Source organism: Haemaphysalis longicornis, unplaced genomic scaffold (assembly GCF_048455015.1).
Source record: "Haemaphysalis longicornis isolate Haplotype H1 unplaced genomic scaffold, Haemaphysalis longicornis Haplotype H1 scaffold_1, whole genome shotgun sequence".
NCBI lineage: Eukaryota > Metazoa > Arthropoda > Arachnida > Ixodida > Ixodidae > Haemaphysalis > Haemaphysalis longicornis.
This window is the reverse complement of record NW_027526203.1, coordinates 167230537-167518894: the sequence shown is the minus strand read 5'-3', so window position 1 is coordinate 167518894 and position 288358 is coordinate 167230537. Positions and strand designations below refer to the sequence as shown.

The following is a 288358-nucleotide window of genomic DNA, read 5'->3' as shown; positions in this document are numbered from 1 at the left end:
TTCATCGGCGGTGAATTTAACGCGCTTCACGAGTCGGGGGTTAAAATCGAGAACTGAACGGAGCCGAGATGTTTCGGCCAACGCTCTCACGGCCCGGCTCGTGCTTACGAAAAAGCCCCATTAAAGAACGCGCTGGGCCCATAGACAGCAACAAGACTGCTACACTACCAGGTGTAACATGGTGCTCACCCTGTCTGCCTTATATACACATGGGAAGTCATCTATTCGAGACGGAGGAGAGACCATGTCCCGCTTCCATGTCATTGAGAATTTTTTTGATGGCCCCGTTCGCATCGTGAAAATGATCATGAAAGTGCCAACTAATGAAAGTGAAGAATACTAAAAGTGCACGCTGCTTGGGAAGCAGTAGGGCGTGTCACCAGAATGAGGGCTAAAACATTGTCGCCATCCCGCCCTGCGAACGTGGATGTCCAGCAAAGCTGTTGTAAACCGCTACAAATGGTGATGGAGGAATGTATGAAATGTTTCTCGTCGTGTCGGCGGGCTTCCGGTCGCGCTCGGCTAGTGTCACTATATGACGGCACAGAGTTTCGGCAGTCCTTTCTCCTATTGTTCCGTGCCGCCGGCATGATCATTGGTCAGTTCTCATTACGCCGTGACCTTTGTTGACACTGCGACGTTTCATGGGCGCCGCCATTTTGTTGTTTACGCGTTTTTTAGTCGGCCAACTCTGGTAGGCTCAACTTGTCCTCTCTGCTCTGCAGCTGCGTGGGACTGACGTCGCTCGGAATGCGAATCAGAGAGAAGGCCGGGTTTAGGCTGTTGCCGCAGTTGTCGTAATAACTTTAAAGAATGACGTCATTTCACGTCTCACCCAACCGAACTGCGTGACATGCTGTTTTTTTTTTTTTTTTTTACGTCCATAGATCACGATATGGCTTTTGCGTCGGTAGTCTGAACATAACCTAATGCGTGTAACACCATTTCAGCAGCAAAAGTGCGCCCAAAGAGGCGGCAAATGCTAGGTCCTGCCTATCCTGACGCATGCGCTCGGCGTCTTGGTCAAGTACTGCTCTATTTAGTGACACTAGTCCTGCCTAGCTTTCAAAGATAATCTGCAGACATAATCGTTGCTAGGAACACATACGCTAAATAGCAAACTTCCGCAATAAAAAAAAATAAGGGGGGGGGGGGGGGGGGGAAGGTCCTTTTATTTACAGGCGCCTTATTATCCATAATACGGCTTCGATGCTTGTTTTGTGGTTTTCTTAAACGAATTCTGAGTTCTATGCTGTATGCATGATTTGCCTGACGCATGCGTGTTAGGCCTTGGCGCATTGGCGTTGTTGCCCACGGAGATCGTTTTTGCCCACGACGGTGAAACCGTTGTGGGGTAGAGGTATGCAGATTTGCTGCAAAAAGCCCCTCACTGCAGTCTGCCTTTTGACCTCAAAGGCGAAGGTTACGACTTGTTTGCTCTAATTAGTGAATGTATACCGGAAAGCCTCCCTTCGCCTTCTTCAAAACTAAATAATAGAGACGGGCGGCATTCCATCCTGTCAGGACTTCTGAGCGGAGGGCCGCACTGGTGTTTCGTCGCCCTACTCGTCGTCTGTGCCAGCGACAAATTCTGCGCTCCTGACCCGAGAGATGATGCGCTCATCTGTCAGCAAACCACGCACCACTGCGCTCGCGTTCACACTGACGTTGTCCGCAAAGAATACATCTTCCAAAACGTACGCCATGGGAGTTTCAGATCGGTTTTACCCAATACAGTGAAAGCTCGTTAATTCGAACTCGAAGGGGACCATAAATTTGTTCGAAGTAAGCGGAGTTCGAATTAGCGGGCGGGTGCTAGTACCATACTGCGCGGGCAGAACACAAATAAGCCACCTCTGGACTCATTGTCGCAAATTATGTGCTACCTACTACACGTTTGTGGCAGGTGATTTTGTAAATAATGTTCATGGGGCTCGAACAGCGAAGGAAATTAATTGATCAGCCAGTTGTTTTTCTGTTTCATTGTTTTGCATCTCTATTAAATTTGGTTTGGTTTGGATTTGCAACGCATTGTAATCATTCTGGGCCGGTTTCTTCGGCGAGGAGCGATGGAAACCAGGGGATCCCAGTTCGAATTAACCATTCTGGATATCGACGCGTTCGATTTATCGGAAATTTTCTCCCATTGAAATATACAGGGCTGTGCCAGGACCAGGGCCTCAGTTCGAATTAACTGTAAGTTCGAATTAACCTAGTTCGAATTAACGATCTTTTACTGTATTACCTTCTCTATCCGTTCTGGTGGCGACGCAGCATCGTGTGTGGGCACCGGGGGCGTTTCCGTGGCCGTTTGTCAGGCGCCAAGCTGCCGGCGCGATGGCGCGTAGTTCGAATAATCCGCGGTGGAACCTACTAGCGTTCGAATGAGCGGGCTTTTCAAAGCGAAGCTTTCTACCTCGACCAGCCATAGGTCCTGTCGCGACCCTTGGCGTCAACAGAAAACTCGCGGGAACAAATAAAAGAAACTACTGGCACCGCCAGGAATCGAACCTGGAATGAATAGATAAGCGGAGCCCGTTGTCTTAGTAATTGAGCTACGAGCGCACGCGGAGACGGGGGAGACAGACGGTGTACTCACCGACCACAGCTATGGCTTTACCCCCTGCGTTCTCACTGAATGCCACGTAATAGGGTTGCGCGACCTCTCACGGCGCTCTTTGTAGAGCCAGGTGTGTGAATTCAAGTGACGTCGCATGGGTAGTCGTTGTGGGTTTCGTTTACAGCTTCGCTTTCCAACCACGTTCACAGGGTTGATTGGCGGGCATTTTTTGATACATAGAATTCTACGGAGAGTGGCCGACCAAGTCACATAGTTCGAATTATCCATAAATTCGTAATATTGAAGTTTGAATTAATGTGCTTTCATTGTATTTCATTGCCTAGACTGAAAGGAACGCTTTCTGCATCTCCATGCAACATCACTGTCGGCTTATATATTTATATTTATGTTTTGCCATACGGCAAACTTTTAGTGCGGTTTCTGAACCATTCTTGGCAGGTCCTTCCCCGTATCACCGAACAACACCTGTACACATACAGGTATATACGTAGGTAGAAACATATCGCGATACTTTTCACCCCTGTGACGACTATATAAGCGTGCCATGCTTCATGCTTTGGTGATTATTAAAGCAGAGCTTTTTTCGTCCCACTGATGGTGGTGTCGTCACCCCATCCGTGTCCTAACCAACACGCACTGCAGGAGACAATTCATACTGGAAGCTACTCGAACTTCTAAATAACTGTAATTCAAGCGAATCAATTGCAAACGCCGACTTACTTATATTCGCGCAAAGAAAGCTTTGCGTTTCAACCATCTTTATCCTTAAATGAGGGGCTTTGTTTTTTTAATAAGGTCACCGTAAGGTTATAAAAATGCTCGAGAATCCTATAATTAGCGCACTGTCAAATACATGCATGATCCCTTACCCGGAAAGCATTGTTCCGTAAAATAGCCGTAGCTCGCGGTATTGTTTTTCCAGTCTAAAAGAAATGACAACATGTTGTCTTGTTGCGAAGCCCGTGTTTCTCTCCTCTAAATAGGTAAAGAACAAAAGGAGTTTTAAAGCAATTGGTAAGACGCCGCATACTCCGTGGCCGTTAAAGGTAATGCTAACATTCTAGAGCTAACGAGTCGTAATACTAGCATTCTTCAAGAAACCACACCATGTTTGCCCGCTAAGGTAAGTATAGTAGTTACCTGTATACAAAATTTCAGTACCCTGGAGCTCAGACGTATATATGCGAAACAACAATTTTGTTCGCGCGCACGTTTGGCTCCTGTCAAGACTCGCAGCGGCGGTCCGCAACAGTTAAATCGGTCCACGCTGTCTGGGTTGCTAAACGTCTCGCCCAGTTCTCCCAATGGGCCGCGCAAATCGCTTTCTTCGATCCTCTATGGACAAAGAGCCCATGGAGCTTGATGTGGCCGCACTCGGGTACAACTTAAGAACGAAAACGGGAGTGGGCCTTGCGTCTCATCATCGCAGCCGGCTGTCCCTCTGCGAGGCGCAAACAGTAAGTTACTGCGAGTACTTTCGACATGACGCAAGTCGTTTCCGTGATTTTTGCGGGCTTAATCTGCTTATAATTTACTGCAGCGACGACAAACAAACGAGGCGAGAAAAGTACGATGCCACGCATTAAGCGCAGCCTTCTTTCAGAACGCGAGCGCGCGCGTTGACGTCACGGGTTCGTCGCTTCTACGGAGTGGTACACTACATGAGCTATGGCCGTTCTTAATTTGTGCCCCATTGTTCTGGCTGTGTTTGAGGACGGACGATATTACGTGAGCGCACCGCGCTGCTGGACGTTGGGCGTGGCCGGGTGCGAACGATTTTAGGTGCAACGCCCATCGTGTTTGAGCCACTTGATGCACGAGCGCGTGTGGCTCGCGTATACACGGCGCTAGCGGTATATTATTTAAGTAAGGCTTGGGTTTGGGCTAGTTGGCTATGCATCGTTTGAAGGAACAGCGCAAGGACGCGGACGACAGAACGTAAAAAAGACAGTACAAGCACTGAACAGCGCAAGGACGCGGACGACAGAACGTAAAAAAGACAGTACAAGCGCTGCTTGTACTGTCTTTTTTACGTCCTACCATCCGCGTCCTTGCGATGTTCCTTGAAACGATGTATATTATTTGTCTGTTGAGTTGCTCGCTTCGGCAGACATGTTCTACGTCGCGTTGCTCGAAGCAAGCGATCTCGAATGCCCTGGCTAACAACAGCCATTGTCACCCATTCTATCCTGTTTACGCCGTCGGGACACGTTCGCTGCTGCGATGACATAATCGGGAATGCCACTCCGATGTCGCGCTTATTTACATTTCGTACGACCCCTTGATCGGCCGGGCTGCCGTGCGTGCTTTAACTGCTCGAACATCTCCACTTATCCGCTGCCGCTCGATCCCCCTCGACACCGCTGACGCGATTATTCTCGAGTGGCTGGTTGGTTTCTGGCCTGTCGCCCCCGTCCCATGCCTCGCTGTCTGCCGGTCTTGAATCTGTCCAATTCTCTCTTCTTTTCCCTTCCCACATGCAGCGCATATACTTGGGAGGTCTTTGTTGCCACAAACGCGACCGTTCCCGCCTTACCTTTGTGTTCGCACTCTCTGGGTTTCGTTCACTCTTTGTTGCCGGGCTGGCGCTACTGTAGCAAGGATCCTGGCCCTTCCAAAGAAACCGATCAAAGAGAGCTGAGCTTGCTCGATGTCTCCTTTTATCCGTATCGCTGTCTCTAGTCCGAACGTCATTTCTGTTACTATTCTCCCCGCCATGGCTTGTGAATGTTTGTGAACGTGTATAAGCACAGTTGCGATAGCTTAAGTTTAGGACATCTTTCTCTATCTTATCTTAATCTTCAACTTCTCCTGCTCGAAGGGAAACAAAATGCCACTCCTACACCGATAGAGGTATAACCCCCCCAACGTCTCGCCACGAACTTAGTAAATTCAATCACCCGCAGGGTGGCTGAGTGGCGAAGGCGTTGTGAAGCTTACTAGGAGGACGCGGGTTCGATCCAGGCCCTGGCGGCCGCTTTCTGATGGAGGCTACGAACACAAACACCAGTGTGTCGCCATTTCGGCGCACGTTAACAACACCCAGATGGTCTAAATTAAGCAATAGGCTTCCGTAACCGCGCGCCTCATATCCCAGGTGTATATCTCCAGCACGTGAAACCCCCCAAAACAACGAAAAAACAGTCAATTTTATCAGCTTGTGAGCACAGCGAACATAAGGCAGCCCAGTAAATGTAAACCTTAAAATGGGATCTGCATGCCCATCACACACTGGCGGCCCACTCAACTTCGTTTCAGTCAAGATGCAATGACGAGGTTGTCACACCTGACGTTTGCGAAAACCACGAGTTAAATAGCGGTGATTAGGCTTTCGCATCGTAGTTAACGTTTGAATCCGCGTCACGACTGTGCTGTGTTTGTTTGGTAGATTGCTTCTGAAAGCAGCATATCTAGCCGATACGTTCGCGTGCGAGGATGTTAATATATGTCTACATTGTCGACACATTCTCACTACAATGTATGTATGTATGTATGTATGTATGTATGTATGTATGTATGTATGTATGTATGTATGTATGTATGTATGTATGTATGTATGTATGTATGTATGTATGTATGTATGTATGTATGTATGTATGTATGTATGTATGTATGTATGTATGTATGTATGCATGTATGTATGTATGTATGTATGTATGTATGTATGTATGTATGTATGTATGTATGTATGTATGTATGTATGTTATGTCCAGGTTCGATGTATGTATGTATGTTATCGACCAGATTTAGGGGAAATCCTCAAGGTGGAGTAAGTTTCTCCGAAGGAAAGTTTGACATCCACCTAAATGCAGCCATACGATTAAAAAGGAATGCTATACAGCTTTCTCCGGAACTTCGCAGTTGAAGAAAAATTCGTCCTGGTCCAGGATTCGAGCCCGGCACCACCGCTTAACAGGTGCTACTTAGCGCCTGTCTTGCCTACTGTGTATTAACCGTCCGAGTTTTTTCGTTGCACTTCAAATCATGGCAACTATTCACCAACTATCCCAGCAAGAAGTTCTCAGCAACGGTTTCTGTTTTTAAAACTGTGGTTGTTGTGTGTGTGTGTGTGGGGGGGGGGGGGGGGGGCGCTATTTCCTATTGCTAGCCTATTCTAGTTTTATCTCTCTGGCCGTACAGGGCAGGTTAGGGGAGATCCCAAGCTTGTTTCGTCTTATTTGTTTGCGTACGTATTTCTGAGGCGACAACATAGACGAGATAGACGTATAGATGTTTATACCTCCCCTATTAACGTTACTGGATCGAGTAACATCGGTGAGTTCCGAGGGTATGTTTAAGGATAAAAAAAACAAGAAAGAAGCAGGTCAGCCAAAGAAGAGCAGAAAAAAAGAAAGAATCGGGCGCCAAAGCACCCAGGGAAAGGATGTCTGTCTCAGGAAGTCAATGAGCGGACTAAGCAGATTGTCCCCGGGCTGGTCCTCCCGGCCGCTCGCCTCCGCACAAAGCCCAGCGAGCTCCCTTGTGGCGCCTTTTCTTCCCCGCGTGATCTCTCCATAGCAGCCTTCCCCTTTTCACCCGACTTCCCGCATCCGCGTCCTAGCGGTGTGGTCCGCACCGCACACTCGGTCAGCTATAGGAGCGGCTAATCCTAATCCCCGTGCCGCCGTTGTCGCCCCAAGTGGGGATTAGCGCCCGCAGCGCTGAAGCCAAGTGGATTTTCAATGCGTGCCGTTTGTGCGCGTGTGTGCGAGCGAGCGAGTCTGGCTGGGCATATTGTTCGTCCGTACGCCCGGCCGCGTGCGCGGCGCTTTATACTTGATGCGTGACCCTCGGCGGCGGCGCCGCCACCTGGGACGTTTTTCGGCGTGGCGACCGGTCCAGTTTCTTCCCCTTCTTCGCCCGCTTTACAGTCGATGCGCGGAGGAGCGGGTGGCGAAGAGAGACATGAATGGCGGAGCAATTGGGCGTACCCGCGCAGTTTTCGACCTTGTCGATTACAGTCGTTTCGTTCGTTAATGCCGAACCTCTTTTATCCGCGCTAAGCTCGAATGACTGCGTCTGCTAAATGAAGCACGCTCGCACGCCCAGATGCCAGATACCGTGCTTCTCGCCTTCGCCGGAGTTGGAGCGAACGAGCCCTTTCCTCGCTTTACGAGCCAACGGTGTCGCAACTAAAGGTGACAGTTAATTTTGCGCACGCCCAGTCGCATCAACCGGAAAAGGAAGCTAGCTGGTTACGACCTTGCCAAAACAGTCACAGCGCAGAAAATGAGGTTGCAAGCACGAAAACGACGCGCATGGAGCTCCAGTATGTCAGCGCCATGTGCTTCCTCTTCGGGCGTGGTTCCGCGTCTTTAGAGCGCAAATGTTTTATCGGGAATTTATCTTGGACGGTTTGTCTTTGAGACCTGAAGGCGGTCTTCGTGGCAAGATCTTCCGCGTGTTCCTGCCCGTTATGCGGGGTCCGTGCGCATACACGCTGTTCCCTGCGATCAAAATGAATGAATGAATGAATGAATTTATTGACAAGAAAAAAGGAAAGGTAAGTGTACCAGCAGGCGTAATTTGTCACACCTAGGGGTGGACACCAGAACACCTGCTGGTGTGGGGAGTGGGGGAAGGGCGGCAAAAAGAGAGATAGACTATACTCGGTTACAACTCAAGAACGGCACCACCTCATGTAGTGTATCACTCCGCCAAAGCGCCGGACCCGTGACGTCAGTGCGCGCGCGTTTTGAAAGGGGTTTGCTATGAATGCGTGATATCGTCTGCCTTGTCTCACGCAGTTTGTTTGTCGTCACTGGAGTCGTTTATAAGCATATTAAGTCCAAAAAATCACGGGAACGCCTCACGCCATGTTCAAAATATTCCCAGTAGGGCCCTACTTGCGCCGCGCGGAGAAACATCCGGCTACGGTGATAAGGCTCAGCGGCAACTACCGGTGCCGTTCTTAAGTTGTCACCGAGTATACAAGATAAGAATAATGGTAACACACACACACACACACACACACACACACACACACACACACACACACACACACACACACACACACACACACACACACACACACACACACACACACACACACACACACGCACACGCACGCACGCACGCACACACACACACACACACGCGCACGCACGCACGCACACACGCGCATGCACGCACACGCGCACGTACACACGCACGCACACACGCACACCAAGAGAGTTAAAAAGAAGAAGAAAAGAAAAGTCACTGTGGCTCCGCCCACAGTCCTTGGTGCCTTATCAAAATATCAAATTGGCATTTTTATCATTATGAAAATGGCTAGTCTGTCGCACGCGTCTTGCGCCGCGTACCGCATGCAAAACGAGCTGACATTCACCCCTGCAGGGAGACTACAGCAAATTAAGGGAGGGAATAATACTGCCTTTATTGCTCAGAGGTTTACAGGCATAAATACAGCAGTCTTCTGCGTGGATGAGAGAGATATCCCTTTATGGAGCCTTGAGCGGATTTTGGAAAGTGGTTGGACCGTCCGTTTGAGCTATGTGGGCCTCTTCAATCAAGATTCTGAGTGGCTGGGACCTGTCCAATCAACTATTTCCAGTAGACCAAATTGGAAGGCGACATCACGAGTGCAGAGCAGCTGCGGGGAGCAGCGAGCTGGCGCGTCTGCACGGAAGCGCGTCCAACCCTGCTGGCGCAGTGAGCGTTTACGCTGCGCCTTCGGAGCAAGTCCAGCCGTTTACGAGACGTCCACACGCAGAAACTGCATTCGCTGCGCTTCTATCGCAGCCACGTAACCTCGGCTCCTGTGGGGCATGAAGCGCCAAGGTGCGAAGGCAAAACTTAGGCCACCGAAAAAACGTTTTGTAGCCGCGTGCGGTTAAAACGCCCCCTATATATTTTCTGTCTTACGTCTTTTCTGTTCAACTGCGCAGTTCTATCTGTCGTTGATCAGAACAAAAAAGTGTTTCGTAAACGTCCAAACTAAAATAAAGAGGACGTATGTGTCCAACTACATCTGCGGAGTTCACTTCTTTTCAAGTAATCAAGTTGAAATTTTGGAGGGTATGTCTATTAATAACTTACTGACCGTGTGCGAAATTTCATACAGATATATTTATTGGTTTTTAAAATAAGATTCTAAAGTTTTTTAGCTTTTTTTCTTCGGTTAAGGAACATTTTCTTAAATGTTTTTACATACACAGGTCTGAAACGCTCTCCATACGTGTTAAATGCCTAAGGCTTCCTTCTGGACCAAAGTAGTAATGGTGCCGAAAACCGTTAATTTTATAAAAATATTTACATACCACACACTCAACTTTTAATCATTTTCGACAGAAAAAAGTGTGAATAAAAAACACATTTTGGTGAGAACGTACTCGTTATGCTTCGGAATGAGCATATAGCATTGATAAACAACTCACAAAAATATGATTTTGTAAACGTAAATAGTTGAAAAAAAACGTACCTTTTTTCAGCGGAAATGGTGTTTTAAGAAATCCCACTTCAAAGTTTTTGTTTCTTTTCTTCGAATTGTCGCTTCTTGCGTAGATTCTGAGAAAAGCGAGGCAATGCTGCTAGCGCAGGGCACTTCAGTCATGAAAAATCCTCCTAATCTGTTAAAAAAAATACAATTATTTTCGAGCAAACGGAATGATAGACGACGTAATTGACATAAATAAGCGTTTGGCAATGCATGCGTAGTGCAGTTTCAACTAACGCAGCGCCCTTGCGGCACGCACTGAACTACAGAAAAATTCAAGTAAGTATGCGCTATTTTTGTAAGTAATGATAAAAATAAACGTTATTACGCATTTTAAAAGAACATTAACAATCTAAATACTACTTTGCGTCGCACGACACTTGCAGTGACTCGGCAGGGCCACATGTGGGCGCCTTTGGCGCTATTTTTAAGTGACTTCTCGTGCCCATCTGAGGTTGCCACTTCGTGGGGACCCTCTCGAGGGATGTTAGCACATTTCACCCCTACAATGAAAAAAATCAATCTTTAGACAGTTTTTCCCTCCACCTCCCCCTTAATTAAATACGGAACAGCAGGACGGGATGATCGGACAATTCGCTCAGTCCTGCTGTCCCTCACTGCGTGACCGGTCCAATAACGCCACCTCTACGTACCTCCGACACAAAGGCGTCCTTTTGAATATGTTGCCGTTATTCGGCGCAGCAATGACCCAAACACTCGGGAAGAGTTTTGTGCGAAATCACTGTCGCATCAAAACTACACCAACGCTGCTTCGGGTGTATTAGCTTCGTCACAAAGTATCAATTTCGTGAGCGAGTCATTCACTACGGCCGACCTGTCAGCTGCTTAGCGAGGCTTCGTCTGCAGACCTCAAAGGCATTACTTGTATTTGTCAGCCTTGATAGCCCTTTTAGCCGACCTTGTGGGTGCCGCCATTCAGAGCCAGGCGTTGTTGTGTCTTTTCTCGAACACGACAACGTGCCCACGAGGGAACGTTGAGCGTGCCAACGCCTTTTAAGCGAGACGTTATTCGTTTACACTTGTTAGAGAAAAACTTTCTAGAAATTTGTTGTTTGTCATTTGTATTGATAACATTTCGGCGCTAAAACAACGTACACACCAGAATTATTCAGGAACTTGTGAAAACATTTTCACCCTTTCGGTCTAGTTGGTGGGGAAATTTCGAAACATAATGAATTTTTCTTAGGCAGGTCTATAGGTATATTCCTCAGACGCAATCATCAATGCGAGAAATTTGCAGGCTTAAAAGATACTAATAATTTTGTGACAACGTTCACGCTTTCTTTTTTTTAATACTAATCTTTTCTCCAGATAGGAGTGAAATTCCTAAAATTCGGTAACCACAAGGCCTATCTAGCATTTCCAACCTCACGTGCTTACACCCTATTTTGCAAGAACTAAGATTTAAAAGCTTTTTTTTACTTACCATAATAGAGCAGGATAATGTAACCCACCAGTGGCGCGGATTGGTCGATTAAAATATTCGCATACATGCATATATCGTTGTTTGTCGTGTGTGATTGTGATACACATCCAGAATCCACAATAAATAAACAAACAAATAAATAAATAAATAAATAAATAAATAAATAAATAAATAAATAAATAAATAAATAAATAAATAAATAAATAAACATCGATTTTAGAGATTTTAAAGCTTAATTTTTTAGAGCAAGGGAGGGAGGCGGATGAACAAACTCGATTGACCAAACGGTCTGCGGGTTGCAGCCGTTTCTCCGCTGAATGGAGTACCTCAGTTTAGCTGCCCGTGGGACCTGGCCGCCGTTTGGGCCCGAGAGACCTGTGGCCAGTGCGCACTCCCACTGCTCAGTGGAGGGGGAAATGTTAGGGCGAAGGAATGGGGTGTTTACATGTGCATTCCCATGTTATCTTGGTCAGGGCGGCTGGTGTAGGAAAGCAGGCACAAGTTGAGTAATACTGTGTTGGGAACACAATGATAGGTGTGTTCTGCGGGGAAAAGTGTACCGTGTGTCGGGTCTTCTGTGGTATTCAGTGTAGAGGGCACTGGCTTGGATGGCATTGACGTGAAGCTCCGGGAATGTAGATAGGTCAGTGTGGTGTCGATGATTTCTTGAAGCGCGTCTTGTTGGTTTCTGGGGAGTCCGATAGCAGGAGAAGATCAGGTCACCAGCGTATAGCGCATGATGTAAGGTAGTGTAGTATCGGGGTTTCCGATGTGAGTATTTTTGGGATATTCTCTATCGGGAGCCTCCTGCCGAGGCTATGTCGATGGTGGCCGGTGGAACAAAAGGCAGTCTGTGGTGGTTATCGACTCGAGCGTGCCGTGGCGTCCCTTTCTCGTCGGGCCCTTGGGGGCCGTCGCAGCCGTCATTACAAGTATATGTATAGGTATCATACCTATGGGTATGATGGCATGTTGAGGAGATATGTATATGCTGCGGAGTGATGTTGAAAACAAGAGGTAAGATGAGTGAGCCTTGAGGTGTTTCGCGGTGTGGAATGGGAAATCTGTCGGTGCGGAGAGAGAGAGAGTAAAAAAAAAACATTTTAATCGAGCCAAATCTGAGAGTGGAACCCTAGTCCGGGAATCCATGGATTGAAGCATTGTCCTAGCCGCCTTGGCCCGTGTCACCAGGAGAGCGTGGTCCTCCGGTTGACAGCTGATCAACATTGTTTTCCACAGCTCAAGAAAGGAACGGGTGGAGATGTGTGGTAGTTCTGGGTTGTGCGCGCATTCCAGAATTATATGCTGGAGGGTACCTAGCTGTGGACGAAATTTGCATAGAGCGGTGTACTGTGTGGGAAACAATAAATTCATTCGAACCGGGTGTACGGACGTTCTTGCATGTAATTGTCGGAGTGTTATTTCCTGAGTTTTGCTGAGGGATGTTTGAGGGCTCAAGAATTTTTGTATGGTGGCCACGTAAAATTGAGCAATGTACTGATTCGTGAGGAGTGGCGTCGGAGCTGCGGTGACCTCGGGGGCTCGGTGGGCCAGTTCGCGAGCCTGTTGGTGGGTGAATTTGTTGTCCGTTGCAGAGGCATGGACAGGTGCTTAAACGATCGCCACTCGGTGAGATGGACGGTAATGCTGAACTACCCGTAGGGTCATTGGTGCTACTTTCCCTGAATAGAAACTGCGGCAGGCTGCTAGAGAGTCAGTGATGATGACTCTACTGGAGCATTGGGTAAGGGCTAAGACAATGGCGAGTTCTTCAGCGTCTCGAGGGGAGGTCGTCCGGATGGATGCGCATGTAATTAAATGGTTTTTGGATGTTGATTTGACTGATTGATTGCAGGGTTTAACGCGCCGACGCAGCGCAGGCGATGAGGCGCGCCGGGCTCCGGAATAATTTTGACCACCTGGGGATCTTCAACGACCGCCGAAATCTCGAACACTGGCGTTTTTTATTTTCGCCCCAATCAGAAAAGCGGCCGCCGCGGCCGGGAATCGAACCCGCGTCCTCGTGCTCAGCAGCGCAACGCCTTAGCCACTGAGCCACCGTGGCGGGGGTTTTTGGATGTTGTCACTGCAGCCATGGTTTTGTTGTCAGCGTAGCTCGCCGCATCGGTGTAGGACACGTCAGAGCGATAGCCTAATAAGCGTTCGGGGGCTTGGCTGCGGACGGTCCTGCGCGCAGGATGGAGGTCGGGGTTCATATTCTTTGGTAAGGGTCGTACCGAAATATGTTTACGCCATTCGTCTGACAAAGGGGCCTGGTGGGTTTGTTCTGCACTGGACCAGTTGATGCATTGCAGAACAAAGCGACCTGCTTGAGTGTGTGTCAGACGGAAGCGCTGGCTTGCGAGATGACCTTCAATGAGTTCCTTGATGGTACTGTGAAGACCCATTTGAAGAAGCTTGGTTTTCTATGTACTCATGGGGAGCCCGAGAGCTTGTTTAAATGCTTTCCTAATGATCCTGTAAAATGTTTCAATGTCAAATTGGGTTAGAGCCATGTATGGGGCGACATAGGTTAGGCGAACTATACAAAAGCTTGAATTAGTCTCATTGTGCCCTTTTCTTTCGTTCCTCGATGCCGGTTAGTGACCCGCCTAATCATATGCATGACTTGATCAGACATATTACGTAGTTTTGAGGAGGCAAAGTCGTTTAGGGTATTGGCTTGTGTAGTAAGGCCTAATATCTTGAGTGACTGGCTAGGTTTTATCGAGTGACCGTCAAGATATATTTCGATGGGCTTGACATGATCTCGTGGGTGGTGTTTCCGGATGATGACAAATTCTGATTTCTGTGGTGAACAATGTAAGGTACAAGCCTGGGCGTAATTATTGACTTCCGCTGCAAGCTGCAGTATGTCCTGCTGCCCCCCGAGAAAGTATGTGTCAGTGCAGAGGGTGATGTCGCGTGCATACAGTGCGTGGTGAAGATTCGATATCTGCTCTAGCTGTCCTGGTAGACCCAGAAAAGCGATATTGAAGAGGAGCGGAGACAGTACCGAGCCTTGCGGTGTAACGCGACTGCCAAGAGAGATTGGTATGAATTTTATATCTCCAATTTTAAGTACAGCCTATCGGCCTGTGAGGAAGTCCGAAATGTAGGAATAAATGCGGTTGCCACAGCCAGTATTATTAAGGCGGGATAGAATCGCTGCGTGCCCCACGTTGCCGAAGGCCCCTTTTAGGTCGAGGCTCGAAGGAAGTGGCGAGTGGCAGGTGCCATTACCTCTTCTTTGAGTCGCAACATAATATCCTGGGTGCTTAAGTGTTGTCGAAAGCCGAACATTGTTTTGGGCATTTGGATGGTGTCTTCAAGTTATGGCTGCAGCCTATTGAGTATAATGCGTTCCAGTAGCTTCCCTACGCCGATGCGGTAGCTGGCGGTGCGGTTAATGAGTAAAGCTGGAATGTAGGTGTATGTTGCTTGGCCACAGTTGATAGTCTGGAGTCCTTGAACAATGACTGCATGAGTTACTAGGTGGAATGCTTCCTTTACAGGAATTATTTTCTTAGGTTGTGGTTACACAATTTTGCGGGAGTAAAGGCATTGAAGTCAACGTGCTCAACGTGCTTGTAGTCACTGTGAGTGAAATTTCAAAAAAAAATCCTTATTTTACGCATGCGCATGAGCACATGAGCATCTGCGGGAAGTTATATTTATACGATAACTTCCTGCAAACGCCAAGACACAATTACGTAAACGTGTTGTTCTGTTTACTGCGCTTGACGCGTTGCCTTTGGTAGTTAATTTCGGCTGCTGAAGAATAAACCATGTTCCCTGCAAGTCTCATGTTTGCTTGTTGAGGCGCGAGCAAACCAACACACTGCGCTCATTACAGGCCCTGGTACCATGTGAAAGCACCATGAAAACTCGAATGTTTTAAATGGAAAGCTTCCTTAGCGGGACCGATGGAGTCCTGTCAAAAAAACTATGCATTTCCACGTAGACCGATTGGTCGACCGGAAAGCTCTGATAAGATGTCTGGACACATGGCGCGCGCCTGAAACAGGGCTTCCACTGTGTCAAAACGGTACTTAAGAATCGCGAAAAAGGAATGGTTCTAGATTAAACTATACACGCATAGATCATGAAGGAGTACAATCGTACACCTTCACCTCATACACTGCGTATTGGTATACATTTAGATCATTCGTAGATGCGTGTACTTAGTGCGTAAAAAAGCGCCGCTTGGGTTCGTTCCTCATTTGCGATTTGGGTCTTTGCAGGTTTCACGATCGACTGGACAAACTTTCAGCGAATGTTTTGACGCACTTATGCTGGAGTTTTAAATGCAGAGCAGTTCAGTAACTCACGATGTCACCCGCGTTGACGTCCGTAGTCCGCACCGTCGTTGTCCCTACTATATAAAAAAAAATACTATCCGGCGCCCGGTTTCGATCCCTCGACCCTGCGGGCGGAACGCAATGTAGATGGTGCACTACCCACAGCGCCACAAAGCCGACACAGACTGGGAGCTACGAACGCGCCTTATATCGTTGACTCATTCAAATTACTGCTGACGAGCGCTCTCTCGTCAGCAGTTGCCACAAGTGCAACAACATTAACGTAACGCAAACTACTTAACGTCGTGCGCCCCCGGAAATGCTCTGCATTTGATCGTGCCCCTCGCGAGGGGGATGTTTCACTGCGTCTTCTCTCGGTTGCGGGACCCGTGGCGCCATCTGGCGGAGGCGCGGCGCAACTCGTAGCACTTTGAAAAGATGCGACGCCAGCCAGCTGTGTGAGTGCGTGCCGCACTTGTACAAATGGCGAGTGCACTGGCTGTCCACAGAGCAAAGCATTCGTGCAAGTAAGCCGTTGCAGTCAGTCAGTAAGTCAGTCAGTCAGTTAGTTAGTTAGTTAGTTAGTTAACAACTCCGCAAGCATTTGCGTTTCTTGCTTTGCAAATAAAGCGAAACACGCAAGAATGACGAAATTTCCTTGACTCATTCAAACTACGTCAAGAAGCTGCTGATACAACGCATTCACTACCACCAACTCCCCAAACACTAAACGTTAACGCAATACACCCACCCCTTATGCGACGCATTTCTCGCTGCGTTTTAGTATGAAACTCTATGGAAATATAGGTGGTATACTATTTTTTATGCAGAAATGCATTATAATCGGGGGTTGTCGTGCGTCCCTTGGCCGGCGTGCGCAGCGCGTCTGATGATGATTGTGGCATGATGCCCCTAGGGATTGGCCAACCAAACAATCCATCACGAGATAGCTTCGCGTTCAACCACCATCGTCATCTTCCCGTAGGGGAACCGCTGAAGAAGAACAAGGAGAAGAAGACAAAGCTGCGAAGAGGAGGGCTGCGTGAGTTTTGGCTACCGTTATCCTCCTCGGCCGGCGCATCTTCCCGATCTGAACCCGGTCGAAGAGCGGCTCATCGCGCCTCGACTCCCCTTCATGAGCATCAGGCGGCTGACTCGAGGCCACGGGCAGTTTGGAATCAAGGGACAGGCGGTGAAGGTGCCCATCGACGTATCGAAGGTTGTGCGGTGCCTTCCTCGCATGGTACCCGAGGACGTTGCGTTCGACGTTCGCATTTCTGCATCCTCACAATCCCCCTCGGGGAGGTGCGGGGGAATTTTTTAACAGCAGATATGTTTAGACCGAGCTGTGCCCATCCGTCTGCACAGGCTTCCCGTAAGTGGAGAGGCCCCGGGATATTTTGTACGGCGTGCAAGACCGGCTCATTAAAACAGTAACTACATTGAAATGCTGATTTCGGGATTGAGTTTTGCGGGCCCCAATTATGCATACCAATCATCATCATGTAGGGCCCCGACAGACGTTGACTTCGACTTTTGCGAGAACGTTGATACGTCTTGCACTTTACAAAAAACTTGTACCAAATTATAAACTTTTGTAGTCAGAAAAAAATGCTTTTAAAACAAAGTTTTATTAAAATACCAAAACTATTTTGTGCATTTTAATTTTAGAAGTAAAAAACGCTAAACGGACACATTTATGTTATTTTATATTTTTAAACCACACGTGCTTTGTTTTTATGTTTCAAAATAATAAGAAAAATAATATATTTGTTATTAATAAAAGTTTCGAACGATCCTCGGAGAACGCTGCACGCTTATTTGATTCAAAAACAGTGGAAAGCAACGGTGCAGAGAAATTCCTGGGGTGCCAATGCTGTGCAGAGGCACGGTTTTGTGGTTTTGCGCACTATGACTGCACCCATAAAGTTCCATACTAATAAATACTAAGGGCAGTTTGGCGCAGCATTCGCGGGCCGCCGTGAGCGGCGCCATTGCAGCTAGCGACATTCCTCGCCTACTTGGATAGAACGCGAGGTGTGAAGACCGGCCTTCAAAGGCTGGCGCCAAAACGCGTTCCTCCCGCAAGTCTGCGCTGCGGGCAGCGGCACCGTCGTTTCTTGCGGCGTTTGCATAGCTCCGCGCGGGCAAATAATCTGTCGCGCTTAGTTTTTCCCCTTGAATACGCTTTCGATGATGACGAGTATATGAATTTTTAACAACAGAGCTGTTTAGGCCGAGCTGTGTCCGTCCCTCGCACGAAAATACCTCCAAGCCTCAAGAACAAAAATGTGGTTAGGCAGGTCCGGTAATCAAACCTGGGACCTTTACTCCGTGAAATCAAACCATTAGCCACCCCAAAGGCCCTGTTGCATTTTTATGTGAGAAAGCTTGCGCACTTCTCTCAACTTTCTTTAGGAAGGGATGGTACTTTCTTAGGGCGACTCGAACATATCTCGAAGTTTTTTTTATCAGTTCATTAAGGTATCGTGTCGGCCTCGTTGGTTTTCTGGTTCTAGTAGTAGCGGTATAGCGCGCCTATGACAAATGTAGAGAGAAAAAAGATCGGACATGCACCGTTTTTGGCTTAATGCGTTTTGAAACAATCCGAAAGCTGCTTAATTCATAAAGCGTCGTGCCCTCAAAGGCAATCTCACAGTTCAGCTTCACTGCGACACACTCAGTTTACCAATCCATGAAGCCAACAACAATATTTCGCCGAATGTGGATGTCATGCGTATACAACTGGCGCCCTATTCTCGACTGCAAAAATTCCCATGGAAAACGTGAATTTGCCGGAAGATTTTTTTCTGATTGGCTTTCAGTTTTAGTGACATGCTTTCGGTTGACAAAGCGGTTGTGTGTGCCTTCGTCATTTTGACGTTTTACGACGTTTACGGGCACCAGTTGTAAAGTTTGCCTTGTTTCTCTTTACTGAAAGCGCATAATTCTTGGCCGGCAATGAAAAACCAGACTAAATGCATCGGACATGACAACGCAGGCCTCTGTTTGCTATTCAACAACAATACTGCTTGTAATACACGGCCTCTCTGAGATTGGCTGAGAAGGCGTGACGTAATTTAAACAGTTGGCGGGAACAAACACGTCACACATTGGCAACTTCAGCCTGCGTAAAAGTGACGTAATCTTACGTAACAGCTTGAAAATGGCGGCTGCTTTTGCAGCGAAATAGAGAAAAAAATTTCACCAACCTTCGGCGCCGCGAAATGTCCTTGAATTCGCAGCCGGTGCAGTTTCGCATGACGCGCGGTTTAAGGCATGTTTTCTACCGAAACAAATAATAGTTTCCACTGTTTACAAGTCAGCAATCACGAAGCATACAAATAACGTGCAGTATTTTGCTTTTATGTTTGGCAATAACATAAAATTATTTGTTTGGTGTAACCGCAACATAAGAGGGCAGTACAAGGCTCTCCATGACAAAGAGAACCCAATGCATGACATTTGTCCACACTCCTCCTTGTAAGCTGCTGGGTCGCATGATCGAACTCAAGAGAAAAATAACAAAGAAAAGTGAGTCTTTTGTTCCTTAAAGCGCTCACTGAAGTTCACCTTGACGAATGAGTGAATCAGCGACATCGGTACGCTCTACGGATATCAGGCGTGGCGCTTCGCCGCTCTTTTGTGTCACACAATCGATGGTTGCAGCCGTCTTTTTATGTGATCATGCCATAAACGTAACATGGCAGCAGACGATAACGTGGCGGCGGTGGCGGCGGTGGCGGCCGGGAAGGTGATAACGCAACAAAGCTTGCACTGAAGCAGAGGGCTCAATTATGGTACTAAAAGCGATTTAAATAAATAAATAGACACCATAAAAAAAGATTGTGTGATGTTCTTTAGCTCAACATCCCCCTTTAGCTCGCTTTTGGATCAACGTTACTCGATCGCCCTGTGGTGTTGACGTCAATTTTGACTTGCAGAAAGTTGTTTCTCTTGCCAATTTCAGCTACCATCTAAATTTTTATAATACATGCCAAGGGTTTTTATATCGTTTAGGGGCAAGATTTGATACCTTGGTTGTGTTCTTTATAAGTGAAGCGTCAAATTACACTGCATGCCGTCAGAGCTATAAGTGCAACACGTCACTGACTGCTTACGCTTTGCTTATAAAAAAACATGGCGGATTGCCTGGGAATTTGTGCAGTCGAGACTAGGGTCCCTGAACTCAAAATTTCGGTACACCCTGTGGCATCCCGAAATGCAAGCGTGATGTTCTACATTGCGCAGTGCCACAGCGCAGATGACCATTTTTAAGCCAATTGGCATGTACAGTGCGCAACACACTTGCCTAAAACAGCGAGTTCAATTTCAACTAGTCACATCTGAAAACTGCCAAAACAAACTTGTCACAAAAATGTTGGAGGTAATTGGGGCAGGCTTACGCACCAGTAGTTTTGTTCAAATTCCGCTCGGTAAAGGGAGGATAAGGCTGAAAATACGAAAGCTGTGTTGTCAGCAGTATCAAGCCTGGACCATGTCTGAGCATTGCCCGTATCACTTAACTATTGTGGGTTTCAGTCTGTCATTTTTGTGTGCATGTGCCTGTGCGTGTTCATTATACCGTTCACCCGTTGTCATCTTTATCCCCCATGACGAATTTTGGTTCACAAAAATGGTATATTGTGTAATCTTGAATAGTGTACTGCCGCAGCTTTCCTACATCGCTCTTATTTTTCATGCTTTACGTTTCCTTCTTCAAATACATTATTGTAAACGCGAAGTGTGCTTTGAATTTCTTTCTGTTATGTACCATGTCACTGTTCTGTTTTAAACGCCAAGTGTGCTACGAAAGTTTAATTGACGTGTGCTATGTCATTGCTCTGAATGTATCGCCCAATTCCTGCAAAAGCCTCCACTAAGAGGCTAGCAGTATGTTATGAATAAATAAAATAGACAAGTATCTTGCCCTCTGTAAGTTTCATGGGCGCCGGCAGGGGGGTGTAAAAGGCGCACTTGCCCCCCCCCCCCCCCCCCACAAGACTCCCCAGCACAATTGCCCCCTTCCCCCTCTTCTCCTCCACCACAATAGAATAGGTTACCACCCCCCTAACGACAAAATACTGCCGACATTCATGGCTTTGTTGGCGGTTGGATCGGTCACTCGAGTGCATCGTGGTAAAACTGGGCGTTGGGATTGCCTTACCGTACGGGTCTGTGAACGTTGTATTTGGCCAGGAACTAAATTATTTTGCGTGTATATAGAGTAACTGTGAGATAATTTAGCTCCTTGTCTGCGCAAAAGATGAAAGTTCGGACGGAGTTGCTTAAAGGGGCCATGCAGACAAAATACAAGTTAGTTTTATTCGAAATATTTCGTGTTTTATAGTGCTCCCAGCGCTTGTCCGGCAGAAACTGATGCCGTATTCACTGAGAAATTAATCAATTTAGGTTAAAATTTTGATTCTCCTGACAAATCCTGTGCTGTCGCGACGTCAGCAATGAAGTCTTAAGTGCGCGTATTCAAACGAACTTCCACTGCATCTTTCGGCTCTGAAGCCTTGCTTGCGGCCAGTCCTCCCAGATGGCTCTACCATGCGCAGCCACGTAAGGCCCCTAACAGCCACGGACCGTTGTCCGGCGTTGCTTTGTTTTTGACCGTATTGCATATTTGCACCTCGCTTGTTTTTGTTACTGTAGAAAGTAATCGTTTCGTGAAACATGGGTTATCCTCGACAAACAGAGTCACGTAAGACAACGTCGCTTAGGCCAGTCGGCCAGTGTCACGTAAGACCACTCCAAAGCGGCGGACTGCTGTGCAGCTAAAACAAGCATTGTGGCCCAGTACCAACAGCAGTGCGCATCGGTACTTGATGCTTACGTGTATTTTTGTATATTTCGTAGCTTTAATTGTTTACCGCCCCATTCTTACTCCTGTAAAATGAATATGCATTACATTTAAGCGCAAATAGCTCGTTCGGCAAGGTTATAAGCCATGTCTAATTTGCGTTTGCTTTTCGGCCTCAGCCAATCGCTCAGCTGGGCATATATGACATCATAGGTTATGTTGAGGGAAATGAGCTAGTAGGTTGCAAGGCCATTCCCTTTTTTCCTAATTATATAGCTTATTTGAGCTAAGTGTGCGTTAAAAGTGGTGTCAGTATGATTCTAATGAGGCAATCTTTCGTATGAACCAAACTTGAGTTTTGACTTCATGGCCCCTTTAAGTTTCACGCATACATGCATGAGGATAAAGTTATGTGAGGATGCCATAGTTACTCGAACCACCCTCATTAGTTTAGTAGATACAGAAATTTCGTTTCACCCTTTTTGGGCAAACCGAAATGTTATGGAAAGTAGCGTAGAAGAGGAAGACGCAGCTCCTGGCACCTACGGCATGGGTATCATCATCATTGTAACTGAGTCATCGCCATTAAAGAGACGTTAGATCAGGGGTCCCACGGCTTCGTTCCCTGGTAGCTAGACCGCAACGAGGTGGTCGATCCGCAACATTTGGTGCCGAACCCCAAGGGAAAACAAGCGGCTCCCGACGACGTGGACAACGAGCAACGGCGACGACGAGTTTCTTCTGGAAACGGTCGCCAAAGCAACTTCGTCCTCCTCGGAACCGCGCCCAGGGAGACAACGCGCGGACCTGACTGCCTGCCGAGCGAGTAAGCCGCAAATTTTCATTCAACTATGGACCGGCTGAAAGCGAACCGCGCTGCCAGGCGAGCCCAAGCGACAAAGATTTTTACCGAGGCGACAGCACTCATCCAGAGCGGCTGCTCCGACAGAACATCGATTAGGCAAGTGATGGACAAGCTCGTAGCAACCCGCGAGGAGCTTCGCAAGATCGACGCCCAGGTCGAGGACGCGATTCCTGTCGAAGATCGGGAAAGGGAATACGGGTCGGCCGCGCAGTACGACGACCAGACGCTCGAGGCTCTGACTCGAGCTCTGAAAGGGAAGTGCCGTCTCGAGGAACTCGGCGTCAGCAGCATGGCACAGCCTGCCCCCTTGGCGGCGATTAATACGCCACATGCCCCAACGACGGTTCCATCCGCTTACCATCAAGCCTTTTTATGGGGACGTGTGTCAATGGACGTCGTTCTGGGAGAAATTCAGCGGCGCAGTCCGCACCAACCAGGCTCTAACCACCACGGACAAGTTTCACTACCTCCGAAACTACCTGGAAGGTGAAGCAGCAGCTGCCATCGCCGTACTGCCAACAACGGAGGGGTGCTATGAGAGTGCCATCCAGCAGCTCCAAGACAGGTTCGGGGACAAGCGCCGGATCGTACAGCGGCATTTTAGAAACCTCCGCGAGCTACAACACGTGACGTCTTTCTCGGAGTAGAGGGAGCTGCGCAGACTTTGACTGCATCCAGCTGAATGTCCGCTGCCTCAACGTTATGGACGTTCCAACGAGCAGCTTCGCCGCGATGTTGTACGACATTTTGCTCGAGGTCTTGCCGGAAGACATCGGGGTTGCATTTCATCGGCACGTCCGCCTCCAGGAAAAAGCACCGTGCACGGCATCAGCCTCTGGGGAAGAAAACGTAACGGCTTGCCGGCAACTGGAGCAACTCTTGCGGTACACGAAAATCGAGATCGAGGCAAGACAGTACTGTACTCCAGTGGGGACTTCTACCGTATCGAGTGACCCCCTCCAGCGTAACGGCCAGTCAACGTCGGTTCTGCACTCCTCGCAAGCATGGATGCCTGAACGTAATGAGTGCTAGTTTTGCAAATCGGCAAAGCACATTACCGAGGCATCCCACGCTTGTCTGAGCATCCCAGAAAAGAAGAAGCGGCTGGAAAAAGCTATGCGGTGCTACCGATGTACGAGTAGGGGCCACCGATCGAAGGAGTGCCGAAGAAATGTAACATGCACAACATGCCAGGGAAGGCATGCAACTGTCATGTGCGACCCATACTATGCATGCAAAGTGAAGACAGATGAGGCGCACACTGACCCCGCCTGCAGAGTCCCGGTGCAGATTCAGGACGTCAATCAGGACGGAATCCACCGCCCCCACGAGCTGCCAGCTGGGCAAAGACGTTCACCTCTAGACCTTCCGGTCGGGGATCATCGGTTCCAAAGGGGCATGTTACATACGAGGCATTTTGGACGGTGGCAGCCAGCGGACATTTCTCAAGGAAGACCTCGTGGAGAAGCTGGGACTAAAAGTTGGGGGGGGGGGGAGAGAGAGAAAAGCTTAGCTGTAAGCTCATTTGCGTCGGCTGTCTCTTCGAAAGAAAGACGGCACAAAATAGTGGAGCTGAGACTACGCAGCCAGTTCGACGACGCCGAGCATGTCGTCCGTGCAATTTTGCCCGAACGTACCAAATACAGAAATGAACAGTGATTTCGTCAAGCATTTACGGAAGTTGGGCTATAGACTTGCGGACGAACGAACCGTTGCCCAAGATTGTAAGGATCAAGGTATCGACCAGGATCCGACCAACTGTGGAGGATAGCGACCGGGGACACGATTCGGTGGAACCAGGTTAACGGTTTAGTGGCCCTAAACACTACGCTTGGATGGACGCTGCAAGGTCCAGCCCAGAAACGGACCATGACACCTTGGCCCCAGCAAGCAAAGTGCGGCGTTCTTCAGGCGCTAGTAGTTCAGAGAGCGGACGGGAACGCTCATATTCACAACGCCTACCTAACGAAGAACAACATCGACACGACCCACAACGAAACCCTGGGTGGACATTTGGAACCACCGTCTACGCGGCCCGATCATGACTGTTGTGGCAACAAAGCAAGAAACAGATCAAGCGAACCGTCACATAACCTTCGACGGACGTCAGACGACTTCGCATCGATGGAGCGGGACGATCACATACCTCGACGGTCCTGGACAAGGAAACCAGCTGTCAAGCTGCATGAACTATGTAAAGATGATGATCGAGGTTGCACGACCAAAAAAGGAAGAAACCTGCAGGAGGGTCGAAAAGACAATGTGCTCAGAACCGCCCTCTATGTTGTGTGTTTGACTAGAACTACGGTGCTATGTTTAGGCCAGGAGCCGCTTGCTACATGTAGACGTTGTTTCACTCTTTCGTGGCCGGGAGAATGTTGGGAATTGCGAAGAAGAGGAAGAAAATGTGGCTCCTGGCTCAAGGGCACGAGTAGCATCATCATTGTAACGGAGTCATCGCCATTAAAGAGACGTTAGATCAGGGTTCCCATGGCTTCGTTCCTTGGTAGCTAGACCGCAACGAGGTAATCGATCCGAAACAAGTAACGCTGCAGATGCAGACAATTCGGTCTGCTCGTACCGACGTGTTACTTTTATGTAATAGTACTTTGAGGGATATTTGGCAAAATTGTGTTGTTTGGAATTGTACTTGTAAGCCTTTTCTTACTTGCTTCGGCAATGCATTTAATTTCAGCATGCAGGGTGTTTCCGAAATCTGAATTCTTTAGATATTCAGATTCGAACGAAGTTATCATTTATTAAAGTGCTCCCGCCACGGTGCACGTGGTTCAGCCGTTTTGTTTCCCGCCGTGAGGTCGTCGCTTCCTACTCACGAAGGCTGTATTTTTGGTGGTGGTGAAATACGAAACACCTGTGTGTGCGACATTGGCGCATGTTTAAGGTTTCCAGTACCGGCCTACTAAGTTACTGATGTAGCCGCGACACGTTCAACGTTATGTTGAACTGTTTTCGATTGACAAGGGGGATGGAGGAAGAATGTTAGCGCCGGTTGCGCTGAGACTAGTCAGTGCGACGCGTGTGGCTCCTTTCTACTTTGCAGGACAGGGTTCCCCATTTCCTTCTGACTTCATACGATAGTGAACCAGTATCTCCATACCAACGATAATGAGTGTGCGGGGCGTTTACATTCTTTTCAATTTCTCAGGATGGCGACAAGATACTCATGGTGAATGCTAATGTGACCATAAAGTTAATATTGTGATGTGGCAACGAAGAAGGTGTATTCAGAAATAGTATTTACAATAATAAACGGGTAGTGACGGGTAGTGACGGGTAAGGCAGCTGCGATGTCTCAGGATCAGCACGCACACCAACATCAGCGAGCGCCTTCGTCTTCTTCCTCCAGCCTATGGGTCGGCTTATCACAGAGGCGCGTACCCGTAAAGAGTGGTTGGACACCGCTTCAGTTTATAATTAAAGTAGGAAGGAGCCAAGGGAACGGGCTCGTGACAATATTCTGCGCCGCTGAACGAAAGCATCGTAACCGTGCTTTGCACAATGTTCACTATTACACAACCCTACCAAGGTTGCCCGCTGCGTTTATTTTATACTGAAAACAGCGAATGTGATTGGTATTAAGAGAGCACCATGCGGCTTCTGTGTGTTCGTATGCGGCTGGCAAAGCATGATCGCGGATGAATGGGAAGCTGGCAGCGCGCTGGGCAGCCGTATTTTGTGTTGGCAGTGTCGACTTCGTGTAGTTTATTTCCCGTGGGTAAGCAACAAACTTGTGTTTCGTTTAGCGCTCATTACTTCTACGTAATTACAGCGTTTCAGCCAGGCGTGGCAGCGACCTCACAACATTTGTGTGCGACCGCGAGTGTGACTGGCTGCATGTTGTATAGGGCGGCCAGGAATAAGCTGATCCAAAAATTAATTTCTATGCAGATTTGCGCCCTGCCACTTTTAGATTTTTTTAGTCATTGCCAATCTGTATCGTTTCCTGAGACGCTTAACTCTTGTCGGACGAGGTAGAGGGTACTGAGGTTTCTAGCTGAATGCGTTCACTAGAGAAAAAAAAACAATGCGGGTAGCTATACTGCAGTCGTTTGGCCAACGCAAGAGGACTTAGAACTGGAGGGGACAGGACACCTACTCCGCTTCATTCGAGTCTTCTTGACCGACCGCTTCATGCAGGTGCGGATAGAAAATGTTTTTAGTTCAAAAAGAACTGTAGTACGAGGCGTACCCCAGGGCAGTGTTCTGTCGCCCATTCTCTTCAATGTAGCCATGGCTGCCCTGCCTTCTACGCTGAAGAATCATCGATCAAAAGCTCGTATGTCAATATATGCGGATGACATCTGCATCTGGCTCACCGGACACCAGACAAAGCGATTGCGTGTAATAGCACAACATGCTGTTTCGTCTGTTCAAGCGTATCTTTCAATAGTAGGGCTGACACTATCAGAGGATAAATCGTGTTTTGTTCTATTTCCTGGTGTAAGACGCAGGTCTGCGCGTCTCAGGGTAGAACTGAATGGCATCCCCATCCGCCAAGCTACTCATGTACGATTTCTAGGAATTGTTCTCGACCATAGGTTGAATTGGCGAGAGGCCATCGACTCTATGGTTTTGATCCTCTGTGGCGCCCAGACTTAATGTACTGCGGAGAATTGCAGGTGTGACGTGGGGGAAATCATCCAGCCTCGGTGGTCAAGTTGCACGAAGCGTTGATCTTGAACCGCATGCTCTATCAGCTGCCTCTCATATCGCCTTCAGAGACACAATACGAGTGGTTGGAATCCTTACACAGGAAAGGGCTTAGGCTGTCTCTTGGCGTTCTTCAAGCAGCTGGAAACAACAAGATCCTCCATGAGGCGCAGTCAACACCTATTGGTCTTCTGGCGTCTCAACGTTTGCTTATGCAAGTGTTGTGCATCGGAGAAACAAGTGCTGGATTAGCATTACTGCGGCATCTACGATTACGGGTAGAGTCTCGGGCTCATGCAACCCTAAATACTCTTGGAGTGCTGTGTCCCGAATGGCCTGGGAAAAGGGCTACATTGGACCCGCCTTGGTCCCACGAGAGTGTGGATTGACCATCCCTCATATGCCCTCGAAGCGTTGTACACCTATTGCTGAAGCACGATCACTGGTGATGGAGCATTTAGAACGGGAATACGGGGACTCTCTGCACATGTACACTGATGGATCGGTGGACGCAAAAAGTGGGGTGTGCGCGGCGGCTTTTTTCATACCCAGTGTGAATATTTCGTGGGCTGCCAGGGTGATGCCTTTGGTTTCATCTACAGGGAATGATTGTGTTGACATAGAAGCTGCGTTGCGCCAACTGTCATCGTTTGAAAGGCAAAAAGTCGCAATATTCAGCGATTCGAAGTCAGCCCTTCACCTGTTGCAGCGGGGTATACCTGTTGAAAAGACCTGTCAGCGATCCCTAGTTCTACTAAAGCGGCTCAAGCATGAAGGCTTCACAGTGCAATTCCAGTGGATCCCGTCGCACGTCGGTATAGCGGGAAACGAACATGCTGACAGCTTAGCCAAGCACGCCTTATCATCTACAAGGACGGTGCAAACGCGGTGCGATTTCCAACGCATACAGAAAACGACCGTTCGCGAGCACTTTAGGCAGTTGTGGCGACCAGTACATCAACCAGTCGTGACGAAAGGCCTGAAGAGAGTCGAAGCCTGCCTGCTCCGACGAGTAAGAACCGAATCAGCCTGTATAGCAGCTTGGCTACATAAAATCAAGATTGTTTCCTCCCCTTTGTGCCCCTCGTGCAGTGTGACTGGTGACATTGATCACTTCATTATGAACTGCTCCAAAACCAACCCTGAGCGGACGAACTTTTTTCGTGATCTCCAGAAGTTTGGAGTGTCCCATGCTCCATCGGAGGACATTATTGGGACCACTGGATTGTGCGAAGAGAGGTGTCTAATCTCCTATTCGGATTCTTGCAGTCCACAGGACTAAGTGAGGTGTGGTGACATTGTGTGTATGTTATTTTAGGACTAAGGGAGGTGTGATGACTTTGAGAGTCTCTGATATTATATTGGGGACGATTAGGCGGAGAAATTGCCGGCAGCTATGCAAAGCTAAGACCGCCTCATCCAGCAATCATCCAACCTCATCCGCCTCATCCAACCTACTACTATATTATAATTTAGCCAATTTAGTAAACATTGCCCTCGCCATAAAATACGGCCAAATCATACCCGTTCCCTCTCAAACTCCGGGCGGAGGTAGGTTTGGTTCAGGCGCGACTAACAGACGTTTAGTACAGTAGTTACCTGATTGTATCGGGGAAATTATACGTCCTCCTTGAAAGAGCAACCGGTAAGATCTCTGGACGAGCTCTCCGCAGACAGCCCTGTGTTTCTTTTATGCCCAAGTGTAGCAAGAATTATTGCGAATCTGGCATCGGTAGAACACAAATGCGACATCTGTTGATAATTTCAGCGGGAATAAATGAGCGTTTTGACCATTCATTGGCCACTCGTGTTTTAATTTGAGACTCCATGCTTTCATTTTTTTTTTGCTGCGAAGCAGTATATGTCTCAACCCTCCAGTTTTCATTCCATTTTGCCATTTCCATTTTTCCGTCAAAAAATAAATTGGCTCATCTTGCACAGGTGGGCAAGGCTGGTGAAACAGCGGAGCTGGGGTTCAACCCAGCTTCTTCCGGTTTTGCTAAGTTTTGCTAGGTATTGCTAAGTTTTATTCGGTTTTCGATGTTCCTTCAGGGGTGAGGCCAAGTCTAGCCATATTTTACACGAACGTTCCGGTCGGTCCCCCACACTGACAGCGGACCCCAAGGGGGGAAAAGTTAGGTCTCTCCAGCTTTGCACCACAACTGCAAGCTGCGCCAATTTTTTAAGCGCATGGTTGCTCCCCGGCTGAGCCCCGCTATCTCTCTTGTTGCGCCAGTCGACCTTCCGCTCGTTTGCCGTGTAGAGCTGAGCCCGGCTGCGAGGCTAGCACTCGACGCTTCTGGAAGGTGGGCCCGACTAGGGTTGAGCCCTGCTGGGAGGCTAGGCCGGGACACTAGTCCGTGCCCTCCGCTCTTTGCTGACGCTCGCTGGTTTCGCGCTATCCCTCCTCTTCAGGGGGCACCGCGTGCGCCTTTTTTCTTGTTTTTTTTTTTTTTCGCTGACGCCACCGGACCAAACTCAAGCTTAAACAGCACCGCTGTTAAAACGCGGACTGAGTGCAGTGTCTGCCCCAGGTACATGGGGCCGCCAGCTGCGGGCTAGGGGGGTCTCCGGGCGCCGAGGAGGGTTTTGGCGCACGACGACAGCAGCAACACCGACTGCCACACAAGTCAGTCAATACAAGCTTCGCTTGAAAATGCGCATTGCTTCCGGAAAACCGCTCAAAACACTCGCGACTACAACGCACCGCTAGAAACGTGCTTCCGCTAACTTCAATGGGTACATCGCGCCATCTGCGTATGCGTTATTACACCAGAAGCCCCGGGAAAAAGCGCGGGAAAAGGAATGAGCTTCCTACATGGTTCCTGCACGGACGAAAAAAATATCTATGTCGTCTCTGGGAGCGATACGCGAAGGAGGAGCGGGGCCTATCAAATCCTCCACACCCTAGTTCCGTCTACCCCCGGCGGACAGTTTCAAAAATCGCGCGGATCATGCCTAATTCCCTTAATCAGACCACCCGTAAGGCTGACGAACTTACCATCTGGCAATGGAACTGTCGAGGGTTTCTGCGCAAGCGAGCAAACCTCGAACATCACTTCAAACTTAACCACTCGGACGCCTTTCCTGGTGTAATTTGCCTCCAAGAAACTTGCACTTTTGACGCAGAGTCGGCAGCTCCCGTTCTCGTAGAGTTAATTCCAATCCGAAAAAAGGACAGCGTTAGCATGAATGTCCTGAAAGTATACAACCACCCGAAGAATAATTCTAAAGTCACCAAACTCCTAAGGAAAACTATCAAAATCTCCTGTGGTTACGCTCTACTCATCGTAGGCGACTTAATGCCCACCATACCGAGTGGGAATACAAACGAGACACCGTGAAAGGTCGTAATCTTTGGCTAAACGCCCAACAAGACGGTCTCCGCCTTGTAACAGACCCATTGTACCCAACCCGTTTCGGGAATAGTGTGAGTGGAGACACGACGCCTCACCTATGTTTCACAAAAACTCGCGGAAAGAGACCATGTGGCTGAACATGCAGGAAAATCTTGGCAGTGACCACTATGTCGTAGCCATCACACCCATTTCCGGTGACGTTACGCGAAAATCTGTAAAACAGCTTCGACCGGGCGACTGGGATGCGTTCCGAGAAATTTCTGCAGCAGAACGGGCTTTTCACTCGACCCGCGAGTGGCAGAGATAGTCGACATTGAGAGATGGGCTGAGCGACTACGTCGAGATGCTGACACAGGCAAAAAATGTGTAACCGCATGGGCAGACCTGTATCAAGGAGATGCACGGCTTCTTCACATGTGGGAGGTAGAGATTAGTTTACCACAGTTACTCGGTAAATGTGAACTAAATCGCAACTGGCGTCATTGGCTTGCCAAGCTTGACAGGGAAATCGAAGACTACACTCAGCATCACTTGCACGCGGTTTGTGATCGCAAGGAAAGAAAGATCCGTATGGCTAAGACATGGCGGATTATGCCTTGTCTAATAGACCCTAACAAAAGTAAGACCACGCAACGACACAATCTAAACGTTGTCCTTCACAAATTTATTGGAACAACAAACAACTTCAGGCCCTTCAGGATCGCCCCATGGCCCCTTCGACTACCGAAATGCTCTCTACTTACTCGGGCAGTGATAAGACATCCCTTCAACAGCCCCATCACCTTAAGCGAGGTACGGGACGCTGTTGCGGCCCTCCGGATTTGCTTAATGCCGGGACCGGACGGCATAACAGGACTGGACGGCATTTCTTCGATGCGAGTGAATTTGTGGTACGGTAGGATCTGCAATAACCGGTTCATTATCACTGCCTGAATTAGTCTTACCGTTTCTTCTTCTTTCTTTCCTGCTCTTCTCTTGGTTAGGCGTTTTATATTCTAGGAAAGCGGTTGCAGATGTTTTTTTTTTTGGCGATTGTAAGTTCGGCTCTGGCTCTGGACTCTAGAGCCACGCCGAGAATTCTTACGTTACTGTTCTCTGGGAGGACATCTGTAACCATTTTAGGGTGATTTTTAACTTGGCCGCGTGACGCCCTCCGTCTTTTGCCAAACGGATCTTGCAGTGAAGACAGAACCACGGGAATATTGAAAAGTAGTTTGAAAATTCATGTGATTAGATCATATAGACCACGTTTCATTTTAGTTTCTTTCAGAACGTAACCAATGCCTTCCTTAATTTCTGATAGACTGGCGTTAATACTTTTCCCCCTGTTTTAGCTAGGTGACCCAATGTTGCTGCCGGTATCAGTTCCTGTGCAAAACACGCAGGGGTGGCTTAGTAGTTAAGGCGCTGCTGAGCTGAAGGACGCGGGTTGGATTTCTGGCCAAGGCGGCTTTCCTGACGCAAGTAGAAGAAAAAACGCCCGTGTGTGGGAATTTCTGTACATGTTAAAGATCCCCAGGTGGTCTAAATTATTCCGGAGCGTTCCACTATGGCGCCCTCGTAGTCCAGAGGCGGTATTCTCGTAACTGTCCCCTTTGAAAACGTTCCTTTTGCGTCCCTTTCATCGTGACGTACTTCCGGTTAAGCAGTGGGCCTTGGCAGTAGGTTTGCCGCACTTGCGTTACGTCACTTCCTGTTGTTTACTTTTAGCCAATCAGGGCTCGCCAAAAGGGACACTTCTGAAAGGGACGCAAAAAGGACAAAACTCGAGAATACCGCCCCAGGTGTAGCTTCGGCAAGGGAATTACCGGAAATTTATATCTTTTCACCTTCCCGTTGAACGACGCTTTGGTGTGACGGCGTCAGTTGCGGGCACGGCTGGCGGTCGTGAATATCGAGTATGCTACCACCGACTGGGAGTTGGAGGAACTTCACTGCGCAAACGACGCACCTGCACAAAATGTGTGTTCTTTCTTTCGTCTTCGTCGTTGTATCATTCTCCTCCTTTCCACACTTCAGTTGCCCCTGAACCATATTCCCGATTCAGGCCTAGCGCCCTATTCTCGACTGCACAAATTGCCGGCAATTCGCCATGTTTTTTTGCGTAAGCACGACGTAAGCAATCATGACGTGCTGCACCTATAGCTATGATGACATGCAGTGTAATTTGACGATTCACTCATAAAGATCGCAACCAAGGTATCCGAAATATTGTGCAAGAAAGATATAAAAACACTTGGCATGTACTATAAAAATTAAGACGGTAGCTGAGGCTGACAAGAAAAACACATTTCTGGAAGTCAAAATTGGCGTCAACACCACAAGGCGATCGAGTAACGTTGATCCAAAAGCGAACGAAAGGCGGATGTCGAGCTGAAGAACATCACACATTTTTTTTACCGTATCTATTTATTTCTTTCAATCGCTTTTAGTAACATAGCTGGGCTCTCTGCTTCAATGCAAGCTTTGTTGCGTTATCACCTTCCCTGCCGCCACGGCCTCCACGCCATCGTCTGCTGCTATGTTACAAGTTTATGGCGTGATCACAGAAAAAGACGGCCGCGACCATCGCTTCTATGACACATAAGAGCAGCGAAGCGCTCTTATGTGTCATAGCGAAACGCAGAGAGCCCCGATGTCGCCGATTCACTCATTCGTCAATCTCGACTTCAATCAGCGCTGTAATGAACTAAAGAGTCACTTTTCTTTGTTATTTTTCTCTTGAGTTCGATCATGTGACCCAAGTCACCCAACAGCTTGGTAGGACGAGCGTGGACAAATGCCATGCATTGGGTTTTCTTTGTCGTGGAGAGGCTTGTACTGCCTGCTTATGTTGCGGTTACGGCAAACAAATAATTTTTATTTTATTTCCAAATATAAAAGCAAAATAATACACGTTATTTGTATGCTCCATGATCGCTGACTTGGAAGCAGTTGAAACATAATTTGTTTGGGTAGGAAACATGCTTTAAACAGCGTGCATGCGGAACTGCGCCTCCTGCAAATTGACGCAAATTTCGCGGCGCCGAAAGCCGGGGAAATTTGTGCCCTATTTTGCTTGTATTTTGCGACAAAAAGAGCCGTCATTTTCAAGCTGTTACGTAGCATACGTCACTTTTACGCAGGCTGAAGTTGCCAATGCATGACGTAATCTTTCCCGCCAACTGTTTAAATTACGTCATGGCTTCTCAGCCAATCACAGAGAGGGCGTGTATTACAGGCATTATTGTTTTTGAATAGCAACGACAGACCTACGTGGTCATGTCTAGTGCTTTTAGTCTGGTTTTTCATTGCCGGCCAAGAATTATGCGCTTTCAGTAAAGAGAAATAAGGCAAACTTTAGAACTGGTGCCCGTAAACGTCATAAAACGTCAAAATGACGACAACACACACAACCGCTTTGTCAACAGGAAGCACGCGACCAAAACTGAAAGCCAATCAGAAAAGACTTCCGGCAAATGGCCGGCAAACATGGCGAATTGCCGGCAATTTGTGCAGTCGAGAATAGGGCCTCTGCCCTCGAATCGTGCTGTCTCACTGCAGTCGTAGCTTCCGGGTGACAGTGATGACGTATTTCCGCGGACGCTTGATGAGAACCATAGAGTTTCATACTAATATGTACTAGAGGGAAATCTGGCGCTGCATTCCCGGGCCGCCGTGGGCGGCGCCATTGCAGCTAGCGATGTTCCTCGCCTACTTGGCTTGGTTAGGTGCATGGCTTCTTTTTTTGTCTCGAAGCCAAAATCAACAAAAACGGGTAAGATATTGTTTTCATGTTCATCTTGCGTGAAGCTTCTAAATAATTCCTGGCAAATAAATCTTTCTGGGGCTTTCATTTTATGATAACAAAAAAATTGATTAATCGTCTGCAGTAATATTGAATTTTTGTAGCCAGAGGCAACTTTCCATCCTGTTCGTGAGCCATGCCAAGGACAAGTGGAACGTGCCTGCCACAGAGTTTTACTAAGAAACTCTATGGTGCTGCCCGGTACATGAGGGAACGCTCGCTTAAGCGCGGCTCCTCTAGACAGTGGCGCCAGATTTCCCTCTAGTGTACATTAGTATGAAACTCTATGATGAGCACGGCTGATAGCGGACGGCTAGCAGCCATGTGGAAACCGAAAAGTGAGTCTAATAACGACATCGCGTTAGAAAAGCAGATTTCCCTCTAGTGTACATTAGTATGAAACTCTATGATGAGCACGGCTGATAGCGGACGGCTAGCAGCCATGTGGAAACCGAAAAGTGAGTCTAATAACGACATCGCGTTAGAAAAGCAGATTTCCCTCTAGTGTACATTAGTATGAAACTCTATGATGAGCACGGCTGATAGCGGACGGCTAGCAGCCATGTGGAAACCGAAAAGTGAGTCTAATAACGACATCGCGTTAGAAAAGCAGATTTCCCTCTAGTGTACATTAGTATGAAACTCTATGATGAGCACGGCTGATAGCGGACGGTTAGCAGCCATGCGGAAACCGAAAAGCGAGTCTAATAACGACATCGCGTTAGAAAAGCAGATTTCCCTCTAGTGTACATTAGTATGAAACTCTATGATGAGCACGGCTGATAGCGGACGGTTAGCAGCCATGCGGAAACCGAAAAGTGAGTCTAATAACGACATCGCGTTAGAAAAGCAGATTTCCCTCTAGTGTACATTAGTATGAAACTCTATGATGAGCACGGCTGATAGCGGACGGTTAGCAGCCATGCGGAAACCGAAAAGTGAGTCTAATAACGACATCGCGTTAGAAAAGCAGATTTCCCTCTAGTGTACATTAGTATGAAACTCTATGATGAGCACGGCTGATAGCGGACGGTTAGCAGCCATGCGGAAACCGAAAAGCGAGTCTAATAACGGCATCGCGTTAGAAAAGCAGATTTCCGTACATTAGTATAAAACTCTATGATGAGCACGGCTGATAGCGGACGGCTAGCAGCCATGTGGAAACCGAAAAGCGAGTCTAATAACGACATCGCGTTAGAAAAGCAGATTTCCCTCTAGTGTACATTAGTATGAAACTCTATGATGAGCACGGCTGATAGCGGACGGTTAGCAGCCATGCGGAAACCGAAAAGCGAGTCTAATAACGACATCGCGTTAGAAAAGCAGATTTCCCTCTAGTGTACATTAGTATGAAACTCTATGATGAGCACGGCTGATAGCGGACGGCTAGCAGCCATGTGGAAACCGAAAAGCGAGTCTAATAACGGCATCGCGTTAGAAAAGCAGATTTCCCTCTAGTGTACATTAGTATGAAACTCTATGATGAGCACGGCTGATAGCGGACGGTTAGCAGCCATGCGGAAACCGAAAAGTGAGTCTAATAACGACATCGCGTTAGAAAAGCAGATTTCCCTCTAGTGTACATTAGTATGAAACTCTATGATGAGCACGGCTGATAGCGGACGGTTAGCAGCCATGCGGAAACCGAAAAGCGAGTCTAATAACGGCATCGCGTTAGAAAAGCAGATTTCCGTACATTAGTATAAAACTCTATGATGAGCACGGCTGATAGCGGACGGCTAGCAGCCATGTGGAAACCGAAAAGCGAGTCTAATAACGACATCGCGTTAGAAAAGCAGATTTCCCTCTAGTGTACATTAGTATGAAACTCTATGATGAGCACGGCTGATAGCGGACGGCTAGCAGCCATGTGGAAACCGAAAAGTGAGTCTAATAACGACATCGCGTTAGAAAAGCAGATTTCCCTCTAGTGTACATTAGTATGAAACTCTATGATGAGCACGGCTGATAGCGGACGGCTAGCAGCCATGTGGAAACCGAAAAGCGAGTCTAATAACGGCATCGCGTTAGAAAAGCAGATTTCCGTACATTAGTATAAAACTCTATGATGAGCATGGCTGATAGCGGACGGCTAGCAGCCATGTGGAAACCGAAAAGTGAGTCTAATAACGACATCGCGTTAGAAAAGCAGATTTCCCTCTAGTGTACATTAGTATGAAACTCTATGATGAGCACGGCTGATAGCGGACGGCTAGCAGCCATGTGGAAACCGAAAAGTGAGTCTAATAACGACATCGCGTTAGAAAAGCAGATTTCCCTCTAGTGTACATTAGTATGAAACTCTATGATGAGCACGGCTGATAGCGGACGGCTAGCAGCCATGTGGAAACCGAAAAGTGAGTCTAATAACGACATCGCGTTAGAAAAGCAGATTTCCCTCTAGTGTACATTAGTATGAAACTCTATGATGAGCACGGCTGATAGCGGACGGCTAGCAGCCATGTGGAAACCGAAAAGTGAGTCTAATAACGACATCGCGTTAGAAAAGCAGATTTCCCTCTAGTGTACATTAGTATGAAACTCTATGATGAGCACGGCTGATAGCGGACGGCTAGCAGCCATGTGGAAACCGAAAAGTGAGTCTAATAACGACATCGCGTTACAAAAGCAGATTTCCCTCTAGTGTACATTAGTATGAAACTCTATGATGAGCACGGCTGATAGCGGACGGCTAGCAGCCATGTGGAAACCGAAAAGCGAGTCTAATAACGACATCGCGTTAGAAAAGCAGATTTCCGTACATTAGTATAAAACTCTATGATGAGCATGGCTGATAGCGGACGGCTAGCAGCCATGTGGAAACCGAAAAGTGAGTCTAATAACGACATCGCGTTAGAAAAGCAGATTTCCCTCTAGTGTACATTAGTATGAAACTCTATGATGAGCACGGCTGATAGCGGACGGTTAGCAGCCATGCGGAAACCGAAAAGCGAGTCTAATAACGACATCGCGTTAGAAAAGCAGATTTCCCTCTAGTGTACATTAGTATGAAACTCTATGATGAGCACGGCTGATAGCGGACGGTTAGCAGCCATGCGGAAACCGAAAAGTGAGTCTAATAACGACATCGCGTTAGAAAAGCAGATTTCCCTCTAGTGTACATTAGTATGAAACTCTATGATGAGCACGGCTGATAGCGGACGGTTAGCAGCCATGCGGAAACCGAAAAGTGAGTCTAATAACGACATCGCGTTAGAAAAGCAGATTTCCCTCTAGTGTACATTAGTATGAAACTCTATGATGAGCACGGCTGATAGCGGACGGTTAGCAGCCATGCGGAAACCGAAAAGTGAGTCTAATAACGACATCGCGTTAGAAAAGCAGATTTCCCTCTAGTGTACATTAGTATGAAACTCTATGATGAGCACGGCTGATAGCGGACGGTTAGCAGCCATGCGGAAACCGAAAAGCGAGTCTAATAACGACATCGCGTTAGAAAAGCAGATTTCCCTCTAGTGTACATTAGTATGAAACTCTATGATGAGCACGGCTGATAGCGGACGGTTAGCAGCCATGCGGAAACCGAAAAGTGAGTCTAATAACGACATCGCGTTAGAAAAGCAGATTTCCCTCTAGTGTACATTAGTATGAAACTCTATGATGAGCACGGCTGATAGCGGACGGCTAGCAGCCATGTGGAAACCGAAAAGTGAGTCTAATAACGACATCGCGTTAGAAAAGCAGATTTCCCTCTAGTGTACATTAGTATGAAACTCTATGATGAGCACGGCTGATAGCGGACGGTTAGCAGCCATGCGGAAACCGAAAAGCGAGTCTAATAACGACATCGCGTTAGAAAAGCAGATTTCCCTCTAGTGTACATTAGTATGAAACTCTATGATGAGCACGGCTGATAGCGGACGGTTAGCAGCCATGCGGAAACCGAAAAGTGAGTCTAATAACGACATCGCGTTAGAAAAGCAGATTTCCCTCTAGTGTACATTAGTATGAAACTCTATGATGAGCACGGCTGATAGCGGACGGTTAGCAGCCATGCGGAAACCGAAAAGTGAGTCTAATAACGACATCGCGTTAGAAAAGCAGATTTCCCTCTAGTGTACATTAGTATGAAACTCTATGATGAGCACGGCTGATAGCGGACGGTTAGCAGCCATGCGGAAACCGAAAAGCGAGTCTAATAACGACATCGCGTTAGAAAAGCAGATTTCCCTCTAGTGTACATTAGTATGAAACTCTATGATGAGCACGGCTGATAGCGGACGGTTAGCAGCCATGCGGAAACCGAAAAGTGAGTCTAATAACGACATCGCGTTAGAAAAGCAGATTTCCCTCTAGTGTACATTAGTATGAAACTCTATGATGAGCACGGCTGATAGCGGACGGTTAGCAGCCATGCGGAAACCGAAAAGCGAGTCTAATAACGACATCGCGTTAGAAAAGCAGATTTCCCTCTAGTGTACATTAGTATGAAACTCTATGATGAGCACGGCTGATAGCGGACGGTTAGCAGCCATGCGGAAACCGAAAAGTGAGTCTAATAACGACATCGCGTTAGAAAAGCAGATTTCCCTCTAGTGTACATTAGTATGAAACTCTATGATGAGCACGGCTGATAGCGGACGGTTAGCAGCCATGCGGAAACCGAAAAGTGAGTCTAATAACGACATCGCGTTAGAAAAGCAGATTTCCCTCTAGTGTACATTAGTATGAAACTCTATGATGAGCACGGCTGATAGCGGACGGTTAGCAGCCATGCGGAAACCGAAAAGTGAGTCTAATAACGACATCGCGTTAGAAAAGCAGATTTCCCTCTAGTGTACATTAGTATGAAACTCTATGATGAGCACGGCTGATAGCGGACGGTTAGCAGCCATGCGGAAACCGAAAAGCGAGTCTAATAACCGCATCGCGTTAGAAAAGCAGATTTCCGTACATTAGTATAAAACTCTATGATGAGCACGGCTGATAGCGGACGGCTAGCAGCCATGTGGAAACCGAAAAGTGAGTCTAATAACGACATCGCGTTAGAAAAGCAGATTTCCCTCTAGTGTACATTAGTATGAAACTCTATGATGAGCACGGCTGATAGCGGACGGTTAGCAGCCATGCGGAAACCGAAAAGTGAGTCTAATAACGACATCGCGTTAGAAAAGCAGATTTCCCTCTAGTGTACATTAGTATGAAACTCTATGATGAGCACGGCTGATAGCGGACGGTTAGCAGCCATGCGGAAACCGAAAAGCGAGTCTAATAACGACATCGCGTTAGAAAAGCAGATTTCCCTCTAGTGTACATTAGTATGAAACTCTATGATGAGCACGGCTGATAGCGGACGGTTAGCAGCCATGCGGAAACCGAAAAGCGAGTCTAATAACGACATCGCGTTAGAAAAGCAGATTTCCCTCTAGTGTACATTAGTATGAAACTCTATGATGAGCACGGCTGATAGCGGACGGTTAGCAGCCATGCGGAAACCGAAAAGTGAGTCTAATAACGACATCGCGTTAGAAAAGCAGATTTCCCTCTAGTGTACATTAGTATGAAACTCTATGATGAGCACGGCTGATAGCGGACGGTTAGCAGCCATGCGGAAACCGAAAAGCGAGTCTAATAACGACATCGCGTTAGAAAAGCAGATTTCCCTCTAGTGTACATTAGTATGAAACTCTATGATGAGCACGGCTGATAGCGGACGGTTAGCAGCCATGCGGAAACCGAAAAGTGAGTCTAATAACGACATCGCGTTAGAAAAGCAGATTTCCCTCTAGTGTACATTAGTATGAAACTCTATGATGAGCACGGCTGATAGCGGACGGTTAGCAGCCATGCGGAAACCGAAAAGTGAGTCTAATAACGACATCGCGTTAGAAAAGCAGATTTCCCTCTAGTGTACATTAGTATGAAACTCTATGATGAGCACGGCTGATAGCGGACGGTTAGCAGCCATGCGGAAACCGAAAAGTGAGTCTAATAACGACATCGCGTTAGAAAAGCAGATTTCCCTCTAGTGTACATTAGTATGAAACTCTATGATGAGCACGGCTGATAGCGGACGGTTAGCAGCCATGCGGAAACCGAAAAGCGAGTCTAATAACGACATCGCGTTAGAAAAGCAGATTTCCCTCTAGTGTACATTAGTATGAAACTCTATGATGAGCACGGCTGATAGCGGACGGTTAGCAGCCATGCGGAAACCGAAAAGCGAGTCTAATAACGACATCGCGTTAGAAAAGCAGATTTCCCTCTAGTGTACATTAGTATGAAACTCTATGATGAGCACGGCTGATAGCGGACGGTTAGCAGCCATGCGGAAACCGAAAAGTGAGTCTAATAACGACATCGCGTTAGAAAAGCAGATTTCCCTCTAGTGTACATTAGTATGAAACTCTATGATGAGCACGGCTGATAGCGGACGGTTAGCAGCCATGCGGAAACCGAAAAGCGAGTCTAATAACGACATCGCGTTAGAAAAGCAGATTTCCCTCTAGTGTACATTAGTATGAAACTCTATGATGAGCACGGCTGATAGCGGACGGTTAGCAGCCATGCGGAAACCGAAAAGTGAGTCTAATAACGACATCGCGTTAGAAAAGCAGATTTCCCTCTAGTGTACATTAGTATGAAACTCTATGATGAGCACGGCTGATAGCGGACGGTTAGCAGCCATGCGGAAACCGAAAAGTGAGTCTAATAACGACATCGCGTTAGAAAAGCAGATTTCCCTCTAGTGTACATTAGTATGAAACTCTATGATGAGCACGGCTGATAGCGGACGGTTAGCAGCCATGCGGAAACCGAAAAGCGAGTCTAATAACGACATCGCGTTAGAAAAGCAGATTTCCCTCTAGTGTACATTAGTATGAAACTCTATGATGAGCACGGCTGATAGCGGACGGTTAGCAGCCATGCGGAAACCGAAAAGTGAGTCTAATAACGACATCGCGTTAGAAAAGCAGATTTCCCTCTAGTGTACATTAGTATGAAACTCTATGATGAGCACGGCTGATAGCGGACGGTTAGCAGCCATGCGGAAACCGAAAAGCGAGTCTAATAACGACATCGCGTTAGAAAAGCAGATTTCCCTCTAGTGTACATTAGTATGAAACTCTATGATGAGCACGGCTGATAGCGGACGGTTAGCAGCCATGCGGAAACCGAAAAGTGAGTCTAATAACGACATCGCGTTAGAAAAGCAGATTTCCCTCTAGTGTACATTAGTATGAAACTCTATGATGAGCACGGCTGATAGCGGACGGTTAGCAGCCATGCGGAAACCGAAAAGTGAGTCTAATAACGACATCGCGTTAGAAAAGCAGATTTCCCTCTAGTGTACATTAGTATGAAACTCTATGATGAGCACGGCTGATAGCGGACGGTTAGCAGCCATGCGGAAACCGAAAAGTGAGTCTAATAACGACATCGCGTTAGAAAAGCAGATTTCCCTCTAGTGTACATTAGTATGAAACTCTATGATGAGCACGGCTGATAGCGGACGGTTAGCAGCCATGCGGAAACCGAAAAGTGAGTCTAATAACGACATCGCGTTAGAAAAGCAGATTTCCCTCTAGTGTACATTAGTATGAAACTCTATGATGAGCACGGCTGATAGCGGACGGTTAGCAGCCATGCGGAAACCGAAAAGTGAGTCTAATAACGACATCGCGTTAGAAAAGCAGATTTCCCTCTAGTGTACATTAGTATGAAACTCTATGATGAGCACGGCTGATAGCGGACGGTTAGCAGCCATGCGGAAACCGAAAAGCGAGTCTAATAACGGCATCGCGTTAGAAAAGCAGATTTCCGTACATTAGTATAAAACTCTATGATGAGCACGGCTGATAGCGGACGGCTAGCAGCCATGTGGAAACCGAAAAGCGAGTCTAATAACGACATCGCGTTAGAAAAGCAGATTTCCCTCTAGTGTACATTAGTATGAAACTCTATGATGAGCACGGCTGATAGCGGACGGCTAGCAGCCATGTGGAAACCGAAAAGCGAGTCTAATAACCGCATCGCGTTAGAAAAGCAGATTTCCGTACATTAGTATAAAACTCTATGATGAGCACGGCTGATAGCGGACGGCTAGCAGCCATGTGGAAACCGAAAAGTGAGTCTAATAACGACATCGCGTTAGAAAAGCAGATTTCCCTCTAGTGTACATTAGTATGAAACTCTATGATGAGCACGGCTGATAGCGGACGGTTAGCAGCCATGCGGAAACCGAAAAGTGAGTCTAATAACGACATCGCGTTAGAAAAGCAGATTTCCCTCTAGTGTACATTAGTATGAAACTCTATGATGAGCACGGCTGATAGCGGAAGGTTAGCAGCCATGCGGAAACCGAAAAGTGAGTCTAATAACGACATCGCGTTAGAAAAGCAGATTTCCCTCTAGTGTACATTAGTATGAAACTCTATGATGAGCACGGCTGATAGCGGACGGTTAGCAGCCATGCGGAAACCGAAAAGTGAGTCTAATAACGACATCGCGTTAGAAAAGCAGATTTCCCTCTAGTGTACATTAGTATGAAACTCTATGATGAGCACGGCTGATAGCGGACGGTTAGCAGCCATGCGGAAACCGAAAAGCGAGTCTAATAACGGCATCGCGTTAGAAAAGCAGATTTCCGTACATTAGTATAAAACTCTATGATGAGCACGGCTGATAGCGGACGGCTAGCAGCCATGTGGAAACCGAAAAGCGAGTCTAATAACGACATCGCGTTAGAAAAGCAGATTTCCCTCTAGTGTACATTAGTATGAAACTCTATGATGAGCACGGCTGATAGCGGACGGCTAGCAGCCATGTGGAAACCGAAAAGCGAGTCTAATAACGGCATCGCGTTAGAAAAGCAGATTTCCGTACATTAGTATAAAACTCTATGATGAGCATGGCTGATAGCGGACGGCTAGCAGCCATGTGGAAACCGAAAAGTGAGTCTAATAACGACATCGCGTTAGAAAAGCAGATTTCCCTCTAGTGTACATTAGTATGAAACTCTATGATGAGCACGGCTGATAGCGGACGGTTAGCAGCCATGCGGAAACCGAAAAGCGAGTCTAATAACGACATCGCGTTAGAAAAGCAGATTTCCCTCTAGTGTACATTAGTATGAAACTCTATGATGAGCACGGCTGATAGCGGACGGTTAGCAGCCATGCGGAAACCGAAAAGTGAGTCTAATAACGACATCGCGTTAGAAAAGCAGATTTCCCTCTAGTGTACATTAGTATGAAACTCTATGATGAGCACGGCTGATAGCGGACGGTTAGCAGCCATGCGGAAACCGAAAAGTGAGTCTAATAACGACATCGCGTTAGAAAAGCAGATTTCCCTCTAGTGTACATTAGTATGAAACTCTATGATGAGCACGGCTGATAGCGGACGGTTAGCAGCCATGCGGAAACCGAAAAGCGAGTCTAATAACGGCATCGCGTTAGAAAAGCAGATTTCCGTACATTAGTATAAAACTCTATGATGAGCACGGCTGATAGCGGACGGCTAGCAGCCATGTGGAAACCGAAAAGCGAGTCTAATAACGACATCGCGTTAGAAAAGCAGATTTCCCTCTAGTGTACATTAGTATGAAACTCTATGATGAGCACGGCTGATAGCGGACGGCTAGCAGCCATGTGGAAACCGAAAAGCGAGTCTAATAACCGCATCGCGTTAGAAAAGCAGATTTCCATACATTAGTATAAAACTCTATGATGAGCACGGCTGATAGCGGACGGCTAGCAGCCATGTGGAAACCGAAAAGTGAGTCTAATAACGACATCGCGTTAGAAAAGCAGATTTCCCTCTAGTGTACATTAGTATGAAACTCTATGATGAGCACGGCTGATAGCGGACGGTTAGCAGCCATGCGGAAACCGAAAAGTGAGTCTAATAACGACATCGCGTTAGAAAAGCAGATTTCCCTCTAGTGTACATTAGTATGAAACTCTATGATGAGCACGGCTGATAGCGGACGGTTAGCAGCCATGCGGAAACCGAAAAGTGAGTCTAATAACGACATCGCGTTAGAAAAGCAGATTTCCCTCTAGTGTACATTAGTATGAAACTCTATGATGAGCACGGCTGATAGCGGACGGTTAGCAGCCATGCGGAAACCGAAAAGTGAGTCTAATAACGACATCGCGTTAGAAAAGCAGATTTCCCTCTAGTGTACATTAGTATGAAACTCTATGATGAGCACGGCTGATAGCGGACGGTTAGCAGCCATGCGGAAACCGAAAAGCGAGTCTAATAACGGCATCGCGTTAGAAAAGCAGATTTCCGTACATTAGTATAAAACTCTATGATGAGCACGGCTGATAGCGGACGGCTAGCAGCCATGTGGAAACCGAAAAGCGAGTCTAATAACGACATCGCGTTAGAAAAGCAGATTTCCCTCTAGTGTACATTAGTATGAAACTCTATGATGAGCACGGCTGATAGCGGACGGCTAGCAGCCATGTGGAAACCGAAAAGCGAGTCTAATAACGGCATCGCGTTAGAAAAGCAGATTTCCGTACATTAGTATAAAACTCTATGATGAGCATGGCTGATTGCGGACGGCTAGCAGCCATGTGGAAACCGAAAAGTGAGTCTAATAACGACATCGCGTTAGAAAAGCAGATTTCCCTCTAGTGTACATTAGTATGAAACTCTATGATGAGCACGGCTGATAGCGGACGGCTAGCAGCCATGTGGAAACCGAAAAGTCAGTCTAATAACGACATCGCGTTACAAAAGCAGATTTCCCTCTAGTGTACATTAGTATGAAACTCTATGATGAGCACGGCTGATAGCGGACGGCTAGCAGCCATGTGGAAACCGAAAAGTGAGTCTAATAACGACATCGCGTTAGAAAAGCAGATTTCCCTCTAGTGTACATTAGTATGAAACTCTATGATGAGCACGGCTGATAGCGGACGGCTAGCAGCCATGTGGAAATCGAAAAGTGAGTCTAATAACGACATCGCGTTAGAAAAGCAGATTTCCCTCTAGTGTACATTAGTATGAAACTCTATGATGAGCACGGCTGATAGCGGACGGCTAGCAGCCATGTGGAAACCGAAAAGTGAGTCTAATAACGACATCGCGTTAGAAAAGCAGATTTCCCTCTAGTGTACATTAGTATGAAACTCTATGATGAGCACGGCTGATAGCGGACGGCTAGCAGCCATGTGGAAACCGAAAAGTGAGTCTAATAACGACATCGCGTTAGAAAAGCAGATTTCCCTCTAGTGTACATTAGTATGAAACTCTATGATGAGCACGGCTGATAGCGGACGGCTAGCAGCCATGTGGAAATCGAAAAGTGAGTCTAATAACGACATCGCGTTAGAAAAGCAGATTTCCCTCTAGTGTACATTAGTATGAAACTCTATGATGAGCACGGCTGATAGCGGACGGCTAGCAGCCATGTGGAAACCGAAAAGTGAGTCTAATAACGACATCGCGTTAGAAAAGCAGATTTCCCTCTAGTGTACATTAGTATGAAACTCTATGATGAGCACGGCTGATAGCGGACGGCTAGCAGCCATGTGGAAACCGAAAAGTGAGTCTAATAACGACATCGCGTTAGAAAAGCAGGTTTCCCTCTAGTGTACATTAGTATGAAACTCTATGATGAGCACGGCTGATAGCGGACGGCTAGCAGCCATGTGGAAACCGAAAAGTGAGTCTAATAACGACATCGCGTTAGAAAAGCAGATTTCCCTCTAGTGTACATTAGTATGAAACTCTATGATGAGCACGGCTGATAGCGGACGGCTAGCAGCCATGTGGAAACCGAAAAGTGAGTCTAATAACGACATCGCGTTAGAAAAGCAGATTTCCCTCTAGTGTACATTAGTATGAAACTCTATGATGAGCACGGCTGATAGCGGACGGCTAGCAGCCATGTGGAAATCGAAAAGTGAGTCTAATAACGACATCGCGTTAGAAAAGCAGATTTCCCTCTAGTGTACATTAGTATGAAACTCTATGATGAGCACGGCTGATAGCGGACGGCTAGCAGCCATGTGGAAACCGAAAAGTGAGTCTAATAACGACATCGCGTTAGAAAAGCAGATTTCCTTCTAGTGTACATTAGTATGAAACTCTATGATGAGCACGGCTGATAGCGGACGGCTAGCAGCCATGTGGAAACCGAAAAGTGAGTCTAATAACGACATCGCGTTAGAAAAGCAGATTTCCCTCTAGTGTACATTAGTATGAAACTCTATGATGAGCACGGCTGATAGCGGACGGCTAGCAGCCATGTGGAAACCGAAAAGTGAGTCTAATAACGACATCGCGTTAGAAAAGCAGATTTCCCTCTAGTGTACATTAGTATGAAACTCTATGATGAGCACGGCTGATAGCGGACGGCTAGCAGCCATGTGGAAATCGAAAAGTGAGTCTAATAACGACATCGCGTTAGAAAAGCAGATTTCCCTCTAGTGTACATTAGTATGAAACTCTATGATGAGCACGGCTGATAGCGGACGGCTAGCAGCCATGTGGAAACCGAAAAGTGAGTCTAATAACGACATCGCGTTAGAAAAGCAGATTTCCCTCTAGTGTACATTAGTATGAAACTCTATGATGAGCACGGCTGATAGCGGACGGCTAGCAGCCATGTGGAAACCGAAAAGTGAGTCTAATAACGACATCGCGTTAGAAAAGCAGATTTCCCTCTAGTGTACATTAGTATGAAACTCTATGATGAGCACGGCTGATAGCGGACGGCTAGCAGCCATGTGGAAATCGAAAAGTGAGTCTAATAACGACATCGCGTTAGAAAAGCAGATTTCCCTCTAGTGTACATTAGTATGAAACTCTATGATGAGCACGGCTGATAGCGGACGGCTAGCAGCCATGTGGAAACCGAAAAGTGAGTCTAATAACGACATCGCGTTAGAAAAGCAGATTTCCCTCTAGTGTACATTAGTATGAAACTCTATGATGAGCACGGCTGATAGCGGACGGCTAGCAGCCATGTGGAAACCGAAAAGTGAGTCTAATAACGACATCGCGTTAGAAAAGCAGATTTCCCTCTAGTGTACATTAGTATGAAACTCTATGATGAGCACGGCTGATAGCGGACGGCTAGCAGCCATGTGGAAACCGAAAAGTGAGTCTAATAACGACATCGCGTTAGAAAAGCAGATTTCCCTCTAGTGTACATTAGTATGAAACTCTATGATGAGCACGGCTGATAGCGGACGGCTAGCAGCCATGTGGAAACCGAAAAGTGAGTCTAATAACGACATCGCGTTAGAAAAGAAGATTTCCCTCTAGTGTACATTAGTATGAAACTCTATGATGAGCACGGCTGATAGCGGACGGCTAGCAGCCATGTGGAAATCGAAAAGTGAGTCTAATAACGACATCGCGTTAGAAAAGCAGATTTCCCTCTAGTGTACATTAGTATGAAACTCTATGATGAGCACGGCTGATAGCGGACGGCTAGCAGCCATGTGGAAACCGAAAAGTGAGTCTAATAACGACATCGCGTTAGAAAAGCAGATTTCCCTCTAGTGTACATTAGTATGAAACTCTATGATGAGCACGGCTGATAGCGGACGGCTAGCAGCCATGTGGAAACCGAAAAGTGAGTCTAATAACGACATCGCGTTAGAAAAGCAGATTTCCCTCTAGTGTACATTAGTATGAAACTCTATGATGAGCACGGCTGATAGCGGACGGCTAGCAGCCATGTGGAAACCGAAAAGTGAGTCTAATAACGACATCGCGTTAGGAAAGCAGATTTCCCTCTAGTGTACATTAGTATGAAACTCTATGATGAGCACGGCTGATAGCGGACGGCTAGCAGCCATGTGGAAACCGAAAAGTGAGTCTAATAACGACATCGCGTTAGCAAAGCAGATTTCCCTCTAGTGTACATTAGTATGAAACTCTATGATGAGCACGGCTGATAGCGGACGGCTAGCAGCCATGTGGAAATCGAAAAGTGAGTCTAATAACGACATCGCGTTAGAAAAGCAGATTTCCCTCTAGTGTACATTAGTATGAAACTCTATGATGAGCACGGCTGATAGCGGACGGCTAGCAGCCATGTGGAAACCGAAAAGTGAGTCTAATAACGACATCGCGTTAGAAAAGCAGATTTCCCTCTAGTGTACATTAGTATGAAACTCTATGATGAGCACGGCTGATAGCGGACGGCTAGCAGCCATGTGGAAACCGAAAAGTGAGTCTAATAACGACATCGCGTTAGAAAAGCAGATTTCCCTCTAGTGTACATTAGTATGAAACTCTATGATGAGCACGGCTGATAGCGGACGGCTAGCAGCCATGTGGAAACCGAAAAGTGAGTCTAATAACGACATCGCGTTAGAAAAGCAGATTTCCCTCTAGTGTACATTAGTATGAAAGTCTATGATGAGCACGGCTGATAGCGGACGGCTAGCAGCCATGTGGAAACCGAAAAGTGAGTCTAATAACGACATCGCGTTAGAAAAGCAGATTTCCCTCTAGTGTACATTAGTATGAAACTCTATGATGAGCACGGCTGATAGCGGACGGCTAGCAGCCATGTGGAAACCGAAAAGCGAGTCTAATAACGACATCGCGTTAGAAAAGCAGATTTCCCTCTAGTGTACATTAGTATGAAACTCTATGATGAGCACGGCTGATAGCGGACGGTTAGCAGCCATGCGGAAACCGAAAAGTGAGTCTAATAACGACATCGCGTTAGAAAAGCAGATTTCCCTCTAGTGTACATTAGTATGAAACTCTATGATGAGCACGGCTGATAGCGGACGGTTAGCAGCCATGCGGAAACCGAAAAGTGAGTCTAATAACGACATCGCGTTAGAAAAGCAGATTTCCCTCTAGTGTACATTAGTATGAAACTCTATGATGAGCACGGCTGATAGCGGACGGTTAGCAGCCATGCGGAAACCGAAAAGCGAGTCTAATAACGGCATCGCGTTAGAAAAGCAGATTTCCGTACATTAGTATAAAACTCTATGATGAGCACGGCTGATAGCGGACGGCTAGCAGCCATGTGGAAACCGAAAAGCGAGTCTAATAACGACATCGCGTTAGAAAAGCAGATTTCCCTCTAGTGTACATTAGTATGAAACTCTATGATGAGCACGGCTGATAGCGGACGGCTAGCAGCCATGTGGAAACCGAAAAGCGAGTCTAATAACGGCATCGCGTTAGAAAAGCAGATTTCCGTACATTAGTATAAAACTCTATGATGAGCACGGCTGATAGCGGACGGCTAGCAGCCATGTGGAAACCGAAAAGTGAGTCTAATAACGACATCGCGTTAGAAAAGCAGATTTCCCTCTAGTGTACATTAGTATGAAACTCTATGATGAGCACGGCTGATAGCGGACGGCTAGCAGCCATGTGGAAACCGAAAAGTGAGTCTAATAACGACATCGCGTTAGAAAAGCAGATTTCCCTCTAGTGTACATTAGTATGAAACTCTATGATGAGCACGGCTGATAGCGGACGGCTAGCAGCCATGTGGAAACCGAAAAGTGAGTCTAATAACGACATCGCGTTAGAAAAGCAGATTTCCCTCTAGTGTACATTAGTATGAAACTCTATGATGAGCACGGGTGATAGCGGACGGCTAGCAGCCATGTGGAAATCGAAAAGTGAGTCTAATAACGACATCGCGTTAGAAAAGCAGATTTCCCTCTAGTGTACATTAGTATGAAACTCTATGATGAGCACGGCTGATAGCGGACGGTTAGCAGCCATGCGGAAACCGAAAAGTGAGTCTAATAACGACATCGCGTTAGAAAAGCAGATTTCCCTCTAGTGTACATTAGTATGAAACTCTATGATGAGCACGGCTGATAGCGGACGGCTAGCAGCCATGTGGAAATCGAAAAGTGAGTCTAATAACGACATCGCGTTAGAAAAGCAGATTTCCCTCTAGTGTACATTAGTATGAAACTCTATGATGAGCACGGCTGATAGCGGACGGCTAGCAGCCATGTGGAAATCGAAAAGTGAGTCTAATAACGACATCGCGTTAGAAAAGCAGATTTCCCTCTAGTGTACATTAGTATGAAACTCTATGATGAGCACGGCTGATAGCGGACGGCTAGCAGCCATGTGGCAACCGAAAAGCGAGTCTAATAACGGCATCGCGTTAGAAAAGCAGATTTCCGTACATTAGTATAAAACTCTATGATGAGCACGGCTGATAGCGGACGGCTAGCAGCCATGTGGAAACCGAAAAGCGAGTCTAATAACGACATCGCGTTAGAAAAGCAGATTTCCCTCTAGTGTACATTAGTATGAAACTCTATGATGAGCACGGCTGATAGCGGACGGCTAGCAGCCATGTGGAAACCGAAAAGCGAGTCTAATAACGACATCGCGTTAGGAAAGCAGATTTCTCTCTAGTGTACATTAGTATGAAACTCTATGATGAGCACGGCTGATAGCGGACGGCTAGCAGCCATGTGGAAACCGAAAAGTGAGTCTAATAACGACATCGCGTTAGAAAAGCAGATTTCCCTCTAGTGTACATTAGTATGAAAGTCTATGATGAGCACGGCTGATAGCGGACGGATAGCAGCCATGTGGAAACCGAAAAGTGAGTCTAATAACGACATCGCGTTAGAAAAGCAGATTTCCCTCTAGTGTACATTAGTATGAAACTCTATGATGAGCACGGCTGATAGCGGACGGCTAGCAGCCATGTGGAAACCGAAAAGTGAGTCTAATAACGACATCGCGTTAGAAAAGCAGATTTCCCTCTAGTGTACATTAGTATGAAACTCTATGATGAGCACGGCTGATAGCGGACGGATAGCAGCCATGTGGAAACCGAAAAGCGAGTCTAATAACGACATCGCGTTAGAAAAGCAGATTTCCCTCTAGTGTACATTAGTATGAAACTCTATGATGAGCACGGCTGATAGCGGACGGCTAGCAGCCATGTGGAAATCGAAAAGTGAGTCTAATAACGACATCGCGTTAGAAAAGCAGATTTCCCTCTAGTGTACATTAGTATGAAACTCTATGATGAGCACGGCTGATAGCGGACGGCTAGCAGCCATGTGGAAATCGAAAAGTGAGTCTAATAACGACATCGCGTTAGAAAAGCAGATTTCCCTCTAGTGTACATTAGTATGAAACTCTATGATGAGCACGGCTGATAGCGGACGGCTAGCAGCCATGTGGAAATCGAAAAGTGAGTCTAATAACGACATCGCGTTAGAAAAGCAGATTTTCCTCTAGTGTACATTAGTATGAAACTCTATGATGAGCACGGCTGATAGCGGACGGCTAGCAGCCATGCGTAAACCGAAAAGTGAGTCTAATAACGACATCGCGTTAGAAAAGCAGATTTCCCTCTAGTGTACATTAGTATGAAACTCTATGATGAGCACGGCTGATAGCGGACGGCTAACAGCCATGTGGAAATCGAAAAGTGAGTCTAATAACGACATCGCGTTAGAAAAGCAGATTTCCCTCTAGTGTACATTAGTATGAAACTCTATGATGAGCACGGCTGATAGCGGACGGCTAGCAGCCATGCGTAAACCGAAAAGTGAGTCTAATAACGACATCGCGTTAGAAAAGCAGATTTCCCTCTAGTGTACATTAGTATGAAACTCTATGATGAGCACGGCTGATAGCGGACGGCTAGCAGCCATGTGGAAATCGAAAAGTGAGTCTAATAACGACATCGCGTTAGAAAAGCAGATTTCCCTCTAGTGTACATTAGTATGAAACTCTATGATGAGCACGGCTGATAGCGGACGGCTAGCAGCCATGTGGCAACCGAAAAGCGAGTCTAATAACGGCATCGCGTTAGAAAAGCAGATTTCCGTACATTAGTATAAAACTCTATGATGAGCACGGCTGATAGCGGACGGCTAGCAGCCATGTGGAAACCGAAAAGCGAGTCTAATAACGACATCGCGTTAGAAAAGCAGATTTCCCTCTAGTGTACATTAGTATGAAACTCTATGATGAGCACAGCTGATAGCGGACGGCTAGCAGCCATGTGGAAACCGAAAAGCGAGTCTAATAACGACATCGCGTTAGAAAAGCAGATTTCTCTCTAGTGTACATTAGTATGAAACTCTATGATGAGCACGGCTGATAGCGGACGGCTAGCAGCCATGTGGAAACCGAAAAGTGAGTCTAATAACGACATCGCGTTAGAAAAGCAGATTTCCCTCTAGTGTACATTAGTATGAAAGTCTATGATGAGCACGGCTGATAGCGGACGGCTAGCAGCCATGTGGAAACCGAAAAGTGAGTCTAATAACGACATCGCGTTAGAAAAGCAGATTTCCCTCTAGTGTACATTAGTATGAAACTCTATGATGAGCACGGCTGATAGCGGACGGATAGCAGCCATGTGGAAACCGAAAAGCGAGTCTAATAACGACATCGCGTTAGAAAAGCAGATTTCCCTCTAGTGTACATTAGTATGAAAGTCTATGATGAGCACGGCTGATAGCGGACGGCTAGCAGCCATGTGGAAACCGAAAAGTGAGTCTAATAACGACATCGCGTTAGAAAAGCAGATTTCCCTCTAGTGTACATTAGTATGAAACTCTATGATGAGCACGGCTGATAGCGGACGGCTAGCAGCCATGTGGAAACCGAAAAGTGAGTCTAATAACGACATCGCGTTAGAAAAGCAGATTTCCCTCTAGTGTACATTAGTATGAAAGTCTATGATGAGCACGGCTGATAGCGGACGGCTAGCAGCCATGTGGAAACCGAAAAGTGAGTCTAATAACGACATCGCGTTAGAAAAGCAGATTTCCCTCTAGTGTACATTAGTATGAAAGTCTATGATGAGCACGGCTGATAGCGGACGGCTAGCAGCCATGTGGAAACCGAAAAGTGAGTCTAATAACGACATCGCGTTAGTAAAGCAGATTTCCCTCTAGTGTACATTAGTATGAAAGTCTATGATGAGCACGGCTGATAGCGGACGGCTAGCAGCCATGTGGAAACCGAAAAGTGAGTCTAATAACGACATCGCGTTAGAAAAGCAGATTTCCCTCTAGTGTACATTAGTATGAAAGTCTATGATGAGCACGGCTGATAGCGGACGGCTAGCAGCCATGTGGAAACCGAAAAGTGAGTCTAATAACGACATCGCGTTAGAAAAGCAGATTTCCCTCTAGTGTACATTAGTATGAAACTCTATGATGAGCACGGCTGATAGCGGACGGCTAGCAGCCATGTGGAAACCGAAAAGTGAGTCTAATAACGACATCGCGTTAGAAAAGCAGATTTCCCTCTAGTGTACATTAGTATGAAACTCTATGATGAGCACGGCTGATAGCGGACGGATAGCAGCCATGCGGAAACCGAAAAGTGAGTCTAATAACGACATCGCGTTAGAAAAGCAGATTTCCCTCTAGTGTACATTAGTATGAAACTCTATGATGAGCACGGCTGATAGCGGACGGCTAGCAGCCATGCGGAAACCGAAAAGTGAGTCTAATAACGACATCGCGTTAGAAAAGCAGATTTCCCTCTAGTGTACATTAGTATGAAAGTCTATGATGAGCACGGCTGATAGCGGACGGCTAGCAGCCATGTGGAAACCGAAAAGTGAGTCTAATAACGACATCGCGTTAGAAAAGCAGATTTCCCTCTAGTGTACATTAGTATGAAACTCTATGATGAGCACGGCTGATAGCGGACGGATAGCAGCCATGTGGAAACCGAAAAGCGAGTCTAATAACGACATCGCGTTAGAAAAGCAGATTTCCCTCTAGTGTACATTAGTATGAAACTCTATGATGAGCACGGCTGATAGCGGACGGATAGCAGCCATGTGGAAACCGAAAAGCGAGTCTAATAACGACATCGCGTTAGAAAAGCAGATTTCCCTCTAGTGTACATTAGTATGAAACTCTATGATGAGCACGGCTGATAGCGGACGGCTAGCAGCCATGTGGAAACCGAAAAGTGAGTCTAATAACGACATCGCGTTAGAAAAGCAGATTTCCCTCTAGTGTACATTAGTATGAAACTCTATGATGAGCACGGCTGATAGCGGACGGCTAGCAGCCATGTGGAAACCGAAAAGCGAGTCTAATAACGACATCGCGTTAGAAAAGCAGATTTCCCTCTAGTGTACATTAGTATGAAACTCTATGATGAGCACGGCTGATAGCGGACGGCTAGCAGCCATGTGGAAACCGAAAAGCGAGTCTAATAACGACATCGCGTTAGAAAAGCAGATTTCCCTCTAGTGTACATTAGTATGAAACTCTATGATGAGCACGGCTGATAGCGGACGGCTAGCAGCCATGTGGAAACCGAAAAGTGAGTCTAATAACGACATCGCGTTAGAAAAGCAGATTTCCCTCTAGTGTACATTAGTATGAAACTCTATGATGAGCACGGCTGATAGCGGACGGCTAGCAGCCATGCGGAAACCGAAAAGTGAGTCTAATAACGACATCGCGTTAAAAAAGCAGATTTCCCTCTAGTGTACATTAGTATGAAACTCTATGATGAGCACGGCTGATAGCGGACGGCTAGCAGCCATGCGGAAACCGAAAAGTGAGTCTAATAACGACATCGCGTTAGAAAAGCAGATTTCCCTCTAGTGTACATTAGTATGAAACTCTATGGTGAGCACGGCTGATAGCGGACGGCTAGCAGCCATGTGGAAATCGAAAAGTGAGTCTAATAACGACATCGCGTTAGAAAAGCAGATTTCCCTCTAGTGTACATTAGTATGAAACTCTATGATGAGCACGGCTGATAGCGGACGGCTAGCAGCCATGTGGCAACCGAAAAGCGAGTCTAATAACGGCATCGCGTTAGAAAAGCAGATTTCCGTACATTAGTATAAAACTCTATGATGAGCACGGCTGATAGCGGACGGCTAGCAGCCATGTGGAAACCGAAAAGCGAGTCTAATAACGACATCGCGTTAGAAAAGCAGATTTCCCTCTAGTGTACATTAGTATGAAACTCTATGATGAGCACGGCTGATAGCGGACGGCTAGCAGCCATGTGGAAACCGAAAAGCGAGTCTAATAACGACATCGCGTTAGAAAAGCAGATTTCTCTCTAGTGTACATTAGTATGAAACTCTATGATGAGCACGGCTGATAGCGGACGGCTAGCAGCCATGTGGAAACCGAAAAGTGAGTCTAATAACGACATCGCGTTAGAAAAGCAGATTTCCCTCTAGTGTACATTAGTATGAAAGTCTATGATGAGCACGGCTGATAGCGGACGGCTAGCAGCCATGTGGAAACCGAAAAGTGAGTCTAATAACGACATCGCGTTAGAAAAGCAGATTTCCCTCTAGTGTACATTAGTATGAAACTCTATGATGAGCACGGCTGATAGCGGACGGATAGCAGCCATGTGGAAACCGAAAACCGAGTCTAATAACGACATCGCGTTAGAAAAGCAGATTTCCCTCTAGTGTACATTAGTATGAAACTCTATGATGAGCACGGCTGATAGCGGACGGCTAGCAGCCATGTGGAAACCGAAAAGTGAGTCTAATAACGACATCGCGTTAGAAAAGCAGATTTTCCTCTAGTGTACATTAGTATGAAACTCTATGATGAGCACGGCTGATAGCGGACGGCTAGCAGCCATGTGGAAACCGAAAAGCGAGTCTAATAACGACATCGCGTTAGAAAAGCAGATTTCCCTCTAGTGTACATTAGTATGAAACTCTATGATGAGCACGGCTGATAGCGGACGGCTAGCAGCCATGTGGAAACCGAAAAGCGAGTCTAATAACGACATCGCGTTAGAAAAGCAGATTTCCCTCTAGTGTACATTAGTATGAAACTCTATGATGAGCACGGCTGATAGCGGACGGCTAGCAGCCATGTGGAAACCGAAAAGTGAGTCTAATAACGACATCGCGTTAGAAAAGCAGATTTCCCTCTAGTGTACATTAGTATGAAACTCTATGATGAGCACGGCTGATAGCGGACGGCTAGCAGCCATGCGGAAACCGAAAAGTGAGTCTAATAATGACATCGCGTTAAAAACGCATCCAGTTCGTGGCCGGAATCAAACCTGGGTCCATCGCGTTATGAAGCCGACGCCTGTCCGATTTTTCCATTTCGGCATGTTAGAAGCGAACGACAAGCAGCAGGTACCGGTTCGCGTCGTACACCCCAAACCCGGGCGTTAGGCCTACGCGTAGTGCACACCCGAGAGTTGCTGTGGGTATTCTGGGAAAGTCGTGCGTACCTCCAGAGTATAGCACATACTCGAAGTGTGGAATTGGCCAACCAAAGTATCCATCACGAGAAAGCTTCGCGTTCCATCATCGTCGTCGTTACACGGAGGGGTGCATGATTTAACGCGTTTTCTTTCAAACACTTACTCCCACGACTATTTTTAATTAAGAGAACACTGCAAGTATGAGTTATGTACTATTGTTTTACCTCAAATGTCCCGAATGTTTGCTTTTTTGCTCAACAATGTTGACAATAGGAAGTATTGTACCAGCTTTAGTAGTTTGAAAATTATTTTGCTAATATGTTCGTCCCTTTCAAGAGTTCTCGTTAAAAAAATTTCTTGGTATTTTTAACTCCGGACACGACGAAATACGATTGGCTTAACAGCTTCGCTGTTAAAAAATATTTCCGCGGTTTAAATTTACCTGTACTCGATTATGTTTCAACTTATCACTGTGATTAAAACCCGAAAATATGAAATTTTAAGGCTAGTGAAAAAATGTTTCAAAAATCCGAATGTTGCAATTTTTACAAATGTACAAGTTTAAAAAATGTGGGCCAATACACCCTGTGGAGGTGGTCGGGAAGCGAAGATTTTGTGGGATATTAGGGGTTACTAGGGGACCTTGCCAGCACTCTGGCGTAGGCCCCCACGTTAGCTCCCGGCGTGTCAAGCACGCGGGCTCCCATGCCTACGGCAGCCCAGCGAGGTTCGCCGATACGAGAAGAAAGTAGACAGTAGTGCCGAAGCACAGCCGTTTATTTGGGGAATCCCAAAGTATGCGAGCACAGGGCTCGACGGCGTTCACGAATCACGCTGCCCGGGTCGTTACCGCGAACGGGAGGCAGGCACTCATGGCGCGCGACAAAGCTCCCACCTGAAATACATGTTCCGCCGAACCAGCCCCGACCGGGTATCCGCCGAGACTCTCTTCGTCTCCCGCGCGCACACGTTCGCGCCGCCCGCGCCCACGCGCCTATGCCCGCACCGCACACATCGGTGGTGTCATCTCTCGGGGGACGCCGACGAACCAGCGGAGCGCCGGACCGGTTTCTGCGCAGCAGTCTCTCCCTAAGCACTCGCCGGCTCGGGATCGCGGGTCGCGGTTCTCCACGATTCCCACACTCCTCCCCCCTAAAAACTGGACGCCACTTGAGCTCGAGTGACGCCACATTACACAACACTCGTCACACGCCAAAAGTCAGCAAAACAGCCACCAAACGCCACTCCTATGCCAGTCCACACCAAGGTTCGCCACATGATGCCGTCGTCGCGATGCTCGCCTCACAAACCCGCAAACACATTGCACAGGTTCCGAGTCTCTCGCGGTTGGGCAGCACAGCAGGTTGGCAAGCCCGGGGGTAGTCTGCAGCTGCAGCCGACGAACGCCGGGGTCGCGCCATGATGCGACCCGCCACTCCCAGCTCGAGGCGGGAACAGGAACGGCCGCGCCTACTGCGGCGCCGCTCGCGTAGGCGCCAGATCCCGCCGCCTCCTGGGTTCCGTGGCCGCTTCGGCCGCAGGTCCTCCCGAACGGTTGGCTGCCGCCCGGGAGGCCGGAGCAGCAACTGGCGGTACCTCCGCGGGCCGCGCTCGGCCCCGCCGGTGATTCAGCAGGATATCCTCGCTGTCTGTGGCAGTGGTGACTGGCGTGGCTGCCGGTGGTATCCGTTTGCTGCAGGTCCCGCTATCACCGACTGGTGCAGACGATTCCCATACTTGAAGGCGGGAGCAGCGGGACTCCGCAATCTCCTGTGACTCGCCGAAAAGCTGCATACCCGAGGGTACTCCCCCTTGCACGTTCGCTTGGTCGCGGAATCACGAGTCCGGCAACTGTGCTCCAGCAGCCACCCCCGCCTGGAGGCAGCTCGCCTGACTATTACGGGGGGTCGGCATCGAAACACCCGTCCAAGTTATTTCGGCCTGGTGCGTTGGTCGGCAAAGCTGCGTCAGCATCAAGCAGGCGGGGCTCCTGCAACTCACTCGCAGCAATACAAGCTGCTGTAGAGCCAGTGCCAACCGCAATACCAGCGGCTTACGGCCGCACATCACCGGTATAGGTCGCCTGAGAGTCCGTCTCTTCCTAAGACTGGCGATCTCTCGCGACCAACGAGCCCGCTGCCGAGCCGCGCGAAGGTCTTACTGCCTAAACGCAATCTCGAGCGGAGACTTCACGGCATCGAGATGCGCGCACTCCGGAAGCGCGGAGACAACGGTCCCATTGCTCCCTCTAGACTGATTCTTCAGCGATCTCCCTCGCTCTTTGTCAGGCGTCAAAGCGGCTAACACTCCGCCTCGGATTCGAAACGCAGTAGCGGCGGGCTTACCGTGCGGCTTGCGAACTCCCAAACGCCGCACCCTCGCTCGGTAGTGTTCGCCGCGCCTGCGGGAAACTTCAACCGGCGCCGCCGGCGTCACTGCGCGGGGACGGCGCTACGAGGAAGGCGACCCGCCGCCATGTTGGAACAAGGCCTACGTACCTGCCGTCTCGCAAGCGGGCCGCGACTGCGGTGCTCGGAGGTATCCTTCTGACGTACCGCCTGGTGCGTGTAGGAAGGTTGACACATTTGCCGTCACAGCTGTATCGGACATCAAAACTGTCTGCCTGCAGCCGACTGGCGCGAGGCGTTTCGTCCGAAGTCTTCCGGACAAAGCGTAGCGGGCTACGACTGCAGCAACGCCTTTCTCGGGGAGCTAGCAAGCTCGAATTCGTGTGAAGACGAGACCCACGTTCGGGCGCCATGTGGGATATGTGGGGGTTTCCTCGGGGACCTTGCCAGCACTGTGGGGTAGGCCCCCACGCTAGCTCCCGGCCTGTCAACCACGCGGGCTCCCATGCTTACGGCAGCCCAGCGAGGTTCGCCGATACGAGAACACAGTAGACAGTAGTGCTGAAGCACAGCCGTTTATTTGGGGAATCCCAAAGCATGCGAGCACAGGGCTCGACGGCGTTCACGAATCACGCCGTCAAGTCGTGACCGCGTACGGGAGGCAGGCGCTCACGGCGCGCGACAAAACTCCCACCTGAGATACATGTTCGCCGAACCAGCCCCGACCGGCTATCCGTCGAGACTCTCTTCGTCTCCCGCGCGCACATGTTCGCGCCGCCCGCGCCCACGCGCCTATGCCCGCACACATCGGTGGTGCCATCCATATATGGGGACGCCGACGAACCAGCGGAGCGCCGGACCGGTTTCAGCGCACAAGTCTCTCCCGAAGCACGCGCCGGCTCGGGATCGCGGGTCGCGGTTCTCCACGATTCCCACAATTTATACACCACCTACCACGGGGGCTACTTCCCGGTAGCGTTAACCACACGTTACACTGTACCTGTAACACGTTCTTTAGTATTTTATTTCTGTACGTCATCAGAACAGCCTTATGATCAGTGTGATACACACTCAGACTGCGTTTTCACTGCACTTATATTCTTCGTGAACGTTAAGTCAATGCACGTCTCACGAATGGTAGTCGGTTGTTCGCTGTCGGTGTTGCACACAAGTCGAAACTCTTCGAGGACAAAATGGACAAACCACTGGTTTTGCGAATTCGCAATGTCCACGTTACGTCACCGACGACGAACATGGACGTAGTGTGGTCATCGGTCGTGAAGGCACAGTGCGTTCGCATGAAACGTTCGATGCCGGTCTTGGGTGTGTTTGGCGCGATGTAAATGGCGATAGTCCCGGCGCGCACGTTGCCGCAGTCGACGCCTTCATCCGGTGTTTCGAGCGTGCGTGTCTGGACGTCGTTGCTAAGGTCATCCCTATGGAAAGATATCAGTCTCCCTATGAAAATATCATAAGTGCGGCATAAAAAATAATAAATGAGCACGCGCTTCACTTGGGACACAGACAAAACAGCCCGGTGCAGCCGGGCGGTAAAAGCAAAAACATAAATGAACAAATCCAATGCATGGTTCGCGGCATTACCCCCCTGTAAGTGCATCGATCCCATGCTACAATAAACGACACTTCGAGTAAACAAAAAATAAAGTCTGTCATCTCGCGTTGTAAGGTTTTCGGCGAACCACGTGGACGACGTCGGGCCGCGTGCGTCGTCGTGATGTCCCGAAACCACCATCGGGGGTTACGTAAGTTGGTGAAAACCTTGTAAAATCCGGTGGGGTCTGAAATACCGTCGCAGAAGCTTCCCACTGAGTCCGCGTCGTCGAATGGGAGTCCAAACCCACTCACGATCCCCTGAGCGGTACTCGGTGTCTCGGCGTCGGAGGTTCTAGCGTCCGGCATCCACCAGCTGCTGGTCCGTGGTACGAACTCGAGCGAGCTGGCGGGCCTCCTCCGCACGCTGAAGATATCCTTGGACGTCGGCGTTGAGATCGTCATCTTCGACATGCGGAAGCCTGCGCAAATTTCGTAGGCGGCCGTCTTCCGTAGACAAGCTCGAACGGTGTCATCCGCGTAGTTTCCTGGATAGTCGAGTTGTACGCATACGTGACATACGGAAGGACTTCGTCCCAAGTCTTATGTTCAACGTCGACGTACATATACAGCATATCCGTGGTCGTCTTGTTTAGACGTTCCATTTGTCCGTTTGGGGATGGTACGCCGTCGTTCTTCAGTGATCCGTGTTACTGTAGCGTAAGATCCCTTGCATGAGCTCCGCCGTAAAGGCCGTTCCGCGGTCCGTGATTAGGAGGGGCTTCAATATTGCAGAACAACTTGGTTTATGAAGAACTTCCCGACTTGGGCAGTCCCCCTCGGAAGAGCGGCGGTCTCTGCGTTGCGCGTCATGTAGCCTGTCGCTACGACAATCCACTTGTTCTGGGTCGACGGGGGCGCGGGACAGGCAGTCAGCGTCGGAGTGTTTCCTGCCGGATTTATAAACGATAGTAACGTCGAACTCTTGCGGGCGCAAGCTCCATCGCCAAAGACGGCCAGAGGGATCCTTCCAATTGGCTAGCCAACACAGCGCATGGTGTTCTGTCACAACCTTGAATGGTCTACCATACACGTACGGGTGAAATTTTGAAATGAGCGAGGCACACTTCCTCAGGGGCTGAGTACTTTTTGTCCTCCTTCGACAGACCACGGATGGCAAACGCGATTACTTTTTCGCAACCAGTTCGATTTTGGACGACGACGGCACCCAAGCCTATATCACTGGCGTCGGTGTACATTTCCGTTTCGGCATTTTCGTCGAAATGACCGAGCACGGGCGCGTTTTGCAGGAGTTGTTGCAGCTCGCAGAATGCTTTTTCTTGGTCGTTTTCCCAGCGGAAAGGACTGCTATCTTTCGTCAAGCGTGTGAGGGGCTCTGCAATGCGTGCGAAGTTTGCGACGAAGCGACGGCAGTATGCGCACAGTCCCAGAAACCTTCGCACGCCTTTCTTGTCTTTGGGTCTTGGGAAGTTAGCTATGGGTGAAGTTTTCGCTGGGTCCGGCAGGACTCCTGCGGCGTTGACGACATGGCCCAAAAACTTGATTTCCTCGTACGCGAAGCGGCACTTTTCAGGCTTCAGCGTTAACCCCGGCATAATAGCTTCGAATACAGACTCCAACTTTGCAAGGTGTTCGTCGAAAGTTCGGGTTAATACAATAACGTCGTCGAGGTATACGAGACAGGTGTGCCACTTCTGGCCCGCTATCACTGTGTCCATGACTTATTAGGGAGTTTTAGTATAGCGGAAAGCACCACTTTAGCGCGCCCATAGCGTTAGCGGGCACGCTAACCGTAGCATAACGAGGCGCTATCCGTTCGCGATTGCGGCCCGCAAAACGTTAACGCTACAGCTAAAACGCTATACTAAAACTCTCTATTGAAACGTTGCTGGTGCCGTGCACATCCCGAACGGCCTCACCGTGAACTCGTAAAGGCCATCCGGGGTTATGAATGCAGTCTTCTCTTGATCTCTCAATTCCACCTCTATTGCCAGTACCCGGTCTTTACATGCATCGATGAGAAGTACTTCGCGTGGCAGAGGTGGTCGGGGACATCGTCGATTCGGGGCAGGGGGTACACATCTTTTTTGGTGATGTTGTTTATGTCGCCGGTAGTCGACGCAAAATTTTAGTGTGCCGTCTTTTTTCTTCACGAGTACGACCGGCGCAGCCATGGGGCTTTTCGATGGCTGTATAATATCGTCGCTGAGCATGTTGTCGACTTGTGTCCGGATAGCTTCCCTCTCGTGTGAAGGCAGGCGGTACGGTGGCTGTCGGGTAAATCGGGCTCCATCCTCGGTTATTATTTGGTGCTTCGCTAGAGGTGTCTGACGGAATCTTGAGTTCGACAAAAAACTCTCTGTAGCGACGCAGCAAAGTTAACAATTTTTTTTCTTGCGGTAGCGCCGGATTCACGTCGAAGGGATGCGGAAGCTTGAAGGTATCTTCGGGTGAGCTTTCAAAGTCTGCGACCACAATCATGTCACCTGTTTCTCGCGTTTCTTCGAGGAACGCAACTGCAGCACCCTTGTTTAAATGCTGGTACTCCTAGGTGAAATTAGTGATCAAAACGTGAGATTGGCGTTGCTTAAAGCGCGCAATGCCTCTTGCGACAGGGATACCGTGGTCGAGTAGCAACCTTTGGTCACTCTCTACGACAGCGTCGACGTCCGGAGCACCATCTTCACAGTACACGCTGATCATTAACATTGCGTGAGGTGGCCGGGTGACATGATCATGGGCGATCCTTACAGCAGTACAGTTTTCGGGGTTCGGTTCCCGCGTCATGGAATGATCGGAGGAAAAAGTTTTCGACTTGGTCTGCAGATCAATTATTGCGTCGTTGTACATCAGAAAGTTCATTCCAAGAATTTCATCACGAGAGCAGTTAGGCGAAATAACGAACGCGGCATGGTACGTGGTGCCGTCATGATGACGCGTGATGTGCACGTTCCACTTCGCCTTACGAGATGCCCTCGTGCTGTGCGTACGTGCGGACCGTCCCATCTGGTCGTAACTTTTTTCAGCTTAGACGCAAATGATCAGCTCATGGCTGAGTAGTCGGCTTACGTGTTTATGAGGGCGACTGCATTAAAGCCGTCGAAGGACAACTGGACGTCGGACGCCGCCTTCCTCGAGTTCCGGGAGCGTCGGGGCGTCGTATCTTGGCTTGTGCGTGTTAATGGTTGAGCAGTATGCGTCGTCGTTGTCGTCGTCTTCTCAGCAGCAGGCTTGGTCATGTCGTGTACGCGTCGCCCCGTGTTGCTCTTGTCGTGTTCGGGAGTCACGGCAGGGTTAGATTGGGTCGTCGCGCTGAGGGCTTGTCGTAGATCATGGTCTTCGGCGAATCTTTGCGTCGTTGGAGGGTTTTCATTTTTCCGCCGTCATGCAACTTTACTTCCAGAGGTTGCTGCTTTTAGTTTCCCCTACGTAGGATTGGGGACCTCCCACGCGTGAAGTACGCGTTGTTTCGACGGCTTGGCGATCGGTATGGGTAGGGCGACAGCGAGCGGTTGAAGCGCGCTGGACCTCGGTTGGAGTTGGGCAGGTATTTTTCGATTTTAGTAAGCCGATGGCCGTATCGGGGGCACGGCCCTCGCAAGCCGAGCCTCTTGTAGGGGCAGCGACGCTAGATGTGGTCAGCCTCCCGAAGTGGGCGATTATCGGGCGTTCCCCACACGTCGGTCTTTCTTTGGGTCGGGGGGTTGCACCGCATGTGGTAGGGCCGGCGACAGGGGACGACGGTACGGAGCCTCGTAACGATAGGGTGCAGGAGGACGAGGTAGACGGGCAGCAGCCGCGTAGGCCATGGCTTGCAGCTCACGGGGTGCTTCTGGCGTCCTTGTAGTTCCCAGCACCTGCTGCACTTCTTCGCTAATTACTTCGGAAAGGAAAGCGACTTGGGTTGCGGTGGCGTTGGAAAAAGTTTCCGCAGCTCCTTCCTCACTACTGCGCAAATAGCCTCGCGCAGGCTATCTGCCGGTATCCGCACGCTGTCGACGTAGTTCACATTGGCCGCGCCAACAAAGTTGAAGTCATACTGCTTAGCACGGATTTCGAAGGCCTTCTCAATTGTGCTGGCTTCGGTCAAGAATTCGGAGACGGTTTGAGCAGATTTCAAGCCCAGCAAACACTTCCTCCTTAACACCGCTCATTACGAAGTGTAACTTCTTTTCTTCCGCTATGCAAGGAACAGCATGCCTGAAAAGCTCTTCATCCCTTCGACGAACAAAACAAGGCTTTCGTTAGGGTGTTGTGTAAACGCCTGCAGCAATACTTCGGCGCGCTCTTTTCGCACAACCATGGTGAACGTTGCCAAAAATTGCCATCTGAATTCGTTCCAAGACTCCAGGGAACTCTGATGGTTTTCCCTGACCCGTTGGACTTTCTCCAACCAGTCTTCGGGATCTTCCGTAGGTAACCCATGGAATGATGGGGGCTCCTTGGGTTGCCGAAGAACGGGGCAGGACTGGAAGCGCTGCTCATGCTACCCGCGTGGATAGCGGTGGTTTTCGCGACGTCTTATTTCTTCACTATATCCGGAAGCAGTGCAAGCTCGGGCTGAAGAATTGCTGTCGGCGGCTGACACGAGTTAGGCTTGCTTGTCGGCTTGACGAGGGCCTAGGGTGCATGAACCCAGCACTTCCACCAGATGCCACGTAGCCAAAGACGACGCAGCTGTCTCGACGGAAAAAGAAGTTTATTAGATCGAACTTGTGCTCCCCTAACAACACAAAGAATACACAGGCGGCGAAGCAGCAGCCAACAAAGTGACGTGCGCAGGCGAGTGTCGGCGAATCGAATGCCGCGGCGTCTGCTCTGCGGGCATTTATCTTTCGGTGCGGGTGTTTCTCGAACCGTCGAATCACATCGAAAATACTCTAGATAAAAGAAGACTAGAAGAAGATAGAAGAAGAAGAAGAAGCCTAGGCTAGTGGCATTAGGCGAAACAGTCTCTCTATCAAATGAGACAAAAGAAGACAAGACAAAAGAATGGAAGATGCGCTCCATAAGAAGATGCGCTCCACTCCAAAAGATGCGCTCCATAAGACAAAAGAATGGAACATGCGCTCCACTCGGGACACACATAACACAACCCGGCTCAGCCGGGCGGTAAAGCCAACAACATAAATAAATACTGAGAGACGATGGAAAGCGTGACCGGTTTATTCGGACACTCGGACGAAAAACCCCATCAAGTGCTGATGATGATTATGTGCAGGTGATGATGATGCCGGGGCCATGAGAGCTAGCACTGATGATAATGTACCGATTACGAGGAAATGTCCGTAACGTGTTGAAGAGCACAGAGTCGTGGTCAGGGTGTCTCACATAATTACCCCTCCGCGGCCGGAAGCGGCCACCAGGCCGCGACTTATTGTTCTGTCCTGCGGTTGAACGGCTTGAGGCGAGATACGTGTACGATTTCAGTACCACGGCGGCGCCGATCTGACGACTGTTCTACTGGCGTCACACGGTAATTAACTGGCGAAGTCTGTTCTGTGATTTTGTATGGACCAAGAAAGCGATGAAGGAATTTCTCGCACAGACCGGGTACACGAACAGGGGTCCATAACAATACTTCATCACCTGGCCGAAATTGAACCGAGCGATGTGCGACGTCGTAGTGAGCTTTGCGCTCTTGTTGTTGACTTTCGGTTCAACTTCGCGCGAGTTCGCGGCAGTGGGCGAGCCGTGAAACGTACTACTCCCGAGATGACATTTCAGAGGGGACAGGAGCATAGAAGAAAGTCGACTCGAAGGTAATAGAGGGGGAGCGGCCAAAGACTAGGAAGAATGGTGAGTATCCAGTCGTTTTTTGCGTTGCAGTATTGTACGCAAAAGTCACAAATGGCAGGATGGTATCCCAGTTGCGATGATCAGGGCTGATGTACATCGAGAGCATGTCCGCGAGGGTTCGATGGAATCTCTCTGTTAATCCATTCGTCTGGGGATGGTAGCTGGACGTTGTCTTGTGCACGGTCTTGGAGGCACGCAGAAGCTCTTCGACTACAGCGTACAGAAAAGCCCTGCCGCGATCGCTGAGGAGGACGCGTGGCGCGCCATGGCGCAAAATAATGTTGTGCAGTATAAAGTCAGCGACTTCAGCAGCCGTTCCAGAGCGAATGGGCCCTGTTTCGGCGTATCGTGTCAGATGGTCGACAGCCGTAACTATCCAACGGTATCCAGATGGCGTTGGAGGTAGTGGTCCGAACAAATCGATGCCGAAGGTCCCGAAAGGCTCTGACGGACAAGGGAGAGGTTGAAGTAGTCCGGCAGGAGGAGTAGTTGAGCGCTTGCGGTGCTGGCAGGAGGCGCACGAGCGAACGTATTTGGCAACAGAAGTGGACAGGCCAGGCCAAAAGTAGAGACTACGTATTCGCTCGTACGTTTTTGTAAAACCAAGGTGCCCAGCGGTAGCTGCATCGTGGTAGGCTTCGAGAAAAAGGCGCCGGAGTGTACGAGGCACAACGGGGACCCATTTTCTGCCATTTGGATGGTAATTTTGCCGGTAAAGAACGCCATGAAATAGTTTGAACTTACTGAGTTGGCGATGCGCACGGCTGTTTGGAGGTGTTAAACGACCGTCGAGATAGTCAATGATGGGACCGCAATATGCGTCTGCACGTTGCAGCGCCGGCAAATCGACGCGTCCCTAAAAATGTTTGAGGAGATAACGGGCGCCAAACAAAGGGTGTTATCGGCGGGCTCCTGCGCATCGTAAGATGAAGAGGACAATGGGCAACGAGAGAGAGCGTCGGCGTCCATGTGCTTCTTCCCTGACTTATACCCCACAGAAAAATCGTACTGCTGAAGGCGGAGAACCCAGCGGCCAAGGCGTCCAGAGAGGTTTTTCATGGTGGACAACCAGCATAGCGCATGATGGTCGGTCACCACTGTAAAATGACGGCCATGAAGGTAAGGGCGAAATGTCTGAACAGCCCAAACGATGGCAAGGCACTCCTGTTCAGTTATGGTGTAATTCTTCTCTGCAGGTGTCAACGACCGGCTTGCGTAGGCGACGACCCTCTCCCGAAGTTTATCATCACTTTAGAGGAGAACACCGCCAATGCCATGGCCACTAGCATCCGTGTGGAGTATAGTGGGCTTTGTTTCGTCAAAGTGGCAGAGCACCGGAACAGACGTTAGAGCAGCTTTCAGATCATCAAAAGCACGTTGACAGTCATCGGACCAAACGTACTCGGCACCAGACTGTAGGAGATGGTTCAGTGGGGACGCAATGGTGGCAAAATTCCGGACAAAGCGGCGGAAATACGAAGCCAACCCGAGAAAACTACGGAGGTCTTTTTGTTGGCGGGGACGAGGAAAGTTGACAACGGCAGCGATTTTCTCAGGATCGGGTCTGATGCCATCTTTACTAACGACATGGCCAAGCACCTTGATGGTTTTGGTAGCAAAGCGGCATTTTGTTTAGTTGAGTTGAAGTCCGGCGTTAGAAATGCATGTGAGTACCTCGTCCAGACGCTTAAGATGTTCTGTAAAAGTCGACGAGAAGACAACGACGTCGTCCAGGTAGCAGAAACAGGTCTTCCATTTCAGTCCTCTGAGCACCGAATCCATCATGCGTTCAAATGTCGCCGGAGCGTTGCACAACCCGAATGGCATGACATTAAATTCGTATAGGCCATCGGGAGTTGCAAACGCGGTCTTTTCTTTGTCGGACTCATGCATCGGGATCTGCCAATAGCCAGAACGCAAGTCAAGGCTCGAAAACTATTCGGCTCCTTGAAGGCAGTCCAGGGCGTCGTCTATGCGTGGCATGGGATATACATCCTTTCTGGTAATCTTGTTGAGGAATAGTCAACGCAAAAGCGTACGGTGCCATCTTTCTTCTCGACCAGCACTACCGGGTACGACCAAGGACTACATAAAGGCCAGATAACATTGCGTTTCAGCATGTCAGCCACATTTTCCTCGATGACTTGCCTTTCTGATGAGGAGACGCGATACGGGCGACGGCGAACAATAGACGACCCTTCTGTTTCGATGCGATGCGTGGCCGTGGTTGTGTGGGGAAGAACGGTTGAGTAGGAGTCGAACGATGCACGGTGCTTATTTAAAAGCTCCAGGACTGATAATTTCTGTGACTCTGTCAGGTCCGGGCTGACGGTGACTGCAAGAGAAGGCTTCGAGGACGTAGTCGCTGAAGCCAGGCATGTAAGGGGACGAGAACGCGAAGGCAGAATGGTCAGATGCAATTGTGGAACCTTGCGGAAGCAGAACGTCTTCTGCAGTGGTGTTTTCCACAGGTATAAGAGCTTGCCCTTCGGAAAAACGAACGAGAGACGCGGCAACAGCAAGTCCACGGGAAAGGAGGCGGCTGCAGGGAACGACCAGGACAAGTGCTAGCAGAAACTGAAAGGATGTGCTCACAACGGGAGGGTACGACGTGATCGGTCGTCAGCACCAAAGAAATTGGCTCTGTCGAGGAAACAGTTGAATGATTAGTATCTGTGATGCTAATAGCAGGAGTTCGACAACAAATAACAGCGGACGTCGATGAAAGAAAGTCCCAGACAAGAATTACGTCGTATGGCCACGTGGAGAGTACGGCACACTGGATATGATTACAAATTCCTTCAATGGAGACACGCACTGTACAATATGCAGAAGGATCGATGCGTGCCTAATTTGCACCACTTAATGAGGGACCTCTAAACGGTGTTCTCACCTTGCGTAACCTGTTGCACAGATCAGCATGAATAATTGAGATGCTTGCACCAGTGTCTACCAACGCTTCGATTCGGATGCCTTCGACGAATACACACAATATGTTCGAGGGATGCTCTGGAGGAGTTTTTATTTTTTCCCTGTATGCAATTTCCCCTCCCAAAACTGCATGGCTTAGTTTTCCGAGAGACGAGCGCTGTCGTGCACGACGGGGCGAAGCGGCGATACAGATCGGCGGAAAGGCGAGGGAGAGCGGCGTCTTTGATCACGTGAATTGCGCTGTATCCCAGGGGAATCGGCTGGGGGAGGAGTCTGGCGGGTCGGAGATTGGTAACCCCGCTGGCGGTATCCATCACGATGGCTCGTTACGTCGCGCTCGTAGGTGTCGTAGCCACGCCGTTCATCCTGTGCACGCCTGCGACAGAACCGAGCAATGTGGCCGCGAATTCCGCAGTAGAAACACACTGGCCGGTTAGGTGGGCGCTCGGGGCTCGGCGGTCCCCACGTGCGATAGTAAGGCTGTGGCCGAATGGCATGGTTGATCGTTGCCACATATCCGGGCAGAGGCTGCGAGGTAACCGGGGCCATTGGCAGGGGCGGCCTTCCAGCGACTTCCGAATAGGACGGTACGGCATAAGGGGCGGCAAGATCAGGCACTGACCGACCGGGCACACAGGCAAGCTCCTCCTTGATTATCTGTCGAAGATTGGTGCTTGCTGAGTGGTGAGCAGGAGCAGAAGCACACACGGAGGCCCGGCCATCAAGCTCCTCCCGAATCAGCTGCCTTATAAGCACGCGAAGATCTTCGTCGCCTAAGCGCGTGGCCGATGTATCCTGCTGAATGCGGATCGACTGCAGATCGTCAAGACGTTGGCAAGTAGTGGTGACATCCGAGACGGTTCTTGGGTTCTGAAGGGCGAGCGCAGTGAAAGCGAACTGGTTAATGCCTTTCAGTATCTGGCGTACGCGGTCCGACTCTGACATATCCTTATTGACCTTCCGGCACAGTGCGAGAACATCTCCAATATAAGAGGTGTAGCTTTCGCACGGGTGTTGCACGCGCGCTTCCAGTTTCTTTTTCGCGTCCTCAGAGCGAGCTGCGGATGTCCCAAAAATCTTGCGGATCTCGGTTGTAAAGGTCGTCCAATCGGGTAGGCGTCCCGCGTTATTGAGGTACCACGTCTTCGCGATTTCGGTGAGGGAAAAGCCGACAGTCAGCCGTTTTAGCTTGTCGTCCCACCCGTTATATGCGCTGACTCTCTCGAAGTTCTCCAACCACTCTTCTACATCATCCCCACGAAGGCCAGCGAACTCGGGCGGATCTCGCTGGCGGCTGATAAAACATTGCGGGGAGGCGTAGCCGAGGCGCTGGCTGGATCGAGCGTCATGGGCATGGTCTCCTGAGGCAGACGGCGGCCCGAACGGAGCTCCAGGAGTGGCGCTCCAGAGGTAGACTGTGAGATCGAAAGGCACCCTCCACCACTTGAGAGACGATGGAAAGCGTGACCGGTTTATTCGGACACTCGGACGAAAAACCCCATCGGGTGCTGATGATGATTATGTGCAGGTGATGATGATGCCGGGGCCATGAGAGCTAGCACTGATTATAATGTACCGATTACGAGGAAATGTCCGTAACGTGTTGAAGAGCACAGAGTCGTGGTCAGGGTGTCTCACAATACATCCAATACATGGTTCGCCGCAATATATTCAAACAAACGCACTAACAAAGGTATGAACGCATCGGAATACCGTTCAAACGCCCGTCGCCATGAGCAGCGCTTTCCAGCCAATCAAACTACCCGCTAAAATCATTGTCCGCAAAACCGAAACCGAAAGTTAGCAGTTAGTTCTTTGCCCAGCTGCTCGGTGTGCTCCAGTCAATTCGGCCGCAGGCTTCTATGGGAGTGTCCCCTCTTATTTGTATTTCTTTCTCCATTATGTAGCCGCTGCTGTTGCCTCCTCAAATTCCACCTCGCCCACTAGCTGCTGGTCCCGGTTGAAAGCAACTTGCCCGTTGGAACGCCGGCCGGAAAGCCATTCTGAGCGACATCGTCGCCTCGGCGGCCCTCGTTGACCTGCTGGTCACAGTTCTTCTGGTGGAAGAATAATAATATATCTTAGTCTGGCCGCATATAAAGTATTTCTCTCTCCTTCCGCCGGTGTATTTCACGACTAGTTATGCACACATCCCCGGTTGCCGGTTTAAAGGTCGAACACATGAGCGGGAAAGCACGCGTACCCGCATGCGTCTCCGCCCGGAGAACCGGTTTGGCTGCGGGATGACGCGCCGCATCGGCCGCTTTCGCGCGTATCCAACCTGCTAGAAACCGATGGAAACCGGATTGCTCGAGCGGGCATGTGTCTCCAGCTTTAGGCGTGCCTGGCATAGGGGCGGGGGGAGAGGTCATGCACGTACAGCAGGGTTACCGATGACATACCCGTTGTGGGGGTGAAAAAATTAAACGTGGAAGTTTCATGGCTCCAAGCACCTTTCCAGCTGTCCTCTGCAATCGAGCCGTATTCTGCAACCGGGACTGGGTTGGTGTGTTGCACAGACAATAAGATGCCTACGACTGGGCAGAGAAACGGACAACCACGTGTATGTCCGCTACAACAAAGGTCTGGGCCTTCGAGGGGTTAACTCGCCATGGGACGGACGCAGCGATGGCTCGGAGGTACAGCACTCGCATTGCATGCGGGAGGTACTGGGTTCGAATCCCGCGCCATCTCCACTATATAATGTATAATATATAAATATATAATATATAATATATAATATATTTATTCCCGGGCCATCTACACTAACGTGAAACCTTAGAGGGAGCGAAGCATGCAGTGTACAAGTGCTTTCTTGGTGGCTCGGTGATTTTCGCCACCGAGATGAAACCATTGGGGGTTTCATCGCTGGGGAAGTTCACAACGCTTAGGAAGTTCACCCGGCTTGCACGGGAAATCGCCCTATAGAAAGGGGTGGCTGCAAAAACGTAGGAAATTCTACCACAGCGATGGCTCAGAGGTACAGCACTCGCCTCGTATGCGAGAGGTAGCGGGCTTGAATCTGCATACCGCCGGACACCCACCGACTTATTTAACGGGTACAGGCGTCCCTGTTCGAGTGCCGACCCTTGAAAGGGGAATAAACGACTGGAAAGCTGCTTTTACCCTTGTGAGGGTCCCCTGACTCTTGTCCATCTGGCGGGCCCCTGGCCATCATGCCGCGTTGCCGCATTGCCGGGGGTGAGTCTGGCGGCATGTCCTGCCACAGGCGGTTGCGTGTTGAACGTCCACCGTGGCTGTGGAAGGCACCATGTGCACTCGTGTGCCTTGGGGGCGCCGGGCACCTACCAGTAAAATAGGTACAACGACTCCCTGGCCTCGCGCTTGGCCCTTGTGTGGGACTACAACGCTTGGGAAGTTCACCCGGCTTGCACTGGAAATCGCCCCTGTGGAAAACGGCGGCTGCAAAAACGCAGAAACTTTTTTTTCTTGATTTTGGCTTCGAGACAAAACAAAAGCCATACGGCTAGCTTAGCCGGTAGTGGGGCTGGAATATGAAGTGGGAAGAGCATGGCGCTGCCAGCATTGCCTGGCGAGGCCCTCCTGCGCGTTCCTGCCACTGGGGGACAATTCCGCGCCTCCGTCTGGGGCGCCGTCAGACTCAGTGTGTCAGCCTCGTGGGCCACGGCGGTGCCGTTCAAGGTTCCCGGTCTTTGCAGTAGCGCTCCGTTCTTATTGCGTTTTACTCCGTTTTTATTGCGTTATTCTTCACACTATGTGGTGCGAGCGGCTGTCGCTAGCCCTTGGCACGCCCTGAACAATGGTGTTAACGACAAAGAAAAATATAAAATCCCGGGCCATCTCCACTAACGTGAAACGTTAGAGGGAGCGAAGCATGCAGTGTACAAGTGCATTCTTGGCGGCTTGGTGATTTTCTCCACCGAGATGAAACCGTTGGGGGTTTCATCGCTGGGGAAGTTCACAACGCTTAGGAAGTTCAATCAATCAATCAATCAATCAGTCAGTTTTATTTTTCGCTCCAAAAAGTACAGCGAAAAAAAGGGGACCGGAGAAAAAGCCGCTCATTTGCGGCTTGACGGGGCTCCGGACACCCGTCGGCAGTGGACACAATGCAGTCACAGAAGCACACGTACATTAAAACATTAAAACATACATTTAAAAACATACTAAGCATTATGATATGGCATTTAAATAAAACACACTAAAAACAAAAGATAGTCACAAGCACTTTTTAAAGGAACATTTCGATGGTTTTCTTTGCGTTCAGTTTCATAATTTCAACTTCTTTTGAGTGAAAATAAGTTCACCCGGCTTGCACGGAAAATCGCCCTATAGAAAGCGGCGGCTGCAAAAACGCAGGAAATTCTACCACAGCGATGGCTCAGAGGTACAGCACTCGCTTCGTATGCGGGAGGTACCGGGTTCGAATCTGCGCGCCGCCGGGCACCCATCGACTTCTTTAACGGGTACAGGCGTCCCTGTTCGAGTGCAGACCCTTGAAAGGGGAATCAACGACTGGAAAGCTGCCTTTACCGCTGTGAGGGTCCCCTGAACCTTGTCCATCTGGCGGGGCCCCGGCCATCATGCCGCGTGGCCGCATTGCCGGAGGGGAAAGAGTCTGGCGGCATGTCCTGCCACAGGCGATTCCGAGTTGAGCGTCCACAGTGGCTGTGGAAGGCACCATGTGCATTCGTGTGCCTTGGTGGCGGCGGGCACCTACCGGTAAAATCGGTACAAGCGACTCCCCGGCCTGGCGCTCGGCCCTTGTGTAGGACTACAACGCTTAGGAAGTTCACCCGGCTTGCACGGGAAATCGCCCCTATGGAAATGGGAGGCTGCAAAAACGCAGGAACGTTTCTTTATATATATACGGCTTTTCTGTAAGCCCCGTGTCTTTGAAGCCCGAAGCGTTCTAGCGCGAGGCTTTGGAAAACGAGTGTCCCAGTAAGTTGTTTTAGTACGCGTTATGTTCTAGCGCCTGGCGTTCGAAAACGAGTGACACGGTGCTTTATTACCGTGAACACTTGAAGCGACGACGACGACAGCAGACGCCGACAGGCCGAATTCATAGGGGCTTCCCAACTAATAAGCCGAGGTGGCGTTTTGTGCCGGGTTGCGACTACAAGTCGTGCGGAGAAGTGTCACTCTTCCACACGCCGGCCTGCAAAGATGGATTTGAAAAATGGGCACGTGGCAATTCAACTGCGAGCATTCAACTGCTCTAACAGGATGGATGGCTAGGTTTTACTGGATCACGCGGGCTCACCTTTTGCTTAAAGGGTTAAATAAGTCTGTTACTCACATAAAAGCTATGTTTTGTAAAAATATGATGGTCTGCAATAAGTGTGCTATAGCAAAAAAAAAGTCGTATTAAGCGGACACTGTTTCATGGTCTTGAGAATTTTTTACTTTATTTATAATACGTTGAGTTACCTTTTCATCCTTTAACATACTATTATAATCGCAAATACGCGACTAATGTGCGGGGGACCCATTCATGGTTGCCCCTGAGGGATGGCCTTCGCGGGGCCGGTGCTGTTTACTTTCTACGTGGAATAACTCTCCAACACTCTTTAAATTCTCCAAGAATCTGCTATGCCAAAAAAAAAAAATTGCCGCAGCTTGCACGTGGTGCAAGACTAGAAAAACAGCAGAGCTGGTGGCCCCACTCCCTTCTTCGGAGGCCCGACTGTGTCACCTCACATTTATTTCCTAATTTGCCTCTGAAAGTTCTCTATGACTGGCAGGCCTGGATCGTTTCGCCCGCAAGCTTTCACATCTCTCGAAAAGGGCACACTCGCTACCACATGCTATAGCACTCACGGCAAACTCCAAAGCAAACAACCGCGCTTAGAACCCAAAAGAAATGCTCCGCGCCCGGAATGATGCCAGGACGTTCTCAACAAAATGTGTGAAATGTGAGTTCCTCTACGTGTTAAAACATTTTTCTTTAAATTGCACGCTGCTACTTTCCCAGCTGGCCGACTCTAACCAATCTTAGACTGCCAGCTCCAACTGCTAATTCGTTTGCTTTCATTGACATCAGTGCTGCCGAGATAAGCTCAACCATTTATTCATTTTGTACAGGCAAAGCAGCGGGATATGATAAGGTAACGGTGAAAATGTTAAAATCAAATGCAGAGGTGCTCAGCACATATCTAGAAAAAATATTTAATGCAGCCTTTTATGCTGGGGTATATATACCATCACCTGTTAAAAAAAAGCTAAAGTGACCCCTGTAGATAAAAGTGGCGACTACAACGTTTTAGAAAACTAGTCTTATTTCCGTACTCAGTGCTATTAACACATTGTACGAAAAACTTTTAGCTAAACGAGTCTTAGCATTCCTAATAAAATACGACATTTTAGCGCCTCACCAGCACGCCTTCCGTCCCAGTGCATCCACTACCACGGCTGTAGAAACCGTTACAAATATAATAAACACCTCTTTGAATAACGGCAAACATGTCATTGGGTTATTTCTGGACGTCAAAAAAGCCTTCCATTAGGTTGAACACAGTATACTTCTTATAAGCTAAATTGTTATGGTTTTCGAGGTCCTTCAATTAACTTTGTCCAAAGCTATCTGCACGAGTGTACGCAGGGAGTGCATATAGAAAATACAGTGAGTGAATTCCTACCGGTAACGCACGGTATACCGCAGGGATCCGTCTTGGGGCAAATTTATATTCGCACTATACGTTAACGATCTACCTAACTCCATAGATGAATGGCAAACCATAATTTACGCTGACGACACTGCGGTTCTATTACCTGGGTCGGATATTCACAAATTAGAACAAACCGCCAATGGACAGCTTGCAAAGATGGAACAATGGTTTTCCAACAACAGATTAACGCTTAATGTAAACAAAACTAACTACGTCGTCTTTTCATCCTCAGCTAAACGAATCAATAAAATCATAACACTAAAGATAGGCGGAGAAGAAATTACGAAAGTACATGCGAACCTGTAAATATGTTGGCGTCCCCCTAGAGGCGCGACTGCACTATAAGGAACACATAAAAATAGTTTGCAGAAAATTGAGCCGTGCGTGTTTCACCCTATATTAGGCACGCTATCATTTTCCTCTATCAACATTAAAAGCCATTTATTTCGGTACTTTTCACTGCCACTTGACCTACTGCGTCCAAACATGGGGCAATACTTATCATTCGTATCTTGAACCGGTTATCATATTGCAAAAAACGCGCACTACGAATTATGGCGTTTTCCACATGACGTTTTCCATGGCTCATTCGGCTCCACTCTTCAAACAGCTCGATATAATGCCTTTTTTACTTGCACGCGATTTCAAAATAGCTTGTGTTACACGGAACATCATATGAAACAATAACCCCCTAACATCATCAATATTTATAACACCAGTCAGAAATACAAGAACTCAATCGTATCACAATTTCAACATTCCCCCGGTACATAACTGTTATGGGAAACGGACTCTGCAATATGTCGGAACTAAAATATGGAATATCATACCACTTCACGTCAAACAAAGTCAAAATTTTTCCAGTACATTCAAAAAGTACGTGCAATGTAAAGAGCTTACATCGCTTATTTAATCACCGGAACTTTACTTTATAATCACCTCTGTACGCAAGAAATCATTTATTTTTCATAACGTGTTTTCAATTATATGTTTTCTGGTATAATTCCTGTGTTTAATATCGGATGAACTCTGTACGCACGTATTTGTTTCATTTTGTTGACGAGATGTTTTCTTTATGTGTCCTACTATAAACCGTATATTTTGCATATGCTGTATTCTGCTTGTTTTCTTTGTATTCTTTCGTTTCTACATGTAGTGTAACTGAGTGCTTGCAATGTTATAAATGTATTAACTGCATGGGCCCGGTACTAGCATTATTGCTAAGGGCACAGATGATCTCTCCAGTCTTCTGTAAACCCATGTTTGAAGAAATAAAAATGAAATGAAATGAAAATGAAATGAAAAACTTGGATGAAAGACTGGAGTTTGTTTATAGCTTGGTCGACAGATTTTCGCCTCGGTTCTCCGCGCTGTTTTGTAGAGTGCAGAGATTATGTCTTTGTCTAAGACATTTTTAAAGCGAACGTTCAGAAAAGATATCGATACCACGCTATTATCAATCCGCTTTTTGCCATTTGGCTATCCTAGGGAGCGCACACTGACGTGTGTCGTGTAAGTGATTTGTACAGCCTGCGGCGATGTCGCTTACGTGACAAGCATGCTGAGCCTACTAGATGAACAAAGTCATATATCCGAGAAACTGTGGCGTTTGTACGTAGTGTGTATAATTCTTTCGACCAACCACCGATCTGGTTCCCTCTTTTGTACGATTGTGTGCTTTTGCCTGAATTTTGATGTATTTGTGTTTCTCCTAACTTCAGTGTATTCTCCTGGTTGCTTGATTGTGTGCCGTTCTCGTACTGCCATGTTCGAGCGTATTCACCCATGCAATAATAATAAAAAAAAACATCGCTCAAGCGGATAGGCGCCGCTTTCTTAAAGGGACACTGAAGTGAATTTGTCAAGCTCCCGTTTTTGCTTGCACTGTGTAGACTGGCTCAAATTAGCACACTTTTCATCGTTTATCCGGTTGACAAATCGGTAATTATTTTACAAAGCGCGAAAGAAGAAAAACTACCATGCGCGGTTTGCGGTGGCCGCACAAACTAAGCTGTGACGTTGGGAGGAGGGGGCGCCGTGATTGGACGATGCCCAAGGTTAGCAATCAAACAAGTTTCGGTTTCGGTCTGTAAAACAACATGTTTGACATTCGATGGCGTCGTTGGATGGGCATTCTCAATATCCCAGTTATCGTAGTACCGCGCTTGCCATGTTGTCGGCTGTAAAATGCATAAGATAAGCCTCCCAGGACGGCTTGGAATCGTAGCATTCACTATCTGAGGCCTACGCAGTGCATGAACGCCCTCCGCGTCCCCGCAGACGCTCAAATGCATGCGCTTTTCCCCCATATTTGGAGCTTGCCTCGCTCATGCCTGTATTGTAAAAAGCGTGTTCGCACCAGGCCAAGGGTCTGTTGATTCTGGCCTGTGCCCACTGCCCGCAACCAGTCGGTGCTTATGGCAACAGCACGCCAACGAGAACTCGCTAGCGCGGCAGTGCCAGCCTGCGCGAGTTCTGTGGACTAGTTCGTAGAGCAATGAACGTTGCGGCCCAAAAAAAGGTGAACTCAGTATAGAAAACATCGGCGAAAAACAAAAAAGTTAACTCATAAAAAAAAAAGCGTGTACCCGCGGCGATTCGAACTTGTGACTGGCAAAACACTTGCGATGCCATACCTAGCACCCCAGAGGACTAGGCCACAGAGGGCTTTTTTTTTTCTTTATTGCCGCTGGCGGCGATGGAAAAGATAAGGTATATAATGTATAACCAGTTTACACTTTTATTTAGTTTTAGTATTTCAAGCAGCTTAGGTGACTATTTGTTGTATTGCGCTCGTGCAGTAAGCGTCCCCCGAGTTTCCACAATAGCTCACGTCTAGCAATTGCATTTCGTAGACGGGAAAGCGTTCGCAGATGCGTAGTCGTGCTGCTGACCGCTGTGCTTGTTCGCCCAGCGCAAAAAAGTGCTTCCCGCACCCTAGTTTTACGCTGTACGGTAAAAATATCAGTTGATTTTATTTCCTTAGTACCTATATTGACTCCTTCAAGAGGCCTTATATTTTCCTACTAGCGTACCAGTCAGCGAAGCGTCGCATGTGCGCTTGTGCAGCGCTTGTGTGAAGCGACCTTGACTTGGAGCTAGATACAGTGTACAAACTAACGAAGTAAATAAAGGCGCATTCTTCCATTGCCAAACGTGTTGTGGCTTAGTTTCAACTGATCGAGCGAATTGCGACGACCCGTTGGCGGCCGGCGGACTAAACAGTGGGCCGACTGACTCGGTCGCGGAAGGTCGGCGAGCCGTGCAGTAGCGCAGCCAATTGTCAGCTCCTCTCCTGCTGACGTCACACGAAAACGCCACAGAAAATGGGCGAGCGTAAAGAGAGGAGGACAGCATTTTCGAATTGATTTTTCTACTAAATAAATTCGCGTAAACGCGCACAGAGTGGTCGAAACAGGGCCCAGGGACTCCGGACTACAGTTTGCGCTCGTAATCCCGCATTGTTTACAAATCACTTCCGTGTCCCTTTAAGGGACACTGAAGTGAATTTGTCAAGCTCCCGTTTTTGCTTGCACTGCGTCGACTGGCTCAAATTAGCACACTTCTCATCGTTTATACGGTTGACAAATCGGGAATTATTTTACAAAGCGCGAAAGAAGAAAAACTACCATGCGCGGTTCGCGGCGGCCGCACCAACTAAAGCTGTGACGTTGGGAGGAGGGGGCACCGTGATTGGACTATGCCCAAGGTGAGCAACCAAACAAGTTTCGGTTTCCTTTTCGGTTCTGTAAAACACAACCGGTGGCGTTGTTGGATGGGCATTCTCAATAACTCAGTAATCATCGTACCGCGCTTCTGCCATGTTGTGAGCTGTAAAATTCATAAGATAAGCCTCCCAGGACGGCTTGGAATCGTAGCATTCACTAGCCGAGGCCTACGCAGTGCATGAACGCCCTCCGCGTACCCGCAGACGCCCAAATGCCATGCGCTTTTCCCCCATATTTGGAGCTTGCCTCACTCATGCCTGTATCGTAAAAAGCGTGTTCGCACCAGGCCAAGGGTCTGTTCATTCTGGCCTGTGCCCACTGCCCGCAAGCAGTCGGTGCTGATGGCAACAGCACGGCAACGAGAACGCGCTAGCGCGCCAGTGCCAGCCTGTGCGCGTTTTGTGAACTAGCTCGTGGAGCCATGAACGTTGCGGCCCAAAAAAAAGGTGCACTCAGTATAGAAAACATCGGCGGAAAACGAAAAAGTTAACTTAAAAAAAAAAAAACAACGTACCCGCGGGGATTCGAACTCGCGACTTGCAAAACAGTTGCGGTGACATACCTAGCGCTCCATACCACTCGGCCACGGGGTGAGCTCTGCTGATCTTGGGAATATGAGGTATATATTGTATAACCAATTTACACTTTTATTTAGTTTTGGCATTTCAAGCAGCTTAGGTGACTATTTGTTGTTTTGCGCTCGTGCAGTAAGCATCCCCCAAGTTTCCACAATATCTCACGTCTAGCAATTGCATTTTTTAGACGGAAAAGCGTTCGCAGATGCGTAGTCGTGCTGCTGACCGCTGTGCTTGTTCGCCCAGCGCAAAAAAGTGCTTCCCGCACCATAGTTTTACGCTGTACGGTAAAAATATCAGTTGATTTTATTTCCTTAGTACCTATATTGACTTCGCTGACTCTTCTCCCTCCTTCAAGAGGGGCGTACCAGTCAGCGAAGCGTCGCATGTGCGCTTGTGTGAAGCGACCTTGACTTGGAGCTAGATACAGTGTACAAACTAACCAAGTAAAGAAAGGCAGATTCTTCCATTCACAAACGTGTCCTGGCTTCGTGTCCTGGCTTCGGCGGACGAAACGCTGGGTCGACTGACTCTGTCTGAAGGCCGGGGAGCCGTGCAGTAGCGCAGCCAATTGCGAGCTCGGCTCCTCGCGACGTCACATGAAAACGCCGCAGAAAATGGGCGAGCGTAAAGAGAGGAGGACAGCATTTTCGAATTAATTTTTCTACTAAATAAAATCGCGTAAACACGCCCAGAGTGGTCGAAACATGGCCTGGGGACTCCGGACTACAATTTGCGCTAGTAATCCCGCAATGTTTACATATCACTTCAGTGTCCTTTTAATGCAAACAAACAGACGTGTGGGTGTTAATCTTCAGGCCGTCTAAAGGGACACAAAAGCTGATTAACTTTTTGCATCAACTGAAAGATCACCCATTTTGTAGTTCCCTAATCTTTTGTTCAACAACCAATGACACCTTGTTTGCCAAGAGATAAATGATTAAAGCTAACATTTCTCTCTCCTGTTTCCCTTCCCTTCCATTTTTTTTTTTTTTGTGATGAAGCACGTCCCTCCAACCCTCGACTCCTCTCGGTTGTTGTCCTTTTCCCTCAACGCCTGTTCTGATTGGCCTCCACTTTCATCGCGAAGGTTGAAAGGCAACCAGGAAAGGTCTTGTTTAAGCCATCTTGGTATGGCAGTGCCCATGGCCCCTCAGACTGGGTGGCCATCAAGCACCGCCCCCGCCTTAGCCAGGCCTTGCAATGCCCTCAAAAGGGTGTAGAAAATATGCATTTGATCATTCAGAAGGTTGACAGCCGTCTTGGATAAACTGGATGGAAAATGTCACTGCAGTCAGCCACCCACTATGGTAACGCTGGGACATGTTTCATTCTTACTTGACTTGGTTGCGACTTACTTGGCTTTTTTTTTTTTGTGGAATGCAATTTGTACGGGCACTTAGCTGCTTTTAGGGGCGAAGCACCTTAGGGGCTCAGGATGTCGGCGTCTCATGTCATCGTCGTCGTTTGTCGTCATATCTTCTGTGGTAACGGTAATAAAACACTGGGACACTTGTTTCCCAATGCCTCGCACTAGAACGTTAACGCGTACTAAAAGAACACACCGGAACACTCGTTTTCCAACGCCTCGCGCTACAATGTTTCATCTGCATGGGCAAAAACACGAACTAAAATAACACAGCGGGACACTCGTTTTTCATTACCACTTGCTTGCGTGCTTCCATTTCGCTCCATACTCGCTTTAACTTTAAAATTTGCAATTCTCGATTTCGAATTTCACTTCTCCTCTGTCTTTGTAATTGGGATGTCGCGTATATCAGCGCGAGCTGTGTGGCAAGAGAGAGACTTTAAACCTTTGAATACACTTGTACCACGGAGCAAGATACTTGTACACTGCATGCTTCACCCCTCGAGGGTTTCCCGTTAGTGGAAATTGCCCCCTTTTTTTTCTTTGAGGCCTCCTAGCTGTGCCCCACTCCCAGTATGCCGCTGAGGCATGCAGGGAACATTTACTCACTTATGGCGCAAAACACTACACTTTCCTCACTCGTATTTAATCATGCAAAAGTGGTACACAAGGGTGGTGCATCGTAAGCAGGTCTGCGGGTATTATGGGAGCTTCATGGAGCTTTGCCAGGGCAAAACACGACGACAACAGCCATAATAACGCTATTTGAAGCAAAACGCGGGCAACAATGGCTTTTTCAGAATTTTCAAATTGCTCTTTTTTATTACATAAAGGCAAGAACCGACCACAGCAACAAACGTGCATTGGTCCACAATCTCGATAAACATTTACAATATCCTTTAGTGAAACATGATAGCTGTGCTATGAAGACCGACCAAGCAGTGCACGAACCACGAGCAGCCAAATTTTTTTTTATTCACGAACCATGCAGTTTGTAGCATTCACAAATTCCTCACAGACAGGTATAGTATGTATTGTACTAGCATGTAGTAAAACAATTTCATAGCATTTTGACAACAAGATAGGTGTTTCTACGGCCACAGGCATCTTCTGAGTTTGTTCAGGGGCCAAGTAAGAAAGGAGCACTTTTTGAGGAAAGTGCCTTGCCGGCGGCATGCAGAAGAGATGGTGCCACAGTTCCCTCTAGTAAGTTTTAGTATGACACTCTGTTGTACTGGAGAGGACATTCAATGCCCAACAGCTTTGGGAGATTAGTAAGCAAGCAGTTTGCAGCTACATTTTGCATACCATGCATACACACTTCGTCTCCCTCATGGCGGCCAAAAAATGCCACTTTTATGTTGCTATCATGATACAATGACATAGGCACAAATTTGGCATTTAATACGAGATTTACAAAAACTAAATTGGAATTCAAAGGTGCTGAGACAATTCAAAAAGCTAGCAGCTGCCATGCTGCTATGAGGCTTTATCAGGGTTTTCATTTGGTTGACCACAAAGAATTGCCAAGTAGCCAACAGCAACACTATTAAAAAGGTACATGGAAGCAGTCCCAAATGCAGCACCGTCCGGTGACCAAGCATCTTCTTCATCCTCTACAACAGTCTTCAAGGAGTGAGGAACCAAGAACACACACGAACCCCATTCTCGGTGGCTGGGTAGTGTGCAGCACTTCACATATGTGTATAGTTAACCTTCAGGGCGAGCAGTACATGCATGGAACATGCGATTCTAATGCCTCACCATGCTTGTATGTACATTACGTGCAGTATAAGTGCCTGAGTATGAGCCTTTACATAGTTGGTGCAACACGCGCTGTGGATGCTAACACCTAATCTTTCATTTACTACACATGAAAAGGGGCAAGACGCTGTCACGGAACCCTCGTCTAGGAGGCAGAAGGGGCAGAAGCCGCTACTTTGGCCACCACATCCTCATCTTTATGACTGGGCTCATCAGGAGTCAACAGATGTGCTTTGACCTGGCGGCCAAAGATCATCTGGCCGTCTTTCTTGGCCACTTCCTGAGCATCGGCCAGACTTGCAAACGACAGTACCGCCTTGGCCGAGAAGGAACCATTGGCGCGCTGAATGCGAATGACTTGGTTGGGCTTGGCGGGCCAGAGCAGGTCCTCAATTTGGCCACCACTGAAAGGAAGATTCTCGATGACAACCTTGTGCTGGCCCTCCATATTCCGCAGTGCTTCGACCAGCTGCTGTTCCGTAACTTTCTGGAAAGTGTGTTTACTTTTCTGCTCCATGAGGGTCCTGGTTACCCTTTTCCCTCCAGTCAACTTTTTGCCTGGTTGCAAAACCTTCTTTTCTGCATACGATGCTAAGTTCAAGAGGTCTCCCCCGAGGAGTCTGCTAGCATAGTCTTCAGAAACTAGATGCAGCTCCAGCTTCTTCCCAGTTAGTGCCTTGCCGTTCATGGCCAAAGCCCTCCGGGCATCATCAGCACTCGCAAACTGCACGAACGCTGCTCTCTGAGCCCTGTCAAGGAGCTGCTCACGCTCCACTTTCGTTATCTCACAGTGCGCAAGGTGCTGCCTCAGCCTCTCCTCTGTGCAGAGTGGCGAAAGGTTCCGGACAAGAATGGTGCGGCTGGAGGCGATGTCCGCTTTCTGAGCTCCCTGTGCCGGTCTCCTCGTCATTACGTAGCGACAGACATCCTTTGTTTGGGCCACGTCAGCCCTGATCTCGCGGCCCATCAGTTTGGCGCTTTCCCACATGTGGTTGAGGGCCTTGTCCTGGTCCTCCTTTGAGGCAACCTGAACAAAGGCTATGCCAGAGGGCTGGTTATTCCGGTCGGTCAACAGGAGGACGTCGCCCGCGCCGCGTGACACCTTGACGCCAGCCTGCTGCAAGTGCCTGGCAATTTGAGCTGGAGTGACATCCCGAGGAAGGTCTTGAAGTTTCAGGAGGAACCGGTCACTGCTGCCCTCGCTTTCAGGCAGATGCGATGTGCCTTTGTGCGAGTGCACAGCAGGCTTTTCGGTCACACCCTCCGCCTCCTTGGTGCAATCAGTGTCTTCACCAGGCTTCTTGCTGCCACTGCGAACAACAGGAGTGAGAGAAACAACCATAAGCAAGGAGTTGCAGCACAGAGTGACCAAACACAGGGGGAGTGGTTCCAGGCTGACATGATGGTGTTTTAAGTATTGCAAGGGTCAGCACAACTACCCAGCTACCTCTAGTTGGATGCTCTGAAGTCAACTAATCAAGCTACGGGAAGGGGAAAACTGGAGACTAAAATCTGTAGCGGTGTGTTTCCTTGCCTACGAAGGCGTTTCGAAACCCATGTAGAGACAGTTCATAATTAACTAAAGAAACAAAAATGATGTAACTAAACAGATAAGGGTCAGAGTAGATAGCAACCCAGTCTCATTGTTACCTGGCAATGCCATAGCCAGTGCAACTGCAAATGCAAGCCCAATATGGACCTTATGGCCTTGCACAAAACAGCTTCCTTTTCGCATCAGAATTCCTACAGCTCGGAAAGCATTACCGAGTTTCTCATTTTTGTTTTGCAATGTGTACCAAATGCATCCAATCGCATGTCAACTTGTCCAGCCCAGAAAGCCTTCTGAAAGGTCACTTTTTTTGTTTGCACATTAATCTCGAAGCAAATGCTTGGAGTAATTTGTTCTTCGCTTCGAACCAATGAACCACGAACTGCACAAGCTATCTCTAAAGTAGAGCGAGTAATTCATTGCATGTACCACACCAGGCATGAGATTACTGGAGGCAAGTCTGCGAAGCAGCATGGAAGCTCCGGTGACAGAGACCTGTTTCACTGCCAGCAGCAGATTTTTAGAAATCAGTTGGAGCATCAGACGCAAAAATGGCCATGCCAACTACAAAAGCGGAATTTGATTATAAGAGTTTGCAGATAGCGGCCGTAAGCCAATATTTCCTTAAAAAATAAGCTTTATTTGAATTCGCCTCTGCATTAAGGCTCGGATCACCGGTAAATATTTTGATATAGCCATCACTGCTTTCTGCGTGCGGGTAAATGCCTCCATCCCACCTGACGCCTGCCATCACGTTTTTCATCATAATGTGGAATCCGACGAAAGATTATGCGAGTACCAACTGAAAGGGGTAAACCACGGCTTGAATCAGTACACAGAGACCTATTTGGGAGGGGCATCTTTAACTTGTCGACAACAGCTCCCCAACTCTGCAATGAGAGTAGCAGCAGAATTTCAAATTTAACTGGACAAAGACTTTGCCTCTTCGATAATAAGGCAAAACCAAAGCAAACGAGACAGAAAAAAAAAAAGAGTGTTTGCCAAAAACTATGAGCACGAGTTTGTCTGTATTTCTCTGTCTACTTTAGTATTGCTTTTTCTTCATGGACGAAATACGTAGTACCTGAAATGCTGGGGGTAGGTCTTGATGTTCTTTCAAAAGGAGAAAAACTGCACTCCATGTACTGACAATTTTTGTGTTATATCTACTAGTGCCATGTTTGGCTTTGTAGAAAAATGTAAACTTGTCTACTTGACGCATCCCGAAAGACTGACCATTATACCAGGCGCCACAGGTCATGCTAAATTCACAACGATGACACATCCAGGTGTGAGGGAAATCAGACAGAGGGAGGAATACCTTGAACCAATTCGGCATTTTGGTTTCGGGCTTATTCCGCGGTTGATGTTGATAGCATCAAAAGAGAACACAAACTATCCGCATTCGGTTACCACTTCTATTATTTTAAAACCAAATGCATGACCTCTGTCCTTCCTTAAGAATTTTTTACGGAAACACGTTTCTCTGTCACTAACACCAACCAGGCGTGCGACATTTTTTTCAACAAGATATGCAGTTCAACAAGTCGGCACATTTAGAGTGCAGGCCCACACTGTTGGGCAGTGAAGCGAGCTACTGGTCTGCCCGCTTCTGTACTAGCCCGGGTAAGACCTATGCCGGAAGGCAGAGCCAATGTTTCGTACCACACAGGCACTGCACAGAGGGTGATACCATTTCTCTTGCACAGCCTTGCAGCACAGCTTGTAACTTCTGTTCCCCATGTCATGACCAAAAACAGGGTGTTTATATTCTTGTGACTGATCACAGGAAGGGTAAAATGGGTGAGGAATTATGAGCTTGACAGTTGGTAAAAGAGAAAGGCCCCAAATGGTACGGACGCGCTTTTTCAACAGTGCATGAACAAACCATTTTGAACTGGTAACCATTTCCTTTCCTTTGTTTCAGTACTGGTTCAGGCTTGGTGTGCTTCAGGCTCAGCCCTAGCGAAAGTAACGGTCCGGTTACGCTTCTAGGTTTTGGTTAGGTTCCAGCTGGACAATCTGATATAGGTAAGCAACCAAACGGACTAAAGTCAAATTAAGCATACTAGAAAAACAAACAAACCAGTGCACACAATCATCCACTGTACATGTATAATCTGTGACAATAAACTGAAACTTAACAATGGCTGTGACAGATGTGGTGACGAGACCTAAGTGGTGAGTGACATGAAGGGGCAGGGAGAAAAAAAAAAGCAAAGTGACTGTGAGGGATGAAAAGCTGGGAAAACAGCTTTATTCAATGGCTGTAGGTGTGAACTCTATCCGTGTTGCATGCTCCAGTCACTGGCTACTGCACAAGATATAGTGAAAGCAACAGAGTCGACAAGCCGCAACCCAGATATAATGGACATCTTTATATACCAGAGCCAAAATTACAACAAAACATTCCTAATGGTGGAGTAAATTGCACCTGAAATTTGGTGCAGACCGACGCATACAACAAACTTCCATGGTGCCAACAACTGACCATCCATTCAAAATTTCACTGTAACATGCATGGGACTAATCCTGCTGGATGGACCAGGTCTGCACTGATATATCAGAAACAAAAATTGAGTTTTCTACAGTACAATCTAAAGAACTATGAGAATTGTGGGGCATTACTTCTGATATTGCCATTTTTTAAGGCAATGTTTCTGACAACTGAGAGCTTGCAGACAATGACATGGCTGAAGGGACTAACTAATCTAGTAACTAATAATATAACTAGCAAGCTAATCTGAGCATACTCAGGCTTGTGTGACCAGAACATTTTTTGTTCTGTGCCCTTTTCATAAATTGGATAAAGCCCACTCCGGATAAAACAGATGCTTTTGGCCCAGGCTGTAATTGAGCCCGTTGGACTGTGCCAATGTATGTTTAGGTAAACACCGCCCATATTCTTGGGGTAATGTTGAAATCAAACATTTGCATTCCTCATCTTTCTCGGTATACTTCGCTTGAATAAAAAAAAATGCCCCACATGGGAAGCCTGGCTCCTAATAACACAAAACATACACAACACCTTAAAATCAGACACACAAAATGTTTCAACAGATAAAATTATAATGGCATAAAATTAACAACGGCAACAAGCTATAATTTATTTGAGCTCGCCTGTTGCGTGCAGTGTGACGTGCCCGAGGCCCTTCAGGGGATGCACATGCCCTACGACAGTCCATTATTGCCACTGCTCACCTGCGCACACGCCCGAAACACAGCTAAAGAATATGCGGCTAACGACGCTGGCAGTGCAATGTGCTTCTCCGAATCACGTGATAACGTCAAAGCCAACAAGGCTCTGTAAATAACCAACGTGTATGTGCACATCTTTCTTATTTTGTCCTCTGTTCCAGACATCTCCATCAAGAGAAGAATGCGACTTTGGCTAGCCTGCTAAGTGCTAATGTCACAGCCAACATCACTTCCCAAAATGACCAATGTGCATCGCTCTTTTTTTTTGTGACAGACGTGCTTTGGGTGATGCTACACCTGTACAGGCCAGCACTTGCTCTGGAACAAGCAGAAGGTTCCCAGAATGATTGGCAAGAACGCCGCCTACTGTTTCACCGGTTGCCTGGCAGAACAGTACAGAACGATGACAGCACAAATAAGCTTCCTGGCATTTCTGTGCTACTGCCTGCATACGGTGCAAGTGTCGGGGGAAAAGTGAGCCAAGAGGAGCAGAGGGCATGCTTGCACCACGCCCAGGCAATTGCTTTGATGTGAGCAGCCCAAGTTCAAAGGCTCTGTTCGTTTTGCATACAATCGTGACAGAAACACACACGGCCACAATTGGCTGCACAAGGCAAGGGTGCAGTGTTGGTTGTGCTTTGTGTGCACATGGCTATAAATATTCAGTGTTGTTGTCTGTTACTTCTCCTGCTGCAGGAACTAGCCACTATTTTAACTGCTTTTGAACTGATGTATTTTAACGAAGAAGCACTACTCCCTTCTAGTGAATTGCTAGCACACTTCTTTAAGCGTATCAGGCACTATACATAATTAAAATAAAACCTCGCTCTTTTTCTTTTCTTGGCATTCAAAGTTTGCGCATGGGAAGCTACATAAATAGCATAACACTCAAGCTATTACGCCCAGAAATTAAATACACGCTGCAACTTGGGATAAACCCAGACATCAGTCATTGCAGTCCAACTACAATACGGTGTCCCAAATTACATGGCTTTGTGTTAGAAATTTTTCTTCATGCAACCACTGCCCTGCCGAAGCAAAGAAGTTAGAAATGATATCTAGCTAGGTACTTACTCCCAAACTCTCACTGTTAAAAGTAAAAAATATGTTCAGATCCAAAGTCTAGCTAAAGTGCAAGTTTGGTAAACAAGTGCCATCTAATCATAGCCCACAATATAATGTTATATCATGCATTACCTGTATTCCTCCATTAGCTGCGAAGTTTTGTCTTAGACCACTAAAACCTAGGAAGGCCCTTGTATCATCCAACGCACAACAAACTATTCTTCCACTGAGAATTAATATCTATATGCAGTGATTTGACCATAATGCTCAACTGTCACCCCTTATATTTCCCCTTCCTTTGAACCTCCCCATTTTCTGGTAGCATTTACTTAGGGTAAGGAATGGAGTGCAACATCCATGAAAAACCCCTCCAAACTTGCTAATGACACAGGGTTAACTAGTTAATCCGGTGCAGTGGCTGGCTCCCCATTTTAACACTACAGCAAATCAACTCTTGCACTCCGCCACTAAACCTGTTACCCTAGTAAGCCTGTAATCCTAGCACCTGTCTCAGCACTCGCACACCATGCAAGGCCTTAAAGCACAAAATACTAGAACGGTGGCTTTGAGCCCAAACTTCCCCTAATTTCCAGCCTTCTTGGCTAATACTTATGGTCCAAGGTTATACGAATGTATCAGTACACTAGGCTAAATTTGCCTTTGTTTCCCCCTCACCCCTGATGACAACTATTAGGGCACTTTTTTTTTTAGCCCAAGCATCAGGTGCATACACCTACACCTCCTATTTAGTTCACAGTAGTTCAGCCACCATTGTGCAGAAATGGTGGAACTAGACCAGCGCTTTTTTTTTCATCTGCTTCTTCACTTCAGAGCGAGTGCAAGGGAAGCCTTGACCTCGTCCTGCACTCGCCTGCTACACTGGTGAATTGAACGGCACAGTTCAGGTGCCATGAGCTGCACTGCCGAAATGAACGGCAACTACTTGCACCCCCCTGAACTAGTTCTCGTAGCGCAGGTAAATTGAAAGGACTGCATTGCAACAAGAATGCCACTTGGCTGCCACAAGCAGTAGTCAAACTTCTACTTCAGTAGGACTTGTTACAAGTACAGTAATCCCTCGTTATAACGAAGTCAGTGGGACGGCGAAAATTTTCGTTATAAGCGGTATTTCAATATTTCAATTTCGATATAAGCGACCACTCGGGAAAAGCTAAAGCTGGTGAGTTTTAATTGCACGGAATCAACTGCAATGAATCAAAACACAATGTATTCAGTGAAGCAAAGCTTTATTCAGGTGCAAAAAAGGCAGTGAGCTTTGGCTCATTCCAGTTGTTGCCGGGAGTGAGCAACCCCTGCTCCAGTTTGACCAAGCATTGCATGAGGCTTTGGTCGCTGTTCATAAAAGTGGCAGTGGCTGTGGCCAATTTAGAGGGGGGCGCGCGGGCGTCACGGAACGCTACCGCAGTGTCGCGCTGGGAAGCGCTGCAAATGCCGTGGCTCGATTTTGAGGTGGTGTTTGTTGCGCTCAAAAAACGATTAACCGCTCATTTTGGGTGCACAGTGCATTCCTGAAAACTGACTGGTTTTGCACTAGGAGCTTACCATGATATCTGGGAGTTTTTTTCCCCGAGGTGTGCAGCAGTGAAGTTTGCAAAACAAGAGTTTTTCGGCGCCCCGTTGTCGACGACACTGCTAATTCTACGGCTCGAGCGTCGGTGTTCACACAGCGTCATGTCCACACCATTGAACAATGTCTAGCAATGAAATCCAATGACCCTACTACGCATTTGGACTGTTTGTCTAAAGTCAATGGCGCGAATCGAGTATGACCGGCTCGAGAAAATCGCCGGGGAAAGACCAGCTTGTGTTGACCCGCGATGTTGGCAGCCTATTTCGCTGCTGGGTCGCTTCCGCTTGGCCATGCCTCCGCTCGCCACTTCACTCTAAACGGGTCAAGCTCTTCGTGAACTTCGACCTAAAATCCATACGTTTGGGTTTGGACCAGAATAAATGTCGAATAGAGCGATATTTTGAGTAAAGCGATTTCGTTATAACGAGGGATTACTGCACGTTGTTGCGGCATGAGCGAGTCCACTTACCTCATGTTATTCACCTCCAGTCACAGTCTCAGTTTTTGTGTCCCACATGCGTAGCATCCGCATACAAACACTGCACAACACTGCCATCATGCTTCTAGCGCCTGCCCCCACTTGAGACAAGTGAATGAGACAAAAAAAATCGCGTCAACAGGGCAGCACCACAGGAGACCAGTACTGCTTTTGGCAAGAACCAGCTTATCTGTGCTGTGAATGAATAAAAAATAAATTCCCTAACATGGTGCAGGTGTGACTTTTTGAAAAAGCCAAGGCAAACAAAGTTTTGGCCTGGAGAAATTTTGAAAGCTCCAAACGAGCCCATGACTGCCAATGCTGGGTGCCGCCAAGGTACGAACGAACTTGGGCCGTTCGGAGCAGTTTGTGGCTCCCCGACATTTTTAAAACCACGAGTGAAATATTTTCCAAACAAATTCTAAATACAGCTTTAATATTTTGAGAATAAGCTTCCAAAACTGTTTCTTTTTTCAAAACTGATAGAACTGTTTTTCTTTTGCATACCTGCCAGGTTCGCCGAGATTGCATTAGGGAGATCTGTACCAGTAGGGGGGGAGATAGAAAAATTAGTAGCAACAGAATGGAATCATTTCCAATTTCCAATTTAGTCACAATAGAGTAGGAGCTGAACTGTTTCGTCCAAACTACTAACGAGCTACACCACTGGTCAGCTGCTAAATCTTCGATGCGGCTGACGCCGTCTTTTTCAAGAAGCCCTGGGAATACTGTCGAGCATAACAATGTTCGTTCCTGCTACACTTCGCCAAAAGAACGCGACTGAGCTCGGATTGTGCCAGAACTTGATGCTCGGAAGTGGGGTTTTGTTTTACCATGCTGAAATACCTCTCCCATTCAGTGTTTCTGTGGTAATGACCAGTTCAACTTGCGCGCATTGCCAACTATACTTTATAAGCTATTATGATGTCCAGTGGTGTAGGATGTGATTGGGTTGTCAGGTAGCTCCAGCGCAATGTGGCTAGACTGGGAGAAAGATTTAGCCAAACACGGGTGTGTATTCGGGAGATTTTTGTTTCGACCGTACAATCGTACAAAACCATCAAAATCTGGGAATCTCCCGGATAATTCGGGAAACCTGGCAGGTATGCTTTTGTCTTTTCTAGAGACAAATTTTTTCGAGATCTTTGGGCATTCAAAGACTTGTGTACCCTTTGCAAAGGCAATAAGAAATCTTGCAGCACTTGGATCCCACTGGCTGTTCCATTTCTGCAGAGATCTTGTAACCCGCCCAAATTACGAGGTGACCATCTCTAAATACAGCACTTCATTCGGCTAATTATCTTAGGCCCTTTCATTTGTAGTAAGTGTCTGTTGCTGTTAGGAACCACACAAGTTTCCACCCCACCACTGATCCCATCACATGCATGTGCAGTCACCGTCTTTACCAGCGTGAACTTGCAGCCCCAATGCGTGGCTTCACTGTTTCCTGAAGCTCTTCTGAACATCATAAGACATTGTCTGCTAACTGAATATTTAACAAAACTGCTGTATTCACCACGTTTTGTGATACAGTGAAGACTCAGTAATTTGAACTTACGGATAATTCGAACTGTACGATTTGGTCTGGCCAAGCTCTATAGAACGTATGTATAAAAAAGCCCAGTAATTCAAACGGGAGTAGGTTCAGCGACGGATAACTCGAACTACATACCACTGTGCTGCTGGCTTGACGCGTGGTGTACAGCCAAAGAAACGCACCTGCTGCCCACATGCAAAGCCGCATCCCCTCCGAAACAGAGAGAAGGCGAAATCAGGTAAAACTAATACAAAAACCCCATGCCAGACGGTTTGGAAGCCACATTCTTTGCGGACTACATCGATGTGGACGCGAGTGCCGTGGTGTATGGTGCGCTGGCAGATGAAGACATCACTTATCAGGTCAAAAGCGCAGAACCTGTTGCTGCTACTGAAGAAGACGGGGAGGAGGATGAAGCAGAAGTGCGGCCGTCCACTCGGAAGTGATGACTGGATCGGATGCTGCCCATCTCTTCAGTTTCGAAGAAGGCGAGGAGAAGGCTTCAGCTACATTCACTTGTTAGAGCAAAAGGGGGTAACTGCCGCCATTAGGATAAAAGGCAGGCCGCAATCACAGACTTTTTCAAACATACATCAAATTGTTGACACGCCCTACTGCTTTCCAGTCGCAGTGCAATGTTGCTGTTATTCACTTTCATTAGTTCGAACTTTCGTAAATTCGAACTGAGATGGCTTCCCCTTGTGGTCCAAGTTAATGAGCTTTCACTGTACTACCAACAACTTTGCTATTAAAAAAAATGCCACACATCGATCTCTGACCCAGTGATGCTCTAGCAATGTTGACCACTACATGAGAAGTGAATTGAAGAGCTTTTATTTATTTTTTTTCTCTGTGAGCCAAGAAGCGTTTTATTTCTTTTTCCATGGGGCACCACCTGCGTTCTCAAATGGCGGACGTGCCTAGCGTGGCTCCTGTTTTTTACGGCAATAAGTGCGGCTATTTTTCTGTTTTTGGCCTGCCTTTGCCACCAGAGTGAACTTCAAGTGACCAGCATCACGAAGATACCGGACTCAGTCAGGTGAAATTCTCCTATTGGACACTAGCGGACGTTCTTTCCGAGCTGCACCCGGGTTAGGCTTGGCGCCTACACACGTCGTCGTGGCAGCTCCCTGCGAGCCCACCGACAACGAGCGCACGGCCGCAGCACCGGCACGAGCCACGAGCTACGAGCAGCAGTAAGCGCGTGCCCTAGGCGCGTGCCCCGGCGCAGCGGCAGCAGCTCCGCGATGTCGGGCCCAGCGTCTCTAGGGGCATTGGTGGAGGTGCGTCTCAGACCGGCACTATTGCGCGACAACGGCGAACCCGTGGCGACTCCTATGGATGGACAACACACTGACATGAACCAAGATGGTGAGCACGACTCTGCAGAGGGCAAGTGGAACATTTGGACAAGAAAGAGGACCAACTGGAAGACGGACGTCAACCGGATTGACAGGGTAAGTCACCCTTGGGCACTTCTCTCGTTAAGGCCACTGAAGAAATTCAGCATACATGCCACACCCATACCTGCCAACCTGGTGACTTGGAAAGGGGGGCGCGGCAGCACACTAATTTTTTACAAGTTTAAAAGGATTAACGTTCTGTGCCAAGCGTTCTCACGTTTTCGCAACCATAAGTGAAATTCGCAAGTCTTGAAGAGTAATGAAGCACCTACAGCGGCCGTGCCACAGGTCGCAGTGCATTGGTCGTGGCAGTCATACGAAGAGCGATGCGAACACGGAGGTCCTAACCGGCCCCCGAACGACTCGCTCTAAACAGGCTGGTCGAGGTGGAAGCGAATTCCGGACATGGATGCGCAGCCCACCCCGAGAAGGCGACAAAGTCGCAGCTTCTGCTGATGATGATAACAAGAGTCTGTATTGCCCTATCGTGGCGGCGCAAGGTGGCACAGTGTCGTTTTAATAGATATTCCCTTTTTTTTTCGAAAATCAAAATATTTTCCGTTATTTCAGGCAAGATTCGTAAAATCGTAAGACTGGTCGAAATTCGTACATTTTACGGAAAATTCGGAAGAGTTGGCAGGTATGCCATACCCAAGAACACTTTGGCAAATTTGATAGAGACACTAGCGCTGAGCGCAGAAATGGCAGAATTGGCAACATACCGGTACGATAAATCTGGAAACTGCGTACAGATCACCGTCTACGATCAAGAGCACGTCAACCTTATTTTGGGGGCGACGAGCTTGATTTTCCAGCACAATGGCCAGACCGTCACGCTGCCGGTTGAAATTCGGCACATCCCCAACCACAGCAACTCTTCAAGAGGGGTTATAACTGTAGAAGCAGGTGAATCTAATGAAGAAATTCTCAACTGGGTCCGATGCGAGCGGGCAGAAGTGCTTTCAGCCCAAAGAATCGGTAAAACAAACAAAGCCATCCTAACTTTTGATGCCCCAGAAGTCCCCAAAGTTGTTAAATATTACATGGCAATAGTCAAAGTCTCGCCATATCAGCCAAAGTGAATGGTGTGCTTCTCATGCCACCAAATTGGCCATATGGCGAGGCACTGCCCGCACCCGCAGGTCTGTAGAGACTGTGGACGGGCACACAAAGAAGGAATCCCGTGTGGCCGGACTCTCTTTTGCGCTGCATGCAAAAAAGAGGGTCACCTTGCCGTGGACCCGCGATGTTCAGCTAGAGTGCCTGCTCCCAGTATCCAAAAGCAAGAGAAAACTCAAAATAGCGTCTCCTGGGCTGACATGGTGACACGGAATGGTCGACCTACTACGGGCACCAAGGAGCCACAGATAGAACGGGGCACTCATGTCACCACGTCACAACCATTCTCAAGTGACATAAACGGGAACGGGGCACTGTTGACTCAGCTGGCGGAGATGCATTCGCAGCTTTGCGCCCTCAGAGAGGAGAACGCACAGCTGCAACCAGAGATTGTGGAACTTAAACGATGCAAAGAACGTACACCAGCAAGCCAATCTGCTCCCAAGTCAGGACAACCTGAGCGTTCTCATCTGCAGCCTCCCAGAGGCAGAACTCCCTCTGTGCCTCGGTGGAGCCACAGCACCACGGCAAAACAAACGGCAATGTCACAGCCTGCTTCGAGTGTCATGAATGAGATTCTACAGGCCCTCAAGTATGTCCGGGCTGATGTTCAACAGGAAAGCCGCGCTCAACTTACAGATATCAAAAAACTGAAGTCTACCATCGACAGTTTTTCACAGCAGGCGTCATCTATGATGACATACATTCAAAGCCTTCCAACATCACAGGAGGATCCCCCTCCAAGAAAGGTCACAGCGTGGAGTACGCTAGGACAGTAGCATGGATTCCCCTAAAGTGCTATAGTGGAACTGCCGAGGGTTTCAAACAGCCGCCCCAATACTGAAAAGTAAAATCCACACAAGCCATCCTATCATTCTCCTGTTACAAGAAACGAAGTGCTCCCCAACCATAAGTGGTTATACCACTTTCGTAAATCTCGCAATAGTGTGCAAAGGCACCAGAGGCAACCCTAGGAGTCCTACAGCGGCCGTGCAGGCAGCCGTTCTGGTGAGATCGAACCTAACCTGCTCTCACTTGGCGATTACTGGGCACACTTCACCAGATCACGAGACAGTGATAGCTATGGTACAGCTACCCAACGGAAAGAAACTTATTGTTGCATCGGTGTACTATCGCCCTGTATCAAGCTCACAGGGCAGGGTTAATTTTATGTGGATGCGGCAACTCATTCAAAAGTATCCCAACATACCGGTTTTAATTGGAGGTGATTTTAATGCGCAAAGCACAGTCTGGGGCTACTCCCGGTCAAATAAGCACGGTGTAGCTCTGGAGGCTGCAGCCGAGGACTGCGGCCTTCACTTGGTCAATGATATTGCAGTTCGTACACGTCTGGCCTTACATAGCTCCCAAAATGACTCCACCCCGGACCTCATTTATGCTACATGTGGGGTTGTCCGCTCTTGAAGCGTGTACGACCATTTTCCAATTCAAATACAACTGACAGGAAAGCGATTTCGAAACAAACGAACACACAAAATTATAGATTGGCAGTGTTTCCGGCAGAGCGTACAAGTCTGCAGCACCACTACAATGGAGGAATTCGTTTCTACATTGCAAGAAGCAGCCCTGCAGGTTAGGGAAGAAGTCGAATGTGACGACGGCTCACCTGCCCTGGACAAACATTCAGCCAACCTATGGTGCAAGACGGCGACTCTTACAAAACGCTACATTCGGAACAGAAAAAGTCAGAGAGATCTTGTTAAAGTGAGACAACACTACAAAATTATACGGGCCTATGAACAGACCCTTTCTAATGAGCAGTGGCACAGCTTGTGCTCTCAGCTTAGCCAGGAGCGCGGCCTAGCCAAACTATGAGGAATTTACCGCGAATTGGCAGGAAAACGCAAATGCAAAAACCGGCTCTTCAATACCCTTATCCTCAAAGCCCCACCGGATCGGGTAGAGGAAGACATCATAAAGACGTTCTTCCCTTTTTCATCACTTACGCCCCCACCCCCACTGCCATCCATCTTACTGCCCAGTACGCGCCCGGAGCTGGACGTTTACATTGGGAGAATTGCAGGCTGCCCTTTGTCAGGGCCAGTCTAAGTCGGCTCCAGGACACGATGGCATCACCTGGCAGCATTTGCGCAACTTAGACAAAGTGGCACAGGAGTGTCTTTTAGAACTAGCAAATGCACAATGGGAACGAGGAGAGGTTCCTTTGGATCTCAAACTCATGCTAGTAACGTCCATACCAAAGCCCAATAAAGACTCATCCAAGCTCGCCAACCTCAGGCCTATTTCATTGACACCAATGCTATGCAAGCTTATTGAGCGCATGATTTGCAATCGAATGCAGCATCACTTAGAATATATCCAACCGTGGTTCCATCCCTCACAAACCGGCTTTAGACCTCATCTTGGAACACATGATGCCTTGTGGCTACTCAGACGTGTTATCAACTGTAAAGGAGCCGGGGCCTTCCCCGATTACGTACTTGCAGTTGATATGCGAAAGACCTTTGATAACGTTAAGGGAGCCATGAAGAGAAAACACAAGTTTGGTTCATTCAAAAGATTGCCTCGTTAGAATCATACTGACACCACTTTTAACGTAAACTTCGGTCAAATAAGCTACATAATTAGGAAAAAAGGAAATGGCCATGCGACCCACCAGCTCATTTCCGCAACAGAACCTATGATGTCATTCGAGCCAGCTCTGCGATTGGCGGAGGCCGGCAGAAGCAGACGCAAATTAGGTAGAGCTTACAAACTAGCCGAACGAGCCATTTGCGCATAAATTTAGGGCACATTCTTTGCAAAGGAATAAGAATGATGGGACAAACAGTGGAAGTTATGAAAGCACATGTAAACATAGAAGTACTGATGCGTACTGCTGTTCGTACTGCGCACAGCATGCTTGGTTTAGCTGCACACCACTACGGGGCTTGGGGTTGTCTCAGACGACACTGGACGATTGATGCAAGCAACGGTGTCTTACGTGACCACATTTGTCGAGCGAGCACTGTTTCAGGGAACAATTATTTTCTCCCAGAACAAAAACAAGCCAGGTTTAAATACGGGCAAAAACAAACCAAACGCTTGCCACGGTATGGTGGCGCCATCTAGGTTCGGGAAACGTAAAGAAACGCGCGAACAAACCAACACCGCTGTACAGGGTGGAGACAACCTTTCAACGGTCCCGTGCCGCCGCGATTGGGCCAACGTGCTCATCGTGTTGTTCTTTTCGTTTCCCACGAGACCTAGCAACGCGAAACAGACAATATGATTCAAACTTCTTCAGTAAACCGCGTTGCGGCGATAATTTTAGCGCGGTTTTGACCCAATGACTTGCTTCGGCGGCAAGTGAGCGACCCAAAATGGTGGCGCCAGCGTATACGTGTCTCTACCCTGTACGGCGGATGCGTGAATTAAGGTATTCTAGGCTGCAGAGCGGTCGGTTCCTGTGATGTCATTGCAGACCCCGAAAACAAATGATTTCGCGGGAAAATCAAAATTTTAACCTAAATTGTTTAATTTCTCAGTGAATAAAGCATCGTTTGTATCCGGACAAGCGCTGGGGGCACTATAAAACACGAAATCTTTCGAATAAAACCAACTTGCATTTTCTCTTCATGGCTCCTTTAAGCATCAAGCGATACTAGAAGAGTTGGCCCAGGCTTACCCCAGCCAGTGTGCTCAAAATTGGATTCGGAGCTTCCTAAGCCAACAACCAGTACAACTCGCAGCATCAGCTCCGGGATGGACCCCCAGGACCTATTTCTTGGATAGGGGCTTGCCCCAGGGGTCTATCCTCGGACCGATCTTGTTCAATTTGGCCATGGCGAGTTGCACGATCGCTAGAGAAGGACACGGCGGCTAGGTTTCCAATCTATGCCGACGATATAACTATTTGGACCGAAGCGCAGGACTTTGACTGCGTCGAATCCATGATCGTGAAACTCCAAGCAGCTGTCCACAGCCTTACAGACACTTTGCCCTCTCTAGGGCTCGCCTTAGCGCCAGACAAAACAGAATTCCTTGCTGTCCATGGGAGCAAGAGGTTACCTCCCCAGTTCCATCAGGTCACATACATATCAGACATTCCTATTCCATCTGAAATCGGTAGGATCAGGCTTCTGGGATTGCCGCTAGCCAGCAGCAACAGCGCAAAACAATGGATAAATCAACGTAAGTCAAGCTGGAAACCGATGCTACACTTAGTGTCGCGTATGTCGAATAAGTATGGGAGTGCATCTCAAATGGCAACACATACGCTGGCAAGGGCAGTGTCAGTGGGCCAAATATGTTATGGGGCTTCGGTGTACGACCTCACCGCCACCCAAGTGAAACATCTCGACATTCTATATCGAGTGGTTCGCCGCACAATAACTGGCCTGCCTCGACACACCGTATAGCGGCGCTTGAAGATTCTGTGGCTCTGCCACCGCTGCCCGCACTAATCGAAGCAACCATCGCCCAGAACGCTGCGAGACGCGAACTGACAAGCCAAGGCCTGGCTCTTGTGGCCTGGGACAACAGAAGACAACTGCACCCCCACCGCCCGGGAACGCACGACTCAGGTCGTAATGCATCAGAAGACCAACATACCTAGAAGGCATCGCCAAGCCTGACAACAGGCTCAACGACGACTCCAGATGAGCAAACGCTCTGTGGAAATTGACATCTACACTGACGCCAGTATTCGCGACGGACACATCGGTGTAGCATGGAGATCTCCAGAGGCACCACACCTGGATGGCGCGGCAGTGCTCGAGATGAACACCTGTTCACCTCTTGAAGCGGAGCTACGAGGCGTACTGGCCGTACTGGACCATTTAACGTACTCTGCGAATACACCTCAAATAGCACGCATATTGACCGATTCCCATGACGTCATGCAAGAACTCCGGAAACCATATTGAGACCACCCTATAGCCAACATCATTACGCTCTCCCTTCAACATCTTTCGCAAAATGGTGTAACTATAGGCTTTATGCAAAAGTGCCGCCATCTACCGGGAGAAAAACGAAACGAGCCCGCGACGCCATGTTGGGGGATGGCGGTCGCGGGATTGCTTGGTATGGAGCGTGTGAGGGGCTTTCTGGGCTTGGCGATCCTTTTACATTCAGATTTAAGTGCAGCGAAATGAGCGAGGAGTGATCTGTGGACCTTTCTCTGTTTCCCACATTTGCGAGCGACTTTGTAAATACGCATTACGCATCGAAAAAAACAGTCAGGGAGGCACCGGCAGGGAAGCTTTTGGTGGCTGTCGCATTTTTGGATGTGAGAACGCGAACATTGAAAGTACATCCGTGTTGGTTCGCATCCTGCTCGTTTCTCAGGAGGTCATTCCTGAAACGCTTCGAGACGATGCGGGCTGCCCTGAGGTTGAAATGGGGGAGGTGGGCACTCCGCGATATAGCTATACGCTAAGGGTCCTCTGGGACGCAGAGGAAACCTACAAAAAAAATTAATAAATAAACTGCATACCTTGCATTTTTTAACAGCGGAGCTGTTGTAGCTGGCCGTAATGTGTAGCACGTAACCTGTGTGGCGTGTAACGCGTTAAACATTGCCAATATATTACCAATAAATTGCCAATGAATAATTAATCTACCAATACATTGCCGAGCACTGGTGAGCGCGTGCCTCGCGGCGACCACCGAGCATCCCCAGCACATGCAAAGACTTTAGCAAAAAAAACTTTAGAGAGCGAGAAAATTCCGAGCGCTCGTGAGCGCGTGCCTCGCGGCGACAGCTGAGCGTCTCCTGCTCGCGCCCTGGACAACAAAACTGGGTGCACACCACCGCTTAGAAAATTCCGCTCGAAAAATTTGATCTTGGGAAAATAGGCTACGGTCGAACAGCAGGCGACGAGCGGTAAACGACTGATACACGCTTTACTACGTACGTTACTTGCGCTACTCATGGTGCTACGTGAAGGTTGCAACTCTCGCGGATCCCTTATTTCCTGTAACGTTTGGCAAATGAAAGGATGCGTAGTACTTCCATAAAAGCCCAGCGAACGTCCAGAATAAAAAGGAAACACGGGCGCGCAAAGCACGAACGGCAGACTCAAAACTCATCTCAATAAAGTACGAGCTGACCGATGCAGGCAGGAGTGCTCAGCGGTGTTGCGACCGGGCGGGGGCACCCGATCCGAGCTCCGTGGCCTCCGACATACGAGTGGTAGCGTGTATGATGCGAGCGGCCAGCCGCTGTTGCAGCCGTGAAGAAGTCCAGAAGCCGTAGGCTAACGTAACTGTTTACTTCATAGCGAGAGGTGAGCCGAAGCCAAAGAACAATGCCCCGACGGGCGAGGTTACAATACACGACTCGAGCAGAGCGACAACATCGATTCGCTGCTCTAACAGGAATGAGTTACAACGCTGGGGCAGCTCTATTTATACTCAAAAGCGATAACGGTCAAACGAAACAAGCTGGAACACGCCACGAACGTCACAGACACACACAACGCTCTTTCCGGAGTTTGTAAGCCGTTCATAGCCTCGGGCACGTTGAGTCCGGGAGAGGGGAGAGAGGAGGACTTCGCTGAGTTCGCGGGGCCTCTGTGTCCTTGAAGAGCATGGAGACGAGCCTCGCCGGTAGCCGCCGAAGTTTTGAAATGCGCCCAAAGCGAAGCGTCTGACGCGGCTTGTTGCAACTTGTCACCGACATGATTGCGCCTGATGGCAGAAAGGCGCACGAGGTAGCTTCGCCGCACAGCCGTGGAGTGCTGCGGGAAAGTACGGCGGCGCTGGCCGATTCGTAACAGCGGCAAATACAGGGCTAAAAAACAGCTAACTTTGGCACCTTTTTAGTCCTGCACATATTATTCGTTTTGTGACTATTCATGTGATCTAGCTATAATATTACTGCGCTTAGAAGTCGACACCCGCAAGCGACTTCACGCAGGGCTCGAATCACGGTTCCGTTGAGAAATAAAAAAAAAGATGTGTACGCTTTTTCCGTGGTCGTCCTCGCATCATCTTTGTGCACAGCAAGTTACACGGCAGTACTTAAGCATCTTGGACAACGATAAACGCCGACGTGCGCGTCGCTAATTCCGGGCTATCATGTATACTGCGGTATCCGGAGATCCGGGAATCCCCCAACATGGTGGAAGCGCACGCAGTTCCCGCGAGAGGGCGCCAGTTTTTGCATAAGGTCTATACGTGTGGCGTGGATACCAGGTCAAACGGATTTCCGGTCGGGGAACCAAGCAGGGAGAGCGCTTCATTACCTCCCTCCCCTTCTGCCGTAGTGCCTTGCATGAACCCACGCCTGGAACTGGTTGCTAGGCGTGTTCAACGCAAGATTACCCTATTACGTCAAACTCCTAAAGGATATCTGCCACAGAGCCTTCAAATACCCAGGGTTGCCGAAATATTCATCAATAAAAGCATCGGCAACAGTGCCTACACGCCCTCTGTTACGAGGAAATGGTACCATCCGAATGGGCACCCACCCCCGTATTGCCCTTATTGCCAACAAAGCGTATCATCTGACCTTCACCACCTCACGTGGGTGTGCAGCCATTTCACGCTCCAAAGACAGGAATTGTTCCGTCACGTCCCTCCAGACACGGACACTATACAACCTCCAAATCACGACATCGATTTTCTGCAAGCACTAGGCAATTATGGTATACAGAGTGGCCTTGCGAGATTAGTGTAGCCTGGGGGTGACTACCCATCCTGAGAAGAGCCTTATTAACATCATGGACGCAAAATGAGTGCTCAAAGGAGGGACATTCAATTGTAAGACGAAGACCTTTTGCTGCCCCCCATCCCTTCACTTCCCATTACCCCATGTACGGCCTCCGGGCCTCCCCTTTCCTCCAATAAAGGTTTGAATCAATCAATCTTTTTCCATCTACACCAAAGCTGGAAATACAAGATCTCAGCCGAAGCAGCGCTAACAACTTAGCTGTAAAATGTTGTCTAGATTTACTCTGCTAGAGCCAATGGCTCAGAAAATTTAGCTATTCTCATTTCAAGGATTGGTTCAAATTATGTCGCACGCTTTGCATATGCTAGCACACATGCCCTGTTGTTGCAATGCTGACACGACCATGCCAACAAGAGCAACTGTTGTGGCGTGTGTGCGGTGACTGAACCAACACCTCATCAGTTCGCAAGTATATAACAGCCTCCATGGGAGTGCATGTTTTGAGAACCTTGCTGTCCGCTTTGCGCATTTCCTCGGATGATGCTGTCAAATAGTAGCTCTGGGCATTATGAATGCCCGGCTAAACCCTTGTTTTCAATGTGTGTTTGTTTGTAGAGACAAGTGACATGAATGTTTCTCTGCCCCCCCCCCCCCCCCCCCCCCCCCCCCCCCCCCCCCTTTTTTTGTTATCTTCTGTCCTCCACACTGCTTCCACCAGAAGACAAGCTTTCTTCTGCACATTCAACCAGGTACTGCTTTCCCATTTTGATGACCTGAACTTAGCAAGTGATTGTGTGAAATCAGAACTGCAAGATAAGTTTAAAAAACCAGAATATATGCTGTCTGAAAGCTTTGGCTAGTGCCTGACAGCTTTGGATGGTGCAAACAAGAACGAAGGCTTTACTTCTGCCTTCATGTGCCCATTAAATAATAACCTGTACAACGTCATGATTTAAACAAACACTTTTATTCAGATTTCTACATGAAAAAAGAAAAAAAAATTGATATATCTATTTGGTTTTGACTACTTTGGTTCGACTAGCGACTGTCTTGAACACATTGGGGTGCACGCCTATGTGCTTTTCTTGGTGAAGGAACCTTTACGCACATATGTAATCACCACATTAACAGGAACTCCCACCTATCACTACGAGCCTGGCTTCAGCAAAGTTACCCAGTGCAAAAAGCATACAAAGTAGTTTTCTCCTCTCCTCTCTATAACAACCAAGGCTCTGCCAGCTGTAGTGCTGCAAGTTTGCAAGTGTTTTCAACAGTAACAAACTGCATTTTTGGAGCACTCATCTGATCACATTCCTACGGGACTTGCCAATTCATGACCCAGTTGGCTTCTTTTAGAAACACACCACTTCTTTACCGAGATGAAAAATAAACAAGAAATGCATTTTGGTGTATTTAGTTCTCACCAGATGGCACTAGCTGCCTAGAAAGCAAGAGTTTTATTTTCTATTTCAGTACAGAAGTGACCTACCTTCCAAATAAGCAAACTAGACCGTTGTGAATATTGGGCCTCTTCGATTTACAGTCTCGGGCTCACCGCGGACTCCCCGAGAAGCAGTCCAACATTCGATTTTCCCGTGTATCCCTATGGCTTCGGGGAATCCTCGGACTACTCGCGGGCAGCCCGCGGGGAGCCAGAAGTGGAAAATCGAAGAGGCCCATTGATATGTATTTGTAAAGCTTTTCCCATTGGTGCCAGATGGTTTTAAGTCCGTCAGTCATGAAGAAGTCCCGTAGGAATGTTCACAGGTGAGCCCCCCTTAAAAAAAACACGGCCTCCAGGTCAACACATGGACACCAAGTTTTTTTCCTCAAAGGTTGCATGCCGCATTGTGCAGGGCATTTCAGCCATCTTTAGGCCACAAACTCCCTAATGACAACCATGGTAACTTCTCCATAAAGCCCATCAAGTCCCTAGCATCTGAGCCATAGCTTTGCCTTAGACGTCACCAGGACCTTGATGAATTGTGGAACTTGGACGGAGGAACTAAGGTTCAGACCAGCGTCAACATTTTTAAAAACAGGCAGCCTGTACGCTACTCTAAAATACTGGAAGGAATGCGCTTTGCCACAAAAGCAGATGAAAGCAAGGCACGTCATCAGCTTGTCCCGGGCTCAAAAGCTACCAAGCTGCGACAACAAACTATACTGTTACGGTACCCCAAAATTTGTAGACAGCACATTCAGACAAGCCAAGTAATTTTTATGTCTCAGCACATGATTGTATTAAAATACCAGAGAAGCAATTTATAAATTGCCAACTCTGCTCCGTCCCTACTGCTCTGCAATGCTATGTGCTCTACAATGTAACCAGATGGCTTCTGGATGGCCGTCTGGTGATGTGGTGAGAAAAAATGTGTTCCATAGGCAAAAGCTGTCCCCGGCCGCCCTCTCCCGGAACGCAAAATGTGTCATACTGGCAGTTGTACCTGCCTACATAGGGATGCACTTGTGTGCACAAGTGAGCAAGATGTAGGAGATGACTTCTTTGGGGTGCATGCCTGCATTGACAGTCAACGCGTGCACTGTACACTCCGTCAACGCGTGCACTGTACACTCCCTCCTGACTACACAAAGAAGCCACAATAGAACCAAGAGCACACATGCGACAGGGCCAAGGGCACGCAGGGTGGTAAAGTTCGCCTGGCCCGAGTTGCGCTGCGTGTGAGGTGGACAAAAGCCCCGCTTGCGACACCTACTCTCTGTGGACGAGCCAGTGCTTCCCTGTCTCGGTGAACATGTTCTCGGGACCGATGACCGCAATGCTCGATGTGCAGCCACTGTCACCGGCACACCTGAAGGGAGACAAGACCAAACAGACGCCTCGTATGACACCCTACTCGACAGTTCCCCATTCACGCTATGATGCTGCTAAAACAGATATACCCTTATAGAGGAAAAACTAGGTGTGACTAGAGTGTGAAATCACCAGACAAGTGCTGCTGCCAACTTTGCTGTGGAACAAAACAGGCCATAAAACACGACCCTCGAGCAAAATTGCTGTGCAAACAAAACAACAGTGTGCACAAAATGTGTTTTTTTTTTTTTGGAGTGCATACACAGAAGATTGAAAAAACTCTGTAACAACAAATGCACATTGGTGCTGAAGATTGCTGTATACAAGCTAACTCCTGCATAGGCCGACTGCTTTAAAACATAACTGCGGTGCTTTGTAGTGCATAAAAGTTGCGCATGTGGCATGTGACTATGCTCACTGGCACATATTAAATGCAGATGAATATGGCTGAGCACGGCTGTAAACAGTACAAGTATGCGAATAGTGATATTTGCTTTAAAGCAAATTTGAAATGAACATTGCTTTTGTTTGAATACAGACTAACCTCGTTACAACATACCATGATTATGATCACGATTTCAGCCTGCAGTAACAGAAGTATGGACAATCCAAATACTGTTACTGCAGACTTTAGTGGAATCATGAACCTGCTACAGTTGAACCTCGATGTAACGAAGTCGGTAAAATTCGTAATTTACTTCGTTACATTGAAATTTCGCTACATTGAAATTCGCGGTTATAATGAAGTGTTCATCCCGTGAAGCGTTTCCTGAAAAAGAAAACGTGGCGCGCATACACGGCCGGCGCACTGTTTCTGTTTTATCGGTGCTTAATCGTATACGCGGGCATCAGCGTGATCCGCATGGAGCGTTTTCTTCCCGCAAAAACGCGCCCCGCACGCCACAGGCACCCTGACGCAGCCACGGAGACCACCCGCACGATGCGGGTAGCTCCAGCGACCGATTCTAACCGCTCGCTGAAACGCAACTCGAGGGGCAAACGAGAGGGGTATGCGAGAAAAAAAGCGGATAACGTGGGCGAAATTTTCACTGTAAAACGTCATACGCGCCGCTTACGAGAGCGCCCATCAAATATCCTTCGCGGCGGCCTTATCGTCTAGCCAGCAGGCATCCCCGAGCGCTTCGAAGCTCCCGCCATAGGGTGCGGGCCTCCCCATTGGCGAAACCGGTCAGGCTCCTCCCACTGCCGCGCGCAGCGCGAGTCACTTCCCGCCGCCGGCACGCAATTGCGGACGCCGGTGAGAAAAAAAAAAAAAAAAAAAAAGCGCGTGCAAGGCTCATGAAAATTCACAAATGTTGATGGGACGACGAAACCCAACAAGCATGAGCGAACTCGAACGAAGTGCAAAGCGGCGGCTTGCGGCGGCGGCGGCAACGCCAGAGGCGATTAGGCTTACCACCGCGGAGGATATTTGATGGGCGCTTTCGTAAGCGGCGCGTGTCACGTTTTACAATGAAAATTTCGCCCACATTATCCGCTTTTTTTCTCGCATGCCCCTCTCATATGCCCCTCGAGTTGCGTTTCAGCGGGAGGTTAGAAGCGGTCACAGGAGCTACCCGCATCGTGTGGGTGGTCTCCGCGGCTGCGTCAGCGCGCCTGTGGCTTGCGAGGCGCGTTTTGCGTTTTTGCAGGGAGAAAACGCTGCGTGCGGTCCACGCTGATGCCGATTAAGCCGTGGACAATTAAGCTCCGACAGAAACAGTGCGCTAGCCGTGTATGCACGCCACGCAGTTTGTAGGCAAGGGACTTAAAGACTCCGTGGCTGGCTGCATCCGCGGCATTGGGCGGCCGTTCGCGTTTTATTGGGACCCCATTTCAGCGCTTGCGTTTTCCAAAATCTACTTCTACAACTTAAATATCGTGCCTCGTTCTCCATAAAACTTCGTTACATTGAAATTCCGGCAAACGGGACTTCGTTACACAGAGGGGGAAAATACATGGTGTGCATACACTTGAAGTTACAAAAAATTCCGTGGTTCGTTACATCGAGGGTTTCGTAACATTGAAGTTCGTTACATCGAGGTTTAACTGTATATAGGTAACAAGAAACTTTTCAACTGTTAAAAACAAAAATCACACGAGTCTTGTTACATTTGCTGTGCTTCTGTTGTATGGAATCCTCTCCATCTTTTCATTCACTCATACTATTATTACAGTCAAACCCCGCTACAACGAACTCCACTTCAACGAAATATTTCCAATTCCCCATCAGTTAGCCATAGAAGTCAATGCAACAAAGTCCTCGCCGCAACAAACCATTTTTCTGGCTTGCTTTTGCTTCAACGAAATTTCCACTCATTGGCGCTGGGTTTGAAATTTGTTTTACAATAAAATAAGCACAACACCAGCTATCTGTAAGTTTTCATACATTCAGGACGTTTAGTTTTACCGAAAACGTGCGCTGCGCACCCACACCACCACCTTAAACAAAAACAAACTCATAGGTGGACGCCACTGTTTGCTGGTGGTAACGATGTGGCTGGCCATCTTTATATAAGGCGCAGGCCTGGTTCACCAAACTGGAGCTACAGCCAATCCGTATCCAGTTGAAATCATGTGAATGTGCGCCGCCGTCATGTATGTGTTGTCGTGGCCTCCGCTATCTGCTGCCAGCAGCATGCCGTTGCTCCAGCCGTCCCAATCGCCCGGAGAGAGCGTAATTCCAAAGGGGCCGTTCGCCGTTTTTCGCTACACTGCAGCGCGCAGAGCCGATGGTTGAAACGAAAGCCGTGTATGCTGCAATGCTCCTCGAAATGGCGTTTCATCAACTTTCGCACTTCGTATCGCAATAAAAAGAAAGCATAGCTGGTGTTATGGATGCAAAGCGACTTATAGAACTTGATAATGAATTTATTTTAGCCACGATTGCAGCTATGTGACTTCTTTAACATGTGCCGCATGATGCCCTCGACACACGTACAATATTCTCTACCACCAATAGAAAATTTCTGCCGCTTATATAACGTTCAATTCGCTAAAAGGTCATTATTTTTCAGGTATTTCTTATCCCGGCTTACGTACTTTATACAATCTGCATGGTCAATGAAGTTCAGTACAGCGCGGGGCGTGACCGTGTCATACCCATGACGAATGGCTGTGCTCTTACCTAGCCTGTTGGGTGGAAGCACCCATACTATTTTTAGGATTAACACGTTTAATTACATTGAGCGATAGCCTCAAGGATGCGGCAATCTATTCTACACATGCACGTTAAACAATTTCAGTCGCAACAAATAAAAAAAAAACTTGAAGTCAGATGCACCCTGATTTCATTGTATTCTTAATTCTTAAACGTATTTCAGTGGCCACAGGCAAGCCCAATTTTGCCTATTCTGAAATGAATACCCAAGAAATTTAAATTTTCGAATTACTGGTCCCTTTTCAATGGTACTGCAGATTCCTCTTTCCCTTCCAATTCATTTCATGCATGCGTTGTGTGTGAATGTGTGCATGTTTTTTGTGCAGTTTCGGCCTCGTGCTGAAAGCTCCCGCTGCGTGAAGAAGTCCAGAGAGTGCATGCTTTTCAATGAAGCCTACACTTTTTACACCACAAGGGTTGGACAGAAGAAGTAAATGGACACGTTGAAATGAATTTAACTCGCGATAAGGGGTTTACAGACCACCTTCACAAGCCTGCCACTTGTGAATCCCTGCTCCAGCTCATCCTCTTGCCCCCCCCCCCCCCCCCCCCCCCCCTCCTTTTCCTCCCCACGCAGAATGCGAATGCAGACGCACCTCTTGACAGCTGCAATGACGTCGTCCTTTGTGCTGCGGAGAATCCTCTGCCGGTGCTCTTGCCTCATCTCGTCTGTGACTCCGTGCAGGAATGTGGATGCGCCCCGATCGCCTGGGGTGATCGGCCGGTCAACCTGCAGGTGCGGACATGACGACGATGCTGCCTCAGAATGACACAGTGCGAGCTATGGTAACTAAATCTGCACACAGCCACATTTTAAGAATGCAGCAGAGATCTCTTTTCTTCCTACTATAGGGACAGAAGCACCTCTCTTTTTCCTTCTCTCACCCACATGCACACACACAGACAGACAGAAAAGCACCTCTGTAATCTAGGTTTAAATTAAAAGGAAACTGAAAAAGGATTAAAAGGATAAAAAGAAAAACAAACAAGTGCAAGTAACAAAGAAACAAACAAAACCTTACCAGTCGTGATTACTGTATACCGGCATTTTATTTTGTAGTCAAGGTAAGGCACTAACAGTGAGTCAGATGACAACATTCAACCACTGGTTTTAAAGGGACACTAAAGTGAATTTGTCAAGCTCCCGTTTTTGCTTGCGCTGCATAGACTGGCTCAAATTAACACACTTTTCATCGTTTATCCGGTTGACAAGTCGGTAATTATTTTTGTAAAGCACGAAAGAAGAAAAACTACCACGCGTGGTTTGCGGCAGCCGCACCAACTAAACGCTGTGACGACGGGAAGAGGTGCACCGTGATTGGCCGATGCCCACGATTACCATTCAAACAAGTTTCGGTTTCGGTTCTGTAAAACAACATGCTCGACATCCGACGTTACCTGATGGGCATTCTCGATATACAGTGTAGACCGCTTATAACGTATGTCGCGGGAGCCGCAAAAATCCGAAGTGGTACCGCACTATAACCAAAACATGCGCAAGTCCAACCACATCGCAACCTACCTCTGAAGTCATCCTTTATTTATCATCACTCATACGCGCGGCACTTAAAAGCGAAGGCCTGGTGTTTATATCATTTTTTTTTTCACATCAGCCGCTGCTGCAGGGTCTTACACATTGCAAGCGCGGTGTTACAAACAGCGAGCACGGCTTTAACTTCCGTTGTGTTTGTGTTTTGGAAGATCGTGGCTGCGTTTTTAGTGTCAATGAACAGATGCCGTGGACCAAGATAAGAATGCCAGCGGGACTTTTTTTTTTTTACCCCACCTTGTGTTCACGATGCCGAAGGCGGCTGCTTATCAGCGCAACGTACTGTGGTGGAAATCTTCGGCTTCGCGCGGATCGCTTGTACGGAAAAGGAAAGAGTGGTGGCTTATCTGCACAACATTCTAAAGCGTGAACCGCATGGAGCGATTTCTTCTCACGAAAACATGCAGTGCTTGCCGCAGGCGCGGCGATGCCTGCGGCGTGGTGTGCGGCGCGGTAAGGGGCAGCAACATGGCGTCGACCTTGGCCGTGAAGTGGTGCCGCACAAGGCGCAAGCAAGGATGTGCACGCAAGAAGAGAGCAGATAATATGGGCGAAAAAAGGAATATAAACTGCCATCCACGGTGCTTGTGAAAGTTCCCACCAAGAAACACCGCGGTGGTAGGCCTAAACATCTCTGACGCGGCCAGCCGGCTGGTCAGAGCGTTTCGGATCTTCCGCCATTAGGTGCGTGTCTCCCCATTGGTGCAAGTCGTCAGGCTCCTCCCACTGCCACGCGAAGAAGCCACCGCGAGCGCAAAATCGTCGACACGAGCGTGAAAAAAAAATGCACGCGCAACGCCGACGTGCTATAATCGTGCGCGAAAACGGGCCATGCGGTTAACACTTAACAGAAACAACTTGGCACGCGGACAGGGGCGGGGGTCGCTATCTTCCGAGGTGCGTCATGCAAGGTCAGTTGTGGTTATCACGTACGCGTGAACTAAAACGTGCCTATTCTTTTCTTGTGAGTCGAAGTTAGAGGAGAGCAAGGGGTGCGCGCTGCATCAGATAGCCGATTTCATCCTTTCTTTTTTCTTTTGCTACTCTAAAACGATGCCCCAGCTCCGCCGGTCGATCAGCAGTCCCGCCATAAAACCGCACTATAAAAGGTATTGTGCTTCAGCCAACCGCATTCTAAGCGGTATGCTTATGCATTGAGCTCTATGGGAGGTGAACCAGTGGTCACAAAAACCCGCGTTATATCCGGTTCCGCACTATAAGCGGTTACGTTATAAATGGTCTACACTGTATCAGTAATCGTCATAACGCGCTTCTGCCATGTCGTCAGCTGTAAAATGCCTAAGAAAAGCATCCCAGGACGGCTTGGAATCGTAGCAATCACTAGTCGAGGCCTACGCAGTGGATGGTATTGATTGCAGTGCCAAGTTCGGGGTGACCTATTATGTGCCGAAATAAAAAAATCAAATTTTTCACGACCAAGCGGGGGGCACGCGTATTATGCAAGTAAATACGGTACTTCAAACAGTACATAAATTACTCATTAAGGGGACATGCAGACAAAACATAAGTTTGGTTCAATCAAAAGATTGCCCCGTTTGAATCATACTGACACCACTTTTAACGCAAGCTCCGCTCAAATAAGCTATATAATTAGGAAAAAAGGGAGTGGCCATGCGACTCACTCACTCATTCCTTGCACTAGAACCTATGACGTGATTGCACAGCTGGGTGACTTGCTGAGGCCGGCAAAAGAAACGCAAGTTAGGCAGGGCATATAAGCTCGCAGAACGAGCTATTATCGCTTAAATGTAATGCATATTCATTTTATAGCAGGAAGAATGGCGGGGTAAACAATGGAAGTTATGGAAGTAAACATAAACATGGAGTACCAGTGCATACTGCTACTGGTACAGTGTACACTATGCTTGTTTTAGCAGCACAGCAGTCCGGCGCATTGTAGTTGTCTCAGATGACACTGGCCAATCGGCATAAGCTTACATGACCCCTTGTAAAAACAAACAAACCCAGAAGCAAAAAGCATGAGGTGTACAAACAGGGGGGGGTTAAGTGGTCAACCCTTGGACAGGTTTGGTGGGCCACATTTAATTGTTCAGTTAACAGGTGAGGCCCAAGCATCCAAAAGTGGCAAGAAAAAGCAGGGCCTGTGGAGCTGCTGCGAAGCTGCCAGAGTTTCACAAATACAATGGCCCTCAAGATGTGAGCCAATGCACTGCAGAGCAAAGCTCACGTGCTTTCATACTTCCCTGCCTTTTACTCGGAGCTTGAAAGAAAAGGCACCGCCACTTTGTCAGTGCGTAAGTGTCTCAGCAGGGAGAACATATTCATGTGCACATACACGAAAGTCCACACAAAACGGCCATATACAATTGAAGAATGCTGAGAAAGAGACTCATAATACACAGCAACACATCAGCTATATTGCATGCCATGCTTGGAGGACATGACCAACTTGTGCCGGTACTTTCCCATTCTTTCTAGCTCGACACTGGATGATGCCCCGATGATGATATAAATGGAACTGAACATGACATATGCACAATTGCACAGCTCTGCACGATACACCAAAGATGTGTTTTCCACCTACCTTTGCAAAACACGCCAGCTTGGCTTCCTCGAGATCCCCATCAGTAAACTCGCCCCTTGTAAGCCACGCCAGAGAATCGGCAAATGCATCCAGCGTTTTCTCCATGTTAGGGTCCCTCAAGTAACAGAGGAGAAAAAAGAAGGAATAGCACATTACCGCTTTACCTCGGAATGGCCAATGGAAACTGCCCATGCAAATCCACAATTTCTTTTTTTATGTCTCAGAAAGGACCCTGCAAGTTAACCAATTCATGCCTGTTTCTTTTTTTTCCCCTACACCTTATGCCCACAGGTGATTTATGACACGTGAAGGCCACAGCAGTTTTGCTTAGCTTCTTTACCTCATTTGGGCTAACTCAAAAACAAAAGATTTTGCCAGCAATTGAGAGACACAATGATGCACGTACACTATTCAACTGTACTTGTTCAATCCCGCACCTGAAGAGCTATTGGTAGCCACAAAAAGATGCCGTAAAAAACTTGGAAAGAACAGTGGAACATCCTGTTTTATGCACAAAAGTAGCCCTGTAAACAAATGCATGTTCTCCAGAAGCCACATGTCGTTCTAGGTAGGGCTTTTCACTTTGCCCAGCAAAGCATGAAGCATAAATTCACACACGCAAAGGTAAGCATCCGATAGAAAAGGCTGTGCTGCCCAAGTTATGACGACCAGTGCTGCACTGAGACATGTAGCCCTAAGGGGTGATTCAGAGCTCTTAAAATGCAGTTGACACTTCAGAACAGAAATGTTCATGCTAGCCTAAACCCAGCTGGGAGAAAGACATACACAACTGTAAATGCAGCTCAAGAAACACTGTGCGGCACAAAGAGCAATTACCTGTACGAGTAGAAGCTGAGACATCCCCCCGGTCGAACGACGGCGCCTACACCATACGCACCACCTTTTTCCCTGAAGAAGAAATGGGGCATGAAGGACTTGTAAAGAGTACACGAATATGTGAGCAGGTAGCCCTTTGCAAAAACTTTCTCAACCTTGGGGATTTACCCTAAACTTGTTGATTAATTTCCATCAACCTTGTAATGTTGGGTTTTAAATGCACACACAAACGTTTGTTTTCTCTCAAAGAAATATTAATTACATTTTTGCACACACAACTAAAACCCAAATTGTGAGAAACATTATATCCCATCAGGGGTGAAGATTAAGGGGTGCAAACAGGGCGTGAAGCTGCCCTGCAGTGCAGTTTCCCGGCAATAAGCCCTACGATGCATTCCCCATCAACTCCTATCTCACCTTTCATCGTCTGCAAGGGTACTCACATTCCACTTCTAAACTCATTGCAAGGACTGCTACCAAAGCAAAAGGAAATGAAAGAGCGGTTGATCTTTTATGCCGTAGCTGGCCACCACCCCTGCAACAAGGCTGACATTTTGTGGTGCATAGCTCTTGCATTGTAAACACACATGATTAGCCTTCATGAGAGGAGACTGTGCTTCTAGAAATGACAGCATCGAGAACAGTTGTGATAACAGAAACACGGTCTTTGGTACCATTGTGCACATCATCATCATCATCAGCCTATCTACGCCCACTGCAGGGCAAAGGCCTCTCCCATTAATCTCCAATTACCACGGTCCTGTGCTAACTGCGACCAATTTATCCCTGCAAACTTCTTGATCTCATCTGCCCATCTAACCTACTGCCGCCCCCTGCTACGCTTGCCTTCTCTAGGGATCCACTCTGTTGCCCTTAATGACCAACGGTTATCTTGCCTTTGCATTACATGCCCTTCCCAAGTCCATTTCTTCTTAATTTCTACTGATAGGTCCTTAACACGCGTTTGTTCCCTGACCCACTCAGCTCTCTTCTTGTCCCTTAATATTACACCTACCATCTTCCGTTCCATTGCTCGCTCAGTCGTCCTCAATTTAAGTTGAACCCTCTTAGTGACCCTCCAAGTTTCTGCCCCATAGGTGAGTACCGGTAAGATGCAGCTGTCACACACTTTCTTCTTCAGGGACAATGGTAGGCTGCCATTCATTATCTGAGAATGCCTGCCGAATGCACTCCGCCTAATTCTTATCCTTCTAAATACTATCTCTGTCTCATGGTTGGGATCCGGGGTCACTACTTGGCCTAAGTAGATATGTTCCCTTACCACTTCCACTGCCTCGCCACTTATCTCAAACGGCTGTGCTGTGCCGAGGTTATTGATCATTACTTTAGTTTTCTGCATATTAATTTTTAGGCCCACGGTTCTACTCTGTTTGTCCTGTGCGATAAGCATGCTTTGTAATTCGTCCGCGGAGTTACTTAGCAAGGCAACGTCATCAGCAAATCTGAGGTTACTGAGGTATTCTCCATTAACCCTAACTCCCACCTGTTCCCAATCCAATGTTCTGAATACTTCTTGTAAACATGCTGTGAATAACATTGGAGAGATTGTGTCTCCTTGTCTGACGCCCTTCCTTATAGGTATTTTACTGCTCTCCTTATGGAGGATGATGGTAGCTGTGGACCCATTGTAGATATTCTCTGGTATTTTTACATAATGCTCATCTACCCCTTGGTTCCGTAATGCCTGAATAACTGCTAGTGTTTCGACAGAGTCAAATGCTTTCTCATAATCTGTGAAGGCTATATATAGGGGTTCAGTACACTCCACGCACTTCTCTATCACCTGATTGATCGTGTGGATATGGTCCATTGTTGAATAGCCTTTACGGAACCCTGCTTGTTCTTTAGGTTGACTAAAATCTAAGGTGGCAGAATTTCTGTTAGCGATTACCTTGGTAAATACCTTGTAGACGACTGACAGTAAGCTGATCGGCCTGTAATTTTTCAAGTCCTTCATGTCGCCTTTCTTATGGATTAGGATGATGTTCGCGTTCTTCCAAGATTCCGGTACCATTGCGGTCATTAGGCATTGCGTATACAGGTTTGCCAGTTTTTCAAATACAATTTCTCCGCCATCCTTCAAGAGGTCTGCTGTTATCTGATCCTCACCAGGTGATTTGCCTCCTTTCATTTCTTTCAAAGCCTTCCTTACTTCTTCGGTCGTTACTGGTGGGATGTCTATCTCCTCTGAACTACTGTCTCGTTCGGCATTATCCTGTATGTCCCTGCTACTGTACAGATCCCTATAGAACTCCTCGGCCACTGTGACTATTTTATCCCTATTTGTGATGACATTGCCTTGCTTATCCTTAAGTGCATACATCTGATTTTTCCCTACGCCTAGACACCTCTTCACTGCTTTCAGGCTGCCTCCGTTCTTTACAGCATATTCGATCCTCTCCATATTATACTTCCGTATGTCAGATGTCTTATTCTTATTGATTAACTTCGAAAGCTCCGCTGGTTCTATTCTGTCAGCTGGGGTGGAGATTGTCATGGTTTGCCGTCTCCTAATGGCATCTTTCGGCTCCTGGGAAAGTTTACCAGTATCCTGTCTAGCCATTGTGCCCCCGACTTCTACTGCGCACTTTGCGATAATGCGTGTAAGGTTGTCACTGGTGGCCTCTGTCGTAGGCTCGGCTTCCTCGGTAAGAGCTGAATATCAGTTCTGCAGCGCGATCCTGAATTCTTTAACTTTATGTCTTACTGTTAGCTCATTAATCGGCTTCTTTTGCACTAGCTTGTTGCGGTCTCTCCTCAAATCTAGCCTAATTTTAGATCTTACCATACGGTGGTCACTACATCTTACCCTTCCAAGCACTTCCACATCCTGCACGACGCCAGGGTTATCGCACAATATGAAGTCTATTTCATTTTTATGCTCCCCATTCGGGCTCCTCCACGTCCACTTCCGGCCCTCCCGTTTGCAGAAGAACGTATTCATAATGCGTAGATTATTCTGTTCTGCAAACTCGACAAGTAGGTCCCCCCTGCTATTTCTACAGCCCAGACCATAGTTCCCAACTGCCTTGTCTCCAGCCTGATTCTTGCCTACTTTAGCATTGAAACCTCCCACAACTACGGTATACTGTGTTTTTACTTTAGCCATTGCCGATTCTACATCTTCATAGGGGTGTTCAACTAGCTGGTCGTCGTGCCTGGATGTAGGCGCGTAGCACTCTACCACTTTGAGTTTGTACCTCTTATTAAGCTTAATTACAAGACCGGCTGCCCTTTCGTTAATGCTATGGTATTCGTCTATGTTGCCAGCTATGCTTTAATTGACTAGAATTCCCACTCCCAGTTCTCTTCTGTCCACTAGAACACAGTAACACAGGACATGGCCATTTTTCAGCACCGTAAAGGCTTCACCTGTCCTCCTAACCTCACTAAGCCCTATGACATCCCATTTAATTCCCTCTAACTCCTCGAACAACACCTCTAGACTTGCTTCCCTAGATAAAGTTCTCGCGTTAAACGTTGCCAGGTTCAGATTCCAATGGCGGCCTGTCCGGCTCCAGGGATTCTTAGCACCCTCTGCTGCATCACAGGTCTGACCGCCGCCTTGGTCAGTTGCTTCGCAGCCACTGGAGACTGAGGGCCGGGGGTTGATTGGCGTATTCATGGGAGGTTGTGGCCATTACTACACCACGGGGGCAATCCTGCTCTGGTGAGGGAGTGCTTTACCGGCAATGGTTGCCGGGGTCAGGCCACACCCCAAGCCTCATTCTGCAATTCCATCAACACTCGGATTTTTTTTTTTTTTTAATCCGGTGGGAATTGTCCGGCACCGGGATTTGAACCAACGTCCTTCTGCGCGCGAGGCGGATGCTCTACCTCTACGCCACCGCTGCACCGTGCACACCATAGCAGGCTGAAAATAAACCTGCTACAGAGCATTACTTTCCACTTACAACTTTCCGGCACTGTTTTTATAAAGCTCCGAACATTTCTTAATGGGGTCAATTGAGCAGCTAACATGCAAGCATATTTTTCCTGTTTCCTGAAAGTCTCGCATGAGGGTGCGGATTACATGCAGGAGCACGCTACGCCCACGAATACAAGGTGCGTTACTGAAGGGGGACAGAGGAGTACAACAGCTATGCTGTGATCCCTCAACTTAAAACTTACATTTCCCTGAACAAATTATGCATTTACAGAAATGCTCGATGCCAAACACAAAGGACAAGAGCTTGCATCTAAATTACACCACACATCTTCAGTAATGCAACCATTTCTGCACACGCGGTACCACACAGCCGTAGTCAGCACTGACCTCACTTCCCGCAGCAGGTACTTGAACGACAGCAGCTGACACGCAATCTGGAGACTGTGGAAGACAAAAGAAGGCACACAAGTGGGCCGTCACTTCAGCACACTCAAATTCATAGCACAGGGGAATGCAAATTAAAGTACTTAATGAATACGCAAAATGCCACGTTAACGATTTTAAAAAAATTTGCCAGGCATTTCTGAATCACTCTCGGCAACCAATGTGTACAAACTGCAACCGGGCTCACGCAAGCAGCGACCTTTCCTGTTTCCTCCCATCCCATACACAGCCCGCCAGAGTTAGCTTCCTAGCTTTCACTGCACACGGCCATCTTTCACAGTGTAGCCCATTTATATTGAAGCTAGTACGAATGAAATCGCAGATACGCTCGATTTACCGCTCCTAGTTGTGGCTTATCAATGTGATCCGAGCCTGCCTCGAACAAAAAATCTACAAAGGCCCACACTGATATAACAAATAAAATAAGTAACTTATCAAATTTTACGCAGAATGCACCAAAAGTTCAAGTGAGCTAAAAAAACAATCCCCCCCTGACTGCAATGGACGAGGGCTGTACGAAAGCACTGGTAACGCTGACCTTCTCTAGCTATGCGGAACTACTGTATGTATTCGATTATAAGGCGGTCACGATTATAAAGTGAGGGGGCAGTTTGGAGAGTAAAAAAAATCGCCATATATGTATGTGTGTATGTATGTATGTATGCATGCATGTATACATACATACATACATACATACATACATACATACATACATACATACATACATATTGAGCTTCGAATATAAGACGGAGTATGACTGAGACTATAGATTTTGGAAAAAAACCTCGGCTTATAGCCTTATATTCGAATAAATACGGTACCTCGAGTGTCATCAAGCGCATTGGTGCACAGCAGCCAACTACATAGTCGCGAACAAATGAAATACAAACACAAAAAATAGGAACCTGAATACGCAAAATTCGTGGACGCCAAATAATGTGTACATTTACAAGTCTCAATATTTCTGCACTTAATTGTTGCAACTGAACCGTGACATTATTTCACTTCCTTGAAAAGAAGCTGAAGTGTCTGCACATTCTGGTTCATATGTATTTCACGGTTCGTGCCACTGGTGCCAAGCATTGTGTACCACTGGCCAGGGCCAAAGAGTGAGTGGCAATTACACGCTTGCACATCACAAACTGGACACAAGTCGCTGAGTGATAACAATGCATTGCCACATCTTTGTACAGGTGTCAAAGTCGAGGCTGAGAAAGAAGACGCCTGCCTGCAACACATGGGAGTTGTTGCTTCACGGCATGCAGTAGCGTGAACCGTCACCTCCCACTAATGCAGCTCCACTGAGACGGCATCCACTGCTGCTGAAATTGACGCGAATATAATGATTTCAAAAATGTACACTGCATTAAAAGCACAGAGGCAAAGCCACAGCCGCAGCCTACTGCTTGCATCAGATGCCGCCCCTTTTTGGGTTCATCACCACGCTATCGACTGGGGGCAAACTTGTTCTCAAAGGCAACCACATAGCTTCAAGTCTTGCCTGAAAGTGTCCGAGCTTCCAAATTTCAAGAGAACATAATCAAAGGCTGAACAGATAGCATATTCTTTTTGTGCACCCCTTTAAGCAAAACTAACAGGCGATTAAATATGCACTGTTGCCTCATACAGTGTTGTGCCAACTTGCAATTTCTTCATCCCTTTCTTGAACAAGACTGTACATGGTTGCTACCACACAGGTGCGCAGTAGCACATTTGCCAAATGGAGTCTGGGCAGGACGTAACAACTGGCAAAGGAGCTTGGCACAGCAAAAGCACAATTATTTTACTGCCAATAAACCAATCTGCCTTTTTTAAAGACAAGACAAGAAAAAAAAAAGAAAACAACAAAGGGTGTACATTTTAAAAACCTAACTGCAATGAGTAAGCAGTTTTGTGAAGTGTAGTGGTTCAAAGTCTGCAAAGTGAACTTTTCTGCCACACTCATACTTCCACTATGCTTTTACAATACCCAGCAGTGAACACTGGACAGAGCATTTGTGGCCGTTTTTATGGGACAAAAGCGCTGCTCAGGTGGCACCGGAGGGTCCGTAAACTGAAACTTTCACTGATCTCTCCCACTGCTCTGAACAGGGCTTTCCCAAATAGGCCCTTTATAAATTGCCATGAAAAAAAAAAAAAAAAACAGCACAAATGACAAGTTAAAGCTGATATGCATAGCAGGAAGCATAGAGTTTCATACTAATATATACTAGAGGGAAATCTGTTGTCGCGGGCCACCGTGGTTGCGCCATTGCCGCTAGCGACATTCCTCACCTACTTCGCTGAGCTGGCCACATGGCTTCTTTTTTGTCTCGAAGCCAAAATCAACAAAAAAGGGGAACATTTTTTTTCTTGTTCATTGTGCGTGAAGCTTCTACATAATCACCGACAAATTAGTTTTTGGGGGGTTCAATTTTGTAATAACAAAACAAATTTGATGAACATTCTACAGTAATATCGTTGCTTTTTTCCAGCCAGAGACAACTTTTCAGCCTGTTCATGAGCCATGCCAAGGACAAGTGGAACGTGCCAGCCCAGTACATGACGGAACGCTCGCCGAAGCGCGGCTCTCCTAGACAGTGGTGCCAGATTTCCCTCTAGTATATATTAGTATAAAACTCTATGGCAGGAAGAGACCAAAAAGGTCCAGAAAGCCAGGCAAGGCTATTTTTATTAGCACAGTCAGCACGGGAGAGCGAAAAATGTTGCTAGTAAGGGTATAGCTGATCCTCTGGCTATTGAGGAGAGAAAGCAAGCATGCTGCGTGCCCAACCATGCAAAGCCTGTTGGAATCCAGAATTGGCAAGTGATGTCCGGTGTCCAGAGAGCATGCTTTAATTCACTGTAGCCACCACATCCCTCTCTGGCCAGCCATTTGGCCAGGCGCTCTCACCTAGAGTAATCGGGGTGCACATAAGGCACTGCGTTGAAGCTCTTGGCGCAGTAGTTGACGGCAAATGGAAACACCATGTGGATTTTGCGCTCCTTGGCATAGAAGTCGGAATCCTGCGAAGTGAAGAGGGGGGGGGGGGGGGGAACGTCAGGCACAGTCCTGCTGATGCCCTGCTCTTCATTAACCACTGTGGCTACGCAAGGCTGCAACTGCTACCAAGGCTAGAAACTGGCCAGGAAAAGCCCTGGCTGGCCTCAACATTTCTCCCAGCAACAGGATCGTGATTGCACTTCTTATGGAGGGCCTAAGCCTGGCCCCCCACCAGCACAATGGGTTGTAAGATGACGACCTCCACAAGGGACTTGCCTCGTAAAGTGATAAATGACACACACCGCACACCTTACAAGGGTGCACCATCTCACATTGGAGCTGATGTGGAACAAGAAGTGCAGTCACAATGCCCACAAGGGGTGTTCCATCGAGTGGCACAAGGAGCTTAACAATGATTCTGCTCCTCTTGAGGGGTAGCCATTCTAACACGAGAAACGGTATGACGACCAGGATGATTGGTTGATACAGAATTCACAGACAAAAATTCAAGGATTCAAGGCCCTATCAAGGCGTTTTCGAGGGTGCAGAGCAGCACAAGTAGCAACGTTTTACTACTGCTCTGTGGACATACTAAGCTTGCATATTTTGTTTAAAAGAGTGATCTCAAGCACCAATCTCTTTACTACAACTACACCCTTAGGCAGAGGACAAGTTTAGCCTAGCCCTCTTTAATATAATAATATAATATAATAATATAATAACATATAATATAATAATATAATATTGCCTAGCCCTCTTTAATATAAGGCAGCCTTATACCAGTCATGCTGTAACAAACATTTTTGAGCACTGCAAATACTCCTAATACAACCTCAGATAGTGAGAACCGTTAAGATTCCGGAGGAGGACAAGGGGGGGGGGGGGGGAGATGGACGGGGCTGCTGACTCTACCCAGCATCACTCACACCCTTAACATGATGGAATCCTCCAATGAAGCCACATAGGAGCTAAATGCACTGTGTGCTCACATTCAGTCTTGCTTATCTCGTGCTCATATGTATTTCATCCTGGAGTGCAAGCGCCAGTCGTATTCTAGATGAGGTGCAGCATACTGAACTGATGGTGGAGCATAGCTACGGTGGACACAGCAAAGGCAAGACACGCAAATTAATTGATAGGACCAGGCGATGACGAAAGCAGTGTCAAATGCAGAAAGGGGACTAGCACTATTTTTTCCATTTCCTTATGGGGTGGGGGGGGTATCCAGCTACATCCGAGCTGTCATATAATGACCAGAACACAAGGAGGGAACTTTCACGACAATGTTCACGCAGTGGAAATCCTTCCGCGGCAGGATGCCCGCCACTGTGTCACCGCTGGGTTGCTTTCAGTGTGGCTAACTGAATCTCTATGCTCAGAACTAACGGTGGCGTTCAGTAAACAGACCCCATAAAGGAGCTTCCCGCTTGTGTACGTCGTTTGACAATTCTACGCGAGTCAAGGCCGTTTCTTTTGCTGAAATATTTGTTCTCAGTTTCCAAAAGTGCCAGCAGTAAAAAGAAGAGGGATCATCGAAGTTTAACAGCAAATGCATGAAAATGAAAAAAAAAAAAGGGGGGGGGGGGGGGAGAGAGAGATTTGACTAACAACCTCTATTACAATGAAGCCAGCATTTTATATACCATCCACTTCAACTGATGACGTCTTGCTGCAAAATACAGCATGTGGAACAAGGCCATCAATACATACGGCTTGATGCTTCTAGTTTTGGTCGTATTTGAGAGGTCCTTGCACTGATACCGCTTGTTCTTCACACGCCAATCTTGAAGACAAGAATTTCAAGTCGCTTAATTGGAATTTTGGGTTATTTAAATGATGTACTGGTCCCAGCAATTTTACACAATATTCAATGGACGATGCTGCTCGATAATTCGAAGCAAAAACCCATTATATTGTTTAATTGGAGGCTCTTTCGAACAAAAAGCATCGAGGTGACCATCATTTTTTGATAAAATTCAAAATTTTCAGGTGTCAAAACAAAACCCTGCTCTGCACTATTTCTGCGCCACATCAACTGAGGCAGCGCACAGTTGATAAAGCAGCAGGCCAGTTGAGACTCGCGCCAGTGTACGCATCTGTTTTTAAGCGCAGAGCACTGTGTGAGCAGTTTGTGTGGTGGATGCTTCAGGCATTGATTTTCGCAACAAGTCTCAACTACCATGGCAAACTGTGTCGTACGCTGGACGTGGCGACAAAAAGTCAGATTCTCAAAAACATCAAGAAGGGAGACGTGTTGCGAACTGATGACAATGCTGTTCTTGAGCTTTTTGCTTAATTGGAGGTTCGGTTAATTCGATGTTTTTTGCGGTCCCCATGGACTTCGTATTAATGGGAGTCGACTGTACGAGTAAGGTAGGCAGATTGCCTTCATTTAACCTAATAAAAGCTATTGTGCATGCCTATCTTGGCGACAGAAGCCACGACAGTTGGGTCAGGACCGTGCTCGCTTGAGTTATTGGAATCGCGTGGACTTCATTCATTGCAACGTCATTTTGTTCAAACGGTCTCTCATTTACAAACCCTTTTGTTACCTTGAGTAGGCGCGAGCCAAGCGTACGTCAATTAAACTCTCTTGCTTTCAAAGGCTTCCAAAGTGGCCGTCCGCCAGCCAACCTGTACATGCCATGGAGGGGAAATTGGCAGACCTGAATGGTTTCTTTGGTTTGCCACTTCACCACCGGGCAAACTTTTCTGGCCTAGCTAGGTCAGCAGCGGATAACGTTTTTTCCGGCGCCGCGCGTCAGGCAGGCGCCACAGGGCGTTGTTCGTGGACTTTTCGCCGCATATTCACTCCATGTATTCTGGCCTTAAAGGGACCCTGCAACACTTACCATCGACTACTCAGAATGTATTTTGAGGTAAAGTCTATTGTCCCAGCAACCTCCTTCCACCAGAATTATGCAAATCTGTTCACTATCACCGAAACTACGCGCGATGAGAAATCTCGCATAATCGTTCCCTCTCAACTTGACCATGGACAACGCGATGAAAGCTGCGCGCTCCCTCCTAGAGAGGGGGGCGGCTCGCAGCGTTCTCTCCGGCGGCCTTCGATATATCACATGCCGGGGAGTTTTCTCCTTTTCTCCGCAACAAGGAGGGGTCTATTTCCGGTCCGGTGCCACAAAAAGGCAGGCATGGCTGCCTGCTCGCAAGTGCGAGCTCAGGCTGGTAGGGCATTTTTGAAAAAATAAACGTTTGTTGTCGAGTGGTCTCGTTGAAAGGGGAGTACCGAGTTCGTCACTCAAACTCCGTGCGCACTCAATACACAAAAGAAATGGCAAAACTGTGCAGACGATGGTGGAGAGTCACAGGAAATGCGAGGAAGGAGACGCAACGTTGACCAGCGACAGCCAATAGGACAGCAATGGTCCAAATGACGCCAGTTAGGCCAAGCCAGGGGTGCGTAATGCGGAGAACTGAAGAGAGTGCGGTTGGTTTTTACGCGTCTTTCACAGCGATTTGTGCGCTTACCACTTCACGTGCACGTGTAGTATTTGGCTCAGGTATTCCTGGCAGTGCAACCTAAACGTCGCGTAGGTTCATTTGCGCTGCACAAATGTGCTCCAGAGTTGACTTTGAATTGTAAAAGCATTTTATTTTTTTTTGAGGGAAGAGTGCAGGACCATTCTGATAAGCCATGAAAAGCAGGTTGTAAAATTGGGCCTTCTTTTTATTGCCCAAAGAATTCAAGGGTTTTCAAGGAGAAGAAAAAATTCCAGAACTTCCAAGGCCCTTGCAAATTGTGCTTTCAACTTTGAGGACCTGTTTGCATCCTGAAAATACCAATCTAGGCACTCATTAGGGGTGAAGGCACACGCAAACTCATAGACACATGGACTCTCAAATTCTTTCACAAATATACCACTAATGCCTTCAACATTACAAGGACTACTTGCACAAAAACTACCAACAACAGTGGAGCCCCAGTGATGGATTCGGTGTTCAAGCATTTTTCCAGCAGCTATGTCGTGAAGACCCTGTCCCGCTGCAAGTTCTATACTGCAGTATATGCTTGGATGACCTGTTTTTTCCTACACCATCAGTATTTTGTGTTCTGGGAAACGTATTCATGTGGTCGTGCTGTACTATTATGAACCAAGGCAAAATGTCTCAAGCTCACTAGTATATACAGTGTGCTCTGGCCAAACAGGTCTGATAAAAACGTGAGTGGATGAACAAATCTGAGGCTAGATAAACAAATCCATACATTTGAGATGTGCCTGCCAGGTGCGTGTGCGCCCACAATCTACATAATACAAAATGGGCAGGACTAAGAAAGAAACAAGGCAATCACTACAACAGTGCTTACCTGCAAGTACTTCGCGTTAAAAGCACACCACACCAATAATTTAGACCTATTGAAAGTGCTATTTTAGCAGTGTGGCTCAAACAACTGGAAGTTACGTAATTCTATGCCTGAAATATGCACCAGCGTGCTGCTAACAATCAGTAAGAATCAGCCGTTTTGAAGCCGCCAGCCGTTTTGAAGCCACGACTAATATCAAAGGGCGACCACTACAGCCATGTGGAAGCAACGTCATAGCTGGCCGGGCAAGCGGCACTAGCAAGCCAGGTCAGCGTTGGCCAGCCAGTCGCTCGGATGAAGCGTGCTGCATTGGGAAATGCCAAACTTCCTAGAGGGTGTTGGGAAAAAAAAGCACAGTGCCGAGCTCAGCTGGTTCTCTGGTCACCTAGCTGGCAAGTGGACGGGGCCAGCTGGGGTGTCACTTCCGCTTCACGGCTGTTTGCACGCTACGTTGGCGAGTGCACCGTCGTTTGCCACATCCCTATTTTCAATGTACAGTGGAATCTCGGTCATACGAATCTCAAGGGACCGCAAAAATATTCGTATCACCCGAAAATTCGTATCATCAGAAAACGAGAAAAAATGGCATAGTGCCGCGCATGTGACACGCGGCGGCAACATGGCGTCGGCTGTTGCCGTGAAGAGGTGCAAGTAGCTTCAGCAACCGCTTGTAACCTTCTGTTAAAACGCAGCTCAAGGTGTAAACTAAATTGCTCATGCGGGGAGAGCTCATAAAGTGGGAGAAAACTGCGCTATAAAATATCATCCACGCCAAATATGCGCCGCGGAGGTGGCCCAGCCAGCTGCTGCGAGCGCTTCGAAATTGCCGCCATGAGGCACACGTCTCCCCATTGGCGCAAGTCATGACTCATGAGGCTCTTCCCACTGCCGTTCGCGGCAACGTTGGCGGCAACCAAGGCTGAGCACGGCCGAGGTAGGACGGCGACGCGCGCTGTGTCGATACCAACGTGCGCACGCGGCCGCTCTAGCCCGGCCGTGGGCAGAGGTACCACCCCAGCAGAGGCTGGCGCCGGGGTGCCGGCCCGAATCGTCTACGCGGGAGTCAAAAGAACGCGTGCTCACCTTCGACGCGACGTGCGCACGCGAACCGCATGCGATTCGTGCGCGTCGGCGTTGCGCGCGCATTATTTTCACGCCCGCGTTGACGATTTCGCCCCCGCGACAGATGCTACCTCGCTCGGAAAATGACGCCCGACGCGCGCGGCAGTGGGAGGAGCCTGCCGACTTGCGCCAATGGCGAGGTGCGCTCTTCGTGGCGGCAGTTTGAAAACGCTCCGCACAGCCCGGTGGCCCCGCCGGAGATGTTTAGGCCTAACACCCCAGCAGATATTGAATGGGCGCTTTCACTACCGGCGCGGATGGTGTGTTATAGTACCGTTTTCACCTACATTATAAGCTCCTTTACCGCACAAGCAACTTCGTGCGTGCCTTGAGCGATATTTTAGAGAGCGCTTAGAAGCGGTAGCTCGAGCTTCGCGGCCGAAGCCGCCGCCGGCCGCGGCGCGTGCAGGTGGTTACGCGGCAGGGTCAGCGCGCCTGTGGCGTGCGCGGCGGGTTTTCGCGAGCAGAAAACGCCCCATGCGGTTCACGCTCCATGCTTTTGTGCCCGCGCGCAACCAAGGCCGCACAGCCACACCAACACTCCCGCCTCCCGTCCACGCCGCAGCCGTCTGCTCGCGGCTCCCGTGTTCGTATCACCCGCACCAGGTGATAAATGCGTACGGATCATCCGAATTTTTTTACATTGCATACAATGCATTTTCGCCGGGGAATTTTAAAAATTCGTATCACAACGAAATTCGTATCAACCGAATTCGTATCACCGAAATTCCACTGTATAAAATTGATTTCACAGTGCTACTAATCGTTTCCCTGCTGCCTTAGCGACACCTACAACACATTCAGAATACATTTGGCTGAGGTGAAAGTCTCCTGTAGCTTCAAACCTTCAGATCTCCAAATCGCCGATAGTCAAAAGATTTTACTGGCCACGATCCTAGGTATTTCCTTCCCTACTGTGGGTCATCATGAACCTAGGAAAGTTGATGATGATTCATTGGCTGACAGTAAGCAACAAGTCCTTCCAAGGTTGGAGAGAGACATCAGCCTCCCCTTTGCTGCGTTGGAGGTGAGACAACTGCTGCACACAGGTGAACAAAGCTGCAAACAGCACTCACAGCAACGTATTCGGGGCACTGCACTGAACACGCGCCTGGAATAGCAGAGAGAAGGCCATCCAGCGAGCTCTCGGCAGCGGACAGTCCAGTTGGGCTGGCATTCAGGGAACACCTGGAACCACAGAGACAGGGGAAAAGTGTGGTGTGCGCTGCATGCAAGCAGACTAAATCTACAAGCTACCATCCCAGAGAATCTCACGTCTCAGAGAATCCCAGAGCTCTCAAGTCTGCAGGAGTAAGAAAAATAATTCATCAGTGCTCCAGTAGTCTCACCCCTCACCCACTTGGCCTTCAAATTGTAAGAAGGCCATATGATGATTGCTGTTCTTTTCCCTCCCATCTGAACAGTTTCCACAACATCAAGCAACAAGCAACACAAACAAAATCAATTTACTGTGTGACTAGAATTACACAAGGATGATGTGCAGCTCTTTAAAAACAACTGGAGGAGCACGTATTCTCGTATAACAGGGCTTTGGGCAGCCTTTCTCTAATTACAAGGAATGGGGGGAGGAATCGCATTAGTTACACAGACGAGAAGAGGCTGGCAGGGGATAAGAAAATTGCAAAATTTGATTTCTAGGTCTGTGCGCTTGCTTTTTGGAATTTTTCAGCTTTCCCATGACTTTTGGCTCCTCTTTCAGTGACAACCCTTTCTGCTTGCAGGATATCACTGGCATAAAATTTGCCCACAGTTTTACACAGGCTAAGTTCACGTACTGAATACGACGCTACACTAATGACACACATTGAAACCAAGCTGTCTTCACGCCACTTCTCCCCAATGCTGGGCAGTCCCAAAACTTAATGGTAGGGCACAAGTTGGGTGGCAAAAGGCTCTCAGGGGTGTCAGCTTGAATCACTGCACTTGGCTGCAGCCAGTACTAGCCCTGTCACTCACTGCTTAACACATTATCCACTGTACAAAAGAAATCTTACCCACATTACATAGCCAGAGAAACATTGCGAATTTCTACAACACCAATCATATTACTGAGACTAAATTAACAATTGACCACAGAATCTAATTGCTGAGCAAAGTTAAGGCAAAAACAGGCCAGCTGTTTAGACTATTTTTTTTGAACAGGTAACCACATGTCATGTTGACAGTTATGAGCTGTGAAATGCATGTGACCACAGAAAAATCTGTACATTGGCATATTGCTTGAATATGGCATATTGCGTGAATACCTATGTACTACAGTCGAACCTAAATGTATTGAACCCGTTTACATTCAATTATCCTTCATATGAAACTATTTCTGGACACAGTACATTTACAATGAGAATATATTGCAAAAACTATGCTTATATCGAACAAAAATACCAGCGACAACCGATATATCGAACTCCAAATGCTGCAGAAGTGCCACCCCCTCCCAAGTTGGCTTTCCCTCGGGGCGGAGGAGAAATTCCGCTGGCACAGCCCTCAAAGTGGTTTAGCCCGGCCGCTTATGGGCAACGGGCAGCTCTTTCCCCTCCCTCACCTCGCTCTCCTTATCGTGACTAGCCCATCGTGCCGTGTTGGGCGAGCTGTCGACACCCTCCTTGCAAAAAATGATCCCGGCCCACCCGCCATGCTTTTTTTTTTTTGTTCATTGTGTTTGCGTCATTCGCGCTTTTTGGGCTTTTTTTGGAAGTGTAGCTGCATTGGCTAGCGTGAAGTGGCAAAATTTGCCTTTTGCCGTGAAGCTGGCAATCGTAACTCGAGCCGAACTTGGTGATAAGTTGGACATCCCCGTCAGTCACGAGATTCCCGAGAACACCTTGTCGAAGCAGGTTCTGGGCAGATGTTACCAAAAAAACCACTGGAAACTGCTTCAAACCTGCTGGCTTGTGCACATCGGTGATGACTGAAAATCATGAGGAGTGCAATGAAGCCACCGCCGGTGTTGCCGAAGTGTGGAGCGAACTGTCGGAATTTCCGGACGCCATTGCCAGGTCAACGGTCGGTGAGCTTGACAGTGCGGATGATAGTGTCACGATAGTGTAGTGATAGTGATAGTGTAGTTTTCATAGCTTGGAAGACTACATTGTCGACATCGTCCTCAGCGTAAGTGAAAGCGGGCGCAACGAGGAAAGCAACGACGATCCTTTGCCCACAACCTCCGAAGTGACTGGTGCACTTGCACTAGTCCGGAGCTTTTTTGCAAATGTGAAAGGTTGCGGCCTCAGCTGCTCTGACAATGTGGCGAAGTGCGCACTGTCTCGGGCAGCAAGGTTGTTCAAGTAGTAGATACAAGACTATTTCGTGCGAAAGTAAGGCAGTTTCCCCAATAAAGTGTTTTAAAAATGCAATGTGCTTTTATGATGTCCAATTCCTTAGCCTGCTAATATCAAATTATCCCCTATATTGAACTGACAGGTGTTTTTCTGCGAGTTCGATATAACCAGGTTTGACTGTATTTACACATTCAATTTATAAAAACATTACCAAATCTGCCCCTGCCAGTGACAGCCAACCTTTCAGGTGATTAGAGCAGCTTGAAAACCAGCTCTGCAGCTCTCACCTAATGGAATCCTTTTTCAGCAATGCATCAGCCAGGGCCCTCAGTTGTGGCAGCAAAAACTTTAGGCTGGGAGCTTCAGCCAGAGTTTTCATCTGCGTAATCTGGAGGCAAGGAGGAGGGGGGAATAAAAGGGATAACACAAGACGCATTTAGACTCCTGGCAAGAGAAGGCTCCCAAACAGAAATTGAGATTCGGAAAACAGGAACTGCACATATTATGTACGTGTGGGGATAGCTTACATCAAATTTCGGGAGCAGTTCTTAGCAGAAGTGTATGCAGGATTGCTTCAACGAGAAAAGAGGGGGGGGAGGGGGGGGGGGGAAATAAAAAATTGAAACAAAGCTAAAAACCAAAATTTCCAGTTGTTTCTTTCATTTTTCTTTTCGTGCAGGGGCACTGAAAACTCGTTGACCACAGTGGTCAGAGCAGATGCTGAAACTGTGTGATCTTAATGTAACGCTTTAAAAAAGAAGTACCTAATAACTGCTATAGTGACGTCAGGGCAAGCTATAGCTTGCATTGACGTCACTATAGTCTTTACTTGATGATAGGCAAAGTCAGAGGCCTTGTCCAGTCCCTCTACCACTCTCTTCCCAAAACAAAGTAAAACAACAAAATTTTCTATCTATGATTCACTGTTCTATGATTCACGCATGCACCTGCCTGAATACGCATTACCACCTAAATGCTCCAGTTCGCACTAATGTTCGCACTGAAAAGCAAGAGCCTTGCAAAGATATCAATTTAGAGGCGAGTATGCTTGTGCTGTAAGCACTGGACCCGACATTTTGTAGCGAGTGAACATGCCAAAACGCATCGCTGTCTAGTGGGGCCAAAAGGACCACAACAAGCCAGAGGCTACGTGACTATTCTGTAATGATCCTGAAACACTCTTTGAGCAGGGCAAATAAACCTGTGCAATGTTTATATTCCACAGCCAGGAATACCCGAGCCAAATATTACATGAGCACGCGAAGCAGTGAGCACGCAAATCACTGTGAAAGACGCGGAAAAACCAGCCGCGCTCTTTTCAATTTCCCATGATTATGCACCACTGGCACCGTAGAAATTATGTTATTTGTGCGGTGGCTGTCCTATTGGCTGTTGCTGGTCAACTTCACGGCTTATTTGTCACATTTCCTGTGACGATCCGCCGTAGTTGGCACTGTGCACTAAACTCTTCTACAAATAGTTTTGGCGTTTCTTTTGCGCTTTGAGTGCGTGCAGAGTTCCAGTGACGAACTCAATACTTTCTTTTCAATAGACCACCCAAAAACAAACGTTTATTGCTTCAGAAACGCCCTACCAGCCTGAGCGCGCGCTTGAGAGCAGGCAGCCATGCCTGCATTTTTGTTGCACTAGACCAGAAATAGACCCCTCCCGTTGCAGAGAAAAGGAAAGAGCTTGCAGCTTTCGTCGCGTTGTCCGCGGTCGAGTACAGAGGGAATGATTATGCGTGATTTCTCATCACACGTAGTTTCGGTGATAGTGAACGGATTTTTATAATTCTGGCGGGAAGAGATTACTGGGACAATAGACTTTACCCCAAAATACATCCCGATTAGTCGATGGTAAGTGCTGCAAGGTCTTTTCATGTCTGTAGCTAGCTTCTAATGTTTGCACAGGGTGTCCCTGTCTGCCATTAGCAATGTCGGGAAGCGAAGGTGGACGGGGGCAGTGGAACCTTTGTTGCTTGTGACATAAAACATGTGGAACGAATGTGAGGGAGGCAATAAAGGGAACAGCAGCTGTGCTCAAATTATGGACGATTTCAACTTTTTCCATCCTGCCCTCTAAGAGAAGACATGTTCTTTTGGTGAGGGAATAACAACTGCAAGTGCCTTACAACAAGGGGCACAGAGCACAGCAAGGGTGGTGCATAGGGAGAGAAAGAGAGAGAGAAAAAAGAAAGTCTGTGGACACCTAAGTACTTCTTATGGGTTGTGAATGCGAAAGCATGAATGTCCAGTTGAATGCCTGAGACGTCTTGCTTGCCAAAAAGCTTTGTAATTTTGCCACTTGAAATGACTTGCTTTGTGTTCGCCCTTAAGGCTGTTGAATGGCTTCTATCTGTCTCTTGCGTGTTGTGTCGCTGCTCATGCTTGCCCTCATGTAATGGGAGAGTTTATGACGATGTTGGATTCTGCTGTTTGGCTATTCGCTCGTTTGAGTACAGTTTTCCACTCTCTCCATTTGTGGTACTGGTGGCCACCTCTTGCTGCCACAGAATTCAAGCTCACAGTGTGGAACGCTTCCGAGGGGACCACCTCTCGCCATTGGTTAAGCTCGCGCTGTAGAAATTCTCATGGCATGGAACGCTTCTGAAGAAACCATTCCTGTAATAGATGTTGACATTTTTGCTTAATAGGCCATTTAAGGCTTTTGCCTTAAAAGGAAACACAATAGGAAGCAAGAGGCCTCACCAGAGACACCCCCGTGAACTCTTCTTGGAGTTGGGCGGAGGCGTTAAGGTAGCTCTCAGCTTGTGCCATGGCATACTGGTGGCCAGAATCCGCCAGCGTCTGGGCCAAGCCCGCAGCACACATCTGCACCAGCTGTGTCAAGCGCTCATCGTCTTCCAGCTGTAACCTGCATTAGGAATTGCGAGTAATAATCCAGGTGTATAGAAGGATGCACAGCAAGAGTGAAAAAAATCTTGCACTTTCATCAACAGAAGCCCGGAAACTTTTAGCCTGTAGTGTGCTAATAGGTGCACACAAGCATGTGAAGGCCCTCCCGTTCTGTAAAAAAAAAAACAGTTCACTATCTAGTCAGTAAAAACGTCACATATACCGAGGCACCCATGCCCATACAATTCATTGCCTCTCTAGATAGAAGACTGGCAAAGAAGACGTGCTGTGTAAAAAGGGACACCAATTTGAATTTTTGTAACTTTTATTTGTGGCTGCATTATCTAGTTTAGCCCAAGTAATTCATTATTTGACTATTTAGGACAAGTCTAGGACCTTAGTTTAATTGCAACACAAGAAAACACCATGCACAGCTGGCCTGTGGACTAAAAAATTTGGGGTTTTAAGCGACTGTAAAAATGAAAATTTAGTAGGGGTGCGCGAATAATGATTCAATGTCCAGTCATCCATCCAGTATTCTTCCTCTTGTCTCTGTTTTGGTTTCGCTTGTAATCATGTCTTATTACGCTCATTACCAACTAACCCAACTTTCCACCTGAGTGATTTTTGCTTTCAAAACAAACATGAAGCTAATAATGATTCTGTCTAAATAGTTTCAAATAGAAGCTTTTCAAATTGAAGCAAATATTTAGCGATATACCATAAGAAAACTGCAGTTTACAGTTCCTCTAGCATGCTTCAGTATAGAAAAATTTAAGGCTCATTCAAAAGAGTTTGCATTTTTATGGCATACAACCAACATACAGAAGCTATTCTGCTGCTTTTAGCTTTGATAACATCACCAATAAAGATAAAAGCAGCAGAATAGCATCTGTATGTTTGTTTTATGCCATAAAAAATGCAAACTCTTTTGAATGAGTTTTAAATTTTTTCACCACATAAAGTTAGCACATATTGTTAATATGTATGTTGTTAATATGCACAAACTTTTATACAGGGCAACTTTCATTTCACGTAGGGACCTCTGCTATGAGGGCTTAAGTGTATTGGTGTTAAATTATGCAATAACTACCTATTCTCACAATTTTTACGGTTAACACAATTTCCTAATGAAATATAAATGGCAGCTTCATGAACTTTCACGTGAGCTTAGGAAGAAAAACTGCAGCAACTTATGCATATTTTCCAAGCGCGAAAATAAGACTATAGCACAGGAGAAGAATGTGGACAAGGAAGGCACTGGACATAAATTTATATTTTACAAAACAAAACATTGAACAGTAAACTCATTGAGACTCAAAAAACACATGCTTTCGTCCACAATAGATTAGCATGCACACTTTTAAAGGGACACCGAAGTGAATTTGTCAAGCTCCCATTTTTGCTTGCACTGCATAGACTGGCTCAGATGAACACACTTTTCATCATTTCTCCGGGTGATGCGGCGGTATTGAATTTATAAAGCAAAGCTTGAAAGAAGAAAAACTACTATGCGCGGTTTTTTTAACTTACCGCAGTGACGTCAGGTGAAGGTGCTACATGATTGGACGATGTCCAAGAGTAGCATTCAAACAAGTTTCGGTTTCGGTTCTGTAAAACAACATGCTTGACATCCGACGTTATCGTTGGATGGGCATTCTCAATATCTCAATAATTGTCATACCATGTTTCTGCCATGTTGTCAGCTGTAAAATTCCTAAGATAACTTCCCAGGATGGCTTGGAATCGTAACAATCACTAGCCGAGGCGCACGCAGTGGATGAACCCTCCACGTCACCGCCGACGTTCAAATGACATGCGCTTTTAAATGCAGAGCATTTCTTTAACTCACGATGTCACCCGGCGTTGTCGGCGTTGGCATGCCTCGGCGTCCGCAACAGCCGTTCCAGGTGCGCCCTCTCCCCCACTCCTCCTCGCCTGCTCTCCGCTGCTCCTCGTGTGTTCTCTTGCGCTCGTCGGCGGTCGCAGTTGATAAGCGATAGAAGCAAGACCTTCAACTAGTACCTTGACGCAATCCAACATCAGCGCCGAAGCACCAGTTCAAGACGTTGTACCATCGTCTTCGTCGACGGCGGGCTGCCGACGCCGAGCGCAAACGTTGTAAGCGCGCTGCCGACGCCGAACTTTGTGCACGCGAAACCGCGGCCAGGCGTCAACGTCGACAAGCGGATCCCGAGCAGCGTGCACGAGAAGCAGCGGCCAGGCGTCAGCGTCGAGAAGCGGACCCTTCGAGTCGAGAGCAAGACACAGCTTCGAAACGTCAGCGTCGGGCCGCGGACCCGGCCGTACGGCAACGAGAGGCGGCGGCGAGCAAGCGTCGTCGTCTGGAGGCCGCCGCCGTCCCGGAACCCGCCGTCGCGGAAGCCGTCGGGCAACGTCAACGGGACTTTGGGGGTGCCAACGCGCGCTTCAACCCCACTATGCTCTGCATTTACATGTGTCCCTCGCGCGGGGGCATGCGACGGGGGATTTTTCTTGTTCCTCCATCTTTGGAGCTTGCCTCACTCATGCCTGTATCGTAAAAAGCGTGTTCGCACCAGGCCAAGGGTCTGCTGATTCTGGTCTGTGCCCACTGCCCGCAAGCAGTCGGTGCTTATGGCAACAGCACGCCAACGAGAACTCGCTAGCGTGCCAGTGCCAGGCTGTGCGAGTTCTGCGGACTAGTTCGTGGGGCAATGAATGTTACAGCGCAAAAATGGTGAATTCAGCAAGAAAACATCGGCCGAAAAAGACAAAATCAACTTACAAATAAAAATGTACTATTGGGGATTCGAACTTGTGACTTGCAAAATAACATACCTAGCACTCCAGACCACTCGGCCACGAGCCAGCACTGACGGAGTTGAAAATATAATAACGCGCAGTCAAATCTTGTTATAACGAATCATGCGGGATCGCTCAAAATCATTCGTTATTTTGAAATATCGTTGTAATGAAATACTTGCGGTTATAAGCCAGTGCTCAAACCTAGGAATAAAAATGACGTACCTTGGCCGTAGACGCGTGTGCAGACAAGCAAACTGTCAAAAAAGAATACTGCATCAACTTTAAAGCTGCCTTATTTGAAGAAATCGGTTATTTTCTTCTGCCGAGTGCAGCACGCACAACGAATTTCACTCTGCAAAATACCTGATCAGGTGCATCATTGCACCGAGTGATTAAAGTGTGGACTTTTTTCATGTGCACTAAAACATCAATGTTTAACACTATCTCATCTTTTCCTGTGTTCTGTGACCCACAGTTGTCCTCGTTGGCATTCAGACAATGAGTGCTTTCGCTTCTTGGCTCTGTCGCTATCTGTATTAATCATTGTATCTCGCTCAAGCTCCGCAGCAAGATCACTTACAACAAAGAAATACCAGCCTGCACACGTGAATAGCGTGAAAAACAACCGAACCCACCAACCGGCCACCGACTGACACCCAAAGCAACGAGATAGAAAAGGGGCAAAGGAGGCTAGACTAGCTAGGCTACTGCACATTAAACTACAGCATTGTGGTGGCACTAGCAATTGGCAATCAACATGGTGATGATGACAGCTGCTCCACTTGGGGGAACACACACAGAAACGGTGGTTTCAGTTTCACGCGAGAGTTGCGGCGCTGTTACTTTACTCGAATTTGTAATACTGATGTTAATCGAATATAAAGGAGAAAATAAATTACGCACGGTATTGTGCGCTATATTGAAATTCGTAGTTCTGTAATATTTTACATTGAAAAATATAGGCAATCTGACGGGGATTTTGAAAATGTTCATAAATTTGAGGAATTCCTCCATGTGGGGTTAGTAACGAAATTTGACTGCATAAACTAGTTTACATTTTTATTTAGTTTTAGCATTTCAAGCAGCTTAGATGACTATTTGTTGTATAGCGCTCGTGCAGTAAGCACCCCCCAAATTTCCACAATACCTCATGTCTAGCCACTGCATTTCTTAGACGGACAAGCGTTCGCAGATATGTGGTTGTGCTGCTGACCGCTGTGTGACCCAGTGCAAAAAAGTTCTTCCTGCACCCTAGTTTTACGCTGTATGGTAAAAGTTTCGGTTGATTTTATTTCCTTAGTACCTATATTGACTTCGCTGACTCTTCTCCCGCCTTCAATTGCCCTGAGATTTTCCTACTAGCGTACCAGTCAGGCGCAGCACTTGTATGGAGTGGCCTGGACTTGGAGCTTGATACAGTGTACAAACTAGCACACTAAAGAAAGGCACATTCTTCCATTCACAAACGTGTCGTGGCTTAGTTTCAACTGAGCAAACAAATTGCGACGACCCGTCGGCGGCCAGTGGACTAAACGCTGGGCCGACTGACTCTGTCAGAAGGTCGGCGAACCATGCAGTAGTGCAGTCAAGCCAAGCCATTTTTTTCTGACGTCATACAAAACGCCACCGAAATTGGGCAAGGATGCAGAGAGGAGGACAGCATTTTCGAAATGATTTTTCTGGTGAACAATGTCGCGTAAATGCAGTGAGAGCGGTCAAAACATGGCCTACACACTCCAGACTACAATTTGCGCTCGTCGTAATCCCGCAATGTTTACAAATCACTTCAGTGTCCCTTTAAGGAGCCATGAAGATCAACTACAACTTTGTTCAATTTGAAGGAACTTGTCTTTGGTAACTCACTCAGTTCCGTTCCAGCCACAAAGATGCTTTTTAAACCGTAAAAATGCAAGGAATATAGAAAAACTTTCAAATTTTGCTTTGCAGTGATGTAATAGGGGCTAGCAATAAAAAAATTATCAGTGCATTAACTGCCTGTTAGCATTCAAAAGAAACAATCAAATGGAACTGGAGGCCCCGCTACAATTGCCCAGTCCTGTTTCTTGGCGGTGGGTTAGGTCGGCGGCTGCCAATCACACAAACAAGATTCTACGAAGCCATAGAGAAACAGCCGAAAAGTGGTTAGGGAGTCACCACTACTTCATCTGCTTTTATTAATGTCTTTTTAATTCTTTGAAGTTTGTGATAAAATTGGTGTCATTGTTTTGGGACAAGCACTTTTTTTATTGAACCAACCTTGTATTTTGTCTTCATGGCCCCTTTTAGATAAGCGAGTCCCTTTGTCGATAAAGCCAGTGAAGGCGTGCTTACACATCTTTCAGCCTCATTGTTAATTTTGTACGCTTTGAATATTTCTCTATCTCTTCGCGCATGGACGCTGCGCAGGACGAGTGTCCTTTCAAACTCTGGCGTACATGTGCAGCGGTGTCAGTGATCAGCCAGATGCCCGGTCCACGCAACTGTATGTACTACTGCTCGGTGGTCTCTCAGTCGGTCATTTATGCACTGGCCTATTTGGCCAAAGTAGCATCTGCTGCAAGATAGTGGTATCTTGTATACCACGCCAAACTTGCAGTTAATAAACCGGATTGCATGCTTTTTCTGGCAACGTGCTTTGTTCCAGTCCTTGATCACGATGTTGCATATTTGCAACAACTGGCTTGACAGAAAAAAAAAAAAAAAAAGAAGACGGCGGCAACGGTGGCACTACATTTTGAAGCTGCCCTTTTGAGGGTGTGTGACAACTGGTGACAACATACAGGACAACATACAGGAACACCACAGGGACGTTGTCTGTTATTCACCGGTCGCAATGGGTGCAATGTTCCTGGACTGCACCTCCTTTAAAGGGACACTAAAGTGATTTGTAAACACTGTGAAATTATTAGCGCAAATTGTAGTCTGGAGTGTCTAGGCCATGTTTCGACCACTCTCGCTGCATTTATGCGATTTTATTCGGTACAAAAATAAATTCGAAAATGCTGTCCTCCTCTCTGCATCCTCCTTGCCGACTTCCTACGATGTTTCGTATGACGTCAAAACAAGATGGCTTGACTTGACTGTGCTACTACATGGCTCGCCGACCCTCCGACAGAATCAGTCAGCCCAACGTTTAGTCAGCCGGCCACCGCAGGGTAGCGGCAATTCGTTCGCTCACTTGAAACTAAGCCATGACATGCTTGTGCGTGGAAAAATATGCCTTTAGTTTGTTAGTTTATAGACTGTACCAAGCTTTAAGTCCAAGTCACTCCACACAAGTGCACATGCGACGCTTCGCTGAAAAGTAGAAAAATCTAAGGCCAACTGAAAGCGGGAGAAGAGTAAGCGAAGATAATATAGGTACAAAGGACTTAAATTCCACCGAAACTTTTATCGTACCGCGTAAAACCAAAGTGCGGGAAGCACTTTTGCGCTGGGTGAACTAGCACACGACCACACATCTGCGAACACTTTTCCACCTAAGGAATGCAGTCACTAGAAACAAGATATTGTGGGAATTTGGGGGATGCTTACTGAACGAGCGCTATTCAAGAAATAGTCATCTAAGCTGCTTGAAATGCTAAAACTAAATAAAAATGTAAACTGGCTACACGTTATATACTTTGTATTTCTGCTCCTGGCAGTGCTATAGCCGAGTGGTCTGGAGAACTAGGTATTATATTGTCCTGCAATTCGCAAGTTCGAACCCCCGATAGTACGTTTTTTTTTTTAAGTTGATTTATTTGTTTTCGGGCAACGTTTTCTATACTGAATCCACCATTTTTGCGCTGTAACGTTCATTGCTCCACGAGCGAGTTCGCAGAACGCGTGCAGACTCAGACTGATGCGCTGGCGTGATGTTGCCATAAGCACCAACTGCTTGCGGGCACAGTCCCGAATCAGCCGACCCTTGGCCTGGTGCGAACACGCGTCTTACGATACAGGCACAAGCCAGGCAAGCTCCAAAGATGGGGGTAAAGCGCATCGCATCTGAGCGTCTGCGGTGATGTGGAGGGAGTTCTTCCACTGCATGCACCTCGGCTAGTGATTGCTACGATTCCAAGCCGTGCTGGTAGGCTTACCTCACGCATTTTACAGCCGACAACATGGCAGAAGCGCGGTATGCCGATTACTGAGATATCGAGAATGCCGAGCCAATGATAACGCTGGACGCCAAGCATGCTGTTGCACAGAACCGACACCGAAACTGGTTCGAATTCTAATCTTGGACGTCGTCCAATCACATAGCACCTTGTATTGACATCACTGCTTTAGGTAATGCAGCTGCTGCAAACCGCGTTTTTCTTCTTTCGGGCTTTATAAAACAAATACTGCCTCATCGACCGAATAAACGACGTAAAGTGCGCTTATTTGAGCCAGTCTACGCAGTGCAAGCAAAACAGGAGCTTGACAAATTCACTTCAGTGTGGTTCCCAGCAATGGAGTCCAGGGTGTGTTCCGGAAAGCCAGCATTACACAGTCGTTGCACTGCCGCTGCACACTGCAAGTGCAATGTTTTGTCAAACACTTTGCACATGCTGCAACGGAGCAACAGGGCTGCCCGTCATTCACGCTGGGCTGTATGCGACTAGCACAATCCGGAATGATTTTGCCGCAGTTTGTTTGTTTCTTCTCTTTTTTTTTTGCCATGCTGCCAATGATGTGCACATAAATAAAGCATTGAATAACACATACACGGGGATGCAGGCTGTGATGGTGGCTTTCACTAAGCCAAGAAAGTGAAGTAAAGTGGAAGTTGAAAGTCAGGCCAGGAAGTTGAAAGTCAGTGGAAGTCAGGCCAGCGCAGAACAGCATATCAAAATAAGGGTAATGGCGGCGGAGGATGTAAAAAGAAAAAAGAAAAGAAAAGAAGAAAAAAAAAACGCTCGAAGACATTAAGGTCTCTGCTTAAAGGAGCCATGAAGAGAAAACAAAAGTTTGTTTTATTCGAAAGATTAGGTGTTTCATAGTACCCCAAGCGCTTTCCCGGAAGCAAATGATGCTTTATTCACTGAGAAATAAGGCAATTTAAGCCAAAATTTTAAATCTCCCGCTAAAATTGCACATTTGGTGACGTGAGCAATGGTGTCACACGGGCCGGTCCATGAAACAGATACTTAGTATGTCGACTCCATATAGCACCCACACGCGGGAGTCGACCGAGACGGCGGCCATTTTAAAAATGCTAGTAAAACCTAGTGCACCCGCAGCCCTAGTCATGGAATCGCCTGATCCGGAGAACAAAACTCTCGCCGAGGAGCTCGGGCTTGCATTTAACAACCTCACACCACTTGAACGCTCAACGCTTCTAAGTGCACGAGCGGCAAGAGTTGTGGGATACGCGGTGGACGGGAAAGCGACCATTCCGCGATAGCCACAACAGACGAACGCCCTGCCGTCGGCACCGCTGCCTCGTCAGCGCCGTCGCCACGGACGAATACAGACTGGTACGTATGTGCCGTATTTTTATTACGGTTAATAATAGTTCAACTTCAGTAGCAGTATCGCTTATGCCAGTTGGCCGGTGTCGTGTATGGAAAGCCGTTCGCGCGAGCTCTCTGCTTCGACCAGAAAGATACGAGCGTCAATGCGCGGTGTTTACGGCATTTTTCCTCCAAGGTCAGAGCGCCTCGAACCCGAAAATTCGTCTGCGCGACGGCGAGATGTCGAGCTCGGCCAGGCTGTTGTTTCGTACGCATTGGCGCACACGCTTGCGTGTTCGTTCGGAACTTCAACCGTTTACTCCACCGTTCTTTGTCATAAAAAGAATGTGCAGTATGTTTCACGGGCATTTAGCTCGTTATGCAAACTGTAAGCCCTGCCTAACATGCGTTTGCTTTTGCCGGCCTCCGCCAATCGCAGAGCTTAGCCCATGTGACGGCATAGGTTCTGTTGCGGGAAATGAGCTGGTGGGTCGCATGACCATTCCCGTTTTTCCTAATTATGTAGCTTATTTGAGCGAAGTTTGCGTTATAAGTGGTGGCGTTATGGTTCTAACGAGGCAATCTTTCGAATGAACCAAACTTGTGTTTTCTCTTCATGGCTCCTTTAAAGACATGGTAATGATAACGAACGATGGAATGGTGCCCCGACGCCACGCAACTCGGGGCTAGAGTTTTTTTTGTCATCTGCTCAATGTTATTCAGCTGCGAGCATCCCTTGCAACCGTTCATAAAACCGGGATGCATGTGGTTATGCACCATATGATCTGGACTTCAAATACATCGCTTCAAGAGGGAATTTGATGGGGTTGAGCTGAATCATAAAATGCGGGCAGTTCCTTAAACAGGGGACTTAGAATAAAGGTTCCACTGTAGAGTCACTAAAATTTTAACGCCTCGCAGGCCACAACCAAATTTGACTCCCAGTGTGCACTGATGAAACTTCCCTTTTTTTTTTCTTCAAACTGACCCCAAATCTCCTCTCGTATGATACAGAGGTCTGTATTATAAGCAGGCCTTTATTGTGTTTCTTATGTACTTCCCTACAGGTCAAACTCCATCCTAGGGGGCTGCTTCAGTAACAGGGCCAGAGTTCTTAACTTCATTTGAAGAGCCTGACATGAAATGACCCTTGGCAAAGCCTCAAACCATAGTCTCACCTCACCCAACCAGTGAGGACATAAGAAGAAGTGCAAGACACTTGCCTAAGGAAAAGCTCCTTCCAGAGAGAGAACATGGCCTCCGTGTTGGCTTCCAAGCAATGTGATGATAACAGCACACCCTGCAAGAAAGTCACGCAATACAGCCATAATAAAACCTTGCTCATCGAAAGATTTGCGTCAGCAGGAATAATTATGGGGACACTTTTAAGAGTCATTCCGAAAGATCCATTTTGTGGTTATCATGCTGTGCCCTGTATCTTGTGAATATCAGTGCCCAATGTCTTCTTACACCTTGTTCTATGCACAGTGCATGGAAATACAAACCAAGAATCAGCAAGATGCGTAGCTGCAATTAATCAATCAAGCTACACACCTGGCTGATTCTTGGATTGCATTCTTGGTTTGTATCGATCGATCAATTGATGCAAACTAAGAATGCATCTAAGAATGCAAACGAAGAATGCATCTAACGATTGAAACTAAGAATGCACTAAGAATCGATCGATCACTCCCTCCATCCCTCAATCAATCAATCGCAGTAGAAATAACAGGCTTGTGAAGCTTTGGAAAGCTTTGCAATGTTAAGTGCATAATATTCATTCATTCATGAAACTCCCGCAACATTTTCACTACTTTCCTTTTGCGAGAAATCATAACAATGAAGTCACCTCACATTAACTCTTTCGCTACCGCGCCTATCAAAATCGATCAATTTGATCGATACTTTTGGGAGCGCCTTTTCATAGCATTCCAGGCGTTTCTCGAACAAGTAAAGCTGTTCGGAGTTAGATCAGAAAATGCCTTTCAAAATCAGTTTTGTTTTCATTTTTGCAACGGAAACGTGATTTTTGACACACTTTTGAATCACCTGGGTGTGGAATAGGGGCGTGGTCATCGCGCGTCACGGCTACCAACGAAGAATGCGTGCATCTCGTAATTACTCTGCACCAGCGCTTGTTTTTTGCTGTCAGGGCGTGAATGGGGAACTAGCAAACGATTTTCAATCGTCAGGTTCGCGCTCTGACAGTAATAATCCCAGAAATCGGCTGAAAATGTCAAGCAGTGCCTGGTTGCAAAGCTACTTTATGATTTTAGGCAGTTTTATTGCCTTTGCGCACGTTGTTCTAAGTACTGTGGTAGTTCTACTTACCCCAGGACCATTCGCAAACAGTTTACAACAGTTTCGGTTTCGTTTCTGCATCGCGAAATTCATATTTAGCGCTACTATGCAGTTACCCAACTTCAAGGCTACCTGCCATGGCGACTGAAGCGTCCGCGACTGATCTTCGAACAAAGCACGGCGCTCCTGATTTCCCCCCACCCTAACCCGATTTCTGCGATAAGAACTTCAGATGCAAGTCAAAAGGTCACACCCAGTCGCCAGATATCTGTTCCGCCGAGGACAGCGCTTCAAACCAGCCTTACACTGCCAGCTGTTCGCCTTCCAGTTTCGTTTCCATGCGAGGGTATATCCGGGTGTCTAATGTTGCTGCTTAGTTGAACTGTCTATTCGGACGGAGTCTCTCATAAGTTTTTGTACTGTTTCATTTGAAAAATGTTTGGTGGCGCTGCAATAGAGGAGGCTTGTTGTGCTGATCTTTTTTAGCGCGCAACTGCTACTCGGCCAAAGATCGCAGGGCACGATTCTAGCTCATCGTACCTCATTTTTGCGAGCAAGGCTACAATTGCGAGTAAGATGATAATAAAGCTCAGCTTTATGTTTTGAGAGATAGCTGACCGTGGACGACAACAAGCGTCAGCCACGGCGTTCCGTTTTCAACTTCATGCATGTTTTTTTTCCGCATCGCGTGCTTGTCCCAAATATTGTGCTCGCTGTAAATGCAAAGTCAGCCATTGACAAGATGTTTTTAAGTTATGTGGGGGCAAATTGTGCCTCTGATAATGACAAACCGCCAGATTTATTCTAGGAAACCACCCGAAATTGCACATTTTGAATTGGAGGTTGGGCTTCACTGCATGACACGAGCACCGTGCATGCTAACATTTTTTTTTTATTTCTGACAAACTGTTCCGCCCAAGTCGACATTTTTTCTAGGGCGTGTTTTTGAAATGTTTTCCTACAAAATGTATATTCTAATTTTTTTCTACTACCGGTGGTTTGATATACACAACTCCTTTTTTATCATTTTTTTCGACAACTTGACAAAAATTTTGGTTTTGATATTTTTTTTTACAACTATGATATATAAAAACCTTTAAAAAACTGGTATTATTGGAAATGCCGTTAAATAATCTGCATTTTGTGCTCCTGCAATTAGTGCCTAACCAATTTTTTAGCAGGAAAAAAATATTTTCTTGGACCCCTAAAATTAGTCAATTTTCCGGCGGTAGCGAAAGAGTTAAACCGTGGCTGTGTCTCAAATTGAATTTGACAACCAACAAACTTTTGTTTTCTCTCTACTTTCTTTACTTCCAGCCTGCCCTTCTTAGGTTCTTTTTAGATTCTTCTTTTCTAGTATTCAATCGCATTCAAGAAAGCCGGACTAAAAAGGACCAAGAAGGCAACCTAACATTTCACCATCACCAAATTTTTGTTCGATGGGAAATTACAGTCATAAACGAAAAACTTGTGTTTAAAAAAAGTCAACTTCGAATTACCCGCACTATTCCCAATCATTTGTGACATAATTTGAAAGAGACAAAAACCATCACGGCAAAAGGAGCAGTAACTGGACAGAGGACTCGCCCCCTGATGAAACCTGTAAAGCTCCAGCAGGGTGCATCAGGTGGACCCCCATACCGAAACAAAAATGGCAGAGCCCATCAGTGAAGTTAAAGCACAAGCAATGATACGCCTTCTGCTGCATGTGAAGGGGCACAATGCGAAAGAGATTCATGCCAAGCTGGTCGCAGATAAGCTGGGGCACAGTTACTGTACACCATCACCAGCTAGGCATTGATCTCCTTGGCAATGTGTCCCTTCAAATGCAATGGAAATCGTATCACTGCTTGTGCTTCAACTTCACCAATGGACACTGCCATTTTTTTTCTTTGATGCCCCAAGAGGAGTCCACACTATTATAAATAACACAATTTTTATACTCTTCCGCAAAACTAGAGTGACGTGCACTCATTTGGCGCCTGTAGTGAACGCCTTCTCCAAATTTATAGCACTGACAAAATGGCCTTACGGATGCCCCTCGTACTTGTTAAGCTTCTATACCAAACGCCTTTCACATCACTTATGTAACCACGTTACCTTACCTGCTCAAAGCGCCCAAGCTCAGTCGGGTGGGGTGAGATGTGAACCGACGTGTGGAGACCTCCTGTCTTCAGCTCCACTTGCTGGGAGAACTGGCGGTAGTCCTTATCCTGGGTGCCCATCCTGCAGGTATGCAACAGGTACGTTTTTTATGCATCGGGCGAATGAAGTGGACAATCACTCTGCAAAAATTGAATTCCATAAACAAAACGTGGGTGCCAGCCACTTCACCGAAGCCGGACAAACCTGTCGCACCATCCTTCCTACAGACATTTTTTGCTGATGACTTTCAGGGCATGGAATGTCACAGAATTTTTCATTCCGACTCCAAGGGAGGAGGCAAAAACAAGTGTTGGTGTCTGCTTTTGTGTGTTATGTACTAGTAGAGCCTAATTTTAGGGCCCAGGCCGGGCCCAGGCCTGTGCGTCCACAAGTGAGGCCAGCCCGGGCCCGGCCTAGGCCCGTCGTCTCAAGCCCAGGCACGGACCGCCCCAGTTATTTCTAAGCCTAGGGAGGGCCCGTGTTTGCATGAATGGGCCCGGGTTTAGACGCTGAAGGAAATTTGTTTATTGTATTTGGTTGAGCACCCTTCACAGCGGGGAATCAGACGGAGAATATAGTTCATTTCAGAAGCAGCGTGCAGCACTGTAGAGGCTACATTGTGGTCAGCAGTCCGCCCACTGAGCACGCCTAACTCACCGTGAAGGCGGCCTTGAAAGGACATTTCGGTCGCCTCTCTGGGCAGGTGGAACCGCAAGGCCTCGGAGAGTGTTGTTGCTTTCCTTCACGGTGAGTTAGGCTTTTTAATTATTTTTAATGATCGTTTCTACACTTCACGTCGCAAATATTAACGGCACAGGCCCATGCCTTTGCACCAGAAGTTGGCCTGGGCCAGCCGTGGGCCGGGCCGGGCCTGGGCTTTCTGGTCAGCCCGGGCCCGTGCAGTGCTCTAGTTACTAGGGTGCTTACAGGCAAGCAGGAGACAACCTGCCGGCAGCCCGAGATGAAACCAGCTGTTAGACGCTCTTGCGATGCATCCTGCCCTGAGTATTGCTTCAAACATGCCGAGATTTCTACTCGTGACAAGTTCAACAGAGGGGAACTGTTAGCAGAAGGAGCGTGCTCGGGCTCTGCGTTTAAGAGGGCATGCATCCTCGCCTGACCGCAGATGATGGTCAGCCGATCAACAAAAACCAGTAGACGTGTTGAATGTATTCAGAAGGTACAGGCTGCACAGGCTGCTGCTGTTAACTACAATTTGAACTTGAAGAGGTCACTCCAACTACCTTCAATTGCAGTTTTTGAGCATTCCTGAAAATCTTGGCACTACTGATATATTTTCTTTCCATGCAGTGCTGCCAAAGTTACAGAGCGTGGCAGTCATGTGTGGCACTGGTGGGTATGCGGCCGCTGTGAACAAGAAAACAATGTGAAAGAAAAGTGCAAAAAAAAAAAAAGTGAAATATTTAGTTGACTCAGCAGGTCCAAAATCGTGCATCCTGTGAAAGCAAGACATGGCACACAAAATGGACGACGGCACAGAGAGAATAAAAGTAAAGTAATCAAGTTGAAAAGAAAATTGGATAAATTTGAGCGTCGATGGGAGCTAAAATCCAGGGCTTTCAGAATAAGGGACAAGCACATGTCTGCAATGCCATCACAGTTGGATGACCCTAAGCTGACTAATCATGGACCTAGGGAGGGCATCTGACCTAGAAATGTGTGTTAGAGACATGTACTGACACCTACATGAGTAATCTGAGCATACTAATTACACCAGTAGAAATTAGAAAATGTTCTCTTTGCTTGGTGACGCAAATGCAGGTATGTACCAGCCTGACAATAGTAGTGCCACCATGCGGCCAGCACTGAAACCTGCGATTGCGTAGCGCTGCGCAAACAGATGGCACACAAACATGGGGTAATGCACTTGCCCGGTGTTAGGCCCCACGACTTTTTGCACAAATGTTAAAACATGCACGCCACACTGGCGTCAGACCCCCTAGGCCTAGAACGTGAAAACAAGAGACGTGTGCTGAAAGCTGAGTCACTCTTGCTGAGTGTCACGAAAGCTTGCCAAAGTCGTGAGTACCTGATAATTCAGGATGCAGCCGACTTTCTGCATATAGCAGGGGCAATTACATGGTCAAAGAGTGTGCCTCAAACGAAGTGAAAGTTAGCAGCAGAAGTGTTGCAAATAAAGCCTAAGGAACAGGGACACTGTCAAACTCACATTTTGGGGGTTTTACCCGAGGGAGCTACACCTGGTCTATGAGGCACGCCATAGTGGAGGGCTCCGGAATAATTTCGGCCAACTGGGGATCTTAACACGTGTCGAAATCTCAACACAGGGTGTTTTCGTTTGTTGCCTCCGTCAGAAAAATGGACACTTTGTGCAACATGGCACAAAAATGAAGTAATGAACAGCATGCTAGGAGAACAGCAGTGCCACTTAGTACGATTTCACACTGCTCGGTTAGTGGTATTAAGTAACACTTCTGCACAACATGCATAGCCTTAATTTGGTTAAAATTGACTACCCTACCATTAAATTTTTCAAAATGGCCCTTCCAGCAAATAGTAAGACTTGGCCACACACAGTCCCTTTGTATTTCCGTTCTTGTTACGTTCTCTCTTCCATGGAAATGTTGCGAATCTACTTTTTGTATTCTTTTCCATTGTCACATGGGGCCCCTTTCTGCTGGGCAGCCCTTCCAAATTAGTCTGAAATGAAGCTGCCTGCAAGGTGCGTTGCTCTTGGTAAAGAAAAAGCCCAAAACTGGGTGAACCACCAACTGCGTGTAGCCCAGCATGGCAAACAGACCAAACAGGAACCAAACTGGACGTGATGTCAATTTCGTCCAATGGCCCGACAGCCGACTTATTCTCTCTTTTCTCCCTTCCCTTTTCGAGGGAATGTGCATGTTTTGTTCTGCGAGCTAAGGCAGCCTTTGGTCTTTGATCTTTCCTTGTAGTCGGTAGCATGGTTATGGATGGCAGAAAGCATTCTAAACCTCATTGCAAGTTCTTGTACATCGTCGTTCTGTTTCCCTGCGTAGTTTTTTTCATACACGAACTGTACACAGGAAGCACACTTCCTGTTGTGTCACTCACACTGACTACAAGGTTCAGCCGTACATTCTAGGGAAGAAAAAAAAACTAAATTTATTGTAACAATTAGATACACAATTCTTGCCTTAGCCATGCTCTCAGAATTATAAAAAAAAAAGCCCCAGGATCACAGAAATGACTAGAAGATTTCCTGTCACGCAACTATCAAGAGATAGCAGCAATGCATGGGCAGATCAAAATGGCTAACTGGCAATAAGAAGGTGCTGTGCCGATGATCGCAACCCAGACGCACCGTGGGAACTCCCACAAAGACGTCGCACGATTCACGATGAACTCACTTGGAGGCCACTTCGCACAGCAACGGCAGCATGCGCTTCAGCTGCGGAGGCAAGTGCGAGGCATTGAGCACAGCCCGGAAATAAGTGACCCCGTTGGTGGCCTGCTCTGTAGTCTGCACGTTTACTCCACCTACACCAGAAGAAAGGAGCAGAGGTGGTCTATACAGCTACGCATAAGCAGTTATGCACTTCCCATCCCACTTTTCATAAAAAGTACACCTTGCCGTTGCGACATAACACAGGGAATTAGAAGCTTTCTTTTTATATGCAATCTAATTCGAACAGGTTTCCCAAAGATTGTTCTGCAATCGCGTTTATGCAGATGTGACCAACGAGTGTGCCATGATTCCCGCTAGAACATTTTGTACCAGCCATTATTTTTAAACAGATTTTGAAGCTTTGGCTGCCCTCCTTTGCTTTCAGTGCATTTTGCAGCCTCTTAACAATCTTGTTTTTAGGGTTTAACGCGCCGACGCAACGCAGGCGATGAGGCGCACCGTAGTGAAAAGCTCCGGATTAATTCTGACCACCTGGGGATTTTTAACGTGCACCGAAATCTCGTACACATGGACGTTTTTGCTTTTCACCTCCATCAAAAAAGCGGCCGCTGCGGCCGGGAGCCCCTTAATAATCTAAGACGTGTTTCATTCAGATGTTGGGCAAAAGACAACTTTCGTGGCCAACAGCAGCGCAACATAAAATACCTGCTACAGTAGACTCACAAAAATACAAAGTCCACAGGGACCGCAAAACACTTCAAATTAACCAAACTTCAAATTAAACAAAAAGTACGGGAACAGCATCGTCATTAGTCCGCAACCCTTCTTGATTTTGCTTGACTTGGCGACGTTCATCGTCAAGCCGACCATACAACACGGGTTGCCATGATAGTTGAGACTTATTGTAAAATCAAAGCCAAACTGCTGAGGACTTCAAAGCCAAAGGTTGAGGACTTCAAAACAGAGAGATGCGTACACTGCTGGTGTGAGTCTCAACTGGCCTGCTGCTTTATCAATTGGGCAGTGCCTCTGTTGCGACTGTGCCAACATCAGTATAGAACATGACACTGTTTTTGCGCTTGAAAATTTGGATTATTATAAAAAAATGACAGCCCCCTCGATCATTTTTATTCGAAATAACTTCAAATTAACCGATATTATGGATTCTAGCTTCGAATTATCGAGCAATTTCTGCCATTGAATTGCATGTAAAATTGCCGGGACCAGCACAACTGACTTAAAATTGTAGAGAGTCAACTGTACCATCTGTTCTTGTAATGGCAGCACCCTCTTTTTTATGGTCTTTGCGCATGCATATATACATACATACAGTGTTTCAGCAAACACCTTCAAAAATATTAAATGCGGCTGTTTTCAGGAAAAAAAAGACGTTCTCTTTAAGAGCAACCTGTCAGGTGAAGTGGAGTAATTGTAAGAAGCACAAAAATGAGACATTTAATTAACTAGAATTTACTAATTAATTTTTTAATGAGCAAAGTTTGGAGCCTACTGCCAATGGCGAGTTTGTAGCCATGGAGAAGATGATGCCGTACGAGTTCTTAAAATGAAGAAAAAGTTGTTCTCTAAGACCCTGCAGCCAGCAAAAATCTGGTTTTTAACCACATGAAACCGAAAATTGGCACACGAGATGTACTGGAAATCTAGCACAAACACAGCAACGACAGCTGATGACATGGTGGAAAAATTGCTCATATGTTTCAAATTAGCCACCACAGTCACTGCAACACGTCAGAAGTGACCTTTGTTGTTTTCACTAGTTTTGGTTTGGTGTGGAAAAAAAAACACCAGATATTCTGGGCTGAGGGGTTTTAGAGAAATGCATTTTTGAGCCCTTCGTTTTAAAAACGGACTAGGCATCGCCTTCTCTGCAACTGCCAATGAACAAACTTTGCTAATTAAAAAGTTACTTAGGAAACTTTAGGTTATTAACTACTTATATAATCAGCCCCACTTTCACACTTACTGAGGTCCATTGTAGCTTACGGTTTTCTTTTCTAAGAGGTATTTTTTTTTCCTTCGAACAGTCGGCTGTTAAGAACTTTTAAAATGTTATTTGAAACACCCTGTGTCTGGGACAGCGGCCCGTGCAAAAATGAATGCTATCACAGCTGTTTGTGATGGGTAGTGCACGTCTTCTGCTTACGAAAGTGACATCAGTCAGTTTTGTGAATGCACAGGAAAGAATTTTTAAAAAGAGAAAGGGTTCTTACTGGGCCTTTACATTCGGTGACACCAAAAGTAGGACCGCCATTGGCTGTCGCCATGATGGCATTGTAACCGAGCGAGCGAAGGCAGGAAGAAAATGGCGGAGGAAAATGTGGCGAGGGTTTGAGGGGAGGGCACTATGCTGAGCTCGCACGAGACGCTTGTTGGAGTGTCTGGCAAGGGTGTGACAGGGAGGGCGGCCCGTGCTGCTATGGCGCCACCTCTCTTGCTGAATCCCCCTCACATTTTCGGGAGACGCTACTACTACGTGAGTGGCTAATCCGAACCACGTGCCATCCGCGCGGGAGGTTCAAACATGATTTACAACAACACAATGGCTGGCGGCGGCAACGTGCTGCAAGATAACGGCAGAGTAGAGTGCACCACCATGCGTTTGCTTATCATGCGATCACTTCCCGAGACGCAGCAGATATGCGCCGTGACCGAGAAGACTGCAGTTTGCGCTGCGCACAAATTTCACATTAGAGAGTGTAGTAATCATCAGCGTATTTATTTTTAGAATGTATTAAGCTTATTAAGATTGATGAAGTCAAAATAACTCTCCACTAGAGTATAGGCAAAACATATATACGACTTTCGACGACTTCGCTTCACTGAAGTTACTAGATCTACATCTAGTAAACCGAAATGGAAACTGGAATGCTTGTAGAAAATCTAAAGCCAATTAAAGCCAGGAGAAGAGTCAGCAAAGTTAATTTAGGTAATAAGGAATTAAAATGAACCATAGCTTTTATCATGAAGCGTAAAACCAAGGTACGAGAAGCACTTTTCCCACAGGATGAACTAGCAGACCGGTCTCCAGCACAAGCACACATTTCTGATTGCTTTTCTTGCTGAAGGAACGCAGTTGCTGGTTGTCAGATATTTGTGGGGGCTAGGGCGATATTTACTGCAAAGTGCTATTCAAGGAATGCTCAGCTTAGCAGCTCAGAGTGCTGTAAAACAACAAGTAAACAGCAATGTACAACATGACGGAGTAGGCCTCAGCGAAGTATACGAACGGTTCTGCATGTTGGCGTAGCTTACCGTATAAACCGGAATATAGGTCGAGTTTTTTTCCAAAAAAATCCGCACAAAAGTCACCCCTCGTCTTATATAGCGGTCATTGGCCAAATGTAAATCGTTGTCTGGCAACAATGTGCAAGCGCAATCCGTCGCCATCGCCATTCGTGTCAGACTGTTCTCTCGCACCATCAGGCCTTTATTTGATTTCGTTTTTCTCGAATTTTTCGTCTTTTACTCGTTTATTGTGCGTGCGTGCGTAAATTTCTGTACGTCTCGGTTCCGAGATGAGTGGCAGCAGTCGACGCCAGTTCACCGCGGCGTTTAAGCTGACGGCGATTGAGTCACCGAGCAGAATGGAAACTTGGCGGCGCAACGCCAGTTAGGCGTTTCGGAGAAAAGTGTGCGGTACTGGCGGAGCCAGAGAGCTAAGCTGTGCGCGTGCAACCCCCGAAACCGATCGTTCCATGGACGTCAAGCGGTGCACCCCGAGTTGGAGAACAAAGTGGCGTCCAGGAACTTCGTCCGGGAACTTCGCTCACGATCGCTCCGGAGGCCATGCGCGGACGAGCTCCGCGAACTGTACAATGAGTGGATAGCCGGCGACAACAAAAAGACCTATACGGGCCGGTTGCGACCGTGTCAAGCTGGGTGTCCTTCTCTGGGCAGTCGCTGCCCGACGACATGGTTACACGAGCGTTCAGGAAGTGCTCCATCAGCAACGCGCCTGATGGCATGGAAGATGACAGTGCGAAGCAGTCATCCGTGGACGACTCTGAGAGCTCGGACGAGTGACTTCGGCAGGCATAGTGAGTGGCAGTGACGGACGGGCGTCGAAAATAAATACAGTGTAGACCGCTTATAACGTATGTCGCGGGAGCCGCGAAAATCCGCACTATAAGCGGTACCGCACTATAACCAAAACGTGCGCGAATTCAACCAAATCGCCACGTACCTCTCAAGTCATCCTAAATTTTTATCACCCAAACGCACAGCGCCTAAAAACGAAGGAAGGGTCTTTATTTCGTATTATTTTTAACATCAGCCGCTGCTGCCGGTCTCACACATTGCAAAAGCGCGGTCTTACAAACGGCGAGTGCGGCTTTAACTTCCGTTGTGTTTGTGTTTTGAAAGACCATGGCTGCGTTTTTGCGTCTATGAAGATGCCGGAGGACATGATAAGAAAGGCCAGCGGGATTTTTTTTTACCCCACCTTGCGTTCACGATGCCGAAGGCGGCTGCTTATCAGCGCAACGTACTGGTGGTGGAAATCTTCGCGCGGCTCGCTTGTTTGCGGAGAGCGGTGGCTTATCTGCACAACGTTCTACAGCGTGAACCGCATGGAGGGATTTCTCGCGAAAACGTGCAGCGCACAGCCGCAGGCGCGGCGACGCCGGCGCGGATACAACTGACGTAATGTGTGCGGCGCGGTAAGAGGCGGCAACATGGCGTCGGCACTGGCCGTGAAGCGGTGCAGGCAGCTCCAGCGACCACATCCAACCGCTCGCTGAAATGCCGCACGAGGCGCAAAGCGAAGATGCTCATGCAAGAAAAGAGCTGATAATGTGACCGCAAAGTGGAATATAAACTGCCATCCATGCTGCTTGTGAAAGCGCCCATCAAAAAATACCGCGGGCGGTAAGCCTAAACTAATGTCCCTTCATCTGATCGAGGGACTTTAGCCTAAACACCTCTGGCGCGGCTAGCCGGCTCGGAGCGCTTCAAATCTCCCGCCATTAGGTGCGCGTCTTTCCATTGGTGCAAGTCTTCAGGCTCCTCCCACTGCCACGCGAAGAAGCCACCGCGAGCGCGGAATTGTAGACGCGAGCATGAAAAAAACGCACGCGCAACGCCGACGTGCACAATTCGTGTGCGAAAATGGGCCATGCGGTTCACGATTAATAGAAACAACTTGCCGCGCGCGGACGGGGAGCCGGTCGCTATCTTCCGAGGTGCATGAAGCAAGGGCAGCTGTGGTTATCACGTACGCGCGAACTAAAGGGTGCCTATTTTTTGCTTCTGTGTCGAAGTTAGAGGAGAGCAAGGGGTGCGCGCTGCGTCAGATGGCCGATTTCATCATTTCTTTTTTTTCTTCTGCTACCCTAAAACGATGCCCCAGCTGCGCCGGTCGATGAGCAGACCCGCCGAAAAACCGCACTATAAACGGTATTGTGCTTTGGCCAACCGCATCTTAAGCGGTATGCTTATGCATTGAGTTCTATGGGAGGCAAACCGGTGGTCACGAAAACCCGCGTTATATCCGGTCCCGCACTATAAGCGGTTACGTTATAAATGGTCTACACTGTATAGACATTGTGAGTGTGCTTCTGTGCCGAATTATTTTTTTTGTCAACTTTTTCCCACCTCAAGGTAGGGGGTCGACCTATATACCGGGTCGACCTATAATCCGGTTTATACGGTAGTCGTATGGAGTACTTTGCTAGTAGCGTGCGTGCGTGTGCCCCCCCCCCCCCCCCCCCCCTCTCTCTCTCTCTCTCTCTCTCTCTCTCTCTCTCTCTCTCTCTCTCTCTCTCTCTCTCTCTCTCTCTCTCTCTCTCTCTCTCTCTCTCTCTTTCTTTCTTTCTTTCTTTCTTTCTTTCTTCTCCCAAATTGGCCAACTGTTCGCCTCGTGTGAACGTGCCTTTTATAACTGGTGGGCACTACGGAGAGGACAGATGAGCTCCGCAAGTGCGGGAGAAATGCCTCCCAGTTCAGCATCTTCGATGGCACAGAGAGCATTAAGCCCCTGCTAACGCCTCGGTTTGTCCTTCATCACTGCATGGAATGATACTTGGTCACTAGGTGTAAGGCAGTTTATGCAACCCATTTCTCCAGCTAACGACATAAGAATAGTTGGGATGGTGATTCCTAAGTATCGTTAACGTGTGATCACTGATAATGTCGGAAGCCATAGATGTGTTAAACAGAACCGAAACTACCCGCCGCGGTGGCTCAGTGGCTAAGGCGTTGTGCTGCTGAGCACGAGGTCGCGGGTTCGATTTCCGGCCGCGGCGGCCGCTTTTCTGATGGAGACGAAAAGCAAAAATGCCCGTGTGTACGAGATTTCGGCGCACGTTAAAGATCCCCAGGTGGTCAAAATTAATCCAAAGCCCTCCACTACGGCGCACCTTATCGCCTGCGTTGCATCGGCACGTTAAACCCCCCCAATCAATCAATCAGAACCAAAACTGAAACTGTTTTGAACAACTCTTCAAAAAATAAACCAATAAACTAAATTCCTACCTTAATGCTTGTTGCCAACAGTACTAAAGATTTTCCTTTAAAAGAAAATACAATGCTGAGACAAACACAAGAGCACATGAATAAACTTTTAAGATTTTGGATATCGCCCAATCACATCGCAAGGAGAGTTTGCATTATTTTGTAACACTGCTGTAGTCATTGCAGCTGCTGCATACATTTAATGGTATTTTTTCTTTCAGGCTTCATAAAATAAATACTGCTTTGTCAAGCAGATTAACAATGAAAAGTGTGTTTATCTGCGAGGCAAACACAAACATAAGTTTGACAAATTCACCTCAGTGTCCTTTTAATGCAGTTCTACAGTACTGCAGAACCGATCTGATACTACCCCATTTGTTACGGGATGAAGGTGCAGTCCCACTGTAACTTCTGTAGAGCACATCCCTTCCCCATTTTCAAGGTCAGAACTGATAAAAAAAGTCTCACTGTGCCTTGCATAAAATTGCAACCCTTCTGCAATGCACCAATTATTGTGGAGAGGCAAAACACCGACCCAGCCTGAGGCATCTCAAGAGAAACTGCCCCACTCACCCATGTTTAGATGGTTGAGTTTTGTCATCTCAATGGTGGGGGCAACGTCCTCGAGCCTAAGGCGCGGCAGGCAGCTTTCATCTTCCTTTTTAGACTGGTGCTCCAGCAACTGCAGGCCTGCAAAGACATCCACAAGCCACAATGAGAACAAGACAGTTATTAATGCAGGAGCTCAGAAATTCAGGCCTAGCTTTTCTTAATATCATATACTCAAATCCAATGCGCCCCACCTTTTTTTCAGAAAAATGCTAGGTCTCAAAATCGCATGCGCATTGCAATCGAGTACGAATCAAAACTGTGGCACCGTATCACCATCGACGTTTCAAAATGTCTGCTTGACTAAATGCTGTATGCATAGCCACATGCGTAGCCAGCGCTTCGTAGTCTGCACATGTTTGCCTCTGTTGATTTTAAGATCTATTCGTAGATCTTTAAGGATGCGTGAGCACCTTGTCCCTCTCCTCGTGAACTTGAGGCTCGGTCAAATGCGCCCACATTGCTTCAGAAGTCCGCAACGCAACATTTCTCGCATGTTCCTTGTACACTGTGCCAAACAAACTTCATATCTAGCCACGCTTGCTTGCTTTAACAGTAGCACTGGCTGCCTGTTGCTCCTTTCGCTGCACACAAGTCGCAGCCTTTTGTCATTGTCATTTCGTTCCTTCCTCTTTTGCCGCCCACACAGGCTGAAGACTCGATTTTAAATGCATACAAGCAGCCGGACCAGTCACAAGACCCGTGGAGGCAGCAGCAGCTGGCGCTCCACACTTGCCAACTTGTTTCTACAGCAACGTGACGAGCATTCGGAAGTCTCTCCACCCACTGTCTCCACTCGTGTTCTCTGCTCCTCTACTGCTCGCTCTGTTGACACAGCGAAGCAAAAGTTCGGCCGACATGCCCATCTATTGCTCACGCAATAAAATACAGTAATCCCTCGTTATAACGAACTCGGTTTACTTGAACTATCGCTTTATTCGAAATTTCTTCTGGCCCCAACCCAAACACATGCATTTTAGGCCGCATTACTCGATGCGCACGAAGAGCTTGACCCGCTTAGTGCGAAGTGGTGAGCGGAGGCGTCGCCGAGCGGTGGTGATTCAGCGGAAGTCAGGCTGTCAACATGGCGGGTCAACGCAAGCTGGTGTTTTCCCGGCGATTTTCTCGAGCCGGTCATGCTTGATTCACCCCATCCGACTTTCTACAAATGGTCCAAATGCGTGATAAGGCCATTGAATTTTGTCCCTAGACATTGGGCAATGGCGTGGACAAGATGGTGCCCGAACACCGACACTTGTTCCATAGAATCACCAGTGCGTCAACAACAGGATGCCAAAAAAACTCTTGTGTTGCAAACTTAACGGCTGCACAGCTCAGGAAAAAATTGTCCAGTCATCATGCAAAGCCCCCAGTGTAAAACCGGTCGGTTTTCATGATTGCTCTGAGTACCCACAATGAGTGGTTAATCGTTTTTCGGCTCAACAAACACAACCTCAAGCTCGAGCCACTGCGTTTGCGGCGCTTTCCAGTGCGAAACTCTCGTAGCGTTCCGTGACGCCCGCACGCCCCCTATAAAAGTGGCCGCTGCCACTGCCCCTTTTATGTGCGGCGACTGCAGCGTCATGCAATGCTTGGCCAAATTGGAGCAGCGGTTGCTCACGCATAGCAAGAGCTTGAAACAGCCAAAGCTCGCTGCCTTTTTTGCACCTGATTAAAGTTTTGCTTCACGGAATACATTGTGTTTTGATTCCTCACAGCTGTGGCACAATTAAAGCTCAAATGTTTTAGCTTTTCTCGAGTTGTTGCTTATATCGAAACACTGCTTGTAACGAAATTTTTGGCCGTCCTGCTGACTTCGTTATAACGAGGGAATATTGTATGTTCTTTACAAGGAGTGCGAACTAATTGGGCACCAGATGCGTCACACGTTCTTGAGCACCTGCGAGCAGCTGCCACACCCTTGCACCGGCTTGCCCCACTAGTAGCGACAGGCTTTCCTGCAAGGCGCTGGTGACGCGCAGACACAGGGCAAGAGGAAGAAGGTGTTCATGGAGCCCCATTTATCACATTAGCATTGGGCCAACTACACCCTGGAGCTTCTCTCCACATCATGATAACATGGTTGCACTGTGGTCAAGCTGCTCCTGCCAACACTCTCTAGAACAAGAAAGACCCACTGCGCACTGACCTAGTCCCCGAGGCCCCAATTTTGCATACCTCACTCTCATTCGCCCTAAAATTGAATACGCATCTGCCATCTGGGATCCAAGTCAAGAATACATTATGCGTGATATTGAATCCCTGCAAAACCGTGCTGTTCGTTTTATTTTTTCTGATTATTCCCCATACGCAAGCGGCACAGCGCTGAAAAATCGCGCCGAGTTGGCTTCATTATCACTTCGCCGCCGGCATGCTCGCCTAACACTTTTTCATAAACTGTATCATCATGAGCGCCTTCGTGACGATTTTTTTCACTCACCCACTGTTACATTTCCACGGCGCGATCATTCTTGTAAAGTTAAGTGCATCACTTGCCATTCATTTACGTTCGCAAACTCATTCATTCCGCGTACAATAATAGACTGGAATAACCTACCACAGCACATTGCCACAGAAGCTAACCTAACAAAATTTCAAGACTTTTTAAAAAATGAAGTGACCTAATTCTGTTCTTGCTTGCATATACTGACCTTTTTTTTTTTTTTTTGCTGTGATGTGCTTGCCTTGTAGTTATATGTTTTTTGTAGTTATGTGTTTTAAAAATTCTTATTGCTTGTATTTTTTTGCTACGTTTGTAATTTATCATTCTGTTGGCACCCATTCATGTTACGTTTGATGTATGCACATGCTCCCCCCTATATAATACCCTCCTACGGAGGGCCTTTAGGGGTACCTGAATAAATAAAATGATCATCTTTTTTTCAACCGATAATGTTTTTTTTTCTACATATGACATAGGAAAAATGACGAACTTGTCTAGCTTTGTGCGCCTAGACACTGAGATAAGGCTTTCATGACAAAACAGCATTGACAGTGTAGCACTCGTACAGCTAGTCAGCCAGCCACGGTACATCTTCATTACCAAGCACTTACCTATGCCAATTTGGTATGCTCTCTTTTTACACGTTTATATTCAGCACGAAATGCTCTTTGCCGAACCGATATTTAAGATTAATATGCAGCGTGCATGCTGAGACATCTGCGGCACAAGTGTGTTTATTTTTGAAGAAAAATTCGTGTTGAGTGCCGGGAAAGGGACCACCACATCATAAGAGCATGGGGTTTATAGTGAGGCATGTCTTGCGTTGCCCTATACAGCGAGTTTGCTTGCTAGAACTGACACAAACGTTCGTGAAACTGCCTTTTGCAACTTGTCAGAACATATACTACCTTAAAGGAGCCATGAAGACAAAATACAAGTTTGTGTTATTCAAAAGATTTCGTGTTTTGTAGTGCCCCTAGCGCTTCGAATGCAAACGCTGCTTTATTCACTGAGAAATTAATCAGTTTATGTTAAAATTTTGATTTTCCCGCTAAATCGTGTGTTTTCGTAGCTGCAATGACATCACAGACCGTTCTGCAGCCTAGGATCCCTTGATTCGCGATCCGCCGTACAAGGTAGAGACATACACGCTGGGGCCGCCATTTTGGATCGCTCGCTCGCCGCCGAAGCAAGTCATTGTATCAAAATCGCACTAAAAGTACCGCCGCAACGCGGTTAACTGGCGAAGTTTGAATCAACTGATTTGTTTCGCGTTGCTGGGTCGCGTGGGAAATGAAACAAACAACGCGCTGAGCACGTTGACCCAATCGCAGAGGCACGGGACCGTTCAAAGGGTGTCTCCACCCTGTACGGCAGAGTTGGTTTCGAGGTATTCGCGCGTTTGTTTACACTACTGAACCTAGATGGCGCCACCATACCGTGGCGTGTCGTTTTCTGCCTTTTTTTTCGTTCTGGGAGAAAATCGTTTCGTGAAACACACTGCTCGCTCGACAAATATGTTCACGTAAGACACCGTCGCGTCAATCAATCGGCCAGTGTCGTCTGAGACAACCCCAAAGCCCCGCAGTCCTGTGCAGCTAAACAAGAATAGTGCGCGCAGTACCAACAACAGCAGTACGCAGCGGTACTTCTATCTTTACATGTGCTTTCGTAACTTACACTTACCACCATTCTTACGGCTTTAAAAAGAATGTGCCCTAAATTTAAGGCAAATAGCTCGTTCGGCAGGCTTATACACTGCCTAATTTTCGTTTACTTTTGGCCCTCTGCCAATCGCAGAGCTGTCTCGTGTGACATCATAGGTTCTGTTGCGGGAAATGAGCTGGTGGGTCGCATGACCATTCCCGTTTTTCCTAATTATGTAGCTTATTTGAGCGAAGTTTACGTTAAAAGTGGTGTCAGTATGATTCTAACGAGGCAATCTTTTGAATGAACCGAACTTGTGTTTTCTCTTCATGGCTCCTTTAATTACGCTAACATTGCAACATCTGTGCTCGTGGTCACCACATGAGACGGAAGTGGCCCTGATATAAAATACAGCAAGATAGCTTTTGTATGCTTGTTTTATGCCATTGCAAAAATTTTGCAAACCATTTCAAACAAACTATTTATTTTCTACAGGCTACTACTATTATAGAAACGTGCTTGATAAACTGTACATTTCAGTTTTCTTGTTGGGAATCGCTGAATATTTGCTTTAATTCGCAACTATTCTAAAAGCTTCATTATTCGCTTTGTTGGACTCATTATTAGCTTCAGAAGCAAAATTCATTATTCGCCCCCCTACTTGTAATCCTAAATTTCAATATTCAGTGAAAGCCGCCAGGTTGAAGGCTACAGTGATAAAATTATGCCCCATTTGTAGTTGTCTCATAAAGTGCTGCAATGATGTCACACTTGTTTCTAATAATGCAAATTGAGGCTTCCTAAGTCTCCCAAAACATTTACATTAACTTGTTTCTTGGTTAATACAATCTTCTGTTTGTTCACAGCCAGTTTAGACATGCCTGCAATTCACTAACTGCTGACGTGCAGACTTGCCAACCCCAGCCGACATTACCGAATTGGTGAGGAGAATGGTGCAAGGAAAATGGCACTTTTGAATTCCATTTTCTCCGAAAAAATGTGTGTCAATCTGCCGAACAAACTCGGAACATAAACTACCCACATTCTGGACTTTAACCTAATGAAGTAATTATTAAGCCATGTTTACAACTCTCCTGAGTGTTCCTTTATGTGCCCTACAAAAAAAGTACATAAAGCGGCCTTTGCTGAAAAAAAAAGACAGCATAAGAGGTGTTGCAACAATGAATGAGTGTCCTTGAGCATTTTTACTGAGCCAACTGTTTCTTCATTTGAGCTCAAACCTTACACGACGGTGGCATTTTGTGGTCTATTTTGTTTAACGCACCAAGGAAGGTGACAGCACTTACCGCCTTATTTATTAAATGACTAAAAACGACTGTTAACCATAGAAGAGCAGACTTGGAAAATCTTGGAAAAATGACCACCTTAGAACAAAACAAAACATGTGATCTTGGTTCGCGTGGGGGCATAGCCAAATGCAGAGGCAGATGAAAAATTACTTTTTAACAGCGAACCTGTTGAGCAAATGGTTTGCGTATTGTGCCCGCAATTAAAAATACTACAGTCAAATCTCGGTACAACGAACACCACATTAAAAAACTTTTCAGATCAACGAACACTTGAAAAAAATTGCACGCTAACTGTTTATAGCTTTAATGAAAAATTATTTCACTACTACATGCTACAGAATAGCAAACTTTTCAAAATAACGATCGTTTTATTTAATTCCGTGCCATATTAACAACGTCTCAGTGCTACAAACTCATATTCTGAAGTCCGGGGATTCTTAGATTTCATTGAAGCTGTAGGCTAGCAGACGACACGGCAAAGCGCAGTAAGCAGATGCTGGCACCTTGCTCCACGGAAAGCGTGAGCCAATGACAGAGGAGAAAAAGGAAGGTGAGGAGCAGTAGACAAAAAATTAAAAATGAAGGGTGGGCAGCCTTTTTAGGCGACGGCGCTTCAGGTTTTATGGGTGCCATAGAGCGCGGAGGCATGCGCGGAGGTTATCTGAGCGTGGGCTCAGAAAACCCAATACAGTTTACGCTCGTTACGGCGGATCCGGCAACAACGGACTTTCAGTTACAACAGACCATTTCTGTTTGTTTGTCTGGTCCCCATGCATTTCAAAATGGAGTCCACTCCGCTCATAATGGACCTGGCTAGAGCAGACTATCGGCTACAACAGACTAAATTTTAGGCGAAAATTGTTTCGACTGAATGTTTATAGCGGACTTCCGCGGGGCCGGCATCCGATGTGCTTTTTCTTTGTTTATTTTTGCAAGAAAACTGTTATGTCTGGCAACATTGCTGGCAGCCGGATCGTTGGCGCAGCCAACCCAAGCCAGTGCCAGTGGCTTTTTTTTGTGCGACCAGCGGCATGAGCGGCAGGGTAGCTGATTTCACTGTCGGAAAAATTAAGCGTAATTAACGCTGTTGAACATGGGGGAAAACAGGCCGACATCGCCAGAAGTACAGGCCTGTCTAAGCAGACGGTCCACTCTACCGTCAAGAACAAAGCCACTGCCGATAAACACGACTCCGGTGAGATTGAAAACAGGCCTATCGAATACTCGAAGTGGTGCACTCGGGGGCGAGTCTGCCCTCGTCAGTTTTTTTATGTAATAAAAAACTCTGGTTCAGTGAAGTTCGGCTTTTATTATTCCCACGCATGCATCGTTCCCGTTCCGTTCTGTGAAAAAGGTAAGAAATGCCTCAAGCAGGGGGGTTGTTCCCCATCCATTGTGTGCAATCTGCCGGTAACCGTGCGCAGTCACCCTGGTCCAACTTTCGATTTCACAGCTGTCCGTCATCAGATTATTTCATTACAGCTGTTTCAATGACCAGACTAAAATCGCTAAAAATGTGGAAGCCGCCTTGAGGGAACAGGCAGCGATCCGATTTGTTTGACGAACCGTTTCGGGAAAACCTGCCTCGACGTGAGGGGATTTAAAAGAGCCTAGCTAATGCTGATGGCCACGAATGATGTTTTATAGCTGGTTTATATGATTGCGCCTAGTTATATTCTTGCTTTATTTGCTCAGCTTATCATGCGTCTTTACACGCTTGACCGCATGCGCTAGGCCTTTTCCAAGTGCCGGTGCTAAGCTTTGGGAACAGTGTTTATGCGATTCTTTGCCCTCGCGCGAACACTGTGCAGAGGTACTGCAGGCGTGCAGAAAGAACAAAGTGTATGTACTATGCATATGCAATATCGGTCAAAGTACCCACCACTTTAGGGCTCACATTCCTCCCGCTACACCCCCTCCCCCCCTTCGGATACTGCATACCTCGGCTACAGCGGACGTTTTTTCCCAGATTCAGAGGGTCCGCTGCAACGGGCGTAGACTGTACAATGTGGGAGGAGAAAAACGAAACTCAGAAAGGAACTTTTTTTTTTTTTTCCGCCTATGGTTTTCGGATGCCACAGACAGGGCAGAAGCCCGGCTTATACCAGTGAGACAACAAGATAAGAACGCAAGCCGGCCTTTTTTTTTTTTTTTTTCATCCACAACTTGCGTTCGCGATGCTGAAGAGGGGTGTTTATCAGCACAATGTGCAAGTAGTGGAAACCTCCGGCGTCGCTTGGCTTGCTATCTCCTGATGTCCGAAACAGGGAAATGGTGGTTGCTTATCTGGATACGGTTCTAATCGCAACAACTTACCACCCCGCCCGAGGTTGGTGAGGGGGGGGGGGGGGGGGGCTCGCTTACTTAAGAGGTGTGTTGAGAGCAAGGGCACTTGTGGTTATCACGCGAGTGTAAATGGAACAGACAAACTAAAGAGTGCCTATTTCCTTTATATTCTCTACGTGTCTAAGTTAGCGGAGAGAAGGGAACGCGGGTTGCTCCAGATGGCTGAATCCATCTTCGTTCTTTCTTCCTTTCTTCTTTCTTTTTTTTTTTTTTTTTTTGCGACCCTAAATGGTGCCCCAGCTGCACCGCTCGATCAGTGGACCCCCCAAAAAACCACACTATAAACGGTTTTGTGCTTTGGGCTACCATATTAGAAGTGGTACGCTTACGTATTGAGTTCTATGGGAGGCCTACCAGTGGCCAGGAAAACCCAAGTGATATCCGCACTACAAGCGGTTATGTTATAAGTGGTCTACACTGTAATTTGTTGTCTTAAATTTTGCAATTTTCACTACAACGACCTTTCAGAATAACGATCAATTTGCCACGGCCCCCTGAAGTCCGTTATACCGAGATTTCACTGTACCATGAAAATGCTGAGCGCTTGTGCACACGTGCCTCAAACACACATTCGTCAAGCCAAGCATAGCCACTTAGGGAAATTGGCCAACACTGGCCACAAAAAACTTCAGCGTTCGCCGTATCGCGGCAACACTTGCTCGGAATGAGAAAGAAACGTCATAGCGTACGCCCCTTGTTCGTTTGTCCTCGTGTGGTCATGCGCATGTGCTCTGTACCATACAAGAGCCCCGACGTGAATGTCGAAGCTGCTGTAGGTGATCATCGACTCCACACGGCCCGGTCGCGGATAGTTTGCACGGCCGAGGAAGAGGCCGCGCTTCAAGAGGCTCGACGTGCAAAGCATCCGCTAGAGACGATAAGTTGTGCTTGCGGAGTGGCGTACGAAAACATCGACCAAAATGACAAGCTCACTCCGGCCTCGCTCAACATAAGGTCATTGAAATGTGACGCCGCCGATGTCAACCACGACACCACAACGATACTAAAACTCAGCTTTGTACCGTCAATGATCACCTATAACAGCTTTGGCATTCAAGTCTTGTACGTGAGTGCAAGCTTCCATGAATTTTTTTTGCCGTTAATTTGGAATGATCCCACAGAGTTACTTTTGAGTGAATACGAACTGTAATAAAATATTTATAGCCTCCTGAGAAATGCTTGTGCATTTCGCTGTCAGAATGTCAGGTGGTGTTGCCATTCTAGGTGGTCATTTTCCCAAGATGGCCACACACTGTTTCATATACGATTTCTAAATAAGCAGGTACGTGCCATCTCTTTTCTTGGTGTTACACAAATAAGACCACAAAATGAGACCTTTGTGTAGAGTTTGAACATAAAAAAAAAATGTATTTTGTTTCGTAAAACTTTTTAAGGACGCTCATTTATTGCTGTAACAACCCTGTGCACTGAAAGTGCACGCCCTATGAAGATTGCCTTTCTGAACGCACTGAATACATTACCAGTATAAAAGAGATATGCATGTTTCACTGCTTCAAAAATAGGCAAATGCCTAGAATTCTGAGAACCTAGGGTCTGTCGTGCCCTTTATATAAAGTACATAGTAGCAGTGCGGTTGAGCTTGGTTGTAACAAATTTCACTAACAAAATTTTGCCTGTTGCAAATGAAGAGGGAATGATCTTCCCGACAGGCATTGTGGCAATGACAGCCTATTTACTAGAAACTTTACCAAACAAACCCCACATGAGAGTCAGATTTACTACAACTAAACTCAACCTTAGGCATGAGTTTCCTCAAGGATGCACAACTGCAATCGCACGTGGAAGCTTCTATAACTTTGCGCTTATTGGCCAATGCTTGGCCAAATGCTTATCAAACTGTTACCATTTATGGTCAACACAAACAAACAAAAAGAGACTGTAGCAAGCTGCCATCCAAACCAGTAGACATTCCTCCCTCCACAACCATCATGGCCTTGAAAAAATGCAGTCCCCATTCGCAGGGCTCAAACTGACTCCTTGTGTATCCCTCTAATAAAGCACCACATAGCCAAACCAACAACACGGAACCCTCTCTGCCTGCACTGTGAGCAATATTCAATGGCCTGCCACCCACTGCTGAACCGCCTGCCTCATTTCCCTTCGCTTGTGCCATAACCCCTCATGGGAGAGGAAGCTCGCCCCACAAGGGCACCAACAACCGGGACTACAGTGCCCGCTCCTCAAACAGATCCAGGGGGCTAAGCGTGATCTCCTTGAGACTAGCAGTCGGGGGTACTCGCAGCAAGGTTTCAAAATGAAACGCTTACTCCACTCGTGTGGCTACTCCTTGCAACAGCGAGAAACAGGAACACACTTTCTGCCCGATGCTTGCAAAGCAAACTATGAAATCACAGAAAATAAACTATGAAAGTTCCACACATGCACTGGTGCAAAACAAAGCTAAGAGGCCTCGTTAAAGCACTTCAACTATAACCACCCCTGCTTTGCTCGCAATCAGTAAAACTGTACGCCGAAATCACTAATCCTGCCCCAAAAGGTCCTGCTTACCAAGCTAATCAAGAAGCGCTCTATTTTCTTCCAATGAAGGTAATATCCTCTCCCTTGAAGAAAATAGAAAGAGTGGCACTTACACTTACACAACCATCAACAATCTTTGAAACAGCACTTCTTTGAGGCAACGACAACAACAAAATGGTGCATCACTATACCGTACACGCATCTACCACTGTTTCTCAAGACGAGAGGTATTGATGTGAGCAGCGGATCATGATGATCTGGTCATGACCCACACAGACAGAGAAGTTTTTGCTGGGAGCAAGAGATTCATCACCATGGGATGATAAAAACAGGCCAGCACAGCTTACCGACGTCATAAATAGATTCTCGGCTAGCAGTGTCCAGTTCACCAAGCTTCCTATCAATGTTCTTTTGTTCCAAGGTGCGCACCTTCTCCTCATGCTGATCGTCTGGGTTCATCACTAGGGTCAGGTTGTGCTTATTGGCCTGCAATGGGGGGGAGGAGGCACACATGCTTAGTGCACAGCCCAAACACACACTCTTCAAAGCATGCGTGGGCGGATATGGCCTCCTGCTGAACAGGAAACTGCCATGCCACACAAACTGTGCACCGCCTGTGGCCTCGTAATGCCATGTATACAAACCCAATAATGCCAAAAGCAGCAGGACATCTAGCAAATGTGCAATTTACTGTACATCAGACATTAATGTCCCCCTTACAGGCTACTATGAAACCTCATTCTATGTAACCTGTAGACCCCCCCCCCCAACAACAATGTTAATGTATAAAAATTGGTTTAAAGATGCACAGTGCACTTTCACCCTAAGGTCATCTTACGTCAACTATTACCACTGAAGTTCTTGTGTGTTATAATAGAAAAGAAGGTTCTTTTGCAGTCACCAGCACAGAGCCTATGGCAAGCAAATCTGTGTCCTTGTATGTACTGCCTTTTTTTATTTTCTTCCGTTTAGTAACATTGGCATGAGCCCCATGACCCTCAGCACATTCAAAGGGAAACTCAAGCCCGCACTCGACTGAGCGCTTAGCTATACACCTCGAGCATGAGTTACCAACCGTCCTGGATTTTGCGGGACTGTTCTGACTTTTCATGCAACGTCCCGAGTCCCGTGCCGTCCCTGTCGGGACGGCTATATGTCCCAGATTTGTTTTGGACCGTCCAGTTAGAAATTTTTATGTGATCCAACGCACAGTCAACAAGACGCGTCACGCTACAGAACACAAAGTCAGCACGAACTTGTCCAGGTAGAGCTGCAGGTAAAGCTGAACTTCCATGCGAAGTGCGACAACTTTACGAATACATTCTCCAGCAAGAGCCGTTGTTGCGAGCAGCATGTAGCCAGCTGAAGCATGCTTCAAGAGGCCACAACAATAAAGAAACAATGGATTTGTCTGGAAGATACCCCAATAAAGAAAAATGATTTCTTTATACCGGTATCTGGCGTGTTCGGAAATGAAAGTGGTGATATGCTGCTGCCGTCGCTGATGCTCATAAGAGCAGCCAGGAAGCGAGTAGAACTGAATCCCCAGATAGCTTTTGTTGGCATTCGAGCCCTCTTTAACAAGCTGCAGCTGTTTTTTGAAGTGCCCTAAACGTACTATTTGCTTACAGACAGGACCATAACAAGTTGCAAGGGCACGAAAAGGCAAAAAAATTACGCCCACCTCCCCTCGCGGGAACCCTGGTGTGATGCAACGCATCTCATGGGGGGTTCCATTGGCGTTTTTGATTACGCTTATAGCAGGGATTTTCCTGCGAAGGGGAGGTGGGCGTAATTTTCCATTTTATGCAGTACACATATGCTCAGGTACGGTCTTTATTGCAGACGAGAATGAGTGCCTTGTGGTCCGTAAAGTGCACAGTTAGGGGCTCGACGATTGCATCAAGCAATCGTCGAGTACTGCGAGAGAGTGCAAGCGTAACGCGGACGACCGTCGACTGAGACCGTCGGAGCGCGGCATGCCGCTTTATATTCACAGCGCCCGAAGGAGAGGAGAGCGTGGAGAGAGAGAGTACTGCACATGCGCAGCGCGCGCAGCGCCGAGCGCAGCGCCGCCCACCGGCGCCTAGCACCGGAGTGAGAGCGCGCTGCGCCAACCCGCAGCTGTTTGGGAGAGAGTGTTCGCTATCGGAGAGAGGAGAGGAGGAGAGGCGCAGCTGTGCGGACAACGCCGGACAGACACAGGAAGGACAGAGGGGCGAGCATGAGATGCGTTGCATCTAAAAGAAGCAAAAGAGAACCAAAACATTGCATGAGTCCCTATCAGCCACCCAGCGCTCATCCCATAGACGCCGCGGAAAAGTGGTAGCAAGCGGCACAGCCATCACGAAGCTCGAGGTGTATAACCGAGGCCTGCATAACCTTTGTACCCAGTAAATTGTCCACACTTTCGCATTGTCCAACTGCCCATTGTCCGCAATTGTCCACACGTTCCTGCTCTATCCAGGGGCAGAATTCTGTCTGTTTCAAAGGAACCCTTTTTGTACGCCTGTAACAGATGCAGCACAACAGCCGTGTTACTTCCGGTGTTACTTCCGTTTCACCGCAGCAGTTTCTGACACTCAAAACAGACACATTTAAGGACAAAACTTGGATAATTTCTGCCCTGCAATTGGTTCTTACAGCCAATTGTATGCCAACTTCACTAGTATTAACCCGCCACTTCACCTGCTGTAAGCTACAGTTTCACCAATAAGACGGGCAACTGAATGAATAGACTTTTTTTCCACAACATCCGAAGTTGTGCTTCCAAGTGGTCTAATAAGTATTGCCACAAATGTAGCCCTGCAGGAAGATTAACTGCTCTATTTTCTCGCTACACAAAGCTAGGTTTCTCGCTAATCGAAACTTGCTAATCAGAGTTTGCTAATCAGAGCAAGGATTAGGGAACAAGCTCTTGTTTTAAGCAACAAGGATTAGGGAACAAGAGCTTGTTCCCTAATCTTTGATGCTCATTCCCCATCCCCATTACTCTCAAGATTCTTTTTCCCATGACTGGTTACGTAAGTTTTCTTTCAAATTTTTTAGCAACACACAAAGTTTGTCCCATAAATTAGCAGTGAGAGGTGTACAGTCGAATCCCGCTACAACGAAATTGACAGGACGCGCGAAAAATTTCGTTGAAGCAAAAATTCGTTGAGGCGAAATCCGCCCCAACACACCACGGAAAGGCCCGAAAAATAGCCCCGTATGTTTCCGCATCATTGGTAGCAAAAAAACAATGTTTAGAAAAAGGAGTGACGCGCAATAACGTCATGTTTATTTGGATAACAAACATACCAATGGTTATCTGTGTTCACTGCACGCAAAGAACAGGTTACGGAAAGGGGTGAAGAAATGCAGGCGCAAAACGTATTGCTGCACAACAAGGCGTGCGCACCGAGCCGATTACTTGCAGATAGCTGCTAGGCCGTCGGAAGCCCCCCTCTCGCTTGTGGCAGGAGCAGTGCCGTTATCTTATCCTCTGACAGGGCCCGGCAGCTACTGACCTTGGCAGGCAAGACGCGCGCGCTTGCATTAAACATGACCGCGCGCTCGCGACTAAGATAGGATGACTTCGCTTCAAGACCAAACACGGAAACATGATTTTTGCTCTTGGCTATGAAGAATGGTAGAAGGAAAACGGCAAGGACAGCTGCTCACGAGACACAATGCATACATGACGGTGCCGCGCCAGCAGCGGAGCACATTCGTGCGATTTCAATTGGATACAGATTGGGATTGGCTGTAGCTCCGGCTTGGCGAACTGGGCCTGTGCCTCATGTTAAGATGGCCAGCCACATCGTTATCACCATCAAACAATGGCGTCCGCCTATGAGTTTTTGTTTTTGTTTTGTTTTGGGTGGCAGTGTGGGCGCACCGCGCATGTTTTCGGTGAAACTAAGCGTCCTGAATATTTAAAAAGTTACAGATAGCTGGCACTATGCTTATTTTATTGTAAAATAATTGTTCAAACCCAGCCCAATTCATCGAAAATTTCGTTGAAGCGAAAGCAAGCCAGACAAATGGTTCGTTGTGGCGAGGACTTTGTTGCATTGACTTCTATGGCTAACTGACGGGGAATTGGAAATATTTCGTTGAAGCGGAAATTTCGTTGAAGCGGACTTCGTTGTAGCGGGATTACCGTATTTACTCGAATCTAACGCGCCCTCGATTGTAACACGCACCCGTTTTTCGTGACCTCCCCCCCGAAAAAAAAAATCTTGATTGTAACGCGCACCCGTCAGCCAGCACCTGCTCGCTTTGAAATCGCTCCGCGTTAGCCCTGTTCGTAGGGCTAACTGCATCGCCCGGACTTTGAGCAGCTCGGTCGTCACGGGCCGCTGCGCCGCTCGCTGCTCTTGAACGTATTCTGCGAGCCGCTCTTCTATTTCGGCAAACCGGCCCTGCTTCGGTCCACTGAAGCCCTTACGTGTAGCCTTGCTGGCGAAAATAGTCTCCTGCTGCTTGCGCCAGTCCCGCACGCATGTTTCCGGAACTCCGAATGCGCGTGATGCGGCCCGATTTCCGTCCGTCTCCGCACACATTATGACTTTCCTTTTAAAAGCGGCATCATGATGAACTCAGCGTATCTTCGCTGTCGGCACGTCCATGCTGGTAGATCAAACGCAGAAAACGGGTAGACTAACCTAAGCACATGTACTACCACAGCACACGGAGGACGCTACCAGGCTGCCATTTTGAAATGCCGATGGCGATATGATATCGGAGATTTAGGGTCGTACTCGATTCTAACGCGCACCCAATTTTTGGACCCGATATATCGGAAAAAAGGTGCGCGTTAGATTCGAGTAAATACGGTAGACTGTATACCATCGTTTTTAGTGACAGAGGAAATACATTGTACGATATTCAAGAATGCATGACCTTTGTACCCGAGCCTGAACTAATTTTGCGCCAGATCTTTTTTTTTTTTTTGGTGGTTAGGATTAGCATTGAAAATGTTTAAAGGAGAATTATATTTGTTCACCTCTTCTACTGATCCATTACATCGGTTGAAAGGCTGGCTTTCTAACAGGCGATATTATTTTCAATTTCTTCATATTTTCAGTGCAACCTCGTAGCAACAGATATTCTGATAAAACATACCAATTGCGAAGCGCCATATTTGTGCTGGTGTGGAGCTACTTTGAGTTCATAGACTTTACTAAGCTTGATAAAGTCTACAAACTAAAGGCACACTCTTCCAGGCACAAATCATGTCGTGGCATAGTTTTAAGTGAGCAAACAAATTGTGACGACCTGCCGGCGGCCGGCCAAGTGACTGTTGGAGGGTCGGCGAGCCGGGCAGTAGCGCAGTCAAGCCATGCCTGCCTCGAGTGAGCGTCATACGAAACGTCATAGGAAATCAGCAAGGAGGATGCTGAGAGAAAGACAGCACTTCCGAATTGACATTTCTATTAAATAAAGCCGCGTAAAAGCCCCGAAAGTGGTCTAAACATGGCCTAGGGACTCCAGACTACAATTTGTGCAAGTATTCCCACAATGTTTGCTAATCACTTCAGTGCCCCTTTAGGAGAGTAAGAACTAAATATATTCTTGTTAGTAAACAAACTTAGTGTGCGAGAACTTTTAACTTTCCAGGTCAGCAATAATGCACTGATACAAACAGTCTTCTGTCACAAACCTTGAAGTAGTGCTCCACCTTCTCTTGGAAGAAGCGTGGGTTACTCGCAAGTTGCTCGCGTAGCCAGGCAACGTGCTCGTTCACCTTCAGAGAATTGATGGGGTCCCCACCATGGTTCCACATGCCCACTGTTGCCTGAGAAGACACGAGGAACCCAGAGAAAAACGTGAAGATCCAGCAGGCACAAGCATCAGCATTAAGGACAATTCACAGACAGTGGTTGCATGCAGAAGACTCGCTGGAACACAATCCCCCATTCAGAAGACTAACTTCTCTCTTAATTCTAGCATAGGAATTGCAACTTCATTGCCATACTTTGTCGACTTGTTACAGCATGTGAGTGCTCTGGCCAATTTCCTTCTAGGTCAAGGGCATCTCTGGGAAACATGCCCATTGACGTGTGTGTGCACGTTGAAAACATGTCTGTAATTTTAAAAGAATGCTTTCAAAAATAGGAAAGCGGAAAATGTGCTCAGAAGTGAAGTCGGTGATACCATTTTTGTTCACAAGCATGTGCATGGAACGCAAAAACCTGACCAAGAACAAAAAAAAAAAAGGAAAGTGCTGAATTTTCTCTTTAAATAAATTTGGAACTTTCCTTCAGAGCAAGAACTAATTCATTTACAATTATCTTAACCAAGCTCGCAGTACTTTCTCCTTGCAGTTTTAGCTGCAACAGAAACTACCATATACTATAGCTTGTGGCAGAGGTACAAGTCAGATGACACTAATACGGGACAACATTTCTTTACAACCGTTTGCTACTAAATAGACAAGCACTTGCATGCTTCAAAGTTTTTCCAAATTTTTTCTTCTGAGATTAAGCACATTCCCATTTTACTCAAAACTTTACAAAATGGAAAAGTTCCTACCACATAAAATTTTGTATTAGGACTTTCCTTTGCTGGATTTTATAACGTACTTACAGTCGAATCCCGCTACAACGAAATTGACGGGACGTGTGAAAAATTTCGTTGAAGCGAAAATTCGTTGAGGCAAAATCTGCCCCAACACACCACGAAAAGGCCAGAAAAATAGCCCCGTGCGTTTCCGCAACATTGGCAGCATAATACAATGTTTAGAAAACGGAGTGACGTGCAATAACTCATGTTTATTCGGATAACAAACATACCAATGGTTATCTGTTTTTTCACCACCCAAAGAACGCGTTACGGAGGGGGGTGAAGATATGCAGGCGCAAAACGTATCGCTGTACAACAAGGCGTGCCCACCGAGCTGATTACTTGCAGATAGCTGCTAGGCCGTGGGAAGCCCCCCTCTCGCTTGTGGCAGGAGCAGTGCCGTTATCTCATCCTCTGACAGGGCACGGCAGCTACTGACCTTGGCAGGCAAGACGCGCGCGCTTGCATTTAACATGACCGCGCGCTCGCGACTAAGATAGGATGACTAGGCTTCAAGACCAAACGCGCAAACATGATTTTCGCTCTTGGCTATGAAGAATGGTAGAAGGAAAACGGCAAGGACAGCTGCTCACAACGCATACATGACGGCACCGCGCCAGCAGCGGAGCACATTCATACAATTTCAACTGGATACGGATTGGCTGTAGCTCTGGGGCTCCGCCTTGGCGAAGCGGGCCTGCGCCTCGTGTAAAGACGGCCAGCCACATCGTTATCACCATCAAGCAATGGCGTGCGCCTATGAGTTATTTTTTGTTTTGTTTTGGGTGGCGGTGTGGTCGCAACGCGCATTTTCGGTGAAACTAAGCGTCCTGAATGTATAAAAAGCTACAGATAGCTGGCGCTATGCTTATTTTATTGTAAAATAATTGTTCAAACCCAGCCCAAATCATCGAAAATTTCGTTGAAGCGAAAGCAAGCCTGACAAATGGTTCGTTGTGGCGAGGACTTCGTTGCATTGACTTCTATGGCTAGCTGACGGGGAATTGGAAATATTTCGTTGAAGCGGAAATTTCGTTGAAGCGGCGTTCGTTGAAGCGGCGTTCGTTGTAGCGGGATTCGACTGTCTTGTAGTATTTTGAGCAAAAACAAAAAAAAAGCAATTGATGCTATAAAAAATTTCCCTTGTACAGGGAAAAGGCAACTTTATCTTACTCCTCTGCAAAATTTTCCCCAGATGCATTGCTCTGTTTCCATATATTTTTTTTTTTTTTTTTGTGGTGGAATTTGCTGTATGGATATCTGGCGACCCTGCATATACAAGACAAGGAGTAGCACACGGCTAATGGGCTGCAAATGTTTGCATAGCTCCAGCAATAGCCCCTGTTGCCAGACTTCTGGCTGCTGTCCTTTCACAATGCCAAATTAGCCCAAGGAATATTTAAAATGGCCTGTCAAGACACCACACAAAAAGAAAAAAAAAAAAACACAGAAGGAAACGTAGCTCACATAGTTCAACAGCAGGCCAAAGTTTGATGTCTGGTGCTTCAAACTCAGTTCAACTGAGTGAAGGGCAGCATCGATGCGTTCCTGCGAAAATCCAGTGCTGCCAGGGGAAAGGAAAGACATCAGAGGAGGCTCCCGGAGTGGCAAAGGCGAACTATCAACAAATGGGGCAGTTGAAAACAATGAAGGACGTCCACTAAATACGTACACAAGCAGACCTGCTCCCAAAAGAACGCCTTCACTTTATAGTCTCCTTAGCTTTACTCATGTCCGAAATTTACCAATGGGGAAGTAAAAGATTTGTCACTTTCAGCTCTAAAGAACAAGGGCAGCTGGGATGAATATATTACCCTTTAACCCTGAAAAGTCATGCGCCAATGCACTCTGTACAGATTGGTTAACCAGCAAAGCTGTGACGTGCGGCCGGTGTTTTACACATGATGTGTGGCCTACCCATTTCGAAGTGCCGTATTTGCACGATTATAATGCGCCACCAATTTTAACGCGCGGGTAGGTTCGCGCAGTAAAATTCGACAGAAAAAGAATTTGACACCGGCTCTACCGCGTAGATGTAAATGACTTGACACCATGTATCTGGAAGAAGGAGATTTTATTTTACGCATGCAACTGTGGCAGCCAAAAATATATTGTGTTTCGTACACTTGCTTATCCAGCTCCTGCGGTAAATAAAACTACAGCTTGGAACACTGAAGCTGTTTGCGATTTCAAGTTTGCGATTTCTTGAACTTCATAATTCTAAGTGTGACAGGCTAATTGCAGTAGTAGAAAAATGTTTAACAGCTGACCAAGGTTTGTCATTCAGGGATTAGTGCGCTGGAATTCATTCACGTGGTCTTGATGAATTTTTTTATTAGGTTGAGTTGGATTTTCGGAAGACCTCGTGTCTAAGGCAATGCTGCTGGCCGATTTAATTCTGTTTCAAGCCCGATAGTAACGCGCGCACAAATTTTAAGGCTACTGTTTAGCAAAAGACGGTGCGCGCTAGAATCGTACAAATACGGTAGTGGAGCCAGTATTTACCATTGCCAAGATGATACTGCCCGCACCGCCCGCCATTATTGCTTGACCTGTTTGTTGTTCACGCAGTAGCTCACTCCACTACGATGAACCCCCCCGATCTGTCTCCCCTTACTTTTAGCTCCTTTCCAACCTTGTTTTTTGGTGCATGTGCATGACGCTGTATCCGCATACACAGGAATGCTGGATTTTCCTCTCATCTCGTAACTACACACACAACAATTGGACAGCTTAACCAATTACAACTAGCATGACTATCCAACCCTTCCAGCCCTGTCAAGTCATCATTCGAGATACAGCTATAGGAAGCAAGAGCAACCTTTTTTTAACGAGTTCATTCCGGCTACACCCTGTGGCAGGGGGTGGCACGGGTCGAGAAAAGAGGTGGGCAAATAGTGATCTTAGGTTTCAAAGCGAACACGAAGCGAATAATGATTTTGTTTGAATAGTTGGTTGCAAACCCAAGAGAATGCTAGCAGTTTGCAATAAGCAAACTGAAATTTACGATTTTTCAAGCATGTTTCAGCAACTAGTGGTACATCGCTGACACTGGTTTGTAATTTTAAAAGGGTTTGTGAAATTTTGTCAACCACATAGAGCAAACTTGCACAAACTATACTGCTGCTTCTAGCTTTATTGATATATTTTATATGGGCACACCTTTCCCCTCACGTGCTTCAGTTTAGTGTAATGAGAGTATATATTTTGACAAGCTGCGATTAACACTTTTATGCTACAAGTTCATGTCAGTTCTAGGAAGGAAATTCAGCATGTTAGACAAAGCACAGCATGAACAAAATCGGTCTTTTTTGTTAAAACCTCGCCAGCACGGCCTCGTGCCATGTGTCCCTTTCACAGTACAAAAATCCAATGAATTGTATTTTTACAAAACACTCGTGTCACAAACATGCTCGCAATACACACAAAAATCTTAAATCTTAAAAGGGCATTTCATGCCTGATACCAACATATAAAATATTTGATGCCAAAATTGGATCAAATAAGTGATAACAAATGCAGGGTCGGCTAACTTCGCGAGTGCCGTGGTGTCAATGTCTTCTGGACAAAAAAGCATTATCTCGCAGTCTAGGAGCATGAAGCTAGACAAGTTCATCGTTTTCTTTATATGTCCCATATAAAAAAGGGAACATTATAGGTTTAAAAAAGGTAAACATTGCATACCATTTGGTTATAAAACCAGGGACTAGTGGACGATGTCTGTACATAGCTAGTCCTTGTTATCTAGAGACTGTTTACTGGGGCAGCTTGAGCCACTAAATTATCAGGATGCCAAAAGAGAAGAGGTAGGGAGGGAAGAGGGAGGTTGGCCCGATGCCAAGGAGATAAGTGAAGCTCCATTAACACCTTGCTCACGCCCTTTCACCACACATCCCCAGTGCATTGCTGGAAAGCCAGTCACCGTTTGTGGAAGAAGCCGGTGCATGCTCGTTGCGATCAATCACAGGCGCACAAAGTGTGACGCATCAGTGCCCAACAAGCTTACACTCATTTTAAAAAAATATAATTTACGCATGTTTTTATCATGGCATTTTTCGCTGCCAACAAGGCATAATTTCATGTATCCGAGTTCATTAAACAACTGCCCTTTGTGGTTTTTTTTAGGTAGTTTTTGAATAGTGCCACTTGATTCGAAGAGTATCAAGTTATTGAGTATCAAGTTATTCACTTCAATATTTGAAAAATTCAAATATTCACACCCTCCAGTGGAGAATAATAGCAGAAGACACTAGCACTGCTCATTTTTTAGAGTGCACTAAAGTTACACACTACTTAATTTACATAACCAACCATGATGGAGAATCAAAATTTAAAAGTGAGGGCTTTTTTTCCCCACGAATTTAGAACAACTTTTCACTCCAGAAAGTTCAGTCCATTGTATTGGAAATTCAAGCTCACATTTTGAAAACCGAGCCACTGAATCGAAATTCGCCAGATTTGGCAGCCATGCAAAACCAGCTCGACGGTTCTGCGTAAAAAAGTCTTACCTGATGACTTCATCAAACGTCTGAGAGATGATGTCGGTCACCTTGCCAATGTCAGTCTTGCTCACTCCGTGCAGGCCAACAGAGAAGAACGCCTCTTTCAGGTTGGCATCGTACCTGCACCACAGAAAGTTTCCCGGCACTCTCAGCAGGTGCCGCTTCATTGCATGTACTTATTAGATTTAGGAGGGGCCGTGTGAGGCCCCCCCCCTAAATCCACTGCTAATTTCAAATTTCCACGCCGTTCCACGGAAGCGTCCGCCCCCCTCCTTCGCTCCGCACACTGAGATCCGCTGCGCCCAAGCAACAGTGGTGTGCCACGGCTAATCCACAATACAATCCAACCCAATCCTGGTTAACAGCCTGATAGCCCGATTTCTACGCGCCATTTCTCATTTTTCTTTTGCATTCCTATACAACTTTTCTTTGGGAGTGACTCAAAGGAGTCTTTTGATCGTTTTGAGAGCAATGGCTAACATTCTCTAGCAAAATATTAGGTTCGTGTGCACTCCGTTATTTTCTTGGGGGGATCTTTGTCGCCAACACCTTCAATTTTGGTGCCGTTCTGGGACAGTGGCCCTCGCCACTTTTCCGGTGATATCGACTTGCCTACAGGGGGCGCTTGCCATTGTTGTCCGTTGTGCCACTGTTATGGCACAACAAACGGCACTGGCCTTTCTCACCTAAAGGGAGCCAAGTTTGAAGACAGTTTGACAGACACGATGACACAGAAGAAGCAAGCCAAGCTCACGAACTTTTCTCGCACCAAATAAACTGCAGTGGTCATTGCGGTGAGTTTCATATTTTACATGCTATGAGGAACAAATTTGCAAGCTACTGCTTGTCACGATCTTGGGGAGCTTTAAGTGATGTGCGGAGCTTTCTGATAAGCTTTGGATAGGCATATTTTATATTTTGAATTATCGATATATGAAACTATTTCCTGATCATGTTAAAGTTCAATATATCCAGGATCGAATGTACATAGATAGGCCATATTGGTCACATAAATGGCCATTGTACACACTGCACCACGCCATAGCAAACGCGGTGACATGGTGACATTCGTGACATGATGACGTGGTGACATGGTCACATTCGTCCAGTCTGAGATGGTGTGGTGCAGTGCAGACATGCATGAACAGCAGTTTGGTTGCATAGTGCTTCTTATGAAAGAGCAGAGTTGGCATGGGTATATGTGTTGCTCCTAGCAGAGTCCTTCAATGCCCTTCTGGTCATGAAACTTCGCCATCACGCTTGGGGCAGCTTCATACGCTGCCGTACCGTGGCGCTGGTGTTGATCGAAGGGCAGCCGGGGGCGTGGTCAGAGCGCGTTTGGCAGGGAATGGACGATGGAGTAAGATAAAACAGACGCTCGCCGCCTCATCAGCAGTGCGCTTTCGCTTTACGTGTTGTGGGCTGCTCAAATGGACTTATCATTTTGTGAGTGGCGAAAAAAATTGGAGCGAACGGGCATGCTGCTACTGCATTCCTGCTTGCCAATCTGGCTACAGAGCAGCGGCGGCCACCCGATGCCCTCAGATCTGCGGTGGCACCATTCGCGGTAGCCTTTGTCCCCGTACGAAACTTGGCCAGGAGTTTCATGACCAGAGAAGCATTGAAGGACTCTGCTCCTAGTATGAAGTGCGCGTTCAGAGATGAGCTGCTAGAAAGAACGCTTATGCCCTGTCTGACAATTCTCACTCGGCAACGCGTGTGTTCCACCAAAACCACGCCCGAGCGCCGTTTTCAAGGTACAACCCCAAGGTGAGGACGAGGCTCTGCAAGCAGCGAGTGCCCTCACTAGGAAGTTTGTTTTTGGCGTCGTCTAGCAAGCTTGAGACTTATCGAGAGCGCTGTGAAACAGAAAGAAAGCTGCAAGAAAAAAAATTGTGGTTATGCAAAGGTAAGATTGGCTGGAAAACCGAGGCTGAAGTTTGAATTGGTGAAAATGCATACCATGACTGTCTGAATGCTGTTTTTATACCAACATCTCAGTCCCGCTCGTAGGGATCAGACCAGAAAACATGTTCAACAAGCAATAAGAGCAAGCATGTCAAGAGTATGAATAAGGGCCCTTGACAACTCCAGAGCAGAAAATTAGCAGTGGCTTAGCTCGCATATGCCAGGATATACGTAGCGTGAGCTAAGGTTCAGCTGGTTATTCTTAGCTTTCCTGCTTGTCTAGGATTAGCTTGATTATCTGGCTTACTGCTGCTTCAATGACACACACACGGTACACGCATTATGTGACACATGTATATTTATCAAGTGGCTCCGGCGCAGCGTCACCAATCGCCCCAGAGCTGAGCTGGTTCCACAGGCGCACGCCGGTGTTGCCGCGACGCACGAGCCATCAGTTCCACACCCGGCCACCCCTCACATTATCATCAAGAGGACCAGGCCTCCACGTGCGGAACGGAGGTCGGCAAAGATGCTGGGCGCGTGGGGTGTGTGAGAGACGCCGGGCAGCGAGCAACGTTCTGTGCGCTGTGTGACGTCACTGCTCCTCGCGCATGCACAGCACAGCTCTCCAGGAGCCACGCGAAACTGCTCAACCTCGGCCAGTGTAGCTCACACTACAAAGATGCCTAGGCTGGAAGCAATTGCCATTTAGCAGTGTCGAATGACAGAAGATGCAACATTTGCCGCAGGAGACTACGATTGATCATAAGCATCACACAAATTAAATGATATGCTTTCAAATCTTTCAAACGGTCTTTTTCAATTTGGAATTTTCGGACAACTTAACGTTTAGGAGAGCTATCGTTTTTATACTGCACAGCCAAAACTTCTTTTCAAGGTGGTTTCTACGCTAAAATTTTGGAATGAACATGATAAAGTACTCATCATTTCATTTTCGCCTTATCTAAGAGCAAAAAAAAAATCTAAATTTGTGAAATACACAGAAAAAATCAAGCAGTTTTCAGGGGATGATATTTCTATAAAAACAAAGGCATGGAATGGTAACTGGTTATCCTTATCTTCCAACTATAGGCTGTCCTAAGGTTACCTGCAAAAAAAAGGCTATAATTTTGTATTTTTGAAATTACAGTAAAACCTTGTTACAAGAGACACTGTTACAAGAGATACTTGGTTATAAGAGACATTTGAATGAAAGCGGTTTGGTTGGTTTTCCTATGTTTACCATGTTAGCAACATTGCATACAAAAGACCTTGGTTACAAGAGACACGTTTTTTGGTTCCCTTGAGTGTCTCTTGTAACGAGGTTTTATTGTATAGTTATCATGATGCTCGTCATGATGCTCCGATGCTCATCATGGTGTGCATAGCTTTATGCCCAATTACACTAGTATAATCAAATTTCGAATGCATCTATTGGCATTGTGGTGAAAAAATGCACCAACTCACCCAAGTGATGGAGTGTAGTCAGCACCAATCCCAGCCTGAAGAAGGTTTTTGTAGAAAGGCGAGTTGGGCCCATTTACCAGTAGGTGGCTCAGGATAGACATGGCAAACGACTCCTTGGTGTCCGTGATGCTAGTGGTGCAGAAGTGGTGAGGGGGTGAGATCAACAGGCCCCACACTGCCTCCAACGGGCACGACAGCCTCTTCAAAGATCACTTCAACTCATTCAGAACCTCAACCGTTTATCTAGTTCATTTATGACCACACAACTGATACAGAAGCATATTCCTATTTCTAGTCGAGCAGAAAACTCAAAAAGTATGAAGTGCTTTATGCATGTTGGCAACCTGCTGGAGCAATTTATTTGTTCCTATCGCCCCCCCCAAACTTACTGGTGCCCCAACCCCCCATTACTGCAAACACGGGAAATCAAAGGCGCCCCCCTTTCAAAGCCTTTTTGGTTACAGCACCAAATCTGGTTATAGCACTGAATTTGGTTGCAACACCCCAAAGTGCAATTACTCACTTGTCTTTGCAGGAAAAGTGTTTCTATACGGCAAAAGAAAAAAAAAATATGCTGAAGCCCAGCACGGATAAAGGGAACACCAAGCAGGAGAAGACGAAACAAGGTTTTCATGCCAGAGAAAGTACTATGGCCTTAACCCTGGTGCTGATTTGCTCAGTATAGCATTAAAGAGTGGATGACCTTCCGAGTAGTATATTAGATGTAATGTGCCTTTGAAAACAAACAATGCAACCACAAGAAACTTTCCATACAATTAACAACACAGGGGGGCTATTGGTGCTGAGGATCGCACCTGTTCCTCAACTTTCCCCCAGCACCTACAACGAAACATGTGAGGTCTCCTCGTGACCAATTTCAACAAATGTGCTGCTCAGGTGAGGCTTATACCTCTGCAAAACTGAGACAACACACAGCAAACAACACCTTTAAATCCCCATCAAGGCATACCTAGATGATTCTCAAGCTCGAATGAAATGAGAAAAAAAAAAAAAAAGTGTATCTCCAGCACACGAACTAGCTTCTGGGGCAAGATAAGAAGTGAAGGGCATGCATATCCGTGCCACACCCAGGCATAAATGTGATCGTGAACTTACTCATTCATTGCATAAGTGACTGCCACGGTTGACTGCTTCGCTGGGTTTGCGGCCAATGGGTCTGGCACACAAGTCATGGTCTCAGTTCTCTGCAACATACGTACATTCACTCAACAACACATCAAAACGTCTGCCCACAACAGCAGCTAAAAAAAGACAGAGACAGATATTCACTCACGGGTTCCTTCCACCTTGGCTCTGGTGGTATGACGTGAGCGCAATCAATTTTCTCAAACTTCGACAAGGCCAGTTCATCAATGAGAGACAGCGTCTTGTCCAGGGGAAAGTCGCCATAGGTGAGAAACCTGGTGATTATAAATGACACGAAGCTTTCGTTGAACTCATTTGTTCACCCGTTCACCCATGACAGCATGACATCGCATGAAAGGACTCTTCTTTGAATATAACGAAATTCGTAGCCTCAAAATTGTTGAAACAAACCATCACAGGCCTGTGAAATATATGCATAAAACAAGAATATAAACAGACATCATACAGTCAACAACACAATTATTAAACTAATGTGTTTTGCTGCTACAGCCTTTAGGTGCCACTTTGCTACTATAGCCCCTTCGTGCCCAACCAGAAACTGGTAGAAAAAATGGTGGCATGTAACTAAACTGTGATTAATTACCCCTCTCTAATAATGTTTTGAAAAGTTAAAATGGAAGAACCAGAGTATTTGACACAAACCAAACACACACATGTGTGGGCTGGGCTTCCAGTATTCATATAATCTACCCGTGGAAGGGATACCTCAAAAATGGCTTCGCTTGCAGAAACATTGCATTTTCCCATATTATTTATAAGTACTATATATTGTTTTAGTAGTACTTAAATCATAATAATATTTTTATCATACTAAATAATAATAATAATAACTATTGATTTGTTTAAACATTGTTATTAAAATACCACAATTACTAATTACGGAATTAGTTCAAGCTACAGGCACAAGAAAACATTACCAACCAGCCACCATGAAACCTGGAATAAATAAGACACTAAGAAAGCAATAAAAAGAACTCATTACTAGCGCTACAGTGCACGAGCTCCTGTACCACCCGCAAAATTTTTGACAGCAACAGCCCAGACTACAAAAGCATGTGGGTGCATTTCTCAAACGTGATCATGGAACGCACGAAATGAAACCGGGTGCATTTTTTAGTGGAACATGAAGTCCCAGAATTGATTTCCTAGGCATGTTTTTGAGAGAAAAAATGAAAATAGAAAAAAGAAATATAAGTTTCAGTTTTGGTAAGAGCTGGCGTGTACATATGTGCTGGCTGGACTGCCATTTTTGATTGTGCAATTTCTTGCCCCATGGTGGTGAAATAAGTGAACTATTAACATCAATGTAATCTTGGAAACGTTCGCTACGACTACACAGGGCTGTGAAAGCGAAATCAAAACAGGTGCCACTGAGTAAATAAATTTTTTTACCCACATGTTCGTGAGGGGCAGGGCAGGAAAGGCCAATGTTGGCTTTTCTGATCATTGGGACATTTACTGCTCTCGCATTACAAAAAAAGCAAAGGCTCCAAGATGGCACCCTGCGGAGCCACGACGTGACTGGTACAGACACTGATTTGCAGCCACTTATGAGCGCACGCTGGTTCTGGTTGTGAAGGTAACAGGGGTGAGACAGCCCAAACAGATTTGGGAGCAGTTTTTGGAGCAGCAAAATTTCGATTTTGGAGCAGAAGAATCTTGATTTGGAGCAGTTAGGGACATTTAATACATCGTCTTGTGAGCTTAAAAAATCATTATTTCAGCAATTTGCAGGGTCAAGTGCACATTTCAATCAGTTTTGAATACACAGAACACTCAAACAGCCTTATCTGAAAGAGTTTTTAAGAGTATCACAAAGTACTAACTGCACTACGTTTTTCCTAACTGGTGATATTGTGTTGCGCCTGCACGCAACACTGACAACAAAACTGCCGTTAACATTACAGAGTTTTAGCAGTCCGTCTGTTCTGTTGGTTACTTTGTTACCGGGTTGACCGGACCGGTCTGCGCCTGCGTGCGCGGAAGGGCGAGGAGGCGCGGGCAACTAATCCCCCTACGGCTACGAATGCCCAAGTGCCCAGACGAGTCCTGGTGAGCACGGTAACTACGTACACGACGGAACAGAGGGACCGCTAAAACTTATCAAATTTAAGGGCTCCGCAATTGTGGCGTTTTTTTTTTTTGCTGTTTTAATGCTAAAATTATTATTTTTGCAATCCGAGGCTGTGTTGTACGAACGACTGTAGTCACGGCAACAGTTGAGCAGCTTCGAGCTAACGGTCGCATAGCCCAACCAGCCTATCCGTTTCAGTCCCCGGGGCGCAGGTTCACCCTATGGTAATTTGAGTAGCGTTAATGTTTAGCCACCTAGATTTTGGCATTAAATTTCACTTCGCATACATCAAGTGGTATAGTCGCGTTCTATGGCAACCGTGTAGTCCTGCAGCTATCGGGCGCTGCCTGAACAGGTCGCGGCGCCCACGGCGCCGCAGCACAGCCCGCAACTTTCGTGTCGACCGTTCCATCCCCGAGGCTCGCGATCGCGCTTCGAAGCACAGCAACACCTCAACATTTTACAACAGCACAACAAGCCAAAAAATTCACTTCACGAACCCTATTATAGACGTGCGCACCGCGTTTCGCACTCAAGGACAAACCACGCCGAAGTCGTAGGCCCCACATTTCAATGAACTTTTTTTCGAGCCGCCCAACTTCCCGTAATCTGGCACCAATCTCAAACCATATCCTTGCGTTAACGTCACTGTTCAGAGCCACAACAGATAGAATGAATAGACTGGAACTCAGCTGATAGCGTAAAATAAACCAGGGAAAATATCGGCGATACGCACTGAGCGCGTTGGTAGCAGCCAGATCAGGCGGCGGCCATGTTTGTTGCCACAGCGATGCCTAATCGAGAAGGCCGTTTCTGCGAACCCGGACGGAAAGCGAATCGAGTTTTAGAAGCTACCACTTGCTTCGTTTCAGTCTTTCTATTTGTGCCATTTCTGTGTTTGCGATTGACCGACGATAAAAGCGGTGACCGGGATGCGGGAGGCTTTTGTCCCCGCCGAAACTGACATGAGCATCAAAATCCGTGCCGTTGAGGCTCTTCTGGAGCAGTTTGGCGCAATTTTCGCCATTTTCGTGCTTTTGGAGCAGCTTGGCGCAGGAAAATGGAATTGTATCAGAAAGGCGCAATATGCGCAGCTGTCTCACCTCTGAGGTAATCTTTCATCCATTCAAGAATAAAACAGGGGACTACAAAATCAAAGGGACGCGTTCTTGCCACAAACAAGAGCTTATAGCCTGAGTGAATATTAGGTTTGCCTTCAAGTCTTAATAAGTGCATTGCCCGACTACATCCTACTTTTTATTTTATCTACTTCGAAAACTGATCTTTTTGATGTTCCCTTGACCCAACAGACGGCCGGAAGTGGATGCTGATGGAAGTCATGAAACAATGAACATAATGAATGTACAGGCGCGAACTTAATATTCCGGACCTCACAAGCGCGTGGCGAAAGCCACCGATGCACACTCTGGAGGCCTGGCGCCTGCTGATGAGATCGGCGCGGCGCGCATGCGCGTCTTTTTTTACTCGCAGGCACGCCGATTTTCTTGCTTCCTGCAGCGGTGTTGCGATGGTCACTGAAGCCCTGCAGAGCTACGCCTTTGTAGCATGCCCTTCATTCCGATGGCACATTTGCGGCCTAATGTGATGATTGCTGCAGCTTTGGCGCAAGTGCTCCTCGCGTCCTGATAAATACTTGCGCGGAATGTTTTGTGTTGTATTTACCGTATTTACTCGCGTAATCCTCGCACTCGCGTAATCCTCGCACCCCTAATGTGAGCCACCAAAACTTGGATTTTTTGGTTCCTCGCATAATCCTCGCACCCCCAACTTTGCAGCGGCGAAAGTTGCCTGCTCGCGAAACCCTCATGGTGCACGCGCCCTCCCCCGCCGCCTCTCCGTTCGGCAGAGAGCGCTGTGTATCCAAGGCCATCCAGGCGCCCTAACAACCTGCATGGCTACTCTTAACAGGCGCTGTAACACGCTACTCACACTGTCCTTGAGCCGGTTTCGCGCATGTTTCGCGTGCGCGCAACTAGACGGTGTTCGTGCAGCCCGCTGTCGTGTCGTTGTGTCGCCGTCGTGGTCCCACCGTTGAGCGGCAGCAGTCAGTGAGTCACTCGCGTCAGTGGTGGATAGCTCGCTGCCATTTTCAGAACTTTTTGATCCCTTTGTTTTGTGCTTGGTGCCGCTTCGTTATGGGGAAGAACGCCAGCTACACTGCCGCTTTCAAATTGAAAGCGAAAGAGTATGCGATCGAACACGGCAACCGTGCCGCAGGCAGGCACTTCGGCGTCACCGACTTCAACGTGCGTTACTGGAGTAGGGCACGCACATACGACAACGAGATAGGGCGCGCGCCAGAAAGCAAAGGCGGCAATTTCATGATCGCTGATGATTGACGGGAGACTGTTTACGTTGTAACTAATAAAATAAAAAGATATAGCTGCTGTTGGCAACACTGAGCTTACATATACAAAAAACGACCACTACATTTAGTGGGATTGGCATAAGGCAAATTGGCAACACTGTGCACCGTATTTTTTTCCCCGCATAATTCTCGCACCCCTAACTTTGCATTGACTTTTCCGAAAAAAAAGTGCGAGGATTATGTGAGTAAATACGGTATCTGCTTTATCGTTTATAAACAATAAGGCTAGCGGTTTGCGAGCGGCATCGCCGAATGAAGCACGTATGAAGCACACTCACAGGGTGCCCCGCTATCGACAACGAAAGGCCAGCGAGATGAATCGCGAACCTTTATTCATCCTGTGTATTTTGTATACAGTCTAATCCCGCTACAACGAAGTCCGCTTCAACGAAATTTCCGCTTCAACGAAATATTTCCAATTCCCCGTCAGCTAGCCATAGAAGTCAATGCAACAAAGTCCTCGCCACAACGAACCATTTGTCTGGCTTGCTTTCGCTTCAACGAAATTTTCGATGAATTGGGCTGGGTTTGAACAATTATTTTACAATAAAATAAGCATAGCGCCAGCTATCTGTTACTTTTTAAACATTCAGGACGCTTAGTTTCACCGAAAACGTGCGCGGTGCGCCCACACCGCCACCTATAGTGAACTAGAATGATCTAGTGGCGCGAACGGCGAGGAAGGGGCGTGCTCTTCTGTGTAGAAAACACCAGGTGGCGCTGCTGCGCCCTCTTCGAAAGGCGCCGCCGCGGCAGTCGCTGTACTTCAGGCGATCGGCAATGGATATGCTGGGTAGTAATTAACCTTTACAAAAAAATAAAAAGGCTACTCACGTCTGGCATCCCCGTACCTTGCTAGGAACGTTTTGTTGCAAATCTGCCCGTTTGAGCGGTAGGGAAATGGCTATAAATCGAGTTGTTTAATGTCGTCTAGCTGCTACCTGCGCAGACGATCGATGCGAGCGTACGCGTTCGATGTGCGGCCGGCGGACAACTGCTATGTTTAATTCTTTACGAATGGATTTACTTTTTTTTATATTTACTGTAATAAAGTCATGAACCTACTTGTGAATTTCACTCTACAAAAGCAAATTATACCCAGTATTCACGCGTCAGTAGCACCTGGCCGATTTTCTCAGCAGCAAAGTTTGCAATGAACAAATTACATTCAGAGGAAACTTTCCCCAGGCACTTAGTGCTGAAGGCAGCGTCTCCAAATGTGTCGTTTGAGATCGCAGCTTCGGTGTTAGCACGTGTAATACATCACTAAACCTCCTAGCCGTCATGGCCCCTTTGCAGGCCGAACTGCTGTCAGCTTCTTGCAGCACACTGTTCGCACTTTTCGCATAACACACCGCGAAAAGAATATTTGCGACGACACTTTGTTGTCATGTGGATAGAAGAGCACAGATTTCTCGTGAAAAATGTCTAGCTTTTTTTTCTCTCCGTATCGATGTCGTAGCGAAAAGAACGTTTCGATCGTCGGCACAATTTAGCCGGCACCAGAGCTTTGAACGAAGCTTGACTTCTTGAAGATGGCTCATTGTGAAAGCATCCCATTCCACAGAACTTGCGACTTGAGCCCTGCGGAGAGAGAGAAGCCTCGGTGTGGCTGGCGCACCTCATCTTCTTCGACTCTTCAGCTTTGTCGTGGCTTCTTGCTGGCTGCCGAAACTGAAACTCTTGTCGTTGCCCGCCTTTTCCTTTGCGGCTTCCGCGTGCATGCTCCGTACAGAATTCGACGCACAGTCAGGCAGGATGGTAGGTACAGCACCTGGAGCCATGGTGACAGCTTCCCGCGTGCAAGTCGCACTTCACAGCCGTTTATTACGTGGATGTAATCCCGCAATAATCACTCGAGCTCAAAGTGGCGCTCACCGACGGCTGAAGATATGGTCTAGTTTGTCCAGTCTTCCCAAATTTTGTACTCACTTTTTGCACACTACATCGTCCAGGGGAGCGGCGAACAAAGACGCCTTGGGAGTACCTGGGTAACCACTGTGACAACCCGGAGCAAAGCAATAGGTGTCCGTCCTTCGTTTTGACATCGCGGCTACCCGGCCTGGCCAACCTCTATTCGACAGCACTCGCAATAACTATATTCCTGACGATTACATACATCTTGCTTCTGTAGGGGAACATCACGGAAACGTAAAACACGCAGAAAATGAAAGGCCGGCCTCGACCATAAACAGACGGAGAGTCTGTCCGACCACGCGCCGCCAACGTATCGCACATCCGCTCGTATCGTCTGCGCCGCTAGCAGACGATTTGTTTGTAGCCGTTGCCCGATGGCTCAAACGGGTCTGATAAGCAACAAAACGTCCCTAGAAAAGTACAGGGACAACAAAAGTGAGCATATTTCTTCCATAAAGGTTAATTACTGTACCACAGTAAAAAACGGCAGCGGCAATAGCAGGCGAGCGCCCCAAGGAACGGCCCGTTCAACCGCGGTACCGTTTTCGGAGAAGGCTCAGTGGCGCCCCTGGCGGCGGTAGACGCGCTTTGCTTCAGCCGAACGCTGCAGAGCGCTCCCGTTCGCGCCACTGGATCAAGACATTCTAGTTCACTGTACCGCCACCCAAAACAACAAAAAAAAACTCATAGGCGGACGCCATTGTTTGATGGTGATAACGATGTGGCTGGCCGTCTTTACATGAGGCACAGGCCCGGTTCGCCAAGCCGGAGCTACAGGCAATCTGTATCCAATTGAAATCGCACGAATGTGCTCCGCTGCTGGCGCGGCGCCGTCATGTATGCGTTGTGACTCGTGAGCAGCTGTCCTTGCCGTTTTCCTTCTACCATCCTTCATAGCCAAGAGCAAAAATCATGTTTGCGTGTTTGGTCCTGAAGCCAAGTCATCCTATCTTAGTCGCGAGCGCGCGGTCATGTTTAATGCAAGCGCGCGCGTCTTGCCTGCCAAGGTCAGTAGCTGCGGTGCCCTGTCAGAGGATAAGATAACGGCACTGCTCCTGCCACAAGCTGGAGGGGGGCTTCTGACGGCCTAGCAGCTATCTGCAAGTAATCAGCTCGGTGGGCATGCCTTGTTGCGCAACAATACGTTTTGCGCTTGCATTTCTTCACCCCCCTCCGTAACGCTTCTTTGCGTGCAGTTAACACAGATAACCATTGGTATGTTTGTTATCCGAATAAACATGACGTTATTGCGCGTCACTCCTTTTTCTAAACATTGTTTTTTTTTTGCTGCTAATGATGCGGAAACATACGGGGCTATTTTTCGGGCCTTTCCGTGGTGTGTTGGGGCGGATTTCGCCTCAACGAATTTTCGCTTCAACGAAATTTTCCGCGCGTCCCGTCAATTTCGTTGTAGCGGGATTCGACTGTACTATACTTGACCGCTGAACTAGTCTTTCAGCTCGCTTTCCGTGGCCGATAAATTAAATGATTTGCAAGGTTCATAAAAGAAATTATGTCGGTTTTTTGCTCTCTACTTCCTTACTGAAAAATGATCCAAAGACATACTACTCATATAAATTGTCTGTTCGCTCTGCACGTCGACATTCGTTGAATGGGTTCTCGTTGAAGAACGCCGCTAGATTATTCGCTACTTAGAAGGCTTTCCTCAAAGGGAAAATTGCCAGCCTAGGGATGCTGTTAGCCGAGCAATTCATGCCTACAGGGATGAAGAAGGCCAGCTTGCAGATGCCTAACGGAACGGAAGGACAAGATCCACAACATAAGAGGAGGACAAGCTGATTGATGCTGCAGCAGTTGAAGACCTGTTTCTTAGTGGGAGGCACTAAGTAGTGAATAATCTTATGGCGAGAAGTAGCCAATAATCTCACGGCGTTCTTCGATGAGAACCCATCTGACGAATGTCGACGTGCAGAGCGAACAGACAATTTATATGAGTAGTATGACTTTGGATCATTTTTCAGTAAGGAAGTAGACAGCAAACAACCAACATAATTTCTGTTATGAACCTTGCAAATCGTTTACTTTATCAGCAGCGGAAAGCGAGCTGAAAGACGAGTTCAGCGGTCAAGTATAGCACACAAAATAAACAGGATGAATAAAGGTTCGCAATTCATCTCGCTGGCATTTCGTTGTCGATAGCGCGGCACCCTGTGACTGCTTCACACACGCTTCATTCGGCGGTGGCGCTCGCAAGCCGCTAGCCTCATCGTTTATAAATGATAAAGCAGACAAATACAGTGGAATCTCAATGCTACGATTCTGGGTGATACGAATTTCTGATAAGTCCCGGCGAAATTGCACTGTTTGCAACAGGAAAAATTTCAGCTGTTACGCGAACAGACTTGCGCAGCCCGGCGGATGATACGAACGAGCCGGCGAGGCACCCGACTGCTGAGCCAGCCGAGCTACGGCGATGTACGGGCCCTCTCTCCCCTCTTTGTCACTCTTTCTCCAGGAACGATTGATTGATTGTAGGGTTTAACGCGCCGACGCAACGCAGGCGATGAGGCGCGCCGTAGTGGAGGGCTCCGGATTAATTTCGACCACCTGGGGATCTTTAACGTGCGCCGAAATCTCGTACACACGGGCGCTTTTGCTTTTCGCCTCCATCAGAAAAGCGGCCGCCGCGGCCGGGAATCGAACCCGCGACCTCGTGCTCAGCAGCGCAATTTCTCCAGGAACGGCCGGGCTGTTGTTTTCTCCTCACGAAAACGAGCTGTGCACGTCACAGGCACGCTGATGGCGCCGCGAAACCACCCGCACATGCGCGCAGCGTAGCCGGCAGCGCCAACATGGCGGCGGCTTCAGCCCCAAAGTGGTGCAGGGCGCTCGAGCGGCCGCTTCTAACCGCTCTTTAAAATGCCGCTCAAGGCACACCCGAAGTTGCTTGTGCGATAAAGGAGCTGATAATGTGGGCGAAAACGACTCTATAAAACATCATCCGCACCGCTAGTGAAAGCGCCCATGAATTATCAGCCGGTGTGGTAAGCCTAAACATCTCCGGCGGAGCCGGCCAGCTGTCTCGAGCGCTTCGGAACTGCCACCATGAGGCGCGCGCCTCCCCATTGGCGCGAGTCGTCAGGCTTCTCCCACCCCTGCTGCGTGTCGCGCATCAGGACGATTCTAGCACGATTCCACAGGCACGATTCTAGCACATGTCATGCTAGGATCAAGCCCGCGGCAGCTTCTGACAGATGCAGAAGCTGCTGCGGGCGCGGAAATCGTCGACGCGGGCGTGAAAAAAATCGGAAATCGTCGATGTGCACGAACCGCGTGCAAAAATGTGCCTTGCGGTTCACGCCTTGACTGTTGCGGCAAGTGAGGAGACGAGTGTGAAGTTTTACGCGCTCCAGAAAAGACTGTTCAGCCAAGACCCCTCGACTGCGCACCTCGCTGACATGCAGGTTAAAAAAAAAAAAGCAGACAAACATCACAAATTTCTTCATGCAAAAGTAAAAAAGAAATAAACAAAAACTTTTGTTTTAGAGCTCAATGTTTGGCCTGTTGGTTCGTACGAATTTCGGATGATACGAATATTTTTTGCGGTCCCGCGAGATTTGTATCATCGAGATTCTACTGCACAACACAAAACATTTCACGCAGGTATTTATCAGGACGTGAGGAGCACTTGCGCCAAAGCCGCAGAAATCGTCACATTAGGCCACAAATGTGCCATCGGAATGAAGGGCATGCTACAAAGGCGTATCTTTGCGGTGCTTCAGTGACCATCGCTACACCGCAGCACGAACCAAGAAAATCGGCGTGCCTGCGAGTAAAAAAGGACGCGCATGCGCGCCGCGCCGGTCTCAACAGCAGGCGCCAGGGCTCCAGAGCGTGCATCGGTGGCTTTTGCCATGCACGCGTGTGGTCCGGAATATTAAATGCCCGCCTGTGCCTAAACTGCTGAAAGCAGTAGTCGCCTTCAGATTCTGTGATCAGGGTGAACAAAATTACTCTCAATGGACATCACTCCACGATGTACATCAACAAGTACACAACACTGCTGAAGCTGAAGTGTTGAGGCATTCCCTTAGTTGAGCCCAACTCTAAACTGCCAGAGAACGCCAGTGCTTACCTTGGCCCTCACCAACCTTCATCTTGAGAACAAAATGTATGCATAACTTGGGCTTACCCAATGATCAAGCTCCTTAACTTGAATTAGTCCTCAGTTTCCCTTAGAACATTGCATATCCCTCATGCACAACACTAAAGAAAAGTGCAGCCATGAACACAAGAAAAGAAAAATACCCAAATACTGGCTCCCAGTTGTGGACCTGTCAGAAATTATAGTACAGTGTAGACCGCTTATAACGTATGTCGCGGGAGCCGCAAAAATCCGCACTATAAGCGGTACCGCACTATAACCAAAACACGCGCGAATTCAACTACATCGCCACCTATCTCTCAAGTCAACCTATATTTATCATCACTCAAACGCACAGCACTTAAAAACGAAGGCACGGTCTATATTTCGTGTTATTTTTTTAACATCAGCCGCTGCTGCAGGGCAAAAGCGCAGTCTCACAAACGGCGAGCGCGGCTTTAACTTCTGTTGTGTTTGTTTTGAGACCATGGCTGCATTTTTAGCGTACATGCCGCAAGACGTGATAAGAACGCCAGCGGGAATTTTTTTTTTTTTACCGCACCTTGTGTTCACGATGCCGAAGGTGGCTGCTTATCAGCGCAACGGAAATCTTCGGCTTCGCGCGGCTCGAATGTTCGGAAAGGGAAAAAGCGGTGGCTTATCAGCAACAACGTTCTAAAGCGTGAACCGCGTGGTAGATTTGGTATCGCGAAAACGTGCAGTGCACGCCAGCGCGGATACAACTGGCGTGGTGTGGGCGGCGCGGTAAAAGGCGGCAACATGGCGTCGGCACTGGCCGTGAAGCGGTGCAGGCAGTTCCAGTACGTAAGTTCCAGCGACCGCTTCTAACCGCTCGCTGAAATGCCGCACGGGGCGCAAGCGAAGATGCTCATGCAAGAAAGGAGCTAATAATGTGGGCGAAAAGTGGAATATAAACTGCCATCCACGCTGCTTGTGAAGCGCCCATCAAAAAATACCGCGGTGGTAAGCCTAAACATTTCTGACGCGGCTAGCCGGCTCGGAGCGCTTCGAATCTACCGCCATTAGGTACGCGTCTCCCCATTGGTGCAAGTCGTCAGGCTCCTCCCACTGCCACGCGAAGAAGCCACCGCGAGCGCGGAATCGTCGACACGAGCACGAAAAAAAAAAAAAAAAAAAAACTTACGCGCAACGCTGATGTGCACGATTCGTGCGCGAAAACGGGCCATGCGGCTCACGATTAATAAAATCAACTTTCCGCGCGCGGATGGGGAGACTGTCGCTATCTTCCGAGATGCATCAAGCAAGGTCAGTTGTGGTTATCAGGTACGCACGAACTAAAGGGTGCCTGTTTTTTTTTTCTTTGGGTGTCTACGTTAGAGGAGGGCAAGGGGTGCACGCTGCGTCAGATGGCCGATTTCATCCTTTCTTTTTCTTTTGCAACCCTAAAACGATGCCTCAGCTGCGCCGGTCGATCAGCAGACCCGCCGAAAAACCGCACTATAAACGGTATTGTGCTTCGGCCAACCGCATCTTAAGCGGTATGCTTATGCATTGAGTTCTATGGGAGGCAAACCGGTGGTCGCAAAAACCCGCGTTATATCCGGTCCCGCACTATAAGCGGTTACGTTATAAATGGTCTACACTGTATTTCAGGGATATCCAAACGACAAGTACAAAGGCCCTTGGGTCAGAGCACAGCACATGGCATCACGCACACACAAGAATTTTAAACATCAGTTTTCGCAAAGGGCATTTCATCCCTAATATAAACATACAAAAAGAGTTAACCCAAAACTGGGGCAAGTGCATGGTAACAAAAATGCAGGGTCGAATCCGTAAACTAGCTTCGCAAGTGGCGTGGTGTAAATGCCTCCTTGTTCAGAAAGCTTTATCTCTGTGTCTAGGAGCACGAAATTAGACAAGTAAATTACTTTTCCTAAGTCCTATACATAAAACATTACAGGTTTTAAAAAATGATCACATTACAGGTTTTAACAAATGATCGCCTTTGTGCGTCATTCAACCAGAAAACCAGGAATAACGTCAGTATGCAGCTTTGCTTATTAATACACTAGAGTGTGTTGACAGCGGCAACTTGAGGGAGGAACATATTTAAGGATGGGAAAGAGAAGCAGGAGGGTGGAGTTGGCCCAATGCCTAAGAGGTAAGAGGTGCACCACGTGCACCTTCCTGTCTTGCCTTTTTGCCACACATCACCGGAGCATTGCGGGAAAGCTCCCCACTGCTAGGGAAAGAGCCACTGCATGTTTGCAGCGATTGATCGTACGGGCTTCAACACATCCATCGGCCAACTAGTTCACAATTGTTCTCATTGGGGTAGTTCTTATTTTTCAACAACGCGTAAATTCATGTATCCGAGTTCATTGAAACAGCTGTCCCTTTGTGTTTTCAAACTTCGAAATACATACTTCTAAAGTATTTAAAGATTTCGAATAGTGCCATTCAATTTGAACGTGAATTGAATACGCGTTATTCGCCTTAATGTTTCAAAGTTACAAATATTCACACACCCCTACAGGTAATGCTGCACGCAATAACAGGCTTTCGGAAATTCTGGTGACAACAACGTGCCATTTAGAATACGAAGCCTGCATGCTGAACAAATACGCCCTGTGGACGGGCACCAGCAGCGTGGAAATGAGGATCTGTCGCTCTGAACACCAAGAATGCAAACCTTCCACACACTTTCCAGCAGTTTGATGGCACACAGTTTAAATTAGGAACGGTCTCGCCCTGAATTTCTTGGACAAAAAACACACTGAAGGAGCATCAGGGGCCATGGAAGAGGGTCACAGTTTTCAATGAACTGGAAGACTGACAAGTCTATTGTCAGCAAGGTCTGGAACGAAATGACCCTGTCCAACATTAAAATTGATGGCCAAAGATTAGTTGTACATCAAGTTGGTGTTTCGCCCAAGTAGGCTTTCCAAAACTTACCATTAGAAAATGCTGTAGAAATAGCTAACATGTTTCAGGATAATATTTTTGTTCACTGTAGATGCTCTACTTGATAAAGCTGAAAATAATTTGTACAGCTATATGTTGCAAATTTCCCTATTTACTAATTAAGAAACTAAGGGCCTACTTTTGCTCCCTTCCGTATGCCACACCTTTTTTTTTTTCATTTCAATCGAATTTCATTTGAGTTGGTACAGCGATTATCAAGAGCCCAAGTTTTTTTCCAAAAGCACCATAAAGGTGGGCTCAAAATAAAGCTTCTCCTCAAGTGACTACACCCCCCTTTTGAGTGGGAGCTTCCCAATTTGCCCACGAGTAATCAGATGGTCACTTCCAGGCAGCAACAAGAAAAAGTGCCAAACCTGGCATTGCTCGGGTGGTAGTGCTTCCTGTGGAACTCCCTGAGCTTCTCCCAGGTCAAGTCTGGAATGGACAGCGGGTGGCCTCCACTCACGTGCCCGTAGACGCCACTGGGGCACAGCTTGTTCACGATGGCCTGGTTGAAGTCGTTGCTCGAGTTGGACTGCAGCAACAGTCACAGGGCATACAGAACAGCATTGGCATGAGCACTTAGTCACTGCAAGTGTGACAAGCACCCCCATCACCACAGTTTGTGTGCGAGAAATGCAACCTACCTAGAGTCACGCCGTTCTGAGTTTAGTTTCAACATGGTATACTACCCTTACTACTCAAAATCGCAGAAAGCTCTCATGGCACGTAAGTTATAATGAAAATAATCATTTCTGAAGTAATCAAAGAGCCTGCTTAAAAGATGAATTTTCATTCCGAAACACACTTAAAATATACAGAGTTCTACTGTGCACCGTTCACAAAACCATAAAAAACAAATGGTTGGGTGCGTCAGATGATGTCTTTTGCATAGGAATAATGCCTGGAGAGGGAGAGATTTCCTCGCCCATATAGCAAGCACAGTTTCCCACAGCAGCTTGAAATGCAATGTTAAGAGCTACCAATGACCTGCCCTGAAGTTGTCCAAATGGTAAGATGTAACGTTACGAGGCTTCTATGGCTCATTCCAGAGCTGTGCATGACCCGGCCCAGCTCGCTGTCCTAAGCCCAGCCCCATCTGCTCCCAAAAGATTTTATTTTGCCTCCTGCTTGTGACGCTGCATTGCCGAAAGTGCCGGTAGGTCGATAAGAGATGCCAAGCTCAGCCCGATATTGCTGTCCAGTAGCATATGCTTCAAATTGTGGCTGGCAAAGCAAAAAGCAAAACTGAGCAAAGCTTAAGTATTACCACTATTAAACTATCCCTCAACCTCCCTCCCCTAGAAATTCGCCGCAAGGTCACTCGGCTCTGCCTTCTGCACAAACTATACTATAATTTCCCTTCACAATGCAATACTGTTCTTCTCCCTCCCGCCCGTTCATCGCGTCGCCTCTTGAACTCTCTCAGTTTACAGCACTTACATGGTTCAACTAACGCTCTCAAAAAATCCTTTTTACCTACAGCCATTGAAGACTGGAATAACCTGCCTGAATCCATAGTGCACGAACAAAACCCATTAAAATTTAAACAGCTAATCACAAATCATTTGATTTGTTAGTAAATTTACATTTGTTGCCGTTTTCTCCCATGTATATTTATTTCCTTCTGTTGACACTGTTTTTATCATGTAGTTCACTCACGATTATGCTTTGTACCATTGACAATCATGCATCTGTTGAATTGTGCTTTGCCTCCCCCCTTATGTAATACCCGGCAAGGGGCCTTTAAGGGTTCAATAAATGATGATGATGATGATGACCAGCGTGCAAACTTCAGTAAATGCTCGCTGCTCCGAATTCCACCGGGTCCCTCACATTCTGACTACCCTGTCATGCAACAAAACATTCTCTCCTTACAGGGGCCATGAAAACAAAATACTACAAGTTCAGTTCATGAAAAAGGCTGTTTTTTCCAAATAATAACGATACCAATTTTATCGCAAACTTCAAACAAAAAAATTAAGACAGGCATTAAAGAAAACACATTTAACAGTGGTGATTGCCCAGCCACTTTCCAGCAATTTTTCTATGACGTCCCAGAAACTTGTTTGTGCAAATTGGTGGCCGCCTACCTAAACCATCACCCAAAAATATGACTGGAAGATCGTAGTGGGGCCACTAGTTCCCTTTGTTTATATCACTTGAATGCTAACGCAGAGTTAACACACTTACGAAAATGTTTTCAATGCCAACCCCTGCCCATATTACATCACTATGATGCAAAATTTTCGAAAGTTCAATCTTTCTTGCCCCCCCTTTTTTTTTTGGTTAAAAAAAATGCCTCTCACAGCTGGAATGGACCTGGAGGAGCTACCAAGGTCTGGTTCCCCAAAAGGTGCATGCCGGAAAGTTAACAAATTTCCATTATGAAACCAATCTGCAATCAGCACAACTACAACAGCAATACCACAATAATGCTAGCTTCAGTAGTTAGCTTATCACGAAGCTGTACTCATCTTTGGTTTCCCCCTATCCTTCTTGTAGTTTTTAGAATTCAAATGTGGAAGCGACTGTCCTTGCTTTTGTACTTACGAATGCCTCTGAAGCCTTAGCCACTGCACTAAGGTTTTCCTTTTTTTTTTTTTCGCCCCTCACAACCCAGAACACAATCTGCTTTGACGTTTCCTTGTTCCCCCAAAAAAACTTCCCTCACGACAAGTGCGAATGGTACCAATGTTAGGTGTGCGTTTTAACCCACAGTTAACACCTAAGCTACAAGAGATAGCAAGTGCCAATACTAATTCACATTCCCTCAGGTTGTACAAGTTTTCCTGCAGGCCATCACAATCAAAACCCCATTGCAAACAACTGGTACATGGCCTTGAATTTGAACACAGCCAATTTAGGCCCCCGGGCAAACCCCAGTCACAGCACAAGTGTCACGGGTGTCACCAGCATCCATTGCTTTAGCTCCACTCACAAAGACTCCCTTCATTTCGTTGTACACAACGCCCTTGATGATGATTGGGGTGGACTTGTTCTTGGGGTCAGTGTGCTCGAGCCTCCAACCCTCCTGCCTGCAACACAAAAGCACTCTTTAACCCTCTCCCTTTTTTTCACTGCCTTTCCCTTGCAATGCAATGACCAAGTCATAGGACATCATTTGTCGTCTTCGTAACAACCCATCACTACGCTCCCAATATTTTAGCTGTGACCTTTAAGTTAGCCCTGAGTAATTTGGGAGATTTGCATTTCAAATGCAATCTTCACATGCCCCGAAAACTTAGGCAAAACTTAAACTGAAAACTGAAATTTGGAACATTTACTCAATGAAAAAACATAGAGCAAGGACTCCCGTCACACATCAGAAGAAAAGTTTCAGTGAAACAAAAAAAAAAAAAAAAAAGAGAGAGACGTGCCAATACACCTAGAGGACTGTTCTTCATCATCCCGACCCGCCGCGGTGGCTCAGTGGCTAAGGCGTTGTGCGGCTGAGCACGAGGATGCGGGTTCGATTCCTGGCCGCGGCGGCCGCTTTTCTGATGGAGGCGAAAAGCAAAAACGCTTGTGTGTACGAGATTTCGGCGCACGTTAAAGATCCCCAGGTGGTCAAAATTAATCCGGAGCCCTCCACTACGGCGCGCCTCATCACCTGCGTTGCGTTGGCGCGTTAAACCCTACAATAAATCAATCTATCAATCTTCGTCATCACAGCACCCCATTGTCAATTTGAACTCACATGAAATCTAATTTTGCAAGCTGCGGAAAGAACACGGCATCCAAGTACACTCGTAAGAGGTTTTCGTAGTCCTTGATGTTCTGAGTTGAGAATGGGTAGAAAGTCACATCGCAGCCTGCAAAGATGAAAAATAAAGAAGCATTACTTTATTAACATTGTTATACAAGTACTCAAAAAGCAGAACACCAATCAAATCAAAAGCAGGTCACAAGGAAAGAAGCCTTGTTAACTGCCGAGTACAATCACTGAAAATCTGGCCATGAAACTTCTTTCGGCCCATTTTCTTTCTACTTTGAAGCTAGTTATCAGCTCCACTTGCCTCACTGGCCAACCTTGGGAACTGCCTTTTTGGATTAGACCTTTGCAAGGGCAAGCACCACTGTGCTGAATCAAAATGTCTCCTAGCTTCTTATTAGGCTGCATTCCAGTAACACTTTTTTATTTGATGTACAAAGTCAAACTCATTGTCTCACCTCAAAGCAACCATTTAATGTACCAATACACACGAATGTTCTTGCAACACATTCACATCTCTAAGCTAGGAATAGTATTCAAGTGCAGCTGCTTGCCAAATCATGCTACTTTCCCGGTAAATTACCCATTCTCAGGTGTTCTTCAATGTACAGTAATCCCTCGTTATAACGAAATCGCTTTACTCGAAATATCACTTTATTCGAAATTTTTTCTGGTCCCAACCCAAACACATGCATTTTAGGCCGCATTACTCAAAGCGCACGAAGAGCTTGACCCGCTTAGTGCGAAGTGGCGAGCGGAGGCGTTGCCGAGCGGTGGTGACTCAGCGGCAAGTCAGGCTGTCAACACGGCGGGTCAACGCAAGCTGGTGTTTTCCCGGCGATTTTCTCAAGCCGGTCATGCTCGATTCGCCCCATCCGACTTTCTACAAATGGTCCAAATGCGTGATAGGGCCACTGAATTTCGTCCCTAAGACATTGGGCAATGGCGTGGACGAGATGGTGCACGAACACCAACACTTGTCCCATAGAATCAGCAGTGTCGTCGACAACAGGACGCCAAAAAAGCTCGTGTCGCAAACTTAACGGCTGCACAGCTTGGGAAAAAATTGCCCAATGATTATGCAAAGCCCCTAGTGCAAAACCGGTTGGTTTTCATGATTGCTCTGAGTACCCACAATGAGCGGTTAATCGTGTTTTTAGCTCAACAAACACAACCTCAAACTCGAGCCATTGCGTTTGCGGCGCTCTCCAGCGCGAAACTCTCGTAGCGTTCCGTGACGCCCGCACGCCCGCTATAAAAGTGGTCACTGCCACTGCCCCTTTTATGTGCGGCGACTGCAGCGTTATGCAACGCTTGACCAAATTGGAGCAGGGGTTGCTCACGCCCAGCAAGAACTTGAAACAGCCAAAGCTTACTGCCTTTTTTGCACCTGCAGGGGTGAGACAGCCCAAACAGATTTGGGAGCAGTTTTCGGAGCAGCAAAATTTCGATTTTGGAGCAGAAGAATCTTGATTTGGAGCAGTTAGGGGCATTTAATACATCGTCTTGTGAGCTTAAAAAATCATTATTTCAGCAATTTGCAGGGTCAAGTGCACATTTCAATCCGTTTTGAATACACAGAACACTCAAACAGCCTTACCTGAAAGAGTTTTTAAGAGTATCACAAAGTACTACTAACTTCACTACCTTTTTCCTAACTGGTGATATTGTGTTGCGCCTGCACGCAATACTGACAACCAAACTGCCGTTAACATTAGAGTTTTAGCAGTCCGTCTGTTCTGTTGGTTATATTTTGTTACCGGGTTGACCGGACCAGTCTGCGCCTGCGCGCACGGAAGGGCGAGGAGGCGCGGACAAGGCGAAGGCAGGTCCGCGGCTACGAATGCCCAAGTGCCCAGACGAGTCCCGGTGAGCACGGTAACTACGTACACGACGGAACTGACGGACTGCTAAAACTCTTATCAAATTTAAGGGCTCCGCAATTGTGGCGTTTTTTGCTGTTTTAATGCTAAAGTTATTATTTTTGTAATCCCAGGCTGCGTACGTTGTACAAACGACTGTAGTCACGGCAACAGTTGAGCAGCTTCGAGCTAACGGTCGCATAGCCCAACCAGCCTACCCGTTTCAGTCCCCGGGGCGCAGGTTCACCCTATGGTCATTTGAGTAGCGTTATTGTTTAGCCACCCAGATTTTGGCATTAAATTTCACTTTGCATACATCAAGTGTTATAGTCGCGTTCTATGGCAACCGTGTAGTCCTGCAGCGATTGGGCGCTGCCTGAACAGGTCGCGGCGCCGCAGCACAGCCCGCAACTTTCGTGTTCCATCCCCGAAGCTCGCGATTGCGCTTCGAAGCACAGCAACACCCCAGCATTTCATAACACCACAACGAGTCAAAAAATTAACTTCACGAACCCGATTATAGACGCGCGCACCGCGTTTCGCAACTCATGGACAAATCAAAATCACGCTGAAGTCGTAGGCCCCACATTTCAATGAACTTTTTTTCGAGCCGCGCAACTTCCCGTGATCTTGCACCAATCTCAAACCATATCCCCGCGTTAACGTCACTGTTCAAAGCCACAACAGATAGAATGAATAGACTGTAACCCAGCTGATAGCGTAAAATAAACCAGGGAAAATATCGGTGATACGCACTAAGCGCGTTGGTAGCAGCCAGATCAGGTGGCGGCCATGTTTGTTGCCACAGGGATGCCTAATCGGGAAGGCCGTTTCAGCGAACCCGGATGGAAAGAGAATCGAGTTTTAGAAGCTATCGCTTGCTTCGTTTCAGTCTTTCTATTTGTGCCATTTCTGTGTTTGCGATTGACCAACGATAAAAGCGGTGAACGGGATGCGGGAGGCTTTCGTCCCCGCCGAAACTGACATGAGCATCAAAATCCGTGCCGTTGAGGCTCTTCTGGAGCAGTTTGGCGCAATTTTCGCCATTTTCGTGCTTTTGGAGCAGCTTGGCGCAAGAAAATGGAATTGTATCAGAAAGGCACAATATGCGCAGCTGTCTCACCCCTGCACCTGATTAAAGTTTTGCTTCACTGAATACATTGTTCTTTGATTCCTCACAGCTGTGGCGCAGTTAAAGCTCAAATGCTTTAGCTTTTGTTGAGTTGCCGCTTATACCAAAACACTGCTTATAACGAAATTTTTGGCCGTCCCGCTGACTACGTTATAACGAGGGATTACTGTATTTTTACAGCTGTGCCTGACGTGTCGTGTTTACAAAATGGGTCTACCAGATTGCTGTAACATCCACCCTCAGATGTTACGTGCAAGATGCTATCCGGGCCTGTCCAAGCCCCATGCATGGCTGTTCCTGCAGCCCATCCCGTTTGCTTTCTCTGAACCCCTGGATTTGACATTGATGCAATTGACTGCACACATCTCGTGCAACAACACTTGAAGCACCATTAATTGTCCCCACAGTTCTTTACTTTCCCACCACTAATAATTCCGTCACAGCCTGCCCTTCGTTACATGTGCCTGACCTAGACATCATTTTCTCACAATGGTACCGATACAGCCTTTGTGCGATAGCTGTGAAATTCTGCACGTTTTCAGAGGAAACACCACTGTAGCCGAGTGTACATTTTCTAATCGCAAGCTTTGCTTATAAGTGTGGAGCACTACTTTCTGAGTAATTCCTATGTGTTCAAATTTCTGCAGCTCACCAAACGTTTGTTACAGTATGCAACTCCACAGTTAGCAACGGTGCAGGATCAGCGATCCATCGAGTTTGTACTTCTACAAATGATCGAGAGGTCAACACTATCCCAGCTACAAGCCGTGGACACGGATGAAGCGTTTAACAAAGCCAACGTTTGTTCTTACTACCCGCCACAGTGGCTCATTGGCTAACGCACTGCAGTGCTCAGCACAAGAGAGGTTTGATCCGAGCTGCGGCAGTTGTTTTCCTGATGGGAGCAGCGAACAAATACACCGTTGTGTTGAAATTTCATTGCATGTTCAAAATCCTCAGGCTGTCTAAGGTAATCCATAGCCCACCAAAGCGGCGTGCCTCGTAGCCCATCACCTCATAGCTTCAGGGCACAAAGCCCTAAATATGGACTTCGAATGCTCATTCTGACCAATAGTTTCTGTTCAAATGGGCATTCGATTTCCAATTTGCCCCGAGTGCACTTAGTACTGCCTCACATAGTATTGATTAGCTACCAACCCAGCCAAATGGAGGAAGCAACAATTTTTCTTTTTTTTGGAAACAATTTTTTTTTTTAATTTTAAAGTTTAAAGCACTGGCAATAACATGGATTCATACCACAAAGAAGACCTTTTGAAACACAAATAGCGGTCTTGAATTCACAGCACAAACAAGAAATGAGGACGATCGGGAGAGCACGACTCCCTATCATCCTCGTTTCTTGTTTGCGCTGTGAATTCAAGATTATGAAACACCAACTCGCCCAAGCATCAACTTTAACTAATAGCGGCCATTCATTTTCCCCGACGTTCTGCAGTTTTACAAGAACTACATCTCAAGAAAACAGTGGCTATGCTTTTCTGATTACACAAGTTGTATCTTACATTACATGCATATTTATCCCCTTCAGCGTCAGTGATAAAGTAATTCTGTGGTGCCGTGACAAGCTAACCGCGTGGCAGCTAAAGGGACGAAGGCTGAATAACTTTTTGCTCTAACTGAAGAATAACACATTTTGTAGCTCTCGGTTTTTGTTCAATGGCCAGCGACAACCTTGTTTGCTGTGAAACAAATATTTAAAGCTGTCATTTCTTTCTCCTATTTCCCTTGCATTTTTTTGGTGACCCATCACGAAGTGCCTAGAGCAAACCCGGGCCCTATTTTCAATTTTGCCCAATCATCGCCATATTCTTGAGTACCTGTTTCCATTGGCTTCCACTTTCGTCAGACAGACTGGAGCCTCGACATAATCGTAAAGATAGGTTTCCACCGTGGAATCTACTTGCCCGTTACAGGAAAAAAAAGGATTGCACGACTTTTGCTACTATTGGGGAGAGCCTCACATATTTGCTAAGATAGGGTTCCACGGTCGTGTCCACTTGCCTGTCATTGCATTCATGAACGTGGCCAAAGATCGGTTGTGCATCTTCATGAAGGGGTCTCGGCACGGGTACTGTTGAGAGCCGCACAGAGCCAGGTGCTCTAGGATGTGAGGCACCCCTGTGCTGTCCGTGGGCAGTGTTGCAAATGCCACGCTGCGAGGAAATACACAAACAGTTTTATGCAAAAGACACTGCATAGAGGAATGAATGAAAGGTGCATCTGTTTTCTCACAAATGCAGGTAGAGAAAACACTAGTGGGTGTGTGCCACAGAGACGGGAGCCTGTCATCTAGAGAATGCCCAGGCAGCAGCAGCCTTCTGCTGGTCCTTCCACACTATACAAACACAACCATTCTACCCTTGACAAAAGACAGAACACCAATAATGGACTCCTGCTGCCTTGCTTGGAGATTTAAACGGCACAAAAAAGTGTGGAAGAGTGTAGAATGCCTTGGTATCTACTTCACTACAACCTCTTCATTCTTCCCACTTCATTCACACTGTACGTATATAAGGACAACTATGGACCAGAATGCAATAGAGTTGTGAACATGAGCAATTCAGGAAAGTGAAAATTTGGGGAAACATACAAAACTTTGCATAACAAAAATTCTTCTAGCGGTGTTAGTGCTGTAAACTGTTAGTATTAGTCCTACCTATGCCACAACGCTTTTAATCACATTTTTGCAGGAACTGTTCATTGAAAAGCTTTGTGCAGCACTCAGTGACATTATGCCTTTCATTAGCCATCAAGACTTTCACAGTAACAGCAGTTACAATGCCTGGCACAAACAATGGCCCACAGTTGTTATGTCTCACACACCCGACCTTCTTAACAAGTTTCACAATCCCCAAGTAATGTGACAAATTAAAAGACAAAGTTTGATCGCTACGATCCTCTCCTGTCTTGGAAACAAGTGAAAGGCACCACCAAAACCACCGTTATAACTTTTTTAACTAAAAGAGCTGTGCAGTGCATGAGACAGGAGAGGGTGAAAAGAAAGACAACGGGGGTGGAAAGATCAGCGGGGAAGTAGAAGTATGGCTACACAATAATATGCCTACAAGTTAAAAACAATGACAAAATGTACCGTTCCAAGGATAAAGTGCTGGTTTATAGCACACATAGGAGAGATAAAGGCCAAATTACCAGAGAGGGGCAACTCAATGCTCATTATGGTGCTGAAGCAAGGGGCAAAAGAAAAAAAGAAAGACTACTCAGTGAAATAAGGTCCTACAGATGCCTGAATTCTTCGAGCTGGGCTCATCTAAAATTGTTGCTCACAGGTTATTTCTCTCTCCAATTTCAAAGTGTAAAAACGACTCGAAAGAATAAATGGAACCACATGAGCACCATAGCTTACTGGAGTTGAAATGGCAAAATGTGGTTTAAGTGGTGTTAGTAGCCTGTTGCCAAGGTTTGGGAAATTCAAGAAAACTGAACAAATAATACCAAATTGAGCAATCTTGTGAGGGAGTTTCGCAAACAAGTTTTATGGCGGATGTGAGAGTGCCACATAGTAAGAAACATTAAGAAGACATCATGAGACTTAGATGAGTCATTGGCAAGTTTTTCACCTCGTGCGAATTTCCCGGAAAAATTCCATGCCGTGTGTGTCTGCTGATGCCACTACAGTGACTTTAGGTCATCTCGAATTTTTGGATTTGCTGAAACCTGCAGTTACCTTTGAAGCATATGAAGAAGATTAAGGTAAGCATGGAGAAGCAGTTGCCCATGAAAAGAGAATGTTGCAGACTACTTACGAACAAGTAAGCAAAGATTGAAGGTGAAACCCAAGGAGATTCAATTTCCGATTTTTATAGCTGCGAATTACAAAATGACAAATGGTTAAAATATTCTTGGTATAGCCCTTGAAACACATGTACTCACGTCGAACTTTCGTCGAATTCTTGTCTACTAGAAATACTCAAACCAAAGCCCGACACAGACCACCTCTACAACGGGTTGTGGTTGGAGTTTTTTTTGCCACCCAATCAGGCACATTTCGAACAAAAATACTGTCTGAGTTTTTGCGGAATTTCCCCCAGTATGATTTTTTTTAGTGCGAAAAAAAAAAAGAAACGACAGGCGCCTCGTGGGCGTTGTAAAATCCCCCCTCCCCCCTACCAAGAGTCGGCCGCCGCCAGAGCAGTCTGTCTTAATTTTACCTAAGCGGCCAAACCGCTTCCGCTCACTGACTAGCCAGAGTCACTATCAAGACAGACTGCTCTCGCGACACTAATTACGCTGTCGGGGCACGTTGGCGAGCGCAATTTTAGGTAATTTTATTACATACGAAATACACAAACAGTGCGGCTCGTGTGCTGGTTTATGATGAGCAAACTTATTTCGTTTCGGCTACATCTGCAATACCAAGGCGAAGCGAGTCTACTCGCTCGCATTACTCACGTGCTTGAACCTTACCTGAAGAAGTTGTTGTGATCATCGCGGGCGATATGCAGAAAGTCGGCACCGGTCCTCTCGTGAAAAAGACGTACAGCCGCGAGGTGCAGTTCCTTGACTTCTTCAACCTGAACCACGTTATAGCCTTTGCAACATTTACACTGTAACGGATATGCTTGTACTCACCTGGCGCACTGTGTAGCCGCCGATCTTGTCACCTGTCTTGTATTCCAAGGCCTGCTTGACAGCTGCCGCGTGGTTCCACCGCTGGACATTTGTCCTAAAACAGTAGGGAATATGAACACTCAAGTGCACGGACCCTACGACACGTGTGACCTCTCAGCGACTAAACACGAAAACTGAATAACGGCCGACTTACCTAGCTCGAAGTCTGCTGAGAGTTGGATACAGCCGTCTGAACATTTTGTTTATATTACTTGCACTTCTCCTGTTATACCCTAAGAGCAGATTCTGAGACAATCGCCTCAATGAATCGACCAGACTCGCTAAACAGAAAACATGTGCGAAGCTGCCTCTGCCTCTGCTCCCGGATGTAACGTACTCGGTATTTCCGGATCCGGCGACTGCGAGAAAAGAAACTCCTGGGCTAGGGAAACTAGGGAAAATCTGTGGGAAAACTTGTCGCTGTTTGATGGTGCACAAGTAAATAGTACTAGGGCTCTTCGATTTACTGTTTACAGTCTCGGACTCACCGCGAATAGTCCGCGGGTAGTCCAAGGAACGAGAGCTTCGTTGCTGCGACATTCCACAATAAAACACAATAAAAACAACCTAGCCTACTCTCGCTACCAGACCACTGCTCGGTCGTGATCTCTGCGCCCTCAAGCGTACTTTTTTTTTTTCTTCTTTTTTTTTTGTCTCTCGCGTGATGGCGGTTTTCTTGTAGCGGTCGTCGTTTTTCAGCAGCGGCCGGTTAACCAACGGATCGCCAGCGGTGCGACATGGTGAGTGTGGTGAATGCATACGACCAGTTTGTTACGGTTCAATGCTTTTAATACCTCTACGCTTCCTTCTTTGCTGTCCCGCCCCGAGACTGTTGTCGCGAGGTTTCACACTCGATCCGCGAGGACAAATTAAACGAACGATCCTTGCACTAATACGAGGAAGCGTCTACAGACTATGCACAATCGAAGAGCCCCAATAATATTCCATGTCCTGCTTCTTCCGCACAATGCATCACATTCATTGTGGTGTTGCAATGCATTCAGAGGCTGTTAAATATTACTCTAATGCCTCTGCCAAATATAAACACGTGACGAATTTGTTGTCAAGGTGCGTGCGTATGACCAGCGTACCAAGCAGGTCCAATAATCACACGAGCAAGTGAAGAAAAGCCATGATTTATTTATGCATCAAAACATAGAAGCTGCGAATTGTTCAGGAATTTTTGCAGTATTAAATAGCGGCAACCCTGTTGCATGTTCTCCATATGAACATCTCATCATGATTAATAACTATGATTAATTGGGTACTAATCTGGGTACTAAAACTTATTTGCAAATTCTTGCAGGCTTTGGTGGGCACGAATAGTAAAATTTCATACTGGTTTAACTTTCGTGGTTGTAGGAGAAGGAGGGGAAGGGAGGAGTAGCCCATTTAAAAAGAAGATAGGGGTTTTCCCTTCAGACCATAGAGGTCAGGATAAGGGGGATTTTCACGACCGGAGTAGGCCCCAGTCTACACTAATCTTGAAAGACCACTCTCTACGCCGAACAGCCCAAGGGCTCTGATAAAATTTGGATCTTCAAATGGAGGATCATCTTCTGAGGCATCGGGAGGCATAGCATTGGTGAGGATAGGCCGGTACAGTGAAAACGCGGAGCAGCGCCAGATTTTAAACTTACCCACATATTCAGGGCTGTTCTGCACAGCTCTGGTGTAATGTGGAAAAGCCATCCATGCCAGTGGTGTAACTCTTCCTATTGCTGGATTCTTCACCATCTTCGAGACCCAGCCGAAGCAGCAGCCATTGCATTGGCTCTTCTTCCTGTATTAGCGTACTCACAAACTTGTAGGCAGCATGCGGGTGCTTTTCCTTGGGACTTTCACAGCAACCATTTCCTTTCAGCGGCCCTAGACTGTCATTGTCCCTGCCCATGCATCTCTTCATTGCGTCCCTACCCTTCCTATTGAAAAGCATGCGACGTGTCAGGCAATTTTTATACAGGCAGCGTTGGGTGGTACTTACTACAAATTGATAAATCTGGCCAAGCTGAAATGCGAGTACTGTTGGCCTTTAATGAGTAACCCTGACCATTCCTTGATTTTTCCAGGTGCCATTCTGTCATGGGGCATGGTGGACGAAAATTCCCATGGCTGACCATTGATGACAATGACGAGGGAGAAGCTGTGTGGGGGCGAAGCCAGCACCGACTCTCTCATGGGCATTTTGTAAATGATGTAAATAGATCGCTCATAACCTTCAACCATGGTTCGTCTTATCTGCTGTGCCACAACATTACAGTTCTTTGCTAAGTTTCACAGTTGCTAAAGGCGTTGTGCTGCTGAGCACAAGGTCGCGGGTTCGATTTCCGGCCGCCGCGGCCGCTTTTCTGATGGAGGCGAAAAGCAAAAACGCCTGTGTGTACGAGATTTCGGCGCACGATAAAGATCCCCAGGTGGTCAAAATTAATCCGGAGCCCTCCACTACGGCGCGCCTCATCGCCTGCGTTGTGTCGGCGCGTTAAACCCTACAATCAATCTCATCAATTCACAGTTGCTAGAAATCCTGTTGTAGAGCAAACCTTTTATTCGCCTTAAAGGGGCCATTAGGACAAAATACCAGACAAAATAGTGCCCTACTGCTTGCCAAGCAGCGAATGATGCCTTATTCATTGAGAGATTACACAATTTAAGCCAAAGTTTCAATCCTCTCGCTAAATAGTGTCTCTTGTGATGTCAGCGATGATATATCCAGGGCAGGTATTTGAAATGAATGTTGAGCACGTTAACTAGGGCTGCAGCGGATGGGGAAACCTTGCCTTGCATCCAACAAGGATGCAACATCTTGCGGTGACAGGCCTCCGCGTAGGCGACGCAACTGCATACACTACATGGATACATGGGCCTCATCATCATTCCCTCTTGGACTCCATCTGCGAAGTGAACATTTTCGTGTTCAATTAACTTTTGTCATCATCAACTCCTACTCCCTCATCTATGCCCTGTGGCAAAATAAATGCCTTATAATTTCATTTCTTCATTTACCGCCCATCCTCTAGATGGCACATGAATAGCACTCAGGCCCACTGTCCGTACTCACTTCGTTTTTTAGCGTATTTGCACCTCGCTTGTATTTCTGGCTTGTCTTTGTTACAGCATGTAGTAATCGTTTCGTGAAATATAGGGTATGCTCAAGAAATAGGGTCATGTCAGACAATGTAGTTTACGCCAATCGGCCAGTGTTGTGAGAAAACTCCAAAGCACCATACTGCTGAGCAGCTCTAACAAGCGAAGTGTGCACAGTACAACAGTGAACACTGGTACTTTTGTTTAGTTTACATATTTTTTTCAAGTTCCATTGTTCACCCGATTCTTACTATTAAAAAAAAAAAACCTTGTTTTTGAAGCTCATAAGCCCTGCCTAACAATTTGTTTTTGCTGGCCTCAGCCAGTTGCACTGCATCCCATAATGTGTGCCAGTGTCATACTAATGAGGCAGTCATTCCAGTGAACCAAACATTCATTTTTTCATGAAAAAATGGAGAGTAAGCCCCTTTGAGTAACAGGGATTTACTTTTTCGTGGCATTTACAGTGAAACCTCATAAGAACTGAAAAGGTCGCTTTGTTATAGGTAGTCTACTAATAGTAATGTGATGAAAACAAATAACTTGCAACTCCTGTTGTATCCCTTACTCCATTATGGCTCATTTTGTCGCCTCGCATGACCTTGTCACACTTGCTGAGGAAGTGACACGGCAACACCAAAATGGTCAGAAATGGAAAGACATTTATTCTGCACTTCAGCCAGACAAATGATGACTAGCCGGGGATCACGGCATGTGTAACTTTGCCTATGTAGTTTGCTTGTGTACAACTGCTCTATGCAATTTGCTTGTGTACAACTGCTCATCCGTTATACTGCTCCTTGCGCGTCGTTTCAAATTGTAACCGGACAATGGTGGCGGTGGTCAATCCCACGGGATATGTCCCAGGGGAAGACGAAGATGTGCACGACATGGCCTGGATTAGAACATGGCCAACAGTGCTGGACTAGGTGTGCACAGCGTGACCTGCTGATGATCGGACCTTGGGGGAACGGGACTTCCAGTAAAGGTGTGGTTTTCCAGGGACTCCGTGTCTTTCTTGGGAACCACGGTCGGGTGAAAGGACCCTGGTACTAGAAAATAATGCCCTGCAATTACCTCTATGTGATGAATTTTGATCGGCCCATAAATCTCAAAGAAAAGTTTTCTGGTAGCACAGGTAACCATTCAACAGAAGTATTTCGTTATTAAAGTGTACAAATTTATTGCTCCATTTTTCTGCACATCCAAAGATGGCCCAGTGTGTCGCAGTCACCGTGGCCATGGTCAGCTGCAAAAGAAGCAAAGTTTCACTTCAGATGATGGTTAGCTGAACTCTGAATTACATGCAGTAGCTACAGGGCCGTACCCAGAGGGGGGGGGGGGGGGGTTTGGAGGTTTGAACCCCTCCCGAAATCTTTTTCAGGCAGCATGTAAGCAATACTTACTGTTGCTTTCCGGAAAAATACCCCCTTCCCAAAATCCATACCCCCCCCCCCCCCAAAAAAAAAATCTGGCTATGGTCCTGAGTAGCTATAATGGGAAGCACAAATTGGGTGCCACATGAAGACAGCACCAAAGAATGGTTGATAAACCGGACGGATAAGCAGTCTAATTTCGGGTTTAACACACCAAATAACACTTTCACCTGCCTGCCTAACTGATTTGCATGATTTGCACACACGCACACACACACGCACTACTTCTCAAGCAGCTCTTAGGTAGACAACAGGGGCCTTAGCAGTTGGCAAACAATAACTGAGCAGAAGGCTGTACAAGATGTTCTCCAAGCTGTGGGTGGGTCTGGTGGCCAGCACACAGCATTTGATCACGCGTACTAAAGGGAGCACTAGTACCAGAGGCCTTCATACCAAAAAACTGAACCCTGAAATTTCTGTTATGGCCAGCAGCATGTTTAATTTATTTGCATGAATGGAAAACAATGCAATTATTTACCTTTTTACGTTATTTTTTTCTTCACCTGGTACAATGCTTGAATAATTGTTTGTGGGGTTTGTGCCAAAGCTACACCTTCGCTAAAGGCACACTGTAGTGGAGGGCTTGGGATTAATTTTGACCACCTGGGGATCTTTAGCGTGCACCGAATCTCGACCACATGGGCGTTTTTGCTTTCTGCCTCCATCAGAAAAGCAGCTGCCATGGCCGGGAATCGAACCCACGTCCTTGGGCTCAGCAGCACAACACCATAGCCACTGCAGTGGGTCCCAGGTACATTGCAATGATGCCTGAATGGTTTACCCAATCTCAGCTCCACCCGCTGCAGTCGATCGAGCGATCGGCACAGTAGGGAGGTAGTTTTTATGCCGATTAGCAAACTTGAACACGTAAAAAATTAAAAGGAGAAGCAGCAAATACTCAAGACTGCATAAGACAGGTGTATCGGCGTGTATCACTTGCACCATCAAGCAGAGAAATTGAATTAAAATTCAATTTTGTAGATGGCGCATGGGTTGACGGGTGTCTGAGCAAGCAGAATTAATCACACGCGATTACCCCTTTATTTGTTCTTTTTCTTTCTGCACAGTTTTATTTGTCCTTAGCTTGTTTCCAAAAACAGTGTCTGTATAATAAACTGCAGTTGTAGTAGCGCACTTGGGTTGTCCTTTCACAATCCCTGTCCATTTTATTGCCCTCCACTGTTCGAGCAATGGAATATCAACTAGGTCAACCCGTCACGTTACTAAATCATGTAGGGTTCTTAGTTTTGGTGAGACTGCTCTTGTACTTTCAAAAATGTTGCAGGTACCTTAAAGTCACTTGTCAAAAATGATAGCCAACTTGAACAGTTTTCCTTTCCCTCTTTGTCACTCCTTTATCCCTAGCTCCTTAACCACCGGTGATATAGTATGTACAGAGAGAAACACACTTATATGTAACACAACTGTCATACTTCTAGCCTCATCCTTCCTCGCCCGAAAAGGATATAAAGAAAACTACTATGGCATGGCGTTCTTAAATCTTACCGACCACCTTTGGCCTCACAGTTTTTGTAAAAGATTGTTTCCGCCGTTTTCAGAGGTAGTTCATTGAAGATGAACTCGCTGTTATAGACAAGTGTGTGGCACGTGCACTCTACTCTGTTTTGTTGTGTGCTGGGTATAGCAACGCCTCAACATTATTTCCGAGTAAGAGCCAAAGGGGATGCGAAGACTTTCATCGCGTGAAAATCCCTAGACTTGACTTTAGCCGTACGAGTGCATACTAAACTAATGCCGCGACAATATGCCATGCGAGAGACTGAAAAAAGCTGCGAGAGAAAGTGAGACGAAACAGCGTCGCGAACAATGTACAAAGCAACGTTTGTACCTTTCAGTTAAGGAACACAGATTGCGAGAATGTGGTTTTAACGTGATGAATGGCGATCGCTATAGCTCGTCAATTTTCTTGGTGCAAATATTTTGCTGTAATTAAATGCCAAGGCAGCCAGTTGTCTCATCCGCGTCACTGGCTCCCTACCTATCTAATGTGTGCTGCGTTTTCATTCGTTTGCATTCAGGTGGAGTAACCAGCTTGTCTGCGAAATACCAAAGACTGGTACTATTAACAGCTAATGTCAACGGATTCCAACAGTCATTAGATGCTGCGGTAAATTTACAATGATCGTCCGTTTAATTTGTCCTCGCGGATCGAGTGTGAAACCTCGCGACAACAGTCTCGGGGCGGGACAGCAAAGAAGGAAGCGTAGAGGTATTAAAAGCATTGAATCGTAACAAACTGGTCGTATGTACTCACTCCACTCACCATGTCGCATCGCTGACGATCCGTTGGTTAACCCGCCGCTGCTGAAAAGCGACGACCGCACATCATGGAGGAAAGAAAAGTTGTATGCCGCACATACGCCATGCATACGCTACAACAAGCCGCCATTGCGGGAAAGACAAAAAAAAAGAAAAAAAAAAGTACGCTTGAGGGCGCAGACATGGATGGGCGCAGAGATCACCACCGAGCAGTGGTCTGGTAGCGAGAGTAGAGTACGTTGTTTTTATTGTGTTTTATTGTGGAATGTCGCAGCGGCGAAGCTCTCGTGTCCAGCGATTCCCCTATACGCCTCGAGCTTCGCGATCGCTGCGCCGCCTGCCGCCGCTTCTCCGCGGCGTTGACGGGATTTGCGCTGCGTGACTGATAGGGGCTCGTGCAGTGTTTTGGTTCTATTTCGCTTCTTTTCGCCTTTCCGCGCCCTAAAAAAACTTGTTATGGTGACGACTATAGGCAAAGAGTACGTTTAGGTCACTTAAAAAGCAGCTGCGTCTTCGTAGAGTACGCGATCGCCTGCAAGAGCTACCCGGGGACGCGGTTCTGCGCGCTTCGTCGCCGCTCTTCCGGGCGTCGGCGACGGCAGCAACATATCACCCATGTCACTTCCAAAACATCACGCACAAATGAATTCTACTGACGCCTCGTTTAGACCTGATACTGGCACAATGAGAGGCTGGCTTCATTTTTCAGCGTGGACAACGAATGCGGCTTCGTTTCGCATATATACGCCGCAAAAAAATATGTTTCGGGGATGTGATTACCGAATCCCGGACAATAATTTATGCCTTTTATAATATAAACTATGCGAAAATGTAAAGTATATTCCAAGCCTGTGCGTCGTTAAATATGTGCCCACACACGCCATATAGCAAGAACCAAGGAAATGAAACCACAGAAAAATAAATGCTGTGCCAATGCGGAATTTAGAAACATAATAGCTCTAACGGAAATAAAAAAAAACAGCGCAGCTTCTGGCATGCTGAAGACCTTCGTCTAAACTTAAGCCAGGTAGGTTTCACTAGAACAACTATACGCGAAATGCACTGCTATTTCGCGAGAAATCAAGGGGTGGGGGGGGGGGGGGGGAGGGGGACGCCGTGTACAAATGCGGAGCGGAATCAAGCAATAAACGTTTTAGTAATCCCACACATAAATCTCGCGTGCACTTTCTTTTTGTTTTTCTACTTCAACGAAGAGCTGATCGTACGGCGGACGCATTTTTGGAAGTATGCAGGGTAGGCTGTTCAACAAGCGATGAAATGTGTCGTTGGAAGAGTGTGGTATGTGATAATGCCCTCTGATTTCAGTTTCTGGTTTATTCTGCAGGCTCCCTGTGTCATATGACAATATTTCAAAGAAGCATTTAGTCGCGGACGCGGATTATATTGTAAGCCCGTCTCCGCGCTCCTCACAGAGGATATATGTAGCAAATGAAGGTCTGCGGGCGCGCACCTCACGACAAGACGACTCTGTCGTGTGCTGATCCCCGAGTATAATTATGGATTGTCCATCGTACTTTTGTTGAATATTCCCGAAATTAACACAGACTGGCTTGTAAATGGTGGTGATCAGTATCTGCGGTATAATATTGGCAAACGTAACTGGTGTGCTGTCAGGTATGAGTGCTCCGCTGAATATGTAAGCGCACAAAACCGATTTAAATCGTAGTGTATAGCCGTAGCATGAACATCTGAGGAACCGGTGGTTACGGAGACACGGCTAGTAAATTCAGGTCAGTGTAACTACAATCGGCTCCATCATACGCCGGTTCCGCGACGCTGGCCTGTGACACACACCTGGTGCTTATACAGACCGAAAATACCAGACTAAGGTCGCGTCGGAAACATTTACACTCTCGTAAACAGACCCCATTTGCGAACAGAGTGACTGCTCCACACAAACATGAATTTCAAACGGCCACAAACGGTAAATCTCAGTCGTGAACGTGCCGCAAAAGCAGCGGCGGCACTGGGGAGCGGGGCGCGGACTCCCGCGCCTGCTTTCGAAACGGGCCGCTAGGGGGATTTCAGTGGCGCCCCTACAGGCCGCGCTCGAGGCGTATAGTGAACTAGAATGATCTAGTGGCGCGAACGGCGAGGAAGGGGCGTGCTCTTCTGTGTAGAAAACACCAGGTGGCGCTGCTGCGCCATCTTCGAAAGGCGCCGCCGCGGCAGGCTGTCGCTGTTCCGATGTTGGGTAGTAATTAACCCTTAAAAAAAAAATGCTACTCGCGTCTGGCATTTCCGTACCTTGCTAGGAACGTTTTGTTGCAAATCTGCCCGTTTGAGCTGTAGGGAAACGGCTATAAATCGAGTTGTTTGGTGTCGTCTGCTACCTGCGCAGACGATCGATGCGAGCGTACGCGTTCGATGTGCTGCCGGCGGACAACTGCTATGTTTAATTCTTTACGAATGGATTTACTTTATATATTTACTGTAATAAAGTCCCGGCATGAACCTACTTGTGAATTTCACTCTACAAAAGCAAATTATACCCAGTATTCACGCGTCCAGTAGCACCCGGCTGATTTTCTCAGCAGCAAAGTTTGCAATAAACAAATTACCTTCAGAGGAAACTTTCCCCAGGCACTTAGTGCTGAAGGCAGCGTCTCCAAATGTGTCGTTTGAGATCGCAGCTTCTGTGTTAGCACGTGTAATACATCACTAAACCTCCTAGTCGTCATGGCCCCTTTGCAGGCCGAACTGCTGTCAGCTTCTTGCAGCACACTGTTCGCAACAGCTAGGGAATATATGTCACCGCTTCCGCATAACACACCACGAAAAGAATGTTTGCGACGACACTTTGTCGTCATGTGGATAGAAGAGCACAGATTTCTCGTGAAAATGTCTAGCTTTTTTTTTTTTTTTTTTTCGTATCGATGTCGTATAGCGAAACGAACGTTTCGATCGTCGGCACAATTTAGCCGGCACCAGAGCTTTGAAGGAAGCTTGACTTCTTGAAGATGGCTCATTGTGAAAGCATCATTCCACAGAACTTGCGACTTCATTTGATGAGCACTGCGGAGAGAGAGCCTCGTGTTGTGGCTGGTGCACCTCATCTTTTTCGGCTCTTCAGCTTGCTTGCTGGCTGCCGAAACTGAAACTCTTGTCCGCCTTTTCCTTTGCGGCTTCCGCGTGCATGCTCCGCGCAGAATTCGAAGCGCAGTCAGGCAGGATGGTAGGTACAGCACCTGGAGCCAGTGACAGCTTCCCGCGTACAAGTCGCACTTTACAGCCGTTTATTACGTGGATGTAATCACGCAATAAGCACTCGGGCTCAAAGTGGCGCTCACCAACGGCTGAAGATATGGTCAAGAGTTTGTCCAGTCTTCCCAAATTTTGTCCCCACTTTTTGCACAGTTCATCGTCCAAAGGAGCGGCGAACAAAGACGCCTTGGGAGCACCTGCAGGGTAACCACTGTGACAACCCGGAGCAAAGCAATAGGTGTCCGTCCTTCGTTTTGACATCGCGTACCCGGCCTGGCCAACCTCTATTCGACAGCACTCGCAATAACTATATTCCTGACGATTGTATACCTCTTGCTTCTGTGGAACATCACGGAAACGTAAAACACGCAGAAAATGAAAGGCCGGCCTCAGCCATAAACAGACGGAGAGTTTGTCCGACCGCGCGCCGCCAACGTATCGCACATCCGCTCGTATCGTCTGCGCCGCTAGCAGACGATTTGTTTGTAGCCGTTGCCCGATGGCTCAAACGGGTCTGATAAGCAACAAAACGTTCTTAGAAAAGTACAGGGACAACAAAAGTGAGCATCTTTCTTCCATAAAGGTTAATTACTGTACCACAGTAAAAAACGGCAGCGGCAATAGCTGGCGAGCGCCCCAAGGAACGGCCCGTGCAACCGCGGTACCGTTTTCGAAGAAGGCGCAGTGGCGCCCCTGGCGGCGGTAGACGCGCTTTGCTTCAGCCCGAACGCTGCAAAGCGCTCCCGTTCGCGCCACTGGATCAAGACATTCTAGTTCACTGTAATTCCCCGAAGCCGTAGGGATACATGGGAAAATCGAATGCCGGACTGCTTCTCGGTGAGTCCGAGACTGTAAATCGAAGAGCCCCAATAATAATTCACATTTTTTTATCACTTCAGCATTGTTGGGCGCTCATTAGCGCACCCAGGATTTTTGTCTAGGGGGGGTTTGAAATTTTCACAACAGATATAAACTATGATAATATATAAATGTAAAAAAGTAAAAGAACAAATATAAAGACAAGTGTAAGTAATACAAAAAATAAAAATAAATAACCACAAAGAATAAAATATATAAAACTATAAAGAACAGCTGATCAGTTTTTATTATTTTTTACACAAAAAATTACGCATTAAATCAGCCGCCATAACCTATACAATTCGCCTGCAGAAGGAATATAATATAGGATGCACCTTCACATAAAAAAAGAAGATACGCTCGTCTTTTGCCATTTTCCGAAGCCCCGGACCCAAGTTTGGATGTCGAATTGTAAGGAAGGGATGACGGGAGATGATGTTGGGGAGGAAATACAATTACAGTTATACCTCGTTAAATCGAACTCGCCTATCTCAAAAAATCGGCTAAGTCGAAATTTTCTCCCATGTATATTTTTCCCGTTATCTCGAAGTATTTTTAGGTCGGATTGCGGATAACTCGAAATCTTGACTGGGAGTGGAATGAAAATTCCGCCGCCGGACCATTTCTCAAGATTCGCGCGATGCTGCCACGCCTGAAGTCCGTCAATTTTTTTGCTTATTTAGCCGCGCCTGCCATAAGTCGATGCTTTCCGCGAACGCGAAGTGCGCGAAGTCGTTCAAACGGCCACTAACGTAGTGGACGGCGAAGACGACGGCGATGACGAACCACCTCGAGAGGTGCCGACATCATCTGAGACGAGAAATTTGCTGCGCTTGCTTCGAAATAAGGTCGAGTGCAGCGGCGGGGCATATCGACTGATGCGATGCGTCAAGCGGCTGGAGGACGCCTTCCTAGGCCCGAGTACGACCGCAAAGCAGACGAGCATGAGGCAGTTTTTCTCTGCTAAATAAAATGGCAGTGCGGCAAAACCCAACCGGTTAAAGTCTCTTGTATGTTATTTTTTTCTCTTTTAAACCTGCACGAGAAGAAAGATTAGAAACTGCCGCTGAAGAGCCGGTGAGTAGTAGTGATTTTTCTGAAGAGCGCTCATTTTTCCCGGCGATTAGCGCAACTTTGCTTATCTCGAAAATTCGTTTATCTCGAAATTTGCCCTGGTTTTTACGACTTCGAGTTAACGAGGTATTACTGTAATGCCTTCTTCACTGGTGAAGTCAAGCCAAGTGTAAATCACGAAATCTGTTCGTATAGGCTGGCACAACTTGCACTGAACAGTCAAATCAACACATATATCTAAAAGCCTATTCAACAAAACATCATTGCTATCCGTGATCACAGGTTTTCGTTACTGCGCACGAAGCGTTGCTGTCTTCCTCACTATAATGTTACACAATCAGGCGATATATATAAGGAAAACCGAACCTTTTTTTATTCAACGGGAGAGGAAGGGCTCGTACAGTGCTTAGTATTGAAGGAAAAACAGTTGTTTAAGCTTTCAAATGAAATAAAACAACTTCGATCTGATCTTGTTAGATTTGATCTGAGGCCAGAAGGCAAGCTCGACAATACTGAGTCCCAACCTGTGGGAAATTTCAGCGTCTTTTTTTTTTTTTTTTTCTAGAAGGCGACGAATGATTCAAATCTCGTGATGGAAGTTCCGCACAGAAGTTCAGAAAGTGGTATAATCTAGCGCTACAAAAATTGTGCGACTATTTGCGGTTTAGCATGGGCTGTGAGGCGTGCCGTAGGGGGGAGGGGGGCTACGGAATCATTTAAAACCCCCAGGGATTCTTAAGCATTCAGAAATTTCCTGTCCATGCAGGGACACTTTTTGTGTCACTAAAATTTTTTCTCATTCTCAGTCCGCACTGTCTTAAAAGCACAATCCTAAAAGCTCGTGCTCTAGTTTTATTTTTAATGCCGGTCATACAATATTCTTCTTCGAGATTTAACTGCGAATGTCCAATAATAAAAGCTTCCGAGACTACACACTGCGCTCGGTGAACTTCGGTTTCGGTTCGGTGGGAGAGGCGTGTGGAGGGGGTTGGGTCGACGGACATCGGGGGGGGGGGGGGGGGGGGTTACAACCCCCGAAACACCCTCCGTGGGTGCGCCACTGTGGGCGCTCGTCGTGCATTTCAAGGATTTCTTCGGTGCATACGTTTGTTTTGTTTGTCGCATGTATGTTGGCTTGGGCGCGCTTTTTGTTTGCAGCTTTTTTTCGAGTGTTGCTTTCATTCCGTACATGCGGCAACGTCACTGCACAAATATTTTGCGTAGTCGCGTTTAACGCAGGAATTCGAAAATTATCAACGAGCGTCGATCAGTCAGTCGTAGTACAGTGAACTAGAAGGTATTCTAGTTCACTGTAGTCGTAGTTCAATTCCCAAGCAACCAAATTTGCTTAGCCCAAACGTGGGCCATCAGGCATTGGGCAACCTGACCGACGTTGGCCCGGGATCGGCAAAATAGGTTGGGCCAACCATGGGGATTGACATTGGCCTCCGGCAGGCCAACCTATGGCCCCATGGCCCCAAACGTTGGGCCTTCCAATTGGCCAACCCGGCCAACCTCGGGCCACAGCAGGGCCGCATTTGTTCCGATGGAGGATGGCCGTCGGTTCTTCATCGGCACCACCATGACACTTTTTGCTGGATAGTATAATCAGAGTCCTTCAATGCTTTACTGGTCACGAAACTGCTCCGTAACTCAATGGGAGAGCTTCATATGCTGCATTTGGCCGCCGCGTGGTGGCGCCACCCTCTCACTGAGGTCACTCCTCGGACGGCGTTGCGCTGGTTCGAATGGCGGAGCCGCGGCGAGTTGTGTTTGTTTTGTGTGGGAAAAAAATGTAACGTGCATATCGCGCTCTTGTGATGCGACTTAAAGGAGCCATGAAGAGAAAACACAAGTTTGGTTCATTCAAAAGATTGTCTCGTTAGAATCATACTGACACCACTTTTAACGTAAACTTCGCTCAAATAAGCTTGTGGGATTCTACATTTCACACACTAGTGATTTCCCACCCCGCAGCCATCCGCGCTCAGCAAACATGCCTTGCGAGCGCCGGCTGCGGACGGGTCCGTTGTTTGCGGAGACAGACAAAGGCAGGAGGCGGCGAGGGCAAAACATCAATGGCAGCATTTATTGCAAAGTGCAAATCAAATACACTGCATACAGACTAATCGTAGGCCATAACGGTAGCATTGGGAGCGAGGCATTAAACAACGCTAGAGATCGAGATGGTTCGACTCACCGATTGCATACCGGAGCAGCGGAGCGCTGCTCGTGCGAGCGCGGGTGCAGTCCCCCAGCTCGTCCGGACGCGTCCTTTGTGGCGCGTTCCCCCAGGTCAGGACCAGCGCGCCGAAACGTCCGCGCGTTACCGGATCCCGAAGACAAGACCCGTCCCCTCGTCATGCTACGTCCCACCAGACTTCGCCTTACGGTGGCGCTAGTATCGAGGAAGAACTGGTTCTCGGGTAAAGCAGAGGGGAAAAGGGTCAACGCTTCCACCAGGGCGGAAACAAACCGTCCGGTCGCTGGCGCCCTCCCGTATGGTTCCCGTCGCGTGAGCGAGGCGCGTGTGCACGCCGGCCGCGACGGGAAGCTAGCCAGAAAAGGGGTTCGCGTGAAAGTCGCGATCCCCACATCCCTCCCTCCTAAATTCCTTGCGCACGCCGGTGAGAGCTGACAACAGGACTAGAGGCGACGAAAAGTTCGTTCGTCGATTAAATCGTTAGTCACTGCATCGTGTTGCCTACGCCGGCTTCCACTCGTCCAATGCCACCGCTGGTAGTGTACCAGCAGGCCCGGTCGTCGCCCGCTGATGTCTGCAGGCGGGTAGCTCCGGGAAGAATCGCACCAGCCAACCCAAGCAAGCGTTGCTCAAGTGGCGGCACATCCGTGATGGCCCGTGGCCGCTGAGCGACCAGACTGCCGACTCTCTCAGCCAGGCTGGTGACGGCATGCCGCACCGCACCCCTTCAGCAGGCTCGGCAGCTCGCCCGGAACAGTAGACAGCAGCATAAACACGCTCCGTCATGTGGTCCAAGCCGGGGTGGCTTAGCTGCACAAAGAAACTCCCAGCACCTTCAGTGTACGGCAGAAAAAATAGCTCTCCGATCGCACCGCCTTTGTGGCGCGATCCTAACGACAACTGCCGAGTTGTCAGCATTGCCATCGCTCTGTTAATGTCAACAAAGCCCAATAAATAGTCCAAACCCTACAATGTATAGGGCAGGAAAAAACAGGCTGCAGTAGCCCTTTAATCCCATTCATCACGTGGTTCGATGTCGAATATCACAATTGCCATGGCATCGGCATAACTACCTGCTTGTTAACGTCAACAAAGCACGCCAAATTGTCCTAACCCCGCAGCGTGCAGGGTAGGGAAAATACGAACTCGATTGCATCAACAATGTGACACAATCTGACGGTTCAACTGCTAAGTTTGTCAGCAATGCAACCGCTCTGGAAATGTCAACAGAGCTAGAACCTGTTCTAACCCTATACGGTACAGGGCACAAAGAACACACACGGTCGCATCGACCGCCCGGCGCGATGCTTAACCACACAAATGCGAAAGCAGTATTTGCTCGCATCAGTAACACTTCGTTCACACACATGAACGCCGCTTGCGTAAAAATGCTGAAATACGTTTCAACACACTGGCGCTTAGTTCACGTGAACAGAGCTTGGTCTCTCGAGCCGAACAAGAGGGCTCCTGCGACGTTACAGTCAGCGGGCGCAAAGTTTGCCTCGCGTAATTCTCCCCGTCAGTGGAAGAGGGATGAGGCCCCCTTTCAGTCCCGTCGCCCGCGTGGCGCGACAACAAAAACAACTACGCTGCGGAAAGCAGTTTTTCAAGCAGCGAGGGGTCAAAGCAAGTCTTTCCTGAGGCGGGAGAGATTCCTTTCTCTCGCGCGAGACGATCAACAAAAGAGGGGGAGCGCTCCATGCGCCCTCGCATTGTTCCCAAGGTCGTGCCTTCTCCGGGAGGACCGGCTGTGAAAGCCTTCGGGTCACTCACTTCGGCAAACGACCCGCATCCAAAAACACAACAAAATAAAACAGACCAAACGAAAGAAACCCTGAACGTGCCCGTACGTGCAGCCGTGAGGAGACATCTGCTTTTTAGGGTCCTACACGCTCGCTGCAACACAAGCAGCTTATGAGCGAGCGGCGCCTACCGCATTCCGCGGTATCGGAGCGCCCATGCCAGGCTGCAATACCAGCTAGCCTTTTGCGGCACACGTGGCCCAGCCACACGGCTCCCAGAGCCTCGACTCCCGGAGTCGACAAAACAAAAAGAAAAACTCGGACCCAAATTGCAGCTTCCGTACACACTCACTTCGGGCTGACACAACGGCGTGGGCTCCCGGCCTCGCGTGGATGCAAACTCGGAAACCCTCGTTTCCATAAACAACAACGTCCCGACAAAAATTCGGCGACCACGTGTTAACTGGCAGCGATGTCCTGCCATATACACGATTGCTGCAAACTCGGCGCTTAACAAATTAAAAACGCCGCAGCAATAAATAATTCGCCTCACTCTCAGGAAAGTTCGCCTCTGTTAATAACTCGCTCCAATCAGTTAGGCCTGAAGTCTGTTGTCTGTGCTCGGATCGTCCGACGCCAGAACAAAGGATGCTGCCGTGCCTCCTGCTCGTCTCCGCAAACAAGGCCTCACGTTGGGGCGCCAGATGTGGGATTGTACTTTTCACACACTAGTGATTTCCCACACCGCAGCCATCCGCGCTCAGCAAACATGCCTTGCGAGCGCCGGCTGCGGACGGGTCCGTTGTTTGCGGAGACAGACAAAGGCAGGAGGCGGCGAGGGCAAAACATCAATGGCAGCATTTATTGCAAAGTGCAAATCAAATACACTGCATACAGACTAATCGTAGGCCATAACGGTAGCATTGGGAGCGAGGCATTAAACAACGCTAGAGATCGAGATGGTTCGACTCACCGATGGCATACCGGAGCAGCGAAGCGCTGCTGATTGCGAGCGCGGTTGCAGTCTCCCAGCTCGTCCGGACGCGTCCTTTGTGGCGCGTTCCCCATGTCAAGACCAGCGCGCCGAAACGTCCGCGCGCTACCGGATCCCCAAGACAAGAGAGCGTCCCCTCGTCATGCTACGTCCCACCAGACTTCGCCTTACGGTGGCGCTAGTATCGAGGAAGAACTGGTTCTCGGGTAAAGCAGAGGGGAAAAGGGTCAACGCTTCCACCAGGGCGGAAACAAACCGTCCGGTCGCTGGCGCCCTCCCGTATGGTTCCCGTCGCGTGAGCGAGGCGCGTGTGCACGCCGGCCGCGACGGGAAGCTAGCCAGAAAAGGGGTTCGCGTGAAAGTCGCGATCCCCACAAGCTACATAATTAGGAAAAACGGGAATGGTCATGCGACCCACCAGCTCATTTCCCGCAACTGAACCTATGATGTCACATGAGCTAAGCTCTGCGATTGGCGGAGGCTGGCAGAAGCAGACGCAAATTAGTTAGAGCTTACAAACTAGACGAACGAGCGATTTGCGCTTAAATTTAGGGCACATTCTTTACAAAGCAATAAGAATGATGGGACAAACAGTGGAAGTTACGAAAGCACATGTAAACATAGAAGTACTGATGCGTTCTGCTGTTCGTACTGCGCACACATGCTTGGTTTAGCCAGCTGCACAGCACTACGGGGTTTGGGGTTGTCTCAGACGACACTGGCCGATTGACGCAAGCAACGGTGTCTTACGTGACCCCATTTGTCGAGCGAGCACTGTTTCAGGGAACGAATATTTTCTCCCAGAACAAAAACAAGCCAGGTTTAAATGCGGGCAAAAACAAACCAAACGCTTGCCACGGTATGGTGGCGCCATCTAGGTTACGGAACGTAAAGAAACACGGGAACAAACCAACACCGCTGTACAGGGTGGAGACAACCTTTGAACGGTCCCGTGCCGCCGCAATTGGGCCAACGGGCTCAACGCGTTATTCTTTTCGTTTCCCACGAGACCTAGCAACGCGAAACAGACAATATGATTCAAACTTCATCAGTAAACCGCGTTGCGGCGATAATTTTAGCGCGGTTTTGACACAATGACTTGCTTCGGCGGCGAGCGAGCAACCGAAAATGGCGGCGCCAGCGTATACGTGTCTCTACCCTGTACGGCGGATGCGTGAATGAAGGTACTCTAGGCTGCAGAGCGGTCGGTTCCTGTGATGTCACTTGGGACCACGAAAACGCACGATTGAGCGGGAAAATCAAACTTTTAACCTAAGCTGATTAATTTCTCAGTGAATAAAGCACCGTTTGTATCCGGACAAGCGCTGGGGGCACTATAAAACACGAAATCTTTCGAATAAAACCAACTTGCATTTTCTCTTCATGGCTCCTTTAAGTAGTGCAACGACGATGCCGAACATGTGTTGCGTCCCGGGATGTCGTTCGTTGTACAAGGATACCACAGAAAATGTTTCCTTGTTCTGTTGACCGAGCGACGGGCAGCTGTGTGAGAAATGGAGGGGTGCCATTCCAAGACAAGCAACGGGAGATTTCAGCTTCGATTATAAGTGTGCGACAGTGTGTGGAAATGCACTGTGGGTGAGAATGGAAAAAGCAAAGAATTGTACAGTGCTAACTTAAAGCCGGATTTTTGTCATATCAGTCAGGTTGTAGCGGTGCTTCATTACCTGTTTGCAAACTTGTATTACCTTGCGCTCAGGCTCGCGTGTAAAAACGCTTTGTGACATCCTTGTGCTTTTACTTTTCATATTTCCGCGAATTATCCCTTAGGGTTCGTTTTGTTTGTTTTGTAACCGCGCGTGGCCGATTCCGGTTTGTTATCTGGCGTTTCAACCAGAGCGCCCGTTTGCTCTTTTTGTCGTACGTCCCATCGGGCAATATTGTTTGATATGGACAGGGTGCCACCTTGTCGCTAACTTGATTTTTTTGTTTCTTCGACAATGCTCTCGATCCTATTTCCATGGATCTGAAATTAATAACGTTCCAAGAGTAATGCATGCATAGCAAACGCCGCGCAACTCACTTTATCGACGTTCATCTGTTCACGTCACACTGCGGACTGCTTCTTAGACGTTTGTGTTTCATTCTAGTCTTTTGTAGTGCAGGAGATCGCTAGCTCGCTGCGTTCAGAAAAGCTTTGCGTCGTTCTTGGCTACGTGGCAATATTCTGTTTCCTCCGTGAGCTGCACATCGCAGCGCGAAAAAATAAATTTTTGTATGCTGGACCACGCTCTTTTGTCTCCCTTCGTAACATAGAAATTTTTTGTTGCGTGTGATAAAATCAGTTTCATTGTTCTTTTTTCGCTTCCTGTTTTTGCAAGGATTGCAAAGCGTGGAAGCAGAAAGACACATGGAGTAAAATATATCTCTTCGTGTTTTGATCCTTCACATTTCTGCAGCGTTTTTAGATGTTCTCAAGTATGTACCCACTCATCGAAACGACAATACTATTGGGCTATCTCTTTTAGCGTTCTGTGCATTACAGAGCAATCAACGGATTCATTAAGCGTAGTCTGAACGACACGTACTTGGTTTCGTTGAGTTTTTTATTGTATTATCGATAGGCCCGCAGCAGTCCGTCACTACACAGCTACCGTATGTGTGGTATTTACAACTTTGCTTTAAGAAAAGAAGCAATATAGATTTAAAAATTCGTAAACATGACGGCGCAGCGCTTGTTCTAGAGCATACAGAAGCCGTTGCCGTTAGCGGCTGAAGTCTACGGTAACTTACTTCGAAAAATAATACCCCATTGAAGGCAGGGGATAAACACAATTACTGGACTATTCATCGCTAACTACTACGAAAAAAAAACACACTTAACCAGCGCGCAGACACCACAAGCAGCGAGCGTTTGCACGCCATGAGCTGGGAAATACGCCGCACGCGCGGCTAAGGTGCGCGGTCCCTATATGAAGCGAGCGCCGAAGTTTCGTGACCAGTAAAGCATTGAAGGACTCTGGTATAATATACTACCAATAATAAATTCTTTCTTTCGTTTTTTACCAAGGCCGGACTGGTAGCAGGTGAATGCAATCGTGCAGTGGACCCAAGTAAATGATGAACAAAACTTTCCGTTTAGCATGTTTATTTGAGCAACTTTGAAATAAATGGGCCCACGCCCTCCAAGCCGGGACTTCACGAAGGCGTAGCAGATCTCTCTTGTTCTTGCACCTTTTGTTGGCACCTCTGGCTGCGACTTCCCACCCGGTCTTGAGCCCCAATGAGCCATCGCTTGCTCCCAACGTTGGTTGCATGGTGCGAGAATTCGCGGTGGTTGGCCCTCAAGAAACCTGCAAATTCAAGACATTTCGTAGCAAGCATTTTTCTTTAGTGTCTAGCAGGCAAAAAATATTTTATGCACCCCAACTTTAGCCATAAGTTAGACGTAATCAGAAATTAGCTTCCTCCGGCAAAAGAATCGATTTTTGGTTCAAGTTGGTACATCGCTGCTGAACATTTCCAGGCGCAGTGCAGAAAATATAAAAACAACGAAAAAAGCAGAATATTTGGCTTTACATTTACTAAATACCAACAACAATTGTTCTGTCCGCATAACTCTAAATGAAGCAACAGTCACACTTACAATATCCTTGAAGCCAAGCATGGATAACAACGGCAATGTATCAAGGCAACGCTTAGCTGATGCCTGCCCCTGTGCTGCAAGCTTTAGGAGACTGCTGGCGACTGCATGCATTATTTACGCTGCTATACAGGTGCAATAGCCCGAATCTACCACCATCCCTTACTGGCCTTAAAAGTTCTGTAGTTTGTTTTTGGATAGAACACAAGGTGATATTTTGAGGGGGATGTTTTTGGATAGAACACAAGGTGATATTTTGAGGGGGAAACTTTAAGTGGCTGAGGAATACCAATGGATAATAGTGGACGAATGCACTGTATGGGATCACGACCAAAAAGTCTTTTAACAACTTAGTCACTCTTACTGTACGGCTTCCTGCGCGAACCATGCACGTCAAATTCACAAATGCAAGTGCCATCGCGATTCTGTGCCATTCGGTTAGACTAGAGCTTTACGATGACACCGTGCAAACAAATATTCCGTAGCCAACTACAGACCGTCTGCATAAGTAAAAACGTCTAACTAAATGCAGTAGACTTGCTCAGAGGAGTTATACAAGCTATTCAACAAATAGTTGGAGCCAAAAGCCTTTATACATGGTGCGAATTTCGCCAGCGAATTCACAACTGCGGCGCCGTTCGTGTGACAAAACGATCTATTCTCGTTGTTTTGGCAAATTGCCGAATGTTTGAAACAGTCCAACTTCTACCGTGAATGCCGCTTGGCATTTGGCAATTTGTCGGAGCACTTAAAATATGAAAATAGTCCGTGTTGCCGCACGAGCGGCGCCGCAGTTGTGAATTCGCTGGCGACATCCGCACCATGTAGAACGGGCTAAACGTGACAGCAACAAATGCCAGAAAACGTGAATCCGGTGAATCTAAGACAGGTCAAGAACAAAAACCAAGCAGACGTCAAACACTTCAGGCCTGTCAATGAGGTAAACTAAGCTTTGAGTCTCATTATGTAATAAAGTTTATCCCTCTAACCAGGTGCTAAACATGGTTTTGTTGTAAAGGAACAAATGAAAACATCGTAAGGCTCAACCGGGTTGCAACGCAATCATAACCAATCCGCACAATATATAATGCTCCGGAACCACCTCAGCTTCCACCCTTCGCCTCCGTGTATTATATTAACATGTGCGGTTATTTTAAGTGAAAATGAATGGGAAGCTTACCTCAGCAGCAGTTTGCTCCCGCGACCGCCGGAAATGCCACTGGCAGCGTTGCCAGATTGAAAATACCTATCGACATCATCTCCTGGCCCAAATTTCACCAGATTTCACCAGCACTAAATACAGCCACTATTACATTGTTTTGGATCCCTCACGTCTTCTGTGCATGCAATTCTCAAAAACACAGCCTTTTGATATGGCGTTTTGGTTGCTTATGGCAATCCATCCAGCCTACACAGGGGGTGATTTGATCATCTCATAATTATAAATCGAAGAGTGTTACTCAGTTACCTATATATATATATTATTAAATTGGCAAATAGTTTCAAAAGAAGTGAAATATTACTTCGTATTCATATACATCGCAGTACCTGTCTAAAGAACCCTTATTCCATGTTCTATGGGCACGCTCGCAGAGCAGGTTACTGCGCATCCAATTCAGTTGTCGCTATGCTTGTTCACCTATATTGAAACACAAGACCTAGTACAACGTAAATTTCTCTTTAGCTAGTATGTGAGGATTTAACATTGCACTATTTTTTTTATAATAACCATGCCATACAAAACTTATGTAGCTGTAACCATTTAGAGAGGGAACCTCAGGACGCTTTTGGGTACACGCCCTCCGTTAAAAAATTCGGAGGTTGTGGTTCATTGTGGTGTATTTGGAATACAAAATGCACCATTTGAGCTTTCGTTACTTTCAAGCAGTATAGTGAAAACCCAATATACTTATCAAGCACATTAGAACACGCATGCTCAGACAGTCCAGCGGCTTTTGGTGTTTATATGCTTAAAAAGCTTTCATTCAAGAAATAAAACAGTCTAGTTCAAAGAAACAACACGCTTTTTTCACCAGTTTTCACCAGATATTGTCTGGTGTAGCCGTATTGGTACCTCAACACCAGTAGCCCCCGAATTTCACCAGATTTTCACAATCTGGTGCCGTATTTCACCATCTGGCAACGCTGGCCACTGGTGCTAGCGATCGGCGCGGGAGAGAGTTGTACCAGATTGAGGCCGTTGCTACAGCCGCTATTTCGACCAATGTTCTCGTATTTGACAAAAAAATAAAAACAAAAACGTCAGGTTTTTTTGCTGCTATTAACTATTGGGCATGTATGATGTATGCATGACGTATATCTAATTTTTAGCGCGATGTTTACACCATCAAATATGGCGTCGCATTCTGCACGGATGAAAACCGAAAAAAATACGCTAGTGAATATTTGGGGCTGTGCTTGTGGCGGTTGTACAGTGGGAGACGGCGAGCACGTGTCCGCTGCGCTCCGCGAAGCGCCGGCGCCGAGACGTGGCGAGAATCGGAGACTGCCGGCACATGTGCACTGACCGCTCCATGCAGCGCCTGTAGCTGAGGCTACTGAACAAACACTCGCGCCGAACACTCGTGCCGCTGTCGCCTATGTAATGTCCCCCCCCCCCCCTTATGTTTTTTCCCTCTCTTCTCTCTCTCTCTCTCTCTTTTCTTCCTGTCTTTCTCTTTCAGATCTTTTCTATTCCACCCCTAACCTCCTCCCAAGTATTTTATCCCCTCTTCCCCCTCCCCCCGCACTGGGTTGTATGCAGGTGAGCTCCCTACTGAGCTCAATAATATCCCCAGTGCACTTTCCTTTCCTTTCTTTCACTAAATCTATTCTCTCTCTCTCTCTCTCTCTCTCTCTCTCTCTCTCTCTCTCTCTCTCTCTCTCTCTCTCTCTCTCTCTCTCTCTCTCTCATGCGTTTGAAGCACTCTGTCGTCTGCTACGGCGCTTCGCCCGGCCGCTCAGAACCTGCGAGTACGAAATTCCTGAGCCATCGCAAGCTAAGCGGAGCGGCGGAGCGGCGGAGCGGCGGAGCGGCGGAGCGGCGGAGCGCCGTAGCAGACGACACAGCGGCTTCTACCTGGGGCGGTCAGTGCGCATGTGCGGGCTGTCTCCGAATCTCGCCACTTCTCGGCGTCAGCGCTTTGCGGAGCGCAGCGGACACGCGCTCGCCTTTTCCCTTAACTATGGTCCATAGAAATATTCCTTAACAGTGGACCCCACTGTACATGTGGTTGGCCGAGGTACGGTTAACTTTTCGCTCTTACACGTGACGCGCCGTGGAAAAACTAAAAAAAAAAAACGGCCTTCGCCAAACGTCGTTGGCCAACCAAAGCCCGAGTGGTTGGCTGCAGCCCACAGCCCAACGTATAACCGGGTCTTGGCAAAACGTCTTCGGCCAAACTAAAGCCCGATTGGTTGGCCACAGACCACAGGCCAACGTTTGACCAGGACCGGCAGGCCGACTCCATTGGCCACCGACCAGCACCCGCTGTGTTGCCAATGGTTGGCAGTCGGCCAAGGCTGCTTGGAAAGCGTTCAAGAGCAGTTCAAGAGCACCAGCGCCTTCTGCCAGTAAGGCCGGGCTGGCTGGGCTGTCAGCTGTGGTAGTTCAGCCGTTCAGCGGCTACTGCAAATGGGGCGGTTTTTTATTATTATTATTTTTAGAAACAAGTGGAAGTTTGTGACCGGACCTAAATGGAGCGCCGTCAAAGCTATTACATGATATATTTTACCTGTCAGCTAGGGAAAGTTTATGGCTGCCGAGAATTTGAGCTATATATTGGGGTAATAAGTTTGAATTTGGCTCATACGGAATCGAAACACTCACGTGATGCAACATTCTTATGAAAATTTCATTTAAATTCACTTTCAAGCAGGGTGCAATTGAATTTCGGTGGGAAAGGCCTTAGAAATGTGCAACAAGGCTTCAAGAACCGCAAAACTGTACATGGAGAGAAGGTGCACCCTCTTGGCACCATTAGCAGCTTTTTTCGAATTCTTCCCCAGGATAATTTTCTTGGGCACGCCTGAAGGCACTCACGAAGTGAGCAAGCTATTCGTTGCTTTGCCATGAATTTCCAAAACGCTTCACAAGAAGGCCGCGCATATATCTTCTTCACCTTTATGAAGTGGTTCGTACTCTCAGATGGGGGTAGATTTTCCAGGGCTTGTAAGCGGTGGCTATTTAGTTAAGCACTCAAATGGCAAATATTAGGGTAAAAATAAATATAACCATAGTTATTTCGTAGGGATGGGTGAGACGAAAAGAAATCATTTGTATGACATCTCAGTTTCATATTCATTCCCTTCTTCCGTTCAGTTCACCGTTGACATCTGGGGACATATCTTTCGCCGATCTCCTAATTGCCGGCTGAAATCATAATAACTCATGCCCGAAAGGCGAAAAAAAGCAAAACTTCCGATAGCACCAACGAAAGTCTCAACAGGTAAGCCAAAAGCAAGCCCTTAATTATTGGGCTAATGAATCTGGCTCATTTTGATCCTTGAAACAGCAGGATCTGGCTCATTTTCGATACGAACTGCGAACACGTTTCCAGGGCGCTGTCTCAACTATGCTCTTGCTGCCTCTTTTTTGGGGGAACACGGTTCCCGAGTTTTTCTTGTCGCTGCAGTTTTATCCGACTTAGTTTCGGTTTCTGGATATGGCTCATTTCGAAAAAAAGCGCCTCAAATGTTCTACTCGCGATAGTTCCAATTACGGCGTTAACGAATTTCGTAACGGCCTTTACATTCTCACTCTTTTGCTTTATCGCTGGCTATGCTGTTCAGCTCGCGCCAGTTGCAGCGTTTGCGCGCCGCTTTATTTCCGTGTTGTGCTACGGTACACACTAAACTTCCTTATACCCTTTTTGGCCGAAAAGGGTGTAAGAATCTTGTCCCATGGCGAACACCCGTAAAAGGTGTTTCGGTGAAAAAAAAAAGTGTACGGATGCAAAAAGGGTGTTCGTGTGAACACCCTAAAAAAAGGGTGTAAGGTTGCTCTACACCCTAAAATAAGGGTGTGGCCAGGGCAGCAGTGGTGTGGCCAGGGCAACACAAAGAGTCAAAACGCGCCACAAGTTACACTTGGATCGCAAATGAATAGAACAAGAAAACCAACGCCTGAAAGAAAATTTATTAATACAAAGACCCGCTGTGCTAAATACTACACGGGTCGCCTAAACCAAAAACACTGCATGTATCACTTCACAACTCTATCACACCACTCACTACACACACAGTTCACTCTACAGTTCTCCATAGTTCACTAGTACACACACTACTAGAACCACTATTACACCGAAAGATCACTGTAGATCACATCCTCGACAGTTCACGACGCACGTATCACTTCACAACTCTATCACACCACTCACTACACACACAGTTCACTCTACAGTTCTCCACAGTTCACTAGTACTAGAACCACTATTACACCGAAAGATCACTGTAGATCCCATCCTCGACAGTTCACAACAACAGGTCCCCATCAATACAACAGTCAATAGGGTAGAATAGACACTTCTATTTGCTTGTTTACCACACGGATAAATTGAGTGGACCACCGCTGAAGGAACTGCTCTTCCCCCCGCGCGGTGAGCTCAGCCTCCGGATGATCGAATAGACTCGAGCGCATTTTTAGAAGCATTGGAAACATGAACTTTAGCGGCCGCGCTCTGAGCGCCGCTAAGTCGCGGCGCGATGCAAGCGGTACAGGGAGTGCATCCATACTTAGTAATACATGTGCTCTTCTTGCTTTTATATCCAGCAGAAGAAAGCCACCCCCCCCCTTACCCGATCGAGTCGGTGGGCTTGTCGCAAAAAACAGATATTTTAACGTTAATTTTGAAACTATGGATTTTTCTATGAGAATATACAAATCAACACGCGGATTTGCAAAACTTCTTAATCACGAGGTAGTTTTTGTGTTCCATAACATATAGAATTTTATTAAATACCAAACAAATCTTCCCCGCCACCTCAACACCCTTCAAAAAGGGTGTTCATTATTTCAACACTCTTTTCCTAGAAGAGTGTAAAGCTACAAATTAGGGTGTTCGAAACTAAGAAAAAGGGCGTAAAGAAAAAGGGTGTCAGAAAAGGTTGTAAGGAAAGACCGCCAACTAAGAAAAAAGGTGAAGAGACGTCCAACTTTGGAGGCATTTTGTACCTGTTTACAAGGGTGGACTGAACATTTTCTACAAGCAGGGGGTGTTTTGTACATCACGATGTTTAAAGCAATATGAATTGGCATAATTTATTACCAGGGAAGCTGTTTAAGCTTGAGCTAGTTTCGGTGGCGTTAGCAAAAAATAAAAAGAAAAGAACTGCGGCACCTGTAAAGGGTGTACCACCGCCGATAGGGTATTATAACAGTGAAGTCTGCTTTCGAGCTTGTTAGAATGTGAGCACAAGGGGCGTATGCGTATGCGCACCTCTTACTATACCATTACAAAGGTACTAGTCTTTTTTGGATTCTAAAAGGCAAAAAAAAAAAATGGCGCAGCTTGCAGTAGTGGTGCAAGGCTGGAGAAACAGCATATCTGGGGGCCGACCTAGCTTGTTTCCCCCTTGGATCCCCTGGCAGTGGGGGGGAAGGGGGGCAGGGGGGGGGAACAGCCTTGTAAAATCCGGTTAAACTTGGCCTCACCCCTCAGCGGTCATCCTAGCTTAGCAAGAACATTGTAAAGCTTAGCAAACATAACAAAGCTCAGCAACACTGGAAGAAACTAGGTCAACCCCCAGCTCCGCTGTTCTTTTTTTGCAACTGAACACATATTTCACACCGTTTCAACACCCTACAGAAAGCCAAGCGTGTTGCAGTCGGTAAACACCCTTTCCGCCACACGACTATAGTCTTTTTAATTTGGAAGGTTCAAATTGGTTTTTCACGTGCCAAAGCTGAACTTGAGGCATGAGGTGCACCGAATATGGAAACGAGCAATCATTGGATACGAGCAATTATTATTATTTTTTTTTGTGTTTGAAAATTTCTTGCGAGTAGAGGAGTATATGAGGGGATGTCTTGTTCTTTACAGTGCTGTTATGCGTCCGAGCATGGCCTTATTCTATGAACAGCTGAACACTCCACACCCTTTCAACACCCTAAGAAAAACAGGGTGTTGAAGTTGATCAACACCGTTTTTTTTCACACAAAAAGGGTGTAGAGCTAGGAAAAGGGTGCTGGAAGGGTGTAATGACCTCCCAACCCCCTTTTTACACTTATGCTACACCCCTTTTGGCTCAAAGGGTGTAAAAACGTTTAGTGGTATACCATCCAAAGTAAAAAAAAAGGCAATCCGATCGACTAAATGCTCACTCCTTGTCACACAAACCCGTCCATTTTTCAGTGTAACACTTTCGTTGCATTTAGCAGGTTGGTAGACGGTGTAAGAATGCGATGTCATGAAACTGCATTTAGTGAATTCATCTGTTGAAAAAAATATCCGCATGCAAGTTGTTACGCTATTGATCGTGCACGTAATATGTTTCTAGACAACAAATGGTTTTTCATGCAACCCATGCCTAGGGTCGCTTTCTTTAAATGGAAACACAGACACACATATGTACGCTGTCTAATTTTACACATATACAACATTGCAGAGTGGTCTATATGTGGAAAGTTAGGGACCGAACAAGCGTAATTGGCAAGATGTTTTTGTGTGTGCGTCAGTGGCGTAGCCAGAAATGTTTTTCGGGGGAAGGGGGGGGGGGCGCTCGGCCAAAAGTTGGGAGGGGGATGATAAAAAGGCAAGGCTCCTTGCGCGTTCTTTTACTATAGCGGAACTTGAGATAAATAAATTGAACGTGCGACGTGTGTATGCCCAACGCTAACACGGGAAGCTTAGATGATAATGATGATGATGACCTGAATTTACGTTCGCAGTTCTGTGGGTAGGCCACGGGTGATTAATTAGGCCGAAGAGCAGGCGGTTACGCGGGCACGCGCTCGTGAGCATAATCGTGAGCGTGCTCGTGCTCGTGAGCAGCGTGCAGACCCCGAAGTTCGTCAGGCGGAAGTGGAAGCCAAGAAGCGACGAAGTCCTCAGTTGTCAACTGAGGTTCACGTGCTTTTCCGTTAAAGGGACACTGAAGTGATTTGTAAACAATGCGGGATTACGAGCGCAAATTGTAGTCCGGAGTCCCTAGGCCCTGTTTCGACCATCTGAGCGCGTTTACGCGATATTATTTAGTAGAAAAATCAATTCGAAAATACTGTCCTCCTCTCTGCACCCTCGCCCATTTTCTGTGGCGTTTACGCGTGACGTCGGGAGGAGATGAGCTGGCAATTTCCTGCGCTACTGCACGACTCGCCGGCCTTCCGTCAGAGTCAGTCGGCCCAGCGTTTCGTCCGCCGGTCGCCGACGGGTCGTCGCAATTCGTTCGCTCAGTTGAAACGAAGCCAGGACACGTTTGTGAATGGAAGAATGTGCCTTTTTTTACTTCGTTAGTTTGTACACTGCATCTAGCTCCAAGTCAAGGTCGCTTCACACAAGCGCTGCACAAGCGCACATGCGACGCTTCTCTGACTGGTACGCCGGTAGGAAAATATAAGGCCACTTGAAGGCGGGAAAAAAGTCAGCGAAGTCAATACAGGTACTAAGGAAATAAAATAAAATAAAATAACTGAAAATTTTACCGTACAGCGTAAAACTAGGGTGCAGGAAGCACTTTTTTTGCACTCGGCGAACAAGCACAGCGGTCAGTAGCACGACTACGCATCTGCGAACGTTTTTCCGTCTAAGAAATGCAATTGCTAGACGTGAGATATTGTGGAAACCTGGGGGACGCTGAGTGCACGAGCGAAATACAACAAATAGTCATGTAAGCTGCTGGAAGTGCTAAAACTAAATAAAAGTGTAAAATGGTTATACATTATACACCTTATATTTCCAAAGTCTGAAACACTCGCCCGTCTCACACCTACCCGAGCGGGTGGAACCGGAATTCTAATCCGGAAACACGAATTCTTAACAGTAATCGACTGCGAGCTGGCGAAGGACGGGCGCTTTTGTTCCGTCGACGCCCTGGTGGGAGGGGATCTTACACGCTTTGTGTGCGTCTATGCGCCTAATGATACGCCGGCGCGGACCGACTTCCTCTCTTCTATTCGGGACATCCTAGTGGTTCCGGGCCGTGTTGTCCTAGCGGGCGACTTTAACTGCGTTGTAAACGCCAGCGACAGAGCAGGTGCTAAGGGTCTAGTGGACGCGTCGGCGCGGATTTTGAAAGCGGTCCTCCGAGAGGGCGACCTGACCGACGTGGCCCTTCAGCGTGGGTGGTCAACCACCCGCTTCACTAGATGGCGAGGCACGTCACAGGCTCGCCTCGACCGGTTTAGTTGACGGGGGACGCGCTGCCATTAGTGATCGATTACTCCGTCACTCCTGTCGCGTTCTCAGACCACGGCTTGGTGACATGTACCACCCGAACTGAGCGTGAAATCAGAAAAAAAGCCGGCAGCCGTTGGCTGAAGAACTCCACGGTCCTCGAACGTGCGTCCTTCGTCGATCGCGTAAGAGGTGAAAATGAAGCAATGAGCACTGCGCCCATTGATGGAGCTGCGTGGGAACGCTTCAAACAGCAGGTCAAAGATGCAGCAATCACAATCGGGCGACTGGAGGCGAGATACAGAAGGGCGAAAGTAAGTCGACTGGTGAAGTGCCTGCGCTCCCTCGTAGAAGCGGACGAGGAGAGGCCGGGGGAATTCTCTGAGGACATCCGTAACGTGAAAGACGAGATCCGCGCTGAGCTCGAAAAACGGTATTGGGGGGCTCTTGTGCGCAGCAGGGAGCAACGAGTGGAGTCCGAGGCACAGCCATCGAAGCTTTTCGGCACCTTCGAACGAGCAAAGACCGCCACTAAAAGGATTCCCGAGGTGAACCACGCTGGTGGCCTTGCTAGTGGGAGCGAAGAGGTGGAGACTGCCTTCAGTGAATACTACGCGAGGCTGTTTTCCCCGCACGCTCATCTTGAGGCTCCTCCACCGGAAGTCACAGGAGCGTTGCAAACGGTTGCAGAAGACGTAAAGGCCACAATAAAGGAACCAATTTCGGTAGAAGAGGTAAGCGCGCGATCAAGATACTCTCAAAGAATAAGTCACCGGGGCCTGACGGCATAATCTCGGAATTCTATCAGGTGTTTTGTGAAGAGATCAGCCCTGTGTTGGCGGCGGTCTTTAAAAACATCCAAAACACAAAACTGCTACCACCCTCCATGCGGAGCAGTAACTTAGTCCTCACCCCCCCCCCCCCCCCCCGAAAAAAAACCTACCATAACACGCCACCCAACGTGGAAGACTTCAGGCCTATCAGTCTTCTTTCCACCGACTATAAAATTCTAGCCCGCATCCTGGCCCAACGCCTCGAGACAGCCCTCAGTAGTGTGGTGGGTCCTCACCAGACATGTGGGTTTAAGGGACGCTCCATCAACACCAACCTGCACCGCATGCGGACCATCTGTGAGGTGGCGGAATCAGGCATTCACCCCTTAACTGTCCTATATCTCGACCTTAAAAAGGCCTTCGACCAGGTTGACCACGCCTACCTGTTCACGCTCCTCGGTCAATGTGGGGTAGGGGATACAATGGTCGAGTGGATAAAAATATGCTACACCGCCATCACCACCAGCATCATTATAAACGGGGAGGTGGGGGCACCCATCGACATCGGAAGGTCAGTCAGGCAAGGCTGCCCTATGTCCCCGATTTTTTTCGCATTGTATATTGAACCAGTTTGCAGGATGGCAATAGCGTCCAAGTCAATCAAAGGCTTAGTTCTCGGCGACGAAGAGCTCAAGGTGTTGGCCTATGCGGACGATGTTGCGTTTGTGTGCTCCTAGCGAGAGCAGGCAGGGAAGGTCGTCGCATTCACTGGCTGAGGCATTTTGTCGATTCTCGGGGGCCCAACTCAATCATTTGAAGTCAGAGGGTGCATGGCTAGGGGAATGGCCCACCAAACCACAACAACTCTACGGAGTTCGATGGAGGGAGGCCATCACCCGCTACCTCGGGGTAAACCGGTAAACCCAGAAAACGGCACAGCCACCGCCTCCAGGTGGCAGACGAAACTGGCAGCTGCCGGAAGGAACTTGGAACCCTGGAGAGCGCGACACATTGCCCTCTTCTCTAGGGCACATGTCTGCAACGCCGTGGTATACCCGGCCATCTTGTACGCGGCCCGAGTCTCGACCATTGACGCAGGCTCAGTGGCCAAGCTACATCGGTTGTTCGCTGTTTTTGTCTGGCGATCCACGTATTCCCCGGGGGTACATTCTTTTTTTTTTTTTTATAGTTGACTTTTTCGTTTGCAGCCGATGTTTTCTGTACTGAGTTCACCTTTTTCTGGGCCGGGTGGTGGTGGTAACACGCATTTATTTTATGTACAAGGGATACAAAGACGCCATGTTACGCTTTAGGGAATTTTGGTGTCTAGGGGAGAGGGATTAGGTAATGGGAGTTGGGGAAAAAGTAGGCGGAACGTTCACTGCTCTACGAAGTAGTTCACAGAACGCGCGCAGGCTGACACTGGCGCGCTAGCGAGTTCTCGTTGGTGTGCTGTTGCCATAAGCACCGACTGCTTGCGGGCAGTGGGCACAGGCCAGAATCCACAGACCTTCGGCCTGGTGCGAACACGCTTTTTACGATACAGGCATGAGTGAGGCAAGCTCCAAATATGGGGGAAAAGTGCATGGCATTTGAGCGTCTGCGAGGACGCGGAGGGCGTTCATCCACTGCGTAGGCGTCGGCTGGTGATTGCTACGATTCCAAGCCGTCCTGGGAGGCTTATCTTAGGCATTTTACAGCCGACACCATGGCAGAAGCGCGGTACGACGATACTTAGATATTGAGAATGCCCATCCAACGATGCCGTCGGATGTCAAGCATGTTGTTTTACAGAACCGAAACCAAAACTTGTTTGAATGCTAACCAATCACAGTGCGTCTCCTCCCGTCGTCACAGCCTTTATTTGGTGCGGCCGCCGCAAACCGCGCATGGTAGTTTTTCTTCTTTCGCGCTTTGTAAAATAATTACCAACTTATCAACCGGATAAACGATGAAAAGTGTGCTAATTTGAGCCAGTCTACGCAGTGCAAGCAAAAACGGGAGCTTGACAAATTCACTTCAGTGTCCCTTTAAGAAAGGGAGAGAGAGAGAGGGAGAACAAATATGTTTACCTCTCCTAACTACGACCATATGTGGCCTCCCCCATCTTAATAAATGTAATTCAATTCAATTCAATTTATCAAGCAGAGGCTGATATGTGGACCTCGCCCCGTGGAAGGCATCCCTAGTCCAGGATGCCTTGACTTCGGGTGGCCGTCCGTGCTCGGGTCACAAGTTTGAGCAAGATATCCGGGCCTGGGGTGGCCAGGGAAGCCCTCCACTGCTCGAAGGTGGGGTTGGGAAGTGGGGGCAAGTCTGGAGTATACGTTGGCACACCCATATGATGTGATAGAGGGGGGCAGGCAGTAAGCGCAGAGGGAAGGTTGTTGGGTGGGGAAGATGAGGTGGAGGCGGGTGAGATGTGGGTATACGTATTCGTCTCTAGCCGCCGCCAAGTTGTAGCTTCCTCTCTGGAGAGGCGCCAGTGTGGAGGTGGGAGGTTGCGGCGAGTTTGCTTGTAATGAGAGAGAATCTCTGTGTAGCCGCTGAGTGGGTTGAGTTGGTCATGAGCTGGTAGGCATTGGCCACCGTCGGCAATGGCTATGTCTATCAAATCGCGAGCTGCGGCATGAGCCGCTTCATTGCCGGGGATGGCGGCGGTCCAGGAGCCCAGACGAGGCGGATATCAGGGGTTGTGGAGCAGCTTTTGAGGATCAGTAGGGCAGATAATGAAATGCGGCCAATCCGGTAGTTTCGGCAGTCTGTCTGCGAATCGGTGAGGGTAGAACTGGTTCAGGGCGGGAAGTGGCGGCCAGGGCATGCGCTATTTCTTCAGCGACACCGATTGAGGTTGTGGTAGTAGTGGCGGCATTGATGCATCAGCCCACTGGCATACGCAGGGAAGGGGGCGAGGGGGCCGCGCCCCCCCCCCCCCCCCCCCCGCGAAATATTTGGCATGGGGGGTGATTTTTAAGGCTTGAACTCGTTATATAAACGTTGATTATATAAACTTAGCCATTTCTTGATACTACGCTGTACCCACTCCTGATAACGAGGCCTCTCAAAGACCGGGAGGAATCAAGAGTGGGTCATCTTAAATTGAACCGTAACTCGGCTATTATGGACTCGACCTTGGCGCGTACACAAATTTGTTCTAGTTTAGGCACCAGGTAAGCGGTCTGCGAGCTTTCAGAAAGTGTGCGGAAATTATAATTTACGAACGAGCATTATACTGTACTTATAAGGGTTGCCACAGTGCTATTAACAAAAAAATCCCTAAAATAAAATATTTGATTTGATCTAATAAAACAACAATGAAATGTGCGTGTGAACGGAAAATCAGAACTTTAGAGTGTAGGGCTATCCACATTGGTAAAACAGGCGTAAAATGATTAGCGAAAATTTCAGTAGAGTACGTTGCAATCTACCTGCATGCTTAAAGCTTGCCTACGAAAGACACTGAAAATTTTTTCGACCAACACTTCTATATTTCTGCATTCAAGGGTATTGCCATTTAACAAAATAAATGTATATGACGGTATCGAATACTGTCACATTCAAAATGGCGGCTCCGAATAATGTGCCAGCGAGCGAGGGCCAGTCTTCAAATTCTTGGGAGGAAACTGAGGGCTTCAGGTCTACAGAAACGAACGAAGAGCCCGAAACGGAGCCAGTAAAAAAATACAGCGATGCCATGAAACTACGGAAAGAGGATATGCAGCTTTTCGGATTTTTCCATGCGTCAAATCAGTTCTAGTTAGTCGTCAGCGAACAATGTAACGAAGTCACCGAACCGCAAGCACTTCAAAATCCCTTGGAGCAGTGGCACGGCAGCATTGCCGTTTTTGGTCGCGGCGACTGCACCGCCGACCCCTCCGTGCTCCAGACAGCGGTAGTGGGAAGCAAGTTGTCGGGGCGCAGCTCCCCGTCGTCTTCGCCCTCATCTGCATCTCGGCACTCGGGAGGCCCAGGAGGGCAGTCGTCGAAGGCTCCCGCTGTCTTTTCGCTAACAGGTGGGCACAGGAATGTGCTGGAGCGGCTCAAGCGCAACAACCGCGCCATGGCCCCCGTGGTTCGCGTCGAGCGGATGGCGCTCCCCCCGGCCGCTCGAGGCCGGTGCCGCGCAGAACAGCTCGCACGGCCGCAAGAAGGAGCTGCCGTCCCCGCAGCCAACGTTACGTTACTAGAACCTATCTAGTAACGTTGCCCGCAGCAGCCGCCAACCCTGGCTCTCCGAGGTCCTTGGCTCATGTCCGGGCCGGGCCCAAGGCGGGCCAGCGACGCGGCCACGTGCAGGCACCGTGCCGGTGGCTGCGGCGGCGGCCGTGGACCCCCGCGACACTGCGACGGCTGCCCACGTGAAGAAGGTGGCTGGCGGTGCTTCGACAGCAGCCCGCATTGTTGCGGGGTCATCCCACGGAGGGAAGACGCAGCGGGAAAGGAAGCTGCTTGCTGCCTCGTAGGGATACGACCCAAACAATCCCTGTGATATCCTTATCGGAGACAGTGGCAACACTCGTTCATTCACTTGCAAAACGCACTCTTTAGGCGAGCCGTTGAAGGACGGCGTAAGAACTTCGACCAGTTCTTGACGCAACATCGAGCTGCAAAGGCGGCGGCCCCGAATTCCAGCAAATCAGCGCGCCCCCCGTCCTCGTCGTCGTCGGTTTTGATAAATGGTGGTGGTGGTGGTGGTAGTACCAGTTAGGTGGCGCTATACCCACTCGGGGGTATTGGCCAGGAAATGGGTCAAGCCATGTCCTGGCCGCATATATGACGAACCTTCACGCTCGCTTACATTTCGCTTCGTAGTAAAAGAACCTAATAACTACAGTCAAATCAAGATATAATGAATCACGCGGGACCACCGAAATTTGTTCGTTATTTTGAAATACCGTTGTAGTAAAAAAAAATAAAAATGTTGAGCTCACTTCAAAGCTGCTTTATTTGAAGAAATCAGTTATTTTCTTCTGGTGCGTGCAGCACGCACGACCGATAAGGAATGCCTCTACATATATTTCACCTTGCACAATACCTCATTGGCTACGTCACTGCACCGGGCAATTAAAGTGCGGCATTTGTTCATGTGCACTAAAAAATCAATGTTCGACACAATCTCATCTTCTTCTGTGTTCGGTGAACCACAGTCATCTTCCTTCGCGTCGTCCTCGCCATGGCCGCTCTCGTTTCTCCTCTGATTCATCCCTAGCTGCATTCATCTTTGGATCTCGCTAGAACTTCGCAGCAAAATCACCCAGAACAAAGAAGTACCAGCCCGCATGCGTGATTAGCGTGAAGAACAACCGACCGTCCACCAACACCCAATACAACGAGAGAGAAACAGAGGCAAACGCGACTAGGCCTGCTAGAAAACTGCACAATAAACCACAGCTTCGTGGAGGCGTTAGCTGTTGGCACTCGACATGGTGATGATGTTAGGTACTGCACACGGGGAATACACAGAGAAACGGCGGTTTCTGTTTCACGCAAGAGTTGCGGTGCTGTTACTTTTAGCCGAATTCGTAATACTCATGTTCGTCGATTATAACGGAGAAAATCAATTACGTGCGTTATTCTGAAATATACACTTTATTGAAATTCGTAATTTGAAATATTTTTACGTTGAAAATATAAGAAGTCTGGTGGGGATTCTTAAAATATTCGTAAATTTGAAAAAAAATCGTTGTTGTGGTGTTCGTAGAAACGATATTTGACTGTATAAGAAATATGGTGGTTGGCTATCTGGCATAAAATGTACTAAACTATTCTTATTTTCAACAAGAATGCGTAGAATTGACCTTAGATAACATATTGCAGCAAAAAAAATTGTAATTTTTTGTACTCTCCAGCTTCGGTCTTGTCACGATGTTTTCTGATTTTTTGTCGTGAAGAGATTTTCAAACAAACTGTGTTGTGTGGGTACTTACAACTTTGGAACCTTGATAAACAAACAATACATACCCGTTTCGTTGCCTGATACCGGCAAATAGGAAAAAAAATGCAGTTGCGGTTTCGCCGAGGCTTTCCTCCTCAACTCGTGAAGTGAGTCGTGACGTTTTGGTCAGCATCCAATCGCAGTTCCCCCTCGTCTGCACAACACGTCGGCATAGAGCGGGCTCGCAAAGGGTCAGATAAAGCTACAAGATCGTCTCCACGATGAAACTCGCCCTGCAACTGAATGGGAGATGTCTGATCTCCGACACGACTGATCAGCATGGTCGAGCTTTCGGTCAACAACGCGGGCGAGTGGCTCAGGCAGAAGTAACCACGTTTAAAGTACAGTGAACTAGAAGATTTTATAGTGGCAAGAGCGAAGCGGGCGTCTATGGGAGGCACTGTGTCAAAAAAAGCTGTCGGCCGCGCGTGGCGCTGCTGTGAGATTCGCGAGGCAGCTCAACTGGCTCGACCGGCGAGTTTACTGCTGTCAGGGCACCACAGGGGCGTAGCCGGGGGGGGGGGGGGGGGGGGGGGGGGGGGGGGGGGGGGGCACACCGGGCTTGTGCTCCCACCCCCGAAATGTTTCGTGCCAGGCTGGGGTGCGGTTTAAGTAGCCTGAAGAACCGCCTGAAGTCGCCTGCAGGCGCGGAACCTGAAGTTTTAAGGACATTCCTGCTCATATAAAGCTAAAAAGAAGAGCTACGTCAACGTCTGATCCCCGTGCCTGTTCCAGATGCTGTACATGTCAACATGTACAGACCGGCTGCATTTCGCGCCGGATACACAGAGGAGCAGTGGGAACCTGCCGCGAGCCGATCGAGGCAGTCCCGCTGTTTCGCTGGCGGAAAAGCACGGCCGGGGAATGGCGGAACAGCAGGAAAAGCCTCATATATGCATACATGCGGTCTGGACTTTAGTGTGCCATTCCTTGTCTTTACACTGGTACAAAGTATAATCACATGACAGAGCATGTCACTGTATTTTGTTCAGTCAACTATTAATCCTTGATATGTTTAGTTTTCTACCGACATCGCATTTCGCGGACTATTCCAGCTCCATAATTTCTGCTGTATGAAGAGCATTGCTTTGCCTATCTTGTATTTCCTCCACATCAACAAAACTCTTTATTGCGGAGCTTTGTCTTTTTGGCACTATTCCATTGTTTCCTTGACATCCCTCTTGGTTAGAATCAGCATTCTGTATTTGCTCAACGGGAATTTTACTGAAGCCATGTCTGTTCGATTTAATCGATAGAAATAGAATAAATCTAAGAAACGTGCAACAAGCTCAACATTCAACAGCAGTGCAATAAAGTGTTCCGCTAAGCGTAAGTTTACTATTCACGTTACTAGCACAAAAATAACAAAAAGGCGATTACTTAAGGACGAAGACGCATGTTTGCTAGCTTCACCGCCATAATATACGAATGTGCCGCACGTACAGTCCACTGTGATTCGAAGGTTACCGCGGGAAAGCTACTCTTTCAAATGAAGCGGACAGAACACCAGCTTTAGCAAATCTTTTATGCCAGTTTCGTAATCGTCGGCGTAGATAAAAGGCAACCAAGTCTGTGCTTGATAACAACGAATGTAAAAGCTTGAAACCCAAAGGGTGGCAAGTCAGTCATGCGGGCCACTGTTATAGCATGGAACAGTCAACAAGGGAAAGAAGAGTGCGAAATCTTTATTCTCATGGTTCCGAAACGAAACCGGACGGTGGCCCGCGTGGCCGCTCAATGCTGACGCGATAACCTTGAAATCGTGCTCGACTGAACTTCATAGCTGATAAGAAAACGTTTTAGCCTCTTTCCTAAAGGAAAATCTAAAACACGCTAATCTTGATAGTAAACACCCAGCGTGTGCCTCCACTTCCGCCTGATGAAATTCGGGGACCGGGCGCCACTCACGAGCACACTCATGATCACGCTCACGAGCGCGTGCCCGCATAACCACCTGCTCTACGGACGAACGAATCCCCTGTGGCCTACCCATAGACCAGCGAACGGGAATTTAGGCGATCATCATTATCATCATCATCTAAGCTTCTTAATGTGGGCTTTACTGTTAGCGTTCAGCATGCACAAATCGCAGGTTAAAGTCAGTTATTTCAAGCTTCGTTTGAAAAACAACGCGCAAGAAGCCTTGCCTACATATTTCCCCGTTCCATCTTTTGGTCGACCGCGCCCCCCCCCCCCCCCTCCCCCCGAAAAAAAATTCCTGGCTACGCACCTGGGGCACCTTGCCGGTGCGGCTTTCGATTCTTCTTGTATCTTTTTCTGTGCTAGAAGAAAATGAAGTTCTCGGTACCACCATGAACAAGAAAAGGAAGGCGGACACGCACTGTTTCTCCCCGGATTGCCGGTCAGGCTACCCCGTCCATCGCGTTGAGAACGGGCGGAAGATTTCGCTGTATCGGCGCCACAGGACGAAGACCGATGGAAGGTTTGGAAGCGGGACCTCAAGCGGAAAGGCAAACCTCTACCGGACACATCTGCGGTTTGCGAGAAGCACCTCGCAGACCATTTTGTTGCTCGTGATTATGTGCACGTGATCGACGGCAAGGAGGTACGAATTGCTCGAGGAAGGAATGGTCTTGCTGCAAATGCAGTGCCAACGCTTTTACCTGACCTGCCTGCATGCCTTTCCACAGCTGTGAAAAAACCAAGACCAGAGAGAAAGCGCTGCTTAGTTTCTGCGTCTGGATCGGCGAAGAAAGTTCGTCTCTCTCGTCACGATGAGCACGAAGCGAGCTTGCTGAACGACGAGAATTCTGACCCGAATGCGGGCGCTGTCGACAACTTGCAAGCGAACCCGCTCAAATCAGGTGACTTACAGGACCTTGACAACTGCTTAAGTGCTCCAAGGCTGTGGACAAAACTGACCCCTCCATACCTTGATCTCCTGGTGTATACTACACGCACAACAAAACAGCCCTTCAGTGTCTCTCACGAGAAAGATTCAGCTTAGATAACCACAGTGACGTTGTGGCGAGCTGTCATCTAGGCGGGAGAGAAAATAAGTACGGCGAAATCACCTCCCTTCTTGAAGCAACAAACATATTTCAAGAAGTTGACACGGAATTGCTGTGTGCAAGCGCTATGAGCAAGGACGTTATTGAGGCCTTGCTCAGAACCTGACAGAGAAGATGAAGCGCACACTTGCCCCCGCGAGTGACGGTGTGTTCAGCAAGAACTGTCTTGGAATGTTGACAGTCAAAGGCGTGTAATAATATTTTTAATAACTAAAGATGTACTTTCTGTTGTAGCTAAGATAGCCTGTTATTTTTTTCCATAACCTAATGCATACCCTTTATATTTAAAGCAACCTACATTCAAGGGGAAAACACTAGGCAAAACCTGTTAACCATTACCCACTTTCTAATAGCTATAGAATTTATTTTCCCTCCAGGTATCTGTTTTCTCTTGTTTGTTTGTCTTGCAAATAGTTCGAATTAAGAATTAAGTAGCTTAGTTTATGTTTTACATTTTGCAGAAACCATCTGTGTTCATTGTCGCTATTTTCGAAAGTCACTGCTGGCACGGAAGTCCAAGTTAAAGAAGAAACGTGTCACGCATAACTTGTCTCACAAGCTGCAAGTGGCCAATCAGAAGACAAAGCGAATTGCTATTGCTTCACGCTTGTGTACCCTGGCAGGCCAAGTGCAAGCCATGAAAGAAGAAAACGCTAAGCTAAGTTACGAGCTTTCCTTGGCCGAAATAAACAACTCCCCCAAAAGCAGCAAGAGGCAGCTCTACACATGTTTAAGGCAGCGAAGATGAAGAGTGTTAGAGGGATGAGGTACTTGAAGGAGTGGATTTTGGAGTGCCTCATCATGCACATGTAAAGGGCCAAAGCTTTACGAGGATATGCGGAGGAACAGAAAGTTCTTTTGCCAAGCAAAGTGGCCCTTCAGAAGTATCTCAGGTCTTACAGGACGGGATTTGGCTTTAATGCGAAAGTGATGAGCAAGCTCAAGCAGAAAGCATCTTCCATGGATACTATCAAAAGGCGCGGAGGGCTCATCGTTTACGAAATGAAGCTGTCCGGGAGTCTGTCAGCCTCATCGTCAGGGCACATACAAGGCTTCATTGACATTGGCCAGTTCACCCCCTGGAGTGACAAGCATAAAGTGGCAGACCATGGGATGGTCATAATGTTTGTGCCGTTCACTGGCATGTGAACCCAAATACTTGCTTCTTTTCCCACGCAGGGCAACATGAAGGGAAATTTGCTGTGAAAAGTGATGCTGGAGGCAGTGATCCTAGCTGAAAAGGCTGGCCTGTTTGTAGATTTCATCACATCTGACGGTGCGACCTGGAATCGAAACATGTGGTCCACGATGGGCCTTTACGCGACTTCATCCAGCACAAAATGCAAAGTGCAACACCTAGTGGACAACAAGCGGTCACTTGTCAAATGCATCAGGAATGGGCTACTCCAAGCAGACTTCACCACTCCTACAGGACCAGTAAGTACAGAAATTTATCCCTTCATCATAATGAGTATGCTTTTATAACCAGGAAACACATAAAAACAGCACTGCAGTGTCGTATGAAGCATTTTGCTCTTCCATGCTGGTATTGCTTCGTCCTGTAAAAGAGGCCTTGAAACTTGATGGCTTGAACGTGACCCTTCAGGCCATGCCCGGTATCACAACCCGCCACACTCAGCCCAACAACTTTGAGAAAATGAGGGTTACCTACGCTTTACAACTCTTCAGTGACACGGTCCTAAATGGCCTTTGTCTCTACAAAAATGACGTTGAGGCCAAATGCGGGAGCATCCAGCCTGTCTTGACCTTTTTCGGGTAAGATTAGTGCCTCAAGTACTGCTCGACATATATACAAGCTGTTAGCAGCATACTTTTATTGCATTTTTTGTTTTTATTTACCTTTCGCTTCAAATGAACCTTCCAACTCTTTGGCTAACTATTTTAAAATCTTATTGTGTGCTTTATTCATTTCAGCATGATGAGATACCTTATCGAAATAATGCCGTCTCGATTCCCCGCCGAAGCTCTTCGTCCAGATTCAACTGCCGTGGATAAGTTGTCATTTCTAGCCTACCTTGTTGAATGGGAGGTTTATGCAGCCAAGTACCGGGGCCGAGCGGAAAACCGGGGCCGCTTTTTGTCCGAGTCTACCGCAATTGGATTGAGGGTCACCATTTCAAGTGTCCTGTCGCTGCTGGACTACCTGAGTCAACAACTCGCGTACAAGTTCATCATAACATCAAGGCTGAGCCAGGACCCAGCTGAGAACGTTTTTGGCGTCGCAATGCAGTCGTCAGGCTGTAATACTCGCCCCACACCCAAGAAGTTTTTGATCACAGTTTCTTGCTTGAGTTTTTACAGCCTTGTCAAATCTGTGTCAGACGGGTATGCAGAGCCAGGCATTTTGACTGCACTGTCACTGCTTGGGGATGATGCTGCCGGTGGGGATGACCATACCAAACAGTTTCTGCTGGACCAGCTGATTCTTTGCAGTGCTGAACTGGCATTGAACAGCATTGAGAAAGCTGCACCAGATCATGTTGCCTGTGTGTCTGCAAAAAGTGATGAGCGGCTAATTTTTTACATTGCTGGATATGTAGCACGGGAGTTCTTGGCCAAAACCAGCTCTGATGCTTGTAAAAACGTTCTGCTTGCAGAAAAAAAATACATCAAAAACCTTCAAGCTGCTCAGCTAACACAGCTAAATGATAATGGAGGCATGTTGTACCCGTCGGGTTTCCTGTTTAGGTTCCTAAGAAAACCTGGAGAACCTTTTCACGGGTTGCTTCAGCTGCACAAGAGCTACGTCACGAAAGCATCATGGATGTAATTTGGCTAATCAAACCCCGACCACAGGACCGCGTTGGATAAGCTGACCCCGCTAAAATGCTTACTGCTAAGATGGTGGCATTTCTCGTTACCACTCGGCTGCACTTTTTCGTAAAATCACTCACCGAGCCAGGATGCAGAAGCCGGAAACGGCAAAATACCTGAAACTCAGCCGCTGTACATAGACTGCTCTTATCCCCATTTTGGCATTGATATGTCTACAGGGGAACCGTGTTTGTTTATCCAACTTGTCTGTGCCATTTTTGCATTTTTATGCCTACCGTTGTCATAATTTACTTCGCGAGAATTGTGTACTTGAGTAAAATTTATTGGAATTGTATCTGTTACAAATGGCTAGTTCTTTGAAATTGAACAAAGTTTTATTTTGTTGTCATGACCCCTTTAATGTGTTTTTGGTATTTTCACTTCACCACGCGAAAAGTAGAGTGCCCGTTTGATGTATTGAACTTCTGATAATGGTAGTTTTTGTTATCCAGCGAGCTATTTCTGTTCTAAATTTTATTTTTTCATAGTCGCATCAATGTTTGTCGTCTAAGAAAATTTAAAGTATAGCTGTATGTTTAAATGTTTTCAATTTGAAAGCCTTAGATTTCTGTTTCATGGAACACATGAGGTACATAGCATCATTGTAAGATCCACAAAATTGTACCGAACATTGGGGTGCTAGCCGGGAAGGGAGCACTGCAGCAGAAGGTTTGGAGGAGGCCTGCAAAGCTAAACAGCAGCGCCAAATGAGCTCTGCCACGTGAAATATGAGCTGCCTTCGGAGCTGAAGGTATTGACGTGTGTAAACAGGAGGCTTCTGGTGTTGGTGAGCCAGCGGAACAAAATTGGAAGACGCTGTCTATTGCGCTGGTCAAGTGGTGATGGGCACTTCCGCAAAGTTCGACAGAAAGTTCAAGAACAGATTAACAGAAGTTTCAACTAAACTCTCACCGTCCCGTTTTTGGAAAGTTCTACACACCTCCGTAATTGTTAAAACGTTCCTAGTATTTTTACTGTGATAAGTGAAAAGAAGACTGCCTGTTTCATTTATTGTACTCGTAATGGTAATTCGTGCAACCTGGCAAGCTATTTTTGTTTCACAACTGATTTGTTCATAGCCGCATCATTGCCTTTTAAATCCCGTCTTTCAAATTTCCTTTGAAATGTTTTAAGTGTATGTGTATGTTCCTGTTTTTTTTTTGGTTGTATGAAAAATAGACTGCCTGTGTAATGCTTTGTACTGCACTTGTGATCATTATTTGTGCTTTCTAGCTGGTTATTTTTGTTTGACATTTTACTTGATTAGTTCATAGTAACATCATTGTCTTACGCGTCAAAAAATGACTTGGCATTTATTTACAACCCGAATAAATGTTGTATCAAGTGTTGCCGAAATAATTATTTCATTTGTCATTTTGTCACACAGCCTCTTCTTCATAAAAACTATTCTCCTGGTTAAAATACAGTGGAACTCCAAGTGCTGAAAGCGATACTGACAGGGCTATTAGTTTCGTCTACAGACTAGTCTAGTCGTGCAAACGTTGTCCGCATGTGAACCAACCGGAAGAAGTCCTGCTCTACTGAAAAACGAGTGCCCCTCACCGCACGCATTTAAATGGAATGCTGCCCATAAGACAACAGAATGCCGATAATCGAAACCCGGAAGTATTGCGGCTACAGCCACTAAATTATGACTCTGGTCAAGGGCGTCACCAGTCGGGGCACGATAATGACAAATGGATTGATTGTGGGGGTTTAACGCGACGCAGGCGATGACGTGCACCATAGTGGAGGGCTCCGGATTAATTTTGACCACCTGGGGATCTTTAACGTGCGCCGAAATCTTGTACACACAGGCGTTTTTGCTTTTCACCTGCATCAGAACAGCGGCCGCCACGGCCGGGAATCGAACCCGCGACCTCGTGCTCAGCAGCACAACGCCTTAGCCACTGAGCCACCGCGGCGGGTACGATAACGACAAAGAATTCATATCAGTTATTAGTGATTTGAAGCTGAGGTGCTCTAAGAAAACACGAGGCATATTACAAAAAAAAAAAAATCCCGTCCGTTTCCCGTTCCCTTTCGCGATGCAACGTTGCGAGGTCGACGGGGGCTGCACATAATACTGCTCTTCACAGCACAGGCTCGCGAAGCGTTCAGTACATAATCTCAGCGCGCAAAACCGATCGCCAGGTTAGTTGATTTTAGGTGCACGTTGTTAAAGTGCGATGCAACGGAGAAAGGAAAGAAATAAGCTTGCGGAGCTGTTCGAAAGATGCCTAAATCCCCGCTGCAGCACACGCCAGCGCCGTCTGCGGCCGGCAGCTTCCGGAGCCTTACAAGGAAAGGCGCGCTTTTGCCACTACAAAGTATTCTAGTTCAGTGTATTTAAAGTAAATTGGTTAATCGTAAACTTTTTACGCTGTTTCGCACGAGTCTAAACATGTGTAAACTGTCGTTCTTCTTGCCCGTGTTCTTGAACAAGCTTGCCGACGTCTGTCTCACGTAGCCTGTAATGGGAGTTGCGCGAACGTTAAACTTCTGACTTGACGAAATAACTGACCGAAAGCTTAAAATGAGAATTTACTAGCGAGAAGGAGCTGTGATACAGCGCCGAGTCGCGGAGTCCCATTATCACACAGTTCAATTGCTTTCCTGTTTCCTCCAATAAACAATGCTGTTAACGTTGTTTCGCTGATTGGGAATGTTCTGCTTTGGCTTATTGCAGAAGCGTTCAACAGTAAGTTGGCGGAAAAAGCTCTGGGTTGATTAGAATCTATGAAAACACACCGGAGCGCTGGGTTACAAATGCGAAGCAGCTTTTATGCCGCAGCTTTTTGCCGCACGCCGTGCTTTTGTCGACAGCGTAGTGGATAAAGTGTCTGACTTCAATGCAGGCTGGTCCTATAACATTACGCTGGCCCGGCGGCCCCAAGCTCAAATCGCACACAGGACACATTTTTTTTGCTTGATCCGTGTTGTGCCATTCGATACAAAAAAGGTAATATTCCGAAGGGTATTCGGCAAAACAACGTGAACTTCAGCAAGGAAACTGGCTGCAAACCGTACAAACAGCCAGTAGGTCTGAGTTCTGCTACAATTGTTGCAAGGCAACTAAGCGGTCGCGACACCGGAAACGTCGATAGAAAACTGTTTATGGCAACGAATTAAGGATGCTTTATTTTTAAAATATCGCATTTGCAGCTATACAGAACAAGGTACACAAGCTGTACACAGCTTTCTGTACAGCTGTACACAAAGAGCGGTTAACTGTTTTAACTCTCGAATGCTCTTACTGTGACGTCATTGCTAGTAGCGCTGCCGCCCGAAGATGCACGCATGGTCGCTTGCGATGCGCCTCAAAACGAGAATTTCAAAGGCGTCTCCTAAATTCCAGAAGCAATGAACTGTGATAATCTTTGTGATTTATATTTTCAAAAGGTCATTTAAGCAGACAAAATTTACAAAGGCAAATGCATTTTCTCTTCACGACCCCTTTAAAGCAAAAGGTGAACACGCGTGAAAAACCCAGCTACGATCCTCTTAGAGCAGTTGAATGCCCACAGTTGAATTCCCACGTGCCGCCAACTTTTCAAATTCATCTCTGCGGGCAGGCGTGCGGGAGAGTGACACTTCTACTCACTACTTGAAGTCACAACCTGGCACAAAACACCACCTTGGCGTTTGGGAATTCGGGATGTCCTTGGCCCTTGGGAATTCGGGATGTCGGTGTCTCCTGTCGTCGTCGCCGCTTCAAGTAGCCACGGTACCAGTGTTGTACACGTTCCTCTAAAATAGGAACGAAAGCTCGTTCCTCGTTCCTTCCAAAGTTTGGAACGAGTTCCCGTTACAAGTTCCTTTATTGCGAAAGGAACGCGTTCCAGTTACACTTGGAAAACTGGAACGTGTCGTTACATTAACGTTACAATTAGGTTTTTAAATTAAAATACAGTGTCCAATAATCCTGGGGCGAAATTCGGTGAGAAATTTAAAACTCACTTAGAACGACGTATATTCTACGAATATTAACACCGCCGGCAGCAGATTATCTGGAGATAAAAATAATCAAAAGAAAATCTCCTAGGCGAATTTTTTCAGGGAGCACCGGACAAACTCCAGACGGCTCTAGGAGATTTCGGTGTAGGATGAGGATGTTTCGGTGCGGAAATTTCGGTGTACGGACATATTGGTGTACGGACATTTCGGTGCGCAAACTTTTCGGCGACCAAATTATCCGGTGCTTGCCTGTTTGCGACAGCCGTTGTATTTTTATTTCCACTTAACCTGGGTTATGGACAACAATCTGGAGCGGTGAATTTATTTTTTGATTTTTTATAGAAATTCTGCATTTATATATTTTTGTTTAATACCTATTCCTGGGGACACCTGTTATGCAGCCGATTGGATTCTTTAGCACACGTTCTTTTTTTCATTTACGACGACAGGTTTTTAATTTATATTCGCTCTTTTTTAGCTAAGACAATTAACGGGTGTTTACGATGGTGCTACACCTTTTTTGTATTTTTTTAAAATTACACAACCTCAGAGTACATAAATTGCATGCACACTCTCAATATCCAAAACGTAACAAACACTAGCTAGCCCCGCAGAATGCAAAAAACCTTATGGAGGGTATTACGTAGACTGGGCTGCCTTGCTAAAATGAATTTGCGAACACTGGTCTAGGATATTGTCGTGGAGGAAGAACGGCCCTTTTTGAAAACAGCCGCAGCTTCTAATGTCCTAAATGTTTATTAAGCCCGTACGGGTTGTGCATACAAATTGCACCCATCCTATCCGGGAAAACCAACCTTTACATGCCTACATTCACCACATTTTAATTCTTCGTCCTACCCCCCCCCCCCCCCCCCACTCCGCCTGCACGCTCGAATCCTGACCAGATTTCTTTTTCAGTCATATTATTTTCGGTTTCCCCTGAAAATCCTACAGGGGTGGCGGAGTACACGCTCTCCGAAGCCTCACCGCAGTGATACAGTAAAAAGCTTTACATTCACCAGGAGCTCACGAAACCTCTATAATTTGCAACAAAAAGCCACCCAAAAAGGCCGTTGAGAACACAATGACAACTATCGTTTGCTGGCTACAGACGGTGCCCCCACTCCAGGAATCGCTCTTTCTTCGCCTTCAGTCTCCCCATTGGGAATTAACTCTTCAAGTCGCGCATATCATGGACACCACATGCATACATTGCTTTGTCCCATTATAAGGAGCAAAAAAAAAAATGAATAGGCTAGTGTGACGAGAGCGGCAACAGTAGTCGTCTTCAAGTTTTCGAAGTCCTGTTGACGCAATGGTTGACCACAAGTGACACCCCTCTCTCTCTACCAAGGGCGCTGGTAGCCGGTGGGGCTCAGCCTTCCCCTCCTCTAAGTAACGCCACCGTAAGTGCGATCGTTGGTTGGTTAGTTTTAACAGTTTTAAGTAGAACCGACACCGAATGCAACGAATACGAGATTGACTGAGAAAATAATTGAAACGGAATGCACACACGCTTAATCTAGACTAAACCTGGACGTTGACTTCGAATTTTGCGAGAACGTTACGCCTACTTGCACTTCACTGAGAACTTGTACGAAATCTTAAATTTTTGTAGTAAAAAAATTGATATCAAACGCAAAGTTTTACCAAAATAACAAAATTATTTTATGCATTTTAATTTTGTAAGTAAAAAAACACTAAAAAGACATATTGCTTATATTTAAAATTTTTAAAACACTGTGTGTCTTTTTTACATTTAAGAAAAGTCTGATTAATTTTAAAATTTTATTAATAAAACTTCCAAACATTCGCCGGAGGACGCTGAACGTTTTATTTGAGTCAGAAACAGTGCAAGGCAACGGTGCAGAGAAACTTCTGGGGTGTCAATGCAGCGCAGAGGCGTGGTTTTGCGGTTTTGCGCACTATGGCTGCACCCATAAAATTTCATACTAATAATTATAAAGGGAAGTCTGGCGCCGTGGTCTGGCGCTGCAATTGCGGGCCGCCGTGGGGGATAGGGGAGGGGGGCATTGCAGCTAGCGACGTTCCTTGCCAACTGGGCTAGGATGCGAGGTGTGAAGACCGGCCTCCAAAGGCTGGCGCTAAAACGCGTTCCTGCCGCACGTCTGCGCTGCGGGCAGGGTCACCATCGTTTCTTCCGGCGCTTGCATACCTCCGCGCGGGGAAATAATCTGTCGCGCTTAGTTTTAGATGCGACTGCATCTCATTCACTCGCCTTGTCCCTGCATCCGGCGTCGGCGTTGTTGTCGGCGTCCGCCCCTCCCCCATTCTCCTCGCCGCGTGAGCTGCGCTATCCGCCGCTCACCCTCTCTCCTCTCCGATAGCGAACACTCTCTCGCGAGGGGCACTGGATTGGATTCGAATGAATTGGCTTGGCTTGGCTTGGCTTGGCTTGAATTTTATTGGATTGGATTGGATTAAAGTGGATTGTGTTGGATTGTGTTGGATTGTGTTGCGTCATAGCCGCGGCAGACGCACTGAAGCCGGCGCGTCCACTCACCGTTATGCGCGCTATAAAACGCGGTGCCTGCGCCGCTCCGCCCCATCGTTCCAGCGCCGTTCCTCCGCTGTACAACGCTGCAACGTGAACACCTATGCGTCGCATCTACAAAGGGGTTACCGCGAGGGGAGGTGGGAGATTTTTTTCCGCTTGAATACTCTTTCGATGATGACGACTATATATATTTTTAACAGCAGAGCTGTTTAGGCCGAGCTGTGTCCGTCCGTCGCACGAAAATGCCTCGATGCCTCAAGAACAAAAATTTGGTTAGGCAGGTCTCGGTAGCCAAACCCGGGACCTTTGCGCCGTGAAACCTCCAATCAAACCACTGGGCCACCCCCAAAGGCCCGAAGGGTATAGGCTCCGGACAGCGAAGTTTGCCGCGCGAGCGCAGCGCCAGCCGCGACAGACACGCGCAACTCTGGGGCGGTCCCGCCGCGCCGACCGCCCACAGCGCCAGTGAACGCAACCTTGAAAAAAACGCTTGTTATAACGTTATTTGCGCGTATATGTATTTCATAGTGCAATAAAGTCGTGAAAAATGTTATATAGTCGCGGGAAACCTCCAAATAAAACGGGGCACTGATAAAATGCTGTCGCCTCGCTGCCGAGCCGCAGGCTAGCACAACTGGGAAGCATGTGTTCAAGGCTTCGCATTCTCCCGCGGATTCTTCTTCTCTGTTTCTTTTTTTCGCAGATACCGAGCATGGTTACTGAATCTTGAAAGGCCCACAATAAGCGAGCGGATTACATGCTGCCGTGGGGTGCGATCAGCTTGTTAGTAGGCTGGTTAGCAGGCGGTCAATACACATAAGTGCGCTCTAAATTTGGTAACAAAGAGGGCCCCCAAGCACAGTTATAGCATTGTAGTTTTATCACCCAGCGGTTCTACTCTGCTTCATCTAATATTCCACGTACTTATACCGCCGAATTAAATACATATAACCACATATGGGGCGCGGACACTTATAGGCGTTAATGTTCCCAGATGTATCGCGAGCTTTTGGATAGCATAAAATCACCGCCTCTTCGTGCAAAAGAAACGATGAAATTGTTGTCTAAGCCACTGAAAAGCTAAGAAAAATAGAGCTAAGGCGTGCCAAAATAAAAGTTGGAACAGTATGTACACAGGAAAAAGAAATTCACGTACGGGGAGGAGGAGGAGGAGGAGGACAAGCTTTATTTATTCCATCCGTTGTTATTGCGGTCACTCTGGACCAGTGAGGGGTGTACTCAGGGAACGAAATTTTTCTCCCGTGACTTTTGTTGTAAAGGTGTTGACGGAAAAAAAGCGCTACTATTCCTTCCTAACGGAGATCTCCTGCTGAACCCGTTGGCGTGGAGAGAAAAAAAAAACCCGAATAAGAATATTCAGTAATTTATTCCGATACGCCTATTAGATGTTCTGCTTACAACAAAACTTAGCAGGGCCTTCCCATCCCTGCCCAAAGGAATTCCTTGTGATAGCCTTCTCGTGAAGAGTTTCTTTTTTGTGGGCGCGTTTACATGCATGCAACTAGCGTACTGGGCTACAACTGGAAGCCCAAAATTTCTCGGCGAAGCGGGCACTTATTAACGTCCGCAGTATCGCTATACTCAAACAAACGTGAATTTCATACTTTTACGTGTATGGAGCATCACATTCGGATCGAAGACCTATATGTAACTCCCATAGTTCTGCAGCCGCATCCAAGTGCACTCACATGGATGGAATACCCCGCGCGGAAACATCGCGCAGCGTCTGATATATTTTCAGACATGGCCTCCTCTTTTGTGAATTAAACGATATAAATTACGTGTATACTTTCGAAGCGAAACATGCTGATCTTGAGAAAGGTTTGCCCCGCAGGCAGGCTGTATAAGCGTTTCTCTTCTGGGCATCACTCCTATGCGGCCTTTATATGCCTTCCTATACGCGAGTTCAACCGAATAAATCCTTCTCCATTCACATGCAGTATGTGGCAGGATTACTTTACAATCTCTTACTTCGTTTTAAACCCAAAAGGGGCGACTAGTATGCTAAATCCGCGCTGCAAAAAGAAGAGCGCCCCCGAACTAGCAGCGTACCGGCTTGCGGGGACCGACTCAGCGTTGCGCATATCTGCCGAAGGGGGCGCTGGGTGTCGCGGGCTCCGTGTCGCCCTCTGGGCGCTGTCCGGAGCCTATAGGATTAGTAACGGCGGGGAACGATAGCATGTGCAGCCAATTGAAGAAAAAAAAAAAAACGCTTCCGTGTTCTGAATCGAACTGCAGAGTACCTCGCCTTAAAGGGGCCCTGAAAGGCGTTTTGAGCACACTAAATGAACTAGCGCAATCGTTAGATTGGGTCGTCAACGTCACCTGTGCCAAGTATTACTCTTTTACGCGCAGCGGAAAGCTCACACTTTTGTTGCAAAATTTGTCGCTTTTTTCTCACCCTTCCCTTCGTGTTTTTGGACGCCGCCATCTGCACATGTCTACGTCATCGATTCCCAGATGTTCGTCATGAGCTAGACATCCTGCTATTGGGCGACTTTTTCACGCACTTCCGGCGAAGAGATGAGTCGTCTGCTCAGCGTCGGCTCGCCGGCTGATCTGCCAGCCTAGTGCCGGAGTGCTTGGACATTTTACGACAAACGAAACAAGTGTAAACAAACGCTTAACCGTTTGTATCGAATGCAACACGTCCATAACACGACATGGATATTATCTTACCTGAGTACGTTCCATATAAAAAGCTTCGTTGAAGCCGCGTGGCACTTCTTTCGTGCAATCGCAGAGAACGCCCTGAGTCAAATGCCCCGGTTTGGCGCACACATTTTATTCAACTTCAAAACAATCCAGAGATGCGTTTCGAACGAACATAGCGTCACAACGTGCGTTGGAATTGTGAACCGCGATTGCGAAACGATGGGTTGCCTCCTCGTGCCCGTCGTAAATTCGGCACTCACCTCGAGCGCGGTTTGCAGGGACGAACAGCAAGTCACTTAAAGGGGCCCTGAAAGGCGTTTTGAGCACACTAAATTGACTAGCGCAATCGTTAGATTGGGTCGTCAACATCATCTGTACCAAGTATTACTCTTTTATGCGCAGCGGAAAGCTCACACTTTTGTTGCAAAGTTTGTCGCTTTTTTCTCACCCTTTCCTTCGTGTTTTTGGACGCCGCCATCTTCACATGTCTACATCATCGATTCCCAGATGTTCGTCATGAGCTAGACATCCTGCTATTGGGCGGCTTTTTCACGCACTTCCGGCAAAGAGATGAGTCGTCTGCTCTGCGTCGGCTCGCCGGCTGATCTGCCATCGGAGTACCGGAGTGCTTGGACGTCTTACGACAAACGAAACAAGTGTAAACAAACGCTTAACCGTTTGTATTGAATGCAACAGGGCCATAACACGACATGAATATTCTCTTACTTGAGTACGTTCCATAAAGAAAGCGTTGAAGCCCCGTGGCACTTCTTTCTTGCAATCGCAGAGAACGCCCTGAGCCGAATGCCGGGTTTGACGCATACATTTTATTCAACTTCCAAACAATCCAGAGATGCGTTTCGAGCGAACACAACGTCACAACATGCGTTGCAAGTCCGAACCGCGATTGACAGACGATGGGTTGCCTCCTCCTGCCCCTCGTAAATTCGGTACTCACCTCGCGCGCGGTTTGCGGGGACGAACAGCAAGTCACTTAACTCTGGCGCACAAGCCGAGATGGCTTTTAGCCACGCACACTGCACATACCCCATGCGAGGTTGAGTCGTACGCCGCTTGAGAAAGATAATCCAGACCATGGGAAGCACTATCCACCCGCAGAAGCACAACGTCGCATTTCATCGCGAAACAAAGGCGTCCACAACACACACACCATCGCCTCCTGTAATGCCAAACGCATCTCGCACTTCCCAATGGGAGTGAGTAGTATGTCTGCAGTGCCCATATGGCGCGAGGTGGGCCCCAAGCTGAACCGGGATCACGCAACCGTAACTGACTTCTAGAGCGGTTTGTGCCTTGTTGCCAGGGCAACCGATGTTTGATATTGTCAAAGAATTGGTGCTCGCTCCAGCGCTAGAAAGCTCAGAGCCGCGCCGGAGCATGTTTTGCCAACGTTGCCGCTCTCCAACACGCGTCGCCCCAAGCTTAACTGGTCACATGATTGAAGCGGTTTGTGCTCGGGTTCTGTATCGGTTTAAAATGTCTTTTTCACATGCCGCCGGCAGGAATTACCACCGCCACAAAATAAGACCCGGAACCAGCGGGACCACATCTGATACGGCGCTTTTTGGATAAACAGTGCGCTGTGCATCCAAGGGAGCGCAGGATCCTTCCCGTGCGGCTGCGAGTTCGCCGCCGATAAAAAGTCGCGTGCCGCCGATAGCAAAGTTCTGCAGCAACGTACACCGCGAAAGGGCAAGGCCAGGCCGCCGCACGCATGGGGCCAGATTTTTCGTTCGCTTTTCCAGCCTTGAGCAGAGTGCGTGATTCATGGTGTCAACAAATCTTTCCCGTAGCAGACGGGTGTGTGAGCAGCGCAATAGCGGAAGTACGTCACCGCGGAGGAGCACAGCATCATGGGAGGGAAGGCTCGCTCGCCGTCAACAGCGGAGAGTAAGTTGAAAGGAGGAGGAAACGCGGCGCGACGATAATGCGCGGTTTTTGATTTACGATTTCTCAGCTAATACTCATCGCTTCAACAAAATTCTTGCGGGGGGAGATTGCTAATACATTGCTCTATTTGGTTACACGTACATCCACGCATCGGCGGAAGGTATTTCAGGACCCCTTTAACTCTGGCGCACAAGCCGAGATGGCTTTTAGACACGCACACTGCGCATACCCCATGCGAGGTTGAGTCGTACGTCGCTCGAGAAAGATAATCCAGAACATGGAAAGCACTATTCACCCGCAGAAGCACAACGTCGCATTTCATCGCGAAACAAAGGCGTCCACAACACACACACCATCGCCTCCTGTAATGCCAAACGCATCTCGCACTTCCTAATGGGAGTGAGTGGTACGCCTGCAGTGCCCACTTGTCGCGTGGTGGGGCCCCGAGCTGAACCGGGATCACGGAACCGTAACAAACTTCTAGAGTGGTTTGTGCCTTGTTGCCAAGGCAACCGATGTTTGAGATTGTCAAATAAATGGCGCTCGCTCCTGCGCTAGAAATAGAGAGTACACTCTACTAGAAAGCTCAGAGACGCGGCGGAGCATGTTTTGCCAACGTTGCCGCTCTCCACCACGCGTCGCCCCAAGCTGAACTGGTCACATGATTGAAGCATTTTGTGCGCGGGTTCTGTATCGTTTTAAAATGTCTTTTTCACATGCCGCCGGCAGGAGTTAACACCGCTGCAAAATAAGACCCGGCACCAGCGGGGCCACATATGATACGGCGCTTTTTGGATAAACAATGCGCGGTGCATCAAAGAGAACGAGCGCACGATCCTCCCCGTGCGGCTGCGAGTTCACCGCCCAGCAACGTACAGCGCGAAAGGGCAAGGCCAGGCCGCCGCACACATGCGGCCAGATTTTTCGTTCGCTTTTCCAGCCTTGAGCGGAGTGCGGGATTCATGGTGTCAACAAAGCTTGCCCGTAGCAGACGGCAGTATGAGCAGCGCAATAGCGGAAGTACGTCACCGCTGAGGACCGCAGCATCATGGGAGGCAAGGCTCGCGCGCCGTCAATTAGCGGTGAGAAGTTTGAGTGGCGCCCTCTGGCTCTGACGTCGGCTTAGGGACTCGCGCCGCTGTCGTCTGCTACGCTCCGCTTGTGAGGGGCAGCAGTGCCTGCGCTAGAAATCGCCCACTTTGATGGTTTAATGTATTAAAAAGCCTATTTTCAGTGATTCAGTTATTTGTGCCAGCTTCTGACACATCTGAATAATTTCAAGCTGTATACTCCACAAGTTTGCAACACACGAAAAGAGAGAGAACAAAGAGCAGCGGTCAGAAGATCGTGTGTAACTCGTCCTTTCTAGCTTATTCTCGAGGTTCCGCGCTCAGAGTTTCTCGGTAAGTATTCAAAATGCGAAGGCTTCTTTCAGTATTTCTGAGATGTTCTTACGAACACTAAGAGTCCAATGCTACGTGCCAAGCAGCGGGCCCCTACACGCGCATCGCACAGCAGGAAATAAAACTGCTGTCTTCTACGTCTTTCGTCGTTCTTGACTTGTATAAGATGAATGTTTCTTGTCTTTTTTTTTTGTGCCCAACGCATTAATTTTTCTGAACCGTCCCAAACATCTTATTAGTAGGTTTGGGGATGTTTGGGAGGCTCACAAAGATATAGTGTGGATATTTTCGTCAGGCTGTATGGCATCCGTTCCCTTCTTCACAAATTGGCTTTCGTCATGGCTGCGTGCAAGAAGGTGCCTGTCGGCAGCGGGCGTTGTTTATTCACATCCGAATACAGGAAGGTTAAATTTGTGCTACGCCACCGCGATCGTGAGACAACGTTGTCCAGAGTACTCGAAGGCGGATTTTGTGCTCCGAATTTCTATTGTAACCATCGTTATCATAACGAACTGGCTCTCAACCCGAACAATTATGACACGATTACGGTGTTGAAGGCTTTATACACTCGCTAACGAACGTAATAAGTAGTATACGTGCGTATTTTACAAGAATCGAAACCGATTAACATTTCCAAGCAGCTCTTAATCTTTTTCCAACCCTTCCAGGCGTAAAGAACAAATCCTGGTCTACTTGGGATGGCGTTCCATGAATTCAAGAAAATTACTCTTACTTTCTTGTCTTGGACTGAGGACCCGGCCCACTAATCAGCTCGACTTTACATTAAATAAATTTTTCTCCTCCTCCTCCTCCTCCTCCTCCTCCTTCGCAATGCAGTTTTCCTATAACGCATATCTGACTATTGGGGCGATATGGCTGTGAGAAATGAAACCGAAATATCACCCAGGTCTGAAAAAACATAGTGTTACTGTATCTTTACCGTAGACGTGACTCGTTTTGCTGAATAAACCTCCATACTGGTTAGAAGCCTGGTATAAAACGAGCACTCGCCTATGCACACAGTACGTTATTTGGAACTCAACCTCCATTTTTTGCGCGCCATATATAGCGCATGTCGGCATACTTTCATGCCATGACAACGTAAAGTGGTGTGATATAATACTTTCGAGCGTTCGGAAAGGTTGCAAATGATTATCGGGAACTGTAATTCCTTCTGCCAAATTCGACAGCCCCGAAGGCCTGGAATTTGTTTTGGTCTTCTATTTTCGCTATTGTCGGTTACTATCAGCTGGCTGTTCACTTTGTTCGAAAGATTGCTGAATACAGAAGCTGACGCCCAGCTCCGACTCTTCACGCTCCGCACCGGTCCGGCTTCGCAAGGAATGAGGAATGGGGCGACGCTGGCAATGTTTCTTCCATAGCGGTATCCAAAACTATACTTCAACTCACGCCTTGAGCTAGTGTATGCGATTTTAAGTCTTTTATTACCATAAAAATTTACGCACACGCGAAATCTGGTGCGGAGAAGCATCATACGGGAACCGAGCGCAAAGAAACAATACGGAGAGCGAGCCCGACTGAAGCAGACGACAAATGCGAGAATCCCTAAGCTGACGTCATGGAGGCGCGCTTCGCAGCGCCGCCCGTGGTCGCGCTCACCGCCAATAGCGGAGAGAAGTAGAAAGGAGGAGGAAACGCGGAGCGACGATAATGCGCAGTTTTTGATTTACGATTTCTCAGCTAGTACTCATCGCTTTAACAAAATTCTTGCGGGAGGAGATTGCTAATACATTGCTTTATTTGGTTACATGTACATCCATGCATCGGCGGAAGGTTTAAAAAACCGGCGTCGATCCCATTAAGCTATCTTTTTTTCTTTATTGCATGGGAGAATACGCTCTAACAAGACTGCACGAGAACGGCACCTAATCAAGCAAGCAGGATAACACACTAAAATTAGGAAAAGCACAAATACATCAAAATTCAGGCAAAAGCTTATTTAGCGACGCTAGTGCGGACCACTCCTTGCTTCCCTGGCCATACCGTGACGAGTCAATCTCCTCTGCTGAGAACGACTGTCCCGGATACAAAGGGGCACAATGTGGGCTGACCTTACCCTAGACCCGGGCGCTTCGTTTTGTGTAAGCACAAATGCGTTAGGACAGGCATTGAGTCGTGAATGTTTTAAAAAGTGGCACGTCCGAAGGTTATGCGCCTTTGTTCACAGGCGACGTACTAGGCATAACAGGCAGCACGGCGCGAGCCGGAAAAATTTCGGGGGGGAGGGGGGGAAGGGGGGCTTAAGCCCGGTCAGCCACCCCACTGGCTTCGCCACTGCACTGCTCCTGTTCTCTCAATGGAATTCGTCACAAGAGTTGCACGACCGTCCGCCATCTTGTTATCCGGATTGCTGCGGGAAAGCCGCCCGCCGCGCGTGTAGGAGCCGCACCGCCACGCTTCTCACGGCGGTCGGCACGCGGTGGTGCGCACCGGTCGGCCATTTTCCGGCGACCGGTGCGCCACAGGGCGGGTATTTCATGGGGACTGCCGGTGAGAGCAGACGACGCCGCAGTCACAAACTGCAGCTCCGTGCCGTGCGTGGGTATCGGACGTCTTAGCGGAATCGAAAATCGATAAGTGTTATTTCGGTATGTCAGCAGCGCGAAGTTTATTAGTACTTTAAGGAGAATGTGCAAAGCGTCCGAGAGCTCTCAGGTAAATTCAGTTTCCAACCCGCTAAGGCGGCGTGCCACCCGTCACGCGCTTTGTTCTGACGGGGGTTGCCTTTGAGGCTACGGTTCGCCGTGCCAGCGAGACGCACGACTTTTTTTCACCACTTGATGTTTGTTCTCTTAATTTTTGGCAGGTGGCCGTCATTGACCTATACTTGCAATATACAGAAGATACTCGTACGGGTGTCATTACGCCGTTGTTGGCTGCACCAACAATCAGCGTAATCGCAAAGTGCTCATACAAGAAATGTGCGAAGTGCACCACGACAAAAGAAGTGTCTGCAAGTGCGGAGTATATTCGCTGCACATATTTCCTGCGTCCCTTGAGTGCCACTGCGATTGGGTCGTCGCGTTGAATCGGAAAGACTTCGAACCTAGCAAATTTGCGAGAGTAAGCACGATCGTAGGCTTCCTAATTTGGAAGCGCTGTTTATTCACCCTCAGGCTCAATACGTATCGCACGTTTCTGTGCTCATCGACTGGAAGCCGACAAAAATCAACCTGACATGCATGCAGCTCGCGTACGCGAAAAAGGGGGGCCGAAAGCAAAGTAGTAGCGTCGCGGTGGCGGAGCACACCCGGTCGTTTCGGCAAATCGCTGTTCGCGGTTTCCACCCGCCACTGAAACACAAAAGTTCTTTTGAGCAAGCAAGCGGCCGTGAAATCCTGGTGTACCTAATATGCTGCTTCTGTTTTGGTAGCAGGAAATAGTGTTAAAGGGACCCTGCAACACTCTTTGTGCAGTGCAAGTAAACCTGCGCGACGTTTAGATTACACCGCCAGGAATATCTGAGCCAAATATTACACGCGTACGTGAAGCGGTAAGAACGCAAATCGCCGTGAAAGACGCGGAAAAACCAACCGCCCTGTCTTCAACTCTCCTTATTATGAACCCCTGGCATGGCCTAAACGATGTCATTGTGGCCATGGCTGTCCAAGTGGCTGTCGCTGGTCAACTTCGGGGCTTATTAGATGCGACGCTGAGAGCATCTCTTGTCGGCGGCCCTGTCCTTCCTGCGTGCGTCCGTTGTTGTCCGCACCGCTGCGCCCCTCCTCCTCTCGCCGTGATAGCGCGCCCTCTCCCCCAACATCTGTGGCGCGTAGAGTGCGGCGCGCTCTCTCACTCCGCCGGTGGGCGGCGCTGCGCGCGGCGCAAGCGCGCTGAGCGCATGTGCAGCGCCCTCTCTCTCTCTCCGCGGTCTCCCCTCCTTCGGGCGCGCTGCGCATAGGAGTGCCGCGCTCCCGCCGGTCTCTCAGTCGACGGTCGTCCGCGCTACGTTTGCTCTATCTCTCTTTCTCTCTCTCTCTCTCTCTCTCTCTCTCTCTCTCTCTCTCTCTCTCTCTCTCTCTCGCATTACACGACGATTGCTCACGCAATTCGAGTAATCGACCCAACAGAAACGCACAATGGAACCCCCGGCGTCGCATCACACCAGGGTTCCCGCGAGGGGAGGTGGGCGTAATTTTTTCTGTGACGATCCGCCGCCGTGGGCGCTGTGTACCAACCTCTTCTATGTCGAAACTGCCATTTCGCAACCGTTTCGCGGGTTGCCCCCGCACCTGCGATGTGACGGCTTGCGCAGTCTTAGGTCAGCGGACGAGCGCCGATGCCGCCCGGTCGAGTCCAGTGGCTTGAAATGTGTAGCGGCCACAGAGAGCCCCCATCTCCTATGTCAGTGAGCGTTGCCGCCGGCCAACGCCGGCGGACGCTAACTGCTGCCCGACTGCGGACTATACACACGCTGGCGGGTGTATGCCCCTGGGGCTAGGTGCGTAGGGCAGTGTAGTGTTTGTCCGCGTAATAAACCCCTGTACTATGGAAGGTATCGCTTCCCTGTGAAGTGACTGACAACGTACACGCGCGGCGAGAGTCATGGCTCGCTCTCGAACCCGTTGTCGGCAGGGTCTCTCGGCAGGGCAGTTCGGTGCTGCGCGAGAGCAGTGAGAATAACGACGGCGCGTTATTAGATGCGATGCTCAGAGCATCTCTTGTCGGCGGACGTGCTGTTCCAACCAGACCGCATGGCTCTAGATCGGCTGCGTAATAATTGCTTCGGCAAGTGAGTTAATTACTGCGTAACCCCTTGTTTTTGGTGTCAACGGACTCGTAAAGTGTTCGGCTCTCGCCTGGTCAACAGACAGTCATAGGGCCCCATCTGCCTCGACGAAGCGGGCAGTAGTAGCCCAGCCGGGTGCTAAGGCTAAGCAGCGCAACGGCGACGCCGCCCCAACCGCTGCTTCGGCCGCCGCTGCTGCACGTGCAGCTGCAGCCATCGGCACCGCCCAGGGAATGCGCTACTACGCCAACACCGCCTCGTTGTGAAGAGCGACCGTCAGCAATGCCTACCGTGTGCGGCACCGCCGCTCCTTCAAGTCGGTCATCTACGCCTCTGTGCAACACGTCGCCTACAGATCCATCGGCGCTTCAATCGCCACAAGACGAAACAGTGTCCCCCATGGAAGAAGACACTTCCACGCAACCATCGGCCTCTCATCCGGAGGTACAGACCCCCCAAATGAACCCTCAACTTGCCTCAATGAACTTCCAGTGGAACCGCCCTGCAGTGCGTGATCAAGAACAAGTGACCCGTTCTGACAGAGTAAGTCGCTCTCGATACCAACTTGTGCTCAGGCCACTCATTAAGTACAACGTGAATGACATTCCTAAGCACACGTTTGCGCACATAATTGGTGCAAGTGCCCCACAGTCGTATTTAGCTGAACTAGCCTCACACAAATACGACACGACTGGCAACTGCATATACATTAACGTCTACGACGAAACGCACGCCTCTCGGCTCGTTCAAGTTGGATCAGTTTTCTTTGTCCGCCAAGGGGTCCAGCAAAGCATACCAGTAGAGATCAAGCTTTCTCCGTACAAGCCAAACACGACGAGGGGAGTCATCACAATTGAACCCAATGAATCGAACGAGGAGACCCTTCGCTGGTTAAGATGTGAGCAGGCTAAAATACTGGCATGTCATCGCTTGGGACGCACTAACCGTGCAGTGGTCACATTTGACACACTTACCCTTCCCAAGGCTGTTAAATACTACATGGCCATAATCAAAGTTTCGCCTTACCAGCCAAAACGACTTGTTTGCTACAATTGCCATAACGTCGGTCATATGGCCCGCTCCTGTCCGGCGCAAGCTGTGTGCAAAGCTTGCGGGAAACCACACAGCGAGAGTGAAGAATGCGGCCCTCAGATATACTGCGTGGCCTGCAAAGAATACGGACACATTGCGCTGAATCCCACCTGTCCCAGCAGGATCCCAACGCCCCCGGCTAGCCCGCAAAAGGATGCCACCAAAGGTGTGACTTGGGCAGATAGGGCCCGTGGCACTCACACGGATCAGTCGACATCAATCATAAGTCACCCAACAAATTCCAACTTTGAAAAAGAACCGACTGTGGCAGCCATTCTGTCCCAACTTGCTGCCCTCCGGGCGGATGTACAGCAGCTTCGGAAGGAGAACCAACAACTTCGAAATGAAAACCAAGAGCTTAAACGACAGCTGGAAAGCAAAACAGTGCCAACAGCAACGTCCAAAAGACTGCCTAACTCCCAAACTCGACCCAATAGCCGATCCCAGAGCACAAAACGTACCCCTACATCTCGACCAACTATAGCGAATCCCCTCTCCAGTTAGCGCTCCAAACCGTCCGCACAGACATTCACCGCGAACGGCTTGCGCGTCAAGCGGAGCGCAAAAGGGACCAAGAAAACTTCGACAGCCAGATGAATGAGATCCGTAGTCTCGTTCAGTCCATTCTGCAAAAGCTCCCTTCGAGAGAAAACTCTAAGGAACCGCCGCGCAAAGTGTCCATTCGGCCCAACAACCAGTCACAATGAACCGGTCACCTACAGTATTGCAATGGAACTGCCGCAGCTACTCCCACCAGCAAGTTATTCTAAAGCAGAGGATTATCCAGATCCAACCACTTTGCATATTACTGCAAGAAACCCGCAGCACTCCTCAAATTCCGGGATACATTACTCATGTGAACCCATCCATCGCACCAACCACTCGGAATCAGCGGATAATGCCACCACCTGGATATGTCGCCGTCCTCGTCCGTTCATCTCTGGGAAACCAGCAAATACAAGACCCTGAATTCTCCTCGGCGGATCACGAAGTAGTGGCAGTACATACGCGCCTACCTGGGGGAAAACCCATTATTGTGGCCACCGCCTATTACAAGCCAACTATCTCATCCTCCACCACTGCTTCCTTTACCTGGTTGCATGTTTTAACGTCCCGATTTCCAGGCACCCCTATCTTACTGGGTGGAGACTTCAATGCCCCCAACACCTTATGGGTTTACAACAGAACTCACCCTAGGGGTAAAGCCTTGGAGTATGCTGCACAAGCAGCAGGTCTTCATCTCATTAACGACCCAGACGCAATCACTCGCATCGGCCTTCACGCTGCTCAACGCGACACTTCGCCCGACCTCACTTGGGCGACTGCCGGACTTGTTCAAGCATGCACTCCATATGCGACTACGTGGGGCAGCGACCACCTACCCATCCTCATAAGGCTAAGGAGCAAGACCGTGAGATCAGCCAAAGCAGTGACCAGGGCCGACTGGAACAAATTTCGGCATATTATACGAACCTCCAACCCACCGGCATCGCTGGACGAATTTTGCAACTTGATTGCTACTTCATCTGCGCAAGCGCAAGAGACCATACAATGCCGTGACGACACTCGGCACATGGACAATCATCTGGCAAACCTTTGGCGGAGAGTGCACGAGCTTACTCGCACTTACCGAGTTAGAGGAAAAAGACACAGAGATTTACAACAAATCCGCCGGCAATATCGCCTGATTTCAGACTATCAGCGACAACTAAATCAGGATTCCTGGGCAACAATGTGTAGCGATCTCAGTCACGAGCGTGGGCTCTCGGGCCTATGGAAACTGCATCGCAAGTTGAGCGGCAAAAGAAAGGGCCGCAAGCCACTGTTCGAGACCCTCACACTGACGGCACCAGCAAGTGATGTGGAGAAACGGCTTATTACCACATTTTTCCCTACGGCTTCTACGCTACCTCCACCACCGTTGCCCATTATCCCCATCGACAATCCTGATTCCGAATTAGATTCTGCGTTTACTATGGCGGAACTCCGTACGGCTATAAGGTTGGGTCGGCAACAATCTGCCCCCGGACACGACAACGTGACCTGGAAGCACCTCTGTAATCTGCCTCCCGAGGCGCTGCCCCACCTACTCACTCAAATTAACTCTTTATGGGAGCAAGGTCTCGTCCCGGACCATTTAAAGCTTACACTCATTTTCCCCATACCAAAGCCAAAGAAGACGGCCGATAACCTCCAAAATCTGCGCCCCATCTCACTAACACCTGTATTGTGCAAACTAATCGAAAGGCTCATCAATATCCGCATCATCCACCACCTTGAATACGTAAGACCCTACTTTCATCCTGCCCAGACTGGTTTTCGACCCAACTTAGGGACGCACGACAGCCTGTGGCTATTACGGCGGGTCATGAACCGGCCCCATTACAACAGAGGAGATCCAGACCTCGTCATGGCCATCGATCTTCGAAAGGCATTTGATAATGTTAGCCAGGCGGTGATACTTGAGGAACTAGCCAAAGCCTATCCTAGCAGCAGAGCCCAAACCTGAATTCGCAATTTCTTGCAAAGCCGCCCCATACGACTGCAGGGGTCTCACCCGAGATGGGATCCTCTCACTTACTACCTGGATAGAGGAGTGCCTCAAGGATCAATCTTGGGACCCCTATTGTTCAACTTGGCAATGTCCCGGGTAGCACGCCGGCTCGACACTGAAACTGCGGCCCGCTTCACCATTTATGCGGACGATATTACTATATGGACAGAGGCAGCTGACTTTCCTTCTCTGGAAGATCAAATAATCGAACTTCAAGCGGCTGCCCACAGTCTAGAGTCATAATTGTGCGAGTTGGGGCTTACGCTCGCTCCAGAGAAGACAGAGCTCTTGGCAGTGTACGGCTGCAAACCACCTCCATCGATCCCCACCATTCCAGTGACAATTTCGAACCAGACGATAATCGCCTCAACAGACCCCATAATGTTGCTAGCACTCCTCTATCCATCTTATCTCTACCCATCTCTATCTTGAGGCACTCCTCTATCCATAATGTTGCCATAATGTTGCTTCGTTCCAATGTTGCCCATTGGAACGAAGAACAGCGCTAACACGTGGCTACAGCGCCTAAAGAAAAAATGGAAAGGCATCCTTCAAAACATTCGGCGTCTCTATAACAAATATGGAGGAGCAACTCAAGCCGCCACACAGGCGTTAGCCAGGGCCGTCACACTGAGCACCCTTACTTACGGGGCACTGGCTTACGACCTCAATAAAACTCACACGAAGACCATACAGGTACTACATAGGGCCACTCTTCGCGTGATCAGCGGACTGCCTCGGCACACCCCCATCCACAGTTTGGAGCAATCGGTCCCCCTTCCACCTGTGTCAGCAATCATCGAAGAGGCAAAAGCACAGGCCTCCTTCAAGCGGCCGCTAACCCACCAAGGGCTGTCACTGATTGCATGGGACGAACGCAAAATCCCCGCAACATGCACATTTCCAGTACCTATCGCACCTTGGGCACGACCGGACTGCGTCACAGCGCCGCACTCGCACCCCATCGGACGCAGAAACCCTCAGTTGCGTAGACAACGCATTCTGCAGATGCATTCGGCGCAGCAGGACGGCGCAGTCGATATATACACTGATGCCAGTGTGACCCCTCAATGTGTTGGCCTTGCATGGACGTGCCCCGAACTTCCTGCTCTGTCGGGATATTGCACCATGATGGACCCCACCTTAACAAGTTTTGAAGCAGAACTGCACGGTGTGAACGCCGCTGTATCATCCCTCCTGTATGACACTACGACGGCTCTCCAACCTTCGCTTCGACTCATCACGGACTCTTACGAGGCCATACAGGCACTTCGATCCCATACCACCACTAACCCCATTGTGCATGAAATTCTATACCAAGTGCAAATTCTTCAACGGAACCACATCACTGTCCGCTTTGACTGGGTACCTGGCCACGAGCCGAACTCGACTGGTAACCAGGCGGCTCATGCGGCCGCACAGGAGTGTGCATTAACTCAAACTCCGCTGGTCTCTGCCGAGGAACCGTCTCGTTCTTCTACACCATCTCCGTCGTTGCGGATTCATCGCTACAAATTGGATAGACGTCAACGACTAAAAAACCTTACTCCTAGCGGCTACCTAAGTAAACTTCCGCCCTTACCACGTAGTGACCAGATCTTCATCAACAAGTTTATCACAAACGCTGCCTTCACACCGGAAACAGTTCGTAAATGGTACGCGCCTCACCTTCCTCCCCGATGTCCTCATTGCCAGTCGAGCCTCCCAGCCGACCTCCGGCACTTGGTCTGGACATGTCCAGCCTTCAATCGCCACCGTACCTTCACCGCCCCGAACTCTCAACCAGACCCAACTCTACTGGACACGTCCTTACTCGCACAAATAGCGACGTATTCTCTAAAGAGTGGCCTAGCACGACTGGTATAAGAGCGCCATCGTTGACTGTCGTGCTTGGACTATTTAGCAGGACACAATTAAGACTCCGGCCTATATATGTATACGACTGCCTCAACTATTGGACTTATCGAGACATCAATGTGGACAAGTGCTTAAGTTATTGGCTTCAATTTCCCTCCTTTCTTCCCTTACCACGCTCGGACCTCTGGTCTTCCTGTCTTAATAAAGGTTTTTCAATCAATCTTGTCGGCGGCCCTGTCCTTCCTGTGTGCGTCCGTTGTTGTCCGCGTGCGTCCGTTGTTGTCCGCAGCCACTCTCCCGCTCTCCTCTCCGATAGCGAACACTCTCTCGCGAGGGGGATTGGATTTAATTCGAAGGGATTGGCTTGGCTTGGCTTGGCTTGGCTTGGATTGGATTGGATTAAAGTGGATTGTGTTGGATTGTGTTGCGTCATAGCCTCGGCAGACGCACTGGCGCCGGCGCGTGCCCAGGTGAGAGCGTGTGCGGCCCAGCGCGCTCTCACTCCGCCGGTGGGCGGCGCTGCGCGCGGTGCAGCGCATGTGCAGCACTCTCGTTCTCCGCGGTCTCCTCTCCTTCGGGCGCGCTGCGCATATAACCGGTGTGCCGCTCTCCGGCGGCCTTTCGGTCGACGGTTGCTCTCCGCTTGCGCTTGAACCCCCCTCAGCGTCGCATCACACCAGGGTTCCCGCGAGGGGAGGTGGGCGTAATTTTTCTATTCTACTCCTTAATGGCAAGTATTAAGGATATATGGCCACAGTGGGAACTACAAACGTATTGGGGCCCACGAAGGCCGCGGATCTGTCAGTCCGCTCTGGTTACAAGCCCCTGCGCGCTTGCACCGCAGCTCGGACCCAGGTTCGTTCTTGTTTTTTTTTCGCTTCATCCCCAGGGGAGGTTGCGCGCTCTAAATGGCCATAAATACCTAATTTTAATGCCTATTTCAATATCGGCGCATATGTGCACACTATTTTGTCTCAATTTTCTTTTTCGGGTGCGGTTTGAGATCGTTTGATGTTGATTAGCCTCAATCAAGATTTTGAGCCTTGAATTTTTGCACCTCGCAGCTTAAAAAAATTGAGCTTTTCGCCAAAAATAGACAATACCTAGCTCTTATCACGCCTCTTCTTTTGCTACAAGGGTTGGAAGACTGGTGGCTAACACCGGCTCCGGTCCTGTCGGTACAGGGAGTTTCGGATATGGTCTCTTCGGTCTATGGACCTTTCGGGACACGGACCTTCCAGGACACCGGTGTTTCGGTACAAAGACGAATTCTGGCGAGCGCTTTAGGCGGCGCGCGTTCTGTTCTTGTTCGCAATTGTGCGTTATTTTAGGAAAGGGGATGGTTATACGGCCTTGCCAGGAAAAAAAAAAACGTCGGTTTATGAGTTAAATATTAGCTGGGATATTTGTAGTATTTATAAAACCTAATTTTTCGTTACTTTGTTGTTTAGAGATTTATTATCACCAGTATTTTATATAATAAATCAGTGACAGTATCATTGTGTTTTTCACTCGTTTTTTGACGACTTATTATCAATTGCTGTTTTTTTTTTCGAAGATTTCTGAGGAACTATTTTATTTTTGCACTTTGCGGAGTCCCTACGACAACGGCTGCGTAAATGAGTGCCAGCGCACGGGGAAAAGAACTTGTGATTTTATAAAGTAATGACGAAGGGGTTGTAATTTCTTGGCATTCTGCATTTTTGCGCATTGCTTTCTTCTGATAACGCAACTTCTGGAGACTTTATTTGCAATGCATTACGGAATGCACCTATTGTATCTTGCCGCACGCTTCCGCCCCGAATTATTAGTAATTAGCAGGGACTGCGGCGCGTTTAATGTGTTTGTGAATCAAAAGTTGGAAATACTGTATTATAGCATTCAAAGCTATCTGCAATGATTTCTGCAGCGTACATACAGATATTTATTCTCGCAAGGACTGCTCATCTCTAATTCTTAGCTTTTTGCCATAATATGGTCGGGATATGAGACCAATGTCACCTGCAGCTCCCCATCATCCGTACTTTTTTGAGCCGCACAACATTACCCATTAAAATGATGTTCGCAGAAGCAGGTGTCGGCGCGACATTATACATTGTATATATATAAAAAAACAAGTGCCGACTGAAACAGGCATGCTGCACTTTATAATGAGCCGCTGCAACTCAAATCGCGTAGAATATATAAGTAAAAAAACCCGGTGTTACACTTTAGCGCTACTATTCCCACTGATAATTTGTTTCTAACGGCACTGTTAAACCATTTCATTCTTATTTATAAGATAGGTGTTTACTTAGTTTAACAACAGAGAAGAGCGCTTAGTGTGTAAGAAATATCTTCCGCAGCAATCATGCACGTCAAAGCAGCGTTCCTGAATAGGAGCGACGCTGGATCGCAGCTCATTGGTACCTCTGAAGTTCACATTCGGTACTTTGTGAAAAAGAACTTCGTTACTCAGAAAAAAAAAAGAATGTCTCTAAGTAATTTAATAATCGATTCAAAGAACATTTATGAGGAATGTTGAGGAAGACAAGGACGACAAGAGGGTGTCACACACGGGGCGCAATGTCGGGGATGCACACGGGGCGCTAGCGCCCTGCTCACCTCCCGGCACAGGGCCCCGTATATGACCCCCTCTGTCCGTCCTTGTCTCCCTCAGTACTATACGTTTGCTGCAATTGGGCTGTTCAAGCAGTTTATTTTCTTTCTGCTTTCCTTACTGCTTTCCTTGTCACGAAGCGGCGCCACCGATGTGTGAATACGGAGTCCATGGGAGGCAACCCCAGATTATATCCAGTGTGTGTGCGTGCTGCATGTATGCATGTGCTTCTGTTTTCGTTTGTATTCCAAAAGCGGGTGGTGGGGTGGGCGGAGCTCTTAAAATTTGCACCCTTATAATTAGATTGATCCTTTTCAGATATTCTTAAAATGCCAGGTGAACCACGTGCAGTAGATTTTAGGGATCCTCTTTTATATTCAGAGAGAGAGAGACAACTTTATTGGCTAGCCTGCAGAACGAGAGGATCGCCTCCTAGAGAGGCACCCTATCGTGACGCGGCCTGGACGTCCTCGTGGTGTGCGCCGCAGGCGTCGACTGGCTCGGCTGACGGGCAGTGAGGGGGTGGATCCCTCGGCCTCGCCGCCTCCCCGAGTCTCTGCCGTGCGAGAGCTGCCTCGAGCTGCTGGACGGCCTGGAGTTGGGTCGTGTATTCGGACGAAATCATGGCACTCGTGAAACTGTCCGGCAGCCGCGTCGGGGCGGCCGCCTCGTCTGGGTTGCGTTCACAATCCCACAATATGTGGGCCAGAGTCGCGTTTGCTCTCGCGCACACACAGCACTGCACGCTGTCGTAGGCACCCGGACACACGTATTGCGCCAACACGGGTGTGATCACAGAGTTTGTCTGTAGCTGTCTGTAGAGCACGGCCTCGGCCCTTGTGAGCCGAGGATGAGGTGGTGGCATAGTTCGTCGGCTGAGCCGGTACCATTGGAGGACCTCGGTATAGGTCGTGAGGGGTTCGTGGTTGATGGCCGGCTGCCTAGCCGAACGAGAGGCGAGAGGGGTCGCCGCGCGGTTGGTGAGTTCGCGCGCGGCGGCATCTGCCGTCTCGTTGCGATTGGCGTGGCCGTTGCTGGAGCCGAGCGAGTCCATGTGCGCCGGGAACCATCGAAGGGACGTGGCGGACACTGATGGGGTCGTGGTGTTGCTTCGCACTTTCACTGCACTTTCACACACACTGTTTCGCGCATAACTGAGTATCGCGGAGCGCGAATCACTTAGCACTGTGGTGCACTGAGGGTCCGTCAGGGCCAGGGCAATGGCCGTCTCCTCGGCATGACGCGCGACCGGGACGCGGAGACTGCAGGCGCTGTAGATGTCACCGGTGGTAGCCCTGACTGCCACCGCTGCGTACGTGCCGGGTCGGTCGGGGTACTCGGCGACGTCAACGTAAAGGGCACCGGTGTCGCGGGCGTAGAGCTCCGTGAGGGCCTTGGCTCGGGCGACTCGTCGGTCGCGGTTGTACTCGGGATGCATGTTCTTTGGTATGGGATTAACCCGCAGTCTGCGCGTGACGGCGTCTGGCAGCGGGCGTGTACTAGAGGTTGAGACTGCTCTGGATGCGTAGCCTAGCCGGTCGAGTATGGAGCGACCGGTGCGCGTGGTTGAGAGCCGCTCGAGCTGGGCCGTGCGGTGGGCCTCGGCGATCTCGTCGAGGGTGTTGTGGATGCCCAGCTCGAGGAGCCGCGCCGTGCTTGTGCTGTCGAGGAGCCCGAGGGCCGCCTTGTACGTCTTCCGTATCGCGGCGTCGATTTTGGCTCGTTCTGGCGTTTTCCAGTGGTGATATGCTGCCACGTATGCAACGTGGCTGATGGCGAATGACTGTATCAGTCGGAGGAGGCTGGCCTCCTTCATGCCGTGGTGCCGTGTGGTCACTCGCCTGATGAGGCGGGTGGCTGTCGTGAGCTTGGTGGTGAGGCGGTTGACTGTAGTGCCGTTGCAGCGATTGCTCTCAAGTATCATGCCGAGAACTCGGAGGGACTGCACTCGCGGGATGACGGTGCCGTCTCTCGTGCGCACGGTGATTGCTGCGGTGGTTATGCGGTGGCGAGGTGTGCCCGGTGGGGGTATCACTAGTAGCTCTGACTTTTGGGGGGAGCAGACGAGGCCGGAGCCTTCGAGGTGTTGTTCGATAGTGTCTACCGCGTGCTGTAGGGTCGTTTCGATGTGGCCGTCGCAGCCTCCGGGAACCCACAGTGTGATGTCGTCCGCGTATATGGTATGGCGAACCTGGGGTATCTCCGCTAGCCGGTTGGCCACGCCGATCATTACGATATTGAAAAGCAGCGGGGAGATTACCGAGCCCTGGGGCGTTCCGGTGCTGCCTAGCGATTTCTGCGGTAGTTCGAGGTCACCCACGTGTATCGAGGCGGTGCGTTCCGAGAGGAAGTCGTGGATGTATGCGAATGATCGCCTGCCCATGTTCAGTGGCGATACTTGCGCCAGGATGGCAGAGTGCCGTACCTTGTCAAATGCGCTCTGCAGATCGAGACCGAGCACCGCCCTGTTGTCGCGGGTGGGGGTGGTCACGTCGAGTATTTCGTGTTGCAACAGGATCATGGTGTCTTGGGTACTCAGGCGCTCTCGGAAGCCTAGTATGGTGTTAGGGTATAGCTCCTCAGTTTCGAGGTAGCGTTGCCATCGTTTCAAGAGGACGTGTTCGAGAACCTTGCCGACGCATGACGTGAGAGATATCGGTCGGAGGTTCTCTATGCTAGGTGGTTTGCCCGGTTTGGGGATGAGCACCGTCTTTGCTGTTTTCCATTGCTTGGGCAGCCGGCCCGCTCGCCAGCACACGTTGAAGTATTGAGTGAGGGCCGTGATGGCGCCGTCGTTGAGATTTCGTAGGGCTTTGTTGGTGATGCGGTCTGGGCCTGCTGCAGATTTACAGTTAAGGGTTTGCAGCACTGCTCGGACCTCCCATTCTTCGATGTCGCGGTCTAACAGCAGATTGTCTGCTCCCTTGTAGTCGTCATGCTGTTCCTTGGGGGTGCTGGGAAGGTAGCGGGCGTTGATTCTCCGGCCCGTTTCGTCTTCGCCTAGCGTTCGTATCGCCGCGTGCAGTGTCTGCGCCAGATTGTGGCGTTGGAAACCCTTTGTCTTGGTTTCATCGAGTAGGTGGCGAAGTAAGTTCCAAGTTCTGCCCTTATGCATTTGGCCGTCTGCCTCGTTGCATACGGCGTGCCACTGCTGTGCGCAGAGTTGGCGGCTGTAGCACTCTATGGCTCGGTTGAGTTCTGCCACCTTTTTGCGCAGGCGGCGATTGGTGCGCCGCGTCTTCCAGCGCTGTAGGATGGATTGCCGAGCCTCGAGCATGTGTGCGAGGCGATTGTCAACCTGTGTGACGGTCTCGTCCGTGTCAATTTCGGTTGTTGTATTGGTGACCGTACGAACGATGTTGTCCGTCCATTCGTCTATATCCGTGATCACCGATGCCGATTGTGCCAGGGTCCGTCGGAATAGTTCCCAGTTGGTGAGTCTATGCCGGCGTTGGGGCTCGGTGGCGGTAGGTTTGGATATGGGCAGGAGTACCTCAATAATGTAGTGATCACTGCCCAGATTTTGCCCCGTGTTACGCCAACGCACCCCGCGCTGTTCTTTGGACGTGCGGACGAAGGTTAGGTCCGGGGTGGTGTCCCGCGTAACGGACGTGCCTATGCGGGTGGGGGTCGTTGGATCGGTGAGCAAATGGAAACCTGCATCGGTAGCGTCGTCAATGAGGTCTCGCCCCTTTACCGTTGTTTTGAGGTAGCCCCAGTCTTCGTGGGGGGCATTGAAATCACCGCACAGCAGGATCGTGTCCTCGGGCGCTAGGCGGAGGGCCTTGTGCAGGAGGGCACGAAACTTTTGCTGGCGGTGCGCCGGGTTGCTGTAGATGTTGACGAGAAGAATGCTCTCTTTGCTTTTCCTTCCGACGATCACTTCGGTGGTGCAGTGCTCTATGGTGCTGCGGCCAACGATGTCATGTGTCGTGAACGTAATACCTTTCCGAACAAAGGTACATACTCCTCGGCCGGCTCCTTTGCCGCAGTCTCGCGCACTCGGAGGGCTGGCATGTGCTCGATAGCCGGGGAGAGTCGGAGTGTTTTCGCTGTGTGTCTCTTGTATCAGTATGATGTCCGGAGCTCGGACGGAGCACTGTACGTGTTGTTGAAGGACCGCTTTCTTGTTGTGGTAGCCGTTGGCGTTCCAGTGCCACACTAATAGGTCGGAGGTTACTGTGGGGGTCCTGGCCATGTTGCTTGCAGGGGAGGCATGTTGTGAGGACCGTTCTCTGGGGCGAAGTGATGGTGGAGGAAGGCTTGTATTTGTGACAGGGTCTCTTGGATTGTTCGTACGTTGTGCTCGAGAGTCACGCCAATTGCCGCGACTACTGCGCGAATACCGGGACTACTGCGAACACATGCAGTGTCAGATGACTTCAGAGATGACACCGCCAATTACGACTATATATATATATATATATATATATATATATATATATATATATATATATAGATATATATGTAGGGAGTACTAGAACTTTGAAGATGGTAGAGAACACAAGAGAAGAAAAACTTCGAACAAGGTAAAAGCACGATTGTGGCCTACGTTTCAGCAAAGAGAACTTGCTTTCCTCAGGGCAAGAGGAAAGCAAGTTCTCTTTGCTGAAACGTAGGCCACAATCGTGCTTTTACCTTGTTCGAAGTTTTTCTTCTCTTATATATATATATATATATATATATATATATATATATATATATATATATATATATATATATATATATATATATATATATATATATATATATATATATATATATATATATATATATATGTGTGTGTGTGTGTGTGTAGTTTCGACACTGCTACTGCAGGTGACAGAAAAAAATAGTGTCAGTGGTCAGGAAAATGTACTGATGTTCAATTCCAGTAGCAGATCTGGAGCTCTCGACGTGCTCCGCGCCAGATCGTGCTGCCTGGCCTCGAAGAGCATGTGTTCCGAAACCGCTAGTGGAACGCACCCGCTCCCGCCGTAGCAAATGTCGAAGCTTGACGCGAACAGCAATTTCCCATCAGGCTTTTCTTCTGGCCCTTCCAAACGCGTCTGCTGCCTGCAAGCGTTTTCTCCTCACTCGGTCTCAACTAAACTCCTTTCATCTTCAAAAAGTAGATGAAGGTACTTTGGCCTCGACTGCGTTCAACGCCGCCCGTGAGGAAGGTTCTGCCGGCCTTTTCGCAAGCAAGCAAGAAAAAAAAAACAAAAAAAAAACCAAAGGCGTGTTTTCTACACATTCGTCGTTGAGGCTATGCTCCGGATTCCCAGCCATCGGTTTCCTCGCTTTTCTCGCTTTCCGCGCGTAGCAATCACGAGCGCGACACGGCATTCAGCATTTTTTTTCCCTTTCTGGGCGCTGCGCGAGAGCAGATGCCATGGCGTTTCGACGAGGAGAGTAGACCGGAAGCAGACAGTGAGAAAGCGCCCAGAGAGTTTCGGCCGACTGCACCGATTTCGGGGGAGCACGTGTTCTTGCTCCGCGGAGGGACTGGGGTTCCTAACACGCCCTCGATCTGCCATCGGAAGAAGATTCGGTTGTTCCCAGTCTGCCATAGGAACGTGTTCGCTCCAAACTGAGTACTCCGGAAGTGCTCTGGATCTGCCTTTGGAATTCGACATAAGGGAACATTGACTCCGTACCAGATTAAACGCGTACCGAGGGCCTCCACAACCAATTACCCTTAACTGAGTGGTGGTGGTGGTGGTGGTGGTGAAAACTTTATTCATCCAAAGCTGTTAAGAAAGAGGCGCCGGCTGGGAGCACCGGCACACTACAGTCCCCTATTCGACGGCCAGGAGCCCGTGGGCCCTAGCGGCGAGTTCGGCCAGCTGGATCACACACTCTTGCACTTGTGGGTCGGAGATGAGCAGCATAGCCTCCCATTGCTGTACCGTGGTAAGGGGCAGGGACAGAGAGAGGGCGTTTGGAGGGGCACGCGCCCACTATGTGGTGGAGGGAAGCGAAAGGCGCGCCGCACCATGTGCACGTGTGGCAGTATCGCGTGGGGAAGTGGGGGTGGCATAATGCGGGATGTGGGAAGGTGTTAGTTTGCAGCCGACGCCACTGGACAGACTGCCTACGCTTTAAGGTGGGAGCAGGGCCGGGGAAGTGCGTCCGACTAAGGCGGTAGTGCTGCGTGATTTCCCGATACCTAACCAAGCGATCCCTCCCTCCCGCCCGAGGTGGATAGGCAACATCCGAGGCATCCCGGCAGCAGAAATCTCGGGCTACCTCGTTAGCCAGCTCGTTACCCGGAAGGTACGAATGGGCCGGTGTCCATATCAGGCGTGGGCAATGTGCAGGCGGAGTTGGTGCTGTCTGCAGGATGCGTGCGGTGATGGGGGATACATGACCCGTCGCATAGTTCCGAAGAGCCGTCTGCGAGTCGGAGATTATTGCGGTGGCCGGGGCAGCTGTAAGGGCCAGGGCAATGGCGACTTCTTCCCCAACTTCAGGGTGAGGCGTGGAGACCGAGCAGGAAGCAACAGAGTCTCCTCGGGAGTTGACAACTACGGCGACGCAGGCTGCACGGTCGGGATATTCCGCTGCGTCGACGTACAGGGTAGTGCGGTGAGAAGCATGGGCCTTGTGTAAGGCCTTGGCCCGGGCAAGGCGGCGTTCTTGATGGAAGGCAGGATTCATGTTCCGCGGGATGGGGGCACGACATCGGCAGCGATGCGAACCCATCAAAGTTGATGCAGTACCGAAGTGTTTGCGGCTGCCTCCGTATAGCATAAAAAGAAAACCGAGGAAGCATAAATAGTCATTTCTCAATTTAATGGTTCCCGATTCGAAAAGAAAGCTTAGTTTTATTAGATTGTGTGATTAAGTAAATGTACAGTGAGAGCAAAGTTCAACTTTCATCCACCACGTGCCGTGCGAACACACTTGTCCCTCAGCTTCAAAGGCGCAGAGGTGCACGCGCCGCCCGGAATCTGAAGCGGAGTTTTGCAACCGGTGTTTATCGAAGAACTGTGGCACCTATCGGATCTTCTCCTCCCCTTTTTTTCCTGATCCCCCATCCGTCAGGTGTTCGCTGAGCAAGCTGCGGGGCTCCTTGCCTTGGCGCCTTCAGCTTTGGCGGCTCGGGCAGTAACCCGGACCTGCAGCCCTCGAATGGCGGAAGGGCCATCCTGCTCAGCAGCAGCTGGGTCTTGTACAGCAGGGGGGCCACGGGGGCAGGGGACGCCTCCTCCGCATTATCACTGGCATCCCTGCCGCAGCCCGGCAAGGCCATCGTCACCATCGATGCGGGCACCACCCAGGTGGGTGGCCTAAAGGGTGCTGGGAGAAAGGGGGTGCACTGGCACACATTCGTGTGGCGTAGTAAGAATGAAAGGGAAATAGTCCCGGTAAGGGAATGGATCGAAGATAATCGGCCACAAAAGCCCTGGCACCGCACACCATTCTTCCCCGTCTGGCTCGTTGAATAGCTCCAGCAGTTCCCTATGTCTTCATCGTTTTCAAACCACTGGGTCAGAGCAGGGTAGGTGGAGCGCAGATGTGTCCGGGACATGCTGCTGATCTGTATTTCTTCGCGTCTGTATTTACCTTGTCGGTGCCCTGAGGAGGGGGGCGGGGGTGGACTTTCTGCTACCGTGGGCAGGCGGAAAGGAATGGGGGAATGCAGGGCACAACTTGAGTGGGTTCGAGGAAGGTACCTGCAATATAAGGGTCATGATGGCAGGCTTCTAAGCAACTCTTGTCAATTACGTTGACTTGTTGGTGGAAGGGTAGAAGTTTCTCAAAGTTTCCCAGGATGTTCAGGGTCCTGCAATGAACATAACTGACGGCCCCTAATCGCGATTCACACTTTCAAAGTGCTACCTGGACCCTACAGTCGAACCCGGATATACTGAGGCGGTGATATAGAATTATTGTCTATATCAAATGGTGTGAACATTAGTGGAAATTCCATTCAAAAGTATACTGTTGCACGCATGTACTGAACTCCCGATTACGGGCACATTCAATATAACGCCGCGCCCAAAGTGCCCCTGCAAGTGCGATTCTCCTGATGGGAAGGATGCGATGATGATGATCACTTCTCGCGGGTGTTGCGGCGCAGGGTGAGAACGGGGCGCCGCGTCGCATTGTTGGCATTGAACACCTGCTCGCGTGCTAGCATGAGGTGCAGCCGCATGGCAGCGAGTTGGCCTGGATTCATTCGCTTGGTAAAGTAATAAAGATTGAGAGGAAACCAACCCGAAACGCCTTGTTGTTGGCATTATTTACCGGCCGCACCTTCTTCCCCGCGACTCCGAAGACCTGGTATGTTACCCCTCTTTCAGCATTTCGCCTTTCTTCTGCTAAGTAGACCGGATGATATTTAGATAAAAAAAGTGCACCGCTGTCGAAGCTTGTTTCTATAGTTACGAAAAGCAAGCACCCAGACCCGCACGCGCGTCTGAGAAAGCTAAAGAGGCGCGCAGAATGACACAAACTATGTCTCCCGCGCAGGCGCGTTCGGCCCGCCGTCGCCACTAATTAAGCGCACTCCTCCCTAACGACGCCTTTCCCTTGATCACCATGAAAGACACAATAACAAGCACGGTCTTCCAAATTGTCCAGTGTAAGACCATTTCCCGAAAAGCCCCTCTCGGCCGTGCCTTACTTGCCCGCTCTCACTGCTATTCATGCATGGAGACTGCTTAACATCTTAAATTCATATCGCGAAGAGAATCTCCAAACTTCTCTTCGTACAGCATGGCGTCGCCCTTATACAAGCAGTAACAGGCAACGTGTGCAACTTCAACGACCGAATAGACGCAGGTGTCTTGCGAAAATACACGCCACAAGCTGTCTTCTTGAGGCCAGTATTACCTGCGAACATTCGTTCTATGGCCCGTTGAGCCGACGTAGGTTTGTTTTCTACGAGTTTAGTAAGTTACGAAATTTTTCCTCCCTATGACATCGCCGGCAGGATTCATTGGAGGTATATTCTCCTTTAAAGTGCTAGAGGTTGTCAACTTTTCATTGTCTGGGAGTGTATGGGGAGCACGCGCTCCGGTCCATACCTATTCTGCCCGGAATTTCTCCCTCATGATTCGGATCAGCTCTTATAGCCTGTCCGAGATAGGTATAACCTTGTACTTGTTCCAGCGTTTCGTTACACGGGCTAAAGAGGACGCCTTCGACGTGTTTAGTCATCATTATTTTAGATTTATTCATATTTATCTTTAGTTCCGCGGCCTTGCTTTCTGATTTTAGTTCCTCAAAGATATTTGTTCCGAAGACTCACTTAGCAAGACCTTGTCTACTCGCTTAACTATTCCCCGCATATTTGTAACCCTATGAAGTAACAAAATAACTGGTCGAAAAACAACAGCGAATAATTGGGGTCTTGCTGTTCCAAAATGAACGTTCACTTAATTATCAAAGCTCACCACCATACGATCTCTAATCTCTCACCGGAAATAAATCATATTTCTAGCCTATAGATTCGGCTGTGGCTTGATTCAATATCGCTTCCAACACTAGGGCATTCAGCGTATTTTTTTGCGAGCTGACAGTCAACAGAGCGTTGTACAATCTGTTACTTGCTTCGAAGCGATCATATTAAGCAAGAGTAGGTGACTGTAAGCACAGTAAATAAGCATTCATCTTGCAAGAAGAGTTCCCACTTTAATCCGAATGCAACGTAAGGAGGTTTAGTAGTACCTCAAGAGGCACGAGCGGTGTTAATCTCAATTGTGAAAAGCTTGCAGTGAACGAATAGTGTTTGTCTATTTGACGTCACACCCTTTTATTTTTTCCGCAACTTGAAGATTGCCTAACTTTTACCTTTTTTGTGAGTGCATATCAACACGTTTCTCCTCTTCAATTAGCGTTGTGATTTGGCAGGGTAGATAACAAATTATTTTGTGATGTCAATAATAGGTTGCTCCATTAAACCTTTCTGGCATGAATTTGTTATCCTAAGGCACTCATGATCTGTTTTTCGCTCTGCATTGATAGTCATAGGGAGGTTGCGGGCAACACTGAAAAATAAATGAAGCAATTTTTCTGTACATCATTTGTGTTTGGAAGAAAAACCAGGCTATGTAGCATCACTCAGCTGGATCGGTTGCTTCTTTTTCAAATTCAAAACCTCGCGCAGCACTACACGAATTCAGTTGCGAGTGGTGACCTGCAATGTAGTGACCTGCTGCGGACGTACTGTCCGCAGCAGGTCACCACATTGCAGCTCCCGAATTTTTGAGCGAATATCAAAGACTATATGCCATGTCAGCTGGAATTGTTCCTGCATTTGAGGTGTAATAACTTTCTCCGTGCGTGATGACTCACTGGTGGCGCTGTTGCTCTTGGAGAGAAGGATGTGGGAGCCAGTCGACAAGCAGCTCACGCGAAGCGTTCTCGTGACCGCCCCTCCTTCCGTCAACCGGCAGGAAAACTCCAGGAACAAAAATGGCGAGACCGAACCGACAACGTGGCCAAAATGCATATAGCCAACACGTCGCACGCGCGGGAAGCTGGAACTATGAACAGTTACAGTCGCGCACAATACACTGGAGCAGCAGTGCCCACTGTTACAAGGGGGGTGGGGTACTGACCTGGTTTCTCTTGGAAACAATAAACACAACGAAAACAATTTGTTACCCAGTTTCTCGCGTACGCTTTGCAGCTCTAAATCTAATGTAGGAGTAACGATGTCACGTTCATTTCGCCGAAGTCTGGTGCCGGTCAGGAGCCCAATCGCCCGGGCTCCGGTTGATTCGGCAGGAGGCTGCAGGGCGATGGTGTTGTAGTTCTCGGATATGGTGACCGAATCGCCGAACTCGAGGCGTTTGGGTTTCATGAAAGCAAACGAAGGGTTTATATGCAACTATGTATACTGGGTAACTGTAAGCATAAAAAAAAATTAGTGCCCTTCCACTCTGTGAAGATGGAAGGCCTGCAAAGCTGGACGCAGTGCACAAAATGCATAAAACAAAATACGTTTGTTCGTAATTTGTGATCGAGCAATTAGCACTTGGCCCAATGAAATTTTGAAGGACTCGAGATTTCTTCTAGTAGACAAACATGGAGCTGTTTGTTTCCCTCCCGCGTCGTAGTCATCTTTGTGTCTGCGTAACACACCGACACAATCAGCTGGACACTGGGGACACCGGAAAGGTCGCAATTGGGGTGTTGGGCATACATGGACGTTTAAACCTCTCACGAGCATAACGGACAAGTCGTGAGTGAGGCCATGAAACCTATATCTGTGCGTCCACGTCCCGCGGCCCCTTCCCTCCTCTCCAAAGTCACGCCTGATAAACCGGCAACCAGTTATGAGTGCGTGCTTAGAAGTGAAAAGCATCGCCATAATTGTCGCTCTGAAAGCCCCTGAAGCCGAACAAGAAGCATTGGCTAACGTTGACGTTAGCCAACGTTGACGTTAGCCAACGTTGACGTTAGCCAACGAAGGCATTCCCAGGTGCTCAGCGAACTGAAACGTGCGGTGCAAACTGCGGCAGTAGCGTGTTTCTGTTGTTTTCGCACTAATTCGGGCTTCTGTTCCGGCAGGCACTGGTTCGATTCCCACTGTTCTTCTTCTTTAATCCCTCCTGTACATGTGGCCGTTAATATGAAATCAAATATTCTACTTATTTTCGCTTCGCACCTCGCGTTGTTATTTTTTTTTAATTTACTTCCGGCTGCTCATTCGCCATCAGAACTTCCTGACCTGCACCGCTGCACGGCGCGTCTATCTGTCTGTGGATGCGCTTCAGCCGGGTAGCTTTTTCTGTTGGCTAAGGGTATTTTCGAGCATTCGTAATTGCGATATGGAAAAAATCACACTGCTTAGCATTTTATGTCATTTGGCTTGTTGGTGGTGCCGTTTCAAGAGATAAAAAATTGGCGAATCCCACGCAGAGGTTGGGATCGATTTAACTGGTGGTTGTCGTCATGTCACACCTGGGATGAAATGAACTGGCGAGTAACATTTTTTTTTCAACGTTATAGCGCTTGGTGCAGTTGCTTATTATTCAGAACGGTGAGCTGTGACGAGTGCGTCAAGATATGCGAGACGTAAGGAGGAACATCCGAACTTTCAATATTCCTGGCTAACCCCAGACAACGTGATACACGCCGGAACTGGGTCTTTCGTAGGCAACCCCCCCTCCCCTCACCTCAAGTCGCTGCCCCTGCTGATCACTCGGGTACAGTGAGCTAGAGTTCAGGCGCGGTCACAGGAAGAGAGCGTCTTCCCCCCCACAAACCACCGGTTCCGTATACCGAGCACCGCGAACGCGATAAAAGGAAGCTCCTTAGCGTTGTCGAGTGTAAGATAAAACTCAGCAGCGTGCACGAGGGCAAAAAAAAAAAATCACACATTCCCACGCCGTGAACGATGCCGAGGGTGCGAAGCACTGGGACGCACGTTGTGATTGCCTGTGTGATGAGCGTCATAGTTCCTGTGTGCTGGTGCACTCTGAGTTTGAAATGGTTTTGAGGTGCACTGTAAATGACAAGCGCCACACGAAAGACAATTCGCATCCCAGTACTTTGCACCCTCGGCATCGTTCACGGCGTGGACATGTGTGATTTTATTGGCCCGAATCGGGCTGAATTGACCCAAATTGTCGCGCAATAAATGCATTAATGGATGAACAAACGTATGTGCGGTGTATATATACAGTGTTTTATTGACGGTATTGGTGGTACGTTGTGACGAGTTCAGGGTTGCGTTTCCCCTTCACAATCCCTGCCTTGTGATCGGTGAAGTGAGATACAGTGGTTCTTCGAGAGGGGCTAGATTGCAGTTGGCAAAGACGAGGTCTATGCACATTCCCCTAATGGTCGTCCGTTGATTCCGGAACGCGCTTATATATGATGATGATGATGATGATTTCTATTGGTTCCCCTTTGTAGCGGGGTGATGACATGTCATCTTACCAAAAAGGACTAATATACCTATGTTTTACACTCTTGGTTTAATACTAGCGCTGCTTAGGGCAGGCACCGCAGCGCCCTCTCGTGTAGCTCACTGTAGTCACTGTAGTTTCAACTGTAATTGCAACTGCTCTTTTTTCGGGAATTATCGTTGACAGTTTATGGGTTTTGCTTTGTTTTTGCGTTATGTACCCTTTGAAATTCGCGCTCTTTGGTACTGCATCTTGCGGCGCTCTCCCCAGATGGCGCGCGAATGGTACTACCAGTACTGCAGTGTGCACCGCTCTCTATAAATGGCTTACAATACTGTGCGCACGTAGAACGCCTGATGACGGCACGGATATTGCGAGGTACTAAAGTGCGTCGCACTTAAAAACAGCAGTAAGAGCAGCGGCCCTCTCCAAACAGGGCTCAAGAGCCAAAGGAAGCTCCGCTTTAAACGATACATAGTTCGTCACGTTACCCCGCATTATTGCTGGAGTTTATCTTACTGCACTGTACAATTCTTGCGGCCGGGGCTTGTCAGTTTTCGGTGGAAGTTTAATATTTACCTCCGAAGTCAGCTTTATGTCGCCTCGGGCGCACCCAAACGGCGAGAATCTCGCACACCGCGCGACAAATGAAACCTGTGTTGCTAGATGTGTCGTCTCCTACGGTCAACAACCAACGCAGGTCGGCAGCCGATGCAGCGGCTATTGTACATATGCACCAGGCAGATGGGCGGCCTTGGGCTCCGGTTTAGTGCGTGGAACTGCGCGGTGCTTCGGTACGTGGGGAGCGCAGGGTGAGCTGAAGCAGACGGAGCCACTGCCCGTGCAAGGACAGGAGATCCCCTACGCCACGACATACCGATATTGGGGGTTGGGATAGAAACGGCGGCCGGATATCTCGAGGAGTGGCTGAGAGAGGTGAAGAAGGCTCTGCGTGAGCAAAGTGTGCTGATATACATGGTACGTATCCTCTGAAAGTTGGAGACGGTACCGGGGCTGGCGTTCGCCAACTCGGTGCTCTGCCTCTCAGGTGCGACGCGTGAGTACCTGGAGCGGAGACAAAGGGAGGTGGTTCGTCTGGCCCTGGGGCCGCACCGAACGACGGCAAATGAGGCCGTTCAAGAAGACAACGGCTGGTCGTCGTTTGAGGTCCGGGAGGCAGTGTCAAAACTGGGTTTTCAGACCAGATCGTGGCGCCAATGAGGAGAACGGTGGGCGCACAGGATACAAATGTGCATGAGTGGAGTAACATCCCAGTGGAAACGGCGAGTGCAGAGCCTTGCCAACAACGTTGCTTGCCACCAGGTATGGGGTGACACTGCCAACCCTGAACGATCTGCGGGGAACGAGCCTGGGGTCGAAGGCTATGCGTGAGCGGGTGTGTGTGGCGGAGACCCAAACCTGGGAGGAGCGAGCTCGCACGAAGCCAGCAATACGGACCTACA

At 47.8% G+C, this 288358-nt stretch overlaps 1 protein-coding gene, 1 long non-coding RNA gene and 3 pseudogenes across 3 annotated transcripts; 4 read left to right on the top strand and 1 right to left on the bottom strand.

The window, feature by feature from the left end:
* Positions 1-82165: 82165 nt before the first annotated feature.
* LOC144139134 (presequence protease, mitochondrial) lies at positions 82166-206661 on the bottom strand. 2 transcript variants are annotated; one of them, XM_077671589.1, is made up of 28 exons: positions 206475-206661; positions 206282-206375; positions 206117-206223; positions 203693-203844; positions 198662-198776; positions 197903-197999; positions 195336-195496; positions 181655-181781; positions 181477-181565; positions 180361-180489; positions 176992-177105; positions 173951-174047; positions 171582-171716; positions 166282-166420; positions 155654-155770; positions 148611-148740; positions 145203-145323; positions 142020-142096; positions 132440-132605; positions 130016-130116; positions 127506-127617; positions 120891-121003; positions 117941-117994; positions 113644-113715; positions 112807-112921; positions 109288-109421; positions 105434-105529; positions 82166-84447 (listed from the first exon to the last, which is right to left on the bottom strand). In XM_077671589.1, the coding sequence occupies exons 1-28, from the start codon at positions 206516-206518 to the stop codon at positions 83283-83285; spliced, it is 4173 nt and encodes a 1390-aa protein (XP_077527715.1). In that variant the 5' UTR covers positions 206519-206661; the 3' UTR covers positions 82166-83282. The 2 variants fall into 2 exon arrangements, with proteins under 2 accessions (XP_077527715.1, XP_077527719.1); XM_077671593.1 differs by lacking the exons at positions 206117-206223; positions 206282-206375; positions 206475-206661 and adding an exon at positions 205583-205727.
* A 244-nt stretch (positions 206662-206905) lies between these two features.
* On the top strand, positions 206906-208542 carry LOC144139125 (uncharacterized). The gene is made up of 2 exons (XR_013316065.1): positions 206906-207060; positions 208390-208542. It is a non-coding gene; the product is annotated as an uncharacterized LOC144139125 (long non-coding RNA).
* A 31945-nt stretch (positions 208543-240487) lies between these two features.
* On the top strand, positions 240488-241633 carry LOC144155619 (ataxin-7-like protein 1; annotated as a pseudogene).
* A 1506-nt stretch (positions 241634-243139) lies between these two features.
* LOC144155612 (uncharacterized) lies at positions 243140-246812 on the top strand (annotated as a pseudogene).
* A 620-nt stretch (positions 246813-247432) lies between these two features.
* LOC144167163 (uncharacterized) lies at positions 247433-248867 on the top strand (annotated as a pseudogene).
* Positions 248868-288358: the final 39491 nt, after the last annotated feature.

Coding starts and splice junctions, on each gene's coding strand:
- LOC144139134 (XM_077671589.1), bottom strand. CDS start 206,518: ATGTTCAGACGGCTGTATCCAACTCTCAGCAGACTTCGAGCTAG. Junction 180,490..181,476: donor GTCACTTATGCAATGAATGA/GTAAGTTCACGA, acceptor CTGCACCACTAG/CATCACGGACACCAAGGAGT. Junction 105,530..109,287: donor GTCATTGCAGCTGTCAAGAG/GTGCGTCTGCAT, acceptor GTCTCCCTTCAG/GTGTGCCGGTGACAGTGGCT.